Below are 286,903 nucleotides of genomic sequence, written 5' to 3'. Positions count from 1 at the left end.
TGCTTGAGACACCAGAGCAGAGAGCTGGTCAAGTTAGAAATACTGATGGCCTTGGGTCTTTCACAAGCAGCATGTTGTTATCTGGCTTGTTTTGTGAGCATCACTCACGAGGACAACACACTGTTTTGACAGGGATGCCATTTTGTCAGCACTGTGTATTGTAGGGTTGTACTTCTGAAAGAAATCTCTCTCTGTTTTTAAAAATTAATTGACTGTAAGTTCCACTCGTGTTTAAGGAACTTCTTAGTTCCCATTGAGCTTGCTTTCTAAGCATGAAAGATGAAAATTCAAGGAAGTTATATGATGAAGAAGAGTGAGATATTTCAGTCACCAGAGAAGATGACAGAGCTGGAAAGAGAACACTGTGTATGGGAGGTACTGAATGGTGTGAGTATTTATCTTTATTGTTTACCATTTTTAACATGGCACATTAGATGTAGATTGTGTTTTACAGAGCATTCAAAAGTGGGGTTTTCCCTCCAAGGAAGTTGCTCAATGCCAAGGGAAACTCAAGGGTGTCAATGTTTATAATCCCACTCATGAATGCATACCAACTCTAGCTCACCTCAGTAAAGAGGATCTATTTCACTCTTAAATAAAAGCTCATGCATTGTTCCATGAGACATCTGTAAATCTAACTGTGTTTACCCTTGTCCATGCTCAATGATTTTGTGCCCATAATCTCATTATCAGATTATTGTCTCACGTGGGTTGACATTTAGTTGTGCATTCTCTTGTGTTCTCATTCTGCCTTTCCTGGTGATTGCATTTGTGACTTTGTAAATTATCTACACATAAGCCAAGTCACTTAATGAAAATTTTATGTTTTTTTCCTGGAAAGCAGTGGTTTCTCCCTGTAGTGAGAACAGAAACCGGATAGTATCAGTGGTAAAAGTATTGTAACTTCATTGTCAGAATGAGATGCAAGGCTTCAGTACATTCCTTTTGGGAGATAACTTTTCAATAGCACTTTACATGTGTTGGAAATTTCTCTTAGCAGATGGATTACTGGAAAATCAAAATGCAGAGTGCACCTTCAAGTAGTGTTGTGTGCTTTCATAAAGGTTTTCTAGCTCAAGGATCCTGTAGCGACACAGTGAAGTTGCTGTGGAGTTTTCCACTTTGGTCATACCATTTTGTTGAGAAAACTGAGTATCCCTACTCAGAAAGTGGTGCCTTGCACGTTGGGGTGATTGAGTCTTTCTTCCTTTCTGGGTGACTTCTAGCAAACATCTTCATTTTTCTAAACTGAATTTGTGAAAGGGAGCCTACTTACCTCAGCAGGAGCCCTTTCTAGTTGCATGCTAGCACACTATAAGAGGGTTAATAGATTGTCCTGAATCTGTAATAGTCACTCTTCCCACACTGCTGTTCCTGAAGCAAAAGTGTCCTGGGGGCCAGGTTAGCTATAAAGACTTTGGTCCCCTCACCAGAGGATCTGAGTGGTCTAGGTCCAACTAATTTTTTCCTTCAGATGGCCAGTTAGATGGTCTGGTGCTTTTTTGTTTAGATTACTCAACCAGGATGTGGGAGATGTTGAATCATATCCCTTCCTTATTTAAATGGATTATGAACCCAGTTTTACTCCTTTACAGGAAAGTCTCCCAACTCCCAAGAAGAATATTGGCCAAGATGTTTTTCTATTGCTCCTCTTAAAGTGAACTTTTTTATTTTTGTCAGAAAGAGAAGATCAGGAGTCTGTGTGCCACTTTAGTGGATTCCAAGGGAAGTTTGCTCAAATATGTAGGACAAAAAATTCAGACCTTGGGCAGAAATAGAAAGTGATTTCCAGGGACACTCTGACCCCAGAGCTGTTGAGTAAGCCTGGGCAGAAGTGAAGGCCTCACTTCCTCCATGGGCTGCTTTTTGGAAGGAAGAGCTGGTTCCTGTGGTGAAATTGAGGAGGATTGGGTTGCAGGTCCTCCCTGGTAAAGGGTCCTGGCTATCTGGGAGTCACACTTGCTTCCTGAGGGGAAAAAGCTCTTCTCCCTGGAGTTTCTTTTATACTGGTGCAAGAGCTTCTCAAGAGCAACACACCAGCTCTCACATACCCCTTCCTTGGCAGGGGCTCTGTACATGCCTGGCAGGGGAACACCACAGCTCTGCCTGCTCTCTTGGGTCAGGTGCTCCTCGCTGTGAAGTCCCCTGGTATCGCCTGTCGAAAATGCAGAAAGTATTCAGTTTCCCCTGCTGATGTAAAAATGACATGTAGACCAGAAGTTAAAAATAAAAACCAGAAGCAGTCAAGCTGAACTGCTCTGATAGGAAACCATCCCCTTCCCCCCAGCCATTCCCTACAGCTGCAGCTACTGTGACAGTGGCAGTTTTTGTGTGGAGAGGGAACTTGTTAAAAATCTCCCTTTGTACTTTAGCTCAGCATCATCAACCATCACTCCCTGCTGCTCTTACTTAGATTTTCATTGTTACTCACAAATGCTCAAATATTGAAATTTCTATCATGTATTTTTTCTCATACTCCTTGTCTGGACTTGTCAGTATTTTGAAGGTGCCTGGACTTTCAAAAGATGCTGATGTGAAGGCATCAAGGAGTATTGTCTTTATTCCCTACGAATACAGGAACAATTGGCAAACGTGAACAGAGAGCAAAGGCCTTGGTCAGAATTACAGGCATTTTTAAGGAAGGTTAAATTAAACTTTTGTGTTTCATTTCATACTATTTTCATTATCCATTTGCAATACTCTGTGCAATTTTTCTTGTGGGAAATTGCATACTTTATACATTTTGCAAAATAACTACATTCTAAAATGTGATATTCTCTTTTTTTTTTTTTTTTTTTTTTTAAAGTTATATAGAAGATATAGAAGACTCCATGGAGACTCCTATGCTGTTACCAACTGCACGTTAAATCTTCCATTTAGCCTGGGCAGCACACAACTATGAAATGAAATGAAATCTGTTGCTTTCTGCATAACATTTAGCATGTAGTTCCACAACTGTTATAAGCTAATATAGAAACATAGAATAATACATTAATGTGCTGTCCCCGGGCTTATTTTTTATTAGAATTTAGTTTAACGCTCTTTCAATGAGCCCTGCTAACTCCTGGGAAGTGGGGACATGCTATCAAATGGGTACACATGAGGGGAGGATGCTACCAAAAAGGAGTACTGCTGCCAGTCTGTAGTCTGACTTCTGCCACGAGTCACCTTTTCTCACCACTTCCCATGCGTGTCAGCACTGGTGTTTGAGCCATTATGTCAGACTGGGAGGGAGGATCTAGCTGGAAAATAAGACACCAAAGGAATTTTATTAGTTTTCATTAGGTTTCAGTCTGAGTGACTCTGCCTGTCTGCTGGAACACTTGTGTCAGTATGATGGAGCAAGCTGCAATGCCTGACTCCTGGGAGAGTATCAACAACAAATTAATTAAAATCACCGTGTTCTTTTTTTGAGCCTGAAAAATGTTATGCCTTATCTCAAAATAAATGTCACCTCTCATACCTCCAAAGCAGTGCATGCTCAGTGCAACAGATTAAAAAAGGAGACAAGTTTTAAGACATTGATGTGAGCATCATTTTTTATTAACAAACAAAGCTAGTAGCTAAAGTCAATTTAAATTTATGAGGACTTTTGTCTCCTCACCTGCTTTCAACTCCAGACAATACTTAGGACAAATTGTTGTTGTTGTTGTTGTGATTATTATTATTATTATTATTATTATTATTATTATTATTATTAGTCCCTAACTGGTCTTTTTGGTCAGCTCTATGCTCTTGTCCACAGAAAGCTATTGCACATGTTTTAAGCTGTTATAACAACATTGATTTTGATAGAACCTCAATTGCCTGATGAAAGAGCAAAGAGAGTAATGTAGCCACATGACCATTGTCAGTGCATGCATTGCCATCTGGATGTGTAAGTCCACAGCTGTCAACTTTTGCTGCTAAGCAATGTGATGTGGTTGCAAGACCCTTCAGACAGCAAATTTCGAGAGCTGATAACCCCTGGAAACACAGCTTTTGAAAGGAGCATTGATGTGTGGACATATGGTTTAAACAGAGCTCTCCATGCTGTTGGGTCTACAGAGAACATCTGCAGAGTAAAAAGTCTGCAAACCGTCAGGAAAACAAAGCCGACTTTCCTGGCTTATGATGAAGATGAAAAAAATGGTTGGAAGGCTTCTTTAGCATTTCTAGAATTCCATTACTTTTTGTTCCACATTTTGTATCTTCCCTATTGTGTCCCTATTGAGAAATTTTTTGTAAATAATTTCAGGGAGTTGATCACGGGGGTAATGAAAATATCTGTTTCTCAGAAGAGTAAGATCAGTGTCACAGAGAGGAAAAGCTGTTTTAAAACTTTCTCAAAGACAATGTAAAATTACTGCAAGAGGTGAACTCAATGGCAACATTTCTATTGAATTCATTATGAAACTGGCACTCTTATATGTAAAAGGAAAAACAAAGTGGGAAATTGCTCCTACCTTCCCTCCTAAAATCTGTATAATTTGTGCACTCTCTTCTGAGCCTGAGCTCCTTCTCAGCGAGTATTGAGGAAAGTCTTCTAAAAGCAACACTATCAAACCCAAGGCTAGCATAGTAAAAAATATACTAATTTTTTTGAGATACCACAAGGAGGAAAATAAGTCAGATGATATCAGAAAAGGAGGAATTACTAGTTGCAAATATTAGATAACATCTGTTTGAAATCCCTTGCTTGCCATTGACGCAGGACACTTCTTTGCCAGATGACAAAGTCACTCTGCCTGTTCTACCACTTGTCCCTTCAAGTTGGTCCCTTAAGCACTAGTAATCTTGATGTAGCCTGGAGTAACTCCTTCTTAGAGTGTGAAGATTAAATGTTTCAAAATACATGATGGGATGATGACATATCATAATTCCAAAATGAAGTCACGGGTTTTCTGTAGTAACAAGCTTTATTTTGAAAGAGATTTTCTGTGACTACTTGCCAGAAGTGATACTTATTGTTAAAAATTTTGAAATAGATTACTTTTTTTTTTTAATTTGAAAAAGAGGTTGTAAAATTTCTAATTTTTTCAGTAAAGGCCTTTCCCTGAATAGCTCCCCCTGACATCTGTAGGAATCTGTAATCCCACAGTCCTTTGATACTTCTGAAGTTTGCTCTTAGTTCCCTACTGATATGTACATTTTTTGTATCCTCAACCCCCTTTCCTGCACCTAGGTTAAGCTTCACCAAATGTGTTTTCCCCAAAATCTCCGTTTGCCTAGGATGTTCCTTTTTGTGGTATTGCATATGATAGACTTCCTTTCAGTCTTAAAACAGCATCACACTACAAAGTATAGACAATTTTAGGCTTTGACCTGGACTGAAAAAGCCATGGAATATAATTTCCTCAGATACCTCAGACAATATTCATTTTCCTGATAAAACACCAGTGAAGTCCTTTGGAGCAGCTTGTGCACATATTTAGTCTACTTTCTGCTCTTCCCTGTTGTGTTTTTCACTTTTGCTTCTTGCTTCAGCATTTGCAGCCTGTCATTCTCACCAAGAATTTATCCTGAAGAACAAGGTCACATGAAAAGCATCTTTACACTACTGCAAGCCAAGGCTACTCTACAGCCTTGCAAAGGAAATATCAGCAAGAGTTTTCATCGCCTTCATCTTTTTCCTCTCAGTAATCTGGAACACTTCTAGTAAATCATGTGTTATTTACATGAAACAGAAAATATTTCTTTTTATCTGTGGATGACCTAAAAAATCAGGAATGGCTCCTGGCATGTCCAAATTGTGGGAAAGCTGTGATAGCTGTTCAGATTTTTTATCTTGACCACAAAGTGAATTAGGAATGAGAATCTAGAATGGGGTTTTTTGGTGCTAAAATGGGAAATATTTAATGAGGTGGCTAATTACAAATTGAATGGATATTCAGTGACGTGTAAGTGATCACTACAGGGGACCACTGAAATGGTCATGGCTCATGATGTCCCTTGCTCTGGAGCTCAGTGATGATGTTACACCTCAAACACAAATGTCTGTGGAAGGGACTGCCAGCATTGCCACAGGGCCTGGTTGGCACCAAGTGCTGCCACAAAGCAGATGATTCAGAAGCCACAGGAACAGACTTTCTGAACCGCAGCTCCTGACGTGTGCAATGTCGTCCTCAGTGACAGAGCTGTCCTCTTCCTGATGTAAAAAAGGAACATGATTTCTTCAGCTCTGTCCGGTCCCCCCTCTGTGGCCAGCGTTGTGCTGCACTGTGGTGTAGTGAGATGTACTGTATGTCAGCTATAATGAGTAACATAGGTGTTTCCTCCTCTTGGAGGGGAGAGCCTTCCCACTCCTTGGGTTCCAGCTTCCTTCACTGATTTACAGTGAAGTTGCTATAAACACCATGTGGTGTTTTACAGACTCAAACCGAGAGGAAGCCGCTCCTCTCCCTGCTATGGGACTGAGAGCACAGCGATCACATTCCTCTCTGCAGTGGGGAAGCTCTGGCAGAGGGCTGGGGTATCCAAGGTGAGTTTTAGTGTTGGTTCTGAAAGGAGCCAGAGCAGCCACATGCTCCTTATGTGGCCTGGAATTGTTCCTGACGGTTGAAGTGTCCTGACAGTTGAAGGTTGAAGTTTGCAGATCGATTTCCCCAGTTCCTTTCACAGGGTAATCCTAGGTGTGGAGGAACAACTGCAAACTAGTGCTTAGGCCCATGTCTCTGAGCCAGTCCAAAGAGGTGCTTAGGCCAGGTCTCTGATCCAGTCAGAGGTGCTTAGGCCATGTCTCTGAACCAGCCTAAAGAGGTGCTCAGGCCCATGTCTCTGAACCAGCCCAAAGAGGTGCTTAGGCCATGTCTCTGAACCAGCCCAAAGAGGTGCTCAGGCCCATGTCTCTGAACCAGCCCAAAGAGGTGCTTAGGCCATGTCTCTGAGCCAGCCTAAAGAGGTGCTTGGGCCAGGTCTCTGAGCCAGTCAGGGGTGTTTAGGCCCATGTCTCTGAGCCAGCCCAAAGAGGTGCTCAGGCCTATGTCTCTGAGCCAGCCTAAAGAGGTGCTTGGGCCATGTCTCTGAGCCAGTCAGAGGTGCTTAGGCCATGTCTCTGAGCCAGCCTGTGCATTGGTGGCTATGAATTCGCACAGCAGTGGGAGAGGTGAGGATGGCTGCTGGGCCTCTGTCCTCCAACAAAGCTTTTTTAAGGAATGCTGTTTGGAGCCTTTAACTTCAGCACACAAAGAGCTGGCGGATCTAATTGCCTTCCTTGCCAATTTTGTGCAACATGGCAGGAATATGTTAAATGTTTCCTGAAAACAAATGAAAACTTCAGAAGACTAAGCAATAGAGCACCAGTAGAAAAAACCATGCAATATTTTGGCGCATAACAACATGTTTAGGCATAGCAAATAATCTGTTTTACATAAATGATGTAATTAATTCCCATTTCAAAGAACCACTCACATATGAATGGTTTGTGTAATTTCTCTCTGCTGACGTAAGACTTTCCAGTTTTTTGCATTTTATTTATTACTGTTAGTTTACAGTACTGATAGATTTAATTTTTGACAATTCATGCAATATAGATACAGTTTTTTTCCTAAACAAATAGCAGTACGCAAAAAATTTAGCTTTTAAGCTAAGTGTTGTTACCATTGAGCTGCAACAGAAGTTGAGGTTGTTGTTGTTGGCAGTTTCTTCTCATGTGATGTTTTAGGCATTTTTTAATAAAGGTTTTGTAAAGGACTAAACAGATGAAAGAGTTGGGTCTGGTTTAAATTACTAGGATGAAATTTCAGAATTAGGATGCTCTTAGTATGTTTTGAGCAGAGGATCAGGGATTTCATTCACAACTCAATTTGAACTTAGTAAGTGAAACTATTTAAATGTAGAATATCACATTATATCTTCTTTAAAAATGTATTTCTACATGGAGATTCTTTAAATATTACAGGATAGAGTTTTGCCACTTCAAGAAGTGCTCAATAAAACTGAAGGGATGCCAACAAAATGCATATTGTTGACATTCTCCATATTGCAAAACTATTTTAGTTACGAGTATTGTAAAAGCAGTGCTGGTAATTATATTGCTGGGAATTATGACTGAAAAGGATAATACAACGGGGATAATCATGTCCCAGCAAAGAAAGGGATTAGAAGGAAATTGAAATCTCTCCTACTGGCGCTTAACTCCTCATTCATGATTTTGCCTCTTCCCATTATTTTTTGCCTCTTCTCATTATTTTTCCAGCTAGTAACTCAAAATGAAACTGCAGAGTTATCTCAACATTTTGCATCTCCATAACCTAACAGATAAGCTCTAAGTTGAAGAAATTCCTGCCTTCACAGCTATGGACATAGTGCCAGCTATTGCACAATTTGTGTCTTGTAGCATGTTTTTGGATTAATCATAAGTAAATTTGGATCTCAATCATTTCATTATCAGTTGAAGCCAGCACAGCTTCACGGGAGGAAAGTCCTTCTTATCAAACCCAATTTCCTTTATGACAAGGCAACCCACCTGGTTGATCAAAGGGAGCCAGTTGATGTAATTCTTTCGGAATTCAGTAAATCTTTCCATACTGTTTCTCACAGGATCCTTCTGGACAGAATGTCCAGCACACAGCTGGATAAATACGTCATGCGATGGGTGAGCAACTGGCTCATGGGTTGGGCACAGAGGGTTGTGGGGAATGGGGTGACATCAGACCAGGGACCTGTCACTAGTGGTGTTCCACTGGGCCCCATCCTCAGCCCTGTGCTCTTCAACATCTTCATTCATCACCTGGATGCAGGACTGGAAGTCACAGTTGATACAAAACTGGGAGGAGCTTCAAAGGCAGGGAGGCCCTGCAGAGAGACCTCAACAAATGAGAGGCCTGGGCAATCACCAAGCGCATTAAGTGCAGCAAGGGAAGTGCTGGATTGCTGGATTCTGCCCCTGGGATGGGGCAGTCCTGGATGTAAGTACGGTCTGGGGAATGAGAAGCTGGAGAGCAGTGTCATGGAAAGGGACCTGGGGCTCCTGGTAGATGGCAAGTTAAACGTGACTCAGCAGTGCCCTGGCAGCCAGAGGGCCAACCCTGTCCTGGGGTGCATGAGACACAGAATCCCCAGCTGGGCAAGGGAGGGGATTGTCCATTCTGCTCTGAGCTGGGGCAGCCTCACCTCGAGTGCTGGGGGCAGTTTTGGGCCCACAATGTAAGAAAGACATTGAACTGTTAGGGAGGCAAAGGAGGGCAGCAAAGTTGTGAAGGGCCTTGAGGGGAAGCTGTGTGAGGAGCAGCTGAGGACACTTGGTGTGTTCGCTTGCCTGGGCAAGAGGAGACTGAGGGGAGACCTCACTGCTGTTAAAACTTCCTTGTGAGGGGAGAGGGGGGCAGATGCTGATCTCTTTTCTGTAGTGACCAGCAACAAGAAATGGCCCAAAGCTGACTCAGGGGAGATTTAGGAGGAATATTAGGAAAAGGTTCTTTACCCAGAGAGTGTTTGGCCACTGGAATGGGCTCCCCAGGGAAGTGTTCACAGCAACAACGTGACAGAGTTCAAGAAGTATTTGAACAATACTCATGGGCACCTGGTGTGATTCTTGAGGATGATGCTGTGCAGGGCCAGGATTTAAACTCACTGAGGCCTGTGGGTCCCTTCCAACTCAGCTGATTCTGAGATTCTGTGGTTATCTTTCTGGCACTTCTGTTCAAGATGCAGCAAATGTATAATTTTTTTCCCCAGAAAACTCCTGGATTATTGTGAGACAAAGTGTGATCTGAATTTGGCAGGGACTGGACATGAAAGCACAGCTCTGGTGGCAAGTATTCCTAGTTTCAGACCTCTTATATAAGGACAGTAACACACATATGAAGAAAAGAAAACCTGGGCCCTTTAGTCAAAAATGTGGGGAGAGGAGGTGACCGAGGCAGCCTTAAGTGGTTGGCTGCAATAGTATGCAAAGCTCTCAGGAAAATTTTGAATGAAAGGCAAATAGAGGTTAGGAGGTAGATAAGATTAAACATGGCTTTGCAATGTTGGATTGTGTCAACCCAATACACTCACTGAGAAACTATTTCCTACACAAAGGAGACATGGAGGATGGAGCTGGCTGAAAGGGAGACAGCGCTGCTGAGTGTTAATAAGCAGATGGTGAGGAAGGAATAATGAGCTGGGTGTTCTGATGGCAGCAAGTATACTTTATGGAAATAACTGTGGAAGGGAAGGATGGTGGTGTCTATGGCAGGTGTGCTGCTAAGGTGATCTTAGAGTAGTCTGCTGAGGTATACCCTGCAGAAAAGGGAGAATCATACTGCTCTAATTCAAAGACATTTGTGAGAATTCACTTCAATTTTGCATATGCTTCTGATTGCTCTATGTCAAACATAGAGCAATGAACTTTCAAACATGAACTGTAACTGAAGGATGCCAATAGTGGTCAGAGGGATGGAGAGCTTTGTGCTGGAAAGGAAGTGGGAAATGGATACTGTGTTTAGTCTAGTGAAAGAAGGCCTCAGAGAGGACCAAGACTGCTTCTTATTAGCAGTGAAAGTACCAGAGGGGATGCCAACAAACTGAGGGGACTAATCTAGCCTTGAACAGAAATGTGTCTTTTTCAAGTAGGAAAGTGCTTCCTAGCCATGGAACAAATTTTCTAACCAGAAAATGTTATACAGTGGGACTGCTCAAGCACTGGCAAAGGTGCCCAGAGGCTGCTGAACCTCCATCCTTGGTGTGTGAAACTTGACTGGATAAGGCATTTAGCATCTTGATCCTACTTCAAAACAGATATTTCAGTAATGGAATGGCCTAGCTGGCCTCCAGGGGTGCCTCTTGCCTGAATGATCCCATGCTCCATTAGAACAAAAAAGTTCCCAGATACCTTCCACAGCACATGAGGAAGAAGCAAAAGGCCCCAATATAGCTTCCACAAAATTCATAATATTTTACCAGAGAATGGCCAAGTAATGAAAAAAAAGAGGTGATGAGAGCTGAAAAGGTCTGCAAAATTGAATTTTCTTGGCAAGTTCAATAGTTCAGCCTCTCCTAAATAATTTAGAAAGTGAAATTAAGTGGGGAAGGAGATTGGCCTGGTCTTTCTTTTGTGTCGTGGAATTACAGAGCTTGTAAAAGATGGGGCTGTAGCCTAGACAGAGATAGCAACAACATTTTTACTCAGCCCTCTCTCCCTGACTCCTCATCTTCCCCAGTAAGGCTATATGAGCTGGTAGGACCATCTCTAGAAGAAAGAGGCAATTGTTTCTTCAGGCCCATCCATCCCTGAGACCAGCAGGAAAAATCCATTTCTTGTTTGTAACTCAGTTTTCTACCAATGTCATTCCACTGAAATAAATGCAGGCAATTTGGCTTTTAGTCCATTAGACATGCCACTACCACAGAAACACATGTGCAGGGACTGGGCTGATACTTTTCTGAACTAAATAAAAATATTATAATTTGAGGCCCAGGAAAAATTTTTTAATGACTTTCCTTTTTTTAACATTGAAGTATCAGGAAAAAATAAACATACAAGGAGAAACATGAGTAATTTAAAAGATATTTTTATGTGAAAGGCTATCTTATTCACTGCATTTTTTTGAATCTGAAAGGAAAAATTTAATATGCTTTTGGTAATTGGATTGAGCTACTGTAAAGAGGTACTAAGGCTCAGCTTAATCTAAACTCTGGACCCAAAATATAAGTATAAACCTTCATTAATTCATGATGCAATTCTCCTTGTACGGGCAAGCAAGTCTTGGCCTCTATGAGGTGCAGGACAGCTGTACATGCAAGATATATATGGTTCTACATCCTCTCCCCAGCTTTTCTCTGATTTTGCATTGTTTCAGCCTTGCACTGAGAGCCAGGGCACAGCTCTCTATCTGGGGGTGCCCTGCAGTGTGCTGCCTCTCAGTGCCCATCCTGGGGGCCCGGTGGCTCAGCAGGTTGCTGGCAGCACACACACCAGTACTGCTGCTCCCAGCCTCCCCTGGGAGCTCTGCTCACATCTCCTGCTCTGTGTGAGCATGAACAGGGGCTGCTTGCAGATGCCCTGCTCTCCCAGCACAGCATGGGCAGGGACACAGTTCTGAGAACTGAAACAGAAACCTCCCCAGGGAAAAAAAGAACGTTTCTGATTGTTTGGAAGTGCTCTGTATTCATTGCCCAGAGGCAGGCAAGAGTGGATGGACAGGTTTTTCCCCAGTGACTCAAGGATTTCGTGGCTCATTTGCAGAAGGAAGATGTGTCATGCTGGGGAAAGCATCACTTCATTCTGGCGAAAACATTACCCACTTTTGAATGTATCGCCTGGCACCCAAGGATGTGACAACAGAGAAATGTGGTGGCTTGGTAAGAGAGGCCCAAGTGAAAACTGAAATGTGTCTGTGCTTGTATGAAAGAGGGATTCTCAGATATTTTCTTTCACTTCTCTTATGCTCAGGTTTCCCTTTTCCATTATAGTCATAGAGGAGTAGCTGTCTCAAAAGCAATTACCTCTATCAGCTGGAGATTTGTGCCTCTGACAATGTCTTTATATTGCATGTTTCCTGTCAGGACACCCTGTCTTTCTCACCACCGCTATAGTGAGTAGGATTGATACTCTGAATGGCTGAAAATTTGATTTGCAGCCTCTTCTAAACTTTCTGGTCTGTGAAAATCACCTCTTGAATACATTCTTGCTACTATGCCTTCTAATATCACCTTTCAGCTTTAGGAGCACTCAGTCACTCAGTTGTTTGGCTCTATCTTCTGCAGTGTGGTTTCTGTGCCTATCTCCTGCTTTGGATCCCAAAGACTTTCCCTTATATGATCCACCTTTTTTGGTGGACAATCTTGCTGTGGCTTGTCTGTCTTGGTGGAGGATGCCATATCACTTGAAGGCAGTGCTACTGCAGCACATCCAAAAAACAGCAAAAAGAAAGCTGTGCTATTTCCAGGACATCAAGGACTCCTCTGCAGGAACTTGAATCCAGTGCTGGACCTGACACCCAGTGCCTGCAAAGGCCAGTGCCACCTCAGGAGGTAAGGGTCATGGCTGGTGCACTATGGAGAGGAAGAGAGAGGGAGGTGTTTGAACTTAGTGTGTATGGAGGCAGCAAAGGATGGGAAGTGACTGTGGAGCTGTTTGAAAGAGAGGTCACAGGAACAGGGAGAGATTTTGTTCAAGAACTATATGAAGAATCAGTCATTGGCAGCACCATCAGCCTATTGTGGACTGCATGGTGGATGGATCTCAGGAACCTCAGGCACATCTGACAAGAAAGGATAATTTCCACAGATGGCAGTTGTATTTCTGATGTTCACTCACTATAGGGAGAGGCCAATATTGCTCAGGAGAAGGAGAGATTTAAATACTGAGGGAAAAAAAATGAATGGAATGAATCAATGGTGGGCTGTATCTCTACTGGTGAAGGTGCTGGGGTGTCCCTGGACAAGGACACTCAGAACTCTGTGTTACCAGAATATACGTGTCCCCACTTCAGGTGAAGACAAATATCACTTTCCAAAACAGTTTTTGGGCATGGTTTGGGGGTCAAGATCAATCCATGGCAACTCCTAAGAGGTAGTTAGTGAGCACCCAATCTAGTTTGGAAGGTGAGAGGCTTTAATAATGTGAATATGAGCTTCAGTGCCTGAGAATGATTTTAGTCACAATTCACTAGCAATGCTGAGGCATTAGTCATTTAGTAAAGTTTCTGACACATAAATCAGAGCAAGAAAATCCTGGCCAAACTGCCTAAGAAATAGGAAATCCTGGGCATGAAGTTCTTACAGGCTGGGGACAGAGTGGTTGGAAAGTGTCCCAGCAGAAAAGGACCTTGGGGTGCTGGTTGATAGAAGCTGAACAGGTGGCCAGCAAGGCCAATGGCATCCTGGCGTGTGTCAGCAACAGAGTGGCCAGCAGGACCAGGACAGTGATTGTCCCTCTGTACTCAGCACTGGTGAGGCCACACCTCGAGTCCCGTGCTCAGTTCTGAGCCCTTCAACTCAAGAAGGACATTGTGGGGCTCCAGCTTGTCCAGAAAAGGGCAACGAAACTGGTGAGGGGTCTGGAACACAAGTCCTGTGAGGAGCAACTGAGGGAGCTGGGATTGTTTAGCCTGGAGAAAAGGAAACTCAGGGGAGATCTCATCACTCTCTACAAGTGCCCGAAAGGTGATTGTAGCCAGATAGGGATTGGCCTCTTCTCCCAGGCAACCAGTGACAGGAGGAGAGGATACAGTCTTAAACTGCTCTAGGGGAGGTTTGGAAATTAGGAAGAATTTCTTCCCAGAAAGAGTGATTGGGCATTGGAGTGGGTTGCTCAGGGAAGTGGTGGAGTTACCATCCCTGGAGGTGTTTAAGGAAAGACTGGATGTGGCATTTAGTGTCATGGTCTAGTTGACACAGTAGTGTTTGGTCGTAGGCTGAACTTGATGATGTCAAGGTCTTTTCCAACTTAATTAATTCCATAATTCTCTAATTCTATTGAGCCAATTTACTCCACTGAGTGATGACTTCTCTGGATCCTACCCTGTAATGACCCAGAGCCAGATCTCTGTTTACCTCCTTTGCCATGCACTGCCACAGCCTGCCTGTGTTTTTCTGACCAGTTGTGCCAAATACAGCTGGTACTCACAGCTTTCCAAGGTCACAGTAGCCCAGGCACACCACTGGAATACACAGCCTGTGTTTGGAGCACAGTGCTGTGACCTGCCCTTCTTATGCACCCCAGCAGAGACACGGTTACATCACCCCAAGTGCCAGATGAATCCTCCATTGTGTCACTTTGTGCTTCTGATGTGTTGCCTCATGCTTACATTGGAGAAATTAAAGTCTTTATTAGCACTGTTGGAAAAACACCAGTGGTGTCTGGCATGTTGGTCCTTTCTTTTGCCTTGGAAAGAGAAACACTTCTCAGGGGAAGCACTGTCATCCAGGAAGGATGCAGGACACTCTTCCTGCACAGGAAGGCAGGGGACAGTGCAGATCTTGGAGCTTGGCTGCGTGGGGCCTTTTCAGGACTGTCAGATCTGAGATGGCACAGAGCAATGGAGTTCTTTACCAAAATGCCCTTGTAAAATGAGGACAGTTGAGCATGCCATTGCCAGATGAGGAAGTTTAAATGAGTGTTCAAGCTGCTTGGTCAGCTTTGCTGCCTTGATTCCTGGTTGACAGGTGTTATAGTAGCAGCAGCAGTCGCTTCAATGTAGTTACCTGTGTTGGAAGCATAGGCCTAAGGTCAGGGAAACTTCCACTTCAAGACAGCAATTAAATACACACAGTAGGTGAAATATATGCCTAAAATGCATTGAAATTGTATTTATGCTTTAAATGATTCTTTGATACTGCTTAATCCAGTCACCATTTCATTTATTACCTCATGCAATCCTTTCCTCTGGATTGAGCTGGAATCACAGCCCTGTAATTTAAGGTCCGAACTTCACACCTGAATGTCTAAAAATATCAAATTAGCTATTATAAACCCAAGTTAAACTTCTTGGCTTTGCACTGCTGCTGCACACAGTGAAGGAGCAGGAGGAAATAAAAAAGAAAGAAAAATTATGAGGAGAAATGTTTGCCCTCCAGCTGGACTATATTCTTGTAAAAGCGATAATCTGCGTCAAAGTGATCTAAACAGAGCAAAGGAAATTAAAACTGCCATTCTTTGACACAGGATACTGCTTGATAAGAATGCAAAACAGCTGTAAACTAAATGAGCCACATAATACTGCATTTTTCATGGTGTCCTTTATACAGACTCCACAATAATGTTACCAGCCTATGGCTCTTGTCTGGCAATTAATGATTTGTGCTGGTGGCTTACTTTTACCATTTAAAAATGTATTCTTCATATTTTGTTTAAAGAAAAACAAAACAGGACAAGCTGTAAGTTGTAACTACTTTTGGAATGTGAATTGCTTTCTAAGTCTTCTGACAAAAGAAAACAGTTTCCAGACCTAAATGCTAAAAAGCAGAAAACTGAAACAGATTTATTATTTTTTTTAATGAATGGTTTTAGAGAACAAGTTTTGCTTATTTTATATATATCTGTCTATATATATATAGATAGATAGATATATACACATATATAAACATTAAATATAAGTTAGTACATATTTTTTTAATGAAATTTAAAGAAAAGATAAAACTCTGTTGAACAATTCAGTCAAACTCTATTCTCATTTTGTCCCGGCTGTTTACATAATTTTAGAAAAGATCTTGGCATGTGGAGAAGCTAAAGCTTTCCCATTTTAAAATGGGAAAATAAAAGCTTTCCCTGCTTTATCTTTCATCCATTTTCAGTCATTTCAGGCAAGTTTACTGGGAACCATTTCAGGAACCATTTCCTGGGATTTCTTTGAGTTGCGAAAACACATCCCTCTGACCCTCACTCTGCACAAAGAACCCACTTCAGGCCCTGCGCTGAATTGGTCTTACCTTGAAAAAGAATTTCATTGCCTTTTCCTTTGGACTTGAAGATGCAAATAACATTCAGGAGCTACCTTGCAAATTTGATAAAGAAATGTTCTTTTTACTACTGCTCCAAGATGGGAAGAGCATTCCCAGCCCTGCCTTAGGAGAGAAGGGCAGTGGAAGTGCCGGCTGCGGCACCAGCCTGGGTGCCGGGCTGTGTGGAGCTACCAGAGGGGCTGTTGGGGGTGAGTCTGCTAGAGGTGGGAAAAGCTAGAGGATCCTCACCTCTGTTCTTCCCTTTCCACTGGAGCCTCCTGATGGCAAACTCACCACCTTTCTGCTTTATTTCCCAGCCTCTGGAAGAAGGGAACTCAATCAGCTCATCCCATTTGCCTACTTCTGTTGTGTCTTCCAGGTGGTTTCACAGCATGAGCCTTATCAGGAGGATGCAATAGCACTATTGCCACTCTCACACCATGCATTAAACAAACATCCCAAGGAGAAAGGACACTAAATGTATAATATGGTTTTCATTTCCTATATTTGCTTTTATGAACACAAGGCTTACAATTGCTTATTTATTACAATTATCAGTAGTATTACTATTAGTGAAAGTCCAGTCCGCTTTAAGGACTCCAAAGATGTTGGAGTCCTTAAAGATAGCTCCAAGACAGCTTTAATAACATGTGTTGAAACCCTCAATAAAGTTGTGGGATGTCATGAGGCTCTAAAATGAGTGAGACTGAAAATAAATGCTTGCCCTCAGTGTGTTTTAGTCATTTTCCCTGAAGATAAATTGCCTAAAGAGGAAAACATAAGGCAGTTAACACTGCTGGTTTATTTCAGAATAAAATTACAGGGACCATTACTGTCAAAGCAAAGTTAAACATCCTGTCAAGCTTGTGTAAGGACCTCAGGTCTCATTTCAACTGAGGAAACATCTTTGCTGTCATTAGTCTAGTATAGCTGGGTTTTGCTCTGTAAAATGTCAAATGTTTCTCTTCTCTTTTTGCCATTCACAGTACTAATACATGGTAAAGATGAATGAAAGTTACATAACATTCAAGAACTGAAAATACCTCAAGAAAATATAATTCTTCTTAGCTGCACTCAGAGGCTTTGGTTGTCTGAGGAAGTCTGGGATTCTCCATTCCCTAATGTTCCTGGTGTGTTTGAGAATTAATAAACTAGTAGGGAGAGATTTTCAAAAGCACAAATTACAGCCATGTGACCATCTGCCATGGTTTTCACAGCTCATCTTGACTGTATTTCTGAAGACAAGGCGCTTCCTTTGCTCTTCTCCATGCTGATGCTCAGGGTGATGTAGTGGCTCTGGTAGTAAGAACCATGGTCTCCTTAGAGCACTCTCCTTGGCACTGTCTCACAAACCTCAGATGAGAAGGTGACACTCTTGCCCAGGAGTGTGGGTAATCTGCCCTCAGGGCAAGACCAGGAGCTGACTGTGAGCCTGAACTCACCACTGCCCTTTTTACATCTGAGCCTGATGACCTGCTGCTTTGCTGTTGTGGCTTTTGCCAGTGTCCTTCCCCAGCTGGACCACAAACTCATTCTACAGGTATTGCTGTCATGCTTAGGAAAGACCCCACAGATCTGACCCTCACATCAAATTGTGAAATAAAAGACTAGAGCTACTCAGGACAACTCATATACACCCACCTCCATGTCACCCTCCAGAAGCCTCTGAGTTGGCTTGTCAGTCTTCTCTTCCTGTCTGGCATGTTTTTCTGAGTTTATGAATAGCCACATCCACCAGCAAGCCTGTGGGATATATGACATACAGCAGCCTTATGTGACAGAGAGGAACCTCACAGGGACATGGATTTCAAGCTACCTATCAGACAGAATTCTGTAAAGAGTTTTTCAGGGATTTTTTTTTTTGTTTGTTATTTGTTATTTTCTTGCCATTTGTTTTGAAGTTTTGGGGAGCAATGTTGTACCTTTGGATCAAAGCAAAGGAACAGCAGTGCAAGTAAGTCAGTAGACTGGTGAATAGCCTATTAAATTTTTGTTAGACTGAATTTTGATGTGTGTTCAACCAACAGTAACCCCCCAATAAAAAGAAGCACATAGTGAGGTATGGATTTCACATAAAACAGTTTCCAGATCTGGTTCATGCCTGTACTGCTGCTGCAGAGGAGGCAAAAGAGCGGGGGAAGATGAATAGGGAAAAAGCAATGCGGTACAGGAAGGATTCCTGCCATACTTTTCTGTTTTGGCAAAGATCTTCCCTTAACACGTGGTAAGCTATGATCTGTGTTGTAACCAGCCCTGAAGAGGGGGCTGCTTTTCAGAGAGGACTTATAAGAGAAGCTACGTGCAGCTTTGAGCTTGCGTGCACAGCCGTCCCCAGGAGAGGCAGCAGTGAAGTCATGGTGGTCCTGGGATGACCTCTGGCAGCCTCAGCTGGAAGCTGTGTTGCTCAGGCGGATTAGAAACCAGGGCCTGAGTCAGGCGCCTGACTTAGCTGCATCTGTGAGTGTGCATGCCTAGTGCTTGTGAAGCTGAGTTTAACTCACGCCTCTAATTTCATCTGTAGGGAATGCTGACACTTCCCACAGACAGTTTCTCGGCTCATGGTTTATCAGTGGCCCAACACCACTAAGGTGTTCTAAGATGTCACCAGGGTTTGTCAGCAGAATTTTCAGGAGAAAAACCCACCTGCATTGCCCATTTGAATTTCAGAAAATACCAGAGTGCTGAGCAATGAGGCTTGAAAGGGAAATACAGCAACAAAGGAAAGTGATTTTTCACAATGACTGATGAAAATGACATTGCAGATCTCAGCTTGAGTTTCATGGACTTGCAGTAAATCCATGAATGCATCCAGTAAACAAGAGACCTCATAGCTTTTGCATATTACACTATTTCAAATTCATGACAACACCATTTTGTCTTCACCAAATCCTACCTTTTCATGTTGTCTGTCACACAAAGGATCTAGAAACAACTTGCAATTAGCCAGGTCTCTGCTGTGACTTAGGTCATGTAATCACCTCGTCAGCTGCCTCAATGTCACTGTGTGCCAACTTTCCCTTTTCTGCTATTTGGTTATATTTAGGTTTTATTTAGGCTCTTTATTTTACTTAGGTTCCCTTTCCTATTTACCTACTGCCTATTGTCTGCATCTTGGGTTATAAAATCAGGATAGGAAGTAGTGGGGATGGAAGTTCTGGTGAGTTATGTAACTTCACAGTGAGGTAGAGATGTGACATTTGCTTCTGCTTGGGGTCTTCAGAACTGTTGTGTAACATCAAACAGTGAAAACAAAACCACTGCACGTTCATCTGAAGAGTTTGGCAAAATTAACATTTCCTAAAATGTGAGCAGGACAGGCTAAAATTCTGAAAAACTCCTTTAACTCATGTTATGAGTTTGTACTCAGGTACCATTCATTGCTTTGCAGCACCACTTAAGGAATCGCATGGGAAAGAGCGTTTGGATTGCATCCTATCCTCACAATGTCTTTCTTGGGGATGAATCTTATTCCTATCTTTTTTTTAACTCCATGAGATGGAAAGTCAAATTAACCACCTTGGAAACGCACTCCATTGTTCTGGTGCCCTTGCTCTATTTCTCTGAAAAGATAATATATGATTATTAAAGGATATATCCTCTTTTTGGAGGCATCTTCCCCTAAAACCCCCACATAATATAAGGCTGTGGTGGTAGTTTCTTTTCTTCCTGTGGAAAAGCTGGTGATCCAGGTCTGTGTTACCATGAATTCAAGCTATGGTACATGTTAGAGGGCTCATCTATGTTTCACAATCCTGTTTCACTTAGCACCATAAAATAAGAGCTGCTGTAAAAAGATCAGTGCCAAAAAGCACTTCCCAAAAAGGGCAACAATGTCATCTGTACTTCCATTTCTCCTGTGCAATCTAAATCCGACCCAACTACACAAGGAAATATGAGGTATCTCTTTATAAGCAGTCACTGCATACCTAGATGCTCAGATTGCTAAATGAAGGCAGGAAGGAAGGGTAAAGGCAGCAGCCCAAAGCCCAGATTTTCCTGACTCACTGCCATGTCCCGGCTGTGTCCTCTAGCTGCTTCCACGCAAGTAACATTTTCTGCTGAGTCACAGCATGACAAGGCATTTTCCCCTCGGGATTAATCCCTTCTCTAAGAGCAAATCTGCTTCTTATTTGTGCTGTCTTCTGCCCTGAAGAAAGTGCCGGGGCATGGCAAAAGCAGATCTTTCTCCTTTTTATGTCACTTCACCCTTTTTCCTGGCTATTGCTCACACCTTGCTTAATCTCTGGAGTATGGGAATAACCACAGCTCTCTTAGGGAACTGCCACTTATCCCACTTACTATCCATCTTATTAACCAACCTCTGCCAGAGAATGTCTGTAAATGCTCTTTATGGGGATTTTCTTTGGCACAAACTGCTGTGGTAGCACAGGACTTGTAATACTCCTTTGCAGGTCTTACTGTATGTTGCAACAGTTTGCATAGCTGCTTTCCACACTCTGTCACTGGCTAAATCATTCCTGGCAGCAGTGGATAAGCTTTCCAGAACCTGCAACCCAGCCCTGACTAAGCCAGGGCAGGAATCTGGGTCCTGGGCTGTGTTTTCTCACTCAAGTGTTCTGAAACATTTGGATTTGACATCTCTGGGCTGACCTCACTTGGGCCACTGAGGAGCACACCGACCTCCCAAGTCAGGGAGCGGGAGGCACCTGTTTTCAGCACTAGCAAACAGTGTGTGCTGAAGCAGGTTGAGTCCAAAAGTAAACCGTGAGGTTCAAAACCTGCTTCTAGTAAAGCAGATGCTGATATGGGTCAGTGATTTATTGTTCTATTTATCATGTGTTTCAGAAAGCAAAATATCGGGGTTTTATCTTTTTTGGATAAGACTCTGTGGAAAGCTCATCCAGTGAATCTGTGAGCTCTCCTGTAATAAGATAAATCTGTGAACTCTCCTGTAATAAAATAAGATAGCTAAAGCCATAGAAAATCAGTATTTATGAGGCACAAAAAGGCACCACATCTTCGCTAAACATTTCAGACGAGAGGCTCAAACATTTCCATGTTCCTGGAAGGTGAAATTTCTGTCACTGGAGAGAGAAGGCAAAGTTGTTTTCAGTTAGAGGGCTTGATTAAAAATTTTAAAAATGCAGAGCAGTACAAGTAGGAAATAATAAGGAAAAATGTTTGTATGCAAGTTAGAGAGCTGTCAAAATTTAACTGTCTTTGAAACATATTCCTTAATTTCTTTTGTACAAACCCGGTGTCACAATGGCCCTTCTGTCATATTCCCATGCTCTCTCCAGATGGTCAGTTCTGACACAAGGAACAGCTGTCACAACACTGCTACCAACAGAAAGTTAAGATGGATGGATATCTGGATGTGAGCTGAATTTACTGTATCTGAGGTCTGCAGTAAGGTTAGCAGGACAGGAAGGTGTGGGAAATGTGAATGAAATTTGGCAATTGTCATGAAATTTCCAATTATCCTAAATATGAAAAGAAGAAGAAACAAAAAGGGAATTTTTTTTGCCACTTTAGACTACCTTGCCAAACATTGGATGTCAGAGTATCAGAGAAATGTAGAATCATTTAGGTTGGAAAAGACCTGTAAGATATCAAGTCTAAGGGTTAACCCAGCTGCCAAGTCCACCACTAAACCATGTCCTCAAGTGCCACATCTACATGTCTTTTAAATACCTTCAGGTGTGGTGATTCAATCACTTCCCTGCACAACCTGTTCCAATGCCTCACAGCCTTTTTGGTGAAGAAATATTTCCTAATGTCCAATCTAAACTTCCCCTGGTGCAGCTTTATGCTATTTCCTCTTTTCTTGTCACTTGTTACTTGGGGGAAGAGACCAACACCTACCTCACTTCAACCTCCTTTCAGGCAGTAGAGAGCAACAAGGTCTCCTTGAGTCTCTGAGTGTTCAGGCTAAACAGTCCCAGCTCCTTCAATCACTCCTTGTAAGACTTCTGCTCCAGCCCCTTCCCCAGCTCAGTTGCCCTTCTCTGGACACTCTCCAGTACCTCAACGTCTCTCTTGTAGAAAGGAGTCCAAAACTGAGCACAGGGTTTGAGGTGTGATCTCAGCAGTGCTGGGTACAGGGGGGAAATAAAATCACTGCCCTGGTCCTGCTGGCCACACCATTGCTGATCCAGGCCAGGATGCCACTGGCCTTCTGAGCCACCTGGGCACACTGACAGCGCATGTTCAGCCACTGTCAACCAGCACTACCAGGTCCTCTTCTGCCAGGCAGCTTTCCAGCCACTCTGCCCCCAGCCTGAAGCCCTGTCTGGGGCTGCTGTGACCCAAGTGCAGGACTCAGCACTTCACCCTGTTATGTCACAGCCTTGGCCTTGGCCCATTGATCCAGCTTGTTCTGATCCCACTGCAGAGCCTTCCTAGCCTCCTGCAGGTCAAAACTCCCGCCCAGCTTGGTGTCTGTGAGCTCGCTGAGGAGGCACTCAATCTCCTCATCCAGATCACTGATAAAGATCTGGAACAAGGCTTGTCCCAACACTGTACCCTGGGGAACCACTTGTGATAGGCCATCCAATAAACCTTAAGAAGCCACAACTTCAAAGCAATGAACAAGTTAGTGTAAGGTATCACCAGAAAGAGGCGTGTTACATGAACAGAAGTTCTCCAGGCAGCCTGGTATTTCAGCAAGAAGTGCTGCAGCTGCTGCAGAGGCTTGCACAGTTCTGCTGAAAGTGCTGCTGCTGCTTTCACATCCTGTTAGATTTCAGGAAACTTTGCTCAATCTCCCTGAAAGTGATTGACGTGGTTTCAGTCTCATTACTTTGCCGATACTTTGTTCTGTTTCAGAGGAAAAAGGCAATAGGAATGTCTGTGCCTTGACCAGAAACCAGAAGTACCTGCTGAGAGTGAAACTGTAAAGATAAAAAAATTTGCAGCTGGCTAAAATGTTGGAGGCTCTCACTGCATTTCCTGGGAAGCCAGTGAAGAGAAAAAATGGAATGTTATCTCCTTAAATCTATTCCTAATTTCCTAAGCTCTATGATCTGATTTTCCACAGGCTGAGGATGACTCACCAAATAACTCACCCAAAGGTGCTTGGTGCCTCTTGAGAGCTGTGGCTAGACAATGTAACATTGGGCCTCTAAAGGGAAAATGCCAAGAGAATACAGCAGTGACTGTTCACAGACCAAGGGCAAGAGCCATTGCTCACAGCTTTCCAGGATTGTGCAGAGTCCTCTCCCACTTCCTTTTTCTGTGAAGAAAAGATTATGAACTTCCATGGAGACCATGATGAACTTCCCCTACGTGAAGAAACAGTGACTGGCTGACTCTATGGCTGCTAGCTGTAGGGATATTACAATCATTAATCAAACTGGCAGTCTCCAGTGGGTTATCTACAGCTGGTCCCTTCATTGTACAGGCAGGGAATTGAAAATGCAATCTCTTTTGTCCAAAGACACAAAATGAATTAGTATCAAAGCCCACATGAAAATTCTTGAGGCCAAATGCAAATTTCAAATACCCACATTATCAGTTAGATGCATCATCAAATTTTACTGATGTTTTGTAGGCACATGTCTTTACTGATAATTCAAACCATGTGACAATTTAAATTCCTATGTAGGATGTTAGAATTGAAGGTAGAGAAAACCTTATGCCTAATCATAAAATGCAATGACCAATGGCCCTGAACCCAAGGGCAATTCACTGCCTATTTTCTAGAGATGGCATTACAATGACCAGGGTTTCTTAAAGAAATAATCTTGATGAATCTGCTGAATGCAGATATGCAGATTTTGCTGTGGTAGCATAGACTAAAAAAGAGCCCAGGCAGCTCTAATCAGAAAAGCAGCAGAGCAATTACATAGCAGGCTTTTCTCAGCATCACCCAGAGCAGGACTCATTAAAATTGGACTCTTTACAAAAACACTTAATATTGACTCTGTTATAATTGACCATCAGGTGTTTGGAGTTTAAACACATGATAGATATTTTGTCATAGCACTAAATGCTGTGCTCCATTCTCCCAGCAGGGTTTGCTACAAGCCACAATTGTTCCCTTCAGTTTTTAAAAGGTCCCGAGCTTTGTGAATTTTCTCTGGTAACATAGGCTGTATCTCAAACTAGTGGGATTGTAATAAGCTTCCAGGTATTGCAGGCTAGAACAGAAGTGTAAATGGCATTCTCTGAAAGAAGTTATATGAATTACAATTGGAAGATATTTAGCCTATATTGCAGTTCACAAGCACCATCCCATTCCTCTCTATAGTTGTGAGTTCAGAAGTCTATCATGGCAAGTCTAATCTTTCTTCTACTTTGTTTTTAATAATGGTGATTTTTGCTGCAATGTAACAGGGTTACAGACACCATGCAAAACTGGACAAGACCCTACAAGTGCTTTGGGTTTGTCTAGAAGAACACAGAACATGTCTGTTTCCCATGAGTGTTGGTGATTGCTTCATCCCAGAATCACTTCCAGCTTCCCTCTTATCTAATTACCATGTACCACACAATGTAACCACAGCTTTTTAGATTGGTTTTGGGGCTTTGGGCATTTCAGCTAGGAAAGTTTTATTTCTTCATATTTTACCCAAAGCTCTCATCTTTCCTAATTTCCTGATACATGCAGGAGTGCTGAGTTTTAGCACTGGCTGACTGTTGTGGTTTCACCCCAGCCAGCAGCCAAGCCCCACACAGCTGCTCTTTCATTCCCCTACCATTTGGCTCAAGGAGAGAATCAGAGCGCAGAGAACTCATGGGTTGAGATAAAGAAAATTTAATAGGGAAAGCAAAAGCTGTGCACACAAAGCAAAGCAAAGCAAAGCAAAGCAAAGCAAAGCAAAGCAAAGCAAGGAATTAATTCACTGTTGCCCATGGGCAGGCAGGAGTTCAGCCATGCCCAGGAGAGCAGGGCCCCATCACATCTAACAGTTACTTGGGAAGACAAACACCATCACCCCAAATGTCTCCCCTTCCTCCTCCTTCCCCTCACTTTATTACAGAGCATATCCCATGGTCTGGGATATCCCTTTGGTCACCTGGGATCACCTGTCCTGGCAGTGTCTCCACCCAACCTCCCATGCAGCCCCAGCCTCACCAGCATGGCAGTACAAAAGGCAGAAAAGGCCTTGGTTCTGTGTAAACCCTGCTCAGCAATAACAAAACTTCTCTATATTATCAACAACCCTGTGTTCTGCACACATCCAAAACACAGCCCCATACTAGCCATTGTGAAGAAAACCCAGCTAAAACTGGCTTTTTGTCACACTGCTGGTCTTTGCTGCTGAAACATAAACATTTCTCTCCTTAATGGATAATTCTTACTGACAAAGCCTTCTTCAAGGGTTAGTTGAAAAATTAATTTACTGAAGCATATTCTAAGGAGATAAGGGAAGATGCTTGTCCCCTGTCACTGGAAAGTGATGTAAAACTTCTGCAGTTCTCAATGAAACACACCAAGGGTTTTGACAGCTCTGCATACATCAGCAGGAGAAATTTCTGAGTGAAACTGGCCTGGTCACTGCCTTCTCTTTGGCAGTTGATGCTTGTTACTGTATTTCCTTGGAATCAGTGAGATCACAGCCTCTAACCACTGCATCTTCCCATCTGGAAGAAAGTGACCCAGTCACTAAATCTTTTATAAATATTTAACTTAATATCAGTTAAACAGAAAAACAAATTGCATGCACCAACACCCCTTCTGAATTAGGATGCACTTTTGCTGCAGTGGTCCGAAATCTGTGTGCCCTTGCCATAGCTCCCTCTTTGACCACTTTTTTTTCTTGGTGTGATGGAGGCTGTGCCTCAGTGCCCTTAAGATGGTAACTAAATGGTAACCAACCTTAATGAATCAAGCTTTCATATTAGATTAATTATGTCAAAGAACCAATGCTGACAATCTGGATTTCAGTTTTGAAAATTTTGGCACCTCATTCAGTGAATCCTACTCCTCAGAAACCATATTTTCAGTAACCTCCTGAATTATTGTGGAGTTACCCTTGTAGAAAAGACATTTTCCTCTAGAAAAGGTGCCTTTGAATGCTTTTCTGGAAATGATGGTGGAGCAGAAGCATTATATTACTGGGTCACTAGATCCCTGAACAAGCAAATCTTTCTACTTCTGAATGTGTTATGGTGTTTCTCTGGAATAGTTTAAAATCAGGTATTTCTACTTACTGCAGCAGACATTGAGGGTAGGTGGCTAGTTTGGCACACAGGAGACAGATGGCTAGTGAGCAGTTAGGAAGTGAATAAGTTTCTCCATCAGAGTTTTAGTGGAACAAGTCATGGACCAAGGTAGCACAGGGCGTGGAAAGGCTGCCAAGCCTTCCTAGTGTCCTCATCCCAGCTACAGAGACAAGAAAATGCTCCATAATAATGTTCAGAGGCTACCTTATTCACTTTCTTTGTGCACTGTCTCTTTTCCAGCCTTCTTTTTCTTGTATGCCAGAATCAAATGGCAGCAAATAGTGTCTCTTTGTTTGCAACGGTTTACAGGGGCAATGGATGCTCTGAGCTTTGTCTCTGACTTCCTGCATTTCTCTGGGTTGTGCCCTAAAGGGCAATACAGACAGCAGGGCAATATGTGTGCATGAATCACAGAATAACTTAGATTGGAAAAGACTTCTGAGGTCATGAAGTTCAGCCTTGATGATGACCAAACACTACTGTGCCAGCTAGACTGTGGCATGGAGTGACACCTCCAATCTTTCCTTAAATACTTCCAGGGATGATGACTCCACCTCCCTGAGCAGCCAATTCCAATGCTCAATCACTCTTTCTGGGAAGAATTCTTCCTAATTTCCAACCCAAACTTCCCCTAGTGCAGTTTAAGACTGTATCCTCTCCTTCTGTCACTGGTTACCTGGGAGAAAAGACTGACCTCACCAGGCTATAGCCTCCTTTAAGGCACTTGTAGAGAGCAATAAGATCTCCCCTGAACTTCCTTTTCTCCAGGCTAAACAACCCCAGCTCCCTCAGTTAGTTCTCATAAGATTTGTCATCCAGACCCTTCACCAGCTTTGTTGCTGCTCTCTGAGCTCTGGATTTAATTTGTAACTGGGCTGAATAATCCAGTTGAACTCTGAGTCTGCCTTTATTTTTTCTTATACTGTCCCAAACATTGATGTAACAGTGATATCCTGTTGTGTGTGGAGCTACCTGTTGTTCCACCATGATTCATGTGCTAACGCCTGTTCTGCTCAGGCCACACTGCCTATGTCAGGCTCTGAAATCACAGCAATTTCCCAGGAACAGTTTCATTCCCTTCTAGCAGATCTGCATGTACTATCTGTTGGAACCATGACTCATCCATTTCTTTGGCAAAAACCCAACAAACTCCACAGCTTTTAGAAAATGGACAGTTGAAAAATGTCTCCTCTCTTTAGAAGGAGAAAACCAAACCCCATTGATAGCTGGTGAATTATATTGTTCCCAAACTATTCCATTACTATGAGATAAAATAGTACAAGGATCACTCTTAGGCTGACTGTGGAAAAAAGAATGACATTATAATTAAGCACATTTTCAATATGGAATACAATATTAGTCAGCTTTGAGCATGCTGCCTGTTCTGAAAGGGGAGTTCAGCACTTTTTACAGGGAAATGAGGGGGTTGAGAACCTACATGTTCACATCCTTAATCTGTGGGCTGGCCTGGAAAGGAGCAGACTGACTCTCTTTGACCTCTGCTTAGTAAGGGTAAAAACCTGCCAGTCTTTGTCTTGGAGGCTCTGGGAATGGAAATTACTGGAAATTGAAGGTGGTAGCAAATGGGTTTCACCAGAATTTTGGCAGTAAATGTAATGAGTGAGGTAATTGCATGAAGTAGCTCTCTTGAGCATCTTCTGGCCATATGTTCATGATAGAATCAGATTCAATAGAAGGTGCAAAACTTCCTTAGAGATCTGTGGAGTTAATTGAGCACTTATCCTAAACTCAGTTTTCCAATGATTAGTTCAAAAGCTTAGGTATAGCAGGATACAGCTATCTAAAATATCAAACTTGTTGCAGTTAAGGTCTGATTCTTGCCCTACATCTTATGTTTAAAAAAGTGCTGCTAAAACAGAACGTCAGCACTGTACGTGGTCTTTCCATCAGGCAGGGAATGGAGGAGCACATGACAACTTCCCCTTTTACTGGGATTTGCAGTCACTCTTTGGTACCAGCAGTGTTTTGTATTGACTTTCATGAACAAAATAAAGGGGTAGGAAATGCCCTGAAGACTAAACTGTCTGTGGAAGACTGCGATGCAGAGAGGCTGTCCAGATGAGCAGCCATCTTCATGTCTTCATCCTACAGATTTTACTTACTCCTCTCCTGCAGAGCTGGGCAAATGGTTCTTTTTTTAGCAGCTCAGTTTCCTTTCCCCACCAAATGTGTATTTTCTCCAGAATGTCTTGCTGATGCTCCATCTCCTGGGAAGGCAGGCGAGTTTTCTGGAGGACAGCCATGAGGTACTCCCACGACTGGGCTCTGCAACGCTTTGGGCCTGAGAGAAGGGCACGAGAGTTGGGGGAGGTGGGGGAGCAGGGCTGGGGTGGGAGGGGAGGCTGTAAAAGGCAGCAGTGGATGAAATACTTGGGGTTACAGCCCCGGTCTGGGGAAACACTAAAGCACCTGCATGGTGCTGAGTGTTTTAGCTGTACCATGGTTATACTGGGTAGCCTTTTAGGACCATCTGGAGTACAAGGAACAATGGTCTCTGATACAATGCAAAAAAAAAAACTATATAACAAATTAGTTACTCCATTTAAAAAATTACTCATTTTTTTGGCAGAGGAAAACTGCTTGGAGAAAACCTTAATTTTTTTTTTTTCAGTTTTTCAGAACACTTTGCATTTCTTAGGAATGGCGTGGGGGTTTTGGATCAACAGAGGAAGCTTTTAAAAATAGCAACATGAACTCCTATCACTTTTCTAACACTTAATCAGTAGTCTCATGCCAGGAAGAATTCTTTTTATCAAACTTACATGGGATCCTCTCTGACTGCTGATTGATAACTGCCTAGGAAATACTAAGAATAGAGAAATTTTTCAGAGTCCTATTTAAATAGAAGAAGTCATGGTTGACCAAACTATTTGAAACACTTTCCTTATGTTAACATATTTATGAGTTATTTCTACTTTGTATCTTGCACAATATTGCTACAAAACCTGCCAGGCATGATTTTAGAAAGAGTCTTTATTCTATAAATTTGCTTTAACATCTTGGGAATTCTCTGGCTGCTGATTTTGATGAGCAAGAAGTACACATCTGACACTTAGTCTTTGTGCAAAGTCTTGCTTTGTAGTTTAACATTAGATTCACTGTTTAATAAACCTGTTATTCTTCTTTCTGCTCCAACAATCACAAAAATCCTATGAGGACTCTTGAATAAGACACCCTGGCTGATGTACTATGTTAAGGAAGTATGATACTGTATATAAGAAACACAACTTGCAGTTCACATACCGAAAATAAGTTTTCTGTGTTTCTTAGAGTTTGTGCTATATTAATAGCCAGTCAAGATATACTGCAATGATCTTCAGCTCAATCTCTAAAATTCTTACTAGACTAGCTGTGTGCTGACTCTGTTAAGGAAATGACTTAGGAAGCAACAGACAGAGAAGAAGGAGTGGATTCAGCTGCTTTTTGAGAAAATGTAGTAGCTAGTTAGTCTGGGAAGTTATGCAAAGATCAGTCCAAGACAGACGTGACGGCTGTGAATTGTGGTGCTTGCTACCTACGTTCTCACATTAGGGCATACGTTATTGGGCTTGTTCACCAAAGTGTAAAATTAATAGCTTGTGCAATCCATGCAATTTGTTCCTTTCAAATTCCCTCCCTTCAAGTCTTGATGATAGTGTGTTCCAGTAAATCAACAGCGGAGGGGTTTTTTCCTTCCTGGTATTTGTCTGAAGCTTCAAATAATGTTATTTTAGTCCTTAAAAATTGGAAGTAACCAATAGCAGTTGGACACATCTCTCATTACAAAGTTGGCAGACAAGCCTGTGAAATCCCACACTCGTACCTCTGCCAAGTGGAAAGGGAAAGCAGAATGAGGGCAGGGGAGCCACCGCTGTACTGTAGAGCTGGCTGGTGAGAGGTGCGTCAGCAGGGTGACTCTCACAGGGGCTATGAGGGGGGGATGTGAAAACAATTAAGTTTATATATCCTTAGGGCTTTGTTCACTGCTGGAAATTACATGCAAAAGAAAGAAGCAGTTTTGGAATTAACTCCGGGGGGACTTTTTTGGAAAGTTTTGTGGTGCTGTAACCACCTTTACAGGAAGAGATATCCCCAAAGGTTGATTTGCTTCTGTGAAATGGTCTTGACCCTTTTAAAAACAATGAAGCACTCTTCAAAAAATCTCTTTTAATTTTTTTAAAAAAACTTTTTTCTTTCTTGTTTAGGTTTAGTCCTTTGAACATTTCAAACTGAAGTATTTTATAATCATTTATACACTGCATATTAAGGGTACAGCAGCTGCAATTCAAGATTTAAGGCTTAAAGGAGGATATTCAAAATGACCCTCCTCTTTACTGAACCCTAAACCTAATACTGAGAGACATGTTTAATTCAAAATCAAAAATAAATTAAAGACATTTGTTTATTGAACTTGCAGAGACATTATTTCCCATTTTTTCTCAAAGACGTTTTTCCCTTGGAAGATTCTCCTCAAAGTTAGTAAGCAAGGATTTAGGCATGGTCCTTTTGTTACCTTCTGTAATAAAGAAGGTGAACCACTGGCAGTGTCTTACCTGTGGAGCCCCTGTTGGCCACTGATAATAGCCAGGCTTTAGAAGCTTAAACAGCAGTGGTGGTTTTTATTTGCAGATACCTGCAAATATAGAGCTGAATACCTGCAAGCAGAGCTGAAGTCATCGCAGTATTCAGTATCTTTATGAAGAAACTGTGATATCTGAAGGAATGGAGGCAGTATCAGAAGGGAGAAAGACCTGATTTCTCTACCATTAATTTATTTGTATAGCTGAAGGTGTCTATAAAACATTTGACTTCACAAATAAGGCAACTTTGCTGAATTAAAAGAATGAAACATTTTATGAAAAATGTTCATATTTTTTGATTCAGTCTATGTAAAGCCCCAGGAAAACCTCTTCGTCTTCGATTTTTCATGGGAATTATATTAATGCCCCAATTTCCTTCATATAAGTTAACAATTCTGAGGTTTTAGAAGGCTGTGGTAGAAATCCTGTTGTGGCATCTCTCCACCATTTCAGGTGTAGAAAACTTCAGGAAAGACACAGATGGCAGTAGGTGAGAGAGGGACCAGCTGTTGGACAAAGAGGGAGAGGGCTGAGCAGATGTTCCCTTCCCTAAGCAGCAGTCATCCTGGACTGTGAAGGAGGTGAGAATCCACTAGAGAAAACAGCTCATATCCTGCAAATAATGGCAACCTCATGATGTATAAACCCAGGAGGAGCCAGCATCACACAGGCCTGCTGACACACTTCTAACCCACCTTTCTTGAAGGGGTATGTAATACTCACCACTGAGGGTAGATATGGTCCTGGTGTGGATGAACCTTGATAGCATCTCTTTGAAATACTTTTTAAAGAGCACATACACATGATTTCACTTGAATCAAAATGCCTTTGCAAGTAAAGACAATTCTTTCAAAACAGTTGGTAGCTCTTTTTTAAAAACAGCAGTAATACTGATGATATAACAGCAGTAATACTGGTTTTTCTTTCCTTTTTAATGTATATGAAAAAACTGGTATTTCCATTCAAATTCATCCTCTATTTTTCATTTCCTACTTTAACCCTATAGAACAGGTTAGCCAAGATTTTTCCCCTTTAGTGTAAGATCTCTTGGGTGACTCTGAGACCAGGCTTTGCAAGGTCTCATGCTGAAGGGACAGAGATGTTGATTCATTGGCCAAGATCTTTCATCTTTTCTTTGAGCCCAAAAGTTTACCAGCTAGTGAAGTTGAAAAGCTGGGTAACAGAAAACTGTAAAAACAAGAACAATCTAGCTCAAAAAGTCATAGTCATTCAAATTTCGCTTTGCAGGGTCAGTCTTTACTTCCTCAATTACCATCTCACCATCATGTATTTTCCTAGAAGAAACAGGCCCTATAGTTCCCTTTTGGTGACTCCTTTCATTTCAAAGTAAAACTAAAGTTTTGGAGAGCAAATTATTAAGAAATTATCATGTATACTCTTCTTGTCGTAGCATGTTACATGTAATTCAAAAATATTAACCAAATCAGTTTTTCAATTTCTCATCATGATTTTTAGCTGTTTTGTGTTACCAATGACAATGCAGCATAGACACTTAATTGTCATAAATTTGTTTCAAAAGGAAGATCACTATTCACCATAAGAGGGTGAAGACAAATCCTTTTCATTATGGGCACTGGGGTAGTTTGCCTGATGGCAGGGGATTCAAAGGGGCACCTTCAGCAGGTTTCTGTGCTCTTTAAATCTCTTCCCATTACAAGTCAGTGTCATGGCAAGGTAGAAAAATAAACTACTAAATACAGTTATTATTTTTGCTGCTCATCTTTTAAACAGATGACATCAAAGTAGGGGGAAGTAGGAACTGTCCCACATTAGTCAATCCTGTATCTCAACAAAGCTTTATTCTATTGCAATAATAGTAAACTGCACATTTCCTTTAACCACAATGGGATTTGCTAAATGCTTTTGCTCTTACCACACACAAATGATGGTATTGCAAAAGGTAGGGCAGAAATTCTGAAAGATGGATATCCTGTTTCACTTGGGACAAGGAAAAAACATGCTCATAAAAGAAAATGAAAGCAAGTTATGTGGTGATGAATTCTGCAGTTGGTTGAAGAAAGCAATAGTGAAATAAAACCACAAGTTAACCTGAGGAAAAGAACCCCCAATTACTGCCTGGTGTTTTGTTTTTGTTAAAATCTCATTCTATAAGGACTTTAAAAAATGCTCAATATCTTGTTTCATATCTAATTGCTGCAGTTACACACTGACTTCACAGACTACTCCATCTCTAAGACTCTCCTACTCATAATTGGATTTCTTTCTAAGAAGTTTTTCTGTCCTAAATTTTATGCCTTTTTAATTGTCTGAGTACATTTGTTCAAAAAAATTTGTTCAAGTGCTTTATGCTCTATTTTGAACAGTGGCATAATACACTAAGATGTTTTCTAGTCTGGTGAATATAGGACTTTTAGAATATAGAATAAAGGACAGATCAGCCTTTGTTAGAGGAAGAGGGTCTGCCTGCATCAGTGCAGAAATGGCACCCACGGTGTGGATGTGAAGTGTGTGCACATACTGGGTTTGGTGTGTGCTAGTGCTAAGGACATTTCCCTGGGCACCAAAGTCATGATGTTGTGACCCTGTTCCTCTGCTGTTTCCAGTGCCTGACCTGCATTGTGTGTGTGCTTTGTCTGCACTGTCTGCACAGAGCTTATTGCAGGACCTTTATCTGGTGCCCTAATCCTGGCTGAGTTCTGCTGCTATAACACCACAACATCAGCAGAGAAGCAGAATGGCCACTACCACTTCAAACACTCCAGGTATTTTCTAATCAGAGATCTTATTATATCATAAAGTCAAAGAATGTTAAATGGTTAAAATGACCTTAAAGATCATCTAGTCCTAACCCCCACCTCCATGGGTAGGGACACCTCTCACCAGACCAGGTTTTTCAAGGCTTTATCCAGCCTGACTTTGAACACTGCTAGAGTTGGGGCAGCCACAGCTTCTCTGGACAACGTGTTCCAGTGCCTCACCAGCCTCACATGAGAAAAATTCATCCTAATATTTAACCTGAGTTTGTCCCCTCTCAATTTACACCTGTTATTCCTTGTTCTATCACTACAGCTCCCAATCAAGAGTCCCCTCTTCAACTTCCCTCTAATCCCCCTTCAGATGCTGGAAAGCTGCTATGGGGTCTCCATGCAAACTCCTTTTCTCCAGGCTGAACAGCCCCAACTCTCCCAGCCTGTCTTGGAAGGGGAGGCACTGCCAGCTGTATCAGCTTCCACATGAAATGGGTAACAACCTGTGGGCTTCATCAGGCTTGGCAACTTCTCAGTAGCATTCTTGACCCAGACTCCCAGAAGCCAACACACCTCCCTCAAAAGCTGGTCAGGCCAAGAGATGAGTACCCAATACATTATACATACACCATATCTATTAATTACATGTATGCCAATACATAAAACATGCAATGTAACAAGAATATTTACAATATTTGCACTATTGCAAATTATCTGTAACAATAATTAATATATATTTTAAAAGTATGTATTTTAACAAACCATTTCCTCTTTCTACTGTAACCACATATTCTGCAATTATGAGGATGATTTCAGGGACAGCATTTTATGAAACTTTTCATGGAATTATGAAACTGGTACTGGAATAATTTTAATTTGGGAATTTCCCTAAACGTCAGAGAACAACAGCCTACATCAGATCCCAGTAAAACCCACTGAAGAATTAGCATACAGTTGTAGAGGAAAGAATGGTACAGTGCAATAAGCATGACTCCAGTGGCACATCCATCATCACAATTTAATTTTTTCCACGACTCATTAGAAAATCCCTGAGGGCCTCTTTTAAACCACACTAGCCTTAAACTTTCATGAAGCTGAAGCAGATGGTTGCTCCAGAGGGTGGCAAGAAAAAGGCTTAAGTGTAAGGTGTGTTCTGGCCTTTGTGGGAGGCACAAAGGTGGATCATGCCTCCTTCTTACTGTCACTGTCCCCAGGAGTAGTGACGTCCAGCCAGAGCCAACAAGGAGACCTGCAGATTTTATTGGTGCTGGTGCCAGCACAGAGGCTGTCCCCACATCACAGCAGAAACCAAAGGGAATGTCCCTTAGCTGTGATACCATGATGTTAGGGACATGCATAGTTTTCAGAAGGGTATGAGGCCACAAGCTTCTGAGGGAGAATATTTTGGTGCTAAAACTGCTCATGTGAGTAGTCACAAGAGTCTATCTAGGAATCAGGTGTCCAGTCACAGCACTGAGCCTCCAGTCACACTTGAACACTTGAGTCACATTTGAACACTCAAGTCACACTTGAGTCACATTTGAACTTTGCATAAAATGGCGTGTGTGTGTATTCAGTTTTAGATATAGCCTGATTAGTTTTGTTCTGCAGAGTACTAGATATGGGAAACACTTATCTTTGATAAGATCCTAATTTTAAAACCTATGTAATCAATCCATTGTATTTGATCCTTTTGATATTTAAATAATTTGTCACTTTAGTATAGTTTGTCTTTCACATTTATGACCTGAATCGAACAGAAGTATCACCTGAATATAAAAGATTAACACGGAGGAACCTGACTGCTGTGGGTTAGAGGACATTAGAGGTTTACATAAGAAGTGATAATCTTTACATTTTGAAAAACAATGTGACTTGTGAGGGGATTTATATAATTGCACTTAAGGGATTAAATACTAGTACATGAATAAGAAAAATAGTGTATAGACATTAACATAATTTATCATATTTCATTTAATGAATGAAATATTCCTTTATCAAAGAGGGCATCCAATTTCAATGCCCATATATGCACTATACAAAGATATTTCTTTCCTCCTCTTTTAACAAGTGGCTCCACTAAAGCTGCTGCAAGTCTAATGTGGAACTGCATTGGCTCTAGAAGAACAAGTTAACTGACTCAATGCTTTGTTTATCTCCCTTAGTTATGGGTCTGGAGTGTATTAGTGAAGTTTAGGGAAAAGTATCAGGACCTCATGCAAAGCTGTGCACTACAAAGAGGCATTCTGCATTGCACAGTGTTCCAGCTGAGCTCATTCCCTTTGCTTGGCAGTGGATCCTGAAGGAACTATCCCCTCTGTAACACCAAAGGCAGTCCCACTGAATGCACTCCTGTGACAATCTATGTTTTCAGTTAAGAAAAAAGGTTGATTTGTATGTTTCATTGAAAGAGAGACTCCTTGAGCCTGGCTGTATTAGAATGAAAATCATCCTGATGCCACGTACACTGTGTGCAACCCAAGATCTCAACAGTGACTTTTCTCACAAACTTTCCACTTGACCCCAGCCAACAACGCCTCCCTCCTGACTCTGCTGCTCAGGTAAAGTCAATAAAAAGGAAACTGGCAGGAGTAATTTACTATATTAAACAAGAAATAAAACATCAAAAGACCTTAAAAGGGACACACTGATGCAGCTACTGGATGTTATAATCTAATCCAGATTATTAGTGTTTATAGCTACCAAAATTGTCTGTGATGGTCTATGGAAACCAGAGTCGATAAAACATAGAGGAAGTCTTTCAAATAGTTTATGTTGTGCAAAGGAAACATTGTGCCTTATAAAGGTTTTTGACATGGTTTGCCTTTGAACAATCTATGCTGGCTGTGGCTGGAATGATTTCCAGGAGGATCTTCTCCATAACTTTCTCTGCGCCCAAGACAAAGCTGTTTGGCCTGCATTTCCCTGGGATGGAGATAGCTGTGATATGTGTTTTTGTGAACATCAGGCATCTCCCTCAGTATCACTGACCTTTCAAAGATGAAAGAGAGGGGTCACACAGTCAAAACCTCATGATTTTCAGATGCATCCTATCTGGTCCTGTGAACTTGTGTCTATCCAATTGGCTCCATTGCTCCAGTCCTCACCTGTGAAAACAACTTCCTAACAGGGCCCTGAGTGCACTGATGGGCTTCAATTGCTTTGACCACTCTCACATGGGGCCTTTACCCACACACCAATGACCATGGGACCAAGATGTTTCTTAAGTGCAGGCTCAAGGGCAGGAGCCCTTTCCTGAGCCATAGTGCAACTGTAGGACCTTTTTCCAGTCCTGTTTTGTCATGAGTCATTTCTTGGATTTCCTGGCTTGATCTTGGATCTGGGTTGTTACCTTGCCTTTGCCTGATTCATGGGATGGGACCTGTTGCTCTTCCTGCTCAGGGGCTGTGGGGCCATGCCCTAATGGTAAGTTCACTGTGTGTGCTGTTTTTACCTATGTCTCACCCTCCCCAGTGGGGAGCCCTTCCCTTGCTCCCTGCTGACATGTTCTCACAGAGCAGCTTGGTGCGACCAAGGAAAGGGGAGACCAGCTGGCAGCCTTCTCTGGTGCAATCTAAGGCCAGAAAGAAAAGTATTGGGTACTCTAGCCTACTCTGTATTTGTCACTAGCTTCCCTGGCCCCTACAGAGCAGGGCTGCATCTTCCTTTAAGTTCCTTGCTGCTGCCAGTGTGCTTACAGAAACCCCTCTTGCTGACCAATGTAACCTGTTACATATTCTAACCTCCTTGAGCTTTGGCCTTCATAGCTTCACTCTTGTGAATGCAAGCCAAGTTTCTATATTTGCCCTGGGCAGTCTGCGTCTGCTTCTACTTTCTATGTGCTTTCCTTTTTTATTTGAGCTTAGTCAGGAGCTGTCTGACTCTTTCACAGCCTACTTCTCCCATGTTTGGTTCCCAGATAATCAGAATAGGCTTTACTTCAGAACTCTCCTCGACTCCCTTTAAGGTTAATTGGGAGATTTTGAGTCACTTCAGTGTAAATCAAGTTTGTTTCTAGGCTTTCCTGTAAAGTTAATGATCTTTTCTGAGCAGAAATTGGAACAATTGAGATAACCAAAAAAGATATTCTGTGGTGGTAAAGGAACTAGAGGTAGACAGAAATATGAGAGCAAAACCATAGAATGTATTGTTGCATAATTACAAATGCTAGCATTGTCCAATTCTGTCTCTTTTGGTCTGCAAGCAGAGCTGCAAAGTATGTTGTTATGCACTGGGATTATTGCAGGTTTTCAGTAGTTTCAGTCCCCTCTCATTGTCTAACACAAAGCCAAATATCTGCTAACCATGGATCCAGTTCCCATCACACACTGTGGGCTGGGATAGTTCTCTGGAATACAGCTGAGGGTGGCAGGAGCTTTAGCAATGTTGCACAGGTCCCTGCTGCATGCAGCGGTGGCCAGTCAGGATGATCAGGATGCAGCTGTGCAGTGGCTCCAGTGCATGCTGAGTCCCTGCTGGGAGTGTACAAGGGAATTCTCCCAGGTCCAGAGCTGCTGCAGCTGCTGTGGCTCCCCTTTGGTGTTACAGCCCCAGCTGCTGGCCCTGCCTTTGAACTGTGCCTGACAGAGTGCTCTTAGGAAGGGCTTGGTCAAAAGTTTGTTAAAATTTGCTCACTCATGAGGCAACTGGCTTGCTGATCTTTAGGGCAGCTTTATACAAATCCTAATCCATAGTCAAGATTTAATATGAGCCTTTATGGGAGTGTCCTTAATTGTTAGAATGGTATGAGATTACACTGATCTCCTGCCTATCTCCTGTTGCAGTGGAGATCTCTCAGTTCTGAACACACTGAGCATGACTTGGTCCTTGTTTTATGGAAAACTGCCCACAAACAACCCATATTGTACTGGAGCATATACATATATATACACCACTGCATCTCTTCAACAAGAAGGATTTTGGCGTCAGAGAAAACTACTGGCTCCAGAAAACCCAAATCTTTCATGGTTTGAGAGTGACAGCAGCACACAAAAGCATACTTCACTGTGTGGAAGGGGACTGGGAAAATGGCTGATTCCACACCTTTGCTTTGCAGCAGTTTATGGGCATGGTGCAGACTCTCAGGGCCACACAGTGCTGTTATCAAGGACAGCTGGGCAGTGTCTCAGGTGTCAGTAAAGTAGAGGTGGTAATACTGCATAGCTTCATCAGGCTGAATTTGTGCCCACAAAACAATTGGGAATAAGGACAACACAGCCCCAGTTGCACAGAAATAATGTTGAAAAGAAGCTTTAGATTGCCTGTGGTGAATTCCATGAAAATATTTTTTCATTTGGTATTAGCCCAATTTGTGTGAATAACAGCTAATTAAAGAAAAAATAAAGGATGGGAAAAAAAGCTCTTATAAGAATCTCTTTTAAAGGCTCTCAGGGGATTTAAGGAGGTAATATGTACTTAATGGAGGGGCTAAAAATGCAGCTGCATGTAATTATGGCAGGAAAAATATTCCCAAAGCTGATTTGCAGCTTCCCTAAAATGGTAGTCAGTAAGGCACCCTTAGGGAGATGGAGAAGAGCAAGTTTTACATTAAATTCTTCATGTATCTCCTGACAGGGCCCTTCCAGCCCCACTCATCATGGGGCCCTGGGCTCTCTTTTAACCCTGGCCATGCAGGTAAGAGATGTCATCCATCAGCCCCCTGCAGGAGGCGAATGCAGCCATGCCAGCATTGGTTTTCTGTGGCAGCTGCTTCCCAGTCCCACCGTACCTGGAATTCAAGCATTTTTCTGCCTTTTCCCAGCCCTGATGCAGTGTGCCATAGCCAAAAACCCCAGCAGCTGTCAGAAGAGAAGTCTTTCAATAATTTGTTTGGGAAGCTGTTTCCTGAAGCACATTTCTCATGCCTCAATCTAGAACACTTTTATGGCTGGAAGGCATCACCCATGTCTGGTTGTTTGACTCAAACCCCAGAAAAGCCCTTGGTGACAGGTGTATCCTGGCAGCTCCCGATTCAGAGGGGAGGTTCAGACACCAGCCAACGTGGTATGGAGAAAATCCCATTTTCTCATCTTCTGTAGTCAAAACTGTGGGCTTTATTAAAAGACTTGTTTGTTTTGTGGATTTCTGAATGTTTGTTTAATTGTGCTTTGAAGGTTGCCTGACTTGGGCATTTTTGCTCTGTGTTGCTGTAGCCAAAGCCCCCCAGCATTTGACAGAGGGCCTGTTCTTCAGTTAGCAGTTTGAGGACTTCTGATCTAGAAAGGGTTTGGGTTTTGGTTTTGTTTTATTTCATTTGAAATACCTTGAAGTCAGTTTAGTTCTCGCTCCAAGTTTGCGAACTTGTTTCTCTAGTTATGGAGCGTGTCTCCGCGTTTGTGAAGCCGTGCCTCTGTGCTCCTCTGTATGGTTCACGCCGGTGCCCGGGCGAGCTGAAGCCGGGTCCAAAAGGGCTTTTCAGGGCTCCGGTACCGGGCAGCAGGGGGAGCCCGCGGGCCGCGCCTGCCCGGCCGATCCGCCCGCTCCCCCAGGGAACCGGGAATCACCGGAGAGCACATGCAGTGAGGCTATGGTAGAGAGATGGGAATCGAAATAGCAAAAATTTATAAATAATACCAATATTTATAATATTGGTATTTTATATATATATATAAAATATATATATATATATAAATATATATATATAAATAAAAAATATATATTTAAATATATATACTTATATATATATAAATGACGCTGGTATAATACCAGCGTAATTTACCTACTAATCTCTACTAACACCCTACCACAGTGTTACCATACTCATACCAAATTTTCCCCCAAGTGTTTGATTAATTAAGTTACTAGGCCAGTCGTATCCTCAGGGATGTTCATTCGTCACAGGGGGGATGCTCGGTGGTGTTTAATAATTCGGCTTCTTTAAAGTATGTAGGGTCAGAAAGCAGAATGGTGCATCTCATCAGCGCTGGCTGTCCAAAGTGATGAGCCAAGCACGGTCCTTCCCCGAGGGAACAGCGGGCAAGGCAGCTCAACTCCTCTACTGAAACACAGACAGCTTTTGGAAAGGCTTCCCTTGAAAGACGTGATCCAGTCACAAAAAACTAGACTGAGCTGTATAGAACATTAGGTGAATAAATAGAGGGAAGAGGAGTTAATGGGGGATGAAAGATACCTTCTGGATTAATTAAAAAGAGTTTTTTTGGTCCTTTTCGCTTCCAGTGAGTAGGCTATAATGGATGGAGGAGGGGGAAAACCTGGAAACATTTACTTCACAAAAATGCCAAGTAGACTGTATTAACTGAGACCAATAGAAAGCCATTGAAAATAAAATAATTAAACAGAGATAAGTTGAAAGTTAGTATTTTCAACTATGCCTGTTTGTCAAATGCTGAATCATTTATGATCAGAGTTGGTGCTTTATTTGGTTCTCTGAGCTGCTGAGCTCCCTGCTTTATCTTCACCACTGGAGCAGGTAGGGGAAAGAAAGATATTTGAGATATGCAGAATTAAAAATTCTGTGTAAAATAATATTTCTGTGTTAAAATTAAAATGGAAAACTTCCAAAACATTGAGAATGCTATTGGAAATGTACCTGGCTTTTTCTTTTTGTGGCTGGATGGTAAAACTTCTGTCCAGTTCTTTGGCTTAAGCACCAGAGGTGCCCTTGGTCATGCTTGATGACAGATGTATTCTGGTGACAGCTTCTAATCAAGAGAAGATTGAGCGACCCAAGCCACAAAACCAGTCTCATGTGGCAGGAAATTCCAATTTCTGATTTTTTTATTCTAAAGCTTTGAGGTTTATTATAATTTTGCAGAAATAGTGAAATCTCTTATGAAAAGGTAAAGTCCTTCAACTATTAATGAAAAAAGTTCTTACAAAACTTCTGGCTACCTCTGGGATTTGCTTCCTTATTTACATAGATAATCCTATGCAAATTCAGAGGAGAACATGAAATAACCATATTTTAAAAGGTAACTAAAAATAGAATAAAATATATGTTCATTAGTAATACAGATGATGTATTTGGACTTAAATTTTCAAAGCACAAATCAACAATGTGCTTAATTATTACTGCTAAATTAATATTAAAAAAAGAAAAGCTTTTTCCCTCTGAAAGATTGGCTGCTGGAAAGGAGGCTGCAGGTCCCTGGGTGATCCAGGGCAAGGCTCCATTGCTATCATGATTAATAGAGCTATAAGGCAACTGCTACAGACTGTGGCAGATCCATTGGTTCCAGATATGCTCAACAATCAGTATGCAGATATGCTAATTTACAGTGTATCACTCAAACTAAAGGATGTTTCTATGCTCCACTAATAGTTCCAAAAGATAATTATTTTCTAGTTAGTGAAAAAGACAAAGCCTGGCCCTGAGTGTTGGAGAAGCTTTATTTTAATGGAGCTTTGTGATTATGTTCTTGAACAATTCTGCATTCATTCAAAATGGGTTATAATCTACCAGGACCAGATTTGAATACTGCATGTGCCAAGGCAAAAACATTGTGGTGGAACACAAGCCAGGCAGCAAGCCAGATTAGGCAGAAACTATGTGATGAAGATAGAAAAGAAATGAAGGTAGGCTGGAAAGCACAAGGGAGCTGTGGATAAGGACTTAAGTAAATGCTTTAAGTGGCAATTTGCAATTGGAGCATGGGAAAAGCCAGAATGTAACATTATAATGTAGTTTTGAATAGTATACAAATCAGTTCATGTATTAGATTGCAAATTATAATTATGCAACATTATTATACTAATTTTATGCATTATAATATTTTGTAATATTGGTGTAATTACATAATTGTAGCAAATTATAATGTTACATTATACTAATACAGAAGTCATTAAGACCCTAAAGCACATGGAGTAGTGCTGCAAAATTCTGGTTTTCCTTCCTGATGGGTTTGATGGAATATTTGAGTGATCCCCCAATTAATGGAATCAAAATCAATATATTGTCACTTCACAGTCTCACAGTGCTCACTCGTTTTGTCAGCTTCTGCTCATCTCTGGCTACATTTAGCAGTAGATGTACAAGAAAGAATGATCAGCAGCTGCCAGCTACAGCCCCTAGTTACTCACATAATAACTCTCCTGTAATATTTACAGTCCTGAGCTCCCAGCACAAAGCTGGCTCTAGGATGGCTGAAATGGCAGGAGGAACTAGGGGCATGTTGTTCCCCCATCCCCATTCTTCTGCATAGCTGGAAGCCTTCAGCCAGCTGTTCCTAGTGAGCTTCCTCTCAGGGAAGGTATGCTTTGCTCCAGGCTCTTGGAATGCATGATTCATTTTTACTGTATGCCTTGTATGCAATATTATTATTATTATTTAAATCTAGGATGGCTTATTAGTAAAATTCTACAATAAAAACTGCTGCATAATTCATTGTATACACTGGGAGCTTTTAAGTCTAATGTGCCACATAATGTACTGTGTGTCTTTGGTGGAATGCAAACACATACAGACAATCCTCCTCCTTTTCAGCAGTGTTGGTCAAGTCATTACAACTTCACTGCTGTTGCCCTAAGTTCTCAGTCAGTGCAGTTTCCCACCTGCAGTGCTCTGCTGGGAGGTCAGATTGCTGGAGGTAATGCAGGTGGAATGTTGCAGCCCTCAGAAAGGCTGCCTCAGTGCTTTGTGGCAGGGATGAGGCCCTTGGTCAGATCCTGGGAACATGTTCACTCCCTGTGTTTGCCACTGTCATAATTTGCTTACTGTAACAGACCCTTAAGGTTAGATGTTGGGCTATTTCAAGAAAGTGCTCAATTCTTCTAAATTTTTTTCTTATTTCAGTTGTGAATTACCCCCACATAACAAATTACTTGGAGATTGTTTCAACTGGGAAAGCAGATATTTCTGCTTCCTCCATTTTTTCTATATTCTTTCAGATAATTTAATTCTTAAAGGTCACAAGCTCTGAGGATGTGTGATTAGTGCTAGAACTCATTTTTATGTTGAGATACTATTAAGAGTAGATTAATTTTTAGGTCAGCTGTGTTACTGATGGTCACTGTGATATAATAGAAGTTGCCATATTCCCAGGATAGAGACTTCAAGGACCATGCTAGGAAATACTAAGTTCACAGATTTATTAGAATTTAAGTTTTCTTATCAGCTAGATGCCTCTGTCCTTGGATCAAAGGAAAAAAAGCAATGAAAACATGAGAACAAGGTCTCTATGGGCTTCCTCTGGGAAGGCAGAACTCAGAACTGCCAAACTGTGAACTCTGTTTAAGCCAACAAAGCTATTAAAATAATCCAGGCATGTCCATAGAGACTTCTTCTGGAATAGCCTCCTGGTTTGTGGCTTGTTTTGCTTTCTTCTGGCTGACTTTTTATTTCTTTGGTGGGTTCTGGAGAGTTGCACCTGATCTTGTTTGGCTGCTGGTGGAGAGTGTTACAGCCAGGGACCCTGGGGGAGAGCCAGGGAGGTGAGAAGGGTCCAGCTGTGAGTGATAGTTGTCAATTCTGCCTCTACAGAAGGAGGGTACGTAAAGGAAAAGGAAAGACAGTGCCTGAACAGGTGGAAACTATCCTGGTTTGTGAAGGGAATCCATGTCTGAGCTCTACATCCCCATCTTGCTTTCTGGTCTCATGTATGTCCCCTATAGCTTCTGCTGACACACCATCCCTGCAGCCCTGGATGGATGTACTGCTGGGCCAAGCTGCTCAGCAGCTGTTGGATTTCTGACTGCCACATGCATGGCTGGGCATCCTGCAGGTTGCTACTGCTGTAATGTACCTCTGTGAGGCAAGGAATGAAGAGAACCAACCTTTTCAGGAGGGCATGAAAACCAAACTGTAAATAGCATTGGATATTTGGAACATTAGTACTTTGCAGTAAAGTTAATAAAAATTCTGGTTTTAGAAAACCCAGGTTTAACTTTGATTAGAATTAAATGAGCAATTTCATGCTGGTGAGGTACAGGCAATGGTTATTAATTATTCATTTTGATCCATTTCACAATGCTTTGATCCTTGCAGAAGCAGAGTTGCACTAGTAAGACCCCAGCCATCTATGTACTTGTATTTTGTGATATTCTGTTCTGGTTGCACTACTGAATACTGATTTCTTAGGGGTGTTGCTGCTTCAGCTGCATCCAGGAAAAGAGGGACAGACTTCAACCCTTTGCACCTCGGTTCAATTTCCTGGATTCCCTCACCTCACTTTCCAGAACAGTAATGCGTGGATGGTGCTTTGACTGAATTACTCATGTTTGAAACCTGCCTCTATTGTTTTGGTGTTAGAGAAGCTGAGCAGTTGCTGTGTTGAAACCTGGCAGCCTCACACTACAGTCAGCAGCAACAGCCACAAGGCAATCCAGCATTTCCTGTGGCCTCATCCAAAATTTGGGATTTGTGTAATACTGCAGACATGCAAGCAGGCTGGTATAGCAGGACTACGTGCAGGCTTCCATCCCAGCCACGATGGAAGGAGAAAACAGAAACAACTCTTCCCTTAAGGAGGCAGCAGTTCATAAATGAAGATGATTTCCTGGACTGCATTTCCTTCTTTCTGCCAAATGCCACACTTGTTGGAAGGAGCTGTGACGGATTCATGGATGAGATTAGTAGACTCAGCATAAACAGTCTGGCCACAGGGCTGGAAATACTTATGCCAGGATGATTGGAACTCATAAACTAAAAAAAAAAAAAGAGTTAATGAGAACTTCATGCACTGAATTGACATTTTAAGAAACATCCCTAAACGCATGTTCCTTAAGCTCTTGTACAAGGAGCCAGCCCACAGAGCTTGCTACCTCATAGGACAAGCAAATTCAGGTGGATTTCCCCTTTTCTGAACATCTTACCTCCTCTCACTCCCTCCTTCTTAAAATTGCTTCTCATTATTTGCTGTTGGGAATACAAATAGAAAAATAAATAATTGTAACATACAAAATGCTGAATAAAGAGTAAGTAAATGTGAAGACTGGAGACATTGCTGACATTGGCAAAGATGAAGACTTTAAAAGGAGAGTTAATAATTTTCTTAAACTGGTGGGTGGAGTTGAGAGATGATTTCAAGCAGGCACACAAATAGGTTTTATTTCCCCTCTCTTATGTAGAAGGGGAAATTGCTTAAATATGGGATTGGTTTTTTACGGGTTTAAAAGATAAGGGCTGGAAAAGGAAAGTACTATTTTTTTTCCTTATGCTTTGATGAACTAATTAAAATTCATCATTTCGAACATTTGGGGGTCAAATGTGACCTGGTTGGCGTTTTCTGACTGCCTCAGAAAATGCAAAAAAGCAGTTCAGGATTTGTTTACTTTATTTATTTTTTTTCACTTTTGGAACTGACTGCTATGGAAACTCTGGGAAAGACTTATTACTTTATTTTGGAAGGACAGAATTTGGAAGAACTGCTGCAGTAAGAAAAAATGGTACAAGGACCTTCAGGAATATCCTACCCCATCTATACCTTAGCTGCACTTTGCCTGCATGTTAATTGTTATTTATTGCACTCTTGCTCTTAGTAGAGCATTTGTGACTGAATTTATTTTAGACTATAGAAGTTATTGAGCCTATAACCAGATTTTTAGGGATGTTTTTAGACTTCATTAAGCCTATACTGATGGCTGCTTTCAAGGTAAACATAAAATTCTTTTAGCTGGCTGAATACCCTCTTGGGAGTCCATTATAGGCAGATTTCCTGCTTAAAATAGGTGTTCTGGGTTTTAATAACCAGGACAGACTGATCTACAAGAATCTAATTTTTTTATTATTGGAGGTTTTTTTTATAAACCACAATTCTGATATAACTCATTATTCACTTGAGATGGCATTAGAATAAATTAATATTAAAATATTTAAATGTAGAACAAAGAGTTTGAAAAGTCACAGAGATTGATCACCTGAGATGCAGCATTGGTGCTTCATTAGTTGTGGCTCTCTGCACTGCCAGACTGAGGTACTTCTGTTTCACCTAATTAGCAATTCTTTTCCTTAATGCTGACTGGACTGTATTCTGGCTGTGTGGCTTGATTTTTCTGCTTGCCAGAAGTTTATATTTCATGGGGATTTCAAGGTGTGTTCGTGAGAATTCATTCCAATACAGGAAAAGAGGCTTTGCAGAAAAGTGCAGTTTTTTGTGATTAGCTTAAAACTTGGGAATGCTGGCATCAAAGGAGTGAGAGACAAATGCCATCTTCTCTAAGCAGGCCAAATTCTTTTTGCATTTCTGGTGTCAGGCTCCTCTTGTATACAGAAAGAGGAGTTTTCTCAACTTCCCAAGAACCTTGGCCCACTCTGAATCAATAATCTGTGGCATTGCCAGCCCATCTTGTTCACAGCTCTGAGGCTGAGTAGAGAAATCTCTCCTCTCCTGGGGAAAACTCTCCTCTCAGAGCTGCCTGCAGTACTGGATTCCATGGCTGGAAGTCCTTGATCCCAGTCATACCAACACAGCCATATGGTCTAGACCTGTAGGAGAAGACAGTTTTCTGACTGTAGGCAATAGAGTTTTGCCAGGGGAAAAAGGAAGACAGGTTTTCATGCAGTGAAGTCCTTTCCCACGTACAGGATGAGGTATAGCATGCTCATCCTGCAAACGCTGCTCTTACAGCAATTGGAGTTTCCCTTGATTTTTGACTTAGGACCACAAATGTAAATCTGAGCCTGGCTTTCTTCCCAAAAAGCTGCTTGTAGGGATTTTCCTCTGGAAAATCTTCTGCTTCCCCCCATGAAATTTTCCCTGGCCCAGGGCCTGCAGGCATGATTCAACACAAACTTTCCAGGGCATTTTTAAGGCATAACCATAAGGTGGGAAGGCATAAACCCAAAGGCAGGAACATGAAATGCAGTGTCTAGGAAATGGTGGAGGCATGGGCAGAGAAGTGTCTGCCACTGTTGCTCAAGTCCACACAGAGCTTTCCTAGATCTGAAGGTCCAGAGAAGGTGCAAGCCATTCACTCATTGTCTCTCACTGATGGGCAGAGGCAATGATGGCTCCTTCAAGCTGGGGAGGAAAAACAACCATGCAGTAATGTAACTGCATTTCTCTGCATCCGTGTTTTTTTGTGGCTTTGGACCAGTTTTAGTTTGTGATTGCATGTGGTGCTGGCTTTGTCGTCAATGCTTGCATGCTTTTCAAAAATAGAAGCTATAAAAAGGACATCAATCTGTGGATTTAAAAAGTCCTTTCTGCTAGAAATTGTCATTCCCATTATAGCTGTGCCCTATTTGCCCTCTTTAAATCTTCAACAGAGTAGCTTGAGGTTTTGCATTAGCTCATATGTCATGTTAATTCAAAGAGAATTTAAAATAAACCAGTAGATTCAATGCAGGCAGAAGGTTGAGTGACTTTTGTTCATGCATAGGTATCCAAGGTGGGGAGGTGTCAGTGGATGGGTCTGATCTTGGCTGCCTGGCCCCTGTGGAGTTTGTGATATGACAAGATACAGCACTTGCTGCAACTGGGACCTGTTTTAGCTTTTGCTTTGTGTGAGATAGTGAGGATGTTCAAATCTGTAAACACTCAGCACAGCACATTGCCCTAGACATGTTCATGAAATGTTCCCAGGGCCTTGCTACTGTCCTGGAAAGTGCAATGTGCAGCTGGAGCAAACACAGCAGGTCAGGGATGTTGGTAGGTTAGTGGCTTGTGTGGTACAAAGGGTTAAGATGAAGGGGAAGGATCCCTTCTCTGCTTCCAGGCATGGGGTCTCAGATCTCAGCTGTGGGGAAATAAACCTCCCTGGGAAGTGAAGTCTCGTGGGAGAAGTCTTCTGTTCCACAAAGCTCCCAGGCCTAAGGGGAATGGAGCTGAGGCTTTGGTGCTAGCTACTGCTTAAGAAATATGCAGTTTGATGTTGTCTCAGTGGACTTACCACCCAGACACAAAAAATAGCCAACTCAACATTTTAAAGTGAGCTATAACTTCTGTTTTTCTCTTCCTTTTCCTGCCAGAGAAAGTTTCCTATTCCCAGGCATCTCTTAAGCACATGCAGAATTATCTGGGGGATTAACCAACAGGGAGAAGGAGCAGCAGGGTTCAGGGAAGACCCAAGGGAAGGAAGGACTGCTGAGAGGAACATTTCCAGGAGGCAGATTATGCATAACTTTTGCTTTCATGAGGGAAACCTAGCACTGGTTGCAGAAGTGTAGTGGTGGAGATCACAGGAGCAGAGGGACTGAACCAGGTTCAAACTGTGTAGCCAAAAGAAACCTTGCTGGCAGGGTCTTCAGATCCTTCCAGCACCATCAAGTCTTCTCTTATGTTTCCTATCAACCCCCTGCAAGAACAGCATGTGATCGATACACTCTGCATGCACTTATCTTTCTTAGGTACCCAGCGGGCTAACTTGATTCAAATACTTTGCTTTTCCCCATCCCTGTGGCAGGGAAAAGGCTTTTTATCTCTTAAATGTGACACCAACAAATTTCAGAGTCATTCTGTAAGTGCCCTTTCTGTGCTGTTGTCTTATCACAGGCTCATGGGTAACTCTTGGGAAGCACATAAAAAAAAAAAGGCAGCACATTACTAATTGCTTAATTTAAACTGGTGAAACAAAGAAGTTAAAAGTTCAAAGCTGAGGGGCTCTCGAAGAGATGCAGGTGTTTCCCTTTGCCTGCTGTTTTATTTCTTCTTTAAATTTATGTTAGCTGCCAGAACTAACATCTATAGATAAAAAATCCAGTTGGGTTCCGACCTTCTTTTGCCCACCCAGTACTGTTTATCACAGCCTTTCCCAGGTCCACTGCACTCACAGTTCCTGAGCTGGGCACTGCTGCTAACCAAAGCCCTCAGGGCAGCATCTGCTCTTCCAGGGAAAGATGACCATGGGAAAGGTGCAGCTGAATGTTCTCTCTGCCTCTTCTTGAGAGGTGTATCTGAAATATCTTGCTATTCCTCTCCTGTCTTTGACTGACATATTGAATGCATTTGAGAATTTTAGTCCAGTTTTAGTCAGTTTAAAAGCTTCGATGCCCTTTTCCATTGGCAAATAAGAAAGGGCTTCCCAGTCCCCCCAGGAATGGGACTGTATCCTTCCAGCACCTCTAGGGAGAGTGGCAGAAACCCCAAGCCTGCTGTAGGGCATGGAATAGTAGGAGGTAAGAAGGCTGCAGCAGAGGAGAGAGCTGTCAGTTTGTGCTGAGCTACTTCACCTCATCCGAGAGGAGCATTAAGCAGAGCTCCCACTCGAGTGACAGTGACACTTTTAGCAGGTACTCAGGCTGAGTCAGGTGCTTGTTAGCGTGGTTGTTATCTGTCATGAAGAGGTGTTGGAGCAGTTAATACTTACTGGGAGGAGGCAGGATATATCTGCTTGGAGCAACATTCCCTCCTGCCTGCAGAGTCTGTCTTCCATCAGCATCCTACCGATTTGTAGTGACTTGCTTTCTCCATTAAAGATTATATATATGATGTTGGGCTTTGATGCTAAAATAATTGCTTTCTGGGTTACAACTGTAGCATTGGCATAATGCAAAGCTAGTTACTTCAGTCACGAGAAAACTTGGAAATAATTCATTTGGCTCCTGCTGATGCTGTGAATGTGTTACTTCTTAACTGGAATGGGCCCAATATTATTTAATGATAGCTTAAATCCACGGGGCACCATGGAAAAGCTGCTGCTCAGCAGGTGCCAGTGTTGATGATGAGGGCATGCAGCTGCTTTCCTGAGTGAGCACATAGGTCTTTGGGAATGCTTGGGGGAGCATCAGCCTAGACGAGCATTGAGTCAGCATATAGGCAGCTGCCAGGGATTGCTGGTGGTGCCTGGGAATCAATCCCCTGTTCATGGCGCTGGCACTGGGGCCCTGCAGCACAGGGAAGGCTGGAGCCAGGTGAAGTGGCAGCAACATCAGTAACAGAAAGTGGATGGAAACCCCTAAAGGTGGAAGTCAGAAAAGCACTCATTTTGCATAAGCGCTTTTCTGAAATAGCATCAAAATTATTTTGTCAAATTGAGGATGCAATCCTCTTAGTAAAACTGGTTTTGGTTTTTTGGTTTTTTTTTTGCTGTGCAAATCAAATTAATCTTCCTTTTTTTTGATGCAAATAAAGCTTGTGAGATTAAAAAGCAGGGAAGAAACTTGTTGATCTTTCTGTTTTTCTCCTAAATCTGAGAGTGCTGAATTCTGGGCCATTTTTGGGTTTCTGATTTTCATCTCATCTAAAACAAGTTGAGTGCAAATGATGTTGACTTACATCAAAACCTTAGGAAGGATTTAGATAAATTTTATTGTTGTTTTGTTATCAAAATAATTTTTAAACCATACTGAACAATTGCTTAATCACTGAGTAATAACATTTGTTGAGCTTGTGGGAATAAATACTCAAGGATCATGTTTGTACCTTTGTAGTCCTGTGGGTCAAACAACATTTGTTTAAACTGTGGATGCCTTTTATTTTTAATCACAGGCCTGAGCTGGAATTAACAATTTCTGAACCTGTGGGCTGTTTCCATTTGAATCTCCGGGCTGAGAAGGGCTTTTGTGACCATTGCTCTACTGCTAGACATAAATCAGCCTTTTAACCTTGGGTCTGCAGGCAATTAATTTATAGTGGCATTGGCTCTGCTGCTGACATGTCTGATCAGGAGGTGGACTGAGCTTTCAGGAAAGATCATGCTCCATTCTTCCACTGTAAACAGGCTATCATACTAATTTTTACAACTGATTTATAGTTTATATATTAATAATTTTTGTTTCATAATGTTACTTTTCCAGTTGCAACGTTATAACAGGTAAAGTCTGTGTGTTGTGCAGAAAGAATTCAGCTGGGAATCTGCACAAGGTCACTAAGTGTGTTTGAGAGTGTGCTTTTAAAGGGATTAAAGTGAAATTGAGCCCCAAGTACAGAAGACAATGTAAAAATGTGTGCTCTGCAGTGTACTTTTCCAATAACAGTGTCTTTTAAACAGCCAAAGGCACAGATGTGGTTACTCTGAGAGTGTGCAGAAGATGTAATAATGCTGTTTGATCTCTGTGCAGAGAAAACAGTGAGTGCTGCTTATCAGACCCTCTGGTACAGGCTCAGTGTTTGCTGGCACCCCCAGCCATGCTCGTCTCCTGCTGGGAGCTCAGGTCATGTGTTCCTGATGCAGGGCCAGAGCTAGCCCAGGGCACAGAGAAGCAAGTTGCTCTTGGCTACTGCCTGGGAAAATTCTGCGTTTGCCTCTTGCTCCAGGCAGGCTCAGTCTGGGAGAGAACATCTGGGTTTTATTCCCATGTTTTGGGGTGCTCAAGGTTTGGGGTGTTTGGTTAGCCAGGCTGCCCACTGCCTTCCCTACAGAATGTGTGTTATCAGATACAGATGCCCCTTGTCTTTGTCTCATTTTGCCACAGAAGCAGCGCAAGGTTTTGGCTATTTTCTTTCTTTCATAGATGTCACTATAATGAACATGGTGACATCTACAGCTCTTCCTTTCTTCTTGTCCTTGATTTTCTCCTTTTGGAGCCTAATTGTGAAGAGAAGGCACCAGGAGATCAAGCTGTGCAGTAATTAAAACCATGTCAAAGATTAAATGAACGTGTTTAACCCTATTTGAATGTGCTATTCTGAATTTCATGAGCTAGATTCTGTATTTGGGAAGGAAACTTACTGTGTTTGGCTGAAGCAAATGATAAATTGTCTAGACTTTTGGGATGTGTATGAATAGCAGGGACTTGGAGCCTGGATCACATAAATCAGATAAATTTGGGGGGGAAAAATCACATTTTTAATGGTTTTAATATCTACTAGACCCATTTTGTTAAACAGTACTTAAAAACACATTTATTATAAGTTGCTTATTAAGATGCATGTCACATACACCATCATGCTGATCAGCCTGAAAAAGAGCAGTTTCTCAGCTGATAATCTGCTGTGCCACAAGGAGGTCAGGTTAGAAGTCAAGACTCCAGGGATTAAGTTGTGGTCCCTTTGAAATTGATAGGCATCTTGCCAATCACTGTGGATTCTGCTCTGTTTTGCTGTTTCACATGAGTTATCTTCTTGATTCTTATCAGTGATTTGCTGTGGGACTTGAGCAAGTTTTTTAACTTGTCTGCTCTTTTACCTTTTCCAGCAGTTTTCAAAACCCTGTGTATTGCGTGTAACACTGTAAGAACAACATATAAATACATCAGATGTAAGTGTGATGTTAAAAATCTTGAGATGATCAACTCCTCTGATGTTTTCTTTTTGCAATGATTTCCTGTTCAGGATTGTGGGTAGGAAACACCAAAGAAATTTCCTACTTTGAGAAATACAATTTTTGTATGAGTGCATTTTTCATTCTGTAGGTAACTTTCTGGACAGAATTCCACATGTTCTGTGAGCCAACCCTCTTTTTAGGTCAGCAGCAGGGCTGAGTGACTAGAACTTAAGAACATAGTCTGGTGCCTGGATGTCCCAGGCAAGTCCCAGGATGCTGATGGGGCAGGTGTGCAAGCTAAGCTCCATAGCATCATGTATTTTGCAGGTATTTTAGGACATAGCAAGCATCACTTGTACAGAGAACCCAGCCATGTTATTCCCTAAGAACTGCAAATCTCATTTCTCTAGCTGCACTTCTTGTGTCTAAGACAATCCATTTGCCTGCTGTGGAAAGGAGCATCCCTCCTCCTTCACACTAGCTTTGGCTGCAGGCCACACTGCTCCTGCAGACAGGTACCCAGTGCCCTTGCTTGGTAAATTGACTGCTGATGTGGAAAAGAAAGCCAAAACTGATGTGAAGATGTCTGGTGGAGAGCAAGATTATCCCAGGGGAGCATGATGTTTATTGTGACATGAAATCCTGTTCCAAGCATTGTGGTGAAACAGACTCTGTGTTCTAAGCCTGAAATCAACACTTGAATGCCTTTGACTATATCCATGCAGCCCTGATGAAAAATCCCTCATTCCCAGGTGAAGGTGTGTAAACTGGCCCTTGACCAGACACCAACAAGAGGGAACATCTGGGCTTTGCATGATCACCCTGGTGAGCAAGGAGAATGGGCCATGTCCTAGGCATTCCAAGGGGATGCTGCACTGCTGGTGGGTGAGCTCTTTTCTAGAGAAAGGTAGCCTTGGTCATCTTAATTACTACATGGTGGTGGTCCCTGAAATAAGCCTGGATATTGTCTTGGAAGACACAATTGGGCCAGGAACCCTGTTGGAAGTTTGACAGTAGGGGCTGTGCCCAAGTTCGTGTCCTGGCCCTGTTTAGTTCTGTAGTGTCTGTTTCATTCATGACCAAGGATGTCATTATTTGCCAGAGGTTCATTTTCCAAATGAACCTTTGCAGTTCAGTGTGAGTGCTGACCACAGCCTGACAGGTGCTGTAGCAGTACTACAGCACAAAGTATGGGCTGTACATCCAGGAAAGTGGCAAGCAGATGTACACAGGGTGTTTTCATGTTCCAAAACCTGCTGGAGTAGTGTTGGAAGATTGACATAGGAAGGAGGAGACAAATTTGTGATGGTTCCTTTCATGCTTTTTCTGCAGGAAATCAACTGGACTGCACCAGCTTTTGGTGCGTTTGAGGTGTGGGTGATCAAGGGAGTAAGCCAGAAAATTAAATTATTTGCAACATAGGTGCCCCCAGCTTTGTGTTGGTGGGTCTTTCCATGCCCTGGGATCTTGCAATGGAAGTGGTATGTAAATGGAACAAGTAAAAGGGATGAGGGCAGCAGGACTGCGAGGAATCTGAACAGGAACTTGCTCCGCACACTGCCGAGAGGCTCCAGGGCTGCCTGTGGCTGTCTGCTTTGCACACCTGACCCATTCATCTCTCCAGGCTCAAACTGAGTGAGAGCAGCCCTGCCACCCCCCTCCCTGCCAGACCCACAGGTGCTGCTCCACAACCCGGAGAAAGAAGCCCACGTTTACGGGAAGTCCTTTTCCCTCCCTTTCCTTTCCCTTTTAAGGCTCCTGGAAAAGCTGTGTGATTCTTATCTGGGCTCTGCAGAGCCTTGAAGTGAGGTCATTCAGGAAGTTTAATTAATCCTGTACAATTGTCACTACATCCTTGGCTGCACATTGTACTAGGGCCCAGCCCACCACCACAATGCCTCTTACGACAGCTGAACATCTGTTTAAAAACTGGTTGCCAAGAAGTAGTACTTGCTAAGCCTCATTTTCCCTCTGGCTGTATGTATTCAGCTCATCACAATATTGTATAACAACATTAAGAGCAAAAACAGAATTTCCCCTTGCTCTAGGGATCAACCAGTAAAGCAAGCTAAAATTATCTGGGAAAGGCTGGTTCTGAAATAGCACTGGCAAAGAAATGGGCTGGTTTATGTGCATCCTGCTCATATTCATTTCCCAGGCTGGCACCATCCAGGGCACTTGGATGTGAAGTGATGCTGCAGAACATGAGATTTGTTGGGGTGCTGGGGTGGATTCACCAGGGGCTTCAGTCCCGATCCTATTTCCCTCAGAACTGAGACCTTGCATGGCCCCAAGGCTGTGCTCCCTTCCACTCTTTACCCTCTGGCTGCAGAGAAAGTCAATATGCTCTTTCTTGTCCTGAGGGTGAAGAAGTGTTGCACACACAGAAGTACTCTTAGTTCTTCCCAGCCTCCCAGGATAGCGGTTAAAAATTACTTTGGAAGAAAAGGAGAGACTGATTGCAAAGACGTGAAATTGCAAGTCCTTTGCAGGGAGGGAAAAGAGTGATAGATGGGAGAGAGGGGAGCAGGAACCAACAGAAATATGGGGCAAGCAACACCAAATGCCATAGTGGCAGAGTAAAGATAAAGGGACACGTAGAAGGTGCTGGGAGACGATGTACTTTTATCTGACAGAAGAGTATTCTTGGTGCCATCTAATCCATCTTTTACCTTTGTTTGCTCCTATCCCCCTTGACTTTATGCAAAATTCTTAGTGGTGCAAGAATATAAAGAAGGCCAGGATGAAATCCTACAAGGAGTGATGGTAGGGAAATATTGGGGCCTGAAACTGTGCAGCTCATGTTTCAGGGAGAAGCAAAACTTTTCCCTGCTCCTGCAGGAAGGAGACCTAATGTGTCCCAGAGCGGCTCACATGGGATAACTGCTCCCGTCCAAGAAGGGTGGAAGTGGGGCTGGTGCGGCCCCTGACTGGCACAGCTGTAGATTGCTGAGGAGTGATTTGATATGAAGATTGTCTAATTTGGCATCTCTGATGAATAATGGATGGGAAAAGTCAATGTACTAAAAGAGACTTTGAGTCTTTGGGGGTAATAATCCATGCTTCCAATTTCCCAAATGGTCTTGCCTTTTGCTTCAGTAATGAAATCTATTTTTCATAGTTTGGCCTTTTGGAGCTACCTGATTTGTTTCACTCTTTGCATTTGTTAAAAAATTTTAAATTGCTTTCTCTGAGGTTTTGCAGAGTGATTGTGCAGTTGAATGGGCAGAAAGGTGTATTTACATGCAGGCATATCCTTCAAGGTTATTAATTGTGGGATATTCCTATTTAGTTCTATATATAGACCATCTTTTATTCTGTAGTAATAATACTGGTCTACCTTGAAATAAGTTGTTCTTTCTTTAATATCATATTGCCTTTTCTTAGACTTATTGAAGAATAAAATTAAAAATTAGCAACATACATTAATTTAATATTAATTATGAAATGTAAATACAGTTAAGCTCTAAGCAGTAAACAGTTGACTGCAGCATATGAAGGTATTTTCTATAATTATGATAATACATATATAATGATAGGTATGTATAATTGTTTGTGTTATCTCCAGAGAACTGAGGTCTCTACTGGCTTCATGCACAGAAAGACACTTGCCATGCATTGTCTGAACATTAGGGAGCTGGGCTTTCAAAATGCAGCCTGTGTTAAATGGATGGCCTAGGTGGTGTCCTTTGTGGCTGAATTGCTGGTGTGGCCGGGGGCCACTGCTGGTGATACAGTGTTTTTCTGGCAGGTGGTGTGTGTCTGTTCCCTCCCTCACATCATCTCTCTGCAGGGCAAACCCAAACCCCATCCTCCTTTTAGGGATACCTCACTTGTTCTGGGCTCTAGACATCTTGCTTTATAGGTATACTGGAGGACTTTGCACTCAGCTTTTAGTCTAAGGGACATGTGAAGGCCAACTTAAAGGAGGGTATAAATACTGAGGAGGACTAGAGGTGATATTTTCCTAGGAGGGTTGTTTTATTGATAGCTTTCTAGCCAGTATTTTCCCGCCTCAACACAATCCTCTCAAGCACACTTACAGGACTGCATGAGTTACATTTTAGGGTGTTTATCTGTCTTACCTTTTGACATTGCCACAGATGTGTCTCACTCTGTTTTTTTCTGCATAGCTCCTGGGAGCCAGTGTAGTCTGGGTATGCATCTGTCACAGTGTAATAACTCCCCTGCTGTCCATACCACTGTTCTGTAGTACTTCCCATGTTTTGTGTGTCCCAGAGTTGCCTGAGCTTGCTTACCTCTGAGTGGATGGTACTGCTCTGTGGCTTGGGTGGAATTGCAGGCAAGGGAGAGCTGCTTTCTGCAGGTGTAATATACCTCTTGTTTGTATAAGAGAAAGGTTTTTTCCATTTTAAGGTAGAATTTAAAGTCAGGAGGAGATGGCTGATGCTAAAAGCAACATTTTTAAAGGCCAGAGCCTGTACTGATCTGATATCCTGTCTTTATTCAGACCCCACAACTGAAGCCGAAGGGGATTGTACTGGCACAGTCAAGTACAGAACATACCCCACTGCCCCTGAAATAAATGACAGCTCACACTGATATACCCAATATAATATTTCTTCAAAGTGCTTACAAGATATTAACTAATTAACCTGATAGTGCTTTTATTTAATGAGGTCTGAGTACCACATGCTCGCAGAAGTCTATTCTCTGAGCACTGCTCTCTGAAGAGCACACCTTTTGGTTTAAGTGCCACACACAATAGTATTTTATTGATTACTCTGTTTTTCTCCTACATTGCCCTAGGGATTTTGTGTAGCAATGGGCTGGAGAACCTTGCATTGTGTTAGGTGCCATGATGCAGTTTCCTAGTGCTTGAAACTTCCTTTAAATGGTGTTTAAAAGTCCATCATTTCTCACAAAAATGGGAGAAAGAAGTAACCAAGAAAACCATCAGTCTTAGGCAAAGATGTCATGTCTCATGTCTTAGGCTCACTTTGCTGCAGTGTGTTGTGCATTTTAGCATAGTGGTTTGGAGATTTGAAATACAGCTGGATTTAAATGAGCTTTGGCTCCCTGTTAATCATTTGGCCTTCCTGGACCCTGCCTAGGCCTGTGAGGCTCGTTCCTCTCTCCACCAAAGAGCCCTTGTCTGTCACTGAGAACAGCTCCCCGAGGCTGCCTGCTGTGTTTTGGGGCTCAGCAACCTTATTGTCCTGCTGATTGCCAGTGTCTGAACAACCCTTGGCCCTGGCTAGCACAATGCAGCTGGGTGGGTGTGGGGGAAGGCTGCAGCCCATGTTGGGTGCCTGCTGGCATCTGTCTGACCTCTGGGCCAGCTTCACATCCTGCTCCAGGCGCTGGTTTCACAGCCAGTCGCGGGTCAGTCGCGCCGTGCACAGCAGGAAGAGCGGTTCATCCGTTCCTGCAGATTGCTCAGAGCCACGTTTTTATCTGTGCATGCAGGGCTGTGGTTATCAGCTGCTGCCTCCAAATAACCTGGGAACAAGACAGATTAGAGGCTTCCACCAGACGAGTGAAATTGTGCATCAGGTCACTCAGGATTCTGTTCATTGAGCAGCTGAGGTTTGGTTTATGTGGCTGCAATGCCACTGACACATCTCCTGATTCACAGTTACTAAAGACCACTGAGCTGCTAAGCTTTTAAAAGCTTTATAAATGTGCAATATGGGGAAGATTGATTAAAATACATTTCTGGGTATAAATGGCGTTGCATACTCTGCATATTTTCTAATAATAGTTTGTCCTTATTTCTCCTAAACTCATGAATTCTCTAGCAGATACCTTCCTGGTATATCAGATGTACTGTCAGGCACACAATTTTGTTTTAGCTTCAACTGTTATATTTTTAGGTGGTGGTTTTTAGCGTTTGTTACAAGTGCCTTAACACTACTTTTTTTCTGCTTTTTCTCCCTAATCTCACTTCCTTTTTCTTCCTTTATGCTGAATTTCTACTGAATAAAAGTGGCTGGTTAACAGTCACATATATCAGAAATTTCTGCTTATCTGCATCATATGTACTGTTCCTTAATTCTTCCACCACTATCAGGTTCTCCAGTCCTTTCTATGTTCTCAAGGCTATAACTCAAAGCAGAAACAAGTAGAAAAAGGAATTTCTGTCCATCTCCCTCTTGTCTGAATATCCAGAAGGGTTGTGTGTGACAGGAGTGAATCCAGGGACTAAAGATGCCCGTGCTGGAGCCCCTGCACCTCCACTGTAAGCAATTTGCCCCTTTACTCCAAAGCAGGGTTAGTCTGATTCTTCAGGTGAATGCCCCCAGTCATTCATTTGTGCTTTTGCTTTCCCAGCAAAGTTTAGAGTGGATTTTTCTCTTTAAACACCTGAATCACAGCACCTGTTTTCCTCGGAAAACAACCTAGTCCATGACCACCAAATTGCCTTGCAAGCACCACCAAAATGCCAAGATGAGCATGGGGTTGTGTAGCTGCTCTGTAGTATGAGCACAGCTTGAAGAAAAGATGTGCAGATCCTGCCAAGGGAGCCAAAATAATACTGGGTTTATGCTAGATACAAGGAGCAGGTTTTGTCAGGCTGAGGATAAACCTGGCCTGGAATCACCAACCCCTTTTCTGTTGGACTGACAGTCACATCTCCCAGCTAGCCAGGCTGCCACTGACCTTCTTGTGAAGGCGTATTTATTGAGTGTGGAGTTCATCTGTTAAGGAATATGGGATTTCCAAATGAATATTTAAAAAGAAACCCCAGGAACAGGAAGAAACACTAAGCTGGCCTGTGCAGAAACACAGCAGCCCCTCATCCACAGGAGGCTGTGGGTCCTTCATCAGCTCAGTGTTGAAAAGCCTTAATCAGGCCCTGATGTTACACTCAGTGATGGAGACCTGACCTGCCCTGGGAAGGAAATAATCCCAGCCTGCTCTGCCTTGTCCGGTTTGGAGCCAAAGATGTCACTTCACCACAAAAGCAAAGAGGAAGGAGGAATGACCTCACTCAACTACAGCAGAGAGCACAAAGGGATGAAACCATTGGGGACAGCCCAGCTGCTCTAGGAAATTCCCTTCTCCGGCCTTTCTGAAGGCATCATCAGTATTTCCAACCAACCAAGCAATCTTCTGTCCGATGCTTCCTGTCCATGTTCACCCCCCGCCATCTGGCCCAGTCCCCAGTCTCCCAGTGCAGCCTTCCTTTGGCAGTGGGACACCTGGACCTGTGCAATATCCCTCCCAGGCTCTGGCCCCACTCTTTCATACCTGACACTGGCCACCTTTGCTGCCTGTTCCTGAATGTGACAGAATTTGCACCTGCTGGTGTTCTACCCCAGTACAGCTCAGAGTCTCTCCTTTGGTAGCAATTTTGGATATAGAATAAAATAATAGTTTAGGTTGGAAAAAACTCTAAGATCATTGGCTCCAACCATTAACTCATGTCACAAAGTTCCACATCTACACATCTCTTAAATACCTCCCGGGAGTGGGACCTCCACCACTTCCCCTGGGCAGGCTGTTCCGATGCTTGACAACCATTTCCACGAAAGGTTTTCCTGGTATTGGTTTTCCCATGGTTTGAAAACTTGAGGCGATTTCCTCTTGTCCTGTTACTTGTTGCCTGGGAGAGGAGTCCAACCCCCCACCCCAGCATAACCTCCTTTAGGGTAGAGAACCTCCCTGAGGTCTTCCTGAGCCACCTTTGCTCCAAGCTAAACAATCCGCTCCATCAGCTGTTCCTCATGAGATCTGTGCTTGACACCCTTCCCAATTTTTGTGGCCTTTGTTGGTCATGAAATCCATCACCTCTATATCATAGCCATGCATTAAAACAATAAAAAAATTAAATTGCCATGGGTCCTGCCTCTTTTTCCAGGCTGCCTCCATATATGTTCTGGGCAAGCAGATCCTAATTTTCATTCACTGGTGAATCATCCTCCAAGCTTTTGCCCTTCCTGGGAGTCCCTTTGGTGTGTGTTCAGGTGACTGAGTTTTGTCAAGTCTGTCCTACTGTATTTCACTGGAAGGTGAACACTGCCTTGGGGAAGGGCTGGTATAAAAAAGTTTGTATCACACTGACATTACTGGAGATAAGACAACTCCCAAAGTATCCAGATGCTCTGTGCCTTTTTTTTTTTTTTTTTAACTAAGTAATGAATGAAAGATAGCCTTATAAATTTCAGCTTTTAAGAAATTCCAATTTCCTTAGATGTAGAGAAAAAATAGACCTTTTTTTTGGACAAAAATGGTATCAGAATTATGTTTTCTACTTCCAAATGAATTAACTAATAGGTGAGCTACAGAGAAGCGTATGTGCTTTAGTTGTGAAGGAGTGCATACCTTTGGATGTTTGCTGACTCTTTCATACCCATGGAAATCCCTGGTTCCTTGATTGTGTTAACCTCCCAGGGCATGGCAGGCTCTCAGGTGTGTAAATACCTGGAGAAGAGTTCAGTTTAACTGGGGAAACCAAGCGTAGGAACTGAAACTACCTTGTTTTCTCTCCTACAATAGTGAAAAAGGTTTGGGTCCTATGTTTGAGCTAATTAGCTTAGCTAATTAGAGACTTGTTTTGGTCTGTCCTGCTTGTGCATTAGTCCTGTGATGGGAATAAGAGCAGAGCCCCAGGGAGCATAAAGATTTATCAACTATGTTTATATTATCTCAATTGGTTTTCCTTTAACACACAGCATAAAAAAAGATGTGACAACAAAAGTATGATGAAGAAATATGGTCTGTATTGCAAGACTCAGCAGTCATTTGCAAGTGCAGTTACTAAATCTTTGGTTGCAACAGAGTTTGGCTCTGGTAAACACTAAAATAAATTCAGGAACAGCTTCCAAGGTATTCTTTATACTGTGAGATCAACCAACATGTCTTGCAAGGTTACAGCTATTTTTTTTCCAAGTCTTCCTTCATCCCTTCCTTACTGCAGAGGAAAATTCTTTTTGAAGTCTTTGGACATGGTGCTTCAAAGGAAAATTATAACCTTAAACATACAGTTCCCACAACTTGAATATCGCCGTGTCTTCTTAAGGTGATGAATTCTAATTCTATCATGAAGAAGATGAAAAAATGAGCTGTCAGTCTCATCAGCTTTTTTAGGAGTGATGAGATGAATTGCAGAGTTAAGCAGCTAAATGTTGGAGTAAAAATACATTTATTACTTTTTGAAATCAATGCATATTACTGAAATGCTCAGCAATAGGCAACTTGCTTTGAACAGAGCTGTTTGCTGATAGATTTCTTAAACTACCAAACCTGAATTAATATGAGAATTATGCACATGTCAAATAGGTATCTCTAAAGAAAGAAATTGGTAAAGTTTGTCCTCAAACATCGCAACAAAAAAAATCTGTATTTTCCCAAACACTGATCTGGAGTCTGAGTGGTTAGGTCCAGCATCTGCTGGGGCTTCATCCTCTCCTAAGAGTTGGTGAAGTTAAAAGTAGCATTGCAATGTGTTCCTTCTTTAGCCAAGTACTCATAAAAATATTTGAAGCATAAGAATCCTTTTCCAAGCTTTACCTATTAAGAAGGGCTTCTGTGACTGCTGTTTCAGTCTTTTGATTTTCATTGCAGCTTTGCCATTTAGATTGTATCAAAAGATGAAATCTTTCATGGCCTTTCTCCTCACCACTTATACCTCTTTGTCACCTCATGTAACTGTTAGGTAAGAATAGATATATTGGACATCAGAAAGCTTGTATTTTGCTTCCAATTTCATTTAATCTTAGACTTAATGATGTTGAAAATTCACAGAACCTCTAGAGATCTCTTGGGCTCCAGTCTCTATGCTTACAATTTGCATGAAGGTAAAATCACATGGGAAATGCTCAAGAAAATGAGGTATTTTCTTCCCCATAGAAAATACCTTCCTCCAACAGCTGCAGAATCCTTGATTAGTCTTTGTCTTTCACATCCCTTTTTAGGGATGTTATTTGTGTCTGGGTGGTATCTTTGTAACAGGCTCCAGTGAGTAATTTATTTCCTACTGACTGACAAAGAGGAAGGATTATATCAAGGCACTGATTGCTGAACTGTCCTGATTGCTCCGTTACTGGCACTTTGGAGAGAGCTGGGAGAGGAAGCCTGGGGACTGCTAGCCTCAGGATTAACACTCTCTAAACACACTGAAAAAGAGGGGGAGAGACTTTTTTTTTTTGCAGCACATTAGGAAATGGGCAGTTCCCCTGGCAACAAACTGCAGCTGAAGTGGAGTTTGCATTATCTGAAGGGTCTGTGTCCTTGAAACCAGGAGTCCAAAACGTGCTCTCAGCTCTGTCCTCAGACCAAATGGTGCTAGGGAAAGGCTTAGGGGTCATGCAAAGCAGAAATATCCCTCACAAGTTCTGCTCCCAGGCCAACCACATCCATACCTTTTTGCCATCTGGATGACTGTGGGCATGGCATTCTAACTCAGGAGACCACAGTGGAAGGTCCAGGTTTCAATCGCCCCCGTGGTGCTTCACCCTGCAGGTGCTCAGCATGCTGAGCCTCTGGGTGCTGCCAAACCCCTCTGGAAGCCTCAGTGTGCCCATTTCCCAGGCAAAGGCTGCAGGCTGTGTGGGAGGCATGGCTGGAGCCCTGCTGCAGTGCTCTGGTGGCAGAGGGGATGGTCTTGTGGGGTCTGAGGACAGCGCAACACAAGCTGTGAGCGTTGAAGGATCAGAGCTTTTCTGTTTATTGCCACTGTGGGTCAGTGCATGGGGCTTTTCTGCCATCTGCTGAAGGTGGGAATCTCTATTGCAACAGCTCTGTGCTCACATGCTGATGGTGTAAAATCTGCTTGCTCATGTAGAGCTGAGTTTCTCCTCAGCACGTGTGTCTGGAAGAAAAGAAGCAATCGTACACCAATTTTGTCCTATACTTCTATGTAAACTAATGATACCATGTTGCAGACCTCTCCAAGGGCTAAATTCTTGAGACAAAAGCAACTTGTTTGGGGGGACCAGGAAATGTGTGGATAGGACTAAGAAAGGGTTCTGAAGGTCTCCTTCTTGGGTCTGGGCAGGTGGGGAAAGACCTGTCTAAAAAGTGCAACAATCATGGATTGGTTCCCATGATGTGGAGAGAAGAGGAGCTTACTCTTGACATTTATTTTGGGAACTGACTGTAATTTTATCTGCCTTCAGCACAGCCCAGGCTCCTGTCTTGAATGATCTGTTACTGCACAACAGGAGGAAGGGATTGCTCTGCCTGCCATAATATATCTAGTGCAGACTTTTTTGGAAGCAGCATTTTGATTAGAGACAACCCCAATGGATGAATTGGTTTAAAAATTAAAGTGGAGGATGTAGGTGTAATAATTTCTCCCTTTTCTTTGATGTGAAGATATTTAAATGCACACCTCATCCAACTAGAACTGACCTGGGGTCATTCAGATGAGGGTTGCTAATGTAGTGCTGTCTCTTTTAAAAAGTCTACCAATACCTGTACTGACACAGCCATGGCTCAGCATCAGAAATCCCTCTCTAAACATGCCTGTTTTCAGGGATTTATGAAACTGCTGCTGGAATTTCCTCCTGACTGGTTGACACCTGTCAGATCTGTTGAAACCATCTCAACAAATCAGGGGGTAAAAAAGTATTTCCTCTTGCCTAGAATGAAAGTCTGTTTAAGTAGTTAAGAGAAAAGAAAAACTGAAAACTATATAACTTGAAGAGGCAATAAGTAACCTTAGAGGAGGCTGCTTGGGTGGCTCCCAAGAGCCCTTCCAGCCTCAGTGGTTCTGTGATTGCATGAATGTGGGCCTTGGCAGTGTGATGACTGTGTGTTCTTCAAAAATTGTTCTAGAAACACAGCACTGGGGATAACAATCCCTGCTCGAGATTGACAGTAAGTCACATGCCTGAGGTGAGATAGGATTTTTATCTGAAACCTTCACCCTGTGGTGGAAGGAGCTGGTTTTTATGCAAGTGCTGTACATCTGTCCAAGAAATCCCATCACATGGTTTACTGTGCGTGGTGAACAGTAAATTGCACGTAATACACCTACAATTATACATACAATTGCATACAAATACACATACAATTGCAGTATACCTCTACAAAATATATTCCCTGATTATACTCTTAATAAAATTCCTTTAGGCATTACCTGAACTCACACTGCTGTGACCAGCTGTGATGCTGTGGATCTCCCTATCCCTCTAATAGAGTCTGCAGGATGCCACAGAGGTGGCCAGAAAATTTTCATACTGGGTAAAGTCTGCTTTTTCAGAGGACTTGTTCTCAGTTTTGCCAGGATTCAGTTTTTCAAAAGCTGTAGTAAAAACCAAATACCACGTGGCTCTTTAGTCTGAGGAGAGAGATGGTAAAAGCATGCATGTAAAGTGAGGAGGCTGCTGTGCAAGACAGTGCATGGCAGCACGTACCAAGGGGTGACACCAAGGCTGTGGTTTTGCTCAGGAGCTTCAGATTAAAGCTACCTCATCTCCCTCTCCAGCACCTTCCTGCCAGAGTGATGCTTGGCTGTTCACTAGGAAGGAGTTGTGTGGAGGAGAAGCCAGTGTTTCTCTATGCCCATTTTCTCACTGCCAGGTATCCTACTGGCTTCTTGGCTTCAGTGTCTTTGGAAAGCTGGGATCTTTCTGGTAGTGGCTGCCCCTTGCTGGTGATTGCTGCTGGAACATTCACTCTCCAAGCACCTCTGCAACAAAGACTTCATTTTCATGCATGTTCCTGCCACGTCTGCTTATGATTAAAGCTGAGCAGCCAATCAGAGCATCAGCATAATCTGTGAATGCCAATGCTGCAGTATTTATCTGCCTATGGGTAATGAAGCAATAATTTTAAATGTGTGAACCTTGTCCCATGGTTGACTTGACACAGCATCAGTATTGGCTTCATTCTGCTGTTGTTGCCTTCTAATGTGATGCTATGTGAAATTATGCAGTTGGGTCTGCAGAGTATAAACACAGGAGCAGATATTTGTAAGACAGTCCAAAGTAAACTATAAAAATTGTCTTTCATTTCTTGGCTTCCTCTTTCACAGGACTTTCCCACCGTAACATTTTCTCGTGCGTCCCTTCGCTAGGACAGGCAATGTGCTGGTTTCATATTTCTTTATTCTATTCTGGTTCTTCTGCCGCCCACATCAGTATGGTGTCTTAACTAACACATACAGATTTGAGGAGAGAAGATTGGAAAAAAAAAAGAGAGAAAAACTGCCTGCTAATTAACATTCTATTTATGTGAGCGAGATTGTTCTGTTACCATTTAATTCTTGAAAAGCACTCAGTGTAAAGGTTTTGGGAGGAACTTTCTAAATACTTTGCTTAATAAAGCAGCAATTGTGTGAAAATGAAAACAGATGATGATTGCAGAGACAATGGAATATGATTTTTAAAAAAAGAAAAAATATAGCCCACTGTGCAAACTGAAGTCTGCTAGTGTTAAAGAGACAGTGTTATTGGTGCAGAATTGATAAACTACTCTAAAAAAAATTCTAGGTAATGGCTGTCTGCTAGTCATTGAATGAAAATATATCTTTTTGCTGTCTTTTGAAGCTGGAACAGAATTAAAGATGTTTTATTGAAAAAGACTATAGGAAAGGCCATTCCAGATAGTGAGTCCTTACTCTGGTAGATATGGAAATCAAAAGACATATTGGGAGGTTACCCATTCTATCTGCCTGTATATATGGTGGTCATTAATCAGCTGTGCAGTCAGAGTTTGGGGTTAATTAGCATTAGAAGATGAGAATGGAGGAATGACTACAGGGAGCAGCTATGGCATGTAACATCTTAGCCTTGTGTGGCAGATATTTGTTGTTAATTCTAAGAGAGTCCAGTGGCTGGGCACAAACTGTGTAGACAGTATCAAATTGCTATTCAAGATGTTCAGTGCCATTTCTTGAAGCTTTCTTATGTCTTATTCTAATATTCCATATAAACATGGGCTGAGAAAAAGAGATAAAACAACTTTTCTCACATTGCAAACTTCTCCTAAAACTATCAGTGGCACCTCAGAAGTGTGAATGAACCTTGATCCTAACTCTGTGCTTCAGAGCAAGTCTTCACAAAAAATTCAGTGCGGATACATGCTACCCATTCCTTGTGAACTCAGGGAAACAAGCTGCAATAAAATATGATGCAGAATTACAAAAACAGCCCAGAAGGAAATGTGCCCACATACTGCAACATTATGTTGGACATGTTTTTATCATAGTGAGCATCAAGTTCTCAAAAAAAAAAATCAAAAAACAACAACAAAAAACGCCCAACAACAAAAAACTCCACCACCCCCAACTTTAAGTGCATATTTTCCTTAAATTTGTCTTTAAAAAGCTGTTTAGATTCAACTATTTCTGGTTCAGACAAAGGAACCGGTGAAAACAGCATACATAAAAGAATACAGGGTACTACCTTTTCAGTTTTAATAAACTCACTGGCAGCTTCAGTGATGAAAAATTATTCTAAGCACAAGTTATCTGATGCCAGGTAAAAATAGAACTACAACAGACACTAAAACATACTCCTTGGTTAAAGTATAAGGAAATTAGGGCTTTTCCCTGCCCTACCTATTGGTCTATAAATGAAGTTTATATCTAAACAATACAAGGAAGGGTGCATTAGAGGTAACATGGGTAACTCAAAAACATGTAGGGAAGGATTCCACACTGGAAGTGTATAGTAAAGTAGGATGTGACTGAACAGAGGCAGACTTGCCTGTACAGAGATAAAAACAAGTATTTGGATGGTGATAGTGCAGCTTTTGTACTATTGAACATACCTACCATTTAGAAAAAAATATCCATGTTGGAGGAATCTGTTCTTCCTGGGGAATTCGGCTGAGTCTGCTTCAGCGTCTTCCTTGAATCTTGTTTGGGCAGATTTTTCTGTTACTATTTTTTGCAGCAAGCATGGGACCTAGTGTCATCCTTTGAAGACCCCTTTTTTTTTTGTTGTTTTTGAGCTTGAGGGGGTTTCTTTGAAGGCTGGTGCTAATACATCTGTGACTGCACATCCTTGTAGGCTGCATTGATCTGAGTCAGTCTTGCCTGGGCTCTATGAATGTCAAAAAATATAAGAATGAAGAAATTATTTCAACCCTCGGATGCCTTCACAAGAGTGAAGGAACTGCAGAGATGCCTCCCAGGCTATAGAGGATATTGTGCAATAGGGAGGGTTTGGAGAAAACCAGGTACGATTCATACATCCCCTTGTGATTAGTGGGGGGAGCTTTTGTGCAGACGGCAAAGTGACTGAAGAGAAGCAAGAGAGCTGAGTAAGACAAGAATATGCCTGGCATCAGAGAATCCAATTCTCCACAGCCGGGCACATTGGTGCATGCCCATCTCATGTCAAAATCCCTGTGTGTCCTTAATCCATGAGATGAGTACACAGGATAGCTAAGGGACCACCAGGAGGCATTGATCTGAGAAAATCATACCTTCCCATGGGGAATTTCATATGCTGACTGTGGGAGAATACTGGCAAGCAGCTCTGTCCCTGGGCAACCCAGAGATGTTGATCTTGGCCACCCTTGCTGGCTTACCTCCCACCTTGGCTTGAGGTTTGGATTGCTTAACTATCCCCATGCCACCACATGCCTGCTGCAGGATAGGGGACATTGCAGGTGAGGCAGCAGCGTGGGGGCAGGTAGGGATTATGTGTAGGAGCATTATGGGCCTCAAAACCAACATGTTTCCTACCCTTACAGGGCTGCAGTGACCCTCAGGTCTAGTGGTCCATGACAAGACAGCAAAAAGGCACCAAAATCAATGCTCTTTCCTTTTTATAGCTCCTCCAACCCATATCCAAATGCCAGGTGCAGCAGGAAGCACTGTGCCTTAGTTGCAGAATTATTTCCTTCTGCGATTAAAAGAAATTTTAATGCACAGCAAGCTCCATTGAAGTGCAAGTGAAGGGCCCATTTCATAAAAGATTTAGGCTCTGTCTCGGTGTATACTTTTGATTTGTACAGCAGGGAGCTTGTACTTGGGAAGAAAAAGAGGAGGGGGGAGGACTTTGCTTTAAATTACAGCTTCTTTTTTTTTTTTTTCCTATTCATTTTGCATTCAAAAGACCAAATATATTTTCTCTTTCTCTTCCCTTGATTTATGACCTTATAAAAATGAGATAGAATCAGCCCAGAAAGAAACAAAGGTTAGGTCTTCCCAGAGCCTGAAGCCTTTGTGTAACTCCCTGAAGAACAGCTGTGCAAATTACATTTGCTGCTATCAGATAAAGTGGAGACAGAGAGCAGTTTTTCTAACAGGATCTGGACAAGTTTCCATTTTATTTTGTCATTTTGAATGCAGGTTTGATTTTGTTTGCTGGTAATCACAGCCTTTAATGTTACCTTGCCAAAAATGGCTATTGCAGGAGAACTCCCATCAATGTGATATCAGCACAGGCAGAGAGAGAAACATCCTGTTTATGTGAATGTCCCTAACAAAAGAAGTCAAGATCTAAACAGATAGAAGAGAATGCCAGTAACCATGAGACAAACTACATGCCAGATGTTAGTCACGCTGCTTAGAGCACTAGGAGAAGTTGATCAGCTATTATGTTGATGAGTGCAGCTTATGAACCTGTAGAGAAGGGAAGCAATAGTTGTCATTTGCATGATTAAAGTCTTGTGTAGTACTTCTACATTAAATCATAAATAATTTCATTTTACCTAAGTGTATTAATTAAAAGGTTACCTTTTAAGGCATTATTTTTCTTTTCTTTACAAGTTCATATAAAGCATTCAAAAGTACAAATTAATTTTATTTTACAGGCCAGGACAGCCACATAATCACAAATCAAATTAGGTTGAAAAGGACTTCTGGTCCTAGCCCCTGCTCCAAACATGGCCAGATTCAAAGTCAACAAGTTGCTCAGAGCCTTTAGTTAAACTTGAGCATCTCTATAGAAACTAGATTTTTTTCATTGCTTAACTGTTTCCACAGTGGAATTGTTTTCCATCCATCCAACGAAGCAGAAATTCCCTTGCTGAAACTTGTGTCTGTTGCCTGTCACCCCTTTACTGTACACCTCTGGAAGGGCCCATCTCAGGTGTAGTCCTGCAAAGGCCCTGTGAGGTTGCTGTGAGGTTCACTGTGAAGCCACCTCTCTTCCAGGCTCAGTTCTCACAGCCTCACTTAGCTGGCAGGGGCTCCAGCCCCACTCATCTTTGCAGCCCTCTGCTGAGCTCACACCATTTCTTGGACCTCACTTCTCTTCTGGAAGATGTGAAACTGGACACAATGGTGTCACTAGCACCACAGAGGAAAGCTCTGGCCTTTCCCATGCTGGCTCTATTGGTTAGACCTGTGTGTTTACTGAGGTTTCACTCCATCCCTCTGTCCAGGTGGCTGAGGAAGGTGTTTAACAGTGCCAGCACTGGCATTATCATTCAGAGCGGCTGCTAATTGTACTGACTGCTATGTTGTCTTTGGAACCCAATGGTCCAACTTCTCCTCCATCTAGTATTGGTCATTTTTGAACCATGCCTAAATTCTGCTACTGCTTCTCTCTCCTGTAAAGGAGCAGAATATTCAGGACTGGCAGAATGTAACAAGCTGTCTAAAATAAAATCTGAATCTGATTATTCAGCCTGCTTTGCATTTTGAGATTTTTTTGAGAAAGTAGCTGTTCTCAAAGATTAATAGGAGTTTATTTTTCTTGTTTAAATCTCCTTTGGGTTTCCAGGAATCTTTGAGAAAGGAGAGTGTAGGAAAGACTAAGGTTGAAAGTGAAGGGACTGAAGCCAAGACCATCAAGTCATGGATTTGTACAGGAATAAGACCTGTATATACACAAGAATATTTGTAGCTAGCAGAGACTCTAAGCACTTCTGCTACTCTGTGTAGTTTCACTGTTTGACTAAGGAAGGAGATATTTCCCCTGCAGCAGAGCATCCTTTTTTCAAATACAAAATTTTCACAGCAGCCTTTGAATTTTGATAGAACCTTAGCAGCTTGAAAAGAAATACCTGACTGTGGTTGGTTTATAGATTTTTCAGTAGTATCAAATAACCTGCTTCACAATATTAGAAAGCACTCTTTGTTTTCGATTTTATTAAAGGATATGAGGAACAGTAGCAGCCTTATTATATCATTTTATGTTACATATCTGCTTGATAATCAGGTTGTGTAGTCAAAATGGAATAATTTCATACTGACCCCCAAATTTACAAAAGTGTCTCATGGGATCTTTTGAGATGTCACTTCTCTGCTTAGGGTAACTTCATTATTTTCTGAAACTGCTGAGAGTTGTGGTGGACCATATACTTCCAAGATGCACAATTCATTATGAGGTTAGATTTCACTTTTTTGACCAGCCCAAGGAGGTGGAAACACCTTATGCCTCATTGCTCAAAGCAGCATTTGGTGGGCACTTCTTGGTCCCTGTTTTTTTTCTCTACTGTAATCTGAGAGTAATGAACTGTACTGATATCTGATGACAGTTGTTCTGGCTCTTTCTTGTCTAGCAGGTAATAGTGGGAGCTCCCAAGCTACACCAAGGTCACAGTTTGTCCTAAGATGTGGTGCAGATTTTAAGCATAGGGAGTTAGAGGGGCATGCAAAAAAAAAAAAAAAAAAAAAAAGGAAGTAAGGGTCAGTAAAAATTTTGCACACCCTCAGGGTGCATACATTGTGTGAATATATCTGTGCATTATCATTGTGTTCGTTACACATTTTTCTCAGAAGTGTCAGCCTCAAGAGCAAAGGTAAGGTGACACTGTAGCATGACATAATTTTCTAAAAGCCTATCAATGGGAGTTTAGGTTTTAACTCTTCTCCCCTCATCCTCTCTTGAATATGAAATGGTATCTAGCTGGGCTGTTTAAAAGATTCATAAGGAAACTCCAATTTGTGTTGGTGATTCATTTGTAAAGCTTCAGGTGAGGGGAAAAAACCTGCAAAGAATTTCCAACAGAAAAGTGTATGTGGAGGAGTTAGGAAACTATTTCCTATATGGACCAAAGCCTTCTGCACGGCTGAGTGTCAAAACTGCAGCAGTCACACCACTCTGACTCCCAGCTGGCATTTTGCTGCTGCCTCTATATGCACTAGAGCAGGCAAAGACAGAACACTGTGAACTGGGTTTTTGAAAGCCAGGATGTAGAATTCAATCTTTCAGAAAGCAAAACATCGTCAACAAAAGACAGTGATTGTGCTTTTAAGCCACCTGGGAGCAGAGGGAGAACACATGCTCACGCATTCAGAAAGCTGAAGCAGCCTCAAGCTGTTCTGCTCCTGAACAGGAAAAGGAACTTTTGCCAGTGAGATGTGAAACTGAAACAGTTGTGTTCTTGAATCAGAGAAAAAGCAAGTTGTCTACCTGCGCTGACCTTGAAGGCTGAGATAATTCTGTTTAGTCAGTTGTTTCCTCTCCTGAGCCTTATGCTGGGATAAAACAGGAGAAGATGAGGCTGGGAGATAAGAGGACACAGCCACTGCCAGCAGTGTGGAAATCTCAGTGGCTTTTGAACACCTCCAGGCCCCCTGGCTACACCAGCACAAGCCAGTGTTGCACTGCTATGAGGGCAGCATTGGGTCTGAAGAGCAGCCCCTAGAGTTGCCCCAAAGTCATACTCCACTGGACAAGCTGTAAAACAGCTATTAAGAAGAACACAAAATGAGTTTAATGACTGAAGAAATAGCCCCTGAAGTCAGTGTGAATGTGAGGGAAATCTTTTGCAATGCTGAGTTTTGCCATGGGACAGCAGACAAGAAATGAAATGTTGTTATCTAGAATTCCTAGATATTTCTTTACACTTTTTCAGAAATAAAAGAGAAACTCCAATAAAAGTGAATGAAACCACTTGAACCCTTTGCCCTGCAGCACAGGTTGGCAGAGAAATAGGGAAGGATGTTGTGATGCTTCCAGATTTTCCAGGAAACTAGCACTGCTCAGGAAGTTGGGGAAGCTGGAGTCCCTTGCATGGATGTGTGCCAGAGACAAAAGCATTGTTGTAAAAGCTGAAATCTGTTTCTTCAGGCCCCATTGAGCAGGGCATAAGTACATACTTAAGCCTATCCCAAGGCAGCAAGGAGCAGAAGTGTGGGCTGAAGCTCCAGTTGTGCTACTGATTGCCTGCAGCAGTGATTCTCATTATGTCCACAAAGGCTTTGCTCTGCTCCAACTTCCTTGCTATATCTAAAGTAATTATGTTAAGGTGACCAGCCTAAACTGGAACATGTCTTTAGGTTATCTTAAACTAATGAATGCAAAGGTAGATATTTATACTGTCTGATTCTACACAACTATTTATGTGCCCTGAGCCATGTACTAGTACCAATGTCTTTGCATTTGGACATATAGTGGGACTTTCAGGCTCATGAGTTCTGAATCATATTTTAATTAGATGACTAAAATGCCTGTTATAAATATCTTTCTAAAAAGCAAAGTTTTAACCATGAGCATAATCAACTGTTGAAATCAATTTCAAAAGTAATTTCAATTTGCCATCACTGGCAGTCTTTCAGCTGAGCATGAGTGTACATAAACATACATTTCCCCCACTTACGTGGGATTCTTATCGGGCACATCCTGGCACTGTGCTGCATAAATTGACTCAGGTCCATGGTGTGCTTTACTGTGTAGTCCTCCTGAGGGAAGAACTGTGTACACCAGGATGGTTTCCTTTAGTAGCAAAACGTGGCATGCGTGTGAGAGCCTGCTTTTCCAAGAGGGTGCCTGGCAGTGTTTTACAGTAATTGCAGTTTCCTGTGAACATACACTGCATGCTATAGTCAGTTGATGGATGATCAAAGCATGATTTACTAAAAACAGATTATAATCTACCAGAGACAAGTTTCCTAGCCAGCCAGGGATGACTGCTAGATGATGCTATGCAATGTCTGGAAAGGTGATACAAATGGCTTTCCAAGTAACAACTTGGAACATAAGTCTTAGTTTTCCATCTGCTATGCGTAGTGATTTCTTGTAGACACTAAAAAAGAGCTGTGTGATAGTTTCTGATAAAGCTGCAGTTTTCTCTCATTATTTTTTGAGCGCCTTGCTGGAGAAAAAGCTCAGACCATTTCAGATTGTTGCCCTGGACCTTTGCTTTTTTATCTCAGGAAAAGGAACTGTGCCTCTGAGACGGCATCAAATGCTTTAGGTAGTTCCAGGAGTGTGAGAAAGGATGTTTACTGTGTAGCCACTGACTAGGGGAGATTTTGCTTCCACTGAGATTGTTTCTCATCCAAGTCCTGGATCTGAAAATACCCATTCAGCTTCATTTATATAAGGCTGCACTTAATCCTGGGTTATTTTTTAGGAAGAATGGAGAAGAGTAAACCACAGTCAATAGCAGATTGTTACCCGTGCACCCAGGACACTTTGCATGCCAAATTGTGTCTTTGAAAAGAGCCTTTTTCGTGTGTTTCATATCAGCTATTTCTGTCCAGTGGCACCAGCTTACCCTGATGGAGGAAAAGTAACTGTTGTAGTCAAGTTCTTGGTTCATGCCCTCTCCTCGGTATGTGAAACTTTGTGCAGGTTGAAGGTAACGGGCACTGGAAGCCTTGGTGGAATGCTGGATATAGTGGTGTCCTTTTGTACTACTTTGCATTTCTGACACTCGTTTGATCACAAGATCTATCTGTTCAGAACTGATTAAATAATCTGTGAATCATGGGAAGGCTTGGGGCGAGATTTGGCAGTATCAGTGGAGGGATGTGGGCAGGAAGGTTTTATAGGAGTACAGGGACAACCTCAGCTTTTATTTTTCTGCCACTCGGTACTTTGGTTTCATGCCTCTGGCAGGGGAACTTCAGCAGGGGCAGAAAGCCAGGGAGGTAAATGCAAATGGCAGGAAGACAGAGCCATATGGTAGTCAGTGTGCTGATTGTCAGGGCTGTCAGTGCTAATGCCCCATAAGCCCCTCATGTTTTCCTCTGGGGAAGAAGACATTTGCATTTTAGCAGACCTTGGTAGTTGTTGCCATCTTTGTGGCCAAGCCAGAGGCTCTGGACTTATGGCTGGTGTCCTAACGAAACGATGGTTGTGCTGTTCATAATCTTGCTGGCAGGGCTGGCAAGCAGCACCTGGCTAGCTACTAGACCAGAGATTAACTGTGACAGTTCTAAAGCAGAAAAAGGGAAGAATTTGGCAGTTTTAGTCTGGCAGTCTCACCACAGTGTTGTTGAAACTTGGTGAACACTGATTTATTTCACTACCTTCAATATACCAGTGAGTTTTTCTGTGAATGATGGAGTCTTGGCAGAATGCAAACGTGATTTTGCTCCCCATTCCTTTACTGCTCCTCTCTCTTCTGTTGTGCCTACTAACTGGAAAACACAGTGAGGCTGAATGGTGTCCTCAGACTAAGTGCTGTGTATTCATCCGTAGCAGCACAGCCTCCAGAGTACAGGTTAAACAACAAATGGTCTGTTTGTATATGCCTTACCTTACAGGTACTGTTTTCTCTATACCTCAGGTAGGACAAAGGTTTCAGACATGGAGTCTGTCTTGGAGATCCTAACAAAGAGTTTTAAATAAATTTATAGTTTTCTTGTGATGTAACCAAAGATAAACCCTGTTTATTTAATTAGGCATGTAGCTGATATCCAAGACAATGAATATGTAGGGCATGAATGTAGACATTTACCTGAGATCTTCCTTACCTTTGGATGAAGGATAATTGCTTAGTTATACTCCCATTGCTTAGTTATACTTTTTTCCCATTTTACAGAAATGTGAATGAAAACCCAGTGCAAAATTTGGTGTCTGCAGTGCAGCTGCCTAGGTTTGAGCTGCTTGCCTTAATTCACTTTATTGTCAGTGAAGGTAAAAACATAATTTTTAAGACTTGCCTTTTTCAAGATACAGTGGCTGAATCCAAACCCTTGAATACAAAGGCTTCTTTCTCTCCATTGACATGAAATGGGACCCAAATTAGTGGTTCTTATGTAGACAGACTACAGATGGCCAAAACCCAAAGGTGAAGAATCAGAGTGAGGAACTGATTCCTTTACATTATTCTCCATTTTGAAATGCATTTACTCGGTTATTAATGAGATCCAATGTGCTTCAAAGTTCTAAAACAGAGTAAGTTCTCAGCCATTCCCCAAGCTGGCTCAGCTTTGTTAGTGGGGCTCACAGACAAACTGTCTGGTGATACAGGACCCAATTAGTTTTAATAACTTCCCATTCAGACCACATTCTCACTTGCCAAAATAGAATTTTTCATGAATTACTAAATAAATAATCAGTTCTTACTGACTTTTAACTTAGCGAAAGCTGATAGGAAGATGTTCTTGGCTTGTAATACAAGCCTCATACAAGCTTCAGTGGGGGTCACAAAGTTTCATCCTATTTTTATCAGCCTTCTCCAGCCACCTATATTTCTCTTTTCCCAGGTGCCTTTTATTAGCTTGTTGAAAATCTGTGGGAAGTGAAACAATTTAACCTTTGAAAGATACACAACAGTTATTTACCCTTTCCTCTTCTAACAAGTCCGAAGAACCAAACAGTGTTAGAGATTGAGTCACCACACACCAGTAAAAGTGGTTTACCACTCCATTAGTTTATTATTACCAGAAAGCTACCTAGGTCTTAATAAAACTGCAGATTTGTTTCCCTGAGATAAATACAGTTTGGCAAGAATTGGGAAAGATAAACTCAAATATGTAATTCAATATTTTTCTCTGTAGTGTCTGTTAGGATTTTGTTTTATAATTGTTGCTGAGGACAATGTTTAGAAATAAGTATCTGGCTGTAAACACCTGACTTTATTGAGGTAGTAATATATAAGGTTGGGGCAATAATGTATGTCCTAATTACTATCCTGTAGGTTTGACTGTTAGTTGTGATGTGGGATACTGGACTGCCTTCCAAGCTCTATTCTTCAAAAACTGTGCCATAAATGAATGAAAACACTGGAAGAAAAGGGAAGAATTGTTATTGTCTAACCACAACAGTCCAGGCAGGCTGCCATAACAGCATTTTTAAAGCTCTAATTCAATAATTAGATCCAGCTACAAATGTATTTGTTTAGCCAAGTCCTCTAGTTGGCAAAATGTCTCAAATTTCCTTTGATAAATGCTGTTGTTTGCTTAATACATCGTTAGATAGTTTACGAATTGCTTGTCTGTAAATTACTATGTTCAGTAGCAGCTTATTAATTGGATTAATTTGGTTTGGTATTTTGCTAGAAATAGTTTATCTTTATATAAATGTATAATTTTATTTCATTACAGTTACAGATATAACACTGTACTTAGTAAATAACCATATTTACTAATGGAAGTGTATCCAGTTTTCAGAAAATACTGCAAATGTCTTGCAGGCCAAGTACAAAAAGAGCATTTTTCTAAGGCTTCAGTGAGAGGGAATAGTTTTTTCTTGTGGGAAAGAAAGATCCATCTCATGTCTTTTGCATGCACAGTGCCATGTACTTTCTGTGACTCTGTTCCAGCAGGTTTTACATGGCTGCTGATGCAGCCTGTTGGGAGACTGGACTGAAAGAGTTTTGTTTTATCATTCTGGCAGCTCCAGGTAATCTAAAGAGACAGATAAATGCATGCAGACCCCAGAGCTAGTACTGCTGGCATGCAGAAATCCACCTCTGTAGCTGAGGTTCCAGTAAAACCCACCTCTCCACGAGCCAACATCCATTATCTTGCATGCATAGTCTCAACTGGATCTATGTTGATGTCTTAGGACAAACTGGTTTGCTACACTAATTTCTTTAATTCCCTGACGCCTGTTGCCTTTCAGAAGTCTCCAGAGGTGTTTGTAAACACTTAGAGGAGACTGAAAAGGGAGGAGATTATGATGGGCAGGACAAAGACAATTTTTCCTTTTCTCCAGGTGTGCTGGATATCTCAGCATGGGGAGAGCTGTTTTGCCAGCCACCTCTCCTTCCCAACCCTGCCCTTGCTGTCTGCTACTTCCTTGAATGACAAGATTCTTTTCATTATGTTTTCCCACAGTCCCTTTGAACAGATATCCCACAGGAGAAGTGAATAGTCAGGGATCCCAGGAGTGCTGTTGGAGTGAGATTAGAGGTCTCATCAACCCACAGCTCTGGACACAGAGCTGAAAATGCCCTTGTGTGGATCTATTCAAATCCATTTACTATACCCTAGGCACATGGGCACTGCCTTCCTGCACTGGCAGATGTGGAAAGCAGTATCTCTCCCTGGACCTTTGCTCATGTTAGCCAACCTGCTGGAGTGAGCCTGTCCTCCTTTACTGCCGCCCGGATTTATCCACGGCCTCATTACTAGTGCTGGTACGGCTGTACCTCACTGCCTTTAATGTTATTCTTAACAATACCAGAGGAACCTCTCTGGTTCTACACCATCCCTTGTACAGTGTAGACTGTCTTCTGAACCCCCAGCCAAACATGATTTTCTTTTCCAGTCATCTGTCTCCCTGTTTCTGGTCAACAGCTGCAGTCCTCTTATTCAGGGGGAAAAGCCAGCCATAGTTAAAACAAAACAAAACCCAGAACAAATACAAACAAATCAAATTAAAGAAAATGTTTTAGAGCATTTCAATACTCACATGATGTTGTGAGATGGTTTCATGTCTAAAATGGTAATATTATTTCTGGCAATCTATCTCATGCTATTCTTTTGTTGATTTTTCCAACCTCTCAGGAACTTGGAATGAAAATATTTTACTGATGTTACTATCCCTGGGAAAAGCTTTTCAACATAGATCCAGGTTTATGCTGAAAACTCAAAATGTTTAGCATGTGGTTTTGTATTTTTCCTTCATCAAAGACATTATGTGGGGCTAAAGCCTGTTCACATGGAGGCAGGAAGAGATACTGACACTGTAATTAAAACAAAAGGTGACATTTCCTATCTGTGGGCACATATATGCAAATATCTCTTTTTGCAAATGATAATATAATCATATGAGAAAGTCATTACATTACAGTAGCTCTCTCATACGAAAGCTGAGTAGACACTCTGGGCATGTGTATTCTATAGAAACTCCTCTCTCTCTCTCTCTCTCTCTCTCATTTTTGCAGTGGCTCTCTGAGCAGGGGGATCAATGAAGCCAGATTTTGTATGGATTTGTGTCTTGAGGTTGAGACCTTATCTGGACTTTGAGGTCTCATATGAAGTGCTGCACTTTTTACCTCAGTGAAGCATTAACCACAGCTCTTAACTGGCTGCCTAGTTTCAGAATACCTTTAAGGACTTAATAGTTTTTGGATTTCAATGCCTCTCAAATGTGCTTGATGAGCTTAAGCATTTGAAGACTCACAGAGAGATCTAGATGCTCAAAGAGGCAGCACAGTATCTTAAATACAGCTCCTGCAAAATGAAGCTAAAGTGTCCTCACCCACATATGGAGAAGAAGCATACAAATTAAAACAGAAAACATGAATTTAAACATAAACAGAGAATTTAACAGCTAAGGAAGAAAAGATATATTTGCAGATTAACCATTAATCACACAGGGGAAATCTTCCATTGCCTGTGAGAATTTAGCACCTAATTGCAATTTGTCTCTTTTAAAATTTCCTACACAATCTCTTCTGTAAATGTATGTAAAGCTTCTTACATTGCACATTTTAAAAAAATCATGTATATGCCTATGTGTCTGGGGGGTAAAGGAACTTGAATTTCAGTTGTAGCTGTCAGAAAAACTCCCCTATTCAATGAGTTCATTTCTGTGTTTTCTTTTTAAATTTTTAATTAAAAGACATTGATTTGCCATTTTGAGATTTCTATGTTTATTTAAAAAACAAACCAACCAAATAAACGGAACAAACTCCAATGAGGATCTTATTGTCTTTGGAGTCGAATTTTGGCCTGTAAGAGAAGGAGCAATAGCTCAATGACAACACTGTTTTGACAGAAAAGGCCAGATAGATGAGCTTTAAGAGTTTTAATTTCCCTGAGGGGTCATAAGGTCCCCTGATACCAAGAATGTTAAAAAGATAAATCAAACTGAAGAGTTGAGTCAGGTTCATTAGCTCTGGCAAATCACAGTTACCACAGCAAGTGCATTCTTCCTTGGGTTTGTATGAAAGCACAAGTTTGTTACACACCAAACAATGTAAATACAATGCTGTATTTACACTAGTTTTGCCCTTGTCATCATGGCTCAGTGATTCTTAATTGCTAAAGGAAATGCAAAGAGATCCATTTAAGGTTCCAGACACCCTCCTGCACACCTGTCCTCTCACAATTCGGGTTCAAAGCACAGCAGCAACAAACCCGGTGGCTCAGGATGCTCCTGGGCTCTGCTTCCTCTGAGTGCCTAAGAGTCAGTAGCAGGGATCATGTCCCAGTTCCATGGATGATTCACAGGCAGGACACAGACTGAGCAGCCATTTGAAGATGCTCTGAGTGTTTTGAAGGCTGGAAGAGGTGCTGGGGGCAGAGGGGCAGGTGGCTCTTAGTGAGGAGCAGGGAGAAAGGGTCAGATGCTGAACTTGAAGAGGTTCACAGGCTGTCAAGTGAAAACTGGGGGTTGAATTAGGAGAGGCAGCTTCAGATCTTCCAGCTATGAGTCACACAAATCATGAAACTACTTGAAATATTTCACCTACTCATACATCTCCTTTATCTTTAACCTCTTCTCTCTCTTTTGTAGTTATTCTCCTGTTCTGCTTTCTTTCAAGTCACACCCCCCCCCCCCCCCCCCCCCCGTTTTCCTGCTTCCTCATCCCCTGTTCCTATTTTGGTATCTTTCTGCTGCTGAACATTCATTACATTTTGCAGATCTCTCACATTTTGGAAAAACTACAAGCAGTACTTCTGATCTTTGGTCACTGAATATTTGGTCTATATGATGACACAGTACTAAACTCTTTTTCAAAAAAATTACTTGAGAAACTAAATAAATGATTTATTTTTAAGTATGCACTACCCACATACATGCCCTCAATCTGATAATGAATTTGTGCTATTTATATCCATAGTAAATTGGTGATATTCAACATTTAGAATGCAACTGAGGTCCCACTCTTTGATCAGGTAGAAGGGAGATAGAGAACTCAAAAGTCTCAAGCAAGTTATTTGGCCAGAAAGCAGATCCCTAGGAGCTCTGAGATGTGGATAAGTTGGTTTTGTTCTGAACCTGATTGAACCAATGGAGAATTGACAAAGCAGAAAAAGGTGGGAGGTGCCCAGACTTCTGCAGTGTTATCTCCAGCTCACAGGACAGTGGCTGAATGGTCACCTGCTGCCCTTGTGCTGTGGGTGAAGTGATGAGGGGCACACACCCCTTCTTGGGACTGGGAAATGTGTCCTGAGTCTGCTGTGAGGCACTGAAGTGGCAGAATGGAGCAAAGTCTTCCCCGGCCCTTCTCTTTTCCAGGGCCATTGCACATGTTGTGTTTAAAGGTAGAAACAAAAATGTGCCAGGCCAGGCTTCTCCATGTCAGGATGCTGAGAGCTGCCAGGATCTCAGAGCATGACAGGGCAGTCTGCAGTTCATGTGCATTGGGCCTGGAGTAACCCTTGGCAAACTAAAAATTGTAGGATACAATTGTCAGGAGGGCATCCCACAGAAAGGGACCTCCTCTGACTTTCATCTGGATGTTGTGCAGGAGGTGGGCAGTACACAGCTCACCTCCTCCTGAATGGGAAAAGAGGCATTATGAAGGAACATGTGCTTGCCTGCTTTTTGAAGAGATGGGGAGAAGGAAATCAACTCAGCTTCTGAAAGGGTAGGAAAGCATCCACCCCCATCCCCACTCCAGCAGGACTGCCTGGGGAAGGGGAAGTAGTGTTTGGCTGGTTGTGTAGCGGGTGGTGTTGTTTTGGAAAAATAATTGCTTTCTTCTAAATGCCTCCTGCCAGGTCAGGGAGAGGAAATATTCAAAAAGGACTGCTGCCTGTCAGTGACATATGGCTCCTGCACACCAGTACTCTGCAATTCTATTTCTGCACTGCCTTCATGCAGGGAAAACTGAAGTGGCATCTATCAATTATTCCAACTGAGTCAAGAACTCCTAATACTTTAAGTCCAAAATAAGAGTTTATTATGCTTTGTCAGGAAATGTCTGATACCAAGCAATGCTTTTTTTTTTTTTTTTTTTTTTTTTTTTTTGCAATGATCTACTTAAAAACTGATGTGAAACACATACAGGCATGAAACAGCTTGCATTGTTTTTACTGCATTTCTTTTGATTGTGCTACACCATGAAAGAAAAACAAACACATTCAAAAAGCAGACACTCCCAGGCTCCACATCTGCAAAGTGCAGTAGAGTTGTTTAGGTCTCCAGACTCCATCCTGTATCTATTTAAACATAGATGTTTCTATATTTATATGAAGGCTCTTGCAAGTAAGGGAACAAAGCCTAGTCCAGACTCCACTCTGGAAGGTACACTCAAGTTTGGATTTTTTGCTAGAAAGCATCACATGTGTCCTTAGTTCTGTTTTATATTGGACCAAATGATAATTGTTGAATCTGGAGAATTGGAAATCTCCAACGTCTGCACATGGTCAGTGGACCTGATATTCCTTTAGTGTTATTGATTATGGTGTCTATGAGGGACAGAAAATCCAGTCACCTGCAGGCCAAACCTGCTGAGAACAGGGGCCCCAGTCTCTCAGATCCCTGCTGTGCCTTCAGTGACAGTTCACTGAAAAGAAGGTGCCCTGAACACAATGTTTTGGCTGCAACACACTGCTCTGGGTTTTCTAAATGAAACTGTTTTGCCAAACACCTTCTCACAAGATCTAGTTTTGCTCTCTGATCCCCATCCCTTTCCTCTGCATAAAAAACCCAGACTCATTCACCATGCTAAACTTTCAGTGGCTTAATAAAAAAAAGCAACACAAAATTTTATTTTATACAGTTCCTACCACAATCCTCCCAAAACCTGGAATGATCCAAACAAAAACTAGAGACGCCTATCTAAATTTTTTTGACAACTGATAGTCCATATTATGCTTTCTGGCAGCTGATAATCTTTAAACACACCATAGGGCATATTAATTTCTCTTTTGACACTGTTTACATGTTATACTTGCTTGGTTATCTTGCTTAGTTAAAATACAAAAATTTTGAGCACTGGCATCATTTTACCCTTTCTTAACATAATCAAATTACTTCTAGTTATACTCCAGTCTGTCACACTAAGTCCCACTTTATTGAGTTGTCTTACTGTGGCTGGTATTGCAGCAGTGCCTAAAGACTCAGACAAAGAACATGGTCCTTTTGTGAAGCCCACAGACTAAAGATCCATTATTCTTTTGGGTGTAGATACACTTCTCTTCATAATTACATCTTGAGCTGTGACAAAGTGGCTGCCAGGCAACACAGCTGTCAAAACTACATTGCAGGGCAGTTGCAAAGCTCAATTCAAGTATAATAATAGAAATATTTGGGACATGACAATGTTTGGGATTGTCATAATCACCCTTGTCCTTGCAAGTGTTGGTGCTGATGTAGCCAGTTGGGACTCCCAGATCTCTCTGGCATTTTGAGGACTGCAGCACACTTTTTGTCTAAAGGCTGCTACTATGCTGTCTCTTTTCTGTCTTTTGTGTCAGCAATAGGCATCATTGCAATGGGCTGTATCACTCTGCTAAAATAGGTGATTATTTTTTTACACTTAACCTTTCAGATCTGGCTACTGTAAAGGGCAATAGCAGCAAAAAGGAGGTGATGCCAGAATGTGGCTGGAGCAAACCCTGTCCCTTTCAAGAGTACCCAAGCTGGCCTGATTCACACTGCTCATCAAATCATGCACAAAGGATGCAGTTGATTTAACTGCTTCTGAAAGGAACAGTTCTGCTTTACCTCACTTCCAGGTTTCTGCCTTCCTTGATCCTGCAGCTGTGGGGTCACAGGGTGGATCAATTCAGCTGTCTGGCCAATGGAAAATCCATTATTTTCTAAGTGTTATTTTTCCACCAGATCAATCAGCTGAACAGAGTCTGATGGTTACCAGATCCCACGGAAGGGTGGCAAAGGGAGGAACATGTCCATGGGTTGCAGGCAGGATCACTGTTTCACAGGAACCTGCAGTCAGGCCAGTGCTGCTGGAAAGCCAGGCTGCTGCTGCACTCAGGTGACAGATAATTCAATGTCACACTGGTGCTGGAAGAGGCTGTTCTCTGTCTCAGCACCCTGACACAGGTTGGGCACATGTGCCATCTTTCTACTGTGGATGAGCCTGTGATCCCAGAGGAGCTGGTTTGGGGAGTGCATCAGTGAGGAAAACAACCTATTCCTTTTTTACTTTTCCCCCCCAAGGTTAGTGTCTTGGTTAAGCCAGTTCCCTGTGGCTGAAGCCCCCAGTTCCTCCTGTGGGGCTGGAGGAGTACTAGTACTAGGGTGAGTCCTAAAACCAGTGGGACCTCTTGGCTGGGACAAGGCAACAGCTCTCTCTAACAAGGCTGTGAAATTGGCTTGACTATTAATGTCATTTACTCAGACATTTAGGCACTGGTAAACTCCTCCTGGATGAGCAGGTCAGCCATATTTGTAGCTTTGAGGCAGAAGATATATGTAAGGGAGACCTATCAATTCTGTGATCTAAATAAGAGCGAACAGAGTCTGGCAGAGAGGAAGCAATTTCTGTACCATGAGTTAGAAAAGGCAGGCTCTAGAGACTAAATAAAGTCCCCATAACTCATGGAACTGAATTCTAGACTAGTCTTTTACAAATAGTAAGGGAATTGGTTCCTCTCATTGAGAGTTCTCTTGCAGGGATTACCTGAATGACTGGAAGCAAGTTATTCACCTGGGATGAGCTGCTTGGTTTCTCCAGTACCAATGCTGGCTGGCATTGGAAGATGAAACACCTCTTTGAGTCAAAAAAACACTGGGAAGGGAACAGAGAAGGTCTTCAACCCTTGCAGCCATAAATAATCACTGGACCAGAGGGTAACTCGGGCAAGTGGGAACGCGCAGAGGCCTCCAGCCCAGACAGGCTCGGTGCTTGAGGGTCACACCAGGCTGCTTGGTGTTTCTTCCAGCCCCGTCCTGACAGCCTCCAGGAGGAAGCCGAGGCCAGCCAGCCCCTGGAGGAGCCCGAACCCCTCTCTCCTCTGTTCGGAGCCGCCGTCTCTGAGCGTGCTGGCCGCTCTCCCACGTGTTCTCGCCGCGGGTGCGGGTCGGTGCGGGGCGCCAGGGCCGGTGGGGACAGCCCGGGCGGCGGATCCCCGAGCGCAAAGGAGTTAACAGGACTTTCTGCCTTTCCCGCCCGCGCCTCCTCCACCCTGCTCATTACCTGCACTTTATCACCGCCGGAGCCGCGGGGCGGGAGCGGTGCAGGGCCGGCGGGGCTTCCTGCGCCGCTGGGGCCGCGCCGTGCGGGGGAAGGTGCGCGAGTGCTGCGCGCTGCGTGCGGGGGAGCGCCCGCCTGCCCGCCCGCCCGCCGAGTGCTGCCTGTGGGTGGGAGCGCGGCTGGGCTGGGGCTGGGGCTGGGGCTGCGGCCGGGCGAGAGAGAGAGCGGGGCTGTCTGCGCGCCGCAGCCCGGCAGGGATGCGGCATGGCCGTGGGCTCCGTGAAGATGCCGTCGCCGTGTGAGGGCGCGGAGCTGGCCCGAAGCTGGAGCCCCGGCGGCGGAGCCCAGGAGCCGCCGCCGCCGGTGCAGCTGCGGCAGAAGCTGCGGGAGCTGCCGGCACTGCTGCGGAGCGGGCTGACGCTGCGGAGGAAAAGCGCGGCCGCCGCCGGCCGGGTGAGTGAGGGAGGGAGGGAGGAGAGAGCGAGGAAGCCGCCGGCGGCCCGGGGCAGCGCCCCCGCCCTGCCCTGCCGTGCCCTGCCCCGCCGTGCCCTGCCCGCCGGGCTGCGGTGCCCGGGGCAGGCGGGGCCCGCCCGCAGCGCCCCCGGCCGGGCCGCGGTGCGCGGGAGGCCGCGGGATCTCGGCGCGGGGCCGGGCGGCGGCACGGGAGGAATGAGGGAGGGAGGATGCCCGGGAGCACCTCGGCACCCACCGGGAGAGGTGGGAGCCCCGGGCTCCGGCCACTGCTGCCAGCTCTGGTGTAACACGAGATACCGGGGTGAGAAAGCGTCCCTGTCCCATCTCCGGGTTCCTCGAGTGGCTGTCCCCCTCTGTCCCTTTCCCCTCGTGCGGGCTGACGCTCTCCGCGGACAGCAGGCACAGCGCGCCTGTTCTCCGACAGCGGTGCACACGCGTGTTCCAGCGGCGAACTCCAGCGTGCCCTGCAGCGTGTGGAGCTGGGATAGAGTGAAGTTGGGATGCACACGCCTGGCCCTCAACCTCGCATGTCTCCTCCTGACAGTGAGGCCGTGGGGTCAGGTGGGCATGACCGAGATCCCCGTCCAAATTTCTCTCATTTTCACCCATTTTTAAAAAGGCTGGGGGTGTGTCTCCGCAGGGCAGTCAGTGCTCTGGCGAAGTCCAGCGTGACACTGCCGTGTCTGGGAACTGCCACTGCCCGTGGCTCCGAGCTCTCCCAGTTGTGACTGGAGCCTTATCGGGGGTGGCATTGCCATCAGATCAGTATCACTCAGTCTGGTCAGACCTCACTTGCAGGCCAGCGCTGGATTGTAACCCATCTCCTGAGCAGTCGAAATGAAGGTGTGGGTTAATCCACATGGGGTTGGGTCTGTCCGTGTTGGGAATCAGGCGAGCTGCTGTTTTGTTTCAGTGCACTGGTAAACACCTGTGCAGAGAGCTGGGGGGAAGTCAGCATGGTGTGTGTTTGTACCTCATCAACTTTGCAGTACTTTGCCCATGTAAAAAAAATTATTTCTCTGCATGGGGAAGTTGTGAAATATACCAGGGTGTGAATTTCAAACCAAACTTCCGGAGTGAATTCTTTGTTATAAGAGGATATATAGGCAAGGAAGATAATTAGGATTAAGGTAGGATATAAATTCACAGTAGAATAACTATTTTTAAGTAATGTGGATTCAGATTCCAGTTTTACAGTAATTTTTTTCCTCCAGTACATTCAACTCACAAAATAAAGACTGGCCTGTATGGAGATGCCTAATTATTTTATTGTTCTGGTGAATTAGTAATCCACCTGATTACAATGCAAGTTGTCCATATGAACACAGAGCTAAGTTAAACAGCCAAGTCTTGCTTTGCCCTAGGAGGATATTTGTGACAGATACCCTTCTTCCAATGAAGAAAGTCCTTTTCTGAATTGTGTGGTTTGTTCCTCATTAGAAGCATACTGCCAAAGAAATGGAGTAAGTGTGCAGTAAGGAGGAGAGAAGCAGTGCAGAACTGCTGCTGGTGGCAGCTTTAGTTTGCAGGCAGGTCTGAAACACTGTTTTAACAAAACAAATTCATGGCACCTCAGGGAGACACCATGCAGAGCAGCCTCAGGTTTACTCTGGTGGTTATTCCTCACCACTACTGAAAGCATTTGACAAGTGAGCGGTACAACAGTTACTCTGTAAATATTTGCTGTGGGTGAGTTAACATCCTGGTGAGAAGCCTGGGTAGCTCCTGGGTCATACAGCTCCTCACTTGTGCTTGATGAACCCTTGGTCCTCTCTTGTTTCACAGAGTTCCAGCGAGACTCTGCCTGCCTTTGCTGATGTTCTGTGTCATGGACCAGCAAACACAGTGTGACAGATTTAGTGGTGGTGTCACCTATGTCTTCACCTCCCAGTGCCCTGTGGCTCATCTTGTAAAATTTTCCTGTACCGTTTGTCTTGGTAGGAAGACTAGAGGGAGGATGGTGAATCTGTAAGGCAGTCTGGAGTCCACCCAGTGATCCTCTGCTAGGAAGAAATTCTTTACTGTGAGGGTGGTGAGACACTGCAACAGATTGCCCAGAAAAAGCTGTGGACGCCCCATCCCTGGAAATGTTCAAGGGCAGGTTGGATAGGGCTTTGAGCAACCTGGTCTAGCAGAAGGTGTCCCTGCCCATGGCAGGGGGGTTGGAATTAGATTGTCTCTAAGGTCCCTTCCAACCTAACCCATTCTGTGATTCTGTGACCTTGGATCAGTGGGAGATGCTGTGTGGAGATGCTGTGTAGCTGCAGCAGTGTCTTGGTCCCATGTGGAGAGTGGGAATGCTGTGCTCTGGCATCTCTGGATTTGCAGGGACTATCCTGCAGATGGAATCACTCAGCAGCATAAGTGCCTAGTGGGGTGTTCCAAGGAGCAGGTCATACAAATTCCAGTAGGGTTGTTAATTCACTTGCTCCCTTTGGAGACAAACGGGACACCTGAAGTGCATGGAGTGTCTCCCTGTATGTGTGATCACCCAGGGAGCAGTTTGTTTTTGTTGGTAGTATCCTGTGTTGATTCCTGTCTTCTCTGTGCATGTGTCTTTTCCCCCCAGAAATGGACTTGTAAAGGCATGACACTTCATGTACTTCTATTTAATCTGATTAATAATTTAAACCTGGAGAAGGAGTGTATTTGGGAGAGAAAAACATGGTAGAACAATAAAATGCAGCATTTTTATACTTTCCCTTTTAAACATGACCCTAAAATTTTAAGTCTTAAAATAAGGTTGGACAAAGCAGTAACAATAACATATTAAATAAAGATTCCTTTTCCCCCCACCTCAACAAAATATTTCAAGTTAATCCAAAGTTAATTTTCAGAAGGTTTTTTTTGCTTATGAAAAAAACTTAGTCTGTTCTTCCTCTCCAGTGACTTTTCTTTGTGCCTTTTTGCTTGTTCAAACACCAAGCTGAGAGCCTTATTTGTCCAGCTGGTTCCATCAGGAGTGTTGCTCACTTAGGTGAGCTGTTTTCAAGTAAATGCTGACCAGCTGAAATTCTGGCTTGTTTAATTTCCTAGAAAAATATTGTGACCCCTGAACAGGGGTTCTGCTTCTGATGCTGACTTGCTCAGGGATTGCCTGCAGTGCAGTTCGCCTCCACATCTATAAAGCACAGATAATCTACATGTGTGCATGCCTGGGGACTATGGATAATAAAATATAATGGAAGTGTTAAGGGTATTATAATTGTTTTAAGTATGTACTTCACTTCATGCTGTTCAAATACTTCCTGGGCTTCAGGGGAAAGGAAAACATTGTGTAGTAGAGGGTAATATACATAGAAAGAATTGGTTACATTTTGAAAATCAGTATGGGGTGAAATAAATTTTTTCAATCTGTTTGGACATCTCAGTCCTTAGCCCTTCACACTAAACTATCTGAAAGTTGTGACCAGAGATGGAGATAATTGAAAATACAGTGTAACAAAATTAGATTTCCCTCTCAGTTCAGTGACCTCCAAAACTGGAGAGCAAATAGGTATTTTTTGCTTTCTGTTTTGGGATACATCCAGTACGAATACATATAAAGAACCTGGAGATGGAAAAGCACCTTGTAGAAAAAGCTGCAGTAACCATCCTGCTTGGATGATTCTGTGCTGTGAACAGTAAACATGAATACACTCCACTGCTTCAGTCATTTAGATAAAACAAACATCCAGTTCCTTGTCTAGGGGAGCCCAATGTTTCTTTTAAAGCTTTTGAACTTTGAACTCTGCATTGACTTTGTCCTCGATGGTGTTTTTTTTCTTAAATTCAGTCTTGGGACAGGTGTAGCACAGTAATCCAAGATGGCATGGATGATTACATTGCATTTGCACAGTGAGCTGTGAGGTGAAGGTTTTACTCGTCATCCTCTGCTGGATAAAATAGCAGAAAATGCAACCTTTGCTGTGGTAGCTGAGTGTGTGCCAGAGCTTGTGCAGAGGCAGAGGAGGGATCTGTTGCAGTGGCTCATTGTGCCCTGTGGAACTGTTTCCCTCCACCATGTCCTTTCTCAAATTCTCTGGAAAGATCCTTCTGTTTCCCAGTTTGCCTCCTAGAGTTATGTGTTACGTGTAGGAGGCATGAGTACTTTGCTTATGAACTGTCATTGCTGCTCCTCCTGCTGCCTGCTAAAGATATCTTCTTCTCTCTCCTTTTCTCTTGTGACTAGTGATGAAATACAGTTCTCATGCCTCTGGAAGCACCATCAGGGAGCTCTTGCAGGCCACTCCATCATGGTAAAACTTATTTTCACCACACTCATTTTTATTTTTTATGGACCTGGATGTGCTCAGAAGGAGGAGGAATCATCTTGCACACCCAGAGGCACACACCTTTTAATGACCTCTTCTGCTTTCTAGGTTCACATTTACACACAGATAAATACTGTTATACATGAGCAGCAATGTTGCTCTTTGTCACAATAGTGGATCTGGAAAACCTTTTGTATGTCATGGTGTCAAACCCCATTACCCTGATTTTGTGAAAGATCCTGCTGGTCTGTAGAAGCCTTCATCATGGGATGTCCCTTTTGGCTTGATCAAAGTTGAAGAGATATTGAAGAGACTATTTTCTCTTTTGAGACCTTGTAGTTACTTTTGTGAGGTTCCTAGAGGACTTTGGCCAGGCAGATGTTCTCAGACTGTCTTCACCTTAGCTTTCTTTTGAGCAGCTACTTTGCTGTATGTTTGTCAGGATGTAGCTGGCTGTAGGGTTACAGGTTGAACATAAACTACAGAAGCTGTGCTACAGCTGCTAAAAGTCTACATGAGTTCAGGGTGAATCTGGAGAAGTTCATGGAAGAGAAATGTACTGAGGGTACATAAACCTCATCAGACACAGAAGGTTCCCAAGCTGAAAATAGCTGGAGGGTTGGAGTGCATTAGGGATATCTATCATGTATTCTGGCACTAGCAGTTGTCATGCTGTTGGAGACAACTCCTCTTTGGCAGAGGAGAAAAATCAAACTATATGCAATCTGTTTTAATTAAATGAAGCATCAGATCCTCTCAACCTACATTCTGCTAAACTTTTCTTCATCTCCTGTTAGGGGCTTTCAGTTGCTTATGTCATTCAAGTAGCTATTCTCTAATAAATTCTTTTGGCAGCTGGGGAGACTATAGTGTTGTTGATGAGGTTTTGCCAGGACATTAGAAACTGGCAGCTGGAAACACTCAGAATTTACTGTCCTTCCCTCCATGGCTACATCATGGTGGTGGTTGATATTCGTGTTTTGATTGAGCTGAGCATATAGATCTGCTCTGTACTCAGATAATCCTCCTGCAAATGACTTGTAGTCATTTATGGCAATCCATATCCTTGTTGGCAGCTTCTCATCTTCGTGGTGCCTGAGTGACCTTGTACTTCATGCTGCTGAATTACACTCTTTTCCTAGCATTGCACTTCATGAAGGCTCCTAATCTTCCAGTACCATTCTGTTTACATGGGTTTTGACAATACCTCCAACTTTGTGCCATCAACACATTTCATTAGCAACTTAATGCTCTTTTTACCAGTCTTGCTAATGAGAAGAAAAAAAATCATAATTATTTCCCTGGTATCTATGTTTTTATATACTATAGAGACTTTAATTTTGACATTTCTTCTGCATTAAAAAGATGCAGCAATGTTTTGTGTAGATGCTGTACTGGCTGAAATCAGCACACAAAAGTGCTGGATTGACTTTGTGGGTTGGAAGTTTTATTGTCAGAAGTATTATTGAAGTTGATTGATTGATATTGGTGACATTTTACTTTCAAGTCTGCCGCAGAGGTTCTACTCAGTAACTTAATACCCCCATTACTTTTGCAGCTATTAAGTGACTAAAAATAGTTGTGGTAAGTAGTCTTGATTTTTTTCCTATTGTAACCAGGATTATTATGTATTCCTGTTAGATGTATTCGATTAAGATAATTATCCTTCACATATCACATACAGTATCCTTAAACTTGTCAGCTCTGTGATTGGTGACACACGAATTATTGAGCAATGGATAAAATAGCTTTAGCAACAGTGACCATGGTAGCTAGTGGGAAATTTCAGTGCCTCATATGTTTATTTGCATAATAATTTGTTTCATAGTCAGTCTTCAGTAAATTATTAAATTGAGAATACTTCTTAATTAACCCATGTGTTATGACATCTGAGAAATTATGCCTGGATTTGATTAACTACAGTTGAATGAAATGGAAAGTAAACCCATACTTCTGCCCTAGGAAATAACCTAGTAAGTTTTGCAGAATGCAAAGCTATTTTTCTCCCTGAGGTTGGGGATTAGCCTGATTGACAGGATGATGCCCACTGCCTGTGGTCTTACACTGGTGCTCGGAGTGAGGCTGGCAATTCCTAGACTAACAGACAGTCAGCTGCTTTTAAACATCCCTGGGAAAGTCCAGATGCAGCACTAGCTGGTGTTGCTACCAACGCATGGGGAATAGGTGCCATCATGTGGTTTGTGTTCATGGGAGCTGCATAAAATTGACACAGATTCCTCGACACACCAAAAATGCTTTAAACTATGGGAGAGGCTCTCTTTCCTTTCTCTGCTTTGGTCCAGAGCACATCCTGATAAGCCTCTTTTTGACCTGCCTACCATAAACCAGACTTGACTGTAACCCCTTTCCCAGGCTGCAAATTGGGCTCCAGGTGAAAATACCTTGAGCTCATTTTGCTTGTGCTCAGATTTTAAGTGCCTATTGTCTTGTGTTGAAAATAAAGCCTTCAGTTAAGGACTGCAGAAGCAAGTTTGATCATCCTTGAAGGTTTTTTCTGGTTGGATCTCAGTGGTTTCACTTTTGGTTTTGCTCCCCTTCCTAAGGGATGTAGTTTGCAAATCCTCAGACGTGGTACTGCTGTGTATGGCTTGGAAACCTATCAAGGAAGTCTATGAAGGAAATTAGATCAACTCCACTGGAAGTAAAATTAGTGTCTTTGCAAAATTTCTGCTAGTGTTACATCCTGTTGAAATTCTTGATTTAAAGTGATTGCATACTTACAGGAAAACAAACAAAATTAACTTAGTGGAATTTTATACTTTGATTTGCTTGGTTACAAACCTGTACTATTGGTTAATTCACAGTAGATTTCCCAGCTGCCAGGATGAATGAACAGCACCATACTGTACAATTATGACAAACTCTGTTAAGATTTGTATTCAGCTGTTGTTACTTGTATGTCCCCAGTGGCTTGAATTCCATTTGCGCCGTGAGGAAATTGCAAAATAAGCTGTGCATTTTTATACTGATGAAAATGCTGAAAAGACAGTGATAGCTTTTCAAAAGGGGAAAAGAAGAGGAAAAATAAAAGCAGAATATGTTGAGTTTCTGGGGTATAAACTTTATCCATGACACCTTTTTATTTAAACATTTTTTTGTCACACCTGTGTTTTTGGCAAGAGTTTAAGGATAAAAAAGAAGTCATTTGGGCTCTAAAGTTAAAAGCCATGGAAGCAGGATGTGAGTATTTGCAAATTCTAGGCATAAAATGCAGTAGCTATTCATAATTGTCACAATTTCTTTTAACTCAGTTAACTTATTGTTTGGTTTGGGTTAGTCTGACCTTGTAAAATGATCCTTTTCTAGACATTGTATTAAGCTAGGGTCAATTATTAATTTAATAATTTAAATCCTGTGGTATACAATTTTTTTCTGATTAATTCATTTTTTGAAAGATATTTTCTTACAGAGAGACTCAGTGGTCTAACTGATTAAAAGTCAATATTTTTTTTACTTTTAGTGCTAAAAGAAAATATTCTGCTGATTGGAGGAGAAAAAAGTCCTTCAGTCTCTATAAATAGTAGTAGATGTGTATTCATAGCATCAGTAAGGATCTTCTGCCTTCAGTTTTAGAACTGAATTAACCCATTAAATCTTAAAATGCCAGATTATTTCCTTTTTTGAAATACTGATTGTGAGGAATGCAACTTTTTTTTCCCTTGTTGTTGAGGAGACTGCCTTTCTTTCCCTGCTTCCTAAACCTCATACTCAAGCCTTTATGTAACTGAGACAGACATAGGATACACGAGTTAGAGCAATAAAGAAAGGAATAGTTGAGAGTCTTTAGTTTAATTATGGGGTGTGCTTTATCTGTGTGTGTGTGTGTGTGTGTGTGTGTTTTATCGTGGCAGCTTCTCCAGCAGCTGCCCCTTCTGAGCCTCTCTGCAGGTCATGCTTGTGTCAGTATCATCACTCTGACTGTGGAATGAGTGGCACCAAGCAAGGAGCAGTGTCTGCTTGAATTGATACTGCTGGTGGAAGAAATGTGTGTCAAACCATGCCCTCCATCATGAAGTACATGGTGTGCGGTTTGTAGGTCAATATTGAGGAGGAGAAAGGAGTATTTTGGGTTAAAAACTGAAACAAACAAACAAACAAACAAGTACCCCAAACCTCAAATCCCACAGAAAAACCCCAACAGAAAATTGAGGTCCAGGCCACTTGTGAACATCAAGGATTTATGATGTGGCTTGGGGGAGAGAGAGAGAGAGAGCAGGTGTTCGGGGCTTGTTTATACGTTTTTAAAGATGATAGGCATTTAATTGTAGTTTTCTGGCCAAGTTCTCACGAAGAGAGCTGGACCCAGTGGACCTAAAACACTTTGTAATTTCAGATGGATGTGGTAATCATTTTCTGCAATAGACTGCTACAGCACACTGCTGAGCAGATGCTCCACTTCATCCCATAGGTGAATCCAGTTTGGTGATACATCAATTGATTTTTAAAATATGGAAAGAAGGTGGGGGGGGGAACCAATGCCCGCACACACACAGCTCTGAAAGTTGCAAAGCTGTTGTTTATTGGGTGGCTGAAGGAATGTGACAAAAGTATCACTTAGACTTGCTCTTGATCCCAGCCCATGTACAATCCAGTGCTTTGTTGTGGTCTGTCGTTTCTGCAATGCCTGAAGCCTCCTGACAGTAAAAATAAATCTGGGGGTGTGGGCTGTAAGTCTGATGCTGGGTCTGTGTTGCAGGACAAACTGTGTTGTGTGGTGTTTGCTAAGGAGGGCTGTGGGAGACCCAAGCCCTAAAAATAACAGAGGCAGAATTGAGTAGTTAGCTGCCAAAGAAGAAAGAGGAGGACACAACCTATCCCAAGCTTAAGTGTGTTTTGACTTAAGCAGGATAAATTGTAACATCTGTCAGTGCTAGCACTGATTTTTGTGTGGGAATATTCTAAAGTAGCCTTCCTTGCATTTTGTTGGGAAAAAGTTATTTAAGAAACAAAAATTAATAGTCCTGTTAGATTTAACTGTTATAAACACTTTCAAAAAAACGGAGTTAAATTCCCATTGGCCAAGAATGGCATAATTATATAAAAATTGTAATTTTTATACTTGAAAAACTTATACCATGCAGATCATCTTAAAGTTATACTCTATCAGCTCAAAGAGTGTCTGCAAATGATTAAAAGACCTGTTCTCTTTCTTCCACAGGTATAAAAGAGATTGATAAAAACACTCAGCCTGTTGGAGCACAGTAATTCATAAATAGTGTCTGTGTTTATGGCTTTTGATGGCAATTGCTGCAACAAAATACATAAAATGCAAAAAATAATAATGGCAGTCAAATTAATATGTCTTTATTTATATTTTTACTATTGTACTGAATAATACTAAGGAACATTGAGCAGATATTTAATTTCTTGTTTTATCCTATTAAATAAAACAAATGAGTTTCAGATTAGTTTTACCAAAGCTATTTATCTAATTATGGCTTTCACTGCACTTGAACGAATGCAAATCAATAGGTCCCTTAGGTTGCCAGGACATGCATTAATATTGGTGAGTCTCCAAGCTGAATAGCAGGAGTGATGTCTCTTTGTTATTTTTTCCTTTCAGATATCTGTCCTCAGTTAATACAGTGGATGCATGAACTGAGAGTTTACCTGAAGGCCTGCTTAAAGAGTTCCATTTATAAACTGATCATTTGCAATTCAGTGTGGCAAAAAATATTTACACTATACTGTTGAAGGTTTTATTTGAGAAAACCTAAAGCAATTTTTTCAGAGGAACCTAGAGTAGATAAAAACACACTGTAGTGGGTCAAGATGATGGTTCATCTAGTCCTGTACCCATAAGTTATAAGGTTAATCTAACAAGTAACAGTTTTAGCCATAAATATAATGTTTCTTGTGATTTCAAGAGAGTATGTGGACAAATGTTGTATTGCCTGTCTCCCACACTTTTTTTGGTTTTGTTTTGTTTTGTTTTGTGTTTTCTTTTTGGTTTTTTGTTGTTTGTTTGTTTTCCCCCTAGTTTCAAATAGTCAGATGGTTTATAGTCTGGTGCTGGGGGCTTGTTAACATTAACCATTTTATTTACAGCTTTTCATGTTGTGCATCTGCAAAGCCAGCCTTTTAATGAATCTGGATAGTGTTTTGTTTTCAGACTCAGCTTGGAACATAAATTCACAAAGCTTCTCTGTGGGGTCTGGAGACAATAACTTTACAAGAGAAGGAAAACTTAGTTTTGTTCTATTCTATTGTTGCTGAAAGCATTTAGTTTTGATCAGTTTTGAATATTCTACCTTTAATTTCAGGGACTCTTCCTCTGTTCCTATGAGACAGGGAACTTCCAACTTCTGTACATGTAACTTTTTTATTCTTTTTTACAGCTGTTTTTCAAGCAAGCAATTCCAATCTCTCTAGATGACTCCTTCCATGCTGTAATCCTTTTTGTTACCTTGTTTTGAACTCTGTCTGCTTCTGCAGTGTCCCTTTGAACTAGTGATGGCTTGTGCTGAATGTAATATCCTAGATGAGGCTGCACCACTGTTTTATATAAATCATGCAATTTCCTCCCTCTCCCCATCATGTAGGATTTTCATCCTGACAATCTGCTATCTCTGCAGAGCTCCTGGGGCCACTGATTAGTTCTTCACACAAAATGTCTTTCCAGCCATTCAGATTGCTTTCTTTTAGCTGATATAAATAATATAAAGCAGCATAAATTGTCAGCATACTTTTCCTTGCTTTTGATGTGGATAAACATAATTTAGCACTGTTTACTTGCCTACCTTGACTAGCTCTGTTTGAAGTTGTTTATAAGCTTCTGATTGTGACTAACCAAATTTGTGTGAACAAAATTTGCTTATCTTGATGCTGACATCATAAATATGTTTCATGAAACAGCATCCAGCCTAGGATACAATACAATACTAGGGCATCTTTATGTTTTCTTTTTCACAATGAAAACAGTCCATTTAATCCTGTTCTTGTCCTTGATTATTTCTGTGTTTTTGATCAACCACACTGTTTTGTCTACACATGGAAGGTTGCTTTAGCTCCCTTTGAGGAGCTTTCTGTGTTAGGGTGAGTCCATACAGTCCTTGTTGAAGCTGGAGGTACAGCTATGGAGTGTTTCTGTGTTTCTCTGAACATAGGAGAAAAGCAGAGAAAAGCAGCTGACAGCATGCCAGTCTTGAGTTAGTTGCAGCATGCTCTGTCAAAGGCTTTGCTGTTCTTCTAAGGAATGCAAGAATATTCATGACCAGTGAAGCTCCTGTTTGGTGGGTGGACAAGTGTTTGGGAGGCTTTCCACAGACTGGCAACCATCAACATTGTCAAGTAATCTCTGAGCAGAGCTCTCTGCAAGGGTATTTCTTGACTCTATTCCTATCACTATTTTCTTTAAAAACTCTAGTGATGGAGAGGAAAACAAGTTGTTAAGAAGTAGCTACTGCTCCAATACATCAAAGAAGAAAGACCAGTAAGGAAAGGCGTAGTTTTTTGTTCTTTTAAAAATAATTTCTTTTTATTTTTCTGCTTAGGCAACTTTATGGCAGAATTGCTACTAGGAACAAACCTAACAGGTAAACCAACAAAGAATTTTGAAGGATGTCACATTACAGACATTTGTTCTCTATTCTTGTAAAGCACTTCATTAAAAACAAAGCTACAAAATGTCCTTGTAGTAAGTAGTCTTTAGCATTTAAGCAGAAAAGTGTAGCTAACAGAGCAACACTGCTATTAAATGAGTTGTGGTCTGATTAAAAACAGTATGAACTTAGGATCTTTGAGAATACATTTATTTTGGCTGTAGAAAAGTACCTACTTCAGTTGTTTATTAATAGCAATACATGTTGCAGGAAAATTTATGGCAGGATGGTGGGAGTTGATAAGGAAACATCACATTTGCCCCTTATGTAAATAAAAATAATTCCAAGAAACTATCCAGAGACAACAACTTCTTGTTAAAAACTGTCCCTGGTCACTGAAAAGCTAATGGTAAATTTTGTGAAAGTTCTGAAACTGGAAACCTGATTTCACATTTTTTTAATTTGAGTTAAGCAAGAAAACAGACTGCGTCTTTATGCCTTGCTTTAGCAGTTCTTGGTGTTATCTGACTTTTAGAAACAAAGCTAAATGCTGAGGGTCTGTGACTCATCTTCTTTTCAGCCTGAGCCAACTCCAGCTTCAGTATGTGTATGCTTGTTTCTTTATACCATGACTTTTTCCCTCCTAAGTTAGTCATTGTTATCTCTTGGCACAAGTGAAGAGGTTAAAAACATCAACAAGCATGAGGCATGCTAAAAACATGCAAACAAACCTCCCAAGTAATCTTTCAAACCCCAGAGTGTTTCCATTCCCATTACTTTGTTGTTCATGAACCCATCTGATCTTTTGATCATATCCTGATGGAGGGAGCGGGGAGGTGAATTCCAAGGCAAGGGTTTACTGACCAGGAATAATGTCCTAGAGGCCCTCTTCAGTTAACTTCTGCTGGTGTGTCCAGTTTCCAAAAAGGACATTATGGCATTGCATAAAGAAAAAGCAGAAAATAGATTATTTTCTGAATAGATTATATTCAGAAAATAGAGCTGAAAATTTTATGTTGATTTTTTTTGAAAGCTTTGCATTTTGAAGAAGTCCCTGTGTGTGTATATCTATGTACCAAACAGTTTTGTAAGCTCCTTTTAATTTTGGTGCAGTTATTTCTGGTGCTGGACAAGCTACCAAATAGGTAGTTAACCCACAGGCTTAGGCTGGTTTGGATAAAATGGATGAAGCCCTGGTGGTTTGTGATGGTTGTTCCATTGAGAAAAGGATGGTTTGAAGTCACCTCTAAAAAACAGTGTGGGAAAGGATGGAGCAGTGAGCAAGGTGATGGGAGTGAGCATCAAGTGTTTTTTGAAGACAGAGTATCTCAAAATGAAGGTCTCTTGCACTAAGCGGTGATTTGCCATCAGTCTGCTCTAGAGCCAGAGTTTAACCCCTGGGTTGTTTGTCCTTGCTGCAGAATATGTGATGGAGCTGGATGGGCTTTGGAGATTGTCATGGTGAAGAGTTTGAACAGAAATTGCCTACTTTGCCCAGGCAGCTTTGCTGAATTCATGAGAGTAAACTGAATGTCCTAGCAGTCTGTCATGATGTCACTGACATCTTGCTTTTTGTTAGTGTTTCTGGGAACACAGATAGAACATCTCTGTTGCTCTCTGACAGATCAGTCACTCTGGAGGGAGCAATGCCATACACTTTGGATAATTTTTCTTTCCTGATTTCAATCTAAATTATAATTTTCCATGTGCATATTGCTTAAACCAACTTTTCAAGACAGCAGTTCCCCATCTCTCCCACCTCCTGCTTTGCGTAGGTCACGAAACATTTGCTGACTTAAAATGATGTTTATTAGTGACTTTGAGAACTGAGTAGGCTGGTAACTAGGATACAGTGGGTAAGTGAAAGGAGGGTAGCAGCATTTTGAAGTGATCATTGTTGCAAGCATTGGCTGTGATGCAGAATATTGAAGAATAAGAGAGTGAAGTCTCTTTGCCCCAAGGTCTGAAAAAATGTGGTCAGTCTTTACTTGCTTTTATTCTCATGGGACAATGCATGCCCTCAAGGATCTTAGGATAGAGATTTAACATGGTGAGGCAGAAGAAGGTTGCTCAGTTCTGTGTTGTTGCTTTCCATGGGTAGATAAAGGAGGACCCTGAAGAGCCCTGGACACTGGTCCGAGGACAAGAAGGGTGCAGCTTCAAGCAGCACACAAAATGCACGAGCTGCCCCTTAGTCTGGTAACCAGAAGCTCCTCCAAGTGTGCTGTTCCTATCGCTGGCTGCCAGGCCTGGCTGTCCTCAGGTGGTGGAAATGTGACCCTGTAGAAAGGCAGTGATGTGTGAGTCCTTTCCTCTGATTGTACTATGGCACCAGCAGACAGTTCTGCTGGCTCTTGGAGGTTGCTCTGTTCAGGATACACACAGCTGCACTTTGGCTGTGAGTAATGCAGAGGCTATTCTGCTTTTCTTTTGTATGCCCTGGTCACACAACTGATAAGCAAGCTCCTGTTCACATTGTGTCCCTCTGCTTCACTCTTACGTGTTCTAATGAGCATTTCTTTAAAAATAGTTACAGTGCTACTGCTGCTGTCTCCAGTGAGGGATGAGGTGCTCTCCTGGGTGGTTATCTCAGATTCTGCAGGTGCAGGCTGCCTCCTGTATATTTTGAAGCAGCCTTGAAAAAGTCATCCACAACTTTCAAGCCAAAAAACTACTGGTTTAAAACAACAGCTCTCTGGAGGAGTAATTTTCCTTTCAGCACCTGATATACAGGGGTCTTTTGAAACCTTAGAGAGTTCAGCCTCTTTGGCAAGAGACACATCTTACACAGACATGTGTGTTCAGTTTCATAACATGCAATTCACCTCAGATCCCTGCTCTGCTGTAATACTGTGGACTTTTTTCCACAGCACACATGTTTTTCATGCTAATTAGACTCAAGCAGTTTTCTTCTTTTGCATATGCTTTTGAGTATGAGAATAAGATTGACTAGGATATAGATATCATATGGTGGGACTTCTGTTGGGATGGAAAACTAGATAATAGTTGCAAATGTAATTAAAGGTTAATGAATTCAGATAATTTAATCAGATGCAGAAAAATCTTCTAATCCTTTGACTATTAAATTGTGAGGATTTTTTTCTATTTATGGAGTAGCATCTTTCTTTTGTAGGGGAAAATGTGCCTTAAAAGTCATTTAAAGGCTTTATAATGCGTTTTTAAAAATGGAAGAAAGGATAGGAACTTTCTGCTTTAAATGCCAGGTCTAGTTTTGCTGGAGGGAAATTATTGACATCATGGGGAACAACAGACTGATGTGGGACAGATTGAAGCAAGATTTTTTTGTTTGTTTGTTTAGTTAGGCTGCCTAGAATAGTTTTTTCACAGGTACTTTCTCTACAAAAGATTTAGTGCAACACAGTTCGAGACATTCTTTTTCTGTGAATTTGAGTGGGGTTGTCATTTCAGAGGATGTTAATCTTGCCATGGTATCTTCTCAAATTTTGTGGCTTTCTGTTTAAACTGACTTTGGCTGTACATCTGAATGTAGTCTAAGCCTGAGGAGAGGTGCAGGGATCACTTCTGAAGGCCCATGCTGTCCTGGAAATAAGTAACAAATGCAGAGAGCCCTAATAGGACATATTTCATTTGTGATATTTTCAGATGTCTTTTGTTGGACCAAGGCCCTACCCTTCAAAACTGGAGGTCAAAAAGAGAAAATTCCCTGGTACCAGCTGGAAAATCTCAAGAGATAAAGAAAACCCTTCCCCATAGGGATCAAACTTCCTACAGCAGTAGGAAGAAGGACTTGTAGACTTAATTATATTTAGAGTGACTAAACCTGCAGCAAGAAAATTTTAAATAATGCAGCATAAACCTGATTTGACATATCCATGTGCTAATAATATCAAATGTGTGCACAAACAATTGTTTGTATGAATAAAGAATGAAAATAAAGATATATATCAGAAGAAAGGCAGGTAATTAAATTTAAGGATAAAAAATATAATTAAGGAAATATGCCTCATTAGGGTGAAAGTCTTGCCTCACTTGAAAGGCTGTGTTCCTTTCTTGAACCTATTTTCACAAAGGAGGTTCCTGTCTAAAGATGTCTGAACTGTATCTGTGACCTTGTTGGGGTGCTGAGCACATCTTTTACTTTCTTATGAGATTAATTTTTATGACATATGTAATTTGAATTATTTGGTTTTGATTTTATAATATTAAGAAAATTTTACATCTCTTAGCTACTTGACACTTGAGCAATTTTACTGAGGCAAAAAGAAATATGCAAAACTCATCTGTCTTGCATATATATTTTCTTATTCTGTAACCTCTCAGTCTGGTGAAAGCTACATTTACCTTAGCAGCTTTTAGTGGTTGCTCGTATATTCTAGACTCTTCATGTTCGAATCATGTTCCATATCTAGTGGTTATTGCACACTGCTTTCCACATTGCTTTATGTGCCAAGCAGTTGGGATTGAATGATAGGCAGGCAGTGGTTTCTGCTACATTGAAAAATTCAGATATTTTTGAACTGCTGTGTTTCTCAGGTCCCTTCCTATCTCAGATGTGACAAACCTCCCTTTGGAGTGGTTTGCACTTGAGTTTTCATTTTTTCCTGCTTCAATGGCCAGAATAAAGATTTGCAAGGTGATCAGAGTTAGAAGATCTCACTCTGCAGACTGTTTTAAGGTGCTAGTAGCCGAGTCCCAAGTATTTCTGAGGCTTTGCCAAGAGCAGTTGAGGAGTTCCTGATCTATTTTGCCAAAAAATTGCTTGTGTGATCTAAGGGAAAGCTTTATTCTTTGTGTATTGAGTGCTTTTCGGCTCTCTGTACAGCGAGGCCTTGGCTGCTTCACGAAACTAAAGTAGTTATGCTTTAATAGTTTTCCCCTACAAAAAAGTAAATTACAGCTGTTCTTCTGGAAGTGGTTAAGAACTCCCACTCTCTGGTTCATAGTAGGTTGGCACTGGTTTGTGCCAAGAGCTACTGTCAGTGAAATTGTTATTGTTCCCAAGAGGTCACGTAACGGAGCGCTGCCAACACAAACCACAGCGCTGCAGATCCTCAAACTGTTAAGGCTGTAATGCAAAATTCTTTAAGCAGAGCTTGTTCACCCACCCTCAAGGCTGCTCCTGCTCTCAGAAAACCTCAGAAGCAAGAAAAGCAGAAGTAGGCAGTTTTACTCTAGCTTTGTTGTGTTTTAAATGTCCTATAGGTATTTGAACTTGGAGTGGGGCTGGCCTGGGTATGTGGAGGAGAGCTTGTGAGCTTCTAGCCCTTAGCTGGTAGCAGATTTTTACCTGTGGGTACCAAAATGCTTCCAGAGCCTGCTCATGGTCGTTCCCATTGCATGGGAAAGGGAAATGCCTCACTGAAGGTGGTGACCACACCGTGTTGAGGAATAAAACTGCGGTACACTGAACAGTCTGGTGCTTTTTCCAGTGGGCCACTTGTGAAATCAGAAAATCAGTTTCAAGAAAAAAAGAGGAAATAGTTTGAATGTCTTGTACCAGAAAGGAGTAACTGCTCTCCTAGAAGGAAAAAGGGTTGGGAAATTACTGGATGACCTCCCTTCTTGTGCAGGAAGTGGGAAAAGCAGGGCTCTCTGGGAGCAGGGACATAAAATTATAGGGACATTAAAAACATACCTTTGTGCACTTGTACACCCAATCATGGACAATCTGTGTGCAACCTATTAAAAGAAAATTTTAAAAAGTTGTCAGAAATACAGGCATTTTTCAAACAGTAAGCTAATGCAATTTACTGGGAGGTATTTTCATACATCATAATCAGAGCACAGAATTTTAATTTTGTCTTTTTGTACTTGAAACATTAAAGATCCTTTACTTATTGAAAACTATAAAAGTGTGTCTTTAATTACAAATTGCTTCTGAATGAATTAAGATTTTAATGGATTTTCTTATTCAATAATATATGCACTCTATATTGACATTTTTAGCCATTTGTCGTCATCATTCACAGCTGATTTGCTGACTATTTGCTAATATTTGAGGTTTTGTTCCTGCATCTGTGTTCACTGAAATAGCTGCAGCAATCTTGGGTATTTTTGCCCTTCTGCTGTTTGCTAGAGTTCTTGTGGCAGAGGTGAGCATTCTTGCAGCTGGGTTATGGGGCCAGTTCATCTGAAGGCTCCTGACCCTATGCTGGCAAAAATCAGGTACCTAACCATGCTGGTTTTGCCTGACACCAGAGAGGGAACGTTTGAACTTACACCTACGTGGTGGGTGGTTGGTAGTGACAGGCAAGATGAATCACTTAATTGATTGTCTGCTTTAAAATTTTTATTATATTTAATCTCTGAGAAATGTGGCTTGCTGAAGGTCAGGTTCTGGCACCACTATTATCTGCAGTAATGTTGACAGCTGGGGTACCTCAGCAATTGAGACCTGGCACAGTGAGTGATATCACAGGGAAAAGTTTTGGTGGAGGGCTAACACGAAAATGTGTGATTTTAGGAGCCTCTTTTTAAATGCAGAATGTACCTAGAAATGTACTTCTGGTTGCCCTGAAGCTCCACAGACCTTTTCCTCCCTTGCCTGGTACAGCCAGTTTGACTAGCAGAATTGAATTGTCTGGGAGTGATGGAGCTGGAGACAATTACAGAATTATTCGGGTGCTAAGGGAACTCCAGGAGATTGTTTGATCCAACACGTGCTCTGTGCAGGACAAAATTCAAAGCCAGAGAAATTGTGCAGGACGCTGTCTGGTAAAGTTACAAAAACTCTAGGAAGAAGATTTTATAATCTGAGCATTTATTCTTGTGTTTGACACACAGTTTCCTCATAAATTTCTTTTTACTAATGCATGCTTGTAAGTCAGGCTTCTTGGCTTTCAGAATGCCTTTGCTAAGTAGATGTACTGTGCTGCTTTCTTTTTTTTTTTCATTTGGAAATGTGTCATGAGAAGGTATTTTGCTGGCAACACAAAAAACATGTCAGCAGAGGTACTTTGAAAAGCTTTTAAGTATGCAGACAATCTGCATTTTCATGCTTCTGATCTCTCTTTTAACTGTTTTGTTGGTGTCTTCATTTAGATTTATCTGAAAATAAACAGTGACCTGCCACTGGGAACATTGTTTTAATTGTAGTGTGAAATATCCAGTGCACATTATTTTGAACGCTCCAAATAGCGTGCTATCAAATTATAACTTACATCATTAGAAATATTAGCTGCTACAAAAATTTTTAGCAGTCTCTGAACCCCCCAACCCATCTACTCTTATGTGTTGCCCTCCAGATCAAAACCAGACCAGATGCTGGTGGCCAGGGACACAAGGGTAGATGACAAAGACCATCTACTGTATTTATTAGGTGCTAAGTTTCAAAAAATATGAAGTACAGCAATATTGTTAAATGTTTATGGTGACAGTCTGTAAAGTGCCTATTTTTTACTGGAAGAAAGGGAGGATACTGCTTTCCTGTGAAATGTTGCTGACAGCCAGGAAGAGTGAAATGCACTGGGAATTTTGTAAGGTAGCATTAGGAAATGTATGGCCTAACTGGCAAATGAGAGCACAAATGCTGCAATAAAGTTCAGTTAAGGAAGGAACATGAATAGACAATTAAGTGTACTCTGCATATTTTAATGTTATATAAAGCGCAATGAAAAGCAGCAAAATTCTAATTCTTTCTTTTAATATTTAATGAAATCTCACTGCAAACATTGTATTAGCATATGAGTTGAAAATGTCCATTCTCTCTTTATAAGAAAGAGAAATCTTGTTTAAACTCTGTTTCTGTATTACAAACTATGCCCATGCAGTCTACAGTTGTAGATGACATGGGTATTGTGTTTTCTTCAGCTGATGCATTTATGTGAACATGGAGTTGGAAGTGAAGTTCCCCATTGCTGACACCCTTGAATTTTGTATTGTCATTTTTTGCAAGCATAGTTAACTTCCTTTTTATGTTGACAGAGCAATGTCTCTGCTCTGTCAACATAAAAAGGATTTATTAGATGTGCTTTATGCCATCATTCCTTGGATAGTTTTAATGTAGCATAAACAAATGCTTCCTCTGAGCACAGCTGTCCCTGCCTGCCTCCCTCCTTGTCCCACAGCCTGGCCCGTGCCCCCGCTGCTGCCTTGCTGGGGATCGTGTTTGTGTGGCTCCCCGGTGACCCCCGCAAGGGAAACCATCTCTGTTGAAGTGAATCTCGGTTTAATGAGCCCATTCAAAGCCACTGGCCCTTTGGCTTGGTTCAGGACGTGGCTTCATGGACAGGTGTGGAAGCACAAAGGAGAAGAGCGGCAGGAATGGGAGGCTGAAGCAGGAGGTGTAGAGAGGACATGACCTGCTTGTCAGCAGCCTCATTTCAGGCTACTGAATCTGATCATGGAGCTCATCATTAGCAGGAGGGTGGCTGTCTCCTTTCTTTAGTCACATAAAGTCCCTAACCAAGGTATCCTCTTCTGCTGGCTCACCACTCCTCCATTTCCCTCAATCCAGATGGGTGTCAGGATGCTGCAGCTTTGTTTGAGGCACAGGATACAGATGGAGGAGCCTGTGCTGGTGCCTTCCTGTGGCTGGATTTGTCCTGGGCTTTTCGCTGTGGTAGCACTGAGGAAAAGGGAGGAGAGAAACCAGCCTGCCCTGCCATATTGTCTTCTATGATATTCTTTTCTTTAATTAACTTCTTTTAGGCATAGAAAAGGACACTGAAAATAAATTTTGCTCTTGGACACTAAATTACACTCCTTTCTAGGCTCCAGAGGCTTTGAAAGTGGATGGTTTATGCCAGATAAAGTAAAAATTAGTTTTGTTTGAAGCACAAACTCATTCAGTCATATTTAGTTTGCTAGGTACTGGAAAATAAAGAAATACTTCTAAATGCATAGCTTTCCTAGCTGTTACTGACTCAGAAATAAGTCTTTAATCATAAAGAGCATGGCTTGTCTTTATAAAGAGCATCCATTTTCTTCTCACATCTCTTTCTGTTTTGGAGGAAGTGAGAACGAACTATGGGTTGTGGGTTTCCCCTTCATGAAATCACTTATTTTGTAAGTTCTTTTTATACAGAAAACAGATGACAATACCTCCTTGGTTTTCTTTCATTAGTGACTCATTTGAGTTTCTCCAGAGAGCCCTTCAGACTCCTCTGGGAACCCTAAATTGCAAGCTCTGCTGAATGCAGATTTTTCTTTTTACAGCTTTTTGACCTTTTTTTGTTACACCTAAGTGTATGAAGTTTAAAATGACCAGGAGAAGATCTTTCCTTTATAAAAAAGATCCTTTTAAAAGGATTTTCTATTTAATCTTAAATAAATATTGATGCAGAGAACTGTCACGTTGGTTATTCTTCATTACCCGTGAATTCTGACAGTGGGTTTCAAGTGGAGCAGTGGGGGAAGGTTGTTTGTTACAAATATTATTGGCAGAAAGTCAGGCATATTCTATGATTTCATATGAATGATATCCACTGAAAGTCAGCTAGCTTCCCAACCAACTCTGCTTGCTGTGCCTTAGCAACAAGAAAAAATCTGTTGCCACGTGGAAACGGATTGGGATTCATGACAACACTCCCTATATCCAGCCACCTTCAAACAACGGTAGCGTTTCCTCTACTGAACACAACACCCATGCCTTACTTCTGCTTAAAACAACTACCATTTAGACAGTAGCAGGTGATATCACATGCAAAATATTCAAAGGTGGCAAACTGGTAAATCATATTGTTCAGTGATTTTTTGCTCCCTTCCCCCACTCCCTGCCTGGCACGAGTAAGCACTGGGAATAAATGGGCATTTACTCCTGCAGAAATGACTGCCTTCTTGTGTTGCAGGTTGAGGAGGCTGTGCCAGACAGGTACAGCCCAGCTTTGTTTCAGGATTTGTGTTTGGATCGGGGCTAGAGGGAAAACTCTCTCATTATTGTAGCTGCTTGCTTTTAGCAACTCCAGCAAATCTTTTTGATAAAAAACCCCCATAGGTTTTTATCAGTTGTAACAGTTGAAGTGGTTTCTGTCGCTCTTATGGCATCATCATTGTCATGGTTCATAACAAGAGAACAAAATCTGGTTGGGACACAAATAATTACTTTTTGATTTGTGCATGGAGTGGGAGAGAAGCCTGAGGGAAATTAAGTAAATACCTCTGGTGGATTTTTGAAATTTTTCCTCAGCCACTGTATTCTTAGAGCTGAATGATTTGGAGAGAAAACTACAAGCAGATGATTGTTTTTGAGAGTGAATTTGTATTCAGCTTTATTTGTGATCCTCTTCCATACGCTCTCATGGTTGGAATGTGGGAAGTTTCCAGCATGAGTACTTGTGAAAGTGTATTTTAGGTTTGGATGCTTAAATTCTTTTTGGATGTCTGAATATATAATTTCCTTTGTGATCACATTACCCAATTTAGGATTCAGGTGTTGAATAGTTGCAGAAATTCCCCTGTCAGGGAATAGAAATGATCTCATTACCAGGTAGTCTGTGCTACGCCATGTGCATTTCAAAATGAGGTGATTTTTTGTTCAGGCTATTTATATTTAGGAAATAACAATACTGATGCATTTGCTTAATTTTAAGTATATTGAGTAACCCAGTTTGATATGCACGAGTGTTATACTAAATTCTTTAGGGACATAGTGACAGTGCCCTGAAACTATGAACAATTGTTTTGTTATCTTTGTGCATAACAAAAATGTTTCTAGAACTGCCCTGCAGCATGGAGTTGATGATGGGCATGTTTGCAAATTAAGCTCTGATCAAACAGACAAATATTGATGAGTGTGTTGTAAACTGAAAGCAGGTAAGGTTTGATTGCGCCTTGCAAATTCCAAAGCACAGAATATTATGCTTATATTTTGGAAACACAATCAGTCAAAAACCTAGATATTTGAAAAATCTGGAGTGGAAGCTTGAACAATTTACTGCGGAAGAAAAGCCATGATTCTGCCTTTCCTCATTTCTGTTAGTTTCAAAATAAATCCCACTTTAGAAGATTTAGCAAAAGGAATAATCCTGACGAAAATAGAAATTCTTCCTTCCCATTTTTGTCTTTTTTTCTCGCTAACTGCTCATGAGTATCAGATGCTCTTAGAAGAAAGGCAAAACATTTCTGTTCCATATTTGAAATTATTATTTCCCTACAATTTCCATAGCCTCTTTTGAGGTGTTGCACTATGAGTTCTAGTGTAGACAGATTGCTGGCTGCTACCACTGCACTAAATCCCAGCTGAGGAAAGCACTTGAACTGGAGCTCGAAGCACTTTTACTCTGTTTCTTTCTGAGCATGCTGGTGATTAAATTGCTAGCAGATGTACAGAGCATTGCTGATGCTACTGTGACTGCAGTGCTGGCAATGGCAGAAATACCAGCAGTTGTTGGAACAGCTTGGGCAGGAGGCGAAGCACAAGCAACTTGTAGGCAAGTCGTTCTCCCAAGCTGAGATGTGGCCAAAGCAAAATCCCAGCTCTAAAAATAAGGAGGAAAATTAAAATGTATCTCCAAAAGATATGACTAAATCCATGCTGTACAGTACCATTAGCCCTTGAGCAAAACATTAACCAGGTTGTAGTAAATGCACAGGGAGTTGCTGTAGTGGACCCAGTTCAATGCTCTCCCAATGAAGGAACTAAGTCAGCATTTTACAGTAAGATACAGCTTGTTTTTTCCAATGGAGCCATTAGTATACTTTGTTGCGTAGTATGTTGTGGGGGTAATTTCTTTCCAAACCTCTAAAAAATCAGTTTGTGCCGATATGTTAAAGTAGTATCATCGATATCTTCACACGCTTAACTTTAAATAATGTCAGAAGTTCTTAGCTTGTTTTAAAAATAACTGTACAGTTGAAGCAATACCAATTTAAACTTAGGTATAGACTTTGCATAGTAGGATTAGTCATTAAATTAGCCTCTGCTTCTAAAACTCAACCTGGCATATTTAATTCTTTGGCTTATAGTTCTATAAGATGATTATATAGATTATAAGTAAATATTTCCTTCTGATTGTTTCAATTACTTGCTGTTCACTTTATTTTAATCCTCCCATTCTTCTCACGTCATTACTCTACTCCTGGCAATTTTAGTGATTTTAAATACCACAGTAAACTCCTTTATAATGTTTCCCAATTTCAGACTAAATTTTCTGTGGCGTATTCAGATTTGATACTAGCAGTCCTATTCCAAAACTTTCTCTGGGCTTCCTGTCCCAGCTGTCCTCCTCTGTCACATGCAGGTTGTGTTCCCAAGCTAGGACGATGCCATCGCCGTGCCATGTTGATAGTTCAGACTCTGGATCATCCAGCCCACAGGACCTGTCCCTGCCTCTTTCTTCCTGCATCCCCAGCAGGGAAGATGAAACTGCCTGTGCACACCTACTCGTGTGTGATGGGACAGCCCTTCTGGAGGACACCCAGTGCTCTGGATCTCCTGCACATATGGTTTTCTGTCCCAGGACCACACGTGCTGCCATAGATAGCCCTGTCCTGTCCCTGACATGGGGCTTGGCAAAGCTTCTCCTCAAGCTGGTGAGGAGGCACGTGGGGATGCCAGGGTGGCAGCAGCTAGAAAGCAGAACTTGGCGTGGGCACCATTAACTGTTCCAAGGTAGTTTTTGTGAGAGATGAGCTGTTTGCCTGATGACTAATTAATTTGCTTTAAAAGCACATTTTGGCTCATTCTTAGAGTGATTTGCAAATGTGTTTTCAATCGGTGTGTGTGTCAGAATAATTTTGGGAGAGCAGGCTATATTTACCAGATATCTTCAGGGAGGAGTGGTCCTTCTCCAACAGAACCACCCAAAAGTTGGGGTCTTTGAAGATGGGCTGGACCACTTATCCTTCCTCTTCCTCTCCTGTAGGCAACTGCCCAGTTTGTCTCCAACAGCCAAAGCAGTCTGCTGAATAGAGGTGTGCTCAGTACCTAATATTCATTGAGGCAAGTTTAAAAAAAATAAATAAAAGAAAATGGGATCTATCATGGTAGCTAGGACATAAAAATCCTAAATTTCTGTGTTAATTTCAGCCTGACTGCTGTGAGTGTTTCCACATTACGCAGGCTGCATTAGCATCCACAAGAAAGATCATTTTTCTGTTCCAGAAAGCCACTTCCTGTTTTGTTCTACTTTCTCCTTTTCAGTTTCTATTTTCTTATGCTTTTAGAAATTTTGGGTTGTTGGGTTCCTGCATGGCAGGCTAAATGTACTGTCATGGTCTCTCCAATGTTTCATCTTTGCTCCACATTGATATAGGCCCAGGCTGCCACTGAAAAGCCATTGTCCTGTCCTCCCTTGTCCCTTTTCAGGGCTGTGAATTCCTCCTGGTCTGAAGGATAAACTAGAAGTTTGAGGATTTTTTTCTCTACTTGCTTTCAGCATCAGACACCTTTTGCAGACTCCTTAGAATTTTTTCCTAATATTTAATCTAAATTTTCCCTATTTCAGTTTAAAATTATTACCTGTCCTGTAAATGATTAGCTGTCCTTTCACTACACTCCCTGACAAAAAGTCCATCTATGTCCTTCCTGTTGGCCCCCTTTAGATACTGGAAGATACTACAAGATCTCTCTGGAACCTTCTTTTCTCCAGGCTGAGCAACCCCAACTCTCTCAGCTTGTGTCCATGGGAGAGGTGCTCCATTCTCATTATCAACTTAGTGGCCCTCCTTTAGACTTTGTCCAACAGATCCCCATCTTTATTATGTTGGGAAGCTGACAAATGGATGCAATACTCCAGGTGAGGGTCTCACAAAAATGCAGCAGAGGTGCAGAATCACTGCACTCATCCTGCTGCTCCTCCTCCTTTTGATGCAGCCCAGGATACAGTTGGGTCATGTCCAGTTTTTCATCCACCAACACCCCCAAGTCCTTCTCTACAAGGCTGGTTTCAATCCACTCATCACCCAGCCCGTGTCCATGTTTGGGATTACCCCAACCCAGACACAAGACTTACACTTGGCCTTTTTGAAATACATGAGGACTGCACAGGCCCAGCTCTCAAGCCTGTCCAGGTCTCTCTGGATGGAATCCCTTCCCTCTAGAGTATCAGTCATGCCACTGAACTTGTCATCCCCAGACTTGCTGAAGGTGCACTCAATCCCACTGTCCAGGTTCCTATGTTAAAATGAGAATGTTAAATAATATGGTCCCTGAGGGATGTCACTCATCACTGGTGATCAGGCACAGCCATCAAACCATTGACCACAACTCTTTGACTGCATCCATTTCCTTATCCACTGAGTAGTCCATCTGTCAAATCCACGTCTCTCCATTTTAGTGACAAGGATATGCATGGGATAGTATGAAATGTTTTGCACAAGTACACGTAGATGATGTCGGTCTCTCTCTTCTTATCCATCACCCTGTTGTAGAAGGCAACCAAATTTGTACTTTTTGCTGAGCTTCATCTTATGCTGTCATGTAAGTTCACGCTGCAGTACCAGTGCTCTCCCTGGGTGACCCTCCCTGTCCTCTGCCGGCGCCAGCCTGGGAAAGGAGCAGGGAAATCAGTGTATAAACTTTGACTGTGCTGCAGTGAGAGAGGCTTGTGCAATGAAAGACTTGGACAGGAACCAAGAGAAGTGGTGGTATGTAGGGCTGCTGCAGAGACGAGGTGTTAATGACACGCCAGCTAGGAAGAGTGAGTGGGATCCAAGGCAGTGTTGTGCTCTTCCAGCATCTCTGTTGGGCACAGGAGAGGGAAATTAGGCTTATATGTTGCAGTATTTCCATACAGAGCTGCTGTAATGCATGGAACTACATTAAGGTTTGTGATGAGCGTGGAAGGGTAAACAGTGATAGATGCTTCTGTGGTTCCTTGTCCCTTCCCTTTCTAAAAGTACAGGAGCAAGGGAGGAAAAAGCAGGTGGTGTTACTGAAATATGGATTCTGTAATTCTTACAGGGTGTGAATGATGGGGATTTTTTATGATTGAAATATACCAGGTGAGAATTGGATCCTTCTCAAAGCAAGGAATTAATTATGCTGCTTAGAAGTTGGAATAATGTGAGGGAGCACCACATGATCTTCCTGTTGTAGTGCCAGTGCACCTCTACAATGTCTTCTTTTCCACTTCCAGGCTTATTTTAGGCAGTGTTTATTTGTGTCTTGTGTGGCTTGTAGTAAGATAGAAGTTGCAAGTAAGCATCAGTATAGACAATATCTTGTCTTCTAATAGTGACAAGATATGAAAGGATCAGGGTGAGTAAGAGTGGGTTAACCTGGTTCTTGTGGAGATGTTTATCCTGTCTCTGCCTTTCAGAGTTCTTGTTCACTGTGAATTTTATAATTTTAAATCCCAGTCTTTATTAATCAGTGGTAAGATTTTGGCATTTGCATTTCCCTGCTGTGAAGACTTATTTGTTGATTTTCCTTTCTGTCTCCTCAAATATAAATCCTCTCTAATTTCATTGAGTGATCAGTTATTTTCATGTAACGTAAAGTAGAGCACAGAAAATTAGTATTTTCTTTGTGCCATACTGCATAATTGCATTATGTCACTTGTAATCTCTTCTTTGTAAGGTAAATAGTCACAGTCTTTTTTGTCCTTTCTCATATTAAAATTTATCAAAATCTTTGTTACTCCTACTACTGTTACTGTCTGAATCCCCTCTAACATTGGAGCATTCATTTCTTGAGATGCTGGTACCACTGCAACATGTGGCACTGCAGAGATAACACTGATCTACATTAGTTACCTCCCTGCTGGTCACAATTTTATTCACCATTTATCCTAATTTCCTTTAACTACAGTTAAGAATTTCATTTAGAAGAGTGGTCTTCTTTGAGAAGGGTTCTGTGACCTTGAGGTGTCTTTCCTGAATTGATAAAGTTTGCTTTAAAAGTATGTGTAATTACATTTTCTCCCCCTAGTATATGTTGATTTCAATGTTGAGCTCATCATTAAATTGTCTTTTCACCCAGTATTTTTTAGGTTTATCTTGAGATTCTTTACTGTCATTTTTGATGTTTCCTGACCCAATAATTGTGTGTTATCTATAGACTTTGCCATCTCATTGTTCATATTCTTTTCTTGATCAAGAATGAATGTAATAGAAAACACAGAACTGAGTTCACCAAACCTTTCTCCTGATGTGAAAGAATTATTATTTGAAAACATATGTTGCACTATTCAGATGACTTGATAATTTCTTTTTATTTAGATTTCAATAGATGAAAGACTAGATTGCAGTTACTTTATTTTTTTCCATGCAAAAACCATAACAAAACTAACAGTCTACCAAATTACCTTACAGACCCTGTCCAGAAGAATTTCAAATCCCTATTTGGAAACTCCTTCAAATAAGGTACTTGTGAACCTTCTTTATAATTCTGTTTCATCAAACAACAGGCAAGGAATGCTTCTGCTTCAGTTCAACTTCTTATTCACAGCTTTGAAGATACTTGTGAATGTGACCTGAAGTTAAATCCAGTTAAGAAGTTATCATTTTTTGTGTGTGTATTACAAATCACATCTTACTATTAGTGAGTTTGTAAACTGAATTGTTGTTAATTCCAATGTGCACTTGCTTCCCAGTCACTTAAGTGATAGCCACTGTTTAGCTTACTTTTACAGTATTTTGAGAACTCTAGTTTGTATGTCACAAGATTTTACTCTCTCAGGTCTCTTCTATGTGCCTTAAAAAGCTCCTATACATAGAAAGCAAACAAACAAAAAGATGAAACCAAATAGCATCAAGTTATTTCTTTGTGTCACTTGGTGTGTTTTGCTGAGACAGTGAGGAAACACCAAAAAAGAAGCCCAAGGTAAATTCTTCAGTAAGGAGTGGTACACAGAGTCTGGGTGGAACATGGTTTTATGGAAGACTGAGTTGGGTTCTGTTTTGACAGACACATCTTCAGCCTTGAGGTGCAGGGCAGAAATCAGGTGTGGGGAGATCAGAGGTGTGTCTATTCTAAAAGACCATATCCTCCTGGCAATGCACAGATGAACTGATCTACACCTATCATAGGAAACCTCTAAAGGTTCTGAACAAAAATAAAACAGTATGAAATAGTCTTTCAGTGTGTATTAGGTTTGAAATAAATTATTTAGCTGAAAAATATTGGAAAATATATTCATTTTAAACTGTATCTGTGTGATTTTGGAATGGTTCCTATGTCTCTGCTTTGCTAGAATAACAAGTGTTTTCATCATTTGTCTGTTGTTCAAAGGTAAAGCTGATGGATGGTTAAACCTCTCCTTTTCTAGGGCAGCAAATCTAAACTCAGCTCAGCTCGTGGGGCACCTGCAACCCATGATACAACTGGCAGAAGCTGGGGTGCATTTCCTTTGAGACTGGGTGCTTGCTTGTCATTTACCTGTGAAGAAGACATTGCTCAAAGGGAGGGAGTGGACAGTGGCAAGGCAATTTACTGCAGCAGGAATAAATCCCTGTTTGTCACAGTTTTCAATTTCTCTTTTCATTCAGATTTATGGAGAAAGTTCTTCCTGTGCTGGGAGAGCTCTCAGGAATATTTTTACTCTACAAGCTTCTGACCTGATTAAAGACAGGGTGTACCTGACTGGCATTTGCAGGTAAATCAAAATAATTTGTTTTAATTAACTTTAAGAGTTTTATTTATTATGCTATTGACAAGAGAGTAAATTCTGAGTGATTCTGTGTATGTCACTAAGAATTAAAATATTTTCTTTAAAAAATTCTTTAAAGTCTCATGTGCCTTAATATTTTTTCTTACATTACAATGTCAATTGTCGGAAAGCAGCAGTGGCCTGATTGTATGTACATTAATTCAATTGCTTATGGTTTTCATATACAATAGCGTTTGTCAGTTATTTTGTTGAAAAGAAAGTGTATTAATTTCAGCCGTGGTTTGGAGTTATAAAAGAGCTTAATTGGATTCCAAGATTTAGTGACACAATGATTTCTGTATGTAATTTATGGAATATTTCTGTAATGAAGTGGTTTTCCATTTGTGTTGCATTGCAGCATGAATGCTTCCTCCTGTTTTCAATTACACCAAAATGTGCAGCTCTCTATTATAAAACCATTACTTCACACCTGCTTAAGAAAAATCCATGACTTTTTTATTATTGTTTAAATATATACATCTACCAATAATCTGAAAGATTAAGTCAATGCTAGATTAGCACTTAAAGGTCTTACACATATTGTTTAGCTGTACTGATTATGGCATGCTTGGAATGGAGATAAAAGGCTGAGGCTAGAAGCTGGATTTTATTTATCTCTTATGCATCTTGGGATGACGTGTATGCAACACAAATTGATAAAAATTCTATTGTGAAGTATGCTACATGAATCAGGTATGTAAGGAAACTTGCTCATCTAACATAAGTTCCCTCATTGTAGCTGGAGGTACCCCCTGAGGCTTGCCAACATTATTTCTTCCCTTGAAATGAATAGGTTTACAAAAATTAGGAATTGAGACAAAGAATTTTCTCCGCTGAACAAAAAGGCTGACTTTTGATAGCTTTAAAAGGACCTCTTTATTATAAAAGGATGTTTTAACAGTACTGTAGTTTAAGAAGTGATGTTTTGCTTATTTGCAGGAGAAGTTGTGTTGGATCAGAACTCGTGGACTGGCTTTTGGAGCAGTGCCCTTTTGTCAAGTGCAGATCTACAGCAGTTGGAGTGTGGCAGCTCCTCCTGGATATGGGCATTATCTTGTCAGGTCAGTCCTGCCAGTACTTGCAATGTGAGGAAGGCTATCCCTTTCTCCTGCACAGGACAAGAGCCGTGGTTTTGATCAGAGGAGGGGAAGAAAATAAAGCACAGATTGATCCAATTTTCTTGCCAGCTCTTTTTTCTACTATCTTTTTGGGAGGCTCACTTCTGTAACCTTTCATTTCATAAATACCAAAGATCAATCCCTTGTTTTTGGTAATTTCATTCCTTTTTCATGCCTGTAATTGCCCATTATCAAGCTGCAGACAGAGTGCGTGTCTTTTCCAGGCTTTTATTTTCCCCTCAAGCTATTTTTGGTTTCTCACAAGACAGCAGCTATTTAGTTGCTGCAGATCATGGCTTTACTAGATGACTTCTGTTGCTATTAAGCTATTAATGATTTTCTTTTCCTCTCTGTTTTCCATAATTTTTAATTACAACGGGATGAGAGAGGCTCCAGTTCCTTGAGACAGTGGTGAGGCCAGGTTCTACCCTGCTGTCTCCAACTCCCCCACCAAACTGAGGGATTTGGTCCAGCTAATGTGATTGCTGATAATTACACTGATACCTAGCCTCTGGATAGCTGATGGATTTTACTTGGAGGCTGGAATTTAGGTAGCTCAGCTCAGATCATACTCCTGGGGTCTGTACTAGACACTTAACCTCTTTCTTATGAAAAGGTGAGAACTTATGGAAGATTTCTGCGTATGTACACTGAAAGTGTACTTTAAGGTTTTCATCAGCTAAACTGACAGCATGTCTGGTCATGCAGCGTCAGGGCCAAATTACTTGTTGCAGAAGGTTGTGATTTTGGCTTTGGACTCTGCTTTTTTCCTCATTAAATCCCATTTTTTTTCAGGAAAGACAACTGATACATATTTTTATCTAGGTCTAGTCTACAAATGTAGCCCTGAATTTGAGGAGAAGATGGAATAATGATGGGCTGCATCCCCATTACTGAACTTTGTTTACTAGTGCCTGACCATTAGTGAAAACAGCTTAGAAACCAATGGAAACTGAGACTCAGAAATCTAACAAAAAAGAGGAAAATTTTTATTCCATAAACCTGAACTGATTCCAAAATTGATTAAACACTCAGCAGTCTTAATGCTTGAATTTCAAGATCCTGGAGATCTTTAAATTGAGGTTTTGAGGTTTTCCTGTTTGGATGCACTGAATTAAACTGAGACGGCAGGATTGTTTCTGTGCTGAGTATTCAGTCCTTTTGTCCTGTGTGATGGTACAACTCAGCATTAAGATCAAGTAATACAGAATATGGTGGGAATCTTTACATGTTGAAAGTTTAAAGAGTATCTAATTTTTTTTTTCTTACAGTGGACAGACAACTCTATTTTCAAGACAGTCATGCTTTCTACCAGTTCTCAGCAGATGAATGCACCTACCTTTTCTGTGAATTTGAGAAAGAGGAAGCATGGAAGAATGGAGTAAAGCTCCTACTTCAACTACTGCCACTGTCTCCTCCCAGGATTGACATGTGCAATCTGTAAGTGTGCATATACAGCTGTTTGCAACTTCTACTGACTGTTTTAGAGGTGTCTGGCCTTATAATGTCAGTTTGCCCCCAGATCACCTTGCAAATGAGACAGCTTTCTCTTGGGGGTGGAAAAATCTTGTAGAGATGTGCTTTTCATCTGAGAAGGTCAGTATGGGTAGGAAAATGGAGGCACCTGACTAGGGGGTTTGGGCATATTACGTTTTGAGGGACTAGCTTGCTGTCTCTAGCTTGCTATATTAGCTGGGCATGTGATTTTTTTTTGGTCTGCTCTTACATTTGGAGGTTTGGCATGAATTTGGCAGCAGGGATGCTCTGGTGGTGATTGACTAGCAGATCAGATGTCCTTGTGATGTGTCAGGATCAGCTTTCAGATGGATTGACAAGATGGAAGCGTGGTATCTTCAGTCATTTGATTTTAATTTTCTACTGTATATTTGCCAGAGCTCTGTGTATATTATTCCTTTTTGCAGAATATGCCTCTAAAGAGTTTTGCTTCCTACATGTCTTCACCTGACTATTGAATGTTATCATACTCTCTGTGCTCATGTGTCTGCACTCTAAGGTTGCCTGTTTAGAGTGGCTAGAAGGAAAACATAGTTATTTGTTCTGCAGTGAGAGGACAAAATAGAGGAAAAAGGTGTTAGTGAAATCTCTGGAGGCTCATGACCATTTGTGTAATTTAGTAAATCTGCAGGAGTAGGCCTGAACAGACAAGTTGAGTTAAATCCTTTCATTGTTCCTACCATGATGGTCCCCAAACCCAATACTTTGGGGAACTATTACTCTGGCAGTACTAGAATTTATTCTCTTTGACACCAAAGACAAAACTTTCTTCTATGAATACTTTCCTTCTCTACATATTAGCTTTTAAAAATGCTCATTCTCGAAGATGAATGTCCAGTAGAATATTGCAAAGAAGCACAAAGTCCAAAGATCCTGTAAGCTGTCTCAAGCTCAGATTCCTAAATTCAGACATGTTGAGCTGGTAGGGAAAAAATTCAGTAATTCCTCTACATAGTTCAGGGCAGAAACTTGATTCCCTTCCCTTCTGCTGACTGCCCTCACCAATCAAATATTGGCAGTTCTGGAGTGGAGCTTCCCTTCAAAATGCATTTATTTGATCAGCTGCAGTGAGTGTAGGCAAGTGACAAGAACCCCAGGCTGGCTAGAGCAGCAGGACTGAATATGATCTTCTAAGCAGATGACTCACATGGGACAAAACCTTTGACTGTTTTTGCAAATAGAAATTCTTGTCTTCCTGCCAACTCTGGTGCTAAACAGTTTGTCTGTCTCTTAAATATCAGGGCATTTTGATCTTGATTTTAGTGGGAATTGGGATTTTTCTCATCACTGTAAGTCAAACCACTTTTCATGGTTTGTGTCTCCTCGTTCAAAGGATTTGAATCAAAAGGACAGAACAGATAGGTCATATTGATGTGTTACGTGAAGGATGCTGGGTAGGAAAATGGATTGAAGGCTTTTTAGGTTCAAGTTTACAGTCTGCTTTGCAGTTTTATCGTTTCACTACAACTGTCATTTCCAGTGCAAGATGATCCCTGTCACATGAATTGAACAATTATTCATTAATGTACATTTCCAGCTCCTTCCTGCTCACATTATTCAAATTTGAGTTGAAGCTGGATTCCTTTTGGGAATATTGTCACTGAAAAATTGTTTTCTGGAGCTTTTACCTGTCAGATTGTGAGGGTGCTTTTTGAAAAAGTATATATTGTAGGAATTGAATTTTAAATAATGGTACACCCTCAAGGGAATGTGATATTAAAGCAGAAGGAGACTTTTCCAGGTTCAAAATTCTTCATGCTTGATGCAAATAATAAACTACTAAACCACAGTCAGAAAGGGAATAGGTGTGATGAGATGTTTGTTAAAGTTGTCTGACCTGGTTAAATAAAGCCATATACTCCTTTTCATGAGGAAAGACAGCAATTTTAAAAACCTTTCCCTGAAGTGTTTGCCTTTTCTTGAATATATAAGCTGTTTTGCCTACCATTAGAAGCACAGGATTTTTTATTAGTTTAATATTTTTGTACTCATTTTTCTGTCTTAGCTTTTCCCACAATCTATGTTGATTGCATTAACTCTATATGTACATAGGGACAGAGAAATTCTTACTTCATCAATGAAGTTCCCTGCTTTTGATGAGATCAGAAGCAGCTGCCTGCTTGTGCACCAGAAGGGAACATTGGATGTCTCCTGGTGGTCCCAGAGGCCAGATGACCTCTGCCTCCTCTGCAGCTGTGGGCAGCAGCCTTGTGCTTGCCTGGGCTGCATCAGTGGGTCTCTGGAGTACCATGGTTCTGCTCTCAGAACAGAAGGAGCCTGTAGACCTGAGTAGGCAGTGGCAGCTCTGGGGACTTCCTTCAGCAGCTGTTCTGGAAACCCTGTTAAATAAACATAGCTCAGATTTGACTTGCTGTACACATTTTTGATGGATGTGTGTTTGTTTCTGGGCAGTTTTAGCAGTGTTACCAATTACAGTAGAAAACTCTGGAACAATGGAAATACTGTTTTGAAGTCTGAGATGTGCTTGTGATTCCTGAAAAAAAGCTCCGTGTTGGCCTTGGTGGAAATTCCTTACATTCAACATAACATTGGTGGGATTCACCATGGAAAACAAGTCAGGGCATAGCAGATTTTCAGCAGCTCATGCTAATCTGAAGGCTAATGTTGTGTGTATTCCAGGGGATTCAGACCCTGTAAATGCTGTCAAATTAGATGGGACAAATGAAGAGGCTTCTTGGGGTCGTTAAACACCCAGTGTTAATCACAGTCATTCTACTTGAGCAGAAAACAAGTGAACATTGCAGTACCCTGAGAACAAAAAATCTGAGTTGAAAGCTGTGCCATGGGCTCCCTTACAACCCTGAGTAATCACTTAGGCTCTTATTTAATGCCTCCTGAACTATTTTCCAGTTACTGCAATGGTGTTGCTTCAGGTGTTTAATCCTTGTGTGCTTCTATTTCCTTCTTTGTAAAAGGAAGTGTTAATAATAATTCCCAGAACAACTGGTAGACTAAAGGAACGTTTCAAGAAGGCACTTGGTAGCTGAGACTGTTGAAATTTATCACATAATACTTTTAAAAATTATTGGAAGGTATGTTAGCAGAGTTTGTTTTCTTAGTCTTTACATTGCTTTTTATTTTCAGGAGTGTTGGACTATGTTCTCTGTCTCCTGTCCTGAAACAATTTGTTTCTATTGATATCAGATAAGTAACCGTTCTTAGAAATAATTTGGTTTTCATGCAAACAGCCAGGATGGCATATTGATTTAGTTAGTGCCTTATGGAGTTCCTGGAACGCTTTTGCTGAACACAAACAGCTCTCAGGTATTACATGGAAACTGACTTGCCTGCTTGCAGATCTAGAACAAGCATCCCTGCATCTCACTCTGCTTAGCAGACTGAGCCCACAGATCTCTCAACTGTATAAGCACTCATTTGCCTGGGCTTTGTAGCTCCTGTTTGGTACCAGAATCTCTAGGTCCCAGCTGTCCACTTTTGAAAAAATTAGGCTGTAACTGTTGCTGTTGTCCATCGGCCTGGGTGTCATAATATACCCTTCCTCTCTGATTCTGAAGAGCTGACTCTAATTTTTAGTGTATTCATTGTTTCAGAAGTATTTGATGATCATATGCAGATAAATACTGGGAGTATTTTTAAATAGAAAATGAAGTGATAAGGCCCAAGAAGGAACTAGCTATGTTATGTGCTGTTCTAGGTTTATAGATTGCATCTGTGCCTGTGTCTGCTGAGCAGTCTTCTGCCTCCAGTTTAGAAGAAGCAGGTCCTGGCCTGGTTCTGAGAGATCAGAAGAGAACAGATACGTAGAGAAATATCTAAAAAGTTCAGTTATTTTAATCTCATTCCAAAGTATAAAGAGAAAATCTGAATAAATCAGTCTTGGTAAATAAAAATGCATTCATTTATTTCTTTTGGGCTCTTTATAACACTTAAAATGTTAAATCACATTTCCTTTGAATAGAAAAGGCAGTTGTGAAAATAACTGTGATTTTAATCTGAATTACCATTTTGATTTGAATTTGCTTGCCCCAAAATGAATGCATGTGTCATTCTGTGCTTTCTGACCTTAATTTTTTAATCAGGGAACGAAATTTTTGGACATGGGATGTAAAAACCTCAATATACCAGCTGCATATTCCAGCTGTCTTGCCAGCTCTCTCCCCTAGGACATCAAGGCATATAAGCAATTAAATAATTTAGTCAAAGACAGAAGCTTCTGCTAATACCTGGGATTTATGTTTATTTCAGCAGCTGCAGTTGTGTGTATCTGTTCTGCTTGCTGGCATGCTTCTTGAATGCCATGAAAACTAAAGATCTCAAGGGCATTTTCTTTTATTTCTTCCTGTAGTTATATCCCTATAAAATTGGTGTAATGCTTCTGACTCTCCAAAATCTTCTGAAAGGCTTACAGATGTTTTAGTGATGGGAATTAGACTGTTTTAAAGAAAAACACAGTCTTATCCTGTACTGCCCACTTTTGTGTGGCTATTTCCACATGGGTCAGATGGTTTCTAGGAGGGTTGTACCTTTACTGCCTCACTTTTGAAAAGACACATTAAGTCTCTTTCTTGCAAGTCACTGTCAAGACAACCTAATATTGTTCTCAGCTGTCGCTTTGGTTTGGTTATTAATGGCTTCTTAAATGTATTATTTTCACTTTCACTTATTTTTTCTGAATATTGAATTTCACTTGTCACAAAATTATTTTGATGTTGTCTATTTTCATCTACATGAAGTTGTATTCCATAGGTGCTGCTCCACACCTTAGCAAAACTGGGTGGTGGGCAGATATAAAACTCATTGCTCCATTCATAGAGTAATTTTTTAGCCAAGCAAAAGATGCCATCAAATAAAGCAACTCTGTTCTAAAGGGTCCTGCATTCTGCATTCTTCATCATATTTTTATAGCTGAGGAATTCTCTCACTGCTTCACGTTGGTCGGATCAAAAGAGTTCTTGACAGCAAGGGACAAAGGGTGTACTCTGTCATTACTGACATGATTAATTATTGTCATGCTGCAGTCCTCATTTTGATGTGGAATCTCAAAGGCCCTTTTACATTACTGCCTGTGGCTACACAGTTTCTTACTTTCCAGGAATCAAAAGATGTTGAAACAGAATGAAAGAAATAATAAAATCTTATTTTTATTTTTTAAGGCCTGATCAAAAAATAGAAGATACAGCAGAAACCAATGCTGAAATTCTTGCTCGTCTCACTTCTGCGGTAAGGTCATTGCATCAAAGTTTGAACTGATCATGTTTGAAATATTGTCATGTTTTGGATCCTTTCAAATTAAAGACTTAGTCTAAGTGAACAGATGTTTGTACATGAAGACTGTTTTTTTAGTCTCTGGAAGGGGAGAGCTTTACTGAGGTCTTAGTGTGCAATTCCAAAGCTATTAAAATCAACCCAAGCAAGGACTGCAGCAGCCTGCTCTTGTAATATATGCTATTCGTGGCCCAGAAGATACCAACTTGGAGGACCAAGGTGACTTTTGTGTGATGTGCTTTACTCTCAGACCCTCTTGGACAAGTCTACATCAATGGGAGACAAAGGGAGATAAAAGTTTTCAGCAGCCCTTGTGTAGATTATCATAAACTTCTGAGGAGACTCACCTGGGAAACCTGAGCTTCCCAGCTATGTTTAGCCTCAGTAAACTTCACCATAATAAACAATAGCTTGTTCTGTCTCTGCTAGAGTGTGGTGCATCTTGTTTATATTGTGAGATCACTGTTCTAAGTAGAAGAAGATAGACAGGACTTCAGAAAGTTAAGCTAGACTGACTCAATTTAATGTAATCTGTGTGATAGCACAGAGTGCACCCTCAGAAAATTAACAATGCAACACTGTGAGGAATGGTTGGTCACCATCCCTGGAGGTATTTCAAAGATGAGTGGGTGTGGCTCTTGGGGACATGGTTTAGTGTGGACTTGGCAGTGCTGGATTAACTTGATGTACTTGATGATCTTACAGGTCTTTTCCAACCAAAATAATTCTATGATTCTATGGTTGTGCTGCCGCTTAGAGGGACTTTGACAGTCTGGAGAGATGGGCCAACAGAATCTCAGGAAAATCAGCAAAGGGCAATGCAATATCCTGCATCTGGGAGAAATAACCTCATGATTCTATGCGGACTGGGGGTTGACTGAAAAGCAGCTTTGCAGGAAAGGACCTGGGGGTTCTGGTAGACATCAGGTTGAACCAGAAACATGCCCTTGTGGTAGAGAAAGCAAGTGCTTCCTGAGCTGCATTAGAAAGAGCATTGTCCTTAGGCTAAGGCAGGTGACAAGGTGTGGAGTCTCGGGTCCAGTTCTGAGCTCTCACTACAAGAGATATCGATGTCCTGGAGTGCATGTGAAAGACCATGGAGATGGTTGGGGAATAGAGAACTTGACTTACAAGGAGAGTCTGACAGAAGTGGGAGTGGGGCTTGGAGAACAGAAGGCTATGGGAGGACCTTATTGATGTGTACAAATACCTGATGGACAGGCTCCAGCTGGCCATGATTTTCAGCAGAGGTTTGGATCAGATGATCTCCAGAGGTGCTTTCCTACCTCCACCACTCTGGGATTGTGCAATTCTGTGAACACTGCACCTAAGTCATGGTATCATCAAAACATGGAATTGGTGTTAGTTCTGTTTTTGGCATGTGAGAAAGTAAAGAGACAAAAATGAAGCAAGCAAGATAAACCTTTTATGAAAAAAAGCACAAGGATAAGAGGTATTTTAAGAAAAATAAGGAAAGTGCTATTGTGAAGTTGTTGGAAAATTGAAGGAAAGGAGAATTTTTGCTGTCTTTTGTAAAGACAAATGTCTTTACAAAAGATATTTAATAATGCGTTTGGAAAGCTAGTGATTCTGTATGTTCAACTTTATTCAAGAATAATTTAAAATGTATGACATAAGCAAATGTTCTGTTTTAAATATCTTTTTTTTATGGTCTCAATATTCAAATTCCTTGTTTTCTCTACTATTTTCTTAACTGAAAATGAAAGGTGAACTCAGAACCTCAATGTCCTCCATTTTTCTTACCATGCAGAGCAAAAATAGAAAATCGTGAAAGACTTTCTGCAAAGTTATATTTTTTTAAAACACTTGTAAAACACCAACTCTATAAAACATTGCCAGTATTCTTCAAAAGCTTTGCCTATCAAAAATAGAATAATGGGAGTTTTGTCAGTTAAAAAAAAAGGGACACGCTCAACAAAACAAAGTGCTTTTGAGTTTGAGAACTGGATCTAGCTGGCTGCACTTGGGTAACATGCATGTCCTTAAACACCTCATTGACAGTGAGCTCAGAGTGTTTCACATCTGTGAGGTCAAACCTGTGAACTACATCCTGAGTCACTCCAGCAGCAGGGCACCTGGACAGGGTTTTCTTAAATGAACCATTTTATTACTGTAGCTAACTAGCTAAAGAAAAATTAGGCAGTTGCATCTCCAGATGGCCTGAGACCCATCTATTGCCATGGTGATGTCAAGAATCTGATCTTTTCTCCTGCATTTTCTGATTTTCTGCAGAACATTTTAGTCCCTCTGTAATGATTTTCTAGTCTACCCCTGGGAAAAAGGCACAAGACCAGAGCAGCATCCTCCAAATTTTGGCATCTGTAAATGAACTTTTCCTGTTTATCCCCCCAGAATATTGCTTTTCCTCCATACAGTAGATTGGGACATAAAAGACTCTCTGCAACTGTCTGGGAAGTCTTTTTAAATCCCAGAAGAATTTGAAACCTCAGCTCACACTATTCAACAGACTGTCCAGTGTCTTGGTTCTCTTTTTTTGTAAGCTGGAGCTGGAAACTGTAAGTGAAGTTATTAACTATTACTGGAAATATGTTCACACTTTTGGCTTTTCGGCTCACTGAATGTTTGTGTATTTTGTACAAAATTAAACTATTCTTCTTTGAAGAATTCATAATTGAAAATCCTGCTCATGATACTCTTCACACCAGAATTTCAGAAGTGTGGAAAAACCCACAAAATCATCCCTACTACTAGCCCAGCAGTCAAGCAGTCAAAGATTAGAGTTGGCTTTTTAATTGGAGATGAAAATCCCACTGCTGTCTCTTCTACTTTTGTTTTTGCTTTTCATGGAACAAAACATTTTTATGAGGTCAGAAGAAAATTTCTGAGTCAGCTTTTTTTCAGGGGATTCCATTCCAAATTTTCAAACGTACACCGATTGTGATGATGCGACCCAAGCAAAATTGGAGGAATCTGTGTGCCTAAAATATATATCCCTCTTTTAATCTATCAAATTATGTGCTTATATCATATGCTCCATTACATGAGGCACCAACAAACCATCAAACTTCAATTCTAATGGCAAGCAGTGCAAAATTTGCAAGCAGTGCAAAATGCTGCTAGAAATACATTTGCATCAGATAATCTTTTTTGGTCATGAATTTTTCAAAGAATGCAATGATTACTCATGGGTTTAAAAAAGGCATTCCAGAGCTGTCATGCATCCCATGTCATGTCCCAAAGAGCAGCCTCATATTCAGTGTTTTGCGTGCTACAAGCAGAACACGGTGAGATAGCTATGAGTGTTTCCACTGCAAAGCCTTTTACCTTACCTTGTAATGGAACAGATGATATCAGGATGTTAATGAAGTGTGTCTGGAAAATAGTTTTCTGGTACTTTATGGCATCAGCCAATATTACTTTTATTTAGAGCCCATCAAACTATCATAACTTGAGATGCAAAAATGTGAACCAGTTTACTGTTTTTCAAAACCCTGCTGTTTAGAGCCTTCTGTTGCAGGATTTTGAGTTTCTGTAAGGATTGGCACCTTGTCTCTAGATTTGAAGTCCTGCTTGGCACAATAGTATCTAGACTACTGTCTCACACAAAACTACTATGGGCAGAAAAAAGAGAAAGGAAAAAAGATGGTATGCACTGTCTGCTAGATGCACAGTCATGTCCACTATGACAAAATGACAAGATTTGCAATAAGAGCAGTAGTTGTCATTTACTTATTAAAATTCTCTATTATTTCAAGACAAGATTCACCATATAAATGAGCCATTTTTACTTAATCAAGCAGAAGTATACCCAAGTATCACTTTCTATGCATACTCTTCTCTATTGCAGAAAGAAAACTTGATTGAGATGTGGTAACATGCCAACTCCTCACTCAAAATGTTCTCTTTAAGACTTTCATAATGTTTCTGTAAATATTGTGTGGTGAACTGGCCTTTAAACTGAATCAGTTTTGACATCTGCAATGTTACTCAAATGGGATACTGTTTAGATAGTGTTAGCTTTGTAGCAATAAGCTGTATGTATAAAACATATTTTAAAATTTAATATGTCAATATGGTAGGCATAGTCCTTGTTTATATATTTTATTTTGTGTCTACATTATTATCTTCAATGTGATGTGCGACTATCGATTTTGTCAAACAGGCAGTGACTGAAATCCTGTTAGGAAGAAGCATGATAATGGGTGGCATGTGTGCAGTGAGGAGTGAGTGTTATACATGGATTTCCATTGGGGTAATGATGCAGAGGAATTGCATGTCCAGCAGGGATGTCAAGTGCATTTATGCTAAAATAGACAAAAGCATATAGATTATGAAACCTAGGGGCACCACTCAGATCCAGTACTGCTCAGCAGTACCAGTTCCTTGTGATTGGAATGAATCCTATGAGAGGGAGCTCAGATTGTCCTGATGGAACCCTTTGATGAAGGAAATTTTTCCTACTGTTAACACCATAGAAACATATTTTCCTCCTGCTTTATCTAAAGGGTTTTGCTCAGGTTAAGTAAAAGAGCAGCTGCATTCCTGGCCAGCAGCAAACTATGAGATATTTAGCTTGATGTAGACAAAATATAGAAGCCCAGCCTTTTAATTACCTGTGATTTTAGCACTATCTTTCAAACCTAAAATGTGCCACCTTATAAACAAAAGTAATATTGGAAATACAACTGCAGGATGCCACAATGCTGCCTTTTTGTTCTGACAAAATGGGTTTTTCTTTGCACTGTGGAGAGGTTTGCATTTCTGGAATATTTGATTGGGTTAAGAGATACATTTGCAGTTGTTTCAGGTTGTAGTGTCTCTTAAGCATAAGCTTAGGATAGTGCATTTATTAAATGCTAGGAGATAAAGATGAGACATCAGTGAAGTGCTTCTTACTGTCAGTAACCTCTGCCAATAGACCAGAATTGAGCCATTGACATGGGTACCTTCTGAGTTTAATGAAGGGAGAGGGTCTGAGAAGTGTAGCCATGAAAAGTCATGGTGTTGTTCAGAAACAAATTGGACTTTTATTGAAAATCCTGTTCTTTATTAGATAGCTTGTATGTATTATTATAATACTTGTGTATAGCAATTGCTGCAAGGAAGCACATGAGTTGTTTTTCTGTTCTTTCCCATTTTACTTGAAGTTTATGCTTACATTACCTATGATTAATATTTCTCCAGACATGGGAATGAGTGTACAGGAAGGAAGGAAGGGAAGGTAATACTGCCAGCTTGCACAATTGTGCTGGAAACAGGATGACATTTAAGAAAACCATGGCACTGCCTTCATATTTTCCTGCTTGGAGTGGCAGAGAACTCTGTCCCTCTCAGCAGGGCAGCATCAAGGAATAGAAAAGATCCTTTTCCCTTGCAAGGACAGCAAAAAAATCTTTTTGGTCCTTTGCCACAAAGGAAAGAAGGATGCAAGCAGAGGAAGGACGTGGCCTCTGGTGTGACTGGCTTCTTCCACATGCAGAGTGTACTGCTGTGTGGCTCCTGAGGATCTGCAGTTACCATTGTACTGAGATGCCCTGAGTGATTTTGTCTTTCTGCTCAGACCAATACAATGCTAACTATTCTTCTTTCACGTTTTCAAACTTCTCTTCAGAGTCATGAGAGAGTTGTTAGCAATTGTATTACTTTGGGAATCCTTTATGGGCTTTGTGCCTTATGACTGAGCTACATATCTTGAGAATGATGTCTGAAATTTCATGTCTCTCAGAAACTGCATGTCAAATCTCCCACTGCAGAACAGCCTTGAGCCTTGCCTAGGTCTGTTAGACAAGATGGCTAGCATGCACTGCTGGAGACTTTGTACAGAGAGGTGGGGCAATCCCTAGAAAAAGTTGGAATGTGCCATATATATTTTTTAATACTGAAGACAGCCTATCTTGGGAAAATTGGGGAAATTGTAAGGTGCATGAGAGAGCATTTGGTGCTCTAGGCCAAGTGCAAGCAGCTGCAGTGGGACAGATGATGGCAGTGAAGAAGCAGAAAGCATAAGAATAATATATAGAGAAATTATAGAAAAAGAAATTATATAAAAAGAAATAGACCTATGGAGAGAAGTGGTTGTTGAGTTGAGCTGGCTAAAGAGAAAATAGCTGGTCTATACAGAAAATATGAAGAATGGCAGGGCTGTTTTACCACAGGCTAGTGAGGGACCCTGTAAAACTGAAAATAGCCCTGACTTCTGCATTTTCTTCTCAAGTGAAATTTTTGTCCAGCAATTCTCAGCCATGCTACTAGGAGAGGTTGTTTCCTCCTGGGAGATCCAAAAAGTGAAGGTCAATTATATACAGGAGAAACCTCTGTCAAAGCTCAGCATGAAGGACTCTCTTATTCCAGAGCCACACAATAAATCCAGCATTACAGTGTGCTCATCAGAGGCAAAACAAATATGTAACAAGGGAAGGGAGAAGATTTAAGTGTGTACTTGTGAAAGAGATATGCTGTGCAAATAAATTACAGGTCAGGCTACTGAATTGCCCACTCCCTAAGGAATGTGGGGTATTTACATGAAATTAAAGTCACAGAATTCCCAGCTGAAAAGGAGATAGATTTGCTAGGAAAACTGACTGTAGTTTCAAAACCAGGCATAATTCCACATGCAGTTGATTGCTGCAAAGCATTGATAGCTCTTATCTTACCAGTATTGCATTTTGTTTTATTTGACTGTGCCAGGAACTATAACCATCCTTTTCTTTTCCTGATATTTTAGGTACAGAGAGAACTGGCTGCTGTCATTGCCTTGAAAGCAAGGAAGTCAGGTGAGTCAGGCTGAACTTCAGAGGGCTTTTTGTAATGCTGTTCCCTTTTGTCATTTCTTGAAGTATCTGAATTGTCACTGCTGTCTTTTTAATATGGGGAAGAAAAGATACTGATGGAGAATCTGTGTATACAGCACAATGCAATTACAGCTAAGCTTCTCTCCCTCTAGCTCATTATGTCTAACAACATTGCAAATAAAATCAGTGTTACGGTTCAACTTGGGTCTCTTTCTGGCCAAAATCACTATTTCCTCTAGGCTTGCTCTTTATAAAAAAAGCTGATGTCTTTATTTGACTTAAATTTAGGACAAATATGTTGGTAATTTTCCTTTTTTTTATCATCCAGTATTTCATGCCATCATCTTTTCTGCTTTTTACCAGCCCAGCCAGGTGTTTTTCTTACTGCTAAAGCAAAAGGACAGCTTCATGCATGAAGGTGTTCTTTCCTGCCTTTTCATCTGTATGGCTGGAGAGGCAAGTCTCTGATTAGGGCAGGAGAAGGGAAAGGGCAATTGGATAACTGGAAGTCTCTGCCAGTAAAAGCACTCCCAAGAAATGCCAGTGCCACAGTGCAAAGGCACAGAAATTTGTGGCCATCTCAGCTCCATCAGGGTGTGGTAGCACAGGCACTTCAGCAGGAAGAGTCTGCACTGCTGAGGCAAGGAAGGAGGCAAAGAAGCCAAGTTGTGTTTTCTAGGCACTGCACAGCAACCAACAGAACCTACTTGGCCAGACCTGACTCTTTACAGGTTAACTCTCTGGTGGCTTTGTGCAGTGTCTTCTGCACCAGGCTGAATGTATTTCTAAAGCAAAACAGAGGTGGAGTGACCTTAAATTATTAGTGTGTTCCCAAAGCCATTGAGTGCAATTTGAGTGCATTTTCACGGAGCATCTCTTGTGATTATCAGTGATTTTTCTAGAAATCAAAGTCACAAATCTTGTGCTTGAGCTATTTTCTGGCTTGTTCATTGTACTGCATCTCTATCGGTCTGTCTGTGACTTACAAGTACAGCACAAAATTTACTACACACACGCACAACACACATCATGTTATTGTAAACTGGAGGCACCAAGATGATGTGGCTGGTGTAGCTGCAAATATTTTCTTGTGAAAATGTAAGTATTATAAAAAACCATTCTAGACATAGTTTGATGCTGTTTTTTTCTGGAAATAGAAGTACCCATAAGTTATACCCACACTCATCTATAAATGTAAATCTGTGGAAAGCGAGCACAAATGTGAGTGTGAATTCAGACCTGAATTTCTTCTATGGGCAAGCTTTACTTCTGAAAGTGCTGTAGTAGTTTATGATGTCAACACCCCTCAGCTGCTTGCCCTTACCTGGTGTCACCCCAGTCCCACCTGACTTGTAATGGCTGAACATGGAAATGCTTCTGCTCTGGCTCAGTGCAGAGGAAAACAGGCTATTTTAAAGTGCTCAAGATAATCTCTTATTTTGCTGCTAAATGGGCTAAGTATGGTGCCATGTATGTTTACTCCCTGTTCATGGAGGTATAATAAATCTCTCTGTTTTTAAGCAGTTTTGTCAGCAAATATTTCTATGGCTATGAGCTATAAATAGAAGTCTTTCCCCCAAAAGAGTTATTTTTAGCTGGAAGTAGTCTCTTATTTCCTTTTGGTGGATGGTTGTTAGAGTAGAATATGGGGTGGGCATTACATTAGGAATGAGATGCAAGAGATGAAAATCCAAAAGGAGAATATCTCTTGGAGTCTCCTTTTTACTGTAATTGCAATCCTTAATGAACAGGTAGAAATATTTCACTTAAAAATTACAGCCTTAAAAAAATAAAGCTCCTTATAAAGCTTTGCAGTGCTGTCCAGCCTTTTCTAATACATTAATGTAAACACTTAAATATCTGTTCAGATCTGAACAAAAGATAACTCTTTAGTCAGTTTAACTAGTGTGTGTTGTTGAAATTTGCATTTCTTTATGCCCCATCTTGGATGCCTGTAAAAAATGGGAGTATGATCAGGCATAATTGTAAGGTCTAATTTAAGTTAATGCCTTCAGTAAAGTAGGTGCAGAGTAAATTAGGGTGGTTGGTTATGCTCCTTTATTTTATTGCTGGTGGTTAAATTCACAGTGTAGCAGTTACTGTGAGTGATCAAGCTCTGGTCTGCTGTGCCTGGTGAAGTGAAGCAGGTTTCAGAGAAAGTACTTCTGGAGCTGTAAGCCACAGTATCTTTCAAAGATATTGTTCCTCTAATCCTCTCCAAGATTCCATATAATTCCAGGAAATAAGCCACCAAAAGTCAGACAAAGAGTTTATTTTGGCTTGAAAAGAGTGGAACATGGCTTTTTGGGCCAGCTGCCCTGGGGAGCTTCCAGGCTGGTGTGAATGGCGTGGGAGCCTGGCTCATCCACCCTGGGACTCGTGAGTGGGGAGGGCAGGCAATGAGCATGGTCCAAACCTGCTGTCTGGAACCTGGCTGCAGAGGGTAATTGGTTTATTAATTAAAAGCTTTCCTAGAGATCAGTAGCCCTCCTCCCCCTTTAAAAAAAAAAAAAAAAAAAAAAGGCAATTTTGCCTAATACAAGGACTATATAATGTGTTCCTGAATTGTTTAATTTCTGAATGTACCTCTGTTCTTAGAGAGACCCTTCACAGTGATTTAATTGTACTAGAAAAACTGGCTGATTTAAGTTTTTTGCATTATTTATCTAGAACTGCTCTAGTAATCACTATGTTAAGTTGCATGGAAAGCACTACGCAAGCATATAACACACAGCTCCCTGTGCAAGAGGTGATGATGTTCCAAGTAGGAAGGTTTGGAGGGCAGGGGGCAAGTATTGCCTTTGGTTACCTGAATGAAACAGTTTGGTTTTGTTTAAATGAAGCTAGGGTTTGCTACCTAGTATATGTATGTGGCAGGTAGTAATTGCAACTATTGCAGTTTTGGTTGTGGCAGAGGTTTCCACACTGTATCTGCTGACAAATACCGAGGTAGAGACCTGAGCCCGCTGCGGGTTAGGGCACAGTATCAAATTCTTGCTAGTACAGGATCTGACTTGATGGGGAATGTCTGCTACCAGAAAATAAAACACCAGCTGGGTGTGGGGTAGAATGCCTTTCCCCAAGAGCTGTTCTTCTGTTTTTGCTGTGGTGTAGAAGAATAGGAAAAATTCATAAAACTGGCAGATGCTGAAAGAAAAATTAAGAACCTGAAAAATTAAAGACTTCTGTGCTGTGGGAAAAAAGCTCTGTTTTCATATTCCAGATGTGTACTGCAAGTATACCACTCTGATAACAAGGCATATGCTGACAGAGACATGCTTGAGAGCCTTCATGCAGAGGAAGCTCAGCACTTTTAGTTTCTTTGCAAATAAAACTAAACCAGGGTAAAATAAGTGTCTGTAATTCTGAAGTGTTGATGGACCTCGGTAACACTGTTGACTTGAAATCACATTTGTATTTCACTAGAATAAAGCTCTCATGATAAAGGTGACCTAGGAGGGGGAAATGAGCTTGTGTACTTCTCTGTGGCTTATAAAAATGCATTGAAATAATTCTTTCCTAACCTTAGAAACAAATAGATTAAATGCTGTCTTCTGTGGTTTGGTGAAAGGTCTTGGGGAAGCAAATAACTGGAGCAGAAAGGAACTTTTCCTTTAATTGCAGGCACTCAGCATTAAATTGTTTTGTTTATTTATACCTTGCTGGCTTCTGATAGCTTCTGCAAATGTGCTGAAACCTAACACAAATGCAGCCTCCCCTCTGAAGGTTTACAAGGGTTGGCATTTATCTCAATTGCTTGTCATGGCTCATGACGTGTTTCTTATGTGTTAGAGATGGTAGCTAAAACAAGGATAAAAAGCAGCAAATAGCCTAAGGCGGGAGGCTTTAGCTGGTGGCAAAGCTACACGGGTGCATGTGAACTGATCAAAACCTGTCACGTAGATGCTTTGTACTGCTGTTAATCCCATCCACAAACAAGATGCCTTGCATTTCTGTGCACAAACCCATGGCATCACCCAGCAAATCCCTTCATAGTAAAAGGAATTTCTATAACTATATTTGTGCAAAGGATCAATTGATAAGAGCATGGCTCTTGTCTTTGTGTTTATGAATACAGGGGCTAATTAAGATAATAGCTGACAGGGTATGGGTGAGGTAGGAAGGTGGTGACTCAGCTTCTCCCCAGGCACTGCAGGAGCAGCGGCAGGTCTGTGGGTGCTTCTCCCTCCCACTGTGAAAGGCAGGGCAGCCACAAATATCCTAGAACTTGTGTGTGGTTTTTCTCCCCCTTATGAATGATATTCAGGTTTCCACTATATAATTAGATACATTTAAGTCATGCCATTCTTGAATTGGCAAGCTCTATTGATTTTTTAATATGTCATTTACATTTTATTTATAATAATGTATAACAATGTATTAACTCCATATTTGAGATCTTCTGGATTGCCTCCACCCTATTCTTACATATATGTATGCATAGCCAGCCTTCCCCTTTTCTTTTGTATTGCTTCTGTCAGAACCTAACTGCCTATGTGATTTGCTTCGTGTTTTTATTTTAGTGCAGGCGATTCAATATGAAGCAGTCACTGGGGCTTGAGCTCTGCCAGCATGAATGAAAAGCAAGCTGTGAAGAGCTATTCCTTTTCCCAGGCACTGCAGCACCTCCACAGCACTGCTGTCAGGGCTGATTGCGTGACTGGACTCCAACACACTGCAGGCAATGTCAGCCCGGTTAAACACATGAGAACAGTCAGGCTGGGTCAGGTTAAAAGTCAGTCCAGCCTCGCTCCTACCATGAGTGATGAGTAGGGGATGCTTAGAGTAGAGGAACAGAGCGAGTACAGTTCTTCTGTGTACATACTCAGCATCTACCAGCCTGTGATAGAGGGATTTGGCTGTACCCACAGTGCTGTGGTAGGTAACCCTTGCTGGACCTTTTCTCCATTAATTTACCAAACTGCTTTTTAAGCCTGCTTATACCCCTGACCTTCATCATCTCTTATGGTAGCAAGTCTCACAATTCACGTGTAGTGTTTTAAAACATATTTTTTCTTGGGTTTTTTTTTAAACACATTTCTAGGACCCTCACTCTGTTGTGATATAGCTCTTTCCTGACAGAGAGTGGTGAATAATCTATTCCCTATTTGTCTTTATTCTATTCAGGATTTTGTGCACATCTGTCATACCCCTGTGAGTTGTCTCCTTTCCTGGCTGTTTCACCAGTCACTCCTCATACCAAATGTCTTCCATTAAATCTGATTATCTTTGCTACATCTATTATATATATTTTGAGATGGGGCAGGCATAACAGCATACAGTATAGCAGCAACATGTGCTGGAGTTGACGCAAAGCAAGAGTGGCAGCTTCTTATCAGGGTGGAGAGGTGGAGGTATGTGGGAAGGAGCCCAGTAAGACACTCTTGGCACCATTAAGCTGTTTTATCAGCTTAGTTAATTCAGAAAACTGCATCTTTATCTTTCCGCCCATTTCCTCAAGTAGTACAGATCCTTCTGAGACTTCTCAGTAAATTTATTCTACTATAATTAGCAGAAGTTTTGTCATATGGTGCTATCTGAATGTCCTATGCTATCTTATTCATTTTATTCACTTGTAGAAGTGTTTTTATATAGAAAATTAAAATCATTACAAATTTTACTTAGGTTTGTATACACACTTGAAAAATTACATAACAAATACATGATCAAAGGTCATCCAAGAATGGACCAGTTCAGCATTTTGTGTAAGTTTCAAACATATTAAGGACTATTGAATTTACATGTTTCATAAACAACCAGGTATTCAATATCTTTGGAGTAAACATGCACTGTTTATTACCACTTATGCTACTGAAAAAGGGTATAATGAAGTATGAAAAAACTTGGTCCTATTTACAGAATAAAGTGACAGTCATGTGCAAGAGAGGTGTGCATTTTCCCTTGTGAAAAAAATGAGAAAATTTGAAGGGTGGGGAAAGGGTGAATCAGCAGGATTTTACTGCTTTTCTGTTCTTTTCATATCCCTTTTCAATAGGCTTGCTTACTTAAGTAGTACCTCATTCCATTACAACCTCCAGTTCCTCCAAGCACCCAGTTGTTTAAAACAAGGGCTGAAATTAGTAAACTGTGTGGAATGAGAGTTCTTCTGCAAATTCTTCTGCAAATAATACTTAGAGGATTCACCCTGATGAAATGGCCACTTATAGTGAAGTTGCAGAATAACTCAACTTCTGTTGTGCTTCTGTTAGGCCATGGTGACTGTATCTTTATTTTCCCCTGCCTACTGAAATGTTATCCAAAGTAAAACTTCCCCTGAAAACATAGCTAGCAATATTTTAAAAGTTACACTCTACTTTAGGGTCTTTCTTTAAGGTCTGTGATTTCAGGTCTTGAAGTAAGGGAGATGATCTTGGTTTGTTCAGCCTAGAAAAGAGGAGGCTGAGGGAGAGTTCATGGTGGTCCATCATGATGGGGAGCAGAGGTGCAGCACTGATCTCTTCACTCTCGTGACTGGTGACAGGACTCAAGGAAATGGCCCCTCAAACTAGGCTGAGTCAGAGGAGGTTTGGTTTGGATATCAGGAAAAGGTTCTTCACTCAGAGGGTGCTTGGGCACCAGAACAGGCTCCCCAGGAAGATGGTCACAGCACGAGCTGTTTCTGAGTTCAAGAATCTTTGGGGCAACACTCTCAGGCACATGGTGTGATTCTTGGGGTGTCCTGTCAGGGATGATCCTGATGGGTCCTTCCAACTCAGCATAATTTATATGTGACTCTATGATTTTAATCATGTTAGCTTCTTTAAGCAATGATTTTAAAACATTTTGTGCCCTATTGAAGGGAATCCCTACACCTAGGGGCCAGTGGAGGTTACAATGATGTATTGCATCACAGGGGATCCTTCCATTATTGCTAAGATAAAGCACAGAAATGAAAAGGGCAGGATCAGACCCCTTCTGGACCTCGGGAATGATGCTCATTTGTGCCCAGCCTGAGTGATGCTGGGGGTGGGAAATGCTCTGGACAACATCAGTGAAAGGACTACAGAGTAACACTTACCAGCTGCTGTGTATTCAACAGCTGATATAAGGCAGAATGGACTCAGACCTGGAAAAAGAAGGAAAAGAGCTCTCTGCTGGGAATTGTGGTGAGAAGGATTTTGGCAGTTTGTGGTTTTGTTTTTGCAATTGTTGTAGAACCTTGGGCATAGTTCTTTCTGAGTGATCTAAGGTACTCACATAGAAGAAATCAGCAATGCAGAGTAGCTGTGTAGAGGAAAGATATTTTGCACATATGCAAAAAGAGGCAGCACAGTAAGGTCACAAAGACAGCAGTTGAGCAAAAAACAACCCCCAGGTGAATGTTTTGTTTACTGGGGCTTTGGGAGAGGCATTTACAATGAATTCACAGAATTTATTTATTCAGAGTCTTCTTTGTTTCCTGCTCCTTTCCTGGCCATGCCTGGGGGATGTTTCCATGGAATAGAGCCCTGTTTCTCTTTGCACCAGCCTGCTCAGCAACAGCCCGTACCTCCTTGTTTGATCTGTTCCCAGCAACCATTCTCTGATGGGGTCTTTCTTCTCCATCCTTCTGTCATCTAATTTCAGACAAAACTCTTATAGGTACATTCACTACCACGTGATTTTAGAAAAAAATTAAATATCATGCACATGAGAACAAATATCTACAATTACTAGATAAAATTTAAAACTTTCTGCATTCAAGCATCAAATGGTTCCCCTTGAGCTGCAGTTGATACAAAACCCCTTGATTTTATCTCTTCCTGTAGAAATCCTACAGCACTTTCATATAATTTTCACTTTTTTTTCTTCTTGATAAAAAATATGACCTCATATGTTCACAAGATGAGTATGAAATATGGCTTTATCTTTCCATGCATCACAAAGGGCCAGGCATTGCAAACCAGATCTCCTCTGGCCACATGAATCAACAGTAGTTGTTTATCTATTAAAAAATGCCTGTCTCGTTTAACCAGAGGTATTTTACAAATTTTGTTGCTCAAATGCACCATTACCTTGCATGAAATGTGGACCTTCAAAGCCAGATATAAGAGCCTGGGGCTTTGGTTCTTATAAATAAAATAAACAGAAATTCCTAACAAAACCAGTTGTACAATAATGTGAAATGACCATTATCTGACTGAGCTGGGAAATATTGGTGGTTTTCTTGGTACACTCATTTTTTTAATTTATAATGGCTATATAATGTAGGCAGACCTGAGCCTCATTTAAAGTAAAGTTTGTTCTTCCTGGGGTCGTTTAGAAGCAGTGGGAAGGAATGGCGCCTTAATGGTGATCAGCAAGACCAAATCCACATCTGCCAGCCTCCTTTCTTACCACAATGGCTTTGCTCTGTTTAGATTGGAGATACCTACCCTTGCTGTTATCTGTTCCTTTTGATAAACTCTGAAATGAGAGGAAATGCTCTTGCATCATTTTCTGGAGTCCTGTTTCCTATTTGAGATTTGAGAAATGGCTTGTAGCACTAGGACCTTTGGGAACTTCTTTTTCTGCATGGAAACTAATCAGAATAATGAGTACCCTCTGTGCAAATTCAATATTAGTTCTACACCTAAGGTCAAGCAGAAGTTAATGACTATTTTTTAAGTACAGAAGTCAGTTATTAGACCAACATTACATTTCACACTTTTGTAATTGTAAAATAAAATGCTGGAGTAATTTATGTTAAATTGATTTAAACTACAAAGCATAAATATCATAGCATCCCAGATTAGGGTTTGAGAGAAAATGGCATCGTTGTCACTTGTGCAATAGTTCATTCACTGATTTCCAAGTATCTTTTTTCCATCTTGTGCTTGCTGAGCTTTTTGCATACAGAGGTGCTGAACAATGCTGTAAGCGGGAGCCTGTCTCTAATAATTTTTGCATTTTCTTTGTTTCTTTAATTAGCTGATTTACTCAGCTGATTGCACAGCTGTCTGGGCAACACCCCCCCAGGGGTCTGCCAACTGTTTCGGAGATATGTAATGTACTCAGTGAAGGGAAATCTGTATGGTAATTTGCATGTATATATGCAGAAGTAGCAGGAAGGAATAAGAAAGCTCAAAGGCAATTTTTGTATGGCTAATAAAAGGAAACATGTTAAGGATGAGCTTAAAAAGCTTTCTCTTTTCAGTAATTTCTGAGAAAAGATTACTCTTTCATGGTAAATAAGGAACCAATTCTCAGTTGGAAGGTTTTGTTCCTGGGATTATTGCTCTCTTACAAGCAGCTTTTGGGGATTTCAGAGATACTCAGTGCTTGTAAGTTTTCCCCTTTGGTTTGGAAACAGAACTTGGAAAATGCAGGAACATGCATGAGGATGTGGTCTGGTCTAAAATGGTCCCCAAATCCGAGGTTTGCAAAGCTGCTCATCTGCTTTTCCATTGCTCAGCACTAGTGCTCTACATAGCCTAGAGGATCTGGCTTTTAGTTTCCCCAGTGGTGTCAGTATGAGCTATTCATTTTTTTCCACTCTGATAAATTAATAAGCATCAGCAAACATTATAACACTGTCAAACAGCTCAGAGCTGCCATAGTAACCAACCTCCCTAGAGCTCGCTGTACACCCTCCACAAAGAACAACAAGGGATATCACAAGTTCCATTGTTCAAAATAACAGTAAAGTTTTCAAAAATAATGACATTAGCTTAGTTGTGTGATTAAAAAAAAAACAAAATGGGGGGTTGTGTTTTTTCTTAAAAGCTTCACGCCAGCAACTTCCATTTGTAAAAAAACCCAAAACAAAACAAAACAAAACCAAAACAAAATAAAACCAAAAAACCCCAAAATTTCAGAAGATAAACAAACATTTCTCTTAAAAATTTGGAATATAAAAAGAATCTAGAAGTTGTGAACTTCTCAGAAGCTGACAATAAATCAACTGGTGCAGGCTGCTGGCAGTTCTGGAGCCTTCTCCCCGGGGAATATTCTTGCAGATTCCTGAGGTCTTGTTGGTTTGACAGGGACAAAACAACTCCCACAACAGGCTGTAACCATCCAGCAGGGATGAGGCAGTGAAAGTCTGCTGGCTTGTCAAATAAACGAAGTCCCTGTGTTCAGAAGTCTCTTTAACTCCTCCGAGGTGGGAATATGTCTCCTATGTGTAGACAGCACGTAGGTGGCTTTTACTTACTGGCTAGATGAAAGAGATTCATACATGAATTGTGATCACAGAGTACTGAAAAGGCTGAAATCATACAAAGGGCAGACTAGTTTGATGTTCTAGGATGTTAGCAGGGTAAAGAACAATACTAAATAATAAATTAATGTCTGCATTTGAAATGAAGGAGCATCTCTGAGTTCATAAGCAATATAGCCTTAGGGGTGACCGAGCTCTGTATGGCAAGCAGAGCTACCTCTGGAGGGGCTATGGGGGCAGTGAAGTCCCCATGCAGCCTGAGCACTCCCAGGTGAGCCGGGCAGTGTTTGTGCAGCTGGAATCCCCCATGCTCAGCTGCTACTGAGGCTGTGCCAGAGGGTTTGCAGCGGGCTAAGCGAGTTTGGTCTTAGCAGCAGCCTAGGGCAGTGCAGAAGCATGTCTGCTGAACGTGGTTTGTGGGCTCTTGTCCCCCAGAATCAGGTGGATAAATGGATTAGATTGATAGATTTCACAAGCTCAATAGATGGATTTCACAGCTAGCTCAAGGGCTGCAGCTGGAGTTGTGTGGCACAAGGGGTCTGGCAGCAGCGTTGCCTTCACGAGTGTCCTGTCCCCCTGCCTGCTGCCTGGGTGCTCTGTTCTCAGCCAGGTTAGTAGCAATCCTTTGCCAATCCACAAATCCCGAATGCCTTATGGCAGCACAGAGTGGGAGCAGTCAGTACAGGGGGGTGGGACAGCCAGCAGTGATGGGAAGCTAAACTGGAATGGCCATGTGGGTGCCACCCAGAGCCAGCTGCTTGCAGATGGGCAGATGTCCTTGCCTGTTGTTCAGCAGCAAAATGATAAACTGTGATGGCAGTCCTTTCCTAAGCATTTAAATAATTAGCTTTCACAGTTAACACCCTATTAAGCCAAAGGAGGAAGTTCACACCTCTCCTGGTGTTATTGTTCCAGTCTGGCTGGCTGCAGCAGCGGAATGACGCTGGTGCCTTGGTTTGTGTTGAGAAGGTTATCTTTGCAGCCAGAAGGGGTAGAAAGAAGTAATTTCATTTATAGAAAAGGAAGAAAGCACAATAAAGCAAAGCCTTTGGGAAGATTACAACGCTGTGGGTTCCAGGAGTTGCTTTATGTGTGGATTTTTTTTTAACTGTCCTTCCCACTTTCAGTTGGGCAAATGATTCTGCTATATTGAACAAGACAAAGCATTAAAATGACATAATGTGCTTGTAATATTATGTGACTTTAAAAAATCTTACTCATCAAATGTAATTAATGTAATTAATTACCTTCAAGTTTGTGGCATAAAGCAGAGTGTGTAATGGAGGCACTGCACTGTGGGTACCCTTGGCAGATTCCTCCATGGGCAGGGGAAGGTCTGTAGTGCTGCTGGTGTCTGTTGTTACCCCAGTGGGTGCCAGCCTGTGCAGCTAAGGTGACCTCTTTAGCCTGTGTGTTGTGTTCCTTGCTGCTGGAAAGACGAATCCCTTCCAATGCTTTGAATCTACACTAAACTTGGTAGCACGGCTGTGAAAGCAGGGGGAGCTGGGTTGGTCAGTTCCAGTGTGAGCAATGGTTATGGTCCCTTTCCTTTCACACCCCGGTTTGATGGCTGATTCTGCTGTAGTAGCAGGAACAAAATTATTTCTTTTGGTTTCTTATTTCTTGATTATTTTTCCCTGCTGATTTAATTATCTGAAATGGAATTACTAAAGGACAAACCTCTCCCCCACAAGAGTTTTCTGTCCTAACATAAGTTTACAGAAGAATCTACTAGCAAAATCTCAGCTCTGCTCTGTGGGGCCACAAGGAACTCAGATCAGATGATGGCCTTTGTGTGTGGCCTTGAGTGACCATAAAACATCAAAATCCTGAATTCCCCAGATTAATTTGCAAATGGACATATTTGAACTGCACATTAACAATCTAATGCTCATTTGACTGTTTTTTTTCCACTCACTGTGACCTTTCCTCCAAAGGAGAAATGCTGCAGGTAGAAAAGGGAACTGATCACTCTACATTTGTTTGTAGTTTTTTTCCTGTCTCAGGTCTCAAGCCAGAACCCAAACATAACATTAAATGCATACATATAGAGCAGGGTAAACTACCTTTGCCTTTCCCTTTTATTGCTGCTTTGTAAAACATGCTGGGATATTTGTATCAGGGAGCAAAGCTGGATTTATGGTGGTGGAGAAAGAAATATTTGGCTCAGCTCCAAAGTTCACAACTTTTTTTGTATGTACAATTCCAGAATCAGCATTTGCCTGGGAAATACTTTCCCATCCCACCCTAAGCTTCCGCTTGCTTTTCCTATGGTTGAATTTGCAATGTCAATTTTTTTTTTAACAAAAAGTAAATGGCTAGCTAACAGTAAGTAGGGAATTATCCTTGAATTCTTGTATTTTGTGACAGAACTTATGTAGCTTGCACAGTAACCCATGAGAGCAGTGCCTGGGCCAATTAAGGAATGTCTATGCATTTTTATAGGGTTAGGAGGCACACTGTGTCCAAAAATACTGCAATCAACTTCTTACATGTATGTGATGGCTCCCAGTACCATAAATTTCTAAAGATACAAGAATATTTTAAGAAATATGTGGGTTTTCTCTGTTTTATAGACAAAACGCATAGTAATGTTTTCCTACAGAAACCAAGAAAATATAATTAGGGGTTGTTGCTTGTCTATATGGCCGCTTCAGCCTTCAAGGGACTGTGTTCTTGTGATGGGGAAAAGGTATGAGATGGTGTGATTCCTTGAGTGTTGCTCCCTGGGTGAAGTTAAAGGTTTACTTGTGGCTGGTCCTTATGGATTTGGATAAGAGGCAAGGAGGACAAAAAAAATCAAGTTTGTGATGGAAATTTCGTGAAAAAGAGGTCAAATGCTCCTTCTCTCCCAAGAGAGCTGCAAGAACGTCAGTGTGAGGTCTGTTGTTTTTCTTTTTCCTTTAAGAAAATATTTACTGCTTCTTTTCTACATTCCTTACACAGTCTAAACAACATTGAAGCCAAGGAGAGCTGGGTCTGGATGATAAACTTATTCAGGCTTTTTGGAGTTGAGTTGTGAAATTGCTGATATAAAAACTTTTTCTTCATTTTAATTTTTTTAAGCCATTCACTTAGAGTGCACTTAAACTGAGGCAATTTTCTCATCATCTTTAAAATTGCTCATGTTAAAATCATTCAACACTCAAGGATAGCTATATTCATTGGGGGCTGTGGACATGCACCCTCTTTCTCTTCCCCTTTGTGCCAGGTAAGAGATCTTGCTGCCCTCAGTTCTGGGTGTTTGCTGCTTGTCACTGTCTCCCTGGCCAGACACCATCCTCTCACCTGCCCACCACGCCAGGTCAGCCAGAGGTGCTGCTCCCTGAATGTCTGCCTGTTCATTTTGGTTGAAGATGCTCTGGGGTGTTTGCCCTGGCACTGGGAAGGGAAGGGGACACTTGTAAATTGAGGCCTGTGACAAGAAGCCTGCAGTTGGCAGGCACTAACCTTTTCCTCTGGCACAGCTGTTTGTGGAGCTCCCATCTGCTCAGGACTGTGGAAAAGCTGGCTGGATCAATGTAAATCACTTAAACCTCGACTCATGGCCCTGTTACCAGCAAGGTGCCACTCCTCTAAATGCCATGATTAATAGCCAGAGTCTGGGGGGATATTTTGCCCATGAGTGCCTACAGCAAACTGATTACAGAAGAAATCAGAAAATTGAAAGGAGAATTGAGGGAATGTTCTGCTAACACAGACTTAACAATTTGAGAAATTGCTCAAACCACCGATTTTTAGCATCTGTTAATGCCTTCTGGCATTGCAGCATTCCTCTCTCAGGCAGGTTGTTCTATAGGGGTCAACAAATCAATGTGCTGAGTGCTCCATGTCTCCCTCAGTGGCAGTGGGTAGAACAGGGTCATGCACATGTGGGACTGTGCAAGAGGATGGGGCAGCTCTTGGGGAGGAAGGCTGGGAGATGGGTTACACAGGAAGGAACTGCACAGACCCCCCAGCCTGGCTGGATAAAGCAGGTTGCCTTTAGAAACCCTGCACCATTAAAGCAGGGGTCACAAATGGCTGCTCAGGCCATCCCTCTGGGTCATTATGTTGTTCCTTTTCCAGACTGGGGCAGAGATATGCCACAAAATCCCAAGAGAGTTTTGGTTTTGCCTAGCTTTAAATATGCTGGGATCTAGTGCCCATTATACATGCTGTCTGTTGCAGCTACAGTCTGACCCCGTGTTCTCAGTATTCACCTTGCATTTTCAGAGGTTTGCTGGTAAAGTGATGCCTGAAAACCCAATGGTGAAGATTTATGTCAGAAATCTGATAATGGATTTAAAAAGATCCTGTAATGGAATAAACTGTATTGACAGAATGACTTATTTCCCCTTTTATAATTACATTTTTATTACCTTTTTTTTTTTTTTGATAGCATAACTGTGGGGGAAGAAACAAAATTATATCCTATATGGCATAGCAATAGCAGCAGCAATCCTGCCATAAGAAAAAATAAATCTGTACAATTTTTTTTAGAGGTCAAGAACAGTCCAAAGTTACTTTGTGTTTCAGTTGCTAGATGTTGCTTAAATGCTAGGCTGCTTTTTGTCTGCAGCAGACCCAGAGCACCCATGCAGACACACCCAACTGGACCTCATGGCTCACATTAGGTGTATGAGCATGGCCATGGTAACCTGGTTATGTCTGGAGATTCAGGCTGAAGATTGCATAGGTGAGGATGCCTGGGGAAGGTGATTCTCCTGCCTGCCAGCCCTTCTGCTCCTTCTGCTCATCAATCAAGTCCTGGGCTGCCTCAGCTTGCAGACATAGTTTTAAGGCAGCACAGGACAGGTGATCCTTGTCTGAACACACTGTGCTCTGGGCTGTGGCTGCTCAGATGCAGCCTGATGAGCAGCTCAGGAACAAGGGGCAAAGGAGAGAGGAGGTGGGCAGGAGGAAGTGCATCAGCTCAGCCCTCCCGCCCGTCCACCGAAGCCATGAGCCATGAGGTGTTCTTCAGGAAATAGATGCAATAGCTCTGCTGCTTCAAGGACACTTCTGGTGTCACAAATGCTGTGCTTAAACCTGGAAATCACTCAATATGTACTCAAGATCAAAGATACTTGAGTGTGGTTCTTCTAAGGCGATGTGTACAGTATAAGGTAAAGTCACTTTGCATGTGTTTTGTTGGGTCTGACTCTCCCAACCTGTCACATTTCAGAACATCTGAGGGATCAATGTCCCACCAGAATGCAGCAGGTGGCTGTGCTGACTGAAAGGGTACCTTGGGGTATAGAGAGTAAAACTGCCTATAGATGAGGCTGTTTGCAATACAGAAATCTGTGGTGTTCTTTCACAAGAGGTTCCTTGTTTCTTTAGCTGGATACTCCTAGCTCTGGTTTTGACCATTCAGGGGATTATAAGTTTGATACAAAACTTTAAAGTCTAGCAAAACTTGCTTGTTTTAAGTGATTTAAGTCATGTCAATTGCATGGGGTTGCTCATTTCTTCTATTGTGCCAGCAGCAAAGAACTTTTGATAAAACCTGTCCTGCTACCATTTATTTCTGGAGGTGATTTTCATGGCTAGTGGTGATGTCTGTTAAGATTGACATCACTTTGCTTACAAAGAATTTTCCAAGTCTGAGGTGAGGGATAAATCTGCTTATTTTGTTTAGTCTGACCTGACCTTCTGCAATATAATGGAAGAAGAGGGAGACCTTATTTTTTTATTGCTTAGGAGTCATGATGTCTTGTTACAATGTATGGAAAAGTGAAGTTCCTTTAAATGTCATTGTTATGTCAGGACTAACAGTAGCATGACTATAACTATTTAGTACTGGATTTTACTGCATGGGGAAAAATTAAGTATGCTGTGTTTAGCATTTTTCCAAACCCAATAAGGTGTACCTTATAGGTTCTGTCCAAAACCACTCCAGGAGTTTACTAGAATGCTAAAGTTTAAATATTCCTTGAATGGTCATCCTATTTGATCTAAACTGGGCCATGCCACTTTGCTGCTTTTTGTCATTTAAACCTGCCTGCTTCCAATATATTGCTCTTTCTTATTTTTAGCAATTCATCAAAATGAAGAAAGCAGCAGTCAAGAAATAAGAGGACTAGAAGATCTCAAGGATACCTCCGATGCACAGGTACATATGTAAGATTGATGGAGTCTTGGGAATGTTTCCAGATCTACAAGTTGAAGAACAGCTTTCAATAGCTCTGGGAAATGGGTTTTCCTCGATGTTCTGTGCAGGGAGCATGTAGGAGGGAGCAAGTCTGCTAGATCTCATCTTATGTGACTATTTAGAATAAGATTGATGATTATTCTGGGAATTAATCCCATGATGTTGCAATTGGACAGCATTCTTCAGCTATCTTTCTGCTCTTTATAGATAATACACATAGCATATACCAGATGTGAAAGTAAAATGAGATGTGGTTTAGGAGGCAAGGGCATATGACATTTTGATTGAATTTTAATCACTGTAAGTAGACATGCAATGAAATAGGGATACTTATTAGTCACTCAAGTGCAAGCAGCAACCTTCTTTTTTTCCCTAACTGCCCTCATTTACAACCAAAGCACACTTCTGGATATTGCTTGGAAGAAACTAAACTGCCTTTTAGAGTATTTTATTGTGGGATTGCTTACCCTTTTTAATTCTGTGAGTCTTTTTAGATTAATCTGCAATTCATTCAATCATTCCATTCATGCGTTCAAGCTGTGCAAGTGCAACTGTATTGCTCATTGTACTGGTACTGATTATTGCTTTTAATTTAAAATTGATTTTTCCCAGTCTTGACTGTTTTTTTCTCCTTCTGTTTCTCTTCCAAATGTTGTGTTCCCCACCAGTTGCCACCTTTTCTCCTTCCCCTGTATGCAGCTTGTGGTTGCTGCCTCTGATTTATCTCCCTAACATCTTGCCAAACTAAAAAGTTGTGTGCAAGAAAGACAGGATTTATGCTGATGTCTGTGAGCAAGCCTAGCTGAAAGGGTACAAGCCATGGAGTGCATTACAGAGATATAGGAAGGACCCAGAGGGAAACACTGACCTCACTGCACAAAACTTTGGATTTCTGTTTCTTCATTGGATTTTTTTTTTGGGGGGGAGGGGAAGGATTTAATGTATTCTCAGTTCTACTTAGTTGCTGTAGTTATAGTTTTTTGAAAATGTTTGTTCCCTTTTATGACATAGACAATGCATATGCAAAGCTCCTGTGTAGCCAGCTAATAAGATTACCCTGGAATAATTATAAAAGCCCATAAAAATGTATTATTGGGGTATTGATTCACCCAGATTTTAATTGACTGGAAACCAGCTTAAAATTGTACAATTATTAAATGAGCAGTTAACAAAAGCGTTCATGGGCTCTGCTAGGAGGAGAGCCAGGAGTGTTATCAAAGCAGTGTTTGCTCCAGTTTGTTAGTACCATAAAAATGACATCCAGTGAAGGCCAAATTTGTTTGAGTTTCTTTTAAAGGAGTGAATGACATTTTTCAGTTTAGTGGAACTGCACACATGACTGGAGAAAAGCAAGACATCCTGTCTTTGGAGGCAGTGGCACATGGTTTTAGATTTTCAGGTTGATTAAAGGTAAAGCCAGTAATAATTACATTTTTTCACCAGCTACAGAAAGAGAGAGAGGTATGGTGAAAGAAAACCAAACCACCACAAACCTTCTGTTAATAGAATTGAAGGATGTGGTGCCTGCTCTCAACACTGCTCTGTGGGAGAGAGGCCTGATTTACTCTTGAGTTAGTTGACAAAACTGGTAGAAGTGTGAAAAAAAACTAGCAAGGGGATTTTCAAAAGCAAACATGCTGTAAACTATATAAATGATGTAAATAAAAGATCCCATCTTGTCTTCCTAGGGATGTGTTAATTCACCTTTGTGTCGTTGCTAGATGTTCATTTATGACCTATGCAAAAGGAATATTTTCCAATGGATATGCTGAAACAGAAAGTATCAGCATCTTCCTCTTTCCACCCTCAGTAGAGACTAATTTGCTTTCATTTCTGTGAAACTTCTTAAAATTTCATTTCAAATGTTACATAAACACAATTATAGTAATTTTGAGCCATGAATGGGAGTAAAGCTTTACTATAAGTTACATTCTTTTGTCATTCATTAAGGTAAAGCCAGTTAAACGATGCACATTTTTGATTTTCACCTTCACATATGTTAGTAATTGTATCTGTTTTGGTCTACACAAATTAGAGGTCTAAGCACCAACAAGGGTTTTGGAGAATGTGTGCCTGCACAAAATGAAAATCAAAATTGTGCTTTGCAAGTAGGGTGACTTGCCTTTACCCTTTTGTCTAACAGCTTGAAAATTAAATTTGTATTGAGAAGTGAAAATGACCAGTAGTTGGAGACCGTCAACATTTTCCTAACCAGGTTTTAGAAGATCTCATCAATTAATTATTTAATTGACCTGGATGTTTTCTTACAGGTATTTGTACTGAAAAGTCAGTATACGTGAGGAAATCAGAACTAAAAGTAAAGGACTAATATTTTTTTCTTAATTATGAAAAAACAAGTTTAGCCTTTTGTGTTTCAAGTGCATTCTTTAGTCCCAGAGCTAAACATATGCAATTAATTTAATAATACCTTAACCCTCCCAGAAATTTTTTATCCTCTGGAGACTCAGTTAAATAAGAATTATTTTTCATGTTGTCTGCAACTCTTTAAATGAAAGAACTGTGACAGGAGGAGGGGACATTTCAAACTGTATATTTCTACTAGGTGGTTGTTGTAGGTCATGGACTCCCTTCTCTGAACACATGTCCTAGCTCCAGCCAGGACAAGGTTAGTCTTTGCAATAGCCAGGACTCAGAGGTTACTCTATACCACCTCCTATCATTGGTGGGGGCAGGGGAAAGGATTCTCTTCCAGGCTGGGATATTGTGGAGGAGGCATTGGTTGGGTACTGTCTGATGTTGAGGGGTTTCCATGTGAATCATTCCTTATTTGTACTCTATATATCATTATTATTGTTGCTGTTACTGTTTGTTTTCTTATCTCATTGCTCTTTTCAGTAAATTGTTCTTGTCTCAACCTGTGATCTTTGCCTTTTGTGCCTCCAATTCTCTTCAGCTACCCAAAGGAGAAGAGTGAGGGAGCAAAGGTGCCTCATTTAGTCACAGTGGGAGCACTAAACAGGGGAGTGCCATTCCTGAACCAGAGCAGCACAACAGGAAGGTACAAAAAGTGCCTCCACAGCACTAAGAGCCCAGATCCAGAGAGAGTCAAAATCTTTATCATCCTGAATTCCTAGCAGGTGATACCATTTTGGAGTTGTCGTTAGCCTACATTACACTGATGTAATATTCTGCTAGAAGCATCCTGCGGCCATGAAATAAGCAGGCTTGATTTAGTTTAGTCCCCAAGCACTCAAAATGTTGGAAGTGAAGACATCAGGCCTCTCAAGTCTTAGGATCCCCATGCAAATTACTGGAGAAAAAGGAGAATATTAGGAAACAATTGATCTGACCATTTTTAAATGTCTATTGTAGAGTGAAAAAATAATCTCTTCCTAAATGCGCCTTTTTCTCTATTGATTAAACAACTCTGGACAACTAGTTCACTATATTCTTCCACATTTGATAAAATCAGTCTTGCTGCTGATCTGCAGGGGATAAGAGTGTGTTTATAAACCAATGTCTTCGATTTAGGAGATAACGGACACTGAACTCATGGACTATGTAAGGAATTTGAGATTGGGCAATGTAATTCCTTAAATTCTCAGTGGACTTCTGACCTTCAAACCAGGGAGTAGGCTCTATATGTAGGGAAGCTGGGTTCCTCAGGAAGCTGGGCTCAGGAGGAGCACAGGACATTCAAGGGACAGGCTGTATCTGAAATCCTTTATTCATCAGAGCAGAAGTGTCTGATGCAGACTTGGGAGGAGATGTCTTCATCCTGACTGAAAGAGTGTAGGCATGTACAAATTTCTTAAGATGAGTTGGGTAAGGTTGACTCTGGATTTGCTCGTGGAGCCCATTTTTTCCATAAGCCTTCAAGAACTTATTCATAAAGTGGATTTGTTTTCTTCAGCTGAAGAAATCTTAAACCCCACTTGTTGGTTGGAGAAACCATCAAGCTGTAGGATGATTTGGGTGGGCACTGTCACACCTTCATCTGTCATGGACAGGAATTGCTCAAGGCCAAGGGATTGGACCCTGCAGGGTTAGCAAGTCAGGGCATCCCTAGTTTTTGGGCCTGACTCCCAAGATGTGTTGTGAATTCTGGAGTAGGTAGTGATTTATTTAAATTCAAGATGAACAGTAGAAAGAAAACTGTGAAGGAAGTTCAGCAGAAAAATGTTTATTTGCAGATTGCCTTTGAAGTCATAGAGCCATATCATAGGTATGCCACATGATGGGCCCTTCCAAGGCATCTGCTGCTCCCATCAGGAAGCATCTGGGCTAATAAAAGCTGTGGGGTATCAAAGCCCCAGGTCTCAGTTATGCAGAGGCTATATCCATAACCAAATCATAGACAGTGATATCAGCCATTGACTTTGCAAGGAGCGGTTTAGCCCATTTCAGCTAACTTTGCAATGAGTCTCTGCTGTGCCTGTGTGCAAGCGTGAATCCATCTTTTTATATGTATCTATCTGGCATTTTTAGAAAACAACCATTTTGACAAAACACCATCAGCATAGCTTAAATAACAGAACTATCAAAAACACCCAGTTCTAACATAGCTTTTAAAGCAAATATAATTTCCTTCCCTAAACAAAATCTAGAGATACAGATTTGATATTTACCAAATAAATAACTGTGGCACAACTGTCTTTTAACTCCCAAGTCTTGCATATGTGAAAAATGTTTGGAGTGGGAGCAGAGGGAGTTGTAGACTGTTATTTTTAGGAGTGCCTTGTGTTGCACTTCATTCTTTTTCCAGGGCTGTTCCTGGCTAACTTTCCCATGAGTTTTTAACCTCTTGCTCTGTTCTCTTATGTAACAGGAAACAGGCTGACAGGAACAAATAAAACACAGCATATCTGATAGTTGCACTCAGAGGAGAGGTTGATTTAGTTAGCCCTGCCTTCTTTCCTCCAGAGCAGATGCATTTGGAGATTCAGATGTGCTTCTGTTCCTCTCCAGTTGTTCCCCGGGAAGCAGTGACTTGTTTGTGCTCAGCAAGTGGCACCGAAGCACCACAAATATGAGAAAACAAATGCATTTCTTTTAAGGTTGAAATTTATGGTGGTGTCATGTCCTGGGACTGTGGATTTAAGTATCTGTTTGCTCTTTCTCCCACCCTTAAGGCAGGAGTTTTATGCAAGCTTCAGGGAAGAGATGACATCGGACGGATTGAGCTGGTCCAAAAGCTGGCGAGAGAGAACTGCCAGTTTTTGCAGGCGGATAGAAAAGCACTGGAGAAGGCAGAACAAGTAAGACATTTCTTATTTGGGTTTTTTGTTTCTTTCGGGTAGGGGAGGGAGATGTAGGTCACAAAACTGAAATAGCAAAGCTGATGGTCAGAATCCAGGGCACACATTAGTCATGGAGCTGTAGCTGCTCTCCTCTGGCATTTACATTTCTCTAAAGTGCGTTCAGGTCAATAATTGTCAACACACTTAAATTATTATGTTGTCATTAACTGTCAGATGCTGTTGTTAATATCTTATATTAGGATATAGCAGATGATTTCAAGATGCTTTTTACCAAATTGTTGGGTTTTACGGTGTATTTAAATAATGTATAAGGCATATGAATGCTTCAACTACTCTAAATTATCTTAAAATTACTGCGGGCATATTTGGATGCAAGTATTGGCTGAAACTTTTCAGCACGAATTAAAAAGAATGATCTGGATAGGGAGTTCAGCGATATGTGTTTTTTTCTTTTAAATTGTGTTTTCAATCAAAAGTTACACTGAAGAAAGCAGCATTCTGTTTAATGCTTCTGAAAGCACTTATTCAGATGTTAATAACTGGACTGAAAATTCACAGAAACTTGACTGCTTTGCTTATAGCACAGTGTCTCCTAATTTTGTTCTCCTAGTAAAGACTTCTATTATGATTGCATATTCATCTAAAGGTGCAGAGGATAATAACTGCAAGAAACAACAAAAAACCCACCTCGTCTTCATGTCTCTTGCCATCATGTATATGCAATTTATTCCATTTTCTGCTCACTGGACAGTAGAAAAAAGACTTGTGCTTTAGAAAAGAAATATTTTTCAGCTCATCTGCAAGTTCATTCCTACTGAAATAAGGAAAAGAGAAGGATGAAGTGTTTGTTCAGAGCTTCATGCTGTTCTGTTTGGCTGCATCGAGGGTCTGGTCTGGTGTAGTTAGATGTGTAACTGTATCAGTAAATGTGCAGAAGGGAGGAGGGCAATTAGCAAAGGCTAATTACCCAAGATTAAATGGTTTCTCAGCTGACCCTCTAGCAATGGATGTCTAGGAGAATTTCTATATATCTTTAAACTGTATCCACAAAGCACAATTAAAAGTTGAGGTGCTCAAGCAAAGAAGATTTTAAACAGGAGCAGATTTCTATTGTGTTTCAGGATTTGGAAACAAGATTACAGATATGTGAGCATAGATGAGAGGGGGATGTTGGGACTGTTACTCAAAAAATTTAGTGGATATTTTTGCTGCTACTCTGGTCATTGCAAAGGGCGCTGTGGAGTCAGCTGCAGCTCTGTAGCTGCAGATTACAGTACAGTTCCAAAAATGGAAAGGAAAGCTGCACTCAGCTTCTCTTCTCCTTTTGAAAAGTATGGTACTTAATAGTTGCTGCTATTTAGGAGATGAGTGACTTCAGTTTAGCAGGAGCTCAAGCAATTTGCTCATACCCGTCCTGAGCAGCATAACATAGCGATTACTCTCAGACAGGGATATGCCTTTAGACCTTTAGGACATGATTTTGGAGGCGACAGCAAGGAGAAAGGAAGGTCGCCTGAAACCTTCAGAAGCCCGGGTCATTACTCATGTGCCCTTTTTTTTTTGGGTGGGGAATGTCCTACAGCTAGTGCTGGCAACAATAAATCATGGTGTGCTTCTTCCCTCTGTTGTGCACTCTGCTGGTTGTTGTAGGGTGGGTCCAGGCAGCCCATGCCCAGATATAAGAGAGACCTAAAGTCCTTCTTGTGGGTGTGTCTGGTAAGCCCCCAGCTAGACTACTGACTTCATCAGGAACAGTCACCAAGAGGGCACCCTGAACATGGGCAAGCTTTGTCGTAGCTTCTCAGTTTAGCTGACTCAGGTAACTTTCACTGGGAAAAAAGCACACATTGCCATGGCAGGGCAGTGGGCTGCATATGTTCAGGAAGCTGTGAGCTTCCATCCCTTCCTCTCCCTCCCTTCCTCCCGTGTGCTCTGAGAGCTGATCCGGTGCACGTGCAGGTGGCAGGATTTGACTGGCTGGGCAGGGCTCACTGCTCCAGGCAGATATCCCCCCTCTTCTCCAAGGAGAAAAGCAGCAGGCTGAATTGTAGTGAGTAAAGTGTAGTGAATACTGCTTGGATCCAGGATTTCAGCCCTTCCTGTCTCATCCTGCTGCTACAAAAGTGATGGCAGATTCATTGGCATTGGCTTGCTCTCCAGTCCCTTGGGCTCACTGCAAATGTTAGAGGAACAGCATGTTCAGGGTGTGGTATCCTTATGATGTGTAACATGCCCATTTTTTTAATATTTAAAAGCATAGCTTATTTTGCACTGCTTTCTTTGTAACACAGGGTGATGGGCGCTCAGTGCAGGATAAAATGGAGATGCTCTGTGCATTTTCCACAGGACCCTCATTTCTCAGCAAGTATTCCTGCAATAAAGCTTTCACCAGCTTTCCCTCCTGGGGAGCCCAAACTGGGCTTTCTTGGATGATCTGCCTTCCTCAAAGGAATGGTATGCAGTCTGTAAATGAGAGGCCTGAACACCCTGCCAGGCTTTTCTCCCTGCCCTTGGAGAGCCTGCTATGCAGGCTGGCCTCTTGGCAGTCCAGCTCAAAGCAGAAATGCTGCTGGCTTGCAGGGCTATGTGTTTATCAGCTTGGGCCAGTGTCACTGTTAAAAGCTAGGGGCTTCATAACCTGCCTGGAAGTTAAGCTGCTCTTTCCAAAATGGCCAATGGAAAATTTTGCCTGAAGGAGAGTTCTCTAGTTTGTTCTCCTTTAGGAATATGAAAAAAAACCCAAAACCCCAACTTGAAGAGGGAGTTAGAATTGTGCATATGCATAATTCCTCTCTACATGTATTGTATCCCAAGCACGTGATGGGAAACGAAGTTATGGCTCCTCCGGTGCTATAACACCGTGTTTCTAAAGCAGGTCTCTTCAGATTAGTACAGCCTCACATGCACATTTTGCATTAGCAGCAAATATAAATGTGATATAATGGAGCTCTGATGATTCCTGTGCTTTCCTGTAAAGAAGAAAGGGTTCTCAGCCTAATTGAAGAATTTGGTACTGATTTGGTAGCCCGATAGCTCTTTCCTGTACAGTGACTGGGGTGTGGAGCGTGATGGGGAGTGAGACTGGTTGGCTAGGAGATATCCCTAAGCTCTCCTGTCACTCAAATAAATAGTCACCTTCTTCATCTGAGTTTGAGTACAGAAGTTAATGACTCACTTAAAGAAGATAGATGACACGTGGATGCACTAGAGGTTTTTTGGCAGATAAAGTACTTAAATGTGTTCTTTGAGGTGTGGTGTTGGGAGTTTGTGGTCCAGAAGGAACAGGTGAAGCATGGCCTAGTTTGGGGTGCTAGTTCAGGAGATGAAATATAATTATTTTTTCTCAGAAAAAGCAGATGGTTGGGAAAAAGGAATGTAAATGACAGCTGGCTGGCTCACTGGAAGAAAGTTTGGTTTGGAACTAGTGGGTGGGAGAAGGGATTCCTTTAGTCTGGCTGAGTTCTGGAGAGTGTAAAATTGGCATGTATATATATCTATATCTGTAAGATGATTTGTACAAAATCAGAAAGTCCATACTGTTTTTTTTTTTAGCTTTCTGGTACGCTATCATTTCGTATTTATGGTCTGAATGAAAAAAGAGCTTTGAATAACTCATAATTTAAAAAGTTCTGTTTTCAGTTTCTGTTATATGTGAGCTGCTGAATTGATTTTGACATTGGAAGCTGACAGTGACTGGGCTAGATTGGTATATTGGAAGTAGTGTTCCATGGTAGCACACAGTGCCAACTTCTTCTCTGGTAAATACAGTGTTTGAAAAGTGCTCTAACCATAACAGTGCTCACAGACTTGTAGAGAAAAACAAAAACTAACAGTGATTTTTTTTTCCCCCACTCCCTCTTCCTAATGTGTTAGAATAAGGTGCTTAATGAAGGCACTGATCCTACCGTATGTGTTAGGCTCCCTAAAACTTCAGCTTTGTTAATGAATAGAAAGTAAATAGAACTAAAAAAGCTTCTAAATAGGCAGATAAGCTTCTTCTCTGTGCTTTTGCATTCCTACAATGTATTGATAAATAAATAAAATGAAATTATTGTCTAAAACACACAGAAATTATTTTAATATCAAATGTGGGGTAGCATAAAAAAGCTATGCAAGCTTGCAGTTCTAATTTTATCATTACATGCAAATCATACCTATAAGACTAGGGAAATGTGAAACTGGATGTTTGCATTTTTATGTAATTTAAATATTTCATTTCCTTAAAAAATTGCTTTGACAGAAAATAGATGAAAAATCTGTAGTGAAATATTCAGCTATAGAGCAAGCCTGCTTTTTGGAGAGGTTTGCTTATTATTACCATTAATTATAATATAGAAAGCAAGCTATGTGTGTAAAGCCATTTGAAGTCATTTATCATGGCTTTTTTTCCCCTCCAGCATATATTTGGGATGCATTCAAGACATATTTGCACTAAACCATAGTTTTTGAAATTCCTTTTAGTCAACTATAACTCGGATAATGCCTTTGTAATAGATGTGAAAATGTGTTGTACAGTATTTCCAGTTATTATTTCAACAAAGTGTTGCACTCATTAAGAAAATCATGTCTGTTTATAGTGTCATTGTTTAAGTAAAATTGTAAAAGGCCTTTTCACCTCAGCAAATGGAGAGAATATTCTTTAGATTGTAGTATCAATTTCATAGTCAGATCAACTGAATAAGATGTTCACAAACCGACTGTAATGTTCCAAGGAGGTTCTTACGGTACTTTGCTGTGTCAGGAGGAAGGGGAACATTTCCTAAATCCACCCTATAATCCCTTTACAGATTAATCTATATATTAGTTAGAATTACCTGCTGTTTAAAAGAATATAAGTACTACAGCTTGGGGGTATTGATTCTGTGACTTAATTCAAGATGAAAGGGATATATTATTTGAGGCAGGTATGTTTTCAGAAGGACAGCAGATACTGAGGAGCAGTTCTGTTAATTTGCTGGGTACTAACTTTTGTAATCAGTGGTCTCATTTGGAAGACAGATTATTTGCTCATTGAAGCAGGTTAGTGGTTGAGCTGAAGCTGTTAAAAGGCTCACAACAGAAGATTAATGATTTAGAGCCTTGGGTTGTATAGATTACTCATGACTGAGGAATTTCATAAGGAAATTCCAGCCGTGACACACCAGGGGTATTTTTAGGGTGCCCAGCTGGACACCTACAAGGAGACAAGAAATAATGCCAGGACTTGTCCAGAGCTGCACTTTTGGTTATCTTGACAAAGCTGTGGCATTGGGCTGCTGTACTGCTGGACTGACAGTCAGTAATCGGGGATGGAAAAATATTCTTTAAAACATTGACACCAAGTCATGTCTGAATACAGCCAGTGACCGAAATCTGTGCATTACTTTCTAAAAACATCATTTTGTTATGTCTGCTCTGTTTGGGACAAATCTATGGGGTAGCTTGTAGGTTTACTGCTTTTGACTCTTGGCAGCTGCTCTGCATCTTTTTGCAGATCTGTGGGTCAAGTGGTCATAACAACTACAACGCAGCTTTGCAAAAACTTTCATGACTTGAATAGCTATGAGGTGGTATAGATATCTAAAGTCATGTAAACAGAATGGACTTGGCATGTCAGCACAGGAGTTTGCTGTTTCTCTTTATATCTCTTGGACCTGCCAGCACTAGCAGAGAGAGCTGTACCAGGGTAAGATGATAGTTTGCAATTTTGATTTAGTCTTCAATTACAAGCCAAGAAAAAATGAATCTATCAATAAGATTGTCAGTATATATTTCCTTGTTGAGCAAGAATAAGTAATTAAGAGTTAGGTACATGTTTGCTGTGGAGGTAACTTGAAGTTCAAGTCTCTGGTCTGAATCAGGGGAAACAGGGAGTGGAATCTAGTTCTATCATGTTCTGGAGAGAATGTCCTATTCCAGATGCTCAATTTTTCATCTGCTGGAATGAATGCATAGCTCCAGGTGATCACCTGTTTTTCATAAGCCAACCTCTTTATCTTCTGAGAAGAAAAGGTTTCTACAGGTCCTATGCTTTTTTTTCTTCCTTTTTTTTTCTTTTTTTTTCCTATTTTTTCTTTTTTTTTTTTTTTTTCTTTCTTCCTTTTTTTTTTCCATTATGGAATGGGCACCTCTTTGAAAAGGCATCTTTTTGAAATGGAGAAAGTTTGCCAGAGATAAGGATCCTCCTTTTCAGATGTAGGACTGGGATCATCTGCATGCTTGTTTCAGTCTTTTGCAGCACTTTAAAAAAAAAATGATAGAATTATTTTTATTTACTACATACTTTTAAGAGGACTTCCCATTCCTTTTTTAGTGTCTATTTAATCCCTAGAGTCTATTTAATCTCCTCCAAAGTTCTGGAGGAGAACATCCTCACGCCAGGAGCGCAAAAGAGTGGTGCCATTATGTGATCCTTCTCCTTATAAAAATAAAGCACTTGAGTCATGCTTGTGCTCCCATGATATATTGTGAGCATAGTATGGGAACACATTGAATAGAAACCTCACTATTTTCCTTTAAGTCAAGTCACATATTCCCACAATACTTTCTTTCCTCCAGATGCTCATCCTAGTGTTTAAAAGAAAAGAAAGCCTAATTTTCTCTTCTTTGATTTATTCTGTAACATTATACTACTTTGTATAGGAGGAAATTCCACATACACATTTTGCACGCTGGGCTTTCTTTAGAGTGGAATGGTGACTCATTCTTGTGTGGGACAATGACTTAGGTCCTGAGCTGAAAGGGGTAAAAGGGCCACATGGTACTTAGCAGACTAAAACCTGGGAGACAGAACTTTAAATTTTTATTTTTGACTCTGTTGGTTATTTAACAACCTTCTTCAAATCTCATCACTTTTCTGCACCTTTGTTTACCCAGGTATAAAATGAAGTGTTAAACATGTGGGACCTTGAAGGACACCATAAAACTTGCAGTGGTTAATGAATGTTGAGGAATTGCTTTGGGATCCTTGAGACTTGGTTCAGGAATCCCAAGGAAGCTGGAAGTGGGTTGAAATGTTGATGGCCAGAGGGAACTTTTTAAAAACTCCTGAGCATAGCTGAGGTGAGGCCAAACATTTGCAGTCCCTACACAGCCTCGGGGTCCTCAGGCATCGCTTCAGGGGCTGTGCTGCCCCAGAGGCTTGTCCCCAGCCCTGGGCTGGCCCAGGTTGTGCTGCTTTTTGAAGTGACACAGGGAATGATGAAGCAGAAAAATACAATTAATATACCTTCCTTATGGGGTAGTTTTCCAGCCAGATTGGTTCCCCTCACGTTATGGGGACACGGATAAGAGGTGAGAATGAGATGGTGTCAGGGATGACCTGTGCTGGTGAGAGCCACTCTGCTGCTCCTGGTGAAACACAGCCATCCTCCTTAATTCCCCAAAGCCTTGTGACTTACCCAATCCAGAAACTGGACTGGGTCAAATGAAATGTCCTTGCATTTTTTTGCTTGGCAGTATTTCAATCTAGATCCCGTGCTTCACCAAGTGGCTTCATGAAGGCACACACACACACAGAAGGGGGTGAGTGATGAATGGGGGTCCACATCCAGGAGCAGGGAGAGGACACACTGTTGTTTCTCATGGGCAGCAGGACTGCACAGTTCTGGTGGTATCAAGAATGAAAGCATGGCTCCTTGGTCCTGCCTTTTCTCCATTTACTCACATGAAGAAGTAGAGAAAGTCTGTGAGACCTCCAATCTGCAGGTTGTCACTGTCCCCCGCTTCTGTGTTTCTCTCTGGATTTTGAATCACTAACCTGCTTCTAGACTGTCCAAAGGCTTACACAGAATTAATCTTATCATATTCTTCCTCTGGAGAAGTAGAAATTACCAGTTTATTAGTTCAAAGCATCTGCTCTTTTTTTTTTCTGACATTAAATTGTCCCTCTCTTCATGTGATAAATACATTTGATGACAGTCTGAATGTTCTTTTCTCCATTTTCCTGATTTATGACATCAAAAATTCCCAGTTATGCTGATGATACATCCTGCCATCTACTTCTGTACAGTTACTACTACCCTTTTTCTGGGAACTCTGAATAACAAAGATGTCTGGTTCTCTCTGTTAAGTTAGGGAATTTTTTACCTAAATTCAAGAAGGTAAAAAAGAAAAGTTGATAATGCTTTGAATATGTACCATGCAAATTTATGTCAGATATTTTAAGCAGTTTCCGAATTTAAGGAATAGTAGTTTTGTCTTTCACATTTCAGTGGTGCAGAACTTTTAAGTAATTTATGGTTTTACCAGACTTTTCTGTTGGAATTTAAACCAATCAAGGCCATCTCGTTTTGGCTCATAGTCTAGACCTGGCTGAAAAGAGCTACCCAAGATAACTGGAAAACTTTTTGATAAGCTAGAAACCGATGGCTGTCTACCACGGCTTCCTCTTTGGAAGTTGTCTGAGATTCAGTAGTCTGCCCAGAGATCAGAGTCATGTAAAAAGGATTCAGTGCTTTAGGTACCCATTTTTTCTCTTTCTTTTTCTTCCTATCCTCCTGAATAACTTCAGGAAGAACATTCCATTTCATTGTAGTGAAGATGTGCGCCAGTAAGATACCTGTCCAGTGTCATTAAACAAGTGAACGCATTTCTGCATGTCAAACTTTGCTTTGCTTCAAATAGAAACAACATTGGAGCAAATTCTGTAGTGAGATCTGGAGTCTGTGCTAAGGTCAGTGTGATTCCAGTGGCAGGATGCTCTGGAGTCAATGAGGCTTGTGTCAGGACTTCACTGGAATAAATGCTGACAGCATTTGTAGGCATCTGTTCCTGCAGGCGTGCTCTGGAGACCACCTGGAGAATGGCAGTGTGGAAACAGCCTTTTCCCTCTGTTCAGCTGCCTCTCCTGTGCCACAGTCAGGCTATCTGCTCTGACTTTTTGGAAAAAAAATGGCAGCTATAAAATGGCTGTCTCTGCCTTCTTTGTTGAAACCACATACACAGCAGGAATGTAAGGACACTTTGACCTTGTATTTTTTGCAGGCTCCTCTTTTCCTCCCCCCAATATTTATTTATTTTAATCATGAAACCTTCCTAAAATCTCCCCTCAAACCTGTCCTTTTGCTCTGGCCATTCCATCACTCACTGTGCCTCCATTTTAAAGTTTAATTCAGCCCCTGCTGATGTTAATAGATATTTTTTTGTGAGAGCAGTATATAGCCTGTAGAGTCTAAAGCTTTTGTCGCACCGTAGCCATGGAAGGTGGTGGCATTTTGCAAGATGTGCTTGACACACGGCCACCTGTGGAGAACACTGATTTGGTAGCAGTTAATACACCACTTGCATCCATTTTTCTTGGTTCTGTGTGGCAGCTCAAAGAGCAAAGGAATGAAAACCCAGGTGATTAGTGGTATTTTTGCTGACTATCTTCCTCTAAATCAAAGCAGATATTCCCCGCTCCTTCCTCGATTAGTGTTCCTACCGCTGTGTGCAGCACCTCCTCTATTCTAATTCACAGCTCATGAAAACGAGGTCTCAAGTGCATATGCACGGATTTCATTTTAACTACCCAGTGAAAAGTTTTAATTAGGTGTTTCATGTGGAAACATGAAACAGGGTTTGAAATTAGCAGTGACCTTGCAGCCTTCCTCGAATACATTTTTGGATCCCGTGTGGCAGGCAGTTCCCAGCTCTTTTTGTCACTGCCTGCAACGCGAGCATCCGAGCAGGGAAGGCTCTGACGTGTGGGAGCAGCAGCACTTGCTGGTTGCAGGAAAAAGTACTTCAGCCTCTTTTGATGACTGGGAAAATAATAGGATGACCTAACTCAGGAAGAGCTTGAATAGTGGCTGGTAATTCCTTTAACAGCTTGCTGAAGATCAAATCTGAGATGGATTTCCAGGCTCGGAACAAGGGTAAGCCCTGAACAGGGGGTGACGCTGAGCTACACAGCCCTGTTTGATCAAGGGAAGGGCCTGCAGCTCACATGCCTTTGTTGGCTGCTGTGCATCAGCTCTGTCCCCTGCCAGCCTGGCTGATGCTGCTGGACTGAGAGCACCATCCCTCATTTCATCTTATTTTCCCTGGAAGGTGAGGGGAGTACACCTGTGTGTTGTATCAGGAGCAGCATTCCTGCTTAGTCTGGTGCTGGGAGGAACAAAGACAAGCTTTGCTCTTTATGGCAGAATAGAAGATGAGCACAGAATGCAAATGCGCATCACCTTTTTGGCTTGGTTGCAATATCACAGTGTCTCTCCTGTTTTGGGAGATGATAATATTTGTTCAATGAATACAGCATCAGTTGAAGCTCTTTTACAAAATACTTTCATATTGCAAATGGGGGATTCATCACCACCACAGGAATGTTTAAAACACATCTGTGGGTACAAATAGAACTGTTAAATCGATTTACTCTTTGTAATATATGCTGTTTGGCCATATTTAGCAAGTTAATAGAGACTGGATGTGGTCAGGGTCAGAGAAGACGCTAATCAGAGCTGACTGAAGTGGCCACAATTTCAGTTCTTATGCGTAAAGCCTGGTTGTTCAGTCTTCAGCTAAAAACCACATACATTCAGGCCTGGGCTTCCTTGTGTGAATGGCAAATAGCTGGGAATATACTGACACTCTGGCTTTGTCTCCTCAGGTGAGAAACCTGAATCTTTTCAGTGTAATCCACACATTAATTCAGTCTGTGTAAATAATCTCTCAGTCTCTACACAGTACCTGTATTGAGCTAATCATTGGACCATATTGATTTCTTTTTGGATTCTTGGATTTTGATGAACTTATGAAAAACAAGCATGAAGCATGGAGTCTTTCTCAGGATTTCACCAAGGACGTGGCAGAATTCTTCTCCACCATGAAATCTGCAGTGTTTATGGTCCCCCAATTCTCCTCCTGTAGAGACACCTGCCTATGTGTGCATGTGCTGTATGTATTTATTCATTAAGCAAATTGCATACCTTGCTAAAAGCAAAGACAATCTCTAACAAACACTATTTATGGAACCCCTTTTCACACTGTAGAATGAACCAGTCATTTAAACACACAGTTTCAGTTGTTAACATAAAGAAGATGCTTTCTCCTGGTGACCCATCTGTTCTGACAGCCCTTTCCTTCTCTTCCTCTTTTCAGATTACATCGGGTTTTTGTCTAGCAGATTCTGAAAAGTTTCAACCTCTTTTTCAGTTCTTTAGATTAAAACCTAGTCTTGGTCATCAGTAGGGGTGTTTGAGTAGTTAGGGCACACTGGGTGGCTGAGTGATACTATAGATAGGTTGAAGCAGATCCCCTGAACCACCTGAGACTTGCTTGTGGTGGCAGATTTTTAATATGGGACATCAAATCAGGTACTTTCTTAAAAATGGTCCCTATAAATTCTTTTCTTCTCAGTGCATGAGTTATAGTTTCAATTTCTAAGGATGTGCCTAAAAATGTGCCTCTCTTACTTCGTTTTAGACTCTTCCTTGTAGGAATGTATGCAGGAACGGGGGGAGCATGTTCCAATTTTCCAGCAGAGCTGTGGGTACGTGTGCTGGTTTGTGTGGGATCTGCAGAGCTGCTCTGCTCTTGCACTGGGTGCCCGTATGCTCCCTGTAACTCGTCTGTTCTCACTCTCCCACCCCCAGCTGTCACACAGACACACACATATGTGTGTGCGCAGCTATGACTGTCTCTTCCCTGGAGCAAAACTTAGTTTTGTACTCAGTAGGCAAAATGGCTACAGTTTCACCACACCACTGTCCTTTGCAGCTGCTGTAGCAATGCTCTCCAGTTCTGTCTAATATTTTTATTGGTTAATCAATTGACACATACTGTTTTCATTGCAGTGACATGTAAATAGTAAATATTCACATTAGGCAAAAGCTATACAGTAAATCATGCAATAACTGTTGTTTTAAAATGCTATTAGTTTTTAATCTGTGTGATGTTCAATATGTATTAAGGATGCCCTAAGAATAAAAGAAGTAAAACAAATAGCAATTTACTCATTTAAGTATGGTAGAAATTCATGTCTTACCTGCTGTAAGAAGAAACAAAAATTCAGTATTCCAGCAGAAGTATCGAAAAACTGTAAAAATTGCTTGACCATTTTCTTGTCAAAATTAGCTCTAAAATCATAGGCATTTGCAATCTTCCTTGTAATTCATTAATGCTGCAGTTTCTGGTGTTCCAGTGCTCTCGTGTGCGGAAAGGATCTGCGTCAAATAGTTGGATGCCCAGCCTGCTTGAAAAAAATCCTATTGATTAAGGTCTAATAATACATCCCATTCAGAGATTCTTCATTTGGGCAATTTTGTGAATGCAGCAGAACATGCAATACCAATATGTCCTTCACCACCTTTTGTAAGAAATAATTTGTTCCAATTTTTTACTTTTTTTTTTCCATGCACAGTTTAAGTGCTTGTTACAGCAAAACTTCTTCACTTTCCTACCTTAGACAATATATTTAATGAACTTTATCTGCATTGCCCTGTTAAGGGCAAGGAGCTAGGAACTACCTCTAAATAGGCTAGAGCTTTTATGGAAATGAAAGCACCAAAGAGTTGCTTCATCATGGGAAATCACTGCCAAATGTCGTGTGAGCTCTTGCTCTCCTGGCAGACACAATGTAGAGAAACATTTTCATTTTTAGCATCTTGACATTCAACTTTTTGACTTCTAATGCTTTACCACTTTTTAGCATATGAATATTTTCCATTAAAATGTGTTGTTATGAATTTGCTTATATTGAAATAACAGTTGATATAATTTGGAGATATAGATAATTAGAAACTTAGATCATTCTGTACTGAAACACTCTAATAAGATAAATGAAAACCTGCATTTTATTTTTAGCGCAGTATAATATTTAATAAGCTAAAGCTTAAAATCTGATGAATTGGCAATGATTTTGTGATTTGATATTCAGAAAGAGTGTGTCCTGAATACCAAATTAGTGAAAGTTGCTGTGGAATATCATTGCTACATTTTTTACTTTGACCTTGAGAACTGAGTTGGTTTAGTGTTTTTACACTGCTAACCTTGAAACACAGTAATTGGAAAAACAGTGCTGAAGGTTAGCAGTGCTTTTTCTTGAGTTATCATAGGGGAATGGTTTGAAGTTTATGGGGGTGGAGAGAAATTGTCTTCAAGACCTTCAAATAGCCTTAAAGTTTTGGTGATGACAGCACTTTAACTTATCGTTACCCTAAAAGTGTCCTTCTGTGCTAGTGAAGCCTTACATAGCTAAAAGAAAAAGTAACTGCAGAAAGGGGTTTAAGTATGCCCAGGAAGCTGCTGACAAATCTTTTCTGAAGCTGCAGAAATATAGCCTCCTGCACTGGGGATGTGAGCCCTCACAAAATATCCTTGGTGCAGCCCTGTTTTGTAGGTCAGGTGAATAGCTATGGGTAGAGATCATACTTGCCATGTCAAGTAAATGCTCATGAGCCCAAGTCTCATCCCCCTCTTTGCTGGTTGCTAGCAGGCAGCCAATGCACCAGTACAGATGAAGGGTAGGTGAAGAAAGATGCTTTGCATAGGGAGGGTTTTGTCTGGAATAAACAGAGGCATAAGACAGAAACAACAGGCTTGTGTTTTCATTTTTTTCTTTACTGAATGGATAGTTACACTGTAAACTGCATATTCATTACTTGCACTGGAAAAAAATTCTGACATATTTCAGGAGCATTAGATAGTGATCACTTGCATTTTAAGGGAGCAGAAGAAAGTGTAAGCAACTTCTGCTTAGGGTCATCTGAAAATATAATTAATTTTATTAAAAATTTAACAGAAACCTAGGGTTTTAGTTGGGATTTTAGACTTTGTCTTTCCCCTACCCCCCCCCCCCCCTTGCCCCTCACTGTGGTCTCCATGTTTCTGATTTCCTCCAATGCATGTGTTAAAATTCAAGGCATCTATAAGGCACATGTCCTCCTGACCTAGTGCTGTAGTTATGATGATGCATAAAATAAATCATTGCAATTATGGAGGCAGTCTCAAGCACTTAGTAACTCATGCAATTGCTCCTTGAAACATGACTGCACTGAAGAAAGGATCATTAGTTATTTCCCGGGCGTACTTGGATATTGTAACCCTCTCCACAGGGTTCTATTAGGGAGTTAAGACCCGGTCATCTGTCCATACATCTCATTTTATGTTTCTGTTACTCAAAGGCTCTGTGATAGATGGTGAATTCCAGACTGTGTGTCTTCTTCACCCTCAGCATCTCCTTATCTATCAAAGTTCAGGTCAAATAGTAAATGACCAACCACGTGGGAAGGAAGAACCTAACAATGACAAAGTAAACAGGTTTAAGAAGTAATTTCTGGAAGGACTTAGGAGAGAAGGTGGATTTATGAGATTTATGACATAAAAATAATTTCCTGAGCAGGCATAAAGAAGTTGGTGAGATGAGATCTCACATTATACATGAAAAGGATGTAGCTGTAGAAAGCTATATAAACTGTTTGAAGCTATGATGGTCAGGAAGGAATCAAAGCTGGAAATGGGGGAAGGGAAGACAGGATCAGAGATATGTGAGAGTTTCAGTATTCCTTGTGTGGCATAAAAGGTGTTGGCAGTGTCTGAGTAGTCTGTAGTATGCAGTCTGAGAGTAATGGGATGTGATGAGAGAAGAAGAATGGGATCAGAAGATCCCATTGTCAGCAGAAAATTGCAGCCTGTGGTGAAGCCTTTGTTGGCTGAAGAAATCACTGTGCATACAGTATGATATCAGAAGCTGATAAGTGGCATCATGGAGTGTCCCTCTCTCCCTAATGGTAACACCAGCTTGCTCAGGAGGAGGTACTTCAAGGAATGAGAAGGGAGTGACCCAAGGGAGATTGTTTGGGAACCTGGTGTCAATGCTGCTCCTCATGGTGAATTTAGCTGAAGAGAGAAGGAGCCTTATGTAGGCATGATAGTGGCTGAAGAAGAGCTAGAGAAAGGCAGCAGGGAAGTACAGTGAAAGCCCAGTGGCTGATGGATGGTCTGTCAGTAGAGCAGCATGGTTTGAGGGGTTGTTCTGAAGAGAGCTGTCCCCTACCACGTGGAGAAAGAAAGGCTATGTCAGGCAGAGCTGGTATGTTAGCTGCTGATAATATCAGAGCCCAGCAAAACATGCAGCAGCCTGGCTAAGGGTAGATCAGATGTCCTCGTTTTGGAGGCGGCAACATCCCTCAGAAGGGTGGAGCAGATGGCTGGAGGCAGCAACAGCTCCAGCTCCAGCTTGATGTGCTCCTGCACGTCTGGCAGCCTCCATGCTGGCAGCAAGGCTTTTCCTTCCAGGGCTGCTGTGAATGGTCTTCTGGTGCAGGGGCTACAACACCATTTGACATACCCTGTCATTGTAAGGTTTCGTGGTCTTGATTGAGGTAAATCCCAGCAAAACATTCAATATTTGATCCTCTTTTTCCAGTATTTCTTCCTATTCTAATGACAGAGCTAGTTAAATCCCCCCACACAAAAATAACATTGGATTACTTCTGCCAACTTTTTGCAGAAGAGACAGTGAAATCTGGACTGTGCCACAGTTCTGCATGTGTTCCTCCTCAGAGGAACCATTCCCTGCGGAGGAGGTCACACAAGGAGGCAGATGAGTGTTTACTCGAGATGCCTTGCATCTCATTGCAGATACAATGTGATTTACTAGTTGCCATGGTAACAGTGCTTTTTTCATTCCATAACTTGAATAAATGTTGAGGTTGCCCTTGGTATAACTAACTTAGCTCCCTTCTAAAGCTGAGCACGATTTTATTATCTAAGGAAAGCAGAGAGGAGACTCCCTACTGAAATAAATTTACAGCATGTAAACATGCAACAAGCAGGTACATGATTCCATCAGGCACAAAATAAGGAATAAATTAATATATATGATTATCTAAAATTATAAAATATAAAGAAATATAAAATGTTGCTTCATAATGTGGTGTCATACATTTTTCTGTAATTTGTATTGTTTGTGACACTTTGGTTTTCTTCAATACATGAAAACTTATTTAATAATTTTATGGCTATTTCTTTATATAGGTATGCAAAAAAGCACTTTTCTTCTTTTTTCTTGTTGTAATCCTGCAATGAAATTCCTTTATTTCTTGGGTGCTATAACCTCCAGTTCTGAATTAATTATTGCTGGCAAGAGTTGATTGTTAACCTGCTCTTTCCCACCTCCCTTATTCTTTCATGTTTTCCTTTTGTTAATTGTGGACAACAAATATTATACCAAAACAAATGGGTCCTTTAATTTGCTCCCGTGCATGTAACATTAGAAAAAAGCATTCTAGATAGAAGCAGCCTGATTTTTCTCATTTCTATAGTTACTATTGGCATCAGTGAATATTTTATCCTGCATAATAAATGCAGAATCACATCTCCTGCTATTAGGTGGAAGGAGTGAGTTTTATTTTTCATTCTAACTCCTTTTCCTTTTTTTTTTTTTTGGCAGCTTTATTGCATGCTCTACAGATTTCTGTCTACTTAGGATCTGTTATCAAGTCTGTGAGCGACTAGTGGCTTATCTATGTTTGAATGATTTAGATTCATGAATTAATTAACAAGAAAAGAACCATTAGAAAGCATTAGTGAAAAGGCTGGTGATTTCAGGCTATTTTGGAGAGAATTAGAACTGTCATCCAAACCCAAGGAAATTGTAGCCATTGTGATTCATGCTTTCCTCAAAAGAAATCACTGTATTATGTCTAACTTAGTTGAAAACAACCACCAAACCACAGGATATAAATTCTATTTTGTGATGACTGTTATTGGTCTAGCAGTTAAATAAATTGTTTTGATTTTAAACATTAGCTTTGGATTGTTTTTTTTTTTTTTTCCCTACTCTTTTACTCAGTGCTTTTTCACACTTGCATTTAAATGTCAGTGCATTTGAGAGAGTTTGGTTCGGGAGTTCTTGAGAATGAGCTTGAGCTTTATATAGTATTCTCAGTTTTAGAGAACCCTTTTCTTAAGCCTTTTATGAGGTCAGATCCAGCTCCTGACCTTTGCTGAGTACTCTTTTTAGAAAAATTATCTGCATCCTTCTTTGAGAACAACACTTCAACAAGGAGATATATGCCTTACAGTGATAAATGTAATAAGCAGCAATAGGCAAGTTTTAACCTTCCTAGTTTGCAATTGTGGCTTATAATGGGAATAGTATACAAATTTTATTTTATTTTATTTTTATTGGAATGATGGCATTGGCAGCCTTGAGAAGTATCATAGATATAAGTCAAGAGACAAAGTTTTCTCTCAGAGACAGTAAGGGGGTAAGCGAATTTATAAAAATAATATTTTGCTACACACCCAATATGAATTGGAGTGAAAGACAAAGAAAGGCATCATCAGTCTTGTCTGCTTGACTTAGAAGTTGTATGTGTTCAGAACTGGTAATTAGAGCAATATAAGGCTAACAGTGTCATATATTTGCTGCCATCTCTCTTCCGTTCCTTCAGAAGACCTTATTTATCACTGCTTCCATTATAAGGGTTGTAAGGCCTTTGTACACATGTCCTTACCAAGGTGAATATTATTCTACATTAATAAATTAAATCTACTAACATTAGTCAGCTGTGTTCTGTGGTTCTCATTCTTGAGTGAAAGCTGTATGGGGGCTGCCAGAGAAGTCAAATTCCAGCCCTGTTAGATGTTAATCAAGTTGTTACCTATTTCCTCTCATATGCCAGTAATTTCTAGAACTTCACCCATCTGATGTTAGGATTATTCTGTCAAGTATAATTTCTGTACATCTACACATTTATATACATATATCCACATTTTTCTTTCCTTAAACCATATGGTAATAATAGTATGTGTCATCAGTCCTAGGGTATCCAGGTTAAATCTGCAGTCCTCCTTGAAGCCTTGGCACTCCTCCTCCCTTCCTGGCTGAAACATAAGTCCTGCAGTTTTTATATCATTTCCTTCATGCTCTTCACTGCAGCTAAGGCTTGAACCACTGCCACTAACATCACTGAAGATACTGTTCCAGTGTCTTCCAGAGAGCTGGGGGATTGAACTGTTACATCTACATACTTCTATTCTATTCTATTCTATTCTATTCTATTCTATTCTATTCTATTCTATTCTATTCTATTCTATTCTATTCTATTCTATTCTATTCTATTCTATTCTATTCTATTCTATTCTATTCTATTCTATTCTATTCTATTCTATTCTATTCTATTCTCAAAAGGAGGTACTTGCATCTGGTCCTTGAGTTTTTGTCCTGAAGGAAACTTTACATTTTGGGGAAGTAAACAGTTATGATGCGGGTGAAAATAAGAGAGCTGCAAAACTCTCTTGAGGCAGAAATACAAATTGAATTTTCCTGACACTTGCCTTGGGACCTGGACCTGCAGGCCTGTTGAGCTCCTGTGTGGCAGGGGATGCAGAAGCCCTGCCAGCCTGGGGTGGGCAGTATGTGCAGGCAGTGGGGGAAGCCTGGCTGGCTACTTTCTCTTCAAACTGACATGCTCTGGCACAGTTTCAGTTGTACTGAATTCATATTTTTTCAGTGAAAAGAAAAAGTTTCATTGGGAAATTTGCAACCAGCTCCATACCCCACCACATTAATTTCAGGGCCACTGGAGGGTATTGTTGGCATCTGCCCTTTTTGTTCTAGTCATGTTAATTTGCCCTGGTGTGGTGCAGGTTTTTCTACAGATACAGAAGATCTAAGCCTCCAATTCTTCTGTATACTGACATTTTTTCAAGTACATGCTGTCCTGCCAGCTGTGAGAGAATGAGATAATATTAATACCATCATCCCATCTTCTGTCTTGCTTCACTCCCTTCCCCTTTCTTTTTTCCCCTCTGTTTTCGTACAGTTGCAGAGAAAAGGTCTTCTCAGTTGTCCTTGCCAAGGTGGTAGCTCTCTGTCAGGCTGTCAGATTTACCCACTAATAGCTATGAAGAGTCTGCTCCAAGGAAGGGAAAACTGAAATGCATAAGCTTCAGTTGCTGTGAGAAGACATTTCTCATTAACCAACAAAGAGGTGTGGAGTGTTGAGGTTATGATAGCATTACTTTGGTGGTTGTGACACCAGTAATGATTTTCTTCATATTATGTTAGAAAGTGTGCCCTTTTTCCTGTGTTAGAGGTTCCTTCCTTTCATTAAAGTCCAATCCTTAAAGTGTTCTCACCTTAAATATATTTAGAGGAAATTGGGGGCTAGTCAGGGGTACAAACAATTTGGTCTCTGTTTAGGACACTTCTTGCATATCCAAACAGTGTATCTGCAACTGTACTGCAGCTCAGCACCACTGAAGTGTGCCACAGAGAAATGTACACCAGGATTCCTGTTTTCAGTCATGGATTTTATGCTTCTGTTATTTTCCAAAGAATATTAAGGGTTTTTTTTCTTTTTAACTGTGTACCCTCTTGCAGTTGAACTTCATCTTAAAGCTCTTTTCCAACAAAAACATTTCTATGATTCTATGAAAATCTTAATGAGGTTCCTCTTTTTTCACTTCTTTTGCTTTTCTTTAACTACACAAACTTATTTCATATTTTCAAGTGGCCTGCACAAGGAACCCCCTCACCCTGCTTGTAGTTGGACCACTGCTTGAGAACACCATACAAGTGAGTTTTTGGGTTTTTTTTCCCCTAGGACCTGGCTGCAGCCCTTCAGCTCACATAAGGACTCGCATTTAGCACTGCCCTATTCCCCTGAGCGGTTGCTTTCTTCTTAGTAATAGAGAAAGCAGAAATAATCCTACTCTCAGCAGTTTTGGGATTACAGGCAAAAATTGTGTTCCTTGATGTATGACTGTGTAGGGATATTAATCTTTTCCCTGATGCCTGTTGTCTGTCATCTCTTGTCTTACCAGCACTGTCCTTTTGACCCCTCTACAAGGATAACTTGTTATTAACGTTGCCTTTGCTGCCGATGCTCAGTATGCAGATGACAGCACAACAGTTTTTCTAAAAGGGCTTGTTCTGTGCATTATTACACACAGTATTCACAACTGGCTTCAGCAACAAAGGATTTTTATTATTTTTTTTTCCCCTGTGTTGTGGCTTGTGCCCATTTTATCACCATTTGTGTAGCTGATAAATTCAGAGGATGTTGTGCTAAGTCGAATGTTGTTGTTGTGCATCTGTCAGGCTGATAGCTCAGTGTGAGACCACTAGGAAGTTTTGGTACAATGCCTGGGTGTTTTTTACTGAAGGTAGGTTGTGATTGAAAATTCAGAGTGTTTTACAGATTGGTCAGAAGTCACTGAAAGCCAAAACAAAATCGCTGTGTGAGGCATTTTAATGTCAATTTCTACCAGTATACCGTGATTAGCCCACATTTATTAAAGGATTTAACAACTGCAGGGGAAAACAAAAATATTAGAGTACAGAGAACTGAGGGAAAGATCATAGCATCACAAAAATAATAAAATGCAATATGTATATCCTATAAGCTGTATTTTGTAGTGAAATGAAATAGCACAGCCTTAGGTAACTTTTTTTTTATGCTTAAGAATTGCCATATGACAAACTTCTGTTGATAGTCCTGCAGCCCTTTAAGGTAATTTTTCCCTTGATATTTGGAAAAAGCAGTGATCTTGCAACTTCAAAACAAGCAGTCCCATTGAAAACGTTTCATGTTTTGGTATTTTAAATTGAGGTAGAGTAATAACTATTTTTTTATTTTCATCTTTCTGAAATAGAGAGAGGGTAACCACTGCAGAAAAAATACTGGTCTCCTCCTTACATAGGGGTTGAGCTGTACTGGTGACTTTGAAAGCTTTTCCCCCGTGGTAGTTGAAAGTGAATCAAACATCTCAATGCAGATTTTGATCTCTCTTGAAACTCTGTGAAATGCAGTAACATATTCTGAGATGGATTATCCACAGAGATCAGAGATATTGTCATCTGCCCTCACATTAATTGTGATCTGTCCACTTCCATTTTTTTCTCAAATGAAGGGGAATAGCCTGTGAAGAATAGAGTAATTTTTGTACATGTTTGTACTTTCGTGACTTTAGACCTAATTTTTCAGTTGCCACAATAACAGGTCCCAGGGAGAAACATAGGGAAGTGTAAGAAGGTGATCATCCTTAGTCTTGATAGAAATTGTATGACAGTGTATCTTAGATCCGTTAATAGACTATGTTTTGTTGTCTTTCTTTTTTTTCCCCTTTCCCATTCTTTTATGCTTGCAATATAAATGTGCCTATATTTTATAGCCAGGACTCACCTCATTGTCTATTATTAGCACTAACAAATGTCTCATGCTGTAAGACTTCATTTTCCATTGCTTCCAGGAGTTTTTGCATATTTTCTGTTTATTCTGAAAGGTGTCTGCCTCAGCCTATGTAATTCTATATGAAAAATGCAGTCAACATTGTTCAGAAGCAGCTAAGAGTGAAGTTAGGGGTAAATCCTGTTTTGCTATATTAAAAAAAAAATTGGCAGCAGTTCTCTGAAAAGCTCTTATGCCCTTATTATTCTGAGGTGGGATCTGAAATTCCTTTGTGGTTTTTTTGCCATCTTCATAAATATTTGCCCAAATATGACCTGAGTTGGAGGCCAAAAAATGCAGTTTGTACAAGCTCTGTGAAGAGTTTCTAGAGCTCTGGAGGTTAATATTTGAAGGCTCTGAAAGCTCCAAGCATGCTTCAGCCTGAGCTGTGAAGGGTTTTCTGTACAGCTGCAGCTCCTGGCTGTTACAACCAGAATGTGCCTGTAGGATGTAATGAGCCAGGATGGAGATTTAGCTCTGTCACTTTTGGTGTGTCCAACCTCAGGGGGCAGGTTTGGGGACCTCAGTGCCACTCTGCAAAGGCCTTTTGTCTTAGCTTGGACCCAGTCTCCAAGTCTCAACATATGCTGAACAAGGAAGAGTTGTAGGGATGGAGCAGGACAGAGTGAAAAAACCCAGTATTTTATTCAAAGGAACTACATTAGATAATGCAAAGATTACCTGTCAATGTCTCTCAGTTTTTTGACTTGACTTTTCTGTCTTTTTCATGTTCTTGTAATTCTTCTTTTGCATGGATATTATATACCAGAGATATTATAACACCCAAGCAAAAAGACATCTTCCCAGCAAAACAATCAGTCTTTGGAAATGAGGATCTTGTTACTTTGTGGCTTTTGTCAGGCTCTGTCACCAGTTTGAGAACTTTCCCTGCATGGGCAGTCAAAGCTTCTCTGCACTTGTTCTTCTGACCCCACTTCCTGGCTCTGCTCTTGTGTTTCACACTGTTTGGATATGTTCCTGTGTGCACAGGGAAGTTCCTTAATTTCATTGAGGGCAGCAGTCTCCTCTTCAGAACACAAACAGCCCTGGGAATCCTCTGTGTTCGCCTTTTCCCGTACCTCTCAAGGGCATGACCTGGCACCAGCATCAAAAGACATAGAGGCAGACGTGATTGGCATTATCTGATTGTGTTGAGTCAGTTTTACCAAATTATGCTAGGAAAACAAAATGTTCCTGCCCTCCATAACTTCTAGAAGAGGCAATTTCTTTGTCATTTAATGTGATTCTTGAGCAGATAATCTGTGTAAAGTTTACTGTGTTGCATGTTGCCCAAGGAAGATTCTCCTTGCCTTTGCTTAGTTGTTTGGCAGCAGGAAAATCTGCCTGTGCAGTGGATTTTCCATGCTCTATTAAGTTTATAGATGCCTTATAGGTTATCTTTTAGTTCCTTCATGACTTTTTTACCCACTGAAACTGGCAGTGTGTGAATCTGTCTGGCTCTGGTATTGGCTGGGGTAGCTCTGGGTCTGACTCCTTTTTAACAAAAGCAGGTGAGGAGATGTTGGCCAAAAGTTTTGTCATTGGGAAATGCATAGTTTGCATTGCTGGTTAGGGATGTGCCAGCATAACAGGCACTTCAGTAATGGGTAACATAGATACAGAAATTAATCTTTGCACAGTTGTCCTGTCCTGGAGAAATTATGTGAACATGGATTTTCTTTTCAGTGAAGCAGGCTTCTGAATATACTGTTGCAGAGCATAATGTTTTTTTTTTCTCTTAGAAAGCTGGTGGAAAGCAGAGCAGTTTTTAAATGCTATTTCTAGCAGTGGAGGTTTCTCACAGGAAGAGAGGAGTCAGTGCATTCTGGGTGTTGGATTCTTTTTTAATTAATTAAAAGGCCAAACTCAGGAATGCAAAGAACACAGAAATATCCCTGATACCAAAGTTACCAGTTGCTTTGGCCAGAGATTGAGTTTTTCCCTGCCTATTGCAAACAATCCAGAAACCTAATGGCTTCCATAAGGAAGCCGGCCCACTGTGGCTGTTTTCAACAATGTCATCCATAGGTTCCTTCTGCTTCCTTCTTCCTCTGTGCTAATTCAGGGGGTCATATTCCTGCTCATGCAAAGTGTAACTCACAAGTTGAGGCCTGTTAAGCAATGACTTCCAGCTGTTTCATTCCTGTAAGCATATAAATATTTATACCACCCCAGGGTTCCTTTCATGCTGAAAATAAAGGTAGCACTTGTCTGCTGTTAAAATATATTACCCAGGAGATAAATGGCTTACCTCAGTATTAGGAAGATGGATGAGAGGAGTGGAAAATTGGCTATAATATTGGTTGGAAGATCCACTGAGTCCAGAGAACCTTGCTGTTTACTTGAAACTCCTGCTGGGAACTGACATCGAGGTTGATAGTGCTGTGTTTAGCTATCAGGAGATGATTAATTAAAAGCTGTAATAAATGTGAAATATAGTGGCTGACAGATGCAGAGCCAGCTAAATTTCCTTGTGATGGGTAATGTGCACCATGGATTGATTATAACATGCTAACAGGATGTGAATGGTGCTTTTGAAGGTACAGATGAGACAGGGAGAGTGCACATAAGGCCACATGTAAAGTGAGATGGGAGTGTACCTCTGTGGCATTTGGGTGCTCTACCCCTTTCTGTCCCACCTCAAATCCAAATGCATTCTGATGGAGGCTGCTGGGAGTAATTTCCTACCCACTGCCTGGAGCAAAGTAAATATCAGATAGGCAGTGTGGGGGGCTCAAATCCAGCTGCCAGTGCAGCGTCACCCAAGTGAACTGGGGTGCTGTGGTGGCCTCTCTGCCCTGATCCATAAAACGAGAGCTGGTGATGCTGTGCCTCTGTTGCCCTGCATGGCCGGCACAGGCTGCAAGGGCTGTGTGAAGGTCTGGCAAACTGCTGGAAGGCTTCCTTGTTAATTGGAGGCGTGATGAGAACATCTCTTGAGTCAGTCTGCTGGCTCTCAGGGATTCGGCCAGGGCGCTGCCTTGCCCTTCAGTACACGCTGCTGTCACTTGGGGGCCCCTCGCATCCTCCTCATCAGTCACTGGCTGTAGACGGAGCATGCTGAGAGCAGCTCGGTTTTCTTCCAGCAAGAACTATTTCACGGACCATTCCAGGTTCTGGTAAATGAAGCGTGCCTTGATGTCATTTCAGAGTAATATCTGTATTGAAATCGGAACTTGTGAAAATACGTAGGACTTGCCTATGTGCTTTGCTTTGTTCAGGTTAATTGTTGTGGCTTGTTGTATGATTAAAGGGCCTGACTGGACACAAAAATATGTCATGTATAAGTGGAGGTTTAATGAAATAGTAATTCTTCCCTAAAGTGAGATTGTGTTTGATATAAGATAGCAAAATAAAGAAATTCTCTATTCTTCTCTTTTTTGGGGGGGAAATATTTATTATAGGTAATGAAAATCCAACTTGAACCCAATTTGCCTTAGTTTTGCCCAATTTTTGATAAAATAGATTGATTTTTCTCTTCCTAGAAATTGCTGAAATTGGCAAGAACAAGAGGAAGAGCCTTATGAAAATCTTACCATTGGGGCACTTTATGCTGTAAATTTGGAAACACCTACACCACAGGTTTTTTGAAAATATCTCTGCCTAGTCAGATGCTGAAGGGGAAACACTGTCTTCCACACCAACCATTGTTAATGTCCTTTCATTATGAAAGAGCTTTCACCCTCCCAGTGCTCCCTGTTGAGTTGCTGCCAGCTGCTCATGTATGTAATGTATATGGGTGTGCTTAAAATCCATTCCCATCTATGAGGAAATAGATGGCTTGTACAAATACAGCACCATACATCACATACATTCTCCATATGTGCTGCAGTTTGGAATGTCAGTGAGCACAGGGAAATGAGGATCCGGGCTATTTTAGAGGATGGAAATGCCAGAGAAGGGACAGAGAAATGGAGCGATTTGTTTGTTTGGATAAATCTCCCTTTTGCTGAATTGCTTTAATGCTGTGCCTGATCTTCCTCTCCTTCTCTTTTGCTGCTTCTTTCATTGCAGTTTTTCAAATATGTAGGCAACAAAAAACCACGGCCAGTGAAATGGAAGATTACAATTATGCATCAGTATTCCTGTAACGTGGCTGCTCAATAATGTCTCCTGGGAGTGTTACAATGAATATCTGACATTAATTGGCTCAGTACCTGTATGTCAGACCTTGCAGAAATTTAATAGATCAATTCTACATGTTCTTTACTGATAAAGAAAACTTCTTCAGGGCAGGGGCTGCATCTTTGGGCGCGCCTGTACCACAGTGACAACGAGAAGTATCAGTCCAATTCACTGGGTCTCAGAATAAAAAATTAAATAATAGAAAGAGGAATCACAAAGTGGTTTCTCTCCCTTGTTTTGCCAGGGTAGCTCTGTTCCTTAACATTTTTTAACCCATTTGAAGTCTGTTAACTGCTGGATACTGTACACTTCATGCACAAATGCTGTTTTCTCTTCTTTGAGTACCAACATGTATAGCCTTCATACGCGTGTTTGACATACTGAACAATATAACTAAACCAGGTCAGAATTAGAGGAACAGCACCTACTGGGATGTACTTGCATTGAAACAGCTGCCTCTTTTGTGTCGCGCACTCTGCGGTGACTGAGCGTGCCAGGAGGATCTGGCAGGGGGCTGCGCGCCGCTCTCCGGCAGCCGCCGCGTTTCAAAGCGCCCTGCTCAGTCAGCAGCCAGCGCTCGGCTCCCGCTCTGCTCCGTCAGCTGCCTCGGGCTGCGCCGGGCATGAGGGCTGCGTGTGCGCTAATGGATCATGGCTCACCTCCCGTCCGTTTCAGGGGGAAAGTCGCCGTACAAACCGCAGCTTAGCCAAAATTCACGCACACGGCCGTCACTGGGCTGAACTTCTGTGGGGGTGTTTGTTTCCCAAGTTAAAAAGTTGTTGAAAAGAAAGGAGAGCCGTACGCCGAGTATTTTAGGAGATGCTCAGAGGTACACATGACATGCCTGCCCCACTGTTTGTATTGCCTTTACTGAAGTACAGCAGAGAAGGTTTACAGAAGGTGTATTCTGCCTCTCTATTACTGGCACGCTCGGGAGCACCTGCCGCTTTCAGACTATTGTTACCTGTCCCCTGCTTTGTTCGACTGTCTGGGAATTAAACAAACCATCACCTTGGGGACACGGAAACCCGCATATTCAAAGCGCGCTCCCACCGGCTTCTGCGAATTAAAATCCAACACAGGGAGCCCAGTGCCTCTCACAAAGGGACCCCGGGGTGCAAAGAGCCCCCTCCCCAGTCTAAGCCCCCGGGCGGCGGGATGGCAGCCCCAGCCGCGACCCCGGCGGGCACTGACCGCGCTCTCTCTGTCCCTCTCTCTCTCCCTGCCTCTGAAGGTGGACGATGGAGGCGGCGGCGAGCGGGCGCGGGAGGCGGCCGGCGCGGCGCTGGTGCTGCGGAAGGTGTGGTCACGCAGCCCGGCCCCCGAGCGGCGCGGGAGGTAAGGCTTCCGCGGCTCCGGGCGTGCGGGGCTGGGCCGGCCGGGCCGGGCTCGGCGGCGGCGGCGGGCGGGGCGGCGGCCCGCGGCCCCGGCAGGGCGATGGCCCCCGCGGGGGGAGCTTAGGGCCCGGCGGCGGCGCGCAGGGAGCGGGGCGCCATGGGCAGCGGCAGGGTGCGGGTGCCCGAGGCGCTGGCGGGCCGCGGCGGGGAGCGGCCGCTGCCCACCTTCGACGTGCCTTACTTCAAGTACATCGACGAGGAGGACGAGGAGGATGAGTGGAGCAGCCGCTCGCAGTCCTCCACCGAGGATGACTCCGGGGACTCTCTGCTTTCCGACAGATACGTGGTGGTGTCGGGGACGCCGGAGAAGATTTTGGAGCATCTCCTCAGCGACCTGCACCTGGAAGCCGCCCAGGACAAAGAGACGGGTAAGGAGCGAGCCTGGCGGAGGGGCGGCGGCGGCCGGGGATGGGGGAGAGGTGCCGGTGCCGGCAGAGCGGCGCGGGGATCGCTCCCGGGCACCCCGGCCGAAAGCCGCTGGCAGCCTGGCGATGCGGGAGGAATCCCCGGGCGGTGGCGGAGCAGCGCCGGCCCCGGGGCAGGAGCGCCGGCGGCAGCGGAGCCGCTCGGCAGCAACTTGAACCGGTTCACCTTCGGCTGCGGCTGCCGCCGGGGCAGCGCAGGCTGCGGCGGGCTTTGTACAGCACCGTGTCCCTGCCGGCAGGGCTGCCATCCCTCGTAGCCCGCAGCTGCTCCTGTATCCATCCGGATGCTTGCAGTGCACCTCACCTCCCTGCCAGCTATCTGTTTTGCCACCACCCCGGTACTTTGGCACGTCTGTTTCATTAAAACGGCTTATAAATTTCCTCATAGCCCGGGGCACACCGTATCGCCCAGTGCTCTGCTTGTTTGTCTTCAACCAGAGATATTTCATTCCAGCCTAGAGCAATTTTATCTGAGTCGGGCTACTTGACATGCATGCAGTTTAATTTCCAGCTGGATCTCTTGGATATATGCACAGCTTGCTGTCACCAAGAGCTCATGGAGTAGTTTATCAGAAGTGACTGTAACCTGCCATTCATAGATGCTTTTAATGGAAGCAGCCAGGGCAGTGAGACTTTTGGAGGTCCTGAATACTGAAGAGGAGGGTAGGAGGCTGTCAATGGCACTATGTATTTAGTCATCCCCAAAAGGGTTAAAATGCATACTCCTGATGCCTGTATATATCTTTCTCTACAAATGAGATTACTGAGAATAAACACACGTTAATCCTTTTAAATGTCTGAAAATATAAATAACATCCGTGATTCCCAAAGGAATGTTTCAGAACAAGTCATTAGTTTAATGTGGGACAATAGGCATATTCCTAGTGCCGATGTGTCAGTGCCCCAAAGAAACACATAGTGTCTGCCAGTGATATTATTACAATGTTTCGAGTGCTGCTTTTGTCTGCCTAGACATTAATATTTAGTGCAGAGAGAGGCTGTGATTGTTTTCCTTCCACAGATGCACAGGCTAGTTATGGGTGTAATTTACTTGAACCAGCTCATTGGCAGTGTAGTGAGGATCCTTCCTTGGCCTTTTAAGGTCAAATATTGGAATGGAATAAGTTTTCTCATTAATGTTTATCACACAAAGATTGGGCAACAACAGCTGCCAGTCTTTATAGTCTGCTTCACCTTATTTTATAAGCTCACAATCTTGCTGGAAAACAATTATACTTTCAGTAGTGATATGCATTATATTTTGGTGTTTGTAAAAGCAAAGCACTCCTTATGTAAAGCGTTAGATGCTGTATACATCCTCCCATGTACTACCTTTTTTTTTATCTCTTTACTCTCCCTCACATCCCTGAGAGGCTGTTCCTAAGCCTGGTCTTTTTGTTGTACAGAGAGGCTAGTAAACTGTCCTCAAAGCAAATGTTAAACCATTACTTGCTTGGTTGTTAGCAGATGGTAAAGTATTTAAAGGTTGATTAGCTTCCCCTCACCTCTGCCTTATCCTAGCTCCTTTGGAAAGAAACAATTAAGCTCTGCCCTGTAGCTGGGGTTAACTGGATCCCAGGGGCAGAACAAAGTAGCTGTGCCTTTGGTTTTTTGCCATCACAAAGATGTGTGCTAAACTTGCCCAGCAGCCCTACACTCTCTCGAGGATAGTTCCTCAGATACCATTTTCTTCTGACTTTATCAATGTGATAATACAGAACTTCATCAAAATGTAAGACTTTAGGAGTGTTGTTTCCCAATGGTTTATGAGGGGGATGCCCTGTAATGGTTTCAGCAGCTTTTTTTGCAGACTCAGTTGCCTTTGGCATGAGGAAGTATGGGATATGGCATGAGGAAGTATGGGATGTTGTTTGTGCATATGTACAGCTTTGTGTGTGTACCTGAAGGCATCCTTCTGCCCTTTGGGTACTTGGATTTGCTGGGTTTTGTATTTTTTTCTAGTGCCAATCTGGCCCATCTCAGAGCCCTGCAGGCTTGTGTTTTAGCAGGCATAGCTTCACAGAACATAAAAGGACAATGTTGTACCCAGCTGCTGCTCCTGCTGTCTGTCTGCCAACTCCAGGATGACTTCTGTGGCCTTTTGCTTTCCCTGCAGCCCCCAATACAGTTTCCTTATTTGTGTCTGTAAAAAACAAGAGAAAGGGCTGTTCTTACATTAGAAGGTGCACAGGGGGCTGTTGTTCTGTTCGACCCTTTGCACTGCTTCCCAAGGAGGGATGCTCTGCATGTTTTCATTCCCACCCTTTGGATACCAAATCATATCTGCAGCCCTCTGTGGTTGTTAACAGAAAAATCCACTGTCCTGGGGCTGGTGTGGTCATGGAACACTGCCTTTTCCAAACACTGCCTTTTCCAAAGACTGACATGGCTGGACGGTGTGCCATGGATTGCTCCCAGCCAGCCTCCATTTCCTAGCCCAAGTCGGCAGACACTGCTTGCACCTGAGAGCCTAAAGCAAGTTTTGGGGCTGGTCTGGAAAAAATTTTACTGGTGTCCAGCCCGGTCTCCAGGGCTTCCTTCAGCTGCTGCTCAACCTGCAGCAAGACACCTTAAGCACTCAGCTTAATAAACAGGTGGGGACCCAACCTGAAGAGTTATCCCAGTGTCTGTGCCATAACAGAGCACTGTTATAGCAGCTGAGGACACCTGAAGAGGACACTGCAGTCTGCAAAGCTAGACTAGTCTATTGCCCTGGTGACTTCCATAGGCAGGATGTCTGGAAAGCCTGGGCTTTGCAAGACTCTTTAGGCTTAGCTTACTTAGTAATTGTTTCATGACTGAGGGATTTTTGAGGTGACTGTGTCCAGGAGTGTATGCAAGTTCTTGGAATATCTTTAATTTGTGCTTGCCAGCCTTCCATCTCAAAGAGAGGAAGTTTTCATCTTGCTGAGGTACTAAAACCTGTAAAGTACCAACCCCCAAGACGACTGTTCTTCTTTCCTGCCATGGGATGGATGGAAATTTTAAATTTCTGTAAAAAACAAATTTTCTGAGTCATCTCTAAGGTGGTTGGAATCACTGGGGAATGTCTGCTGAGTGTGCATTTTAGAGTGCAATTTGAGGTTTTAAGAACTGCATAGAGAGATACACTCCAAATATGTCAGTATCTAGGTAGAAGATGCAAAACTCCTGGGCTAATCCTCATCAAGGGTGGGGATTAAAACAAGTAATCTTCAAGAGGCCAAATCTTACCATCTCAGAATCCCTAATCCCTCCCCATTGACTACACCATTTATTTAGAATCATTGTTATTTTATGTAAAATCTTTATTTCTTGGATGTTAGCAGTATTTCCTTCTCTAGATATTATCCTGATGTCATTTTTGGAGTTTCCTGTAGCTGGTCTCTCTTCAAACATACTGTCTTGCTTTGTGGTGGTTATGTTCAACATCTGGCAGCCTCTGGAATGATGTAATGATCATCACATCAGTGCTGCTGCTCCAGGCCTGCCTGGATCTCTCAGACCATTTCCTTCAGTCCATTGGGTCACCTCTCTCAGGCAGCTTAAGCAGAACATTGCTGAAGTAGAACAAAATCTCGCCCACTGCATCTGCTGACACCACCATGTCTTCTACCTCCCTACTACAGGATTCATTTCAGGGAATGAACAGAGAAGAAATTAGTTTGTGGAGGTCTTTGAGAGCAAGAGGCAGAGGAAAAGGGTGATCTGGAGAAAGGAAATAAACGTGGGATGGTATGACTGGCACAACATGGTGGTGTTGGTATTAACTGATGTGTCTTTGTAGTGGACTGGCTGAGGGGGACTGTGACAAGGGGGAGGCTTGACAGTTTTGTTAGGCTCTTGCAGATGTTGGGATGGCAAATTATGCAGGGCCTGGAGAGAGATTAAAAGGACAGAAAAAGAGGACAAATCCTCATGATATAGCTAAAGGAGAGGCAGAAAAGTGTAAGTATGGTCTGGATTTCTTTGGAGTAGGAAAAGAAAGGAGTAATGACCTTTGTATCTTGCTATATCACCTTATCTGGGACTGTGCAGGATCCTTGGATTAGTGGGAACTCTCCCCTGTCATACGGAAGCAATTTTACCTTTAGGATTTTAACATACCACCTTGGAGGGGCCTTCGGACTATGTCTATTTGTCCTAGAAGTCCTGTGTCGTGAGAGTTACTTTTGTTTAACACATTCTGTTTCTGCACTGCGCCAATGGCACTGCTGTGCTGTTGGGCAGTGGCACCCTCTGTGGTGTATGTGACCTTGGAGGAGAATCTCTCTTGCATGAACTGACTGTAGTCAGCTGCTAAATGAAGTTGTGAAAAAGGGACACAGCTCTGCCTTTTCTAGATTGTCTTTTGTTTACTATTCCAAGAAAAAAAGGTCTGGTTGCTTTTTGATAATTTTTTCCTAGTTATGAAGGATTTATTAGGGTTTTTTGCTCAGTGTGCTTTTCACTGATGATTAAAAGGTGTTGAAAAATGTACTCCTGTGACTGCCCCTCAGTCAGTGCAAGTGTATCTGATGCATGTGGACTGATGTCAACAAGAATAAACACTTGCCCAACACTTTGTGATCCTACCTTCCAGGTTTTAGGATGGAGAGAATAAATGCCTGCTAACCCTTCCTCTTAACAGTCCTTCATAATGTAATGTTGTCACTCATAATTTTAAGGGATTTTGTAAACTCTTCCCTGAAGTTTTAGGAAGATTTGGTAAAATAAGTGGGCTCAGTGCATATTACTGCCATGCTCATGGGAGGGGAATAAGATTTTAGCTGAGCACATCAATGTAAGAATAACAGAAAAGCTAAAAAATACTAATATATGTCAGTGTTCAATATGAGAGAACCTGGGGAGGCTCTTGCAGGGGACCATTGCTTTATGCTGTGTGAGTCTAAGCTATCTCTAAATTAGACTGTCAGTAGAAGTAGGTTTAGAATAAATCAATAAAATGAATAGTAGCAAATCACCAGGATCAGATGTTACTCCCTGCAGACTTCTAAAGGAACTCTGATATGAAATTGCTGAACTCCTAACAGTGGTGTGTAATCTATCATATAAAGCAGCTTGAGTGGCAGAGGAAGGTGGAAAATGTGATACCAATTAAAAGAAATGGTTCTATTTGGGGAACATCTAAGTAATAAGGTTGTCATTTTATCAATACATTATTCTAGCATAAACTGGTGCTGGAGTTGAAGGAAGCAGTTCAGCTTTTTTCAGCCAGTCTTGCCACTGGTGCCTCTGTGCTTCTGCAGTATGCAATGTGATTCTGTAGCAGACCCAAAGCTGGTCCTAGTTGATCCTAACCTAGGAAATACTAAATTATTAATAAGTTTTAAGATCCACTTGATCTGTCAGTGACACAAAATTTGCTCCCCTGACACAGAGAGAGGGTGGCAGGGAGTGAGAGGTGTGCGGATGAGGACAGTGGGAGAGAAGGACTGGTGTCTTTAGCAGCTGGAGTTGATTGCAGGAGTGTGATTAGATGCAAAATTTCAGCATGAAGTTATGAATTTGTGTTGGGAAATGGGGTGTCAGTACAGTAGATGCAGAAGAAAAAAATGCATACAGAAACTTACTGAGAAGGAGGAAATGTGGCAATTATTTTTTGCAGATCTCTCAGATCTTGTGTATCCTGTAGGGCCGTTAAATGTTTGAAAGAGCATCAGGATATATATGATCTGGTGTGCCTGTATCGTGTTCATATTTTCAAAATGTTTTTGATAAAGTCCCTTGCCAAAAATCCTGAAAGAAATTTAAAGATCATTTTGATCAGGAAGGAGATGCTTTTCAGGACTGATAATTACTTGAGAGAGAAGATGAAAGGTAGGAGTAAATTGTCTGTGTTTAAAATGGAGTGAATTCTCCATTGAAGACTGGGTGCTGCTGAGTGTGGGATAAAATCTGAGGTAACAGTATGTGCTCCTATTATTAAATGGTTGATAAATAAAGCCATCGTTTCACCTTTGGTGGCCATGCAAGATGTTCTTGTACACCCTTTTATCCTCTCATCTGGCTGCCTGTTTGAGTTCTTGTGCTATGTCAGGAAGCTGATCCAACTCAAAATTAGTCTCATGAAAGTAGTAAGAATGGGGCAGTGTAGAACTGGGAAAATAAGTTGGGAGCAGGCCCCTCGAACCAGCCCTATGGCTGCTGAAAGATGAAAGGAATAAAATCTGTGACTGCAGGATAAAATTGCAGATGGAATCCAAGTTTGAAAAATGCAAAGTAATGTGTTTTTCTACCATGAAGAAGAGGAAATTCTCATTATACATATTCAGCAGGGTGCTGACTTGACTATTATCATGTAGAAAATAGGTCTGTGGAGGTAGTGTGGATAGTTCTTGGCAATTTTTGATCAGCTCTGGTCAAAAAGGCAAGTAATATTTAGGCTAATTGGGAAAAAAAGCCAAGCAAGAGCTGTAGTTATACCACTGTGTAACTGTGAAATATGGAATGTATAATATGATTCCTTCTCCCCCAGCTCAAGTTGAAAATGAAGTAAAGGGCAGCAAGGGTGATTAGAATTACAGATTACATACATCTAAGAAAAAATAGTCTAGGTCACGTCATTGTAGGAAGGCAACTTTTGGTAAAAGAGATTTATGGTGATCTACAAGACTGACTGTTGTGTGGGGAAGGTGAGATGTAAAGATCGTTCATTGTTTCTCATAATGAGGCAAGTGTTTTGTAACACAGTGAATTTGGTTTATAACTAATAAAGAGAAGTGTTTTTCTGGTATAATGTACAGCTAAACGGTGGAATTTGTTGTTGTGAGTATTCTGTGGAAGCCAAAATTTGGGAAGGTTTAAACACAAACTAGGCAAAATCCTGGCAAAAACTCTATCACTGCAGTGATACCAATACGACTTACCATTTGGAAAGTCTACTCTGCCTGTTGCTGGAAGATGGGAGGTTGTGTCTGAGGAAAATAACTCTGTATTAATCTTTTTTTGAATTCATTTTTGTTCTGTTGGGCATCCTCTGTCAAAGACCTGGTTGTTTTTATGGGGATCCTTGCTCTGACCCAGAGTACTGCTTGCAGCATGTTGCAGTTTGGAAAGAATTAATCAGAATCTAAGATTATAGTAAGATAGGTGGGACAACTGAGTGAGTTGTTGTTTCAGATGGCAGCACAGTGGCAGCAGCATTTTCTGCTAAATGGCATGGTGGAACCTGAGGCTGGGACAAGAGAAGCTGGAGCTCTGGGTAGCATGAAATTGGGACCAAGGCTGCCAGCAGTGACACTGGCTTCTCAAAGGGAAGGTCTGACATTCTCTAACTGTACTTTGCCATGCTAGCCCACCTTGCTTCTACACTTGGCTTGACCTTGTGCCAAGTAGATTTATGTAACTTAATAGGAAATATTTTTTTCCCCCTTTGATAGGATTATTTTCTGTCACAGTAGTGAGCTGAATCAGCTTGCAGAGGGAGCACCATGTCTGGGATTCACCACAGACAGACTGTGTCACATGCTGCAGTGCCAGAGATAATGGGAAATGCCAATGAGGGGAATATGTCTAAGATGCTCTCTAGTGTCAGGAGCTCAGACAGTTTTTTCTGAGAAAAAACAGAGCCTGAAAAGGGTTTATTTGCACTTGGGCACTAAAACTTGTTTGGGCAAACTTTGGAAAGGCCGAGTCTGGGAATGCTGCTCCTGAATTGTCCCACCGTTGTATCCAATGACTGGGAAACTAGAATCAGCATGGGGAATGATAAACACTCTTATGCATGATCAGGACTCTCTTTGTAGATACAAATGGTATTTTTTTCAGTTCATCATTGCAAATACATTTATGCTGTGAGTACATTTAGCAAGTTGGACCCTTTGAGGGAGAGAAAGTGACTGAGGTAGCCATCAAAAATCCACAGTTTTTCATGTGTGTAGGAATTTCGGTGTGCCCAGGAGCACCAAAGCACTTTGTGCACTGCAGGCACCTAAATACGTTATTTTTGTACTCAATGCAAGAATACCTGGTAGAGCCCCAAGTGTTTAATGTTCTGTGTTTGAGTCAAATTTGCAGAAGAAAAACCTACCATTCTATATGACAGCCAATTGGACCATAGTATTGTCAGTTTCTCAGTTTTTTCCCTGTAATTCAGTGATTCATTATTGCCAGTTGTTGCCTTTTGCTATGTGAGAAAGTGATAAGGAGCTGTCATGAAAGCCTAGTGTGAAACCATTTATTATGAAGATGTGCATTGTAGACAATATCAGGGTTTTTGATGAACTTAGTTGTTTAAGCAGAAAGGAATTGGGAAGTGTAGGTCTAGCAGGAGAATATTTTTTAGGGGTAAAAGTAATTTTCTTTTGACCGTGGGAAAGGCTTCTAAGTCAGAAAAGGCAGAAAATGTTCATTTGTTGTACTGCAAAATAAGCTTGGGGGATAGAAACATTTTGATGAGGTACCTGGAAGATAAGATGTTATGACACTGGGAATTTGGTAAGGTTGTTGGAAATGTAACCCTGAAGACATAATCTGTTATTTGTAACATCCCTTTTGCTCTCATAACATTGGAAGTCTAAGTACTGTAACTATCAAATCAATGGAGAAAGTATTTCAGACACATGAAATTATATATTGTCATATATATATGTATAAATAACCAGATGCATTAAGTAGCTGAGATCATAAAGATATATGTTTGTATATTTCAAAAGCATTTCTGTAGAACTTTTTCCAGAATGATCCTTTTGATAATTCCTAATTGTCTGGTGGTGCTAAGCCAAGAAGTGCATGGAAGGCATAAAAAATTATTGGAGAATTTTATAAAAATTCTTGTATTTTAGTGGTAAAAAGAATAGCAGATGTTGCTTCTTAGGTTCTGTCTTAGTCTGAATCCTTTTCTAATCACTTGAGTGTGGCTGGTCAGTGTCAAATGTAGCAGAAATAACTTGTGTTCCCAGGTCAGAAGGTTTGGACTGAGGGCCACGAAGTTGAAGGGGCAAACTGAGTCTCTGCGCAGGGGTCATGCCAAAGAAATGTCTCTCATCAAGAGGCCTTTCATCTTAGATGTATGCCAAGCACTTAGGTTGATTCCCTGTCTGGCTCAAATGTTCCACAGGAGGTTAGGTCAGTTCCACAGCTGCAGGTTTGGAGATGAAGCAGACCAGGTACTTTCTGTAGCAAATAATATCATACTGCCTCTAGTGAGCCATATGAACACCAAAACAAGTCAACAGCAGCTGAGTGAAAAATCATAGCCAAATTCTGAAATGAACCTGAACTGTGGTAGCTCTTGCTCACCTCTGTCTACTGGAGATCCATTCCTCTGTAGAAGTTTCATCAAACCACCAAGAATGTGAAGGGAGAGGATAACCTCTACTGCAGAGGTGACACAGCTTTCTAGGTCTTCTCAGCCCCCAGATACAGCCCTGCTTCATAGTTTCCCAGAACATGGCTCACTGAAGCTGACTATAAAACATATACAACTATCTAAAAAGTGCTGTTTCTAGTAGATGAAAAGTGGGACCTGATTTTTAAGAGAGTAGCGTAAGAGGAATAGCAACAGATGGTGTGTGGGCTGGCAGGTCAGTTAGCTGTGAGAGTAGGAACTGGAGCTGTAAAACTGAAATATCAATGTTGCTGCTTCTTGTAAAGTTTCTACACATCCTGTTCCTGCAGCGGGAGCCGCAGAGCACCTTGTCCTTCTGGAACCCCAAACATGGGGCCATTCACCACAGGTCCCCCATTTATTGTTCTCACTGCTTAGTGTAGTAGTCTTTTTGTTCCTTCTTAAGGCTTTTTACTATCAAACCCCGATCTGCAAGCAGTTGAAAAACTGGGCACTGTCATCCAGGTACTCTTCTTTGGTCACACCAAGATCCCCCAGCTGCTGACCTACACAAATGACTCTGATGTTGCTATTAGCACTTACTGTGATGGTTGTGGAGCTGGAACCTTGTTCTCAGGATACAGCAAAGCATCCTTTCCTGAAAGCAAGATCTGTAACAACATAAAGCTCAGAGATGGTGCTCTGAAATCCAGATTTTTAAATTTATTTTTCTTTTATTGAAAAAGGCTTTTATGGAATGGGGGAATTTTTATGTAAGAATGCTGAAAAGATAAAACTGTATATTGACGTGCTTGCTGTATTGCTGAGTCCAAGAATACAGTTCCCATGCTGTCTTTGGAGTTTGAATTCCAGTGCTTTGGAGTTTGAGTTTCCAGTGCTCCAAGTTGCTATAAGACAATGATTTTCTTGTGAGATGAACGTTTTCTGAGGAATATAAAGAGCTCCTTCATTCCCCGCCCACAGGGTGGAAGGATGGATTCACTGCAGACCTGTGCTTTGAGGTTGTGTATTAAGAATCTGAAAGAAATCTGTTCTTCAAAGCGGCTTTTTTCCCTCTTGTGAACTAAATTTACTCTCATGCTGTTAATTCCTCCTTCCCCCGCAATCCTTCTTAACATGCCCTGAGTTCAAACAGTTTCACAGTACTATGGAGGTAGAAGCCTTGGTCTTTTTGTGAGCAAGAGTGGGACTGGTTTTGCCTATAGCCAAACTGCAATGATTGTTACTTTACTAGGCTCCCTGTCACGCTCCCTGTTACTGCTGTTAGGTGATGCTTGGTTGTGCAGTGCACTGATGCAGTCCTTTTCTTTCCCACTTTACTGCTTTCTGTAAATCCCTGGGCTCAGAGGTCACCCAGGGAGATTAAGAACAAAAAGGCACAACCCAAGACCTATTTGTGAACCATTAATTGGTATAGATTTCTGCCTATTTCCCAATGGGCTTTTTGTGGGCTCTTAAGACCTCCCTTAATAGCTGAGAACCCTGGGCTGCATTACTGCCTCTGCTTGCTGTGTAGCTGAATAAACACAATTGCTTGGGAGAGTGTGGGGCCTTGGCAAGCTGGTGCCAGCACACTCTGTGTTAGCAGGTGCAGCAGAGCCAGGCTCTGCCCTGCCCTGACAGTGGCTGCTGCCCTCTCTAGAATGTTCAAGGGGAAGGCAGGAAAAAGAGCAGATGAGACAGCAGCTGTTAAAGCCCAAATTTGCTGTGTGCTGGGAGAGGTTGGCAGGGTGTTTGTGATGTTTTGCTTGTGGTGGTTTGTGATGTTTTGCTAGGGTTTGATTTTAGTGGGCAAGGGAGAATATTGGCTGTTGGATGTAGAAATAGATGGTTGTAGTAGGAATACTTTTGTGAGAGAGGAGGGGCATGTCTAAAAAGGAGATAATGGAGCAGAATGCATTGAGTATAAATTCAGAAGATCTGTGCTTTAACTGCAGTTGGTAAGCTCATAATGCAGGCTTTAAATTGCTGTTGCTTTTTTTAGAGGGAAAGGTTTGATCCAGTTTGGTATTACTTGGGGTGTATAACATCTTTCATGAGAGTCTATGTAGGCATTGGAGACAGTTCTGCTTGTTTTTTTAGACTGAATTTTGATGCTTTCAAAGATTGAAATAGGAGTAGAATTACAGCACTTTGACAGCCAAAGGTTTTTCATGAGATGTCAGTTACCCTCATGGAGTATAGCTGGCACTGACAGAAAGAGCTTTTCAGAATAGCATCAGTTACTGCAATAAAATACATTACTTGTCCCATCTTCTAGACAAGGTGAAAAATATTGATGTGAGCTGTAGCTGTGGCAGCAGCTTACACCGCTATCTTCCAAGCCAGGCTGAGATCATGAGATGACCTTGTCTTAGTTCAGAAAAGCTTGTGAAATCCTTCTAAAACCAAGATCATACTCCCTCTCTGATGTGAAAATATGATGGCTACAAGGACACTGAGTGCAAAACATTTTGGGGTGAGAGTTTGGGGAAAATAGATGAATGTAAAAAAAGTGGCCGCATTGATGAGTCTAATTTTGATGGAAGCTAATCATAAAATACTTTGGTTTTCTTGTGATGGCAGTTGGCATGAATTGTGATTTTATTCCTTTGCTTGAACTTGAGTTTTGATGGAGATACAAATTGCCAGAATGAGAGATGTAATCATGGAGAAATCATGCTGTCTGACTTGGGACTGCTGGAAGCTTTTATACCTCACATTTTATTGCTTTTCAGTTTCATTCCTTTTCTTTTTCCTTTTTCTACACTCTACATCCTCCTCCTGCCATTATCCCTCCTCCTCTCACTGCCCACAACGCTCTGCCAATTCCACAAGCAGCCTTTCTTTAACCCTCTTCACATCCATTTCTTGGAATTTAGGGCTAGTTGACCTCTCTCTAGGAACCACTGCAGTTAAAACCAGAAGGCCAGTCTCGGTTTTGTTCTTTCCCAGCCGTGAATTCAGAGCCCCAGCATCAATGCAATAAAGAAACCCTTGTTGGATTTCATTCCCTGCCCCATAGGAGCCTTATCCATGAGATTTTGTTTGTTGATACTGTTGGTAACATCATGGGGGATGCACAGCCACAAGCTGGAAGCAAACAAACGACAGTGAAAAACAACCACAAACAAATAGCATTTGTCAGATCCCCGTTGTCAAAGGGTTTTCATTCAAAGCCTTAAAGCAGCAGTGGCCATGTACCATTGCCCCAAAGTGTGAAAACCACCATGAATAGGCAAATGCAAACATTTTGCTTATAAGCTACATCTCCTCTTACTGTCTGTAGATGTTATCTGTGTCTGTAGAGTTTAACCCTGTAACAGACAGGTGGAAAATTTCCATCCTGGTACCTGCCATCAAGCAGTGGCAGGGAGGCTGCAGCAGGATGATTTAGCAATTCAGCACACACATGCATCCCACCTTCTGGCAGGCACAATGCCTCCTCACCTCTGCTTCAGCTCGGCAGGCACTGAACCAAGAGGCTGCATGGGGGCAGCCAGGTGGTTCTCAGGATGGACAGACAGGTGCAGACCTGTGGCCTGCTGTGAGGAGGCAGCCCTGGACATGCTGCAGGCTCCTTGCTGTCCTCTCCCCTGGATGTCCCTGGAGCAGGGCAGGGAAGCAAAGGGACACTGTCTATTCCCTCCTGGCTCTCCTCGTGCACTGTAGGGCTCCTTGTGAATGCCTTGGAGGCTCCATCAGTGCTGGGGCTGCTGATGGCACAGAGCCCTTCCCCAGGGCAGTGTGGCACCCTGGAGAGCCACTGCCATCGTGGGACCTCTGAGGTTTGCTGTGGGCAAAGCACACAAGGACATTTTGGGATGTGATCAGCTGGGAAAGCTGGGTGTGTTGGACAAGTGAAGTCTAAAGCTGTAAGGCAGGGGGAGGTCTCTGCCAGCTGAAACTGGGCTTCTCCCATTGCCAAGAAGACATTTTCCTGAGGTGTATGTTATATCAGTGGCTTGAGGGAAATTTTGTTACAGTCTCCAGCATGATGGCCCATCTCTCCAGGCAAATATATCATGGCCTGCTTGTGCAGCTTATGTAAATACTTTGAACAGGTTTTTTTCTTTGATGTGTGAGTACAGATCATGTTATTATTAATGAGGCTCTAACCTCCCTTCTGTGGTGAGGGTTTTGACATGCAAATGGGCCACAGGACATTTGATGTTACATCATAGTTTAATGGATAGGAAATTTGTTCAGGGAGCTAAGGATAGTAAGATGTAATTTGGGAAGTTACAGCTATGTTCTTGATTACAAAGAACAATAAATATTTGATAACAGTTTTCTAAAAGCATTTGGAAAACAAGAAAATACCATCTGCTTTACAAGAAACTGCTGTACTGGGTTTTCTTGACAAATGGAGAGGATTCAGATGTTCCTGGATCTTATGGTTATGTGTGTCTGGGATGGAGAAGTTTACAGCAAAGGGTAGGAGCAGGTGCCCAAAGTGCTGCTATTTGTAGTGTTTGGAAGAAAGCTCCTCTTCTGCTCCTCTGTGACTTAGGAGAGTCCTGGGTATGCATCAGCAGAGAGACCAGGAAAGTCTGTCATTGACCATACACAAACTCCACTGAGGTGAATGTCAGAGTTTTGTGTCCCCTTACTGCAGGGAATGTCAGCTCTGTACAATCAAGCTCCTAATGGAACAAAAAAAATTCAAATGGGAAGCCAATGCACCACTTCCCCTGCTAATCTGTGAATCCAGAGGTTCACAGCATTTGGCTTGACTATTCATGATCTATTTACCTTTTAAAATTCAGACATAGGCATGTGTGTGCTGATTTATTCCTCCTTGTAATTGGATACAGTCATTAAACGAGCTTGCATATTATAGTTCATTGTCCTTCTGGGATGTGGGCTACTGTTTCTTCAGAACAGCAGCTCCTAATGGAATTAATTCCAGCTCCTGTCTGTTTACTGTAATCGGTGATGTGTTTCTAAAAACTGATATGGAAAATCACTTTTAAATATATGTTCTTATATATGAAGTATTCGTCTAGCTGAAGGGTAGTATATAATCCTCAGAGTCTTCCTTTAAGATGCTTTGCTACCTTCTCTGACAGGCTCTTTAGGAACAATAAATAAATGCTCACTATTTTGTAACCTGAAAGAGGCTGTAGGAAGTGTTACACCTAGCAGAAGTGTTTACCAGGCTGCAGCCATGGCAAAGCGATTGCAGTCTCAGGCTGTCATCATATAACTGATGATTTCCCATGGGCTAAGCAGTGGTGATATAGAAAGCATACTGCTTCTTAGTAAGAAAAACTAATTTTTTATAATTGCCTTGAATGACTAATTGAATAAGCAAATCAGTTTAATAAAAATAAACCCAAGAAATTATGCTATTAGCTTATTTAATTTGAAGAGGGTCTGAAAAACTGATAGGCAAAGGCATTTTGCAGTGGGATCACCATCTGACTCACATTTGATGGTGTAGGCCAGCAGCATTGGTGGTGTCTGCATGGGACAGTGGGTTTTTTGTAGTAAGCCTTGGCTGGTACCTGCCCCCTCTCCTGAGCCCATTTCTGCCTCCTTTTCTCTACACACTGGCACAATAAAGCACGTTTTATGAAGCCTGTGCTGGCACTTACAGCCTAAGAGAGCCATAGAAATGAAAGATGGCAGCAAGCATTAGTCACAGCCAGGTGCTGTAGTGGTGAAACACGGTCACAGAGCAGATGATCCAAGAGGCACCGTTTAATACAGTGGCTTATCTGTTATTGCAGTTCTTGATTTTCACCTTTGTCCTTAACATTGCATCAGATTTGTGTATGCTTGTGCAGAAAGATGGGGTTTACCTGGCAGCCAAGGAGATTCTCTGTGCACTGTGAAGACCAGGAGATAGCTGGGTGTCTTGATGAAGGGCCAAAAATGGAACATTTTCAGTAAAATACAGAATGCATCTCCTGCATTAGATGCTTTCCAGTGTGTGCATGAAAAACACAGTATGTCATAAGACTTGGAAAAGAAAGGGACAAAGGAAGAAAGCTGGACTATACCAGTCCAAAGTTATGCCTATCTGAGAACTGTGTTTTGCATCTGTTTCTTTTTTTTTGTGTGTGACTGAATCAATAAATAGCACTGAAAATCTGAAATAATGGCAAAAGCGAGTAGAAACCTTTAGAAAATTACCCCACTGTGCTTTCATCTATAATTGCTTTGTATTTTCCCTGTAGTTAACTGAAATAAGCAAGGACATCTAATAAAATACCCTGAGTAATTACAATTGAACCAAGGATCTAATGCTGAACTCCCAATGAATGTAAATACTTTGGAAATTCTCAAAATAAGGGTCTTGTATCTTAAAAATGTAGCACTGAGATGCTCTGTGTTGCAAGCAGCCAGATTGCACACACAGTTCAGCTGCCACAGGAAAATACACCCATGCAAGTGTTTTAATACTTACAAGCAGCTGAACTCTGGATAATATCTGTTCCTCGTGTCTTACCCTTGTATGATCTTTAAGCAGTGCAAGCAGCTCTGAAATCACCTTTGTGGTTGCTTTCATTCAGCTGTCAGCATGGGTTTGTACTGACAAACACAATTGTTTGAAGTTTTCAGATGTTCTTAATACATATGCAGACTATGTGCAAGGCACTTTTTTATTGCTGTCTTCCATTAAGTTGTAATAATAATGAGCATAAAAGCTGTCTTTAATTACATGTTAACCTGTCACTGGAATGATTTGGGTGTCTCAGTGTAGCAAGCACAATTTCAGGGCATAATTTAAGGACCTATATCTTATAAATAAATCTACACTTAGTGTAGCAATGTATTTTAACACCACCATCGTGAAACTCATCAGATTTTCTTGGCACCCATTCACCACCTGGGGAAGCAAAGTGCAGCTGCCTTATGAGTGCTCTGGTGCCCATTGTTCTGGTTTTCTACTGTGAAGCTGTGCTTCACTGCCCTGGGGAATGGGGAGGAAGACAGGTGTGGAAATGCAAGATGCAAGGATGGTCCTGTTTGGTTTTTTGGGTTCTCTTGGATGTCACGTCCCTTGTGCCACCCCCCTCCACTGTGCATCGTAGGTGTGTTGTTAAATATTGAATAAGCTATTTCTGAGCTATCTGAGAATTGTTTGCCCATCAGCCTGAAGCATTGTACACCCTGGGCAAAATGCTGGAGGAGGCATCCTTCACCACAGCAGTGACGCTGCAGTATGCCAGCGTCTGTCTGGGTCTCCTGGGGGGTTTGCAAGATGTTTTCCTCCCTTCTCTCTGCCCTCTCCCCAGCAGAGCCTGTAACACGTCTCTGTCAGGCACCTTTGCTGGGCCTTTTGCTTCCATAAGTCAGAAGATGTTAAGTGAGTCTCTGCTTTTGAGGTTACATGACAGTGGGCCACAGCTGTGTATGCAAGACCCCAGCCTAGTGTGCGTCACCTGATACACCAAAAATATCCCACCACTTGGCCTTTCCTGTGCTGGAAGAAATGTGTGGTCTGCTCATTAGACTACTGCATGCTCTACCCATCTTGTATAGTGATTTGGACCAAATTAAACAGATGAAAATGCCATAGTTCCCTTTGTAGGCAATTCTGTCAAATCTGCAGGAGCCAGGAGCGATTTGCCAGTGGAGGCTTTGTGGTGCTAGGCTTCCCTGAAGAGATGCTGTGATGTTTGCTGCACATGCTCCAGTGCCACATGTTGGGGAGTTTGCACTGCTTAGCATATTTATGATAATTTGGCTCCCAGGGGCAAACAAGATACTCCTTATACCTCCTTCCTTGGGCTGAAGCACAAAGAAATTTCCCCTTGCTGCTTTGTAGGGGGGGAAATAATAGATCAAAGCTTCTTGCTAAACACTTTTAAAAATACACAGTGTGGATCTGTACATTTCTGTTCCCCCAAGGGACCCAGGGAAGGCAGCTAGCAGCAGGTGATGGGAAAATGCTGCATGCTGAAGTCTAGGCATTGTACCTGACCTGCAGAGCTTTCGTGGAGCACTGCTGTGAGTAATGTGACCTGTCCTTTATCCATGCCATGTACCAGCATGGAATGTATTCTGGCCACTATACTGGAGTTGTCATAATCTGCTGGACTGGATGTTGTTCAAGTGGATTTGGAAGTAACGCCTTTTGGGGCTAATAGTCTCAACTTGAAAATAATGCCAATTAAGGGTTTTTTAATATATATATCCAAATATATATGTAATTTTGGGTTGTAAACAGAGAATTTGGGCTCATGTTCTCAGAAATGTCACTGAGAAGCAGGCTGTTTCAAAGCATCTCAATGATCTAGAAATTAGGAACTTGGAAGCATTTTTTGAAGATGTGAAGATTTTAATGCTTATATACAATAATAGATTTGAAGATTGCCATTTCTTAGGAGTAGATTTTCCAATTCAGCAATGACAAAGACATGCTGAACTTGAAACTTTGTTATTCTTCAATATCATATAAGTGCTGGACAGCAAAGATAAAAAGAATAAAGATTAGGTGCATCTTCCTTTGTATTATCTTTCTGAAAGCTGAATGTCTGATTTTCAAGTTCCCTTTAGACTGGAATGTGTGCTGGACTCATAGACCAGACAAAAGGCTCAAGTAGCCTTTAGGTACCTTAGAGCATCCAGTTGGTAGGGCCAGGCTTCCAGGGGCAGAGGGGAGAGAGGGTGCACTGTGCACCCAGGCAACAAAAAATCCTGTCCTGCTGGCACCACTGAGGCAGTGACAGCTCTCAGTGGCACCTGGAACTTGTGTCATTGAGGGGTCTGAGCTGGAGACATTGCATCTCCTTGGCTGCCTGAGGAGGAGGGTGATGGCACTGGTGCAAAGAAGTTCCTGTGCAAGACAGAAGCAGAAAAGTAGAACTCTGCCTTGTACTTGCTCATACAACTTTCAGTGAGCCACACCAGTGCCTGGGGTGCCTGGCAATGTGCAAGCTGGAGGTGCACACCCAGGAGGGCTCATCACAGCAGGCTGTGCTCAGCAGCTGGTCTGCAGGCAGAAATATGAAAGGGAACTATTAAATCTTTCATCCTCTGTCCTGCTGCTCCAGGCAATCCTGGCCTGGGTGGCTTATTATAATCAATCGATGGAAAGAGAGGATGAGTTTTTCTCCTCAAGTACTTTGGGAGATGCCTGATGTGAACAAGGAGTGTCTGCCTTCTGCTTGTGTGAGGATTTCTCGTTTCACATGTGCATTAGAATACCTCCCTTTACTGTCAAGTTTCACTGCATGGAAAGCTTCAGTGTTTTAGTTGCAGCAGTCAAAGGCACTTTTTAAACAAAAAGTATCAATAGCTTAGAGTGGCTGCTATAGGCAACATTTCTAATGCTTCAAAATGTGTAAGGCATAGAGGATTTGTCCAATAATTTCAAGTAACCCTGACCATTATAGCTGCACATGAATCACCAGGGCTCCCTCCCACCTGGGGAAAAAAGAGAGCTTCAGATTTCTATGTGGAAAAATTAGTGTCTCATTAAAGCTGGACAAGTTTGACATTTGCTCTCTGCCTGTGGTTTCAGGGCTTTTTGTCTCTCCAACAAAATAAGAAGCTCCTCTAATACATGTGATAGCAGCAACTGGAATGCAACTTTAGGAGCATCTTTGACCTTACCAGACACAATGTGTTTGATTCATTCTGCAGATGTTAAAATACTGCCAGAAATTTCTGGGAGATGACCTTAGAAATGATTCCTAGTTCTGACTTTTGTCCTCTAATAAAAAATGTGGTTGTACAAGTTAAATATCTTGCCCTTATGTATTTTAGTTTTCTAACCTAATGTCAGAAATAAATGTCTTGCTCTTTATTCCTTTGTGCATTGATTTCCCAGTGCCTTGGTGGTTAGGTGACATAACTACTATAATTGTTTTAATACATTAGCAGCAAATTATATATCGATGTTCTTTTTTTTCATTGACCTTTCTTTCACAACATCATTTTCTTTTTTGTTTGCCTCATGCTGTGTCCATGGTGGCATAGCACTATTAGAGGATTCGATTTTGAATTAAGGGCTAATCCTGCAAGGTCCTGAGCACTGTTGCCATCTGCTGAATGCAAGGGAGGTCTGGGACCTCTCAGACTGAGCAGTATCTTGCTAGATCAGATAGCAATTTGCATTTACTGTTTGTGCTCAGAGACATCCCGACATTTTTAGTAAATTGCTGTGGAATTACAGATTACTGAGGAACTTCTACCTTTGAAAAGAGTTGCTGCCACCAAATCGTTTTTCCGTTTCTGCAGAACAAGCAATTTTGTGATTACAGCTCGGCTCTCAAATGCAGGACCTGTGTTTGCATTGCTGAAAGGTTTCAGAGCATTGCATAGTATTATATGAATTAAACCACACAGAAAATCTACATGTAGCATTGCCTTCCTTGAGGTGTGTTATATTTTTTCTCATTTTGCAGAAGGGAGGAAGAGGTGTGACGGGAGTTTATCAAGGTGTTGAGCTTTCAGCACTGAGAGGCTGAAAAACTTGACAATGCTTTGCTTAGCCCTCATTTTGTTTAATTTGAACTAAGTGACTGATTATTTAAGATAGAAAAAACTGTTTATTCCCTATAGAATAGTAAGTAATCAGCATCCATTTTACTCAGGCACAGGGCTCATCAGTCTGTTTGCCCAGCTGTAACCCCATCTCATAGGGCTGCTTTTCTTGGTGGCTGTGAGAGATGCATGTTGTAACTGTTTCTGATCAGCATGGTGTTGCTAACCCCATCAGTGAATATTTTCTTTCTAAAAAAATATTTCCAATATGAGCTATGAGGTCAAAAGGTGCATTAGTGTTATTGATCACAGCTTTTCAGTCATAGCAGGATAAAAATTCCAAAGGATTCAGCTGGTCTAGCAGTTGTCTCTTTATTCCCAAATATATTCTGGGGAATGAGCCTCACAAAATGTTAGAGAAAAGTGTCTGGTCCTGCGAGGTAGAGATGATGCACTGAATGTAAATGAGAGCAGAGTTGTTGATGATTATTTCATTTGTAATTCTGGCTAATACTGGTAAGTGTATTAACATAAGGGGATGTCAGAAGCTGACCATATGGTCATCTTATCATCTTTGCCATAGTCACAAATCAGAAATGGCATGGCTAAAGGGTTTTAGAATTTGTTCTGTGGTGTCTAAAATACTTTTTTTTTCTCATCTTCTTTGTATTTCTCAAAAATATCTCCCTCCCCAAACAACAAAGAGGTTTCATTATCACACAAAAGTCCCTCAAATTTTGCATTGATGTTTGAAAAATGTGTGTGTAGCCCTACTTCTATTTCATGCTGCTGGAGTTCCTACATGCTGACAACCAATATATTATACTAAAGTTCTTACATGATGAGGATGAGGAAGATATTATAACTTCTTTTTTTTTGTTACATTTCTGAAAGATAAGTTGAGCAGGAAGGAAGACACTTAGCAATTTCCTCTGCTTGGAAAGCAGAAAGTTCAGAGTGTTATATTTTTAATTCAGTGCATGGTTTTCATTCTCTGAGTTTAATTCTCTCCTATGCATAGTGACAACCACAGCTGCTCTGTAGCATGACTAAGGCTTGCCACTACAGTGGCAGGAGTAGTTTTCACCTATGAGTTACTGAGTTACAGTGGCTTGTTCATTCAGGCTTTTTTTTTTTTTCCTTTTTTTTTTTTTTTGTTGTTGGTGTTTGGTTTCTCCTTCAATCTCCATACAGGTTTCGCCTCCACCAGCAAATCCTTGGAGAAAGCTGAATCACTGCTTTGCATAAAGTGGAAAAGGGCTTGCATTCCAGTGCTTTATCTATATTTTCTTATAATCCGATTTAGTGTGGAATACAAGCCTGAAAAGCCCTTAAATCTTTCTGTAATTCTTGCACAACCATTCACAATAGATTTGTACAGTGCAGTCTAAGAGATTTGGCTTCAGAATGGTGATAAGTTTAAAAAAAAAAACAACCCCCCCAAAAAAAAACCCCCCAGATTACTTGTTTTTCTTTGCAGTTTAACAGATTTCACTGTCAGCACCCTCTCCCCAACTAACAGTACATGACATTTACAATCTGCAGAGAAAGCAATATAGAGTCTATATGCTTATACTCCTCTGAGTAGAGGAATTTGCCTCTTGTAAACCATGCAATTATAAAGAAGAAAAACCTCAATGCATTGGATGGTTTAAATCCTGTTATTGCCTTGTTTTTCATAGCTCTATTTTTTTCATAGTATTTAAATAAGTATATAATGGAAAGGATAGAACATGGAAAAGGAATGTTACAGAGAGTGGAAAGAACAGAGTCTGAAAAGTTGTTCTGTAAAGTCTGATATGAAAAAGAGAATGGTTCTTGTCATCTCAGCAGTCTGTATGTCACTGAAAGTGGGAGGACTTGTTTGGCATATTTTTCTGGTTTTGTTTGTTTTTTCTTTTCTTTTTTTTTATGGTAGCCATTGAGAAGTAAGAAACCAAAATCTATTCAGGATGTAGTAGTGTGATCCGAAAACCAGGACAAACTGGAATTTGTCATCAAGTTATCTCTTCTTGTGGGTATAAAGGGATTAATGACTCAGGCATTAGGAATAATTATATCTGGCTTAGCTGGACAGTTTGTCTAACATTAGCAGAAGGGCAATAGGTGTATTCTAAATGCAGTCTGAGCTATTGGACATGTCTGTAATGTAGATGTATATGCACTGTTGGTTTAGCTGTGGTGTTCCAAAGATGCTGGTTAATGCATGTGCAGGCTAGTAAATAATATGTGAACATATAGATTGCTAGGTGGGTAGTTAGAGATGTGTAGCTATCTGTAACCCCTGAATGTTTTCATACTTTTCCTTCTTTGCTCATTCTATGAGACAGCTTTTTTAATATTTGCTTTTCAGAGTTGTCCCCAAATATATCTAGTTTAATCAAATGAATTTAACTTTTACTCAGTGTAACAAAGGCATTTCCTTTAGATTGTCTCTTTGAATATTTATGTTGCAAGTATTTAAAATGAGACTGCTCCACTGATGCCTCACACAAACTGCAGTAGTTTAAGAAAATGCTCCAGTTTGAGAAGAGGGTACAGATGCTGGATGTGGCAACAGCAAGATGTGTACTGCCTGTCTGATTTGTTAAATATGTGTCACAGATGATTTTTCTTTACAGATGTGTATTAATTTCTGTCCTAAGCCTTAGTAACTGATAGCCTGCATAGAGAACAGTGTGGAGAAAGGAGAAAAGGAACGATTGGAAAATCATATTTGGTGTGCAAACCCATTCTTTCCTCCTGTCATTGGTAATTGTACCATCACCTTGAGCTGGTATTTGTAGAGCTGTCTTCTCAGAGAGAAAGGGTTTCTCCTGTTAGAGAGGTAGGTGGGCACACAGAAAGCAGCAGAGAATCCTGACTGGTTTTTCAGTAGGTGGGAATACGTGATGTGTTCATCTAAATATTTTATCGTTTCCTGTCTCTGGGACCCTAGGTCCCCCTTCCCCTGCGTGACAGCCATTGTTGCTGTTGGCTGTCATCACCCTGTACACACAATACAGTCTCATGCAGATGTGCTGCTGGCTCCTTCAGGAACCAGAGAAAGCAGATGTTCCCTGGGTGTTTCACACGGGTGAGAGTGTGTCTAAACTGCTCTTTCTAACCTCAGCCACCCTGAATGTGTCTTGCAGAGGGGCTTGCCCATCACAGAGGAATGGGAGGAGCAGTGCTAACTGTTCCTGGTAGAACTGTGTCCATGCTTTATTTCACTTGGGAGGAGGAGGGAGCTCATAGCCTGGGAGAAACTGTCTCAGCAGAAGCTGGTGCAAATTGATTATTTAATAACAAACAAGCACAGTGCCTGCTTTTTTATTATTTTTATGCCTATGGAACTCACACAGAAGTGGTGTGGTGAGATTACTGCCTAAAGCTGCCCCCAAAGAGCTGCAAGAACAGGAGGCCTTGGGACTCACGCTGTTTCTGTTGCATGTCTTAATGAAGCTTTAAAATGCTTGAAATTGTCTTTGAAATGAAATATTCCATAGCTGCAATTTAACTCCAGATTTTTTAATAGTTGCTTAGCCAAATAAAAGAAAATTGTGGGGAACAAAGAAGAGTTAGGTTGATGACTAGAAGAAAAAGTTTAAATAAAAAATTCATGGAGAGAAAAAAATATAGCATCATAGGCTTTTGCACTAAGATTTCCCTTCCAAAGTCTTTTCTCTTCCAACTATTACTGTGAATTTTACTCTCCCTGTTTGCTACAAACATTAGAAAAACTTTTTCTGTAGGAATGATAAGAAAAATTGTCACAAATTTAGGCAGAAACTGGAACACTGAGTAAAATTTTAAAAGGGGTATGCATTTCACTGCCATTCTGAGTGCGGGTATGGTGAACTCTAAATTATTAATGAATTGAGGAATTGCCTTTTGTAACTCTTAAATCAAATGTGACTAAACAGAAAAATCTCAGAAAGACTTTTGTTCACAATTGTCAGCCCGACTTGTACAGCCACAGCTCTTCCTCATTCAAATTTACTGCTCTAGTGGCCTTTAGTAACAGAATGAATAATATGCTGTGAATAAATCCTCTCATGGTTACCCTTTCTCTCCATTTGTAGATTAAGACCAACAAATCATTATTTGTGGACACATATTAATGTCCAAAAGTGTCTGACAAATGTGCAGTTGTTTGTTTTGAGCAAATTATTTTTGAAGTGTCAGTACACCCTCAGGTTTTGTGTTCCTGCTATGACATGAAAAAATATTCTGGAATGAGTTTAAATTACAGGGCATTTAGGAAGAATATAGAGAAGATAGTTACAGTGAACAGTAGACTTCAGGGAAAGACCTACATGCTAGTTCAGGTATTTTAAAATATGAATATTATTGTTAAGTCTTTAGGTGATGTGTGGTAATAGATATTTAATCTTGCAAAAGCACTTTCATTGCTTACTTGTTAAAGTAATTTAACGGATGAGTGGTGCTATTAATGGACCACATGTATAATCCAGACTTTTTTTGTTCGAAACATTCCTCTAGGGTTTAAATTTCTAAACATATTTAGAGGCAATTTGAAGAAATTTAGCCTATACACAAGCTATAGTAAACATAATTTATTAACTTTTCTTCTGCTTTTAGAGGATAAAAGAAATCACTATGTATACATATGTGCAACTTTAAATGGGCTGAGTGATATACCTTGTTTTGATGGGGTTGTTAGAAACCAGACTGTGAATGGAAGGATGTGGAGATGAACAGAGGGCTTAAAACTAATTGTAAGTTATCTGAGCAAACATACAGTTCCAGATTTTCCATCACTTTTTGGTTTGTTGTGTTGTTTTGGGTTTTTTTGAGAGAGAGAATTGCATTAATAATGTCTATAACATAGTTCTTGCAAGAAAAGAAGACAAAAGAGCAAGAAACTTACATTATAGTAAAAACAGTCTTTCTTTCCACCCCAACACTTTGGGATGATGGAAGAATTGACATCTGGAAAGCAGATTATCAGGTTATAACAATAAACATAAAAGTCTTTGCTAAACACCAGTTATTATGATAAAGTCACACTCTTTTGAACAATTAGAGAAGTTCTTTGATAATATTGAGGTTTTGCTTCAACAAGGAGTTAATTTATTTTCCGAACATGTGGCTATGTTTTGCTGAAACTCGGATATCACCTACACAGGGTTGGAAATTAGGGAAATAATCTGGTGTAAACATCTCTTTGACTTTGTGAGGATCACTGCACAGTCACATAGTTCAAGAAAGAGCTTAAATGTGTTTGTTGACTCCAAGTTCAGCTGTTTCCAAATAAATGTTTGTGAAACCCCCAACTTTAATAGCCTCATTGTACCATCCAAAAGACGTGCAAGAGAATGAATAGATGACCTTTCAGATAGAGAACAAGCTGTTCACCATGTCTTTTCATTTACTGGGACAAAATACTCTTTTTCTGCAGAGATAATACTTTCCACCATTTTTAACAATGTTGGGTAGAATAACGAGTTTAATTGTTTTGCTTCTGAGTGCAAGGGGTTTAACCTGTGCCTCCTTAGATCAGGACTCTTTCTAAACCAGTACTGTTAAGTGCATTAAGTGAGATAGACTTATTTTAATTCTTTTTAAAAGAGACTGGAGGTATTTTGGATCCTAGACTCGCAGGGTGGGATGTCATTAGCTATCCATCCATGTTTATCCACGTGACATCTGTCTTTGAATGATACATGGATGAATTCTTATTGCCATTGTGCACCGCAGCTATGGGATCAATAATTTACTGATAAGGTCCAAAGCAGCTGTAAAGGAAATTGGTCTAAATCATTTTGAAGTTGCAGTCTTGCTGTGGAAAGCTGCAGGGAAGCTCTCAGTTGCACACTTGTACAAAAGCACTAGCTTGGACTGGAACAGATCACAAATGGGGAGAAAATCAGGATATGGAAATCAAGGCTCAGCCTTGTCTTTCTCATGTGAGGGGTGGTTGGCCCTTAGTGTTTGCAGTTGTAAATCCACCACTTAAATCACAACTTAGTATAATGCTGACTAATACCAGCTGGTTATACTGGTAAAATATTTTTGCTCTACAGTATAACTGAAATCACTTTTTATTCAGCCTGTCCATGTTACTGTTCTTATCTGAAAAAAACAGAGTTGTTCTCTTGTTAAAGGAAACACAATGTGTTTGCTGAAATTTAAAAAAATACAGTCAAAAGGAATCCCTCAAAAGTTGTGGGAAATCTTACAATTTGGAAAAAAAACCAACAAAAAACACAAACAACAACAAAAAAAAAACAAAAAACAAAAAACAAGCAAGCAAACAAACAAAAAACCACCAAAAAAACCACCAGAGGAAGAAACAGAAACTTTTTTTTTGTGGTTACCAAGACCAATTACATTGTCTATTTGCAGTAAAGACTTCGTTGTGTGAACCAAATACTCTAGATCATGCATCGTGCATGAGTAGTTAAAATTAGAATCAAATTTTTTTGCAAATTTTGTAATAATTTCATTTGGAAGGGAGCTGTGAAACCGTTGGATCCAACCTGTGCTGGAAGCAGATTCGGTTAAACCAGGATGCTCAGAGCTTTGCACAGGCAAGCCCTGAATGTAGTGATGTTGGACACTACAGGTAACCTGTCAAGGCTGGCCTCTCCACAGGAGGGAAAAATAAGTATCTTAATCTAGACAAATTTTCTTTTGTTGCCATCTCTGATGGTTGTCCCATATAATTTTGTAGCAAATCTCCAGGAAAAGTCTGGCTCGGTCTTATCTCCATTCTGCCGCTGGGGTTTTGAAGACACTATGAGATTACCTTGAGCCCTGTCACCCAAGATCAAACCTAGTGCTTTCACCTCAGTGATGTGTGCTGTAAAGGTTTGGAAAAATCCTAAAAAGAGTGTGACATGGGAATAAGGAATGAAAAAGTTACACTGAAATCCTAAACTGTCTGGCTCTCCCGACAACCTGAGGTGCTAATAGCTTCAGTGCGTAGCGTTGGTCTGTTAGCAAGTACCTTCAGCCTGGTCTTGTAACACTGATAGAAACCAGGAGGAGAAAAAACCTTCATTGATACAATTGAACAAACCTTAGAGAAAATTCTCAGCACTCACAGTGATTGCCCACAAGACTAACCGAACATCCATCTAAACATTTGAGTATATTTATTTTGTGGTTCTCAACTACTGTGCATAGATGTTAATCACAGTTCATGGCAATCCTAGTTTTTTTCTCTTATTACCAAAAGCTATTCTTGTGAATTTACAGAACAAGCTAATGTGTGGAAGGCTGCTTTGTGTGCAGCTGAGGTAACCAGGATGGCAGTGTTTGTTATAAGGACTCTTTCTTACTGGTTCCTGAACTATGATGAATTATTTTGTGCATAATTGTTCCTGTTGGTGCTTTGGGAGCGGAGGATGTATTTGTTAAGTAAAGGAACTGATCTCTGTAGTGGCAACACATTGTTAACTTTTTGAAACTTAAACCTTTATGTATTCTGTATTCTTTTGGAGTGTTTTTTAAGGGCGGGGGTCCTGTTCCTGCCATGCACAGTAACAGGAGTAGATACTTTGTTCCTGCTCTTGCTAATGTATTGTACCTTGGGCTTTTTTTTTGTCTTCCTCTGCAGAAACTCTCCTGGATGATTTCCTTCTCACATACACGGTTTTCATGACGACTGATGACTTGTGCCAGGCCCTTCTGAGGCAATATCCTTTTACTGAAAGTTATATTCAAGGGGGTCACACATTTACTCATAGTTTTATCTAATGGTGAGCCTTATATCAAAGCTACATGCTTGGTTTTGAGACAAATGCCTAACTCATAGCAACAATGCAATTTTATGTCAGCTTTTTTTGAAGATAAATAAACTTTTATAATGGTGACATGGTAGAATTTAAATAGGGGTTAAAACCTCCCCAGGTTATGTTAATCCATAGAATACCTACATGTGCATAATACATTACAGAATATGCAAAGAGAAAAAGTAAAGAATTTTACAGTCTCTGCTCCTTTTATCGTCTAATACAGGATATAAATCTTAGCTCATTTTGAGATAGAAGAATTGTTTTCCTGTATTTCTAATGACTTGCATAAGCTACTAAGCTATTGATCAATGTTTGAATAAACTTGTGACTATAAAATGAACCTTTTGTTCATTCGTTTGTTTGCTTGTTTTTTTAAAATCTTTTCCCCATCTTTAAATTTTGTGCTGAAACCATCAGTTTTTTCCCTTACAAGACAAAGAACCATGAAGAGACAGGAACAGTGTATACAGTGGTTATCATTGGACATTTGGTGCTTCTACCTTATGAATAGAGAGAAATGGTAGAAATAGTATTTTGCTTTTTTTAAAATTTTGACAGAGTCACTTCTGCAGGTAGTATAATTTGTACAGACAAAAAGAAACTGACTTCCTTTGTCTGATTTTTGTGTTCTTGTTATGCTTTGCCCTTCTTCCCACAGACATTCACATTGGCATCGGTGTACAGGGCAAAAGTTCATTCTCAGTTCTGCAGAAAATATATGACTGAGCATTGTATAATTCCTTTTGAATTGATTTTACTTTTATAGACTCACCTCTCTAATCTGTAAGGGGGAAAAAAATCCTCTTGGCACAGAGGATGAATTGAAATTCCTATTACTGAGAATTCATTCCCAAAAGTTATGAAACTCCTAAAGCTCCAGACAGGATAAAATATTTAAAACTGAGCAATGCTATCAAAAAAACCCTTTCTTTAGCAAATGAGATTATTGCAAACTCTTTGCCAGCAGTTAATTTTAAAGTTTCTTTGAGTTCTTATTATATGTTCCTTAACCTACTGCACCTATTGTGCTAAGAACCACCAAGGGAAAGAAGATGACTCTGATGTGTCCTGTAGGAAAAGAAAAGTCTTGCATTTGGTGTCTCAATGGACTTCTCTCTACAAAGACTGGTTACATGAAGATGAGCATTTAAAACAATTTTTAAAGGTATTGAAACAATTTCTGTGATGCATTTCATTACTGCTTAATTACATACTGTGTCTAAAAAGCCCCAACAGGAAAATCTGTAAAACATATTTTTTCATACTTAGATCTTTTCCATTAAATCTATAATATAAAATGATTTACATATATCTTCTTTAAATGTCTTAAATATAGTCAGTTTGAACAGAAATCCTGTATAGTCAATAGAGTCAACATTAAAAGCATTACTTTAACATATGAAGCTTCTGGAACTCCTGTGGTCACTAGAAATTGGGAAAAGTTGGGAAGGTAAGAAATAAAACTACAAAGATGTGGACATTCCTTGGACACACCAGTCATGTCTGTAAGAATAGGGTCTGCAGTCAGTATCCAGAGGATCGTGGACATTGGGAGTTTTGAGGTGATGTAAGAGATGCTACTTGGATTGAGGAGTGAAATCCTATTCCATGGTGTTTGCTGGGTAGACATGGAGAGCAGCATAGCTTTATGTATTTTTGAGAAATAAAATTTTGTTCCTTACTTGTTAGCTAAGTTCTTCTCATATCTCTGTATGAGTTCCAACAGCTCTTACTAATTAATTAATTAAGCCCTTGTTAAGTTGAAAATAGCACTGTTGTTGAGAACCTGAAATCAATCTGGTTACTGATTCTTTTTTTTCAGTATGTATTTTTTTCCCTGCTGGTTGAAAGGTGAGGGTATTTTAGGAAACTTTTCAGTATCTTACACTTTTACTGATGAGGTTCTTTGTCTGCGACTGGAGATCTTCTTAAAGGTCTTTTATCTCTTCAGTCACTTGCTCAAGACTAAGGCAATGTGGAGAAAATGTTGAGATTCCTTTTTTTTTTTGTTTGTTTTGTTTTTTAAGTAGGACACACTGCATATGGAAGGAGAGACCTTAGGATTTTTGCTTTTTGGTACTAGGTGTGTATTGCTGTACTGGAAAGGGGACATAATTTCAGGCATCAGTTATGTCACACTGAGCTGCACCTGGATGCAGGGCTTTCTGGCCATGGAGGTGTGTGACTGTGCACTGTCTCACAATTCCTCTTCTGGAAGCTTGTGTGTAGTATAAACAGCAATAATGTTAATGATGGTTGTAGTTACACGTGCAAAACCAACATACAGGGTCACAGGCTAAAATCATTCATGCAGAAATCTTTGAATGTGGAGGCCAAAGCAAACCTGGTGACTCAGCTCACGCATGTGGTCCTTGTTTCTTAGAAAGGAAAGGGAAGGAGCTATGTGCAGATGCAGAAAAACTGTAGAGAAAATATTTCCTAGAATTTCAGTCATGACAATGTCTTCCCCCAAAATTAAAATTAAGGTTTATTTATGTGTTAGTTTACAGCTAGGAATAGTTGTGGGAATTAGTGGGAGATATCAACTCAGTTTAAAATGAATGCAAATGTGAGGAAAGGTAAAGTAGAATATCTGCCATTTTAAATGTCTTAATCTGATGAGCCTATTTGTTATCATATTGGATAAGTGATGATGGTGTAGTATGCTGTTGTGCTTCAGAATGTGTTATGATGACATAACCAGGTTTTATGTAATAGCCACAAGTGGTGTTTTAAATTTTCCTGTTTATAGACAAAATAGTACAAGAATTTTGCCCTGTTGCTTGGTACACAGTACTAAGTAAGAGTGTTTTTGCAAAGAATATTGAATATTGAACAGTCTGTAAATTTAAACAGGAACATTCTCTCCTTACATGTTTTGCATAAACATAATGGTAAAACTTGTTTTAGTAGGATAGCGCCTGAATTGACTTAGACTACTGATGTGATGCCTTAATGTTTGAGTTGTCAGGTGTGTTAAGGCACTGCTTTGTTTTGTAGACAATATACAGAAATGTGTTAGATGATGTGTATGAGTATCCCATTCTTGAGAAGGACCTGAAAGAATTCCAGAAGATACTTGGGATGCATCGCCGTCAGTAAGTATTGATTGTGTCAATGATCAAGTCTTCTTTTATTCAGAGTGTAATTTATTTTTGTTGCTATCTTTCTGTAATTCAGTGAAGTGGTGAGAGGCATATTCAGTTTTACAAATCATCTTTTCTTAAAACTAAGGCTAGATTATTCCATTTTTTCTGATGTTTGTTGGGCAGTGTTTGTGACTCAACATTCACTCCCATCAATTTCACTTGGGATTACTTATAGACGGAGCAGAGTTTGTGAAGAAGCTGGCAAAAATTCCCTCAGAAGTTGCAGTCAGTGACTTCAGATGGTACCTTCATTCTCTCTGCAGTACTGAGAAGCAAATCACTTGGAATAGTCATCTCTGAGTTATTATTTTACTATTAAATATGACATCTATTAAAAATATTTAAGTGGCATGTTTTTCCAACAAATGGAGGTTGTTTCCGTGGTTTGGCTATTGGAGAAGTGGGAGGAGCAGTGCACTTGAGGATGACTCTGACTGCTGTGACTACTCCAGCAGCTCATGAGCTGGCAGCGTTGCTTTTCACTACATCGATTATGCAAGTCAAAGGAAAGTTCTCTGGCTGAGCCCAATGCCTTTAGTTTTTCCTGAAGAACTTCTGGGGCCTTTCTGCAGTGATCATTTACTGTTAAAAACTTGCTGATGTTGTAAAGTTTGTTATAGCTACAACTTCCTTTTCCTAAGCTTTGGCTGGAAAGAATAATTGTGATTTTCCTTTTTGTTTCAGCACTGTAGATGAGTATTCACCTCATCGAAAGGTAATGCCAACTTGATTGTTGTTGATGGCTAGTTAACTTACCATCTCACTTTTTTTCCCCCTCTGCCCACTTCTCTCTCTTTTCTTGGCTTCTTAACTGAATGTGGCTGGTGACCAAAAACATGACAGGACACATCAGTGAGGTTAGACCTGCAAAGCTGCTTAAGGAACATTTTTTTTTCCTTTGAGTGCATCCTGGATATCAGCAGTGTGAGCTAAGCTGCAGTGGTTGTGACAGTATTAGCATGTTAACAAGATGCTTTGAGATGTCAAAATTCAGGAGAGGCCTGGGAGGGTGTCCCCACAGAGCTAGAGGGATGTAAGCTGGGCAAACCAGGCTGAACAAAGACATTGACGTGGATGTCACGTAAACAGAGCAAAGGGTGCATTTGTTGTGACAGGGACAGACAAAAAGAGAGGAACATGATTCTGTCTGTCTGACTGGAGGGAGAAGTTGCAGCCAGAGAAAAGTTGGGGTACAAACTGCTCAGAGGTGAATTGCTGTGTTTGTCAGTTTTACTGGGCTGAAGGTGAAGTGTGTAATAAGCTTAAAATGTTCCTGCAAAAATGTGGAAGGCAGAACATGAGATTGTAGTGAAATTGCTAAATAGGCTGATTGCTACATGGGAAATGTATATAAGAAGTGTGTAAGAAATGGGCTCTGAACGTGAATACAGAAAACCTTGAATTGTGCAGGCTGCTTAGCCTTGGCATGTCCTGCTTCCTCCAAAATCCCCACCTTGGCCATTATTTAGTAAGGCAACTCCCAGTTTACTGCTCCAAGAAAGGGTGGGTGTACTTCCTATGCAGAAACCTTTTGGCCAGACATATGGGTTAAATGCTGGATTCCATGAATTACTGCTTTGTAAACAGCAGGGATGCAAAAAATCACTGATTTTTTTTCCCCTTTGTTTCTTTTCCACTCCTTCACAGAATAAAACCTTTTTCCCCCAGTTCAGTGTAAAGGAGAACTGGCTGCAGCACAGAGGAACTGTGAATGAAACAGAAGAAAGTGAGTATAAATGAAAGAATGGAGAGAAACCTCAAGAGCTATACAATTGTTTCCAAAAGACTTCAATGCAAATATTCTTTAGCTGACATATAGCTTTTGAACAAGACCTTAGGGACACAAAAGAAGAAATATTTGACAAGTTTTCCTTCTTCCTCCTGGTTGGTAGGGCTCAGCAGTGCCATGATATTTCAAGGGGGTTTTTTCCCTGTCCAGTTCCTCCAGCACCCCTGTCACAGTCCTGTGTATGTCCCAGGTGTGCTGGCAGCCCATCCACCAGCCATTAGTTCTGCTCCAGTTCATGCTCTTGGTCTCTTGACCTATATCTTGGCTGTGAAAGGTGAATGAACAAGCCTGTCACATGTAATGGGCCAGGATCTGCCAGCTCTGTGAACATGCCTTAGCTCCTTCTCTGCTCAAAAACATCTCTGTGTGGAGTGTGAGGTGCCACTTCACTTTAATGCCAGCCATTTCCAAAGGCAATTCCCTGCCTCACCATTGGTACTGTAAGGCAGTGAGGCTGCCACCCTCCTGCAATGCCTGAGCCAGGAAGGAGGCAGAGAGGAGAACACTGTGTACACAAGCAGGGAAGGGCAGAAGGACCTCCTACCTGGCTCTTTGACAGTAGATCTTCATTTCTTACTGGGAACAAAACTCCAGAAGTTCACTTGAAGTCAGTGTATTTTTAGTGCTCATTTGTGACAGAATAAAAACTGAGCTTGTTCTACGCCAAGTCAAAAGACTTGCACAATGTGTGCTGCTGATAGATAATCCTCTTTTTGTGCTTCAAATGTAGGGGGTTTTGAGGTTTATGATACCAAGGCTTCTTCTAAAAATGTTATTTGTGGATGTGAACCCCCACACTCATTATGTTTTTGAAGCTGGACCCAGCTTGTGGGTGACTGGAAAGGAAAGGGTGCTGGTGCAAGGGAGGGGACAGACTGTGTGACTGTGGTAGGACAGCCACCAGGACAGGACCCAGCAAGGCCAGTCCTGACTGAGTTAAATTGCTTTTGTCTCACTGCTTGAGAGCAGAAGCCGTGGATTATGATGGGATTGAAGGAATGAAATAGCCAGAGTGAAGTTGGGGAAGGGAGAGACAGATGCAGAGGATGGACATCTAACATGTGTGGTGGATTGCTGTCTGGCTGATGGTGCTTGTGGAGGATGGGTCTGTCCAGCTGCACCGTGCCACTTGACCAGAGGTGTTTTATCCTCGGTTGCAATCATTACCATGGCAGCTTGCAGCCCATGGCTACTTCCTCCCTCTGGCATTCCCTCCTTCTGACAGAGGAGCAGCACAGGCTCCTGGAAGAGATGATGTGGTCCATCCCAAGAGATACCATAGATAGAACGTTGGAAGGGTGTGAGGGGGAGAATCACTATGGTGGTTGTGCATGAGCATCTGACCTGTGGGTTGATTTAGTTCAGTTAAAAGAAGGATAAGTCAATAGCCCATTTATAACATGACATCACTGTCATTGTCCCTTTGCAAATGACCAAGAGGACATTTCAAACAAAGTCAGTGTAAGCAAGGTGTGTCAGTTTGCATATGGAGTCCAAATATTCCTATCAGATTTTTTAAAATTTATTTTTCTACCTTGTAATTTCAAATGCAGTTGGATGTCTCCATCTTCATGATGTGTATCTATTCTGATAAAATATTCTGCCATAGAATGAGCATCTCATTTATTCTCTGTCAACAGAGACAGGTTAAAAAGGAATTATAAAATCAAATGGCTTTTTTTCCCCAATACTCAATGCTAAGTTCCTCCTTCATTCTCATATTCATTTTTTCTTTACTACAACAGGAAAAAACCCTTTTCTCAAGGATTGAGTTCTTAACTGCTTCTGGCATAGTCTTCACTAATGAAAGTGCCCTGAAGCCATGAAGATCTGTAGGACAAGCAAAGAGCTATTGCTACATACATCTGTCAATAAAGATAATAAAAAAAAATATAACAGTTCCTGAGAAAAAAAGTTGTCCTGTGTTGGCATGGTAGCAGCCTGTCTAGAATAAGAAGTGCTAGAGGAGAAGGAAATTGAAAGTTTAATTGAGCACTGAAGTGAGTGTGAAACTAAGAGCTGTGACGATTCTGATTAGCATATGTAATTTTCAAAATATTTATGCAAGTCTGCAGCTCAGTTTCTTCCACTTAAGTGTGGCAGCCATATTTCAAAGAACTAGCTAGGGCAAACTCTGCAAAAGATGTAAACCTAAAATTCTGGCAGGCAGAAAGAGTGTACATCCCTTTTTGTAGCAGAAAAAAGTAATCGCTGAGCTGACCACAACATTCCCAGAGCTGAACCAACTCATGGACCTCCGTGGAAGTAGGGAGCCCAGGGAGTTTCTCCAAACCATTCCCATTTATATGTGCTGCTTGTGATTCAAGAAATGAGTTGTCAGAACTGATTGTATGGCAGTTTGGGCAGTCTCTGCTGGTGCTGAAATACTCTGGCAAGTTGTTTAGATGTCTAGACAGATAAAATATCAGGAGTGGTTGAAAACCTGGGAGCAATGTTCTTGCAAAGCTTCCTGTTCCAGGTAGAAATGGAGGTCCAAAATAATTTCTGCAGCAGACATGAAGTATACTGATTTATCTGAACCTAAAATGAAGGGAGAAAAAATGGCAACCGCTGAGTTTCACAGAAGATAGGCAGTGAAGGAAGTTGTCTGTGACAAATCCTCAGGGTAGGAGATCTTAAATAGATATTGCTGTGGGAGTCTATGTTTCCATTTGCCTGCCTCTCTCATTTTTCAGGGAGAGGAAGTGGGGAGGGGAAAAATGGTGATGTTTCTGCTTAGTTTCATGTCCTTTGTGTCAGGGTGCAGTGACTGCCCTTCCAGCAGCAGCCAGCCAGCTGAGGCATTGCTGTGGTGCAGTCTGCAAGTTTGTTCTTTGCTCTGTTCAGGTATCTCTGCCTACAGCTGAGCATGTCTTTGTTCCTTTGTGCAGTTTTCTGCCGTGTGTATATAACAGAGCACTCCTATGTCAGTGTGAAAGCTCAAGTGTCAACTTCAGCTCAGGAGATTCTGAAGATCGTGGCAGAAAAGATCCAGTACCCGGAGGAGGAGTTGGTGCTGGTGGCAGTCTCGTTCTCTGGTGGTGAGTAACTTCCCTTCATCTGACTACTCACCTTTTATTGCATCAGGTAAGGGAGGGCTGGCATTTTCTGATGCAAGGATGCAACTGTTCCTCTGTGGGCCCACAGCTGGGGGACCAGGGGAACAATGAGGAGCTGCTTCCCAGAGACTTGTTTCCATGGCAACAGCTCTTTCTTGGGTACTGTGGGATGTAGCATCTCCTGCCTGGGAAGGGAGTGTAAAGAACTCTCAGTCTTCAGCAGAATTGCAAGGTTTTATTTCTTTTTCACAGATGAATCTCCTATTTTGGAATTTAAATTAATTTTGAAGGCAATGAGGCATGGTTTGCCTTGAAAATGGAGACGGGAATAGCAAATGCTATATGCATGGCTGTTTCCTCATTTATGGCATAGGTAACAAATATTCTTGAGCTGAAAGGAGGAAGACATGTATTTGCACAATTAAGATACTGGAAGCAATCTCAGCAATATTTTGTAAGCAGCAACTGACATCTTTTGCCTATTGTTTTGGTGTTAGTCATTAAATAGAAGGTCTTATTGTCTTTTTTAAGAAAGACTATAGTGATTGTGGAGTGTTACTAGAGACCAGCCAAAGTCCCAAGATCTTCTTTGATCTTTGGCAGGTCTCAAGCTCCTTGGTCAGATTGTTTTGATCATTGTAGTGTTTTTTGGAAGCAATTTAACTAAGTGCATAGAACCGTGAGCTGGATCTACAAAAGGACTAAGAGTGTAGAATATCTTGGCAGTATTCTCAGATAACATTAGTTGGTGTTGACCCCCTAAGACAAAGGATGGGTCTTTTAATTACAGCACTCATTGCTACTACTTTGTCAGTCTAGTTAAATGAAATCCACACAAGTGCTGGCTTGTTCTGTTTGTATCTTTGATTCAGAACTGGAAGGTCACTTTTTTCCCGCCCATGTGAAGCTCAATTAAATAAACCTATTTTTGAGTGCACTGATGTGTGTGTCAGGGAGATGGTGCCCTGCTCTGATTGCTGAGACCCTGGGCACAGAGCAGCCATTGGGAGCATCACACATGAGTGTCATGGCCATCCAGGCTATATCACTTTCAGGCATATGCTTTTTACCCTTGTGTGTGCCCAAACTCACCTTCAGGGCATTTCACAGCACTGAGAAATCACTCTGCTGCTGTTGTTTTTCAGGTCTTTCTCTCCTGTTCAAGAGCAGGTCAAGTTTTGTTCTGATAGCAATAAATCTGGTCCTAACTGCCTGCTTAGCTAAAGAAAACCAACCATTCATAAATAATGAAGCACACTATATTGGTTCCCAGGAAAGCCACAAAATGGAAGTGGTTGCCACTTGGTTTTCAATGAGAGACAGTAAATAAAATGCAGGTATAGTAGGAAAGCCATTTGTACCTGATCTTTATAACCCCTAAAATGTTATTTAGTTACATTTCCTGAGTAAATTTGAAATACAACAATATCAGTGTCTTTCTTCTTATGCATCCTGTATTGCAAGTAATAAACACCAACCTGCTCTGCTTTTTTTTTCTGCTTTGTGTTTTTGCTGTTTGTGTGACTTAGAACTCTTGTCTTTCATCCACTTGGAGGGCAGCAGTATGAGCATTGGAGAACCTGTTTTTATTGTAGTCCAATAATGGATAAGCAAGGTCTTCATTCAAAATTATCTTGAAAAAACATAATTATAGTTCAGCTAATGTATTTGTGCATCAGTGGATAAGTGAGCATGGATAAAAGGGAAAACTGTCTGAAATTATATTTGGCTCTCAGATTTCTCCTGGTTCTACTCCTCATGGGCAATGCAGAGTCCAGGGTAGCTGTCAGTGTTCTTGGTGTAGTTTTGGGTCTACCATGTATCTGGTCTCCAGAGGATTACTTGGAGCCCTCAGGAAGTGACAGTTTTTGCAAGGCAGTTTTTAAGCTGTATTTGAAGTTTTGCTTAATTTCCCCCCCCACCTTACTCTAGTTCGTTAAGGATTCCACAGAGCTGAACCAGCTCAACTCTGGACTGGAGAAAAAAAAAAGTCCCTTCTGTTTGCTACCAGTGTCCTGCTCTTTTACTCAGCTATTTCCCAAATTGTTTGCTCTAAGTCTAGAAGAATTACTATAAATACTGTGTTACAAAGGACTATGCAGCTCTTCTCCATGGGGTGAATTTCATGGTGATGGGATCCTTTAAACTTCTTTTCCTGCTCACTGGCTGTGGCTACTGATTTAATCTCCACCCCTGGTTTTGTCTCCAGTGACACAGAACAGCTCAGTCTCTGGAGGCTGAGACACTCTGCTCTTACAAAATTCACTACATTTATACTAGATACACTGGGCTGAAATTAAATGCTCTTTAAGGCATTGGAGGCTAGACCAGATGATTTCAAGGTTTCTTTCTGTTCTATGTGAAATGCAGTTTGAAAGCAGAAGCAGGAAGCTTCTGTGCTCTAGTCCATCAGAGCTATCTTGCCTTTATCATGCCTGAGCAGGGTGGAGATGATTGGTCCCTACAGAGACTGAATTTGATGCTTAGTTGCCTTCTAAGAGGTTGATGTGGCTTCACAAATACAATTGTACCTTTATTTCTCATATACAGCTTTTACTCCTGTTCTGAACCTTCTGGTTTTTTGCTGTTTTTACAGAAAAACACGCGCTACAACCAAATGATTTGGCCATCTCAAAATCTTTGGAGTCATCCAGTCGTATGTTTGTGTACCGAAAAGATCTGACTGATTCTTTGGTAAGGATTGGTATTGTATATTTCCCATTTTTTGTTTGTCTTACTCTAAATCAAAACCTTAGTATTCCTCTCAGAGGGCTTTTGCAATGCAGAATTTATTTTTTGCTTCCCTAGTAAAGCTTACTGAGCTGCTCTATTTCTTAAAAAAAAAAAAATCTTTCATTAACAGCAGTTATTTGACTGAACAGTAATGGAATTTGTTCATCAATTTTAAATAAACCAAAGCTTCTGTGCAGCTTAAATCTTGCAATCTACATCAGCCTGGGGAAGCTGACCTGTGTTTGTACCAGAATGGATGGGATGAGGATTATTCAGGGCTCTTGTGACTCTTTCCTCCCCGCCCTGCCTTGCGCCTCTGTGGCACTTTGGCTGGTACATAATCATTCAAAGTGGTGAACAAATTCCCTGGAATTACTGCATGTGGAAATAGATGTTTTGTGAGATCCACAAGACCCATCAGTGTCACCCCTGTGTTGTGGCAGCTGGTGTGTAGCACTGGGGGTGTGTCCTCCTTTCTTTCTGTCTGTCTATCTCTCCATCCTCTTGCTGTCGCTGGGAAGGTCAGCAGATGGAGAGGCAGCAGATCTCTCTCATCCTTCCTTCCCTCTGTCTTCAGGATTGCAACCTCCCTCCCTCCATGCTTTCCCAAAACCTCAGTGAGGCAGGCACAGTCAGGCACTTTGGTGTTCCAGCAGTTTTCTGCTAATTATGCAGATGTTTCCAGAAGGAGTAGGGGCTGTATCACAGCTGACTTGTGCATGTTGTCAGTACCTCCTCTAGGATCTGTGCATTCATCCTCGGGATGAGAAATGCCTATTTACATTTTGTGGGATCAATGTGCCCTGAAGAGCTGACATGCCACTATCATTGTAATCTGTCATCCCCATTATTTCTGGCTTTTGAGTCATCTCTAAAAATGTGAATATTAAGGGAAGGTTTCCAGTGTAGACAGGTGATAGCCAATCTAGTTTCATTAGTTACATAATAAGGATTGCAAAACTTGCTGTTGCTGTCTGAAATATAGCACCAAAGTAATGGCTTAACTGGTAAGAATAATCTTCCATTTTGGCAGATGGTTCATGTGCCAAGTTTCAGACTGATGAGGTTAAAAAAGTCAGGAGAAATGCAAAACTTGAAAATTCCAGCTAGTAATTGAAATGTCAAATTACCCTGAATGCCAGCAATACCACAGCACTCCACAGTAATATACTAAGTAACTTTTATGGATCAGAACTCACAGCATTTTACTCTTTGTTGATTACATTTGGGGTAGATTAATCATAAAATATATGGACTTTTGTTATTTGTAAAAGTGGACTAGAGGGCAAGTTATGTGCATTTATTCTTAATCCAATATGGTTTTAGAATGATTCTTTTATATCAGAAAATTTACTGGTGTCTTAATTTAGATTTTATTTTCATTATGCTCTCTGCTTAGCCAGTGTTTTATATTCAAGGTTGAGAGAGAGAAGAAGAGAGGGAGAAAGCCTGACTCTCCAAAGCAAATCATTGATGCTATTGACCCATTTCCCATTTCAAGCTATTTATTAAAGAGGTTATAGTTCCTTCATTTTGATTAGTGGGGAAAAAAGCCCTCAGAGTGCACTTAGAGAAGATTACCTACTCAGCTCTGTTTGGTACCTTAGTCCAGTAACTGTTTCATTGCAGAACCTTTGGCATTTCTTGAGGAATTTGTTTTGCTCTTGTCTGTTCATTTAGAGCCCATTTTCTGAAAATGAGGAATTGCAGCAAAGATCTGTGAGGATTTTGGGAATTAACACCTGGGATCTTGCCTTAGAACTAACAAACTTTGACTGGAGCCTCTTCAATGCAATTCATGAGGTAAGAAGCACCACATCCACTTCCAGGTATATTACTGTCATGCAGCACTGCATCACTGTGGTGGATTTTGGAGCATTGGTACTCCTGGCTGCTTGCTTCACTGTCATGACAACATGATTTGGCAGCTCTCAGTCATGGTCACAGGTCCAAGAGCTACTTTTCAGTCCTTGAGACTGAAAAGAATGGTCAGAGGTTTGTAACTTTTCTGTGTTTGGGCATCTCATATGTTCCCTGTATACCTGATGTGTTCTATTGAGATTTGCCTCAGAAGAGTAGAAGACCATGATTATGTTCTAAAAACTTTCTCTGTGAATGTGTTACATATGCAAAATGTCCTATGCACTTGATAATGTTTCAGTAAATATGGGACTCCACAAATAGTTGTTTTTCATATCACTTTAGCAGCAAAAGAATTCACAGCTTCAGCAATTCAGATGGACACATCACTGTCCCTGTTCTTGTTAGGCTGCAGTGAGATGAAGAATACTGGGCAAGCTTTATTAAATGAGATAATGGTGCACTTCAGGGCCCATTGGGTTGTTTCAATGACTTTGATGGGTTCTGGTTTGGTTTGCTGAGTAAAACACACAGTTAACAGTAGAAAAGCTCTCTTAAAAATATCATTTACTGACAAGCATGTTGGCTTTCTGAGAAAATGAATGTAAAATTGCCTTGCTGTTCACCAGATGCTTTCCTTTTCTTTCATTTTGGGTTTTTTATTCAGTTTAGGCACTTTAAATTTGAAACTGGCCATGTTTGGGTTTTGTTTTGTTTTTTTTGGGTTTTTTTGTTTTGTTTTGTTTTTTTTTTTTTTTGTTTGTTTGTTTGTTTTTTTTGGTTTTTTTTTTTTTTTTTTTTTACAGAAATCAAACCCACACCTCTATTGATTAAAAATTGGCTAATACAGAAACAAGTTTGAATAGAAATTTTTCAGGTTTGATATGGTTGATTTTTCATACTGGAACAGAAGTGATGAAATACAGAAATAAGTTGTTTATGTCTTGTACCTGGCTATAGCCAGAAATGGAACCTTGGGAATTCTAACAAGAAGAGCATATATTGCAGGATTTCCAGTCCACCTGCCTTCTGTAATAAATCTCTAGATTTTGCTAAGCCAAACCTGAACCATTTGTGATTTGCTCATGGATAATGAAAAAATAACCATTTGTGACCAAACCTTGTTTCAAAAACATAGTTTTAAATAATTTCATTTATATTTAAATTGTTTCTATATCCCTACTGATGTTGTCAATGTCTTCCAGCAAGAGCTGATATACTTCACGTTCAGCAGACAGGGCAGTGCTGAAAACACTGAGAATCTCAGTCTTCTGCTTCAAAGATGCAACGAGGTCCAGCTTTGGGTCGCCACCGAGATACTCCTCTGTAGCCAGCTCTGCAAACGTGTGCAGCTTGTGAAAAAGTTCATCAAGATTGCTGCCCAGTAAGTTGCTGGTGTTGCAACAGAAATCCTTGAGTTCACATGGTTTGTTTGGCAAGAAGTAGGTAGAGAGGCAAGGAAGGAAAACTAATTCATCATCCTGTGTTTTGATAGTGTAGTTAGCATTCCTGAATAAAACAGTCCATAGATAACAACAGCAGAGCCTGCTCGAAACTAGGCATGGTGGAGTGTGTGCTGCTCAAATCTCCCTTGGGCAGCTTAGCTGCTGTGCCTGCAGTGCCAGCTGCAACATCCCTGATGGTGCAGAGATAGCTCCTTCTGAGCTGAGATAACCTGAGGACTGTATGACAGAACTATTTTGGCAGAAAAACAGTCACTCACAACTAGATAGAGAAACCAAAACATTCTGTTATAAACTTGAAAGTCCTACCGCTAGAGAGGAACCTAACTGCGATAAGCTGTTGCCCCCTGTAATTCTCTCTGGAGTACTCTTTTATTTATTGGAGTGGTAGGCTTTTTCATATGTTAGATTTGACAGTCTGCTCTTTCACTGTTTCTGGGTAGTACTGGCATTTATTCTATGTCTTGCAGTAGCATACAAATATATACTATACACAGAGCCTTCTTTTCTCTGTAATCACTCTTTGTCTTAGTAACCAAGGAAAAGGAAATGGAGAAATTTAAATATATGCAATCATCCTTCTCACCTCTCTCTCCACTTGTTGGTCTTCTGCAATATTTGAATATGCATGGTTGTGGAAAATGTATAAATTGTTCCCTTCATCAACTGGGCTGATTTAATTTGCAAGGCACTTACAGAGGACTCTTCTCTGGTGAAGCACTGCCTTTAGAGAAATTAATTCTTCTAATCTAATCTAGTGTAACTCATAAATGTGATCCGATTTAGTTTGCAAGTTGTGTGGTATCCAGTAATATGTTCATTTCTCGCCCTACCAATGATCAAAAAATGGTTGGTTCCATGCGGCTTGCTTGCACCATTGTAGCATTAATTTGCATCCCAGGAAAAATTTTGTGTCAGTCCTACATGAATAAGAATATATTTGCTACCAGACTAAAGTGTTGCTCTATTTTTATGGATCCTATTCTGTTAAGTGAAAAGCCAAAGTTATGGAGACCAAATACAATTGTCAGTAAACAGTAGACAGGCTCTCCCCGTGTATTGCAGAAGCACCCACCACTGGAGAATGTAGGTGATAAAATAAGAGAATGTGTAGTTTTCACAGGATTTTTTTGTCATAAAAACTGCTTTCTAAATGAACACCCCTTCTCATCAGTTCTGGAAGAGTTGATGAGAGAGGAACAATTAGGGTGGAAGGATGGTGTGCTAAACACATCATGAGACAAACCAAGCAGCCCTCCTGCTGGAGGTTCTGTTTATGACTAAGGCAGAGAGGGAGGGAACTATGGACAGCTCTGGCTGCTCCCTCTTCTCTGCTCACTGGTTCAGCCAGGAATCTTTGTCTGGTCAGGAAACCACCAGGGCTAAGATTTCATGTTCATCATCTGTGTGCTTTGCTGTTGAGGAACGCATTTTACACAAGTGTGTCAATACATAAAAGGGAGACAGAGTGTTTGGAAAACAGATCCATTTGCTTCTTTTGATGAGTAGTCTAAAAGAGAAGACAAGTGGTTCAATAAACAAAATTAATTAGCATGTTTTTAGAAAAAAAAAACATCCTGGGGAGTTAAAGAAACAAGTCAACGTAAGGTTAGAACAAAAAGATTACAAGAGCAGCCTTGTTGCTCCCCAGGCAAGCAGCAGCTGGCTGTGAGAGAGATCCCTTCTCTGCACAGCTGGCTGTCAGGAGTTGGTGCACCCAGCAGACAGTTCATACAGGCTGCATTGGACACCTTCCTTGGTTTGAAATTAGTTGCCTTTGGGAGCTGCCTGGCTTTCATGATAAAGAGAATCTAAGCAACAAAGTTAGGATTAACTCAAAGACAGCTGAAGTGAAGTGAGAAATACACTGTCTCAAGATAGTACACAGTGATAAGGGCAGGCTTTATAAAACTTGGAACAACTTCTGGCCATTTTCCAGGCTAAGGCCTTGGCATGTACGGATGATAAATCCCTGTGAAGCCAGTGGAACTTTAAATTGTCTTAAAAGAGTATTTGCACTCTCACACACAAATGCACCCATATATTTGTATGGTCTCCAAAAATCTGCATGACACAGGGCAATATTTTTTTTTTAAAAGGACTCAGTATTTCAGGATTTCAAGTTTTCTAATGAACTAGAAATAAGCATGGTCTGATTGTATACAGTAAAATGTCAAAAAATAGAGGAATTGAGCAAACTGGGACCTGTACTGGAACCAGTACTAGCTACAACTGCTTTATAGGCATATGTAAATTGAACACTAACCAGATTTTCAGACAATAAAAATGATGAGGGATTGCAAATGCACTGGAGGATAGATAGGAAAAAAAAAGAATTATCTAAGGAGTCTAGTGGCATGTGCAAACAACAGTAGGATAAGATTTAATTTAGATAGATGCGAAGTAATTCAGCTACAGAATGCTAATACTGAGCTGAAGAAATAAATGCATGATTGTAAAGAACAGCACTGTGACAGAGGTCCTTGGGTGATAAAAGATGACAAATTAAAAGAAAGGACAAAATGTGATGCTGTTCCAAATAAATAATTTGCTGTTTGTTTTATGCTTGCATAAGAACGTAGAACAGTAATTATATTTCTTCTTCCCTCCCTGCTGTCTCACTACATGAGAAAGTAGTGAAGGAAATAAGAGTTAAATATGAGTTGAAATAAATTACAAAGAAATCAATGAACGATAATAACAATATGGAAAAGCAAATTGCAGGCCACAACTACAAAGAGAAATTGGAGGAACCTACCTATGTTGTACAATTTACAGAAAAGATGAAAAAGAAGATGAAAATATTTATTATACAACAGAATAGAGGTCAAGGAGTTATTCTGTATGGTAAAGGACAGCTGGGAGTAACTTGAACATTGAAAAGGGAAAATTACTTTTGACAGCAAAGGGAAAAAAATTAACCTGCCAACAACAGGGTTGATGAGACAGTAGAACATTTTCTAAAAAACTTCTCAGAGACCCCATCGCCTAGACTGCAGGTGGTTATGAGAGGACATTTAATGAGTTCATTATGTGGAAGATGATTGTATGTTAGTGCTGAGGGTTGAAGTGAGACTCAGTAACCTAGGATACGTGTGCATTCCATTTCTTGCTGATTCTGAGTACAAAAAAATCATATTTTCATTCCTCAGCTGTAAAGCCCAAAGAAATCTGAATTCATTCTTTGCAATTGTTATGGGTCTCAACACTGCATCTGTCAGCCGGCTGTCTCAGACCTGGGAGGTAAGACCCATCTTTATATCTTTCAGACACTGTCAAAACCATTTTGCACAAATGCTGTATACTGGTGAATTACCTTTTCTTTCTGATTAATATTTTTTCATGCTGAAATCAAACATGGAGGAAATGTTGGTGGAGAAAATTCTTTGTGACCTGAAACCTTAGATACGCTGGTATTAAAAAAAAAACCAAACACTTAAATGTGTCCTTCCAGAGTTTTAAATAAGAACAAAGCATGGAGATCTTATCCCCTTAAAACAAAATAAATTATTCTAGGATTTTAAGTAGATGTCGGAACAGAAAGTCTTACAAAGGTGGCTCCAAACAAGCAATACCTTATTCTGGAATAATTTAATTAAAAAGACAAAACAACAAAGTAGAAATAAACCTTCTTTAGTTGTCTTTCATCAGGTTTTTTTTGCAGCTGCTCATCTTGAACAACAAAGTTAGGAAATGAGCCATGAATAAGGAGCATATTGGGGAACAGAGATTATTTGCTTGAAAAGCTACTGGTTGCTACAGAGTATGAATGTGTTTAAAGGAGGGTCCCCCTGGGATCTGTATTTCTGTTGTGATTTTTTTGATTCCATCCAAATGGCATCCATGTTGAGTTACAGTATCTGCAAGTTTACTGTATCTGCTGATGACCCAAATACTGGGGAAGGATAAATTGAGCCGGGTGGGTTGAAGCCTTATCCCTCCTTCATGCCCTTAACACCACAGGTGGGCAGGACTCCAAAAATACCAATCTGTAATACAGTGACAGAGAAGGGCTGTGATCTCCTGCCTTGGAGATACGTTTGAGCACCAACAGCTGGGACCAGAGGGCCACTAGAGACTGACAAACCTGTCTGACACTGTCCAGAGCAAAGTCTGCCCCCCCAGCTAGAACCACACATATGGAAACATGACTTGTATGTCTGAGGCTTTGACACACACAGAAACAAGGACAGTGACTGTTTACAGGGACTCAGATATGCAAGGAAGAGCTGACTTAAATAAGAGATAAAAGTTTTAGAAAAACTACATACATGAGGACAGTGATACAGGACCCTTGCCTCTGATATCTCTGAAACACCTCTCTGGGGAGCACTTGCCTTGGCCTCCTGCTAAGTTGCCTTCATTCCATTTCTCTGGGCTCTGGTAGGAGAGTGGAAGAGACCAAGTATGGTCTGAAAGGCAGTGATGCAGATCTCTCCTGCACAGAGCCATGCAGAACTCTGCTCTGTGCTGAGGCCTCTGGAGATCATGCACTGCCCCTGGACTTCTCTCAGGAAGAGCAGAATGTGTTGCTTGTCAGAACAAAGAATGCCTCTGCATATGTACCACTGTAAATATGTCACGTTTTTGTGTGTAAAATATTTATCAAGTCACATCCTTTCTTTTTTTTATTTGTAAAACTTCATTGCACTGGAAGTTTCAAAAGCAGAAGGTTATTTGCATTAGTAATGTGACTTCTAGAAAGTAGAGCAATGTTTTTAAATTAATTATAATTACTTACACATGTAAATGAAACAACCTAAATTTAAGCAGCCATTTAGACTAAATCATATTGGCTCTGCACTTGATTTCTTGAACAAGTAGTATGCTCCCAAGTATATTCTACTTTTTTTTCCTACAGTATCCAGTGTTTTAATGAGCCTCGCTTTCCTCGATTTAAGATAGAAAACAAAATGCAATTGCAGTTCCATGTTCAATCATTTTAGCATTTTAATTGTACACATCCATTTAATCTAATTGTTCTAAATCTCTTTTCTCTTGGTAATGTCACTGTGGCTGTCAGGATCTAAGGACAAAGACAAGACAGGATTTGTACTAAGAGGGGATCTGTTTTACTAGACTAACTATTATGGCTGGAAAAAATAGACAGGCTTTAAGGTCCACACACCATCCTTCAAGTTTGAAATACCAGCATGAAAATTTAAATTGCAAACAATTGCTTTGAGTGTAGTAATGTGAATCCATTAAAGCATTTTAGAGACAAAGAAAGTGGATGTTTGTGGAGTAGAGCAGGTATTGACATGAGGGGCAAGACAGTAGTTTGTGCCTGGGCTCCCTTAGAAAGTCTTTTATGCACCTCTCTGTGGGATTAGGAGCAGATACCAGAGACAGAGTAATCGTTTCATTAAGGAAATGTCTCACTTTGGCACCAGTATGTGCCAGTGTTAACCCTGATCAGCACTGGCATGATGTACAAAGCAGCACTGAGTGTGAGACCTGTCAATTTCTAGAACCCATGTTCTGGGGCAAGATTGATTACAAGAAATTATTTAACATGAATGTGATCAGTTTCTGAATTCTCAGTTACTGCATCTAGCTTGATATGGATGTTTAGTCATGGAAGCTGGAGAAGAAAGTAAAACTAGCTGCTAACAAGCAGTTTCCATGCTAGAAGGATGCAGGTCCCCAGGATGAGGCTGCAGGGCCCAGTTCCTTGCTGGCCTTGCCCAGAACATGGTCTGTAATGAGGGCCCTGGGAGCTGAGGCGCTGGGGTTGAGTGCCTGTTGGTGCTTTCAGCAGCAGGCATTTCACCCAGAGCAGTCTCATGGAAAAGAAAATGCCTCAGCATTTTTCTGCCTAAATCAAATTCTCTCTTTTTTTTTTTTTTTTCTTTCCCTCTCCGTTTTCCAACACTTCAGAAAATTCCTGGGAAGTTCAAGAAACTTTTCACTGAACTTGAAAGCTTGACGGTAAGTATGATGTTGGCAGCAGAAGAACATTGCTAGATTTACCTGCCTTCCTTCTTCCTAATTTGTTTGGAGTCTGCCTGTTATTGTCTGGAGTTGGACTTGTCATGTCAGATCTGTGATTTGCTGAAGGCCACGTGGCTCTCCAGAGCTCCAGGGTGGTCTGCAAACATGAAAAGGAGAGAGGCTCTGTGCCTGACAGAGGGAGGAAGGGCAGAGAGAGGCAAATGCAGTTTCACCAGCATCAATTTGGGAGCTGTTCCTTTTCCCTGGTACCTAATCAACCTTTATCTGAAGCAATATGCTGCAGATCAGGAGAAAAAGAGACCAGCTCAAGTTTTAAAAAAACAAATGTCGAAATCTGAGGCTGAAGGGTCTTTGTCAGCATTATCAAAGCAGAATAAACAAATGTTTCCTCTGGCTGTCACGGAAGTGGGTGCATGGTAAGATCACTGCCTGGCACGGGGAACAGGAGATGCAGCCTTTACCAGCTGTCATGCTTCTGTACTTGGAGTTCATTATAAATGAATGTGTTTTAAAGATTCTGTGTGAGCTGGTGTTTACATTGGAAATTGAGATGACTTTTTGAACTGCCTACACAATGCCACAGAAACATGCTACCTAATTTTCTTTGAAAGTCTCCAGCATGCTCCATGGATCTTAAAGCAGTTTTTGTTGGTATTTTTTGTTGCTGTTTGGTGATGTTTGTTTTGGTTTTTTTAAAGAAGTTAATCAGCAATACATTGGGGGATACATTTTCTGCTATATAGTAAGGGATTTTGCTAATAGAAATTTGTGGGGAAATTAAAGAGCAGTTCAAGTGAATCTATTCTGCACTTTCCTCTCAATTTAGCACTGCTTCATCTAGAGGAACATAATTGCTTTTGTTCCTTTCACTGTTTACGTTCCTGTTCAGTTTAGCATGTCAGCTGGCTTAGAAAACCTTCAGCTACCTTGCATCCCAAAGAAACCTTTTATATCTAAATCATGTTCAGATCATAAGCCTGTAATGGATTTAGAATTGCTCTTTTTATAGCCTATTGATTTTTCTGTCTATTACTCAAATGGTTTTGTAGGATCCTTCTCTGAATCACAAAGCTTACAGAGATGCATTCAAGAAAATGAAATCTCCGAAAATCCCCTTCATGCCCTTACTTCTGAAAGGTAATGTAAAAGCTTGGCTGCTCTTCACTGTTGTTAATTAAAACAAGTGATTTTAACCACCTTCTGTAAGGTGATTTTTTCTTTGGATGCTCTTAAGATGAGTATGTGACAGATATAGTGGTATTGACAAGGCAGCACTTGGTCTGGATAATAAACTCCCTTTCAAGACAGTGGGAAGATCCCAATTTTCACATGGGTTTTAAAACTTCATGGTGTCCTGTCAAGTGTGGATAGAGCTGTGTGCTTTTGCTTTGGCCACATCCCCTTCAGTTGGGAAGTGTGACCCTGCAGGCCCCTGAGCCAGTGGCCATGGTCATTCTGCTGCTCTGAGGTGCCTGCTGGGAGATGCCTCCCTCCTAGAGGAGGGGATTTCCAAGTCTCTTATAGGTCTGAAAGAGATAAATAAAATCTTACTATCTAAAATAATTTTTTTTTTAAGTCTTAAAATAAAGTACAACTACTTGCTAATGCAATGAGCTGGGCAACTAATTAAGTGGCATGTATTTAAAATATTCCATTGTCTTGGAGTCATTAATTATTAATTGCCTAGTCTTTGAACATGGCAAATTCACTTGTTTATTCCTGTGTTCTGAAAGTGTTCTCTTTAGGCTGTTTATTCCAACCTGCTGCTGTGAAATGTTTGAAGGCAGTTCTCCAGATCAGTTGGTGACAGTTTGGGGGCCACCAGACACTTCCCCTCTTTGCACACATCAAAGGAGTTTGCAATAATTCAGATGGATACAATTATCAAGGCTTCAAAATCAAAATTTTCAAAGTGTTCTGGAGTACCTCTTGCCTGCAAACAAAAGCAGCAGACACAAGTCACTTGTAGCAATGATGTTTGCACAGCATTACAATTTGGTGTGTAAGAACATGCACCTAGACAGCATTTGTATCTTTAACTTGAATTGGAGATAGCAAGCAGACTTTGAAATTAATGCAGTAATGTCCTTCAGTACAGTGGTCCATAAGGAGATACTGCCAAGGTTGTTAATTCCCAGAATATTGCACAATGCAATGGAATTTATTCCATATCAAGCATATTTGTATTAAGGTCATTTCCAAGACCAGTAGAATAGGAATGGGTAACATAGAAATCATTAATAACGTGGCAAATTGGTGTATTTCATCACAATAGGAACAAAAGTAGTTTCAATTAAAAAAAAAAGAAAAATCTTAAATTATGAAAAATAACTTGAGAGTGTCCTTTTAAAAGTTAATTAAATTTAAATGCAGAGCTCTCACAGCACACAGACACAGCTTTTGAGAATCAGGCAGATTTTTCAAATATGTAATAAAATACTGTGATATACCCTTATAACCTAGTTCAGATGCAATTTTCTGCTCCACTGAATTTATCTAGACTCTTAGTTGTTGGCTGCAAAGCAAATTTCTGTTCCTTCTGCCCTCAGAGATACACATATTGCTGTCAATGACTTAAAAAGCTGTGTGAAAATTTCTGCTTCCAGTATAGGTTTTTCATTAGAAGTGATGGACAGTTTTTAACTGCACTGGTACAGACACAAGCACTGCCTGTGTCCTGAAGTCGTGTCCTTTCTGTGTCCCTTTCCCTGGGTGCCCCAAGCAGCCCAGCAGAGGAGGTGCAGAGGGTCCCTCCTTTCCCTCTGCTTTGTGGGATGCAGCCCGGGGCTAGGGGAGGTGCTGCTGGAGGTTTTGGCAGCATGTACTGTGATTTCTGCATGTCCGGGCTGGCATCCTGTCTGTCCCAGCCCAACCCTAGGGGCGCAGGGGCTCTCCATCGCCCCCCAGGAGAGTCCCAGCCCCGGGTTTCCAGCAGCATTTGAAGCCGTTTAGCATTTCAATTCCAAGCAATTACAAAATGCCCCTCAGGCACAGAGTGAGCCTTTGATATCCAAGGAAATAAATCAGCTTGGCTGCTTTGAGAGAAGGTGAAGGTAGAGGTGGATGGGGGGCCGGGTGTGACAAAGCTTCTCTGCAGGTTTCCTCTCCTGAAATCCCCCATAACCGTGGGGTCCGTGTGGGTATCACAGGGAGTACTAGAGGTGAGGACATGCTGAGGGCACAGTTTGGCTGCTGGGCTGGAGGCTGACACCTCTGCTGGGAGGGACTCTTGTCCCATTCACTGTGTGCTGTTCTCCCGCTGGCATCCACGGCTGGCACTGTTCAGGAGTAATGCTATTGGAGTGCCATCTCATTCCTCCAGCGTTTTCTGCTCATGGATCTCCTGGGTACCCTCCCCTGCAGGAGAGCTGGTCAGGGCTGTGGTGCTCCTGCCTGTGCTGTCAGTAACCTGCAGGGTGCACTATTGAAGTCAGAGCCTCCACTTCCTCAGGGAATCTATTCATATTCTTAGTACTTTATGTCCAAGATAGGTCTCACTTCTGACCTTATACGCATTAGAAAAACTGGCCTTGAGCTACTGTTTTAATTGTATCCTAACTTGGCAACGTTTATTTTGCTTGATATTCCCTCCCCCCAGTTCATTATACCGTGTTCAGTTCTCTTCCTGGGGCCAAATACAGACCTTTTCCTCTGACCTTTTTGTTGCCTTTGCAAATTCCCTCCAACAACACTACATAAAAGCGTTTTTCCCCAGGCATGATGCTTATTTCAAGGCTTTGTACTTTGTACTTTGGTGTCTTGTGATTAACCTCTCTGGCTGTCCGCTGCTGGGGACTTGTCTTTGGGGAGGACTTTACAGTCCTTTGTCCCACAGAGGGAGATGAAGGGGTGTCAGAGCCATCTCTAGAACCTGGTGGTTCTGCCCCCGTGGGGCTCTGGGCTCAGGGACAGACCTGTCCCAGCCTGGGCCATGCAAGGCCATCCCTCTGGGTGCCCTCCCCTGCTCCCAGCCATCTTCTGTATATTATACATCCCAGAAGTAGCACAGATCAGGTTTAATAAGAAATCCTTGCCCCCACTTAAAAATACTCTTCTTCTTAACAATGTGTAAATATCGTTGTTATCTAATAATCTCTGCATGTCATCATTAGGCCAGGCTTTTGTTTCACTGTTACAAGATATTGTCTCAATCCTTAATGGGATACTTACCTTTTTTTTTCTTTCTTTTTGTTGCTGTTTAGTAATTTTATTTATTTGCATTAAAAAAGAGGTTGTGAATAGTAATTGCTTTTCCTTTTTTCTCCCCAGATGTAACATTCATCCATGAAGGAAATAAAACGTTTCTGGATAACCTTGTTAATTTTGAAAAGCTGGTAAGCTAATTTTATCCTTCCTGTTTTTCAAAACATTTATGTTCTCTTCTTCCCTTTGCTTTCCTTATCTTGTAAGGTTTTCTTCTGGCCGAACCACGAGGAAATAATCAGGGGTAGAAAAGAGCAAGCAGGATGAAACAGACAAGTCTCTTTCCCCTGCTCTTTTCCTCTGCTTCTCTCTCTTCTCCTTTTCTCCTCTACTTCTGTGTAAAATGGCTGAACCATTAATGGCCATCATCACTGCTACACAGTCCACTCTTCATTTATACCCAGTGAGATCAATTCCTTTGCATCACCTGGTGGGCTGCTTCATATTAGTAAAATTCTCCTGCTTCAGCTTTCTCTGAATTATGTTTCCTTTTTGTTTTTCCCCTCAGTTTTCTCTAGTTTATCACCTGCAAGTGGTATTGTAATTTTAGGGATCTTAAATGAAAGTTAAACTTTTTGATCTATGTTAAATGAGGAAGAAAATAATGTCTGAAGTACAAATTAAACTGACTGTAAATATCACTAGTGTAGTTTTTATGCATAAGGGCATTTGATGATTTATTTTTGGCCACATTCACTCTAGGCATCATATGGCATCTACTCTGGCATGGAATTACTGAGAGAGGTTTGAGTTGCCTAATTTGTGTTGGTTTTTGGTGGTTTGTTTGGTTTTTGTTGTTGCTTTGTGGTTGGTTGGTTTTGTTCAGTTTGGGGGTTTTCTCTGGTAACATTTTCATGAACTTGGTCTGTTCAACCTAGAGAAGAGCTCATCATAGTCTAGAGCTTCCTCCTGAGGGGAAGAGGAGGGGCAGGCACTGATCCCTTCTCTGTGGTGACCAGGACAGAACTCGAGGAATGGCCTGAAGTTGTGTCAGGGGAGGTTTAGGTTGGATATCAGGAAAAGGTTCTTCACCCAGAGAGTGTTTGGGCACTGGAATGGGCTCCCACATGGAAGTGGTCATGGCACAAGCCTGACAGAGTTCAAGAAGAGTTTGGACAATGCTCTCAGGCACGTGATGGGATTCATGGGCATGGTGCTGTGCAGGGCCAGGAACTGGACTCAATGATCCTTGCGGATTCCTTCCAGCTCAGCTTAGTCTGTGCTTCTATGGCACTAAAAGCCAAAGTCTATATATCTGAACAGTGGTGGAGTAGAGAAGCTTGGAATTTTTTTTTTCTTGGCCTATAGTATTTGACCAAGAAACCAAAATGTTCTTTGCAATTGTCCAGGTGTGCCATGGAACTCTTATTGCAGATGGCTCTGGTTGGTGAATTGTGCCCAACTATTTTCTCCATGTGTTTACACTTGGTTGGGAATGAACACACAACCATGGAATTATTAATGAACCTGATGTTGAACATATTTTCACATTCTATCATAATATAGGTTGTCTTTCAACTTGTAAGCAGATGTAGGCTCTGACTTTTGAACCTGAGCTCCTTTTTTTCATGTTTCTATTTGATTTCTGTACCTTTTCTTGTTGCAGAGTTTACAAGAATACTAATTTGCATTTAATGAAAGGTTTTCTTGTTCCAAGTCCATTAACTGTTTGACCTTTAGGTGTTTTCATAAAACTCATTAGCATGTTCTTCTTCATTGCCTCTTGGAAGTACATCCAATTAACATGTAAATTAAACTAGCCCTTGATGCACCATAATTGTTATTAAAATCCTTCCACTGGCCCATATATTTATTTAGTGAATATGTAGAATCTAATTCTTGTCCAGCCTTAGCAGGCTGTGTTTGTTTGTTTGTTTGTTTGTTTGTTTGTTGTGTAATCGTGTATATGTTTAATGCATGCTGGGCTTCCTGGGGTAAGAATCCCTTTCCTTTCTGTCTCCATTGTGTTTCCAGAGGCAGTGGGAGCTGTGCTAATTGACTTCAGTGAGCCAGGATCTCACCTTTTCCATTCAAATGGATAATGGGCATTTTAAATGGCAAGGGGGGAGAGACTGAGGTGATGGCTGTGGGGTGAGAGTTGTTCTGATTGACACTTCCTCCAAATTGTCATTCAGATCACGCTCTCAGAAACATGCTGTCTCATGCAGCCCTGTGCATATGAATGCAGGCAATAGTGCAAGCTTAGGAAGTGGGGGCTTAGGAGAGATTTAAATATCAGTGTAGTGGAAACTCGGGCTGCACACTGGTATTGCCCTGGCTCAGTTGGATTGAGTCAGTGGCCATGAACTCACAGGATGCAGTACGCATGATCACCTATTCATCAGTCGTGTTTCTTTTCTAATTGTAAGGGCTTTGTCCTGAAGAACAATGTCCTCCTCGGTGCTCTGTACTGAAGTGCTGAGCACTTTCTGGCCTTAGCTGAGAAAAATTAGGATTGACATTGACTCCTGCTCGATTTGGATCAAGCCACTGAACCTCACCTGCAAATTTGCTGTTGCAGAAAAAGAAGAAAGGAATTATTCTACCATAGCAGATTACTGCTTTGGGGAAGGAACTTACTGTCATAAATGACTAGAATTTCCACTTATGAATTTCAAAGCAAAGATGGTTTCTTGTGTCTCCGTTTGGATTACTATTTTGAAATATTTCATTTCTACATTAAACATCCCACCTGAAGGAGGACTTGTCAGTCTGAACCATTATTTTTTCCAACTGTATTAGTTTCTTTTATTAAAGATCCTTCTCCCTACAATCCCTGCTTCTTTTATATTCTTAGATCTCAGCAATCCTACCATGACTGGATTTTATTTGACATGAAATTATAGCAGTGGATACAAAGTTAACTCAAAATGTAAAGAAGGAAATTTGCCAAGAGAAGGAAAAGAAGTGATCTGTTGTTTCAGGAATGTTACCTAGCTTTAGCAAAGGTGAAGGGGTTGCAGTGGTTTATTTAATTGCATTTTGTGTAAAATCTAGTCTATTATAATGTTAGATCAATATTTAGTATTATACTTACTTCTTCAACTAAATCTGAAGGAATAAATGAAAATATAGCCTTACATGGTCACATCTCAAGGAATTTCCGTGGTATTTTCTTAGCTGTTTCACTAAAATGTGGCTTCTTCAGGTTTTTCTCTCCAGCCTTCAGCTATGTCTTAGCAATGACATGTCTTAGCCACACTCCAGCAAACTCTATTACAGGTCAATGGCCATTACCCTTTTCGATAACACCTGCTTACCCAGAGCCTTCAGCTGTAAGGACTGTGTATGTGCAGCTGTGGGTTAACCCACCCCCCCAAATATCTGTGCAACCCCAAGCCCGAGGCTCTGCTGTCCTCAGTGAAAAAAGTGCTAATGATCCCGGGCGGCTGAAAAGCCACAGAAATGTGTGTTACTTATCACACTAACAAGTATTCAAGCACCTGTTTAAGCAGACAGGAGATAGCATTTGCTTTGCAGATACATTGGCTGTAATGCTTCTGCATTACTTTTGGATCCCAGAGAATTGAAACCAGAGAGAAATTCATAATTAGAATACCAAGGGCAGAGGATCTGCAATTCTGCTTTAAATGTTGCACTAAGAGGTTCTTCCCTCACCAGAGCATCACCTACAGAAGCCAGTCCTGGGACGAACCCTCACAGTGACTGACTTCAAAGGAGAGACAGTAAAGAGTTACAGTGTATGGGATGGGTGGGTTTTTCTGACTTGTAAAATCCAAATGCAGAGAGTGTTGGCTGGGAAACATCACAGCAGCAGCACTGGTGGAAGTTTCAGTACTGCCAGTACTCACATTATTGATCGTGAAATCTAGATCGTCTCATTAGAACTTCATTATAATCAGTGCAAGGACATCAGCACAAGAGATTGTGTAATTTCATGGCAAATGAAGCACAGCGGGTAACAAGAAAAATTATTTTGATTTACTGATGAAAGAAATATGAAGTTTCCATTAAATGTGCTCTCATGATAAGCTTTTCTGTGGAGGAGCCTTGTAAGCCACTCCCAGGATGTTGAGAGATGAGCTTTTCTGCATCAGTCTGGTCTTAAACATACTCTGCTCAAGACAATTAATGCTTTCCACCTCTAATAATTTTTGAGGGACATGTAAAATGAGCATCAGCTGTTTGCATGAGCTTTCAGATCATTCCTGCTAACTGCAATTTGCTTCTTTTATTTACTAGATTTGGTGAGGAATTGCCTCAGAAACAGTAAAATTTTTAAAAAGTAATGGCTTAAGAACTTTGTGGGTAGTATCCTGTAAAAATAAGCTCCCTCTACCGATTTGTAGTGAATAATCCCAATTTTTGTATAAATTGATGACCAGAGCCTGAATGAGAAACCGAATTTAAACCTTTTGTTTCCTCTGCTTAATGTAAGTGAACATCCAATATCCCTGTAAGCACTATCTTTTGTTAAAGCAGCATACCTACAGGACAGTTTTACCTGGTACCTACCTGTGGAGCTGCCAGGGTGTTTGCTCTGCAGCATTTGGGCTGTGGGCTCTTTTATTTTGTGCTGGTCAGGCTGAGAGAACTGCCTGGCTGAGAGTGATGCCTGAGTGTGGTGGCATTACACAAGTGAACACTAAGGGGTGCAGTCTGTGCCACAGAGAGGCTTACAGTCCAATTATACAGATGTGGAGGCAGGAGGAGAGGCTGCAGACTTCACAGTACCTTAGATAATGCACTAAAGCTGGGGTTGACCACCAAAGCACTCACCCAGTCCACAGGCCTTCCTTGCTGTAGGTTTTCAGTTTAATAAAAGTTGCTGTAAGAAAAATGAGCAATTGTTTGTTTATTTTTCATTACCACTTTCCATAGGTTCCTAGGGAGTTGTTCTCATTTAATCTGTGTGATATCAATAAGACATCCTGACTAACCCTGTTTCATCAAATGTTATCACTAAGATACCAAAGAGCAAAGATTCTCCTGCTGTCTTCATTTTCTACCTTACCACAGTTGCTTTTTTCTGTTCAGTGTAGGGCAAGGAGATTTTTCAGGCTTTTTTGATGACAGAATCTCTCCTAGGTCTTTGCACTGATGTTTATTGTTTTGTCTTTGCAGCACATGATTGCAGATACTGTTCGGTCATTGAGACATTGCAGAAATAACCAATTTGGTGAGTAGACAAAATTTCCTATTTCTTTTGCCTTTGTACATCCTTGAGGGTTTGTTGAGCTTTTGGTTTGGTGTTTTTTCCCCGTTTTCTTTCCAGTTGCTCAGGTTTACTACAGAATGTGGTCAAAACCTATTTAACCAATGGTCAAGAGAAGGCATCATTTTTGGAAGATCAACACAGCAAAACCCACAGTTTTAGCTTTAGTTTACAAAATGTTTCTAGGAACGGCTTCCAAATTTTAGCAAATTACTTTCCTGCAAACATTGCCATCTCTTCCAAAGCCTGTGTAAGATCTGTGCCAGCTGCACTCAGCAATGGAGGCCCCTGGTGTAGGCTGCTGTTTCTGCCTTTCCCAGCTATCAAGGAGTTAGCTCAGTCTCCTGCCAGTCCCAGTGTTTTGGTAAGGAATTCACAGCTGCCTTGGCTTCCAGCAGCTAAAGGATGGTACTCATCCCCACAGCTTCTCACTCAGCTCTTCACCAAGAGCAATTTTGTGTTTGTCTGGGCTTCTCAAGGACGTTTCACAAAACTCTACAAGTCTTGAAGGTATGAGGATCCAGTGGGTTTTGTGAAAGTGGTTGAGTAGGAAGAAATGAGGGGCTTGTTTCCTCTTCTAGGGGAAGCTGCAAATATAGCTGTGCCTGCTTTAGACACTGGAGGATCAATGCTGGAGGCAAGGACTGTGAGTGCCTCAGCTGCACAGAGGACTTTTTTTGTTGCTTTTTTAAAAATATTTTTTTTGTTGTTCTTTCTGCCTTATTAGCCACTAGAGAATCCAACCCTGAGGGACCATGCCAGAAAACTTCAGCTCTCTTTGTTCTGCTGCTTAGAGGAGAAACCTTGCTTTTCTCCTTCTCAGTGTTCTTATTCTCTGCAGAGATGTTAAATACAGGAAGGGGACAGAAGAACTACTTTAGGAAGCAGTTAGTTTTTAAGCCAAACCCACTAAATATGTCATTTATTGAGGCCACTAAAACCTCTTTTTCAAAGAGAAGTTCAGAACTGTGCTGCAGCCTTGGGGAAAATAGAGTTGAATAATAACTTTTTTCCACTGACTTTTCAGCAGCTGTCAGCATTGACTCCAACAAAAAGAACAATAATCATAATTTTAATTATAAATACAGATACCTTGGAGAATAATAGGTACTTTTAAGAGTTCTGTTAAACATTTGCTCTATAGAATTACTACATGTCTATACAGTATTACCTTTATACAATGACTGCTCAGTATCATGGTTCTTCAGTAATTTTTCTAAAAAGAGATATATAAAATATATAGATATAAATGTATGTAAATGTATGTAAGAGACAAAGCAGGGGAGAAGGAGCAAGATGTGCCTTCTTTTAATTCAGATATAGAAGGAAATATTGATTAATCCAAACCATGCCTCTGTAAATTAAAAGGTCTCCTGTTTGGCATTATGAAAAGTAACATTGTTTCCTTTCAGTGATGTGAGGGCTTTTTGCATTTTCCCTGCCCATCTTTCATCTTGTTTTTGCCTTTTTTATTTTTCCAAGTGATTTTGTAAGTCTTGCAGCATAAATCCAAGGTTAATACCTGAGATTTATCATATAAACTGGTAGTTTGAAGTAGGCAATTGTTATTTTATTTTAGCACAGACTTGATTTATTGTGAAGCTGGCATTTAAAAAGCAGCTTATACAGACATCCCTGTAGGCACTTTTTTTTCCCTAAAATTCGTTTAGGCATGAAATGAATTCACTGAATATTTATTGAGACTTTATGGACAGTTTCCTTTTCTAGTGGGCTTATTTTGCACTCAGGAATGTGAATCTTTCTACTGCATCAATTCCCAGATTGGCCTAAGAGCAGCAGGCATCTCACTCTAGGAAGAAATTCAAACAAAACTAAGCAAGGAATATTATTATTGTTTATGAACTGTATCATGTATATTAAGCTTGCTGGCCAAATTGTTTCTGGATTAGAAACTGGTTAGATTCCAAGTAAAACAGAAATGCCTGTTTAAAGCAAATAACATTTATATCCTAAATCCTGAAAACAAATAATAGCATTTCCAAAGTGAAGAAGAACAGCTTGAAAAAACAACATAATTCAAGCTTTTGTTATTCGAGGTGTTAATGAGAAATACAAATGTTTTTCACTATGAGCAGCACAGCTGCTGGGATCCTGTTCCCTCAGAACAGAAAGATCAGCTCTGTAGCCTGACAGAAATTTATCACATTATCCTGTTCTCTCCAACACTGCTCAAGTGAGATGGCTGCTCTGCAAGAGCTCTTTAGGGCAGCTGCCCAGGAGCCCCATCAGCAGCCACAGGCAGAGCTGGCTGCATTCACATCCCGTGTTACACACACAGCACCACAGAGAGGACTTCAGAAACAAGGGGTTGGTGACTCCTGGAAACTTGCTCATACAGCTGGAGAGTGTGGAGAAAAGGATGATAATGAAACAAAGGAGAGGGAAGAAGTATATGAGTTAAGCTGATTGGTTCAGGGAATTTTGAAGTTGGTGGTTTTTTTTTCATTTTATGGTAATATTGAGGACGTGGACATGAACGGAGCTTTCCAGCTTTGCTCATCTGCCAGAAGTCAGCAATGTTGCTTTCTCTGCCTGTCTTGAAGGATCTTGGGCTTGGCTTTATTTTATGTGTCTCTGCTGGTACCAGCCATGCTGGATGGTTTCACAGGGAGGTCCCACAAGCCCATTTTGAGGATAAAGCTTGTACCAGAAAACAGCTGCTATTCAGGCCACCCTTCAGACTGTCTGTTACACAGCTAATTCCTCTTGCTGCATAAACTCCCATGAAATGGCAGCATGACTTTTGTCTCTGTTACAAGATCAGAAATCAAAAGCCTAACAGATCAAAACACAGAGGCCTGTCAGAGCAGCTTTGAAGAGGTTTCATATCCATCTGCTGTGCTGTCACCTTTCACTGGCTCTGAAGAAAATCATCCAGGGCCTGCTGTCTTGTGGACTGGGTTAAAAATTTTAAAGAGTTGCAGGCTGGGATACCCACCCCTGCTCAAGGTCCCATTGTGCTGCCAGAGCAGCACAAAGGAACCCTTGAAGCACCCTTACAGGGGATGGACTGCCTGTACTGCCAGTAGAATTAAATCTTCCTCTTGGTAAGAGTCAGCTTCTTGTCATCCTCATGTCCCCCTCCTTTATGCATGCTGGCTGCCCAGAATTGCCTTTTTTTTTTCTTCTCTCCTGTTCTCTATCTAGCTGTTACCTCATTCATTGCACTTGAGCAGCAAGTCCTTTGGGTTACTGGCTGTCTTTCCTTTGGCTGTCTAGCACCCGGCAAGTGGCACAGCAGTGACTTTGTGACAGAGGACAGAGGAGCAGCAGGCAAGGCGCAGCTTTCTGATCCATCCCCTTTCTCCTGTCTTGCAGGCAATGAAGTTCCTTCGAAAGAGCACCACGAGCTGAAGCCATACGTCCACCACCTGCATGTCATCGACAACCAGCAAGCTCTGTTTGAGCTCTCTCACAGGATAGAGCCGCGAGCGTGAGCGTGCACAGCTTCATGTAACCTTGTAACTGCAGCACTTTGAATTAAGTGAATGTTTCTGCCAAGCATGTTGCTTCCCTATAGGAGAACGGTTTACTGAGTTTTATCAGTAGCTCACACAACGTGCGCAGGAAAATCAGGCAAGAGCCAGCAAAGGAGCTGCTCGCAGGATTGCAGGGCAAGCTTGGTGCCATTCCCGCTGCTCCCTGGGACCTGAGGCAGCAGAGCAGTGTCCTTTGAGCTCAGCAGCTTGGTTTCTGTGAAAATATTGTTTGGTCCTGTGTAGCTTTCAATGCAGATTCTGCCAGTATTAGAAGGAAAGGAATCATCGTGTCACAGCAGCAAAACATTTCAGCGAGCAACATGCCGCAAGGGGGTTGATTCCCAGTTCACCACAGTATGTACCTCACTAATTCAAGGCTGCCAAAGTATTGTTGCCAAAAATAATGTGCAATCTGTGCAGCTCCCATGAGCCCACTGGAGCATAGCATTTGATATGTGTGAGCAACCTGGAGCAGGAATCTAACAAGGCAGTGCAACCAGATGAAACTCAAGAATGTGTTGCGATGTGGAGGTCAGCAGTAAGCAGTTCACTCTGTTATGGCTCCTGTAAAAATATGCTTTCTAAAACACACTGTAGGAGCCAATCCACTTCTGTTGCAATTTATGGAAACACTTGTTTGTATACTGAAAACATATTATTTTCTTCCTTTTCAGTTATCTCAGATTTAGCACTGGCTCCTGCAGTTAATGTGTTATAAATTATTATAGCAGGAACTTTGTTTTCTGCTTGGATTACAGCTTTTTTTGTATCTATTCACAGGCAAATGCCTAGATCCATCTACATTTCTAATTCCCCCCATTGGAAATACCATTTCAGGAAGTAAAATTTCACCTAACTTGCACATGCTTTTAGTTTGTAAAGATCAGAAAGGTGCCCCTTACAGGGTACCAGTGCAATTACCTGCAGACACACCAGGCTCTCAGCATCAGAGTGCCTTAACTGCTTTTGTCCCTTTCACAGCCCTCCCCATGACAATTCTCATGTAGGTAAAAGTACTGCATCTGGGCCTGTGCTGAGGCAGCATTTCTAAAGTAATGTCTACAGCTGACCTGCATCTCAAGCATCACCATCACCTGGTTTCCAGTGCTAAGGAGCAGCCCTGAGATGATCCAGTGAATCCCACAGGAACGTGCAGAGGGTGCTCCTTGGCATGTCTTTGTGCACTGACTCACAGTGCCAGTGAAGGTCTCTTTACAGAGCAGGGAGGACACATTGCATTGCTTGCCCATCTCTGTTGTATGTCTTCCACATGAGGAAGACTTCCAAGAAAATGCTCCTTTACTAAAATGTGGGAATACTGAAGTAGCATGCTCTTCCTAATTGTGTTATCTCTGGTTTAAAGTGATTTTAAAAAAAAAGCAGCTTTAACAAGTAGTCTGTGGGGGAATCTGTAGAATGCATTCAGTTTTCCCATCTGTGAAATATTGTATAGATCTATTGTAAAGGAAACAGATGTTTCAGAAATGTATTTGCTTGTACTTTGTTATTATCAAATACTATATGATTTTTTTTTAAGAAAAAAGAAATTTCTTTTTACCCAGTAAAAAGAAAAAAAAAATAAACTCTTGCTGGCCATGGAGTAAAAATTTCCTATGTTCTTCTGTAGATGTGACTGCACATATTGTAAATAACTTTTTTGTGCAAACAGACCAAAACTGTTCAAATGAAGATACTAGCTGTGGTGGGCTCCTTTTTGCAGTGTAAGAACAAAAACCAGATACAATTTGCTGCTTGTGTTTCTGCAGTTCTTCCTAGGGCTACAGCACTTAGAATTCCCAACATAGCTGCATTACCTGGATGCTTTCCTGGGTTTTGAGCTCCCTCTTGTGAATTTTTTTTTACTGTGGCATTATTTTTAGGAACCTGTATGTAGACCAGCCTGCATGCTTCAGCTTGTGAGGTGTAACACTCTAGTCCACAAAGTTGTTCTGGAAATCTGTGGGAGAGGGAGCATTCAGAGGTATTCAGGGTGAGAAGGTGGGGCTGTTTCTCAGTTCACTGCATTTGGCTCTGTGATACTTTTGGTGGCTACTGTGGGTGAAGCAGCAGCTGAGTTGGAGAAGAATAAAAGACAAGAAAATGAAAGAAGGAAAGAAAAAAAAAAAAAATTAAAAAAAAAAAGAAAGATGACTCTGTGCTGAGGGTCTGATTGGAAAGCCTGATAGACTTACCTGGAACTCTCCTCATTCTGCCAACTCAAAATGAAGTAAAGGGATGGGTTAACTCATCCCAATAGGCTTTGAGCCAGCTGAGGTGTTGGCTTTCTGCACATCTGTAATTTCACACTAAATCAGGTGTTGTCTATCACTTGCAGCTGGCATAAAATCAGTCTGAAGGCACACAGCTAGCATTTACCTTGTTATCTCTGCAGTGACTAATTAAACAACTTGTCACAGCTTTGCAAACTAGTTTTTGTAATGCCCTGTATACCTCAGATTCAAGTTTCAGGTGTGAGGATCCAACATGGCTGCATCAATTAAGTGTTGAGAATTGGGCCTTAGGACTGTTACTATAAAGGAAAAGTAAATAGCCCAAACTTGTGGCTAATATGTCTAATTAAAAAAAGGCCCTTCTATGTCTTCATTCCACTGGTGAAGTATTGCAGAGCTTTGCTGCAGACTGGCAAGCAGTTTGAAGATGTGGAAGTTAGGAGGAGAACTAGAAGTAGACCCTGTATTAGGGAAGGGCAGCACTATACAGCCTCTCCCAGGGTCCAGCACTGGTGATATTGTGTGATTTTTTTAACATCCTTCAATAGTGCAATTAGGTTATGTGGTATAAAATCTATAAATCTTGTAAATTCCATTTATCGCAATCACATCTGGGGTTAAATACTCTGCACACTTTTTTTTTTTTTTCATACCTAAGAGGAGTAATTAGATAGAACAAGGGAAAGAGCTGTGTCACTTTGTACCTCTTTGAAGTGGGATTTTGTTGCAACAAATTTAGATGTTTCTCTAACACAGCTTTTTGGTTCCAACATCATCTTGAATAGCAATAAATTTCATTTGCATAGCAGTGGCAAAAGAAAGGGTGTTATCAGAAATAAGACCTGTTCTGCTGTAAAAATTTCAAAGGAAGATGTAAATACTAAACATTTAAGCAGAGTAATATTTATTTGCATAGCCTATTTATTGTCATCTTATACACTGTTAAAGACTGGGATGAAGTCAATGAGCTGAGTAAGAACACCTGCCTGTTCCCTCTTGAGTGCCATAACGGTGTCAGCTTGCATTAAAAGTAATAAAACAGAAACCCCCAAATCAAGGTATTTACCTAACTTCTCAGGGACTACAGCTAGTAGTTATCCACCATCAAGAGACCTGGTATGTATGAAATAATCTGATTTACCAGAATCAATGTTGCCAATGTTTTCCTTTGAATATTTCATGCTTGTTTGCCTCTGTACATATTATTGTGTCGTGTATTTATGAGCGCTAGTAAGCAATAATTTATATGTTAAAATGGCCAAGCAATACAAGGTTAAAACTTGTAGAAGCAACTGTTATGTTTATCTTGCATTTTCCAGTGTTTTTTAATATTGCTTTTCAAAATATAAAAACTACCTTAATGAAGTCTGAGCTCTGTGCCTTTATGCCTACCACACATGCTTATTGTTCCAATGTGAAATATTTTACTTCCAGTCCTCCAGTTCCACAGACCCTCACTGCATTTGTGAGATGGATGCAGGCTCACACAGAGGCTCAGGAGCCTGACCTCTTTCAGAGCTGCTCATCTGTCTCTGGTCAGTGGGACTTGCTGGTACCAACGTTTCAAAAGCAGGAATGATAATGGGGCCTCAGCTGTGCCCTGTCATCACAGCTCAGCCAAGGAGGGGCCTCGAGCCACCATGAGAAGTCCCTGTGGGAGAGGGGAGGAGTAAATCCATCTTCATATCCTCTGGAGTCTGCTTATTGGCACTTGATCCTCTTACTGAGGACAGCAAATGCTTTCCCCTGTCATCAGTCATCCCTGATGCTGCTGTTCCCTCTCCTTCCTCTGGGCTGCTCTGCAGCAGGAAGGCAGAGCTCAGCATGGGCTGCAAGGGCACTGTAAAGCAGCTGAGGCTTGCCCTGTCCTTCTTTCCTTTCCACTTGCAAACCCCAGGAACCAGCAAGCCAAGCCTGGATATTTCAGACAGAAATAATACTTGGTACTTACAACATGATGGCTGTTCAGAGTGCTTTACAAATAGGCAGTACTTAATTAATTAATACTTACTACTTAAGTCTCTGAGTGTCTGCATCTCAAGCAGTCTTAAGCCTGACCTTGAAAGTGTTAGTGCCACTGTTAATATACAGATAGGTTGAATTCTAACCTTAATATTTAAAATAAGCCTGAATTGTTGACACTAATCCATAATGATTAAAGGTTTAAAGATACATTACAGACAGACATACTTTTCCAGATCCAATTGCACAATCTGAAGAATTTATGGTCTCAGCGGTTTATCGCTGTCCCTCCATTGGTATCACTGCTCTCCATGGTGTAGCCCAGAAGACTGGGAGAGAACCTGCAGACCTGTTGCAGTAATTAGGCCACACGTGGCTGCATGCCAGCACCTAAATTTGCAGGAAGGGCTCTCCTTCGCTCCACTGCCCTTGCTGGGAGACTTTCACAAGAAGAGTGATGATATCTTTTAGATGATTTGCAAATGGCAGGGTGTGGAGCTGAGGGCAGCTGCCTCACAGCTCCAGTTGTGCTAGAAGAGCCATGAGAAGAGGCTGCTGGGCTGCAGATATGTCTCTTGGGACCATCTTGCTAAATTGTTCAAATAAGAGCTCTTCTATCTCTCTCCAACAAAAAGAGCTTGACTGGTGAAGGCCTGCAATTTAAGCTGCTCAAGGGGCTCTGTGAATTTTAACTGAAGTAATCAGAGGGGTCTGTGAAGAGCCATTCCCAAAGGAGCTGTGTGAGCCCAGAGGCAGCAGGTGGGGGCAGTTTGCTGGGGGCCAGCACAGCCCTTCGTGCAGAGCAGCACTGACCTGCATGGGGACTGTTGCTCTACCCCAGGTAGGGATGATTTCCTCTCCTCAGGAAGAAAAACAATGCTCCCAAAACCAAACCCCCCAAATATTTGCGGCATTTCACATCCCAGCAGACTTTCATGCTACCCAGAGCCTCTGCCCTGGAGTCCTGCTGTCTGCTGCTATGGGATGGCAACTGAGATGTAACAGCAAAACTCAGTGAAGGTAAGTCTTCCACCCCTACAATGGCCACCATTTCACACTGGAGACTTGTGGGAGGGCACCTTACACTCATGGGTACAGTAATACTGTGAAGTACTTGCAGTTGTATCAGAGTTCAAAGAATTGAGCAGTGTCGTTAAAGTCAGGAGGACTGAGGAGGCCTGCAAGGATGGGCCAAACAAACAGTTGTTGAAAGGGATGTGTTCTCCTGCATTCCCTCTTGTCTGGAAGCTGGCCAGTTGATGGCCCTGAGATTGACTCAGTTGGTTAGAGCATGGTGCTAACAATGTTCAGGCTGTGGGTTTGAGTCCAGTAGAGGCCAATCATCTAAGAGTTAAATTTTGATCAACCTTCTGGGTCCCTTCTAACTCAGAATATTCTGTGATTTCATAAGACCCCTGTTAACACCCTTGAGCAGCATCTGCCACAGAACCTTTAAAAGTATGACAGTGCTACAGTCTGCATACTTTTAATTTTCACTGCCCATTGCAGTGGTAAGCAGTTGCTGCTGGTGGTCTCCCCAGGAGGTTTGTACTACCACTTACTTGCAGAGATGCAAATCCATGCATTCAGGGAACTGTCTGGACTTCAACATGGCTTTTTCATCTGTTTCTCATGCCAGGGAGAGAAAGTGGCATTGGCAGGAAAATCCACAAACGCCAGAGATTTATGTCCAAAAAGGAGACAGAGGAGTCCTGCAACTTTATTCAAATAAAGGGAGAGAGTCCAGTGAGGCACACGCCCATGAGGTTTTCTCTCTCGGGGTTTTGGAGGGTACAGTCTCCTTTTATCCCAAATTCCCCACTGCACGTTGCCTTGCTCCTTTCCCCGCTGGCTGAGGTACCAGGAAGGTACAGCCTTCTTGAACCTCCTACCATGTATCCTCCCTTGAATCTATTATTTTACCCCTAAGCTCAGAAACGCAGCCTTGTGCAGACCCTTGATTGTTTCAGGAACCAAGCTGTCTGGGCTCTGCAACAAACCTGCTGCCCAAAGTTAGTAGCGACATTAAGACCCTTTTCAAAGACATTAACATCCACACCTTCACCCCTCAAACTGTTTGTAAAGACATTACCTTTCCTATCAGCATGATCTGGAAAGCCCTGAACAGTGCTGCTGACCTTTTCCAGGTTTGATTTCTCCAGGGGAAATCTCAGGGTAGAGGCAATCCTCCCCATTAAGAGAAACACAACCATTCTAGAGAAACTAGGCAGCCAAAACCAAGGGAAAAATTCATTTTAGGGTTAGGAAAGAGAAGAGCCATTTGGGAGGTCACCCAAATGCAGCAGATGAGAAGGAAGCTCTTCGTTTTTTATTCTCTGTATGGGTCTGATTGATTGCTCTGGGATTTTTGGCTGGTGAAGTTGTTACTTTGCAGGGAGAGGTGGATAGTGCTGGGTTTGCTTGTAAGCAGAGCTGATTCCTAATAAAAGGTGTTTTGTGGGCTGCCTTTAGTGCTTTTTACTGTCCTAGTACCAGTAGCTCCTATGGCTAAGGTTTCACCTTTCACCTCCGTGGTAAGGAGTCAGAGTAGACCTGGGGATGCTAAGGAATAGTGAATCAACATAGTTGAGAATAAAATTTGATTGGAAAACCAAACTTTACCCTGAAAATGTGATTCAGTTGTATAAGTTTATAGAAATGCATGAGCAAGACATGAAGATGCCTTTAAGCAGAATCAGCTAAACCACACTTAAGGACAGAAACTGGGCTGGGCAGCCTGCCTTGAGTAGATAGGTCTTAAAAATGTTTTTTGCAAGGAGATGGGCTATAAATTTCTTGGCCTTTCAAATATGTTTTCTTGCAGAAAGTTGTCAGGGCTTTTAAAACTTGCAGCATTTTGTTCTGCTCTCCTGCTGTTGCTAACACCAGTTGAAGTCCTTTTCTGTCTGCAGCAGCGAAAGAGTGACTGCTAGTGCTTGAGATAAGGTTATAAAGAAAAACAAAAGGAAAGGGAAAGTCTTGCCACTGTACCAGCTGAGTGTGGGGCTGCCTTTCTAGGAAATGAGTGAGATGAGAGTGCTACTTAGCAGGGAAAAATGGCACGGGCAGAACTTGTCTGTTTGACCTAAGTGGTGAAGTGTCCCTTGAGAGAAGGACTGCCAGCCCTGACAGATGGCTTGAAAGCAAAGAGCTGGGGATTGCTGGAAGGGAATTTACTAGCAAATGTAAACAGGGGTGTTCCAGACCTAGAAATGAAAAAGGAATGTGAGCATCAAGCCCCAGATCAAGCGCCTCCTTGGTAAGTTATGGAGGCTCCTGACAAATATTTGTGAGAGCTCTCTGGAATGCTAGTCAGAGGTTTTGCTGCTTCATGAGCAATGAAGTTGTTACTGAGGTCACTGGGCTTGCCCCCATCAAGTGTGGCTGTTGGTGGGGGTGACTGTGGAACACTCCAGTGTCTGCTGAGAAATCCAGCTCAGCAGCTCCAGGTGACAATTCTTAGGCCATAAAGCCTTCAAAAGTTTGAAGTCTTCAAGTTATGTGAAGCAGCTTAGAAAAACTTTAATCAAAACAGCTGCTGTCATAAGTCTGTGTCCCTGTCATTCAGAAAGACTGTGTGAAATCAAGTTGAACTTCTATTGATTTCCACCGGGTTTTAAAAACCCAGGATACCCCAATGTCTGCTGTCAGACTGAGTCTCTGGCTACACTACAAAACAGAATATGGTCTCTCAATGCAATCTGAAATACTTTAAAGCAGCAAATAACCCTGAGCTGCTTTATCTGCTACTGATGCTGGGCTTCATACAAGGCCAATCCCTCTTATCACAGTGCAGTGCCAGAAGAGGACCAGGCAGAGCTGCTGGGTGTTTGGTGCCCTGTCACACTCACAGGGAATGAAAATTGTTGTGGCTGACCCCAGCTGCCAGCACTGAATTTGGCTCAAGGCTACAGCTACATGCTCCAGCTTCAGGGCACATTGTTGGTTGGAGGTCACTTTTTAACCCAAATAAGTGATGATGTGATAGTAGGAGCTAGAAGAGGGGCATAAGACAGGGTGAACAAGTCCAGCACAGCAGAGGTAGAACAGGGGAGTACTGTTAAGGGAAAATAACATGCAAATCTGAAGAAAACTTGCACATGTCTGAAATTCATTTGCTGCTCGTTTGCTGCTTAGTTGATGAAGTTTACCTAATTTTAAGTGATGTAATTAACTTTGCTTTTAAATTCGAGTTTCTGCTGAAGAGTATAAAGTAGTTTAGTCAATCAAATTTAATTCTGTGCATTTTGCAAACTTGATTGATTGCTCAGAGCAATTTATATGACGCCAGGGAACCTGGTCCAGCTTTGTACACATGCAAACGAGGAAAGACTTCAGCTAAATGTTAAGGTTTTCAGAGGACATTGAGAAATAGTAGTACAATGAAGGTTGGTACAATTTCCCAGAAATAAGCAGACAAGAAACTACTGGAGCCACATGTTACTGTAAGGCAGACAGGGTTCTTATTGGGGGCATCTCTGAAAGGAGTACATCAGCATCCTGACCAAGCAAAGAATTTGGTTGACTTGTGGTTGGCTGGTGTCAGCCAGAACAAACTTTTCCTGCAGTTAACCTGCTTTGAACAGTATCTTCCTTTTCAAAAACTCAGAATACCATTGACATCTAGTGGTGAAATCCTGTGCCCAGAGAGTCAGTTTATTGCATCAAAACTGCTGGCGTGACCTTGAGGGACTGCAGGACAATGCAAAGTGAGAGGCTCCTCTGTCATCTCCGTGGTCCACTGACCCCATTTTATTAGATTTGTTGACTCAGATTCCCATTTAAGTGGACTGATGGGATTATCTGTTCAGCTTTTTTTGTTCATGTTCTGTCCTGGGTTTAACTTTCAGGCTTTATGATGAGAGTGCACATTCACTTAGGAGAGATGCTAATGGCAGTAAAGACTGCTGCCTTCTCATCTGTCAGTAGTCCCTGGAGTCAGCATCTCATCCAAAGCTGTTGGCTGTAGTGAGAATGTGAGAAGTAGCTACTCACTTTTCATAGTTTAGGAGGGTTTACTAAACCTTATCAAAAATACAACAGAAGACTGAATAAAAAAAAACAGGTTACAGGTACAGGGAGCAAAAGATTTTCCCTGCCATGTGCTCAGCCCCCTCACAACGGAGGTTTTCCCTTTTTAACCCTTTAACCCCTCACAAAGCTCTGTCCATCAACCCCTTCTTCACTGTCCAGTGGTGGAGATCTCTTCCTCAAATCCTGATTGGAGGTCAGATGTCACCATAGTGACAAGCTGACTCTCCCAGATATCCCAACCCCACCTGTCCCTAGATAAACACGTGAGGGGGTAAAACATAGCTATAAATCTATAAAACTTAACCTATATACATGATATTTGTCTGTTAATTGTGAGAGTCAATCATCACATTACTCATCTATCACAAGAGCATTTGGTCTGGGGCAGCTTCTCCAAACATGCTGCAAAGTTGTCTGAGTGTGTTTGGCAAAAGCAAGCAAATCCTGCTGGGTTAATGGCGTGAGGCTGAATCCACTGTTTAGCCAAAGGATGGATTTTGCAAGCTCAAGGAGGGGTTTTTCTGAAGGCACTGTCGTACAAGTGCTCCTGGCAGGCTGGGGCTAGAGTGTGGCTCTGTTCTCTGTCTCAGTGGTACCCCCAAGGAGCACAGCTGCAGCTGCCACTTGGTGCCATAGGGAAGCTGCAAACAGATAACACAGGAACATTTTGTTGTCATACACAAGGCAAGCCTCCCCTGCATAGTAAACCTCAAATTTCAGCTACATGGGTATTTGTGCTTTACCCTACCATTGATGCAGCTCACTGGGGGTTTCCCCAGACTTGCTGTGATACTGCAGCTGTGGTCACAGTGACAGCCTGGGGTCCATCACAGGACTGCTGACACTTGCTCTTTTGTGGACTGGGGAAGAAGAGTGCTCCTGGACAGCAGCAAGCAGTACTGTCAATAGGACTTATTCATTTAGGGCCACTCGGAGGGCTTTGAAGGCAAACAGAAAATGCTCAGCAGTTTAAGGCACCAGGAGACAGAGAGGAGTTGCTGTTTTAAGGAGAAGAAACTTCAGAGAGGCAGAGAGCCGTGGCCCAGGTCAAATGGCACTGGAACACCACCCAGATTGAGCCTCACCCATCCTTGGGCGCTTCCAAACCATTGGTGCTTCCCCTGCAGCTGCTCCCTAAACCAGAGCCAGGGAAGGTGAAAGAGGCAAGGGCCTGATGGAGACAACTGGAAGATGAAGGGTGGCAGGGCACAGCCTCCTCCTGGGTGGCTGCCCCAGCCTCTCTGTCTCCAGAGAAATGCTCAGTTTTCTGCTTGGTGTTGTTTACGCTCTCTATTCTGTGGACTTCGAGGCATTCACTACTTTGTTTTGAGGGAATCAGTGTGACTTGGAAAACCCCCCTCTTCTTTAGCAGGGAGCCCATCCCAGATGGTGAACTTTCTACAGCTGCTTCTCCTCTGCCTTGTCTGCCCCCTGTGCTGGCTGACTGGCTAGATGAGCCTGCTCTGGGGAAATGAGGTGGTTTTATGGGTAGACAAGGCGACTTGCATGGAGATAGAGGATGCACTCCACAGCTGCAAGCATGGAGGAGGCATTTTGGAAGCTGAGGAAAGGTGCTGCACCTTTCTTAGACTCCTTGGAGCCACCTGCTTCAGCAGACACAGACCCTCCTCTTCCTGGGGCTGTTCCCACTGTGGGGCCTCCTCACTGGCCACAGGTAGGCACATTTCCAGTCTGATCCTTTGCATCTTCCTCAATGGCTTGCCACTGACAGTGGTTTATTCCCTGGGTTCTCTTATTTTGCCAAAATACCAACCAGCTCTTAATAATTTGGGCTCTAGTAGCATTTAGTTTATTTGGTTTAGTTTCTTCTATTAATCACTTAATTGAAAGAAGGGGTCTACTTTTTTTTTCTTAGTTTGTAGAATCTCAGGCTGAATGCCAACAAATCAATACTATGGCCAAAAAACCAGGTAACTTGACCTAGAAAATTGTGTCCTGTCTTGTGCACAGGGCTGCACCATCAGTTGATTGACAGATTAGGGAACTATGCCACTAAATTTTTCTTTTGAGCTGTGTTCTCCTTTCATACCAGCAGTCACTTCTGGAGTCATAGAAAGTACTTGTGAGAGAAGGAACTTACAAGTGATACAATTGAGGGGGAAAAACTGGTTTTAACCTAGTTTCCAAAGAAAAATGACAATTTTGTCCTTTTTTTTGCCCTTTCTTATCCCTTATAGATTTCTAGGTACTTGAGACATATTTGACCAAACCTGAAGAGTTAGAAAAGGTTCAGAAATAAATATACGTCTGTGAGGGAACTCCAAAGGCAGCTGGAAGAGATGAGGGGAGGTTAAACAGGAGGTTGCAGCACAGCTCCTCATCCCTGTGGTGCTCTGTGGCCAGCAGGAAGCCAACTCTTCCCTGATTCCTGTCAGTTCTTGCCCAGTGGGAATTTTGCTGGTCACAGGAATCAATGTGTGGGCACATTTGAGCAAGGCACCATTGGTGAACCTTGCTTTTCAGCCCTGGAGGTTTAGTGTCTAGCAAGGCACTGATCCAGGGCCATAATCTAGTTCCTGCTTTTACCACTCTGGGCAAGTCTTCTGATGTTCTTTTGGTTCCCATCATTGTCCTGTCCTCCAGCTTTTTTTTCCCCATACCTGCCCTTTTGTACCCCCTGCAAAGAGGACGAAGTGTCTCAGGCAGGAGAGAGACCATTTGTGAGCTCTGTACATGACAATAATATCCAAATGTTCCTGCTACCCCATTCGCAACTGATCACTACCAGTAAAACAGCAATATTTAAAAAATATATTTAATGGGAAGCAGGAGCAACTTTTTTAAATCCTCACCCACAATATGGAGAAGAGAGCAGTTCAGGGCAACATAAACTGAATATCTGTCTTATTTCCATCTTAAATATTTTATGGTTGAAAGACTATGTTTGACTATCTTACAGCATCTTTTCTGAAGCTCACTTAAGGAGTGTAAGCAAAATGCTTTAGGAAAAAGGAGCTGTGGTGATCCTAAATGTTGTTTGGCCAAGTAAGACAATTTGAATATGTCATAATGGCACCAACCCGAGGCAGAAAGCTGATAATAGTACAAGTGTACTTTATAACAAAGACATATTGGCTTGTCTTTTAATCTACAAAGAGGTGTTTCTATGGAGCAAAGATCAAGTTTCCTGTCTTGATTTCAAATATATAACATGCAAGTGATCTTAAGCAATATAAACTGAAGCTTCTGTAGTGGTTGTTTTAGGGTTTTTAATTTGTTTGTTGTTGTTTATTACTTTGTTCTGTTTGGTTGGGTGTTTTTATTTTGGGGTGGTTAGGGGATTTTTTTTTTAATAAAAAGGAACAAAAAGGCAGGGAATATCCCATCTCGGCTCAGTGCTGGTGAGTGAAAGAGGAGTCTCACAATGCCATCTAGGGGCTCCTTTGCTTGAGAGAGGACTACCTATGTTTAAATCCCACTAGCTGGGAGCTGGCAATGCATTTTAACTGCTCTGACCTGGGCAAGAGCAGTTCCAGACATTGATGATGTCTGTTCCAAACGTTGATGATATCTGTTCCAAACATTGATGATATCTGTTCAGCCCCTCTCACATGGGAGAGAGCCTTACAGTATTATAAAGATACTCTGTGATAAGTTTTTGGCACTTATGCCAAATCTGTGGGAGACGTCAGGTAAATCCTGCATTTGAAAACCACATGGATCAGTATTCACTATTTCAAAAATCTGGCTGCAGACAAGGACAAACTAATTTTAGTTCTGGCAGGGAACTGAATGAGACTTTTCTTTACTCAGTAGCAGAGTCTTGAGTGACCCATTTCTCTTCAGCAAAGATGGTTTTGACCTTGCTCTGCTCTTGCTTCTGTGGCATGGCTTCACATTTGTTTTGCTGAAAGCCTGTTTGGAGTGAGAAATCCTTTGTGGTTGAGGTAACTGTCTATGGCAGGATTTGATTTGGGAAAATAGCATCATCATAGCAGCTCAATTGAAGCAAAAGTGCTGGAGCAAAAGTACCAGACACAGCCACAGCAGTGCTAGTAGCAGGGATGATGCAGGTTATGGTGGTTAAGCTGCAAGTGTGTAACATCACAGTAAGGCACGGGCATTTGGCATCCAGGGTCATTCCTCAGCACCCACAGCAAAAGCTATTTTAGGCTTTTTTTTATTTTTATCCATCAGTGACTTCCTCTGCTTTAATTCTGTGGGTAAGATGTCAGGCAGCCTTCAGAAAGGCACAATCCTTGGGGCATTTGTGATAACCTGTGTGACACTGCTGAATAGGTGCAACCAGCAGGTTCCTCATGGCTGGGACCATGTTTGGTCCTGGGAGCTTCTGTATTCCCAGTGTTGTGTCAAACATTACCAAGCACAGGAATGTTGGGCATGGCAAAAGAGTGCAGGTAACATTCTATAACCACTGTCACACCCTCTCCAACCTGCTTTTTATTGACACTTGGTTAAAACAGAGATTTTCCTTTATTACCAGTGATTTAAAGTTAGATTCTGTGAGATTACACATACACACACTTGATTAATCCTCCTTGAAATGGAGGACTAGCCTGTGATATTTGCCTATACGTATAGTTAAATTCTCTTTCAGGAAATATTTAACCTTTAGCTTAATATGGGATAGACTGTAGCTGAAAGAAAATGAGAAAGAATTAATGTTCTGCAGTGACTTGCAGCATCCTGGACACTAGAGAGAAATTTGTTAAATGGAACAGCACAACAATGACACCTTCTGTAAAACTCTAGAAATGTCAAGTCTTACTGCTTGTGCTTCTTCCCTCGGAAATTCCTAACCTATACCTGGCAGAGGGCTGAAATAGGCATCTCTAGAGAGGAGTCCTTTCCCTAGCCAGCTGTGCACATGCATCCCAGGCTGTCATGTCTCAAGCCATGAAAACCATTTGGCAATCCTGTTCCTTGTTTGTTTAGGGTTTTTTTCCTGTCCAAAAGAATGCTTGCCCAAATGAGTGAGAAATTGAATTCCTTACCTGAATAAGTCGTCAAGATCATGGCAGCATGAATGAGGGGCTCAGCCCAAGGTTATTAGTACCTCTAAGCCACATATTAAAGGTATTCCACTGCATTGTATTTCCTAAATGAATTTGTTAAAAGGAGAGAGCACAAGAGGGAGCCAGACTCTGCATCCTGCTAAAGGCTCTTGGCTTGGGAAGCAGTAAGGGGAGCCTGGGAATTGGTCCTGTGCTCCAAGCTTTGTCCATATTTGTTCAGTGGCTCTTCTACTAGGTCCTGTGGACACCAGGTCAGACTTCCAGGACTCCCCAGCCCCAGGAGATGCCCAAGGACTTGGACCACAAAGTCAAATCTCATATCTTTCCCTCTGACATCAAAGGAAGTGGAAGAGCATCCCATTCAGGCCAGGGAGGATGTAAAGAGGTGTAAGATATGGTTTTGCTCTCCTTTCCAGGGAGGAGGAAACACAGCACAAACCTCCTGTTTCATCTCTCCAGCCACGGCATTCTCATGCTGCAGGTGCTGGTGAGGAGCCCTGGCACTGCTGGAGCAGGTTTATTCTCTCTCTGACAGGGGCACAGCTGCTCTGGGGGATGTGAGGGGCAGTGGCACTTGCTGTCCAGCAGGGAGCCTGAATGTGGGACACGGGGGTCAGGAACCTGACCCTCAGCCTCCTGTCAGCACGTGTGGTCAGCACCCACACTGCTGGGGAGATCCCTCCCCAGTGTCTGCAGCTGACAGCCAGCACTGACTTTGGAAACAAGCTCTAACTTCAAAGCATCTGGGACTTTTACTGGCTCTGATTTTAGCTGGAAATCACTCTTTTAGGGTATGACAGAGTTGGGAGCTGAATTTCTGCCCCCTGAACCCCAGATCAGGGTCTTCACTAGAGATCAGCCCTCCAGTTGCCACATATATCCTAAATTCTCTGTGCTTCTACTTCCTCTAGAGGCATCATGCAAAATCTTTATCCACCATTTTGCTGGGTTACTGAAAATGGCATGGAGCTCTGTTTAATCTCTGTTTAAGCTTGGAAAATCATCCAGATTCCTTCCCATTTGGGGCAGTAATTATCAGATATCATGATGTTAACCCAAGGTTTCAATGTTGGAACAGATACCCACAGGATGTTACAGACTGAGCACACACCAGGATACAGCACAGGGTGCAATGGGGATATGGCCTGTACAACTCAGTGAACACAACCTGTACCATGCAGTTCTTCCAGCACACAGGCATCAGAGTGTCAGGGACAGCTCTGCTCTAGTAACACCATTTCTTCTATGTGAAACTTGTCAAAAGATTTAGATTAGAACCCTTAATACTTCTTGCAAGTCAGTAAGTGCTTCCTTATTTTTAAGAGAGCAAAACTAAGAACCTGGGCTCTGCTCCATATAATATATCCTCAGGAATTATTTTTTTCCCTGTGTAATTCTACTGACTACAGCAGTGCTAGTTCAGATAATTTTTTCAGATAATACTCCTGCAAGTGACAGACTGCACAATTAAAATGTAGATTACTTCACAATTTTATTCATATGTATTGGAATGCTGAAGGCTTTGCACCATTGTGCCCCAGGTAAACAGGTGTCCCCTTGCACATTAGCTGGGTTTTACCTCTGTTTCAGTGATCTGCACCCCCTTGACTGTATCTGGTATGATAATAATTCAGCTGAAAGAAAAATGAGAAGAAAGCATTGTTTGAATGGTATTTTTCATGTTAATCTATTAGATGCAGTGTCAGGAGTATCAGGAGCAAGTTACTGCTGTGGCTACTGCCTGAAATTTTATATGGTGTTAGCTTTGAGCACCAACCCGTATAAATTTGTGTAGGTGGGTTAGGTGTTTGTTGATCAAGTCTCTGTTGGCATCAGTGACACATTTGCGTTTCAGTGCCTTTTGGATTTCATGCTTTCACTGCTGAAATTTAGTTTTTGAAGCTCAAGACTCTTCCCAGCAGCCCACACCTTGTTGGTCCATCCGCTCCTCCAAGGTTACTCGCCATCCTTGAGCCAGAAATGACACAAATTCACTTGAAGGCTGGTTTGCAGAAGAGTGTTTAATATGAAAAATCCTCTCTTTTAGAGACAGATTTGACACATTCTACTTGATTGGCTAACTAACAAAAACATCTTTCTCACAAACAGTCCTTGAGAAAAATAGAAAAACAGAGTAGGGAAACACCACCTGCAGGTTGTTTGTACTAACAAGTACCATAGTTTTATTACAACTCCCTAAAACGTCTCACAAGTCCACTGTGAGAAAAGGAAGCCCGTTTTCTTGCTTTCTGACCTGGCTGTTGCATGCACAGTTACTGGTCTCCCACAGGGGGTTGTGGATGCCCAGCCAGCCCTAAGGACAGGCAGGGCCCTGGGCAGCAGGTCCCACGTCTGTTTGGCACCTTCTGTTCATTTTGTTTTGGTGCAGCGGTGGCCTTGGTTGAGAAGCATTGACAATGTTTGCATGCCAGCTTGCTGGCAAGGATGACATCCCATTTGGGGTTAGCAATGCCTATAACATTCTGAATTTTGCTGGAGATGTGTTGTATTTACATCTGTGTTTACATCTAGGCATGAATATGTCCCTCTCCTATCTGGCACACACACAGGCACTCGCACATCTCTCCCAGAGGGAGGGGGAGCTGTTCAGAGCAGCCCAGCTGGGAGGGTGCTGGGGCCTTTGTTGGTGCTCCACAGGGTGCCTCATCCCTCAGCAGGGGTGGGCATCCACTCAGCCACACAAACACAGAGCACTGTGTCACCCAAAAAAGAGCATTAATTAAAGGGTGTCAGGAGAGGAGAAAAGGAAAGGGTATTTTTGTGGGGAGGAGGAAAGCAAGGACAATATATTTTCTTTAAAGAGCAGAAAATAAGGAGAAATATTGCTGTCATCTCTAAATTTTGCAGAGAATTTCCCTTCTGGTGTTGCATATCAAACCTTCTGCCCATTTCCATGCAATTTGGCAGGACAATGTTTGCAGACAGCACTGGAATTTGAACCGCTTCTTTTGGTTTATTTTCTGTACTTGATACAGCACAAACCCTGCTATGTGCTTTCAGATCCAACCTGCTGCTCTCTAAAAATGTCACACACCAGCAGTAGGGAAATTCTGCAGTATTTAGGTAAAATTATGTCTGTTTTCAGTAGAAGTGATGAATGCCAAATATAATGCCAAACCCATATAAATGTGCTATATATATATATATATATATGTATATACATCTTTAGGAGAAAAAAAATAATCAAACTAAACAAGTGCTTTCTTTTTGTGAAAGGCCAGGAACTGCACAGCACAGCAAGTTTGCTGAAGACTACTGTCAATTCTATAAATTAGATTATCTACTAGTAAATCAGAAAGTCAAAACTACTGGGATTAATGACACCTCTGAACAGTGGCAAATACAAGTGCTTGCTGCACAAAATTACTTAATTGGGGCTGTGCTTATCTCATCCAAGCAATGGGAGAAAAATACATGGATGCCCTTCCCCTGCCTTTGGGGAAGGAGGGCAGCAGTGAAAGTTTGTTTTCCTCTTACAGGTTATTCTTTTCCGTCCCCATCTTTGTGGTGATGTCTCTCACACCTCCCTGAAGCAGCAGGTTTTTGCAAAGTGATTTCAAGATGTTCTGTGGGAGTGCAGCAGGATCACAACCAGTTCTGCATTTTTTAAAAAAACTTTTCAGATTAGTTTCTTGTTCCTGCTTCCAAGACTTTCATTTTAACAAAATGCCTGCAGTGCTGACTGCTGGAGTTACAGCTGGGCAGCAGAGCTGCCTTTTGCCTGCAGTTTCTGCACGAGGACATGGTTTTCTTAATATACATGGCTGCAAATGCCAGTGATGCCAATAAGGCTAAAGTTAGTTTTACATTAGCAAAATTCAATTTTTTAAGTAAATTTCACTTCTTTCCATTTCTCCTCAGACCACCATTATAGAACCACTGAGTTGCTGAATACTAATTTCTTTGTTAAACGCTGTTCTGTGAACAGTGAAATTAATGAAAGCTGGTTTTCAGTTAATTAAATTGGCAATTTCCATGTTAATTTCTCTATCTTCAATCCTTTCATGTCCACTACAACAGAGACTGTATCTTTCCCCCACATTCCATTTTACTCTCAACCTCCCTCTCCTCCTTCCTTGGCCCTGATTCTCCCCATGCCAGCTTTCCCCAGGGCTCAGCACCCTCAGATCATCAGGTTATGCCCTTCATGGCTCATCCCTAGGTGGGCACAGGTTGTCTGGTTTGACTCTGGCTAGGAAAAGCCCAATGGAAAATGGGCAGATTTCACTCAACAGATTTTCAGGGAAAGAGGGAAGATGATAACCTGGGACAGTTCCTTCTCTCCAGCTGCAACTTTTCAGAAAATGTATGATAAATCTATTTCATAAATATATATATGTATAGATTTCAAATTTAATTGTAGTTGGCTGTAGAACTCCAGAGATAAAACTGGGGAATTGAGCAGTAGCTGAAAGTTTCAATTGCATCAGTCTTCCATTTTTAGAAAACTAGGCTAAAATGGCTTGGGAAACCTGAGCCCCACAGATACCTGGGCACAAGAAGAGAATTTTGAGATCTGCTGGTGTCATAATGACTCAATAAAATAGATGAGTAAGCTGGGAGGGGTTGCCAATATAAGACATTGGTAACAAGGAAAACTTAAGGGAAACAGGTTTCCTGAAAAAAGCCTGATGGGAGTGTAAAGTAGCATCATAAGGAATGGGAGAAGAACTCAGTCTACATTCATCTGTCCAGAAATGCACATCTTTTTTACATGCATTTGGAGTTGTGTTTAAGATTGAAATGACCCCACACACACTTTAAATTTTAGTACTTTCCCAATAGTAGTACAAACCAGGGGGCAGTTTCTAGGCAAGATAATAAATACACATGTATTTGCAAATTAATTTTTATAAATTTCTAAAAGTTTTTGGAGCTTTTTAAATTTCATGTAGTCCTGTGCAAGGAAACTGAATTGATAAAACTCCACATAACCTTCAGGGAAGTCGGGGTAGTAAGTCTGAAGAATGGAAGGCTCTGGGGAGGCTTTATAGAAGTTTTTCATTACCCATAGGTAATGAAAGGTGGAGAGGGATTTTTTACAAGGGCATGGAGTGATCATACAAGGGATAATGGCTTCAAACTGAAACAGGGAAGGTTTGGATAAGATATTAGGAAGAAGTTCTCCACTGTGAGGGTGGAGAACTGACACAGATTGCTCAGAGAAGTTGTGTGTGGCCCATCCCTGGCAATGTTCAAAGCCAGGCTGGATGGAGTTTTGAGCAGCCTAGGGGTTTGGAACTAGGCAATCGTTATAAGGTCCCTTCCAGCCCAAACAATTCTAGAATTCTATGATTCTGTATGTGTATTTGGGGAGCTGTATTTTTCTCCTCAAATGGCAGCCCTGATGAAAGCATTTTGCTGGGGTATGGCATTGAACATTTTGTTGGAGTTTGAAAATTCGACAGTGAGACACCTGGCACAGCAAGAGAGTGGAAAGATTATGTGAGCTGCACATCAAACAGGGACAAGGTCTTCCTGGCATTTATGTCTGTGCTAAAATATTTCTGCTTTCCTCTTTTGTTTTCTCCCCTGTGAAGTACTTGAGCTCAGGGGACCTTCCTTGGTTGGGAATTTGGGTCATGATGGCTGGCTGAGGTGAGTTCAAACAAAAATCTGGGCTTTTTGAGCTCTGGGAATAAAAATGTGCAGCATTTCTGTATCTTTTTGGTGATAGAGCCGCAAGGTATGAGCAGAGCAGAATTCATGGTGGGACAAGTAAAAAAATGAAGATGGGGCTGTGTTGGATATTGACAGACACATGAAGTGCCACTTGCCTTGAAACCCGTTTCCTTTGCAGGAACACAGGCTGTTTCCTATGCAGCCTCTGATCAAATTGGGCAATCAGGTAAAAATAAATTATGTTTTCATCTTTGTTTCCACTGACAATTTGAGGGCATTTTTGTAAAATCCTTCTTAGCTGTGCTTACAAGTCCCATCTCTAAAGATTTTGGGGAAGACACCTTTTCATCCAGCAATTTTTTGGCTGTCTGGAGGAAGCACATGCCCTGTTCAACATTCCCTGTGACCACACTCTGAGGAGGATGTCCTCTGTGTTAATGGGCTAATTTTCATCCTTGAACCTTCAGACACATATTGACAGCACACACTGAGAGGAGAATCAAATAACCTGTTACTTCTTCTCTTATCTGTTTACCGGATTAGTGCTGTAATAACTCTGACAAACTGTACCATAGCAGCTCTGCATTCAAAGACTCCTAAAAACCTCCGTGGGGACTGAAAGGTTTCATAAGAGTTAGAAACAAGCAATATGACATTCCCAGTCCCAGGTGTACTCTGATTTGTTCCTTTTACAATCTTCTTGCTCATGACCTCAGTTTTGTACAGCACACTCCAGGGATGCTTGTACAAAACCAGCCATAAGTAAAGACAGCTGTATATTTCATTAAAGTAGATGAAAGGGCTGAAGGTGTAATGCCAAATGGACAGGAGCAGTGGGACTGAAAAGCTAAAAGTTTTTCTACTAAAGCAGCAATTTATCACTTGCTTACACAACTTGATGTAAGTAGGGCTTTTGCCAAAAATATTTCTTTAAATCCTAAAACCCCCAAATGTTTCATATTATATGTGTTTGGAAGTAATAAAAACATGCAAAAGAGTGTAGCAGACCTCTTTATGCACTTAATTATGTAGCTAATGCAAGTTTCCTTAATTTTCAAATCTCATCTGCATAGATACAGAGATCACAGAACAATTTTGAGGCTTGTTCTTTAACCAAGGGAAATAATAACTACAAAGGGAATAATTAAACCACAAAAAGTATTTACAAATAAGATAGCATCTGACAGAAAGCCATGGGGGGCATCTTCTATTGTAATTCTTCTTTTTAATGGTGGTATTTAAAAGAAAATAGAGAAAGAAACAAAAGTCAACTAGGAAATATCTGAGTATTGATTTTTAGTTTGAAATGCTGGTTTTAAAGGTTTTAAAAGTTATTTTTACTTCGTGTTGCCCTATTTTATCACTTTCTATTCTATAAAAGATTCAAAAGGTTCTTCAGAGATGTGTAAAAGGTACATCATTGTGTCCTACAACTTGCAATCTGTTCTAGATAGCAATAAATAAGTAGATAAACATATATGCAGATAAGCACTAAATTATATTGAATGGTATGTGGCCATCTATGAAATCCCACATTTGTTGCAATTGGGATATTCATGCCTTACTTTTCTCTGAAGAAAAAGGATCTGAATGAGACATCCTGTGTCAAAAGCTTCTGGGCCTGATAAAGAAAAAATGTGTTAGAAACAGGCAATGGGTATTATTCCTCCCTCTTGCAATGACTTCAACAATGAACAGCAACTCTGGGAAAACAAACAAACAAAAACCGTAAGCAACCATTAGAGAAATGTTTGACTCCTGAAAGGCATCTTTATAAACTGTAGCACTAGGTATATACCATGTGGAAACTGTACAACTAGAGTGACATCAATACATAGAATCAAGGCAGAACCCCCCTGTCTTTAGCTCACATGGGGTCTTCTGAGGTCATAGAGGGTGGTTGCCTAAACAGCCCTTTAAAGCAGAGTAAGTTTTTGCAGATATTTGTCAAATTGTTTTAAGATTCATTAGTGGTCCAAATCTCATTACAGCATTGCAAATTTTAGTTTTTCCAACGGCAAAATCCATACCCTAAATATGCTGAGCTTGCATTTCCAGCTTTTAGATCTTACTATTTCTTTGCTACTTTGTTGCTACAGGATATTGAACATATTCATGAGAGAGAAATCCATGTCTGATTGTTAAATGCATAAAAACATGAGGCACTAAAAAATCCCTGAACTGAAAATGGGTTTGGGGCAGGACACTATAGAGAGAAGTATAAATTTGCTCTGTCCTCATAACCTCTCTTCCAGATGTCCATGTCTGGTAGTTTTGGAGAGGTGATATTTGTCTGAACTGATGTTTGTTTTGATCTGTTCTGGCTGTTCTTACAGCTCTCCTATAGAGATTTACACAGCTTATTAAGTAACACCTTAGGTTTTTATCTGCTCTGTGAATATCTAGATTGTGCTCTATGGCAGGTTTGACTGCAGGGCACTTGTTTGATCATTTAATCAACATGGATCTTAAATTGTAAAAGAGTTGTAGGTGTCAGTAAGAATAGAAAATCTAACTTCTCTACAGTTCTGTGACAGCTCTTTCTTGGAATTTGGACAGGTCACATTAGTCTTTTGCCAATGGTAGTATGCTGTGGAGATATCTACATTTCCACTGTCCACCAGGACTCCAAGGTTGTACTGTAAGTTAGTGTTTTGCTGGGCCATATCCCTATTCATAAAGACATGCTGCAGGTTTAATTTCCAGATTTATAAATACAAATGTGTATATTCCTTGCTTGTCCCTGTTCCACAAACCACCCAGGTGCTCTGTCTCCATGAGCTCAACTTTGCACTCTAGTTTGTCTCAGAAGGATGCTGTGGAAGGTGGTCATCCACTGTGAAGTGCAAAAACTGCCACCTGCTCCCCCCGTGTGTTTTCACTGTTGGAGGATGAATCTGTGAGCACTCCTCCTCCTCAGCCTCTGAACTGCCAGTGACTCAGAAACCCACAAAGCTGCTTTGACAAAGAAGGTCAAAAGGGGGTACCCTCTGACTGTTCGATCCTCATTAAGAATTTCCTTTGCATTCTAATTATGCAAATATTTCCACAATGTTTCAGAAATACCTGCGGAGTGACATATATGCTGGAAGATGAATGAGTCCTGTTCTTTCTTATCTAGGCTCCTGTCAATGGTACATGAACAACTAAAGAAATTAATCTCGTGTCTTCTCATTAGCTATGATTGTAACCCCTCCAAGACTTGATTTGGGTTAAGTAAATGTATCTATATTCTACCTTTTACCATGCTCTTGTGTTTTCATGGTTTATTTGCCTTTAAAAAATAGATTGGTTTGAGTTATTTTTATTCTTGGGGTTTCTTCAGCTCTGAAAAGTAGTTTTGAGTAAAGGATGGGAGGACCATACTTAGGACAGACAGGTCTTCATGTTCATGCTGAAGAAGTTAATATATAAAGCTCAAAATTATTTTTTGTTACCTTCTTGGTGAGATATGGACGGTATTGTAACTCTGAACTAGCATATAACCACACCAAAGAAACCCAGCTCATCTAGACACTTAGGAAATGGTTTTAGCTACTTAGGGCCTTAATTTATTATTAGCAAAATTTTAATGATAGCAGATGGCATTATTTGTGTACATTCGGCCTCACTGGGGTTAATTTTTATATCTTTTTTTTAAATGTAAGTGTTAAATACATTCAGTATTAAATATTTTAATGGTGCCGTTGCTGAAAAAAGTATCTCATTAAAATCAATGAAAAGCATTTTGGGCACAGAGAAAAAAAATATGTAAGTTCTACTTTTGCATATGTATGTCTTCCCACTATAGCTATCAGAGATAATTTTGCTTAGATCTGCATCAAATATGCATCTTTGGGGAACTTTTAGTTAAAGAGCTGTGTATTCTGTCTTGACAAGCACTGGGTATATTATGTATGTTTTGGGTTTGGTAATCCAGTAGTCATTCCTGTGATCCATACAAACAAAGTACCCAAACCAATAAGGTAACTAAACCTTCAATTACTGTAATGTATGTACAGAGCATTTCTCCTCCTCCCTACTTCCCTTCGCCCAAACCATCCCTCGTTCCCCTGGGCATCATCTGGTTGCTAAAGCATTGAATCCATCACAGTGCACTTAAACGGCTGCGGGAAATTTGTTTTACAAGGCTGGTTTTAACTGAACTACCTGCTGTGCACCACATTGCTACTGTTTGTGAAATGAATGATGGGAAAAGCAAGTCTGTGATTTCATTTGTTCAGACCGATTAGTCACACGTTGCATATGGTATCATTTGCTTGTCACTTAATGACTGACCAGCCTGCCTGAATCATTAGTGCGGCAGCGCAATGAAAGGAAGACATAAACATAATGATGAGCTCAAGGAAGTGGAGTGCTGTTTTACCTAAAAGAAATGGTGCGCAGAAATCCAGCACAGCTGCAGGTGCTCCGACGACAATGTGGGAAGCAGTTAGCTTCCAATTTAGCAGAAAATTAAGAGCGAAAAAACTGTTATTTGTGAGAGAAGATACTCATGGCAAGCAATCATCCATGCTCTATACCCACAAGATGAGCATTCAGCTGTCTTTGTCGTGACTTAAAACAATTGGTATCTTGGGCAGCATTCAACACCAGATTGGTGCTTATTATCTGCAGTTTATTCTTTCTTGGGATATTTTGTAAAACCCCCCCCTTTATTTTATGGTTAATTTGCTTGCTTGAATGTAAAGCCATTTAAGCTGAAAAATCTGGATTGGGGTTCATCATTGTGCCAGTGCTCTGAGCTGTGTGATGCAACATAATTGGCAATTTTAAAATTCATAATCCATTTTGTTTCATGCATACACACACGCACACACGCGCACACACACACACACACACACACACACACATCCCCTGCCATCCCCTCTCTGCAAACCAGTAAAAAAGCATGATTAGAGCATGTGGATTCCTTCAGCAAAATATGAGGAATCAACAAGAGGCAAGTTTTTATAAAGTTAAATAATGGATTTCTACTAGTCAGGAGAATATGATCCCCAAAGGAGAAGTATGGAAGTATTAATGGATGTGAAATATCCTCATTCTTAGCAAGGGAAGGCTTCTGCCAGGATTAGCAGAACTTCACATTGCACAAAAATACTGGAAAATCTGAAATTTTTATGTATGTCATTTTTAATGATGTTGGTAGCAGGCTACTGAGAAAACATTGTAGGGTGGGAGGAACTGGAACTTGGAATTCAAAAGGAAAATGCAATAATTTCTTAAATGCATGGCTGTTTATACCAATGCACATTGCTATTTGTTCAGAAGAACTTAAAATTTACTTTTTCTAATTGATGATGAAAGGCAAACCGGGAAAATTCAGGCTCTGACTACTTCTATAAAAGCACTTTGTTTTTCTCTCCTGTTTTATGTCTTGTCTTTGTTCCTGGAAAAGCTTTCACTTCTCTGGAGTTTCTTACAGGCCTTGGAAGCCAAGGGATTTTCTATGTCTCACCCACTTACCATAACGTATGGTGCTGGCAGGGTTGATTATTTTTTTAAGGTTTATTGCTTCAAGAGTAACTTGAGTTACATCAAATTCTGTCTTGCCTGAGATTGTGATTTTAGTACTTCCTTGTGCTCCATTTTTGTTTTCACCAGCTGGCCACAGCCAACACTCAGCTCCACTCTATTTCCCTCTGGCTAATGGCCAGCTACCTTGCCTGCCAACTCTGCTTGCGATCCGCTGGTTCCTCTCCACCCATTTCCAACACTCTTGTCAGTTTGCATCCTCTACTTCATTAAGCATATCCTCTGGTTTTTCAGAAATGAAGGATTCTTTATGATGCTGGGATAGAAATGTTCTGAGTTCACAAACCCCAGAGTGCCAGAGCTGCAGGATTTGCCATGTTGCACCTACACGGCAGGAGATGAGGCTGAACTGTTCTAGCAGGACTCTATTCACCCTAAAGTGAAAACCTTTCTATCTGAGGAAGTTAATTTCATCAGCAATTGATAATGGCATTATCAACTTTGAGTGAAAAATTTTTGCTGGGTATTGTGTTGCCCTTGTTTGAAGACTTAAAGTATTTCTCTGTTCTATTTGGTTCAAATTCACCACATGCTCTGAATTGCTCTGTTTTCTGGCAATCCACCAGTGTGTTCTCCAATGGGAAGATGCTGCAGCCTTAAGCCAAGTGACTTCATGTGAAACATGGCTACAGTCACTAGTTCATAGAAACACAGAATCATGGCATTAGCTGAGTTGGAAAGGACCCACAAGGATCATTAAGACCAGCTCCTGGCCCTGCACAGCACCATCCCCAAGAGTCACACTGTGTGCTTGAGAGCATTGTCCAAACACTTCTTGAACTCTGTCAAGTTGGTGCTGTGACCACTTCCCTGGGAAGTGTGTTCTATTGCCCAGCCTCCTTCTGGGTGAAAAACCTTTTCCTGATATCCAGCCTAAACCTCCCCTGACACACCTTTGGGCCATTCCTTGTTGCTGGTCACCACAGAGAAGAGATCAGCATCTGCCCCCCTCTCCCCTCACAAGGAAGTTGTAACTGCAGTGAGGTCTCCCCTCAGTCTCCTCTTCTCCAGGCTGATCAGCCCAAGCATCCTCAGCTGCTCCTCACACAGCTTCCCCTCAAGGCCTTTCACCATCCTCACTGCCCTCCTTGGGTACTCTCTAAGAATTTTCTTACATTGTGGGCCCAAAACTGCCCCCAGCACTCGAGGTGAGGCTGCCCCAGCTCAGAGCAGAATGGACAATCCCCTCCCTTGCCCAGCTGGGGATTCTGTGTCTCATGCACCCCAGGACAGGGTTGGCCCTCTGGCTGCCAGGGCACTGCTGAGTCAGATTCAGCTTGCCATTGCCCAGGACCCCCAGGTCCCTTTCCACGGCACTGCTCTCCAGCTTCTCATTCCCCAGTCTATACACACATGCAGGGTTGCCCCATCCCAGGTGCAGAATCCAGCATTTCCCTTGTTGAACTTCATGTGGTTGGGGATTGCCCAGGCCTCTCACTTGTTGAGGTCTCTCTGCCCATGTGCTTATGATTGGTTTGATCTCCAAATGGCAGTGGAGCAGCATCTCACCAGAACAGCGATGATTGAGACAAGAAAAGTTCAGCTATTCAAATTTAATGAAGAATTTACAATAGTGTAGAAAATCTGTCTTTGAGACAAGCATTCATAAGTACTGCAAGGTGAACTCTGTGAAGTCTGGGTAACTGAACAGTTGTTTAACCCAAATGTTAAAATTGTGGAAGTTATAAAATATTTAATAGATGTTGGCTCATACTGAGTTTGTGAGTTCCATGCATTCAGATGGTGAAGTGCAGTCTGTGCATCCTAATTGATGGCAACAGCCTCACATTGACAGCTGCCTATGGATAATGACTCATATTTAAGAAATGTGTTCATAGTTGATTTATTTACTCATTGAAATGAGACTATCTTTTGCTTTATTTTTTTTTTTTAACAGTTTATTTAAAAAAGTAAAGCACAAGAAACATTGGAGAATTTAGAGAGTATCATTAAAATCCTCATGACAGAACTGTCTGGCTTGCTCCATCACTTATTCTGGTCACCAAAATTCATGCAAGAATCAAGCAAAGCTACCTGCAAACCTCCCCCTAGGGGGACAAAAAAAGGAGGTGGGGTGTAAAGAAGTCATGGAGAAAAAGAAAGTTCAAGGAAAACTATTTTTATATTTTTGTTTCAAAATTTATTTGCACGTAAATCTGAATTTAATTCAAAGTAAGTCAGTGCACCATCCCCATCTTCCAAGTCTAATGGTATTAAATGCTCAACAAATTTCAAAATATTTCTGTTTAACTTCTTTTTACTTTTCTAACCAAGGAACAACGAATGACATTATTTTCCCCTAACACCAAGTAGAAGCAAAATAGCTTCAGACCAACTTTAAGTATATAACATTTCACTCCATATTCCATCCCCCTCTTGCACATACACAAGTAAAACCACTGTGTACCTTCAGAACCTTGTTTTTCTTTTATTTATTCGATTTCAGAAACAAAAAAGTCATATGGAGATTAACACTATGAGCCAGCATGGGGACCAAACAAAAACTAGAAAAAAGCAATTATGCTGCTGCTGCTGGCATTCCTGTACAATGCTCAAATTGCAAGGCTGTCAGTGCTTCCTGCCATATTTTGATTTTTTATAAGCCACTTTTGCCTTCAGCTAAAAGCATTCGAGTATTTTGCAGCTATTCCATATTCTGTACTCTTGTAATTCAAATATTTTTTTAAAAATGAGGTATTTTAATAAACCTCTTGACCATTTAAAGTACTATACAATATGAAATCATTACAGACATTATTTCTATATCCAGCAAAATTTTATAGCTACATGGATATATCCTACTGTAGGTAACTCAGGGAGTCCACCAGGCACTGGATGAATGTCAGCATCACCGAAGCTATTCCCTCCACAACTCCATAAGATTGCCCAGAGAAATTGTGGAGGCTCCATTCCTGTCAGAGTTCAAGGCCAGGCTGGATGGGGCTCTGAGTAACCTGGTCTGGTGGAAGGTGTCCTTGCCCATGTCAGGGGCGTGGAACAAATGATCCTTAAGGTCTCTCCCAAGCCAAACCGTTCTATGATTCTGTGATAACATAAGAAAGTCCTGAAGAATTGTGCAGTCTGGTCAGTAGAGAACTTGCATGGCACAAACTGTTTGTGATCAAGGTATTAGGAGGCAACTGAGTGCTCTTGGAGCCCAGATGTCCATCCAGTACTGTCCAGAGGACCCAAGTAGTCATCAAGGTCATAGTGACCATTAATTGTGTCTCTTATTAGCTCAGGAAGTTAAAGAAAGAACAAGAAAAAGCTGGGAGATGACAAAGGGTTGTCTAGCAGAGTGTGGTTGTCCATCCATATGGCTGGAACCAAAACAGGAAGAAATACCAAATTTGTCTGGGACGCTGGAATACTCTTTCAGATACCTGAAGGAAGTTCTCTGAATCTGATAAAACACATCATTGATGTTCCTCCTTTGACCACATCAGTGTAGACGTCACAGCCGCTCACTCATTTATTTTGTGAATCCAGTCTTTCTTTTCTTTTAGGAGCACAGATGGAATTTTTGTGAAGAGCCAAAAGGAACGTTTACAGTCAAGTGAATTTTTGGTTTAAGTGAGAAGAAAATAAAAAGTTTGATCCAAGCAAAGGTAATCTATTTTAACAGTCCAAATCCTGCATTTTTTCAGCTGAATTAGTTTCCCTTTCTTCTCTCTACAATGTCCCCAGGATTTCCCCTACACATCCACCATGGGGAAAACTAAATTGGCATAGTGGCAGAAAAGGAAGGATGGCAATCCCCTCGTGCTACAGAGTGAGAGCATCCACAGCCTCCTCTGCAGCCAGTCTCTCCATTTTCACAGGCACAGTTTCAGGGAAGGAATTGAGAGGAAAAAGTTGCTTTTGCTGTGGCAATGAAAAGTCAAGCAAGTCTCCAGGAAAGAATAGTAGTTCCAAGAGGGGATTTTCCAACAGAGTAAATTGTTTGTGGGAGTCCCAAGGTTTCATTGTAATTGGCCCCAAGGCAGCAGTCTTCCTGGTGGATTGCTGTTGTGAGTCAGCCTAGCAGGAAAGCAAGCCTTGCAAGGAGGTAAGCAGTCATTAAACTCCTTAACTCTCACTCACAATTCAGAACTATTCTGATTTAACAAGACTTTCTTCTGTAGCTGTCTAAATTCTCACCTTTAAGAGTTTATTGAAAAAAAATGTTCCTCCCTCCTCCTCCTCACTAAGATCATTTTAAAGTAACAAAATATCAGAGAAAAAAGCCTTTATTCTGCTGTCATATGGCTGGCTTGTGCAGTGCCAATACTGATATTGACTCAGAAAGCACATTATACAGTGTTGCTAAAATATTTGAAATTACGTGGATTATGTAAATTTTGTTAGTGAAAAATTCAGTGTAAATTTTGGCTTTCTCTCTGTTTTTAACTTTCATGTCAGATGCCAAAGTGGAAGAAGAAAAGCAAATTAACTAATCTCTTACATGAAATTGATTTACCTTACCTCCTTGTTACATACAGTTATAGCTATAATTACATATCTATCCCTTATAACCATATTGTTTATCTATTGGTGAGTCTGTCTGTCTATCTATCTGTCATGTACTTATATACCTACCACTACACCACCTCTCTGGTGGAGCTCTGCAAAAATCAGTGCTGTTTCAGCTTGCTGTCAACAGGCAGCCTGCGTGGCTTACTATGGAAAAACAAATCTGACAGTAATTACATGAAAGAAACAATGTGCAACAACTCTCTCCTTACGCAGAGACTTTGGTTACAAAAACATATACAGCAGAAATATAAAGAATGAGACATGACTGATGACTTAAATCACTGGAAAGTGAGTTTTCCTCCATTTGACTAGATGGAAACACCTGAAAATTGCACTGAACTGAAAGAAGAATTAGTAAAGATGCTAAAACTTCTGAGGACAGGAAAGGGAGAAAATGCCTGTGAAGTAATAGTGCAAGTGACAATTTGAAATTGATATTGTTACATCAAACACGATATGTCTTGTAACAGATGGCTTGCCAACTATATTTGATGTGAATGTAGGGTTAATTACAGTATTTGAAAAAGCATTTGGACACCCATTTTTGGTATTTCAATATGATGAGCATCAGCAAACACCAAGGATGAAAATAATTGACCAAAGCTTGAAGAAATGCGAAAATTGCAACAAAACCAGTAAGCTTCAATATCTCATGTGCACTGAGCAATCGAAATTTCCAAATATGTTGGAAATAATCAATTTATTCTGACTGGTGAAGCATAACAATACATAGCTATTTAGCTACTTGTGGGCAGCTTAATTTGTCATCTAGTTTTTGGAGAAGGAGAGTTTGCACTTGACCTCCAAAGACCAGAATAATTCACAACTGACTCATGGCAAAGGCTTGTGACCTAATGGTTTTGTTTATTTTGGTTTGCATTTGAAACATTCTGAATTTCTTGAGGAAATATGAATTTCTGGGTACTTTTCTATACCCAACTTCATTTAAGAATCACAGAGTTTTTCAGGACAGTGTTATCATTAAAGAAAATTAAATCAAAATATAGTAGATTCTTTAACTCAGCTTTTGCAATTTATTTATTTTTGAAAGCAAATACTCTATTTTATTGCAAATCTAAACATAATTGATTAAAAAAATTTCCAAGCTCCTTTCTACTGAACACCTACAAGATATAGATATCTTCAATTTTAAGTCAAATTCAGTTTGGCAAACAAAATTGTCAAATTCAGTAAATAAAAATGAAGGATCTGTGAACTGGGTTTCTTTCTGGGAATTCTTAAATTTGAAGATACAGCAGTTAATAGGGTCAATCTTGCAAATAGAATTCAGGGCCCAAAACCACTTGACTACTTGCTTAAAGACAACAAGGTGCTATAACTACATATTCCAGTATTTGTATAGTAACATATCCATGAGTTCTTTTCACCTATGCAGTATATGAAATTTGACACCAGAAACTTCTGCAATTGAAATGTGTGCTCCACATGCTGCACTGAAAACAAGTCAAGACCAAATGAACAATTGCATTGCTTCTTACAGTGATGTGAAATGGAAAAATATTCTCTCCTGGGGGTATTATTGGTTTCACAACATCTCTGCATGAGTGCACAAACTGCAAAAGTGAAGCAGTTGCCATCTGTCAGGAACAAAACCAGTTACACCAGTAGCATCTGTAGGTGAACCTGCACTCCGAAGAGACACGCTGAGCCCTGATGTGGGGTTCAGAAATGTACCAGTGCCATATGTTCTCCTGCCAGCTGCTGCCCCTGTTGGCCAGGCCAGGCTCTCCTCCCAGTTGGTTGGTGGCTGGCTCCAGCCCATTGCCCAGCTCTCACCCAGCAGTCATGAGGGAGAAAGACCTTTCAACTGAAGTTCACCAAAGTCCCCTGAAGGGACTTCCATCTCAGGAAGGATTTCCAGATCCCACAGTGCAGCAGAGGAAGCCAGGATGCTGCACAGAGCAGACATGGGGAAGTCAATGCCAATTCACCTACACTATACAGCTGAGCACAGTAATTACAGACATGGTGTGCAGCATGCTTGTTTATTTGCTGCTTTATATCACACACTGTGTAATAGCCTGCAGGAATTCATTCTGCCCCTAATTCAGTCTTAATTAAAATTATGCCTTTATCTGGGAAAAAAAGCCAAAAAAGTTGAGAAGGGTGGGTGGAATAAATGAGTAACAGAGTACATTAAGCCATTGCCTCAACTAGTATCAAGCTCCCTTGTGCATCTAAAACTTTTGAATGGCAGTGAGAGAAAATTGAATTTAGTAGGATGTAGTGAGTGCCCTGTAAAATCTATGTATTGGATAAGTGGGCCCTAGTTATTCTAAATGAGCTACAGCTGTGAAGTCCTTAGTTGGGCAGCAGCTGTGGCTCGTGAAGATAACTGGGATAAAAAGGGGTGGGTCGAGAGCCCTGGTGGAGTCCCTGTGAAACAATGAGGAACTGCACTACAGAGAACAGTGACATGGTAGAAAACCAGCTAGAAGGTAAGGACTTTAGGAATATAATAACAACAGTATGGGACTCTAGAAATATGAAATACAACAAGTGGTGACCCCAATGTGATGCAGCCCAAGAGCTGTGGATGGCCATTGAGCCAGGACTGTGGGAAAGGCAGCCAAGAGCTGCAGAAGAACATAGCTATTGAATCAAGGAGCTCTGGCAGCCAGGAGCTGTGAGAAATATGGCCTTTGAGCAAGAAGCTGTGTGTGTGTTGTACGAGGCCTTTGAGTCTTGGGATAAAACATGTATTGTAAAGGAAATGTATATGTTGTACTTGAATATCTCTATTGTATTTGAATATATCTGTTAGTAATAGAAAAAGGGGGAAATGTAGTGAGTGCCCTGTAAAATCTATGTATTGGATAAGTGGGCCCTAGTTATTCTAAATGAGCTACAGCTGTGAAGTCCTTAACTGGGCAGCAGCTGTAGCTCGTGAAGATAACTGGGATAAAAACGGGTGGGTTGAGAGCCCTGGTGGAGCCCCTGTGAAACCATGAGGAACTGCACTACAGAGAACAGCGACATGGTAGAAAACCAGCTAGAAGGTATGGACTTTAGGAATATAATAACAACAGTATGGGACTCTAAAAATATAAAATACAATAAGATAACAACAGTAGGAGTTTGCTCTGGCTATAATGTTGAATCAGTCTGACTCTCAGCTTAATTAAGTAAAGCTTGTGACAACAGAGCATGGGTGGGCAAAGGTGTGAGTGCATGGACCTCTTGGTGTCTTATGACCAAGTCTCACTCCAAACAATTGGCTATTTCTTACATCTTAAGGATGTTACTACTAATCTTTCAGATCATACAGAAAATGGATTTACAGAAAAAAATCAGGCAGTGAAGAAGAATTCACAGACATTAAACATACCTGCTAATCTCTTCCTGGTAGGTGGCAATGAATAAATCAAGTGAGGCAGCCCAGATTTGGACTGACAAGATGCAGCAATCTCAAATGTCCTATTATTCATGGCACTGAAGTCAACCAAGGCTTTATCTTGGATAGAGTTTTGGTTCTTAAATGACAAAATACATCCAAATTATATGATTGCTTAGAAAGTAAAATAAGATATGTATTTTATAGCCCCATTTTTCCCACATTAGGGGAAAAATACCTAGTACATGATCAAGCAAATATTTTTATATCATTGGTGGTGCAGCATAGGCTACTTTGCATCTGAGCAGTGGTTTTGTTTCCATGCAAGGAAATAGAGGAAGCCAACACTTATTTAACTTGGTGGGCAATGACAAAAAGACACTTGGCTAGATTTTTTTTTTCCTGGAAAAGTAAGTGAATATAAAATCTTTTTTATCCTGAAATCTCTACTTTATTTGGTCTGTAGTTCCAGGTAGAAGAAAGTGTTGTATTATGGAAAGAGCATTGTGCCCTGCACTCTGCTCTGCAGTTCTTGGGACAACAGTTGTAGTCCCAGTTGTATCTATGGGACAGAGCATCTTTGCTGTGACTGGTGGGCATGGGTACACATGGCTTTGTGACTCCAGCTGGTGCTGGGGACAGGGGCAGCACTGGCCAGCCAGCTAATTCTTACATAAAGCAAGACATCTTTGAAAATCTCTATCTCCAAGTACTTTGCTTTTCCAGTGATCTTTATCTTATTTCCTTTCTGTCACTGTTTTTTTTTTCCCCATTAACAGTGGCAAATAACCTGTCATTATGTTTTGAGGCCATTAAAGCATTTTCAGCAGTACTAGGTAAATCTACCTATGATCAGTGACTTTAATGACTAGAAAAATGGTTTCTAGGGAAACGTCTGTTCAAAGGAGAGAAAAATAACATGCAGCTCATTAGAAAGGTTCGCAGCGTACCTGCAGAAGGTGAGGTGCATTTCCCTTACCAACTTCCTCCACCTGGGGGTAAGAGGAAGCCTTTCCAAAGGCTGTGCATGGTTTGAGAGTCTAACCCCCCAGAGAGTCATGCTTCATGATGGATGTTTAAAGAGGTGCCATTATGAACATAATCCTCAATACAAGTCTTTTCAACAATTATGAAATAGAGAGAAAAACAGATAGTACATGTACCCCATTTACAAAAAATTTTACAGCGGGTTCAATAACTAAATCCAGACTTTATTAGTTCCTATTTGGAAGGGTAAGCATCTTTGCAAAGCAATAGGACAACATTTTTCCCTCCTGCTTCCTTCTCAGGTTACTCACCACCCTTTTCTCCAGTCAAATAGCTTTCACTGTGTATCACTGTGTCACCAAGGGAAGGCAACAGGACTCTGCCAAAACTCTGCTGGCTAAAAGTAAGCAGAGCATTTTCTTCCATCTGCAATCAATTCTTTGTAGCAGTGATGTAGCCTGTATGTGGGGCAAATAAATATACAGCCCCTGTAACATCTCCTCCTGTCCACATGGTACCAACAGCCTTCCTTGGGAGCTCTTACTACCAAGTGGAAACAATAGATGAGGATGGACTTGTGGCTGAGAAAGTGGGGTCTACCAACAAGCAGAGGTCTGTCCCTAGCAATGCCATTATTTTTCACAAGTTCTAGTTCAAGAGCTCAGCTGAGCAGGACAGGAATTGCAGCAAATCCTGGGCTTCAGCACAAGGCTCTCCCCAGACCTGCCTCATCAGCAATGGAGAGGCAGCCTCCCCAGGCAGAAGCATGATCATAACACCTCCTGGCTTCTGGATTTGAATATCAAGGAGACCTTCAGCCATGTGAACAGTGATGCTGCAGGGCAGGCCCAGGCCCAGCAGGCCTGGAAAAGGGCAGAGCTTGAACCCACTGAAAGCCACAAGGGCTGCAGTTTGCCAGAAGGTGGCAGAAATCAATGACCACAAGTCAGTGACCCACAGCATGTACTCCCACCCCATCCCAGAATGCTGAAAGCCCTGGGATTCTTCAGCCAAGTTTAGATGGCTGAGTTAAGGATTGCTAAGCAATCCCCACTCTAGCTTGAGAGAGATTAAATTATGTTCCTCACTTTATTTGAATGTATTTAATGTTTATTTCTATATGTGCATGAGTACTTAATTTGGCATAATTATTGAGATGAATTGCAGCTAACATTACAAGAAAATTGTAACTTGTCATAAAACAAGTGGGCCATATTATAACAGAGCTGCTACCACACAGAAATACTCGGCTACAATAGCTTAATAACACAAATAAATCCACACTCCCCAACATCATACTTCTTTGGGGAGCTGATTAATTATTAGGAAGTAAAATGGCTAACAAAATAGCATATATAAAAATATCTTCTCACATGAATAAGATTGTAAATTTTAACTCTATTTCATGACAGCAAGTGTAAGCAAGAATTACACACAATGCAATGAGCTGAATGAATTAATATGCCTAGGGTTTTTGTTGCTAGAAATAGTTTGCTCTGTATTATAATCAGTCATTGTAACTGATCTCAGCTGCAATTTAGCTTTCTTCTCGCAGTTTATAGGTGGTAGACAAACGTTTGTGCCAAAGAGGCCTTCCAACAGTGTTCATCTTTGTAGCCTTTCCTACATTTGTGAGGCCTGACCTTCAGCATGCAGGTCCTTTCAATACATTAGAAAGATAGAGTTGCTGCTTTCACCTCTTGTCCTTTTCTGCCTGCTGCAACCCGGTCCTTGCTGTCCTTAGCCCCTATGGTCCTCCACAGTTTAGCCACCCAGGTACATCCTTCTCATAAAGTTAAGAAACCAAGAATGTTGAAGACAGAGGCAAAGAATGTGTTAAGCATCTCTGAATTGTTCATGGCCATGTTTGTGATGTGACCCTCCTCATCCTGTACTGGTATATTTACGTTGCCTATTGACATCAGTATATTTGAAAAAAATCATTTTATTGTCCTGCACAGTTCTGTCCAGCTTCAATCCCAGTTGAGCTTTGGCCATATGAATTTTCTCCCTACAATGGCAAACAGCATTTCTGTATTTTTTTCATGTCAACTACCTTGCTTCCTGTGGGCATACACCTTCCTTTCTTACCTTTTTCCAAGAGAAGATTCCTGTTCAGTCAAGCCAGCCTTTTGTCTCACCTGCTTGACTTCTGACATTTGGGAATTGTTTGCTCCTGTGCCCTTAGGAGGTAATGTTTAAAAATTGACCAGCACTGATGGTCCCCAGCACCCCCAGGGGAACTTATTAACTCCCTGAGCAGCCTGAAGTCAGCTCTCCTCATGTCCAGAGTTGAGGGTTTGCTGGCACTTTTCCTCTTATCAACAGAGATTTTAAACTTCATCTCTTCCTGACTCTGAATACAAGTTTTGTCATCAAATGTTAAAAAAATATTTCTCAGCTACCAAAAATCATGTACTTGGCTTAAAAGGCATGAATTTAGAAACAAAGTATCTTTTGAGCTCTTGTATTTTCTTTCTGCTTGAAAAATGTGTGTTTAATTTACTCACAGCTTCAATCTTTTCTATGCAGAAAGGAGGGCAAAGGTTTACTTTTTTTGTTTAAATAAATATTTTGCAGTGCAGTAACATTAAGCTATTGTGATACCACATGAAGCAGTTTTCTGTTGTGGAGTAAACTCTGAAATCCCCACAAAGACAACACACAAAGTAATGGAACATGCAGAAGTAATGTATTATAACTTTGCTGTCGCCACTACAACTGTAGGCATACTGCTACTTTTGATTTTTGTTCTTTTGTGGGCTCATTTTCACCATCAGTGAGAGGGTCAAGCGCACCAAAACTCTGCTTTTTTTCCAGAACACTTATGAAGTTTCCCACACTTTTACCAGAAAAATGGTTGCATGATATAGAGCAGCTACCCAAATTTGCCACCCCAGGCTTTACTGCTGGGTGCTGCTCTCTGTCTACTCTCTGTTTACCATGGCTGTGCCTCTGAACTCTCTGCAGACAGGGCTGCCATGGACTCATTAGAACTGGACATTTGTCCAAGCTGTGAAGGATGCCAGTGCTCTGCTTTGGCACTCTATTGCATGGGCATCTGGTCCTAGTGCTGCTAAGTGGCTGATTTCAACAAGCCAGTCATGTGTCTCCACATCACTCATTTATTCCAGGAGTGGAGAAGGATAAAAAAAGCATTTTATGACAGAAAAATACTATTATGGGAAACACAGTCTCCTCATTCAGATGCCCTTGTGTTAATGTATGAGAGCCAGCAATGCTATTAAAAAGATATTTTAAATTAGCTACATTTTATTTCCTGCACCTCCAATGTCAGCTTTTTTGTCTCTATATATGCAGCCAAAGTCACTGGAAATCCCATTTTATGGATGCATTTCCACCTTCATTCTGTTACTGCCTGAAAAATACATCTGAACTCAATGTCACCTTTATGTTGTGGACGTAGATACAAGCTTAATGCTGTGTGAATCAATCTTCTAACAGGTTTAAGGAAATGGCTGCTTTGGCTGACTGTTACTCCCACAACTTGTGACCTTGCTGTCCCAGCTAGCCTGGGGACACAGAGATGCCCAGTAGAGTAGGACTTGTCCCAAAGTGTTTTCAGGTTTAATAGACAAGGCAGGGGGGTAGTAACATGGACCCTGTTTTCAATCTCAGGGCTGATTTCCATCAGGCAAAACTGGAGCTTAAACCACACCTCCTACTTCTAAGACTGGATCCCTGATTTTGTACTATCATACTAATGAGATCTCTAAAATTATCAGTCCGTTGTTGACAGGAAGAAAAACACATAGTGTCATAAAAGATCAACTCCACCAGTCCTAGTGGGGATTTGATGCTTCCAAGGCAAGCCAAAAGAGACACGAAACAACAACCCAGCTTAGGCAATACACATTGATAAGGATTTCTTCTATATTTAGCCTTTTAGAATCTGAGAATTACTTCATCATGCATTTTATCCTCATGTAATGAGAAAGAAAGGAATCACAGATGACATCAAGATGAATTTGACTTCTTCTGTATTTAATTTTTTAAATTTTGTTTTACTTTTTATTTATTTGTATTCTTTTACTTATACATTTTTGGGCCCACTGGATATTCAGGTACTCACACTGAAACAAAATATTAGTGTATTAAAAGTCTTGCATTGTAAAACAAAGCTTCACTGATGCTTGTTTTCAAAACAGGGCTGACCTTTTTGACAGCAAGTAAACAGTGATAATTCAGCAAATTGAAACCAGATGACCCCATGGAAAAACACAGTCCTTCATGAATTAGGATAGTTCCTCTAGAGTACACAGCACTACACTGGCTACAGCAACAGATCCCAAAATATAGAGAGCCCTCTGCTACATTTTTCCTACATGAGAAAAAAAATTAAGAAAAGGCACTTCAAAAAATAGGTGATCCTCAAGGCAGACAACTCAGTGATGCTGCCAGCTTGGCTGGAGCAGTGAATCAATCCATGTGAAATGTTGCCCTAACACAAAGGACTGCCAGCACCCCTTTGCCAACATCCTAAGTGCCTCTGCATCCTGCTGTTCTGAAGGGCTCTGCCCAAGCCAAATTCAAGGTCATGGAGGTTTCAAACTTCATAGAAATGTCCTTGAGTAAGGGATTAATGGATCTTTGTAAGAACCTGCAAAACACAGACTTTGGGTACTTGCATGGGCTGAAGCATCATGAAATTCACTGCTCCCATGTCTCAGATAACTCATGCTAAAAGAAATTGATTATACTTTCTGGAGCATTGGTGGACTTAAAGAACTTCAGATGGGAATTCAAGTAAAATAAGGTACAATTGTATGGTACAATCTGCTCTGTACCATCAGTCATAAAAAAGAATGTAAGTTAAATCCAGGCAACTGCACTGTGAGAACATCCAAATAAAATATTTTGGTCATATTCTCTGAGAGAAAAGGATATAAAATCACCTTCTGCTAAAGCAGCAGCAGTAGCTTTGGTTATAATAAGGGACACAGAACTGTTTTAAGCTCAAAGAAAATTTGTGGTAATGTGATGTGATTTGAGGAGAATATACCATACCTATAAACTAGGTAAGCTTTTGCCAGAAAGATCCTGGTAAAAATCAACAACTCATTTTTAATGCAAGAACACTGGTGTATACACATAACTATAGCAGGTGAGGTGAGGTAACCATGAATGTCCACAGCTTTTCTGGTGCAAGGAGAGAAGTTTCACATGCCAGTATTCCCATGCAAGCAAACAGTTTTGGTAATACAAGAGTATGTGCAAGCCAGTCATGAACTAATGATTTTGTTGGACAAAACCAAACCCCAAACCTTTAGCTGGCCTTTTGCCTCTGGCTCTCTACACTACTGTTTGCTCCCTGCCATTACCCTGAGCTGCCTTTCCCTTGTATCACAGCCCTGCTATGCATCAAAAAGATGAGCTGATCACCCTTCACTGAGTTTTCATAGCCCCAGGTGTCTGTCAGACATGCTCTGGCTGCAGCTGAGCAGGGTAAAGAGGCCTGAGCTTAAGAAAAAAAGCCCAGGAGTCCTTTGAAGCCCTCTGCTCTCAGAAGTTGTTCAACTGAAACAGGATGTCTGGTCTCAGAGCATGCCAGCAGTACTGATTGCTGTCTGGTTTTCAAAGCTTACTCTAAAACTGTGCTGAGATGCTGAGCCAAAGACAGGAGAAGACTCTGTCCCCAGTAATGAAGAGCTAAATGGCAGAAAAGTGAGAGATATGCTTTCCATGGTGAGGAGAGAAGGATTAAAGAAAAATTCTACCCTGATTTTAAAAATGCTTCTGACTCCAAATGATTTTTATTCATGCTAACTAATGCATGCCTGACCTACACTTTTTATTCTTTTTAGCTGACAATAGCTTACTCATGGGTGCAGAAATGCTTATGATAACTTTAGGGAAATCCAGCCTAGGTCCAACCAGACCCATCAGCCTATGTCTGAAACTGCTATGCAAATGCCATGGTGCTACTGCTGAAGCCAGTAGTCACCTGCAGCTGTGTGGCATCAAGCCCAAGGTAAGAAGCTTTGGCAGTGCCTGAGCCTGGCAGGGCAGCTCAGTGTAGACTCAGCACCAGCTGGGCTGAAGCCACATGTCTGTCACCAATCTGTCACCGCTCTTCAGTCCTGCTTCTGAGAATGGCCTTTAGCCTGGGGTCAGTGCAGGGGGTATGCACCTCAGCAGGTCCTGGGTTGCTGCTCATGCTGTGCCTCCTGAGCTAAAAAGCATGAGCTGTGTAGGAAAGGATGAGGGCGTCACCCAAGCTGCCACCCTTTCCCAGAGAGGTAGCAGCATCTATACCCAAGCAAGCTGACATGCTGCTCTCTGGGATGCTTAGACTGATTCCTGATTAGCACCAATCCTCCTACCATTCTTTTTCCTCCTTCTGCTTATTGGCTGCTCAAATAACTGAGTCTTTGCTGAAGCCAGGTTTGAAAAGTTAGTGCCAACCTGGTTTTGCTTTGAGCATCAATGAACAAATGTATAATGTAATTACTTAAGACTGGCTGGGTGCCATTAGTCACACACAGCAGCATGATTCTCTGGCACCCTGCAGAACTGGCACTGGTGACTGGAAAAAATAATAAAGACATTTATATTTTTATTAAGGAAAGATCAGCTGAATAACATCCTGGTGATATAATAAAATGCCTTGACTTTCAGAGAAATTCAGAAAGGTCTAGACTCAAAAAAGAGTTAAAGCACATTTGCATTCAGCAACTGCAATGATACTGAAGCAAGGAAACAGAAGCCGTCTAGACCTTTATCATATGTTTTTTTCTCTCCCTGTCCTTTTTCAATATTTCTTCCTTGCTTGTCCCAGATGCTACCTGCAGCAAGAGTGTAGTATTCCTGGTTTTCCTTTGGTCACTTACAGTGCTGAATTCTTCATTACATTCCAATATCTAATGCAGTATATGACACACAAAGCACAAAGCTAAGGACTGTTCTGAGCCATGGTAATCTAACTGAAAGTATTCAGAGCATTCTGGATCAGGTTTTTAAAAAATTCTCATTTGAGGTAAAATCAGTTCAAAAAACCACTCCAAGGCTTTTATTGGAGTGGAATGAAGTGTAGTCTCAAATGAGCTACAACTACCCTCAGCAGAGTCAAGAGTCAGATTTATGAAACCCTCATCACAAAGAATCCCCTGGGTTTTCCAAGGCTGAAGGGTTGGGACTTCAGCTGCTGCTTTCCCCAAGCAGGGCACTACTTGCATCTGGACCTGTGTTAGCTGTTGGTTACCTCACCTCTCCCTTACGAGGGAAGAGAGGGATGGTGACACTGGTGGGTTCCACTTTATGCCACTGAAACTTTATCTTTTCCCCAAAGTGTGTGGGTGTGTGTGGGTGTGAGCTTCTCTGGCACCTCTGCCCAAGGAGATGCATCCTGCATTTCACTTTCTTCCTAAAGGCCCCAGTCTTGGTACACACCTTGGATTCAGAGATCCTATGGTTTTGGCAGTGTGTGGGCTGGGGCATCACCTCCCTGAATCCATTATTCTTCTTGACAAGGTGGCTGTAAGGCATGTAGTGAGAAAAAAGGTCAGGCTGAGGGAATGAAATGCAGGGAAAGCAGGGAATGGTAACCAACAAGCTTTGTATTTTTGTTATGTTGCACAGCTGTTCTCTTTGTCTTCCTAATGCTGTTGAACTTTTTAAACTGAAAATTCTTTAATAAGCAGAACTTATTTTCATTCTCTGTGTGTAAAGGGGATTCATATAATATCTAAATAGCATGTATGATAGAGGAACATGAAGAGTCTTTAAGAGTGTACAGTCTTCCCTGCCTTGATATTATCCACATCTATGTAAAACAGGATGATCTCCATTCCTTGTCTTAAACTGTAGATTTTTCTACACATTTTGTTCCAGCATTCACCTTAGACTTCCCTGCATTTGCATGTACAAACATTTTGCAGATTACAAAATGACAACTTCCAGTTTTTAAAATCTTTCATGGGAAATAAAAGTTCCCTATGCTGTCTATCAGTGCAAAAGCTCTATGCCTTGGACCTCAAAAAATAAAATAATTCTTGATATTTAAAATCTGAAAAGTGAATGAGGAAAATCTAATTCAGGACAGATAGGAAGAAAGGGTTAATTGACATGAAGACCAGCACAATCCCGATCATATTGATTGCAGTAAGGTTTTCATTAGCAAACAATTAGCAACACCCACACTAAATAAAAGGAATTTCTAAACAACAGGTAGTAATAACAAAATACATTCCTTAGCTGAAAGTCCTTAGAAGGTAGAGAAAGATTATCCATAAAGAGAGGATTAGTAAAAAGAGAAACCCCTGATGTAGCAAAGGGAGCCTCAGCAGGCCAGCTGCCTAGATTGAGGTAATAATCCCACCTTTTCTTCAGAGAAATAATAAGAGTAAAAAGAAAGATCAGAACAAATAAAAGAACCCCTTTGCCTGATACAGTGTGCTATGGATAAATGCATGTGCCTTTTAAACAATCATTTCTAACAGGGAAACAAAGAAGAAACAGCAGTAGGGTTCGGTAATATTTAAAGAGACCCAGGAACTGATAATGCCACTTTTATACCTGTGTAACTCCACTGGCTTCTTGTTTTATATCAATCTAAGTAGGAGGAGAATCGGACGCACACAGTACAGTACAGAGTGCTACAGGACAAATTGTTGTTCACTGTTGTTCTTCTGACTGCTGGGGGGCAAACAGAATGAGCTAATTGGTCTCTTCAGAGGTTTCTGGTTGTTTTTGTTTTTCTGGGTTTTTTGTTGTTTTCTTATTTTTTTTTTTTTTCTTTAGGAATGTTTTAGATCCCGGTTATTTTCTTGCCTTAGTATTAATCATTGCTCCGTCTGGCTAGTGCAGGAAGAGCAGAGTGAAAGTTTGCCTAGTCTGAGCACCCCGGGAAGGTTTCCCATCCCTTCTGGGCAGCATTGCAGTGGCAGCAGGTAACGGAGAGGAGGAAAAGCGGTTCAGGGGCCAGAGTCCAGGTACACGGGACTGTTCTGTCGGTCCCACTGTGATGGTTCAGCCAGGATTCCAGAGTGATGAATTAGGCTCCAGCGGTTCGCTCTCCTCTCAGCTTCACAGGGCCCGTTCAGGCAAAGCGCAGGGAGCTGCACCCGCACGCCACAGAGGGGTCCCGATCCGTGTGCCTTTCACCTGGGCACCTCGGATCCCAGGCTTCCCCATGGAAATTCCAGTGAAGATTCGGGCCGGGTTCTCACCCCTAGGCTGACATTTGCCCTGTGCCCCGGGCGGGCCGTGGCCGGGCCCCCCGCAGGCCGGTCCCGCAGGCCGGGCACTGTGGCGGCGGGGACATGGCGGCGCCCGCGTCGCTCTCCGACCGCCTCCGTCAGGTGGCGCCATTGCCGCGGCCCCGGCCCGGCCCGGGCGGCCTCCGCTGAGGGCGGGGGAGCCGCCGTCTGCCTTGTCTCGTCCCTGCTCCCGGGACGCTTTGTGCAGGTGTGTGTAAGGACATAAGCGATGAAGCATAAACCAGCCGCAGCAACCAAGAAATGGATGAGGGCACCTTTATTTAGGTGTATCGGAGAGGAAGGGTTTATAGGGAAAAGTAGTTTGGATTTGTGCCGCGTGGCCTTGACCTGGAAGAGCAGGTTTGCATCTGACATAGGTCACTTGAAAAAGTGTGAGGAGGATTATCTCCAGCTCTATGATATCTTCCAGATAACCCCCAGCTCTATCTGCTGCCGGTGTCAGCTTTCCGTAGTGTCCTCCATCCATCCCGTGGTGGTGTCCGAGGGAGGCAGCAGCAGCTCAGCTGTCCCTGCCTGCTTGTGGCTGTCCCGCTGCTGGAGCTGCCATCCCTCAGCCACTGCCACACAGCCTGGGTGTGATTCTGCCAAGGCCGGGGCACAGCCATCCCCTCGCCTCTGGTGACTCTCAGGAGCTGTAAGGAGCTGTAGCTACTGCTTTGCCTCATCTGTGGGGAAACAACTCCTGGGCCAAAAGTGGGAAATGCAGAGCCACCAACAAAGCCTCTCAAAGCGCTCACCTGCATGCCAGTGCTGCACTGCACATTGTGGCTTCTGCTTGTAATGCTAACTCTGCACAAGCATGTGGTTGGATTTAGGAAAACATCTGCCAGATTTCTTCAGTTTCTACCACACTGAAATTGCTGGAGATTCTGAGTTTTAAATGCTTTCACAGCTCTAGTTTACAGTGAGGGACTAAATTAACAAAACAAAAGGTGCTAGTCAGGAAAAGTCACCTAGATGCACTTAGTCAATCCCGTGACATGCAGAACTGGAAAACTATGCTCTAGGAATGGGCACTTACTGACAATGAAGTCAAAAGAGGTCCCTGTCCTACCACAGAGCTTTGGCCATGGCTCAAAAGAATGTACTGCACAGCCATCAACCTCCATAGCCCCCCTAAGGGGGCTGTGGTAGTGATGCTGTGTTTCAGTACTTTTTGCACACCTAGTGAACCACAAACTTGGCATGCCAAAAAGAGCCCAGGTCTGGGGCCAGCCTGAGATGCTCACCAAAATCTCCTGCAGGTAAAGTGTCTTTTTACACCCCCATTCAAATGCATGGAAGGAGAGGGCATGAGCAACTCCACCCTCGACAAAAGCTTATGCACAAGGCAAAATCTCCTGGAGATTTCCTCCCACTCTGCTCCCTCCTGTGGTTCCTCCTGGAGGAGGGGGCAACGAGGCCCATTATTTATTTAACATCAGATTGCTCAAAAAAAGGTTTGAGCTGACTGTATAAAGAAAAGTAGGTTTCATTACCTATAGTGCTTCACATTTCAGAGGAGCTTGTATTGTTACACAGTTTGAATTGTTTGACAATATAATTATTATTATTAGTCCATAGTGTACACTAACAGGTCTGGCGGTGAAAGGCTGTAGATTAATGCACAGTAACTATGTTTCTCTGGAGGGGGTTAAACAAAACTGTAACTAGGGTCAAAGCTATGCCTTTGCCTCCATCTGCTAGAAACCCGGCATAGTTGCTTAAATTTTAATTACAAATTAATAAAACAAAGATATGGTACATTTTGCACTGGAGAGCTAAATGCTAATTTTGCAGCTAATCATGAAATATCTAATATTGGAAGGCTTTAATGTTAAAGGTTACTGTAGTTTGCCTTTGAATATATACCTGATAAGAGCCTTGAATTGGAACTGAACTAATAATCAATAAAGAATGGCTTAGCCCAGTGAACTAATTTTTACACCTTCTCTCTTTCCACAGGTTCAGATAATTTCCTGACAAGGGCTGTTAAACCAATATTTTTTTCTTAGTAAAGACTGACAAGTTTTTGGAGCTCTTCTATAGCCACACTAGTTTCTGGGAAGAAGAGATAAGCCCTTTCCTATTTGCCAAACAATGATGGCAAACAAAGCAGCATTCTACAGGAAGCAAAAGGCTTTTTAAAAAAATGTAGTTTATTGGCTTGGCTGAAGGTTGCCTGCTAGACTGAACAAGCAAATACATTTTATTCATATTTCTCTATAAGTCATGTTTCAGTACAAAGTACAGGCGTTAAGGTGCAGGTACAGGACTGGTTTCAGGGTGACTGGTCTGTTTTTTTCACAGTAAAACATTTGTGTGGTTAATAGTGCTGGAGATACAGCATGCTAATGAGTGCCCTGAAGGTATTCTTCCTACCTGGCCTCCAGTCAGGGAAGCAGCTTACCAAGTGTTTAACTCTTGAGATGCAAAACAACTGATGGCTGTGACTGCAATGCACCATCCTTTCTTCTGGGTCTCAAAAACGTATAAAACATCACTATTCCTGGAAATAAATTGTACTCTTCAACAAACTAGTGAAACTCAGTGAGAAATGTGCAGGAGGAGGATAGTGGCTAGAATATAGGAACTCAAGAGACAGTGAGTCAGACAGACTCTTGAAAGATCTCTGTCAAAATACTTGTGAAACTTCACTTTTGGCAACACATGGCTGTTTAGGCCAATTGAGATCTTAACTCCTAGTCTGTTCAACATCCTGCTACAAATAATCTTTTGCTTCATTTGTCAGGTGCACACACACAGCCCAGTTCCTCTGCTCTGGCAGAGCTGGAACTCATGCTACTTCAGACTGTGCCAAACATCTTGGGCTGCCATGATATTCTTTGCCATTTTAGACCACCTTGTGCCCTCCCTGCTCAACACGTTTTGCTGTAAAAAAGTAGCAGGTTTAGTTATAGTAGAACCTTAGCTCTGCAAAGGCCAGAGTGAAAATGTATGCTGTAGTGATGTTGCTCTAGCACCCAGGTTATCCTGAAGAAATCTTCCTTTCTCACAGGCTGTCCCATGAGCACTGACAACCTCAAATCACAGTTTTGCTGATGCCAAGGCATTTTGAGGAGATACAGGGCTTCTGCTATGGCTGTCAGCACACAAGTCACCTTGTCTTTGCTGGGATGTGAGAACATTTCTCACAGAGTCCTACCTTCCCAGTCCAGCTGTTACATTTCAGATGGTGGAAGGAGAATTGCTGCCAAGAACCCATGAGAGAAGGGAAAGGGGCACCGGGCTGATGAGTTACTGCAGGAAAGAAGGTGATCAGTGGAGAGGAAGGTAAAAACAGTCAGCCACCACTTCCTTCACATTTTGCCAAGGGAGAGAGTTAGCGTCCTGCCAGGTGTGCAAAGAAAGCAAGCCAATCTGGAATCAGACCAAAACTGCACAAGGAAGGAAGAGTAAGGCAGAGAGTTAGTGCTCATGCAAACCTGTCCCTACGCTTGTATTCTCTATGTGGCTACAGGGAAGTGGTCTTTATTTGTGTCCCTGCCTGTTTCCAAGGGAGGTAGCATTTGAGAATAAATATTTAAGGGCAGCCAAGACTTTGAGTTCCACAAAGGCATTTAAGTATTTATTCCTCAGCCTGGGTCCTTGCTTTCTTGGAGCAGCGTAGGTACAGAGCCTGTCCTGGAGATCAGCCAAGCCAGGCATTACCACCCTTTTTGTGGCATGCTTCCCCATGGAAAAATTTCAGGCTCTCATTGCTGTTTGCTGTGGCATGTGAACAAAGGGTTTGTCTGCTCTTCTGAGGGTTTTAGTGGATTTGGTGACTGATTTGCCACTTTGTAACAGGAGCTTCCCGAAAGAAATCCAAGCGCAGCGATCCATCTCTCCAAGTTCTGTCATTTAAACTGGATATATGGCTTTTAACAGTGTTGCCAGTTGCCCTGAGGCCTCATTTTGTGAAGTTCTGTTTAAACATGTAGGAGGTTTTTCACCATCAGGCAAAGCTCTGTAACTAACCTGAAATATGTAATGAACATACCATCCACCAAAGGTACATAACTGTTCTCTTCAGGTTTTTGCTGGTGCTTTAACCTCTCTCAAACTCTGTTTGGACTTCCAGTCCATCCCTCTCTATACTAGATTCCACCAGTACAGCTGCCTTATGAATTGCTCAGAAATACAATCAGTTTAAAGTGTGTGCATACAGGGTAGTGATTACTGAGGACAGCTGAGCATTATTAATGTTGCAAAAGGATAGGCAGGATCAAAAGGCTTCTCCTGTTCTGACCAACCAGCCTTTGTTCCTATAGAGGGCAACTTCAGGAGCATAACAGAGGTCATGACCTGTCCTGAACCTGCAAATCTTGCAGATTGCAGCATGTCTTCTGGAGAAGGGGATGTGTTCTTTTTGAAAACTGGGTGACAGCTGCTTAGCAGGAGCCACAAGGAAGGAAGGAGGCTAGAACATGGAAAGGGAGTCCTAGGACTGAGATTTTATCCCTCAGGAGTATGCAGAAGATTCTGTATGTTAGTGGGAAATATGGTCTTTCCCTTACCAATTCTTTTGAGCTCTACTTTTGGTAAGGGTAGGCAGAGGTGTGTGCAATTCACTTAATTACTACCCTGGCTTCCTTGGAAACATGGAGCAAGCTTTATTTATAATGAATTCACTCCTGCAACAACAACAGCAACAGAAAAAAAAGGGGATCTATCTTAACAAATGACAGAAAGACCTTAAATATAGTGTACTTTCCTAATTGTATGGTAGCATAAACCTAACTCTCTCTAATAGATATGCCCATAAGTCTTTGGAGTAATAGATTACCTTTATTAAAGGTTGGGTCTGATCTGGAGAGTCCTTGTACTGATACAATGGAGAGGATAGTTCTAGTTATCAATACCAAAACATAAAAGGAAAGAAGAGGGGCTATTCCTACACTAGACTCTATTTTTACATTCTTGACTTCCTTGAGCCACAGTGCAACACAACTGACTAGGAAAATGTTTTTACAACAGAGATAATTACAGGGAGTTCAGTTTTGTGCTTTGTAAGACCAGGTGGAGAATTCTAACGTGCTCCAGTGCTCCATTGTTTTGGTCAAAGAATGCACACACTAATTTTTCAGTAAGATTCTGCCTGACAGTAAAGTCAGCAGCATGAACAGCAGCTGTGTCTCAGGTTAAGTACCTAAGGCTCAAGACTGAAAGAAAGTCAGATGCAGCATGATAGACTC

The 286,903-nt window shown here is 41.4% G+C and overlaps 1 protein-coding gene across 1 annotated transcript; it reads left to right on the top strand.

Annotated features, from left to right (window-relative positions):
- The first annotated feature begins 85,077 nt into the window (after window positions 1-85,077).
- Window positions 85,078-241,824, top strand: RAPGEF5 (Rap guanine nucleotide exchange factor 5). The gene is made up of 26 exons (XM_058024290.1): window positions 85,078-85,336; window positions 113,349-113,399; window positions 114,525-114,631; window positions 115,625-115,746; window positions 117,075-117,243; window positions 122,454-122,520; window positions 129,272-129,320; window positions 145,479-145,555; window positions 150,688-150,813; window positions 177,316-177,419; window positions 177,758-177,846; window positions 205,164-205,242; window positions 206,362-206,506; window positions 208,342-208,439; window positions 209,175-209,205; window positions 210,138-210,216; window positions 213,171-213,320; window positions 215,935-216,032; window positions 217,752-217,874; window positions 219,137-219,315; window positions 222,547-222,637; window positions 225,275-225,325; window positions 226,399-226,486; window positions 229,619-229,683; window positions 234,638-234,692; window positions 238,068-241,824. The coding sequence occupies exons 1-26, from the start codon at window positions 85,148-85,150 to the stop codon at window positions 238,184-238,186; spliced, it is 2,601 nt and encodes an 866-aa protein (XP_057880273.1). The 5' UTR covers window positions 85,078-85,147; the 3' UTR covers window positions 238,187-241,824.
- The last annotated feature ends 45,079 nt before the right edge of the window (window positions 241,825-286,903 follow it).

This window comes from Melospiza georgiana, chromosome 1 (genome assembly GCF_028018845.1).
Source record: "Melospiza georgiana isolate bMelGeo1 chromosome 1, bMelGeo1.pri, whole genome shotgun sequence".
In the NCBI taxonomy this organism is placed as follows: domain Eukaryota; kingdom Metazoa; phylum Chordata; class Aves; order Passeriformes; family Passerellidae; genus Melospiza; species Melospiza georgiana.
The sequence above is the reverse complement of the archived record's forward strand: the minus strand, read 5'-3'. Positions and strand labels throughout refer to the sequence as shown.

Excerpts from the sequence above, each read along its gene's own strand:
- RAPGEF5 (XM_058024290.1), top strand. The coding sequence starts at position 85,148 with ATGGCCGTGGGCTCCGTGAAGATGCCGTCGCCGTGTGAGGGCGCGGAG. Across the intron at positions 177,420-177,757 it reads GCCCCCGAGCGGCGCGGGAG|ATACGTGGTGGTGTCGGGGA; the intron begins GTAAGGCTTCCG and ends GCTTTCCGACAG. Across the intron at positions 213,321-215,934 it reads GGCAGTCTCGTTCTCTGGTG|AAAAACACGCGCTACAACCA; the intron begins GTGAGTAACTTC and ends CTGTTTTTACAG.